General features: G+C 46.8%; 8 protein-coding genes and 1 long non-coding RNA gene across 17 annotated transcripts in view; 4 read left to right on the top strand and 5 right to left on the bottom strand.

Moving 5' to 3' along the window:
* Positions 1-19,509: 19,509 nt before the first annotated feature.
* Positions 19,510-44,142, bottom strand: Exog (exo/endonuclease G). Its single transcript, XM_027415380.2, has 6 exons — positions 43,936-44,142; positions 42,266-42,415; positions 39,187-39,326; positions 37,299-37,375; positions 33,950-34,064; positions 19,510-21,409 (listed from the first exon to the last, which is right to left on the bottom strand). The coding sequence occupies exons 1-6, from the start codon at positions 44,102-44,104 to the stop codon at positions 20,948-20,950; spliced, it is 1,113 nt and encodes a 370-aa protein (XP_027271181.1). The 5' UTR covers positions 44,105-44,142; the 3' UTR covers positions 19,510-20,947.
* Positions 44,143-49,112: 4,970 nt separating this feature from the next.
* On the bottom strand, positions 49,113-92,252 carry Acvr2b (activin A receptor type 2B). Of its 2 annotated transcripts, none has more exons than XM_027415377.2 (11): positions 91,973-92,252; positions 63,845-64,052; positions 63,407-63,516; positions 63,149-63,300; positions 62,918-63,076; positions 61,625-61,768; positions 61,244-61,392; positions 59,915-60,029; positions 58,157-58,295; positions 57,947-58,077; positions 49,113-57,406 (listed from the first exon to the last, which is right to left on the bottom strand). In XM_027415377.2, the coding sequence occupies exons 1-11, from the start codon at positions 92,022-92,024 to the stop codon at positions 57,212-57,214; spliced, it is 1,554 nt and encodes a 517-aa protein (XP_027271178.1). In that variant the 5' UTR covers positions 92,025-92,252; the 3' UTR covers positions 49,113-57,211. The 2 variants fall into 2 exon arrangements, with proteins under 2 accessions (XP_027271178.1, XP_027271179.1); XM_027415378.2 differs by having other exon boundaries at positions 62,918-63,061.
* A 9,498-nt stretch (positions 92,253-101,750) lies between these two features.
* On the bottom strand, positions 101,751-138,852 carry Xylb (xylulokinase). Of its 8 annotated transcripts, XM_027415370.2 has the most exons (19): positions 138,681-138,848; positions 137,512-137,594; positions 135,631-135,700; positions 131,972-132,052; positions 129,257-129,343; positions 128,438-128,566; positions 126,749-126,814; positions 124,466-124,538; positions 121,330-121,448; positions 117,008-117,089; positions 115,382-115,422; positions 114,849-114,964; positions 113,970-114,085; positions 113,289-113,362; positions 110,351-110,447; positions 108,750-108,808; positions 106,602-106,689; positions 104,832-104,926; positions 101,751-103,652 (listed from the first exon to the last, which is right to left on the bottom strand). In XM_027415370.2, exons 1-19 carry the CDS (start codon positions 138,735-138,737, stop codon positions 103,575-103,577), a joined length of 1,611 nt encoding a protein of 536 aa, XP_027271171.1. In that variant the 5' UTR covers positions 138,738-138,848; the 3' UTR covers positions 101,751-103,574. The 8 variants fall into 8 exon arrangements, with proteins under 8 accessions (XP_027271171.1, XP_027271172.1, XP_035299944.1 ...); XM_027415371.2 differs by lacking the exon at positions 131,972-132,052; XM_035444053.1 differs by lacking the exon at positions 135,631-135,700 and having other exon boundaries at positions 138,681-138,711.
* A 7,518-nt stretch (positions 138,853-146,370) lies between these two features.
* On the bottom strand, positions 146,371-155,671 carry LOC100754813 (3-ketoacyl-CoA thiolase B, peroxisomal). The gene is given in 13 exon segments (XM_027415368.2): positions 146,371-146,728; positions 147,041-147,134; positions 147,137-147,185; positions 147,271-147,326; positions 147,585-147,764; positions 147,904-148,094; positions 148,837-148,917; positions 149,842-149,940; positions 151,711-151,753; positions 152,138-152,217; positions 154,093-154,150; positions 155,150-155,243; positions 155,384-155,671. Coding segments are annotated over 13 exon segments (1,272 nt in total). The 5' UTR covers positions 155,555-155,671; the 3' UTR covers positions 146,371-146,652.
* Positions 155,672-156,418: 747 nt separating this feature from the next.
* Positions 156,419-161,055, top strand: Myd88 (MYD88 innate immune signal transduction adaptor). Its single transcript, XM_027415369.2, has 5 exons — positions 156,419-157,326; positions 158,025-158,159; positions 158,558-158,738; positions 158,927-159,018; positions 159,278-161,055. The coding sequence occupies exons 1-5, from the start codon at positions 156,999-157,001 to the stop codon at positions 159,430-159,432; spliced, it is 891 nt and encodes a 296-aa protein (XP_027271170.1). The 5' UTR covers positions 156,419-156,998; the 3' UTR covers positions 159,433-161,055.
* Positions 161,056-166,282: 5,227 nt separating this feature from the next.
* Positions 166,283-173,471, bottom strand: LOC103160438. Its single transcript, XR_004769781.1, has 3 exons — positions 172,884-173,471; positions 167,101-167,219; positions 166,283-166,921 (listed from the first exon to the last, which is right to left on the bottom strand). It is a non-coding gene; the product is annotated as an uncharacterized LOC103160438 (long non-coding RNA).
* A 561-nt stretch (positions 173,472-174,032) lies between these two features.
* Oxsr1 (oxidative stress responsive kinase 1) lies at positions 174,033-263,550 on the top strand. Its single transcript, XM_027415366.2, has 18 exons — positions 174,033-174,400; positions 194,120-194,232; positions 203,072-203,180; positions 210,689-210,830; positions 220,720-220,775; positions 223,586-223,695; positions 224,484-224,585; positions 226,150-226,283; positions 231,151-231,199; positions 232,663-232,728; positions 239,734-239,856; positions 250,374-250,409; positions 254,775-254,921; positions 256,488-256,552; positions 257,899-257,951; positions 259,395-259,463; positions 260,403-260,467; positions 260,838-263,550. Exons 1-18 carry the CDS (start codon positions 174,331-174,333, stop codon positions 260,910-260,912), a joined length of 1,584 nt encoding a protein of 527 aa, XP_027271167.1. The 5' UTR covers positions 174,033-174,330; the 3' UTR covers positions 260,913-263,550.
* A 129-nt stretch (positions 263,551-263,679) lies between these two features.
* On the top strand, positions 263,680-271,471 carry LOC113830676 (solute carrier family 22 member 13-like). The gene is made up of 9 exons (XM_027415367.2): positions 263,680-267,283; positions 267,952-268,055; positions 268,286-268,440; positions 268,666-268,834; positions 269,008-269,128; positions 269,213-269,307; positions 269,497-269,711; positions 269,877-269,985; positions 270,388-271,471. Exons 1-9 carry the CDS (start codon positions 266,906-266,908, stop codon positions 270,605-270,607), a joined length of 1,566 nt encoding a protein of 521 aa, XP_027271168.1. The 5' UTR covers positions 263,680-266,905; the 3' UTR covers positions 270,608-271,471.
* Positions 271,472-277,723: 6,252 nt separating this feature from the next.
* The window catches only part of LOC100774484 (solute carrier family 22 member 13), a 13,179-nt gene continuing 11,735 nt past the window's right edge, over positions 277,724-279,167 (top strand). The window contains exon 1 of the mRNA XM_027415365.2: positions 277,724-278,101. Within this exon, the coding sequence (XP_027271166.1) occupies positions 277,724-278,101 (378 nt within the window). The remainder of the gene's footprint in view (positions 278,102-279,167) is intronic.

Raw genomic sequence — 279,167 nt, 5'->3', positions numbered from 1 at the left:
CTGGGCTGTGGCAGGCCCTGTGGACAAGCCAAGGGAGAAGGCTGTTCCACGTAGGCCGTTGAACTGTGCCCAGCCATGGCAGCTGCACAGCCCATCTGACAAAAGTGGTCTCCGTTTCCCGGGCTCCCCTGGGGGTCTCCCTGCCTCTGACCATGTGTAAAGAGGATTCCCACTGGGGCTCCAGTTCCTCTCCAGACACTGGGGGGGAGGGGGTAGCCTGGCCCTGCCTAGAAAAAGGCCCTAGATGATTCTGTGCCCTGGGAGAGGACAAGCCATTTATCCCATTGGAGAAGAAGGCGTGTGGCACCAGGGCTCAGCGCGGGGTCTGGAGTTGTCCAGACACAGGATCCCTGAGGACAGGGATCTGACCATCCCAGGAGTCTTCCAAGAAGGCTTTGTCAGGGACACTGATTTTATTAATCTAATTATCCCCATGACCCCTTCAGCCGTTGACAATCCTGTTTAGCATATGCAAACCTTTGACCGTAGAGAACTGCTGACGTGACTCGATTGGCTGGTGGGGCCTGATCAGGCAGGGGCTCGGCTGCCCAAATCTTGCTCTCCAGCAGAGCCACCCTCTGGCTGGGGACACCCACCTCATAGGCCACATCAGTCTCGCCTGCCCGCTGCGGGCTGGCTGCTCCTACCTACCTCGCCGAGCTGTCGGAGGGCTGGATGCTCCTGGCAGTACTGAAGGGGGGCACTGCGGGCGAGTCAAGTATTATGTCCCCGTTTGTCACCTCAGTTCCCTTGGTGGCAACCAGCCCCAACCCCACCCGCCCCTGGAGACTTATCCAATGTCCCCATTGAGTCCAGTGTGGGGAGCTTGGTTTTAACTGTCCTGGTGACGCTTCTCTGAGTGGAAATCTTATTTTTGTAGATCTGTGCTTTGCTCTCAAGGCTTGGAGAGATGTGTGTCCCTCCCTGGCACTCGCACCAGGCTGCATAGGCAGGAATGTGGCTGGGGCTGGCAGGGCTGCCATCCCAGCTGGCCGGAAGGACACTGTGGTTTCGAGTGTGCGGATAGCTTCGGAGCCTTAAGACAGGTGCCCGGGGCTGGCTGCAGACAGGACAACCAAGGGCAGGAGCAAGCTAAGCCCCAACTCCTTGGCTCAGCACAGCCTCTCCTTCTAGAACTGCATGGTGATGTGCAGAAGGGAGAAGGAAGCAGACACGAGGGGCGGCGGGAAGGAGGGGCACCGCATGTATGTCAGGTGTTTTCTGAAGTGAATGAGCTTTTCTCACCAAGCTTCGTGTATAAATGAAATACGTTATTTTTCAAACAAACTAATAAATGGCTTACAGGATCTGGTCTGGGCTCTGTTCTCATGCTGAGGTTGCAACATGGGCACTGAGGAAGGGGCGGGGCAGCAGAGGCTGGAGGGAGCTGTGTGGAGGCCTTGGCCTGAGCAGGTCTGGAGAATGGCGGCAGTGGCAGTGGTGGGAGAGCGCTCTGGGCGCAAGAAAACTTCAGGGTGTCCACACTGGAGACTGCTAGGGGCAGGGGTCCAACCAGCACAAGTGGGGGTGCAGGAGGGAAGCATGACCCCCAGGAGAAGAGGATGCCTAGGCCATTCCTTGAGGACCTCCTGCTCTCGGGCACCGTAGAGACGGGAAAGCACACCCCAGAAGTGCCGAGCCAGAGACAGCCTGGGGTGGGATCCCTGGCTTCTTGGTCCTCGCCTCCCTGAATTCCTCAGTCGCCTGAGGCTCCATGCTGCCAGTGTACTCACCACGTGCCCATGTGCTCTGCCAGCCTACAGGACCTCCTTGTGACCAGACTCAGTAATACCCTCTGTCCTCAGCCGCGACCCCTGCCTCAGTGTGCAGCAGGTGGGCCCCAGGAAGTACCCCTCCCCGACCTGGGAAGCCCCCTTTCCAGTCTTCCTCCTGCTTCTGTTTCAAGTTTCAGTAATAGTGGTCGGATATGCGTACCATTGAACTCACCGCCTTAGTTAAGTGCCTGGTTCAGTGATAGTCAGCATCGTGCCAACATTCGAGGTCCACCTCCGGGACTCTCCATCTTGTAGACCTGAGCATTCATGCCCGGCACTCCTGCCCTCAGTCCTCCCCCAGCCCCACGCGCTCAGCTGTCTCTGTGCCCTTGACGGCTCTAAGGGCTTCTGATTGGACCCTTGGGATTGGTGGGCTGGTTTTGCTTTTCTCTTTTACTGCCCTGCCTCCTTCTGGCTCTCTCTTGATTGTGCATTTCCATCCCTGAACCCTTCCAGAGAGAGTGAAAAGGCATGGCCCTGAGCTGGGGCCTCTCCACTGAGCCCCAGGCCAGTGTGTTCAGCATAGACCTTCCAGCCAGACCACCTAATGCTGAACTCAACTCCTGTGCCTTGCCCCAGGCCCATTAATGCACCTTTAATGTCCACCCTGACACCAACACACCTCATCCAAGCCCTGGGGGCCGCACCCCCTCAGCTACTCTGAAATCCCACTGCTCATTTCTAACTTGTCCTTGTTAGGTTGGGGTGGGGTGGGGGTGTCTGTCTTGCCTCTTGGAGACCACCAAGCACGTCCTTTACTAACTTCATTCTACATCAGGGTGAAATTTCAGTCCAAGATAACTAACCCTGTGTAACATTGCTCCGCGTCTTCTGTTGCATTTGGATCAAGGCCTCTGGCCCCGATAACCTCTGTAACCACATCTCTCCATTCCTCAAGCTCCAGGCTCTTCCTTCCTGCCTCAACAGCCACTGCTCCCTCTACCCAGAACACCCCTGTCTTCTCAGGGTCAGGACTCTCCTCTGGGATCCTTCTCTGACATGCCCCAGCTCCCTACTCATCACTGGCCTTCGTCCTGAAACTTCCTCTCTCAGCTCCCCTCTCTGCAAACAGGACCCACACACACACCTGGGGTAACAGAAAACCATCCCATTGCCCCTCACTGCAGCCTGCTGTCTCGCTCAGTGGGAACATCCTCCCTGGGCCTGTGTTAGGACAAGCAGAGCCTGTGGCGTTTCTGCTCAGGGACCAGAACAGTAGCCTGCCATCGCTCTCCTCGTCATCTCAGCCTGAGCATGTCCAGTGCTGGGGGCAGAGTGGCTGGGTGGCTTCTCCAGGTGTCCCTCCACAGTTAGGGACACTCATGGGCTGTTAGGGCCACGGCTGTGCCTTCTCCCTGCCGTTTCCCAAGAGATGCCCTTTTTTCGGAACCCCTGATGGTCTCTGTCCTTTCCTTAGGGACCCATGGGTCCACCCAGCCTCCTGCCAGGATAATTGCCATCCTCCATGTCTGACATGCCACTGGTCCCCAAGAAGCCTCCTCCTCTCTTCCCCTGGGGAAGCCTGAGTGTAGAAGGCAGCACACACCTGTCTCCCAGGCCCTTCCTCAAGGGAAGGCCCAGGGTCCTGGAAACAGGATTAATACCACTCTCCAAAGGAACCTGCTCAGGAGTCCATGGCTCCCCTTCCTCAGACTCTTGTTACACCCACGACAGACTAAGCAGTCCGAGTGGTGTTCCCTTATCAGTGATCCCCAAGTGAAACACAACAATCCTACTCAGACGCTGTTGGACATGGTCACCCCTTGATCACCTTCACCACTGACTTTCCTCCAACAACTAGGGCCTTTCAAAGGGCGGTCCACGTCCTAGGACAGCGGGCCACAACCAGCTCTGTAGTAGGCATCAGAGCCCAGAGCTCCATGGCATCCTGTGTGGTGGAGATGTGTGACTTTGTGGCACCCATCTCACATGTGTGTACAGCTCGGGGAGTGCGTGTGCGGTCCCCTGCCAGGGGATGGCAAATAAATGCCTCATGAGAATTTCCACAGGATAGAATGTTTACCAGAGGGGCTGGAGCAATGGTGGCTCTTCTCCAGGATCCGCCTGGGTTTGATGCCCATGGCAGCTCCCAACTGTCTGTAACTGTAGCGTAGTCACACCCTCGTCTGAACTCTAGGGGTGCCAAACACACATGTGGTTCACAGACATTCATGCAGGCAAAGCATGCGCATACATGAAAAAGAATTAAGGGGAAACCCCAGGAGTGGGTCCATGTTCTTCTCCCTCACACTGTCCTGGAGACCTCCCTCTGAGGCCAGCTTTGGAAGGACCTCATTGACCATAAAGTGCAGGGGAAGATGAAGGAGTCTGAGGCTGCTGCCCCCACCACAGGGGTGACCTCTCTCCCACTACCCAGGGACATTAACTACCCCTCAGGTAGTTCAGCATCTCCCACCATTCTTGAAGGGGGTTTCCAGTCTGGGGTTCTTGATCTTCTCTATGTGGGGCCTCCTCCAGCTCCCTGAGGCAAGCCTTCAAGTGTCTTGGAGAGTTGTGATTGGGACCAGGCTTGAGGCTATGAGAGGAGGCCTGTGACTACTAAAATGTCACAGCTGTCACCAGGCCAAATGGGGTGAGGTCGGGGTCTGGTAGTAGATGACTCTGAGTGGCAGCTGCCAGCTCTTGTGTCAAGGGGAAAGGCATGCAGCCGGGAATCTCAGCCCTTGGCAGGGAGAGAGATGCTCCTGGACAGACGTCAGCTCTCGCCCCGGGGCCACAGCGTTGGCAGCCGCCCTGCCCCATGCCATCAGCCCTCCACTGTCAGCCCTGACAGCCATGAGACTCAGTGTCCAAGAAGCTGGGAGGGGGAGGGAGAAATACGCCTGGACCCTCCTGGAGGCAGAGGCCACGGTGAGGGGGGTGACCAAGGGCAAGGCAAGGGTGTGACAGATCTTTAATGGACTCAGGGGAGCCCCCACCCCTGCCATGCCTCCCAACTCGAGCTGCTTCTCAGGACCTGTGGTGCCACAGTGCCCTATGCCCTGCCCCCAGTGCTCTGAGCACACACCCTGTCTTTACCAGACTAAAGGCTGCAGCAGGTCAGGCCAGGCCAGGCTGTTTGCTCACAACCCTAACTCCAGCTCTAGCTCTGGTACCCATCGCAAATCAGGTGCAAGGATATTTGTAGAATCAGTAGACTGATCAGTCAATCAGTCCACTGTGTGGCTTCATCTGGACCACTCCATTCGAGTCTCCAGCCCTTCCCCTTACCCCACCCCCAGCAGCAATACCCTCTCCTCAGATACAGCCCTATTTGGGATCTTCACCAGGATGGATTCACCTATATCCAAAGTGCCAGGAATGAATCTCAGGCTTCCTGTCCCAAACCCACTTAGGCCACAAGCCTCAGTATTTTCCCAGGGACAGAGGAAGGCAGAAAAGAAAGGCCAGGGAGACTTTGAGTAGACTGGGTGTTGAGGGACTTTGCTCAGAAATGGCAAAGGGTGACAGCTGTCTAACTCTCTGATGTCTCACAGGGACCTTAAGGCTAAGCAGCTGGCATTGCTCTTCATGGATATCCCAAGGCACCTTGAGCAACAGCGATGAGAGCTGAGCCAGCCTGAGCCCAGCACGAGTAACAGCCTCTCTAACAAGCACTTCCTCCCATGCCAGCTCACAGGGCTGGCATCCCCGGCAGCTGCCAGGCACCTGCTGCTGACAAGAAAAGACCCACCATCGAAGCCTTTGTGGAGAGACAGGCCGGCTCGGATTCCTGCAACGCATGTGAGGTCCCAGCAGAAGCCCGGATGTGGGCTGACCCACCAGTACAGCTATGTCCTGTCCTGTCAGTGCCAACCTATGCCCAGCTGTATGTGGGGCACGGTGTAATGGAGGTGTGGGCAGAACAGGGCTGTTTGCCTCCAGGATTTGTCTCTAAGGCCGTCTCTCCTTAGAAATCATCTGTCTGCTACTCAGCCTGTCAGGGGAAGACCCCTCATTGTGGACAGCCAGCACCAGTCCCCTTCTACGTGCAGGGCTATGGAGATACTGCAAGACAGTAGAAGCATCAGGGCCTACCCGAGAGAAGAGGCCAGTTTAGCAGAGATAACTGGGCCTCCCACATGCTGTACCAAATCCATCACATTTACAGCCTTCACTCCCGACAGGAGACAAGGAAATGACAAAGCCAATAAGGCCATAAATAAAGTATAATGGAATAACGGAGATGCACAGCCCATCCGAGCCCAGAGCCGGGAACAGGGCTGACTTGAGCACACACACACACACACACACACACACACACACACACACACACACACACACACACACGGCACGCTCTGCCTTGACTTCACCCACAGGCCCCAGGAGACAGCTAAAACTACTAAGCAGTGTCCACGGGGATGCCCAGCCGGATTTCCAGCTTTCCAGGCCAAAAGGCTTGATGTCACTCTTACCTTCTCTTTCCCTCACACTCTGTATCCAATCCGGCAGGAAATCCTGTTGGCTCTGCCACCAGAACACATCCCAAGTCCAGCCGGTTCTCAACACCTCCGCTGCCACCACAGGACTCTTGAGCACCTCCTCTCCATCCTCCCAGTGGCCTCCTAACTGGTCATTGTTCCTGACTGTTAGCATGCCCGTCAGTAGGGGACCTGTTAACACAGCCCGCTCAGGCCCACACTCTGCTAGAACTCGCTGGAGTCCCCCATCGTGGTCATCCATGACAGGCATGGTCCCCACCACCTACCCCCCTCAGCCCTATTGCTCTCAGCCACACACATCCCTTGCTGCCTTCGGGATGCTCCGAGCACCACTGGCTTAGACCTCTGCACCGGCTGGTCCTCCGCAGAATGCTCAACAAGGGAGTCAGGTTCACCTACCTCCACCTCCAAGTCATTTTAAGGATTCCACTCTTGTAATGACAAATGTGATACAGTGAGCATCCTGTCTTCTACCATTTATTTTTTCCGAGACAGGGTTTCTCTGTGTAGCTTTGGAGCCTATCCTGGGAACTCACTCTGGAGACCAGGCTGGCCTCGAACTCACAGAGATCCGCCTGCCTCTGCCTCCTGAGTGCTGGGATTAAAGGTGTGCACCAACACCGCCCAGCTGTCTGTCTTCTACCCTTCTACAGCCCACTACTTTTAAAGTGGATTTATTTAGTGAGGGATAATTTACACACAGTAAAATCCACCCTTTTAAACATTTCTGCCGTGTGTGTGGGTGTGTGTGTGTGTGTGTGTGTGTGTGTGTGTGTATGAGAGAGAGAGAGAGAGAGAGAGAGAGAGAGAGAGAGAGAGAGAGAGAGAGAGATCCTGTTTGCTCAGACACTGAACGAACACACGGTAATCCCCAGCTACAGTAAGCACCTTGTGAATGTCCAGTGTGGTGGTGATCACGACTAACTCCTGGGTGGCTCTCCCTTGCTAAAATGGTTGTGTCTCATGGACAGCGGGTGGAGAACTAGACCAGCAGTGCCTCCCAACCATAGTGCCACCCAGTGAGTTCCAGAATTATTATTTGGTGACAATTCCAACAGGTCCCTTCCCCAGCCCAGGGCCACCCCCAGTAGTCATGCCAGCATGGAGGACCAGAGCTATGCACCCAAAGTAGCAGGAAGTTAGCCTCATCATCTGACCCCCACAAATGGCCGGGGCTCAGTTCTTCAGTGAGTAATGGGGGAGGAGAGGGCATTGTGGGAAGTAGTCAAATGGCCTCTCACGGTCTCATCTCCAACCCCTGTGGGCTCCATATGCTTGCCGGTCCACCATATGACTCACCTGCAGTCAGCGCCACTGTCCTGTGGGGACCCATGTGACCTCTACTGGAAAGCTGGACCCCAGTTTAAGTGTCTATCTTCCCTGGGCCTCCCCCCTCCAGGACAGAGGGTAGGAAGGGGGCAGCTGTGTTAGGAAATCAACACGGGCAGATCTGGGGCTGGTGCCGGGTGCCACAGACATGGAGGAGAGGGGATGAGCAGACATGCAGCCCAGCAGAGGCCAGGGGGGGAAGGGGTGGGAAGGGGGTGCTGTGGGAAGCCTGTAGAGGGAAGACCTTCAAAGGCCAGAGCTTCCGGAGCTCTAGAAGATCAAACCAGAGACAGCAGAAGTACCTGGAGGCCCAGGTGCAGAAGGGAGAGGAAGACACAGGGCAAGGGGCAGGGGTAGGCTGGGGAGAGATCAGCCTCTGCTCTCCCCACCCAGCCCTTCATCTCCACTACTCATGCTCTCCACATTCACTGTCACCTCCTTGACTGTGAGCAGCCCTCCCTGTTCAGCTTTCTCAGCCACGGCTCCCCACCAGGACTCTCTCGGCACCCTGGCACCCCCACATCCTGTTCTTCTCCAACTATCTCCTGAGTGCCACCCTCGGTACCCACTGCCTCCAGAACATCCCAGCGGGGCATTGGTAGAGCACGTCTTTAATCCCAGTACTTGGGAGGCAGAAGCAGGTGGATCTCTGAGTTCAAGGCCAGCCTGGTCTACAGAGTGAGCTCCAGGTCAGCCAGGGCTCCAAAGCTACACAGAGAAACCCTGTCTCGAAAAACAAAACAAACAAAAACATGTCCTTCCCAGCTAGAGATCAGACAGGTCAGTGGAGCTGAAGCCTGGCCATCCCTGCTGACGTTAACAACCACCCCAGAGGTAGCAAGAGGCTCCAGAGCCAGAGAGGTCCTCCACTCCCTCCCTTCCTCACCGGCACCAAATAAAGTCGGAAACACCGAACTAGCTGGGGAAACCAAGGCATCTGCCCATTCTTCACGTAGCAAACATGTTTGGGGTATCTTACAGTTTGCCCTTCTGTAGCTCAGCCAAGTCGGGGAGATGAGTTGCCATCTGGTACCTACTAGCTGCTCGTCATGGAGGGGTGCAAGGGACAAATGGTTGCTAAACACTTTGGGCAATGCTGAGGCATGCTTTGGCTGTGACTGTGAACTAAGGTAGGAACACCTGACGGTAGCGGCGTTGTCCTATAGGCTGGGGCCCCAGACTGAATAAAAGAAAGAGGGCAAAGTGCTGTGGTGTGGGGATGTCCCTCTGAGTACTGTGCATCTGTGTCGCTTTTATTGGTTGACAAATAAAGCTGTTTTGGCTTATGACAGGGCAGAATATAGCCAGGTGGGAAATCCAAACAGAGATAGAGAAAGAAAGAAGGTGGAGTCAAGCAGACACCTGTAGCCGCCAGAGAGGCAAGATGTGAGCTAGCAAGCTACAAGCCTCATGGTAAAATAAGGAATAGTAGAAATGGGTTAATATAAGTGTGAGAGCCAGACAGTAATATGCCTGAGCCATTGGCCAGACAACGATAACTAATATGAAGCCTCTGAGTGGTTATTCGGGAACTGGCAGGAGGGACAGAAAACATCCACCTACAGCACTGAGCCAAACCTTCTTCCCTTCTCTGCTTCCTGATCTGCCTGAAACTATTAGCAAGCTTTCTTCTCCAGCGGGATGAACGGCACCTTCAGAAGCAAACTCCTCACACTGTTTCTTGCTGGGCATTTTGTCACACAATGAGAACAGTAACTAATATAACATTCAGGGAGAGAGTCAGGGGATATTCGGCATTGGTATTGACCTCAAGAGGGCATTTTCAGGCAGAGAGGGGAGGGGAAAGTGTGAGATTCTGAGGTGGAGGAAACATGGCCCATGTGGGTGGTGCCAGCAGATAAGAGGTGATGCAGGCTGGAGAGGTCCAGGATAGGAGCCTGGACATGACCTGAGGCATTGGAGCTGCTGAGGGGTTCACTCCTGGGTATACTTGAGGGGCGTGACTGCCCATGAGGCCCGTGCTTCAGAAAGACCGTCCCCTCCCCGCCGTTCTGTGGAAGGAATTGTACAAGACAAGAATGGTGGGTGAAAAATGAGCCAGCAGCCTCGACAGGGAGACAGAATGGTGTTTAAGCCTAGGATACATGAAAACATGCTACAGTGGCCTCCTAGGATACATGAAAACATGCTACAGTGGCCTCCTCACTACCTCCTGGGCAGACCCTCCTACCCCAAATGTCCCCTTGGAGACTGCAAGAGGAGTTGGTGAGCCACTCGGGACGGGACATACTCCATCTAAGAACTGGTTTCAGGTCCCATCTGCCTGGCCCTGCGTGTCACTGCAGGAGCTCTCAAAGGGGCAAGCGCCCTGCTGGAAGCAGCCCAGGTGCAACCGCTGGCAGGAAAACGTTGGCTTCTCTGCTGGTGTGAACGCGGCTGTGTTAACTACTACCTCCTGGGCCCACGGCATAATCAGGAATGCACACGAGATGGGCATGGCACCGCCTTGCCGCTCCCAGCACTTGGAGAGCTGATGTGGGAGCGCCACAAATGCAAGGTCAGCCTACACTACAGCAGTAAGTTCAAGGTCAGCCTGCACTACAGCAGTAAGTTCAAGGTCAGCCTGCACTACAGCAGTAAGTTCAATGTCAGCCTGCACTACAGCAGTAAGTTCAATGTCAGCCTGCACTACAGCAGTAAGTTCAATGCCAGCCTGCACTACAGCAGTAAGTTCAAGGTCAGCCTGCACTACAGCAGTAAGTTCAAGGTCAGCCTGCACTACAGCAGTAAGTTCAATGTCAGCCTGCACTACAGCAGTTAAGTTCAAGGCCAGCCTGCACTACAGCAGTAAGTTCAATGCCAGCCTGCACTACAGCAGTAAGTTCAAGGCCAGCCTGCACTACAGCAGTAAGTTCAATGCCAGCCTGCACTACAGCAGTAAGTTCAAGGTCAGCCTGCACTACAGCAGTAAGTTCAGTGCCAGCCTGCACTACAGCAGTAAGTTCAATGCCAGCCTGCACTACAGCAGTAAGTTCAAGGCCAGCCTGCACTACAGCAGTAAGTTCAATGCCAGCCTGGCTACACGATGGATGTGAAGCCAGCCTGAGATACAGTCAGAGCCACTGCTCCCCAGCCCCCAACCCCCCCATCTTAAAATTCAGAAAACATGGGCCAGCAAGCTGGCTGCTGATAAAGGTGCTTGTTCTGAAGTCCAATCTCTAAAACCCACATCGTGGAAAGGAGAGACTCCTGGGAGGTGTCCTTTGACCTCAAGTGTTCTGTAGCACACACACAGGCACACACTAGGGGGGTGAGGTCTAACCAGCACGGTCATCTCCCTTGGGGTCCAGCACAGACCAGAAGACAGTCAGGAAGGGCCCAGGGGCCACACTTGACTTCACCCCTAGGATTCCTGGGGATTGCTGCAGTTGGAGCACAAAGCACATGAACACTGGGGAGTCCCTAGACTTCTCAACATCAGAAAGAAGGCCAGGCCCTTGTTAACCTCAGTCACCACATAAGACTCCTGGCTCAGAGCTTTTATTGTGGGCGCCTGACTCAACCTCAACAGTTCTCCTTCACTCCAACCCCCCAGAAGACAGCCTTTCTCCCACAGGCTCTTGGATCCTTGTCAACTTGTTCCAGGGACCACAGCTTAGCATACCAGGGACTTTGAGGAGAGGAAACTCTTGAGTTCAATCTCAAGAGAGTTAACCAGGGTCGAAATCACAGCCACCCACCCACCCCACTGTTAATAACGGAGGAAAACATCCTAGTGGCTTTCATTAGATTATCATTTCTGCTCTCCTCTGTCTCTGCTACCTGTGGGTTGGAGAGTGATGCCAGCGTTGGAAGCCTCCTGGCTGATTCTCAGAATCCTGAGGCTTCCATGAACAGCAGACCCTCCACCAGATACCCAAAGCCAGTCTCCACATGGGCTGAGGCCTGAGTACTTTCATGCAGAAGAAAGGAACACGTCCAGGTGGAAACCTTCCAAACGTGTCTTCCCAGTCACCTTGTCACCAGATTGTCCTAAGCACAAACTTTCTCAGGAATTATCTTTGCCTTTGGCTCTTCACACTGAGAGGTCACATAGTTGTCTACTTCTGACAGCACACGCGCAGCAGGGGAAACGGCTTCAGAGGGTTCCACAACTGGAAGGCCCAAAGGAATGCTGGATGGGGAAAGGGGAGATGAGGTCATGATGAAGACACAGGGAAGGGAAGGGCAGCAGGGAAGGACGGGCCGCCTCATCCTTTTGTTCTCCCCTCCTAAGCTACAGTGTCTTCAGTCGTCACCCACCACTGCGTGCTAAAGAACAGACACACGGAAACATCAGCTTGAAGCAGGGACACGCCAGTGTCAACCAGCGTATCGGCACCTCAATCTTGGTTTCTAGTATCATTGGCCACTAAAAAGAACCAGGACTGCTAGGTAAAAATAGTTAATTCAGGGTTGGAGCAGAGAGAACACCAAATGTGCCTGGAACACTGTGTCGTGCTAGAGCATGCAGTGTCTGAAGACGGGCGCAGGGATGTCAAAAAGAGGCAGGACACAGCTCTGAAGGGCCAAGCAGGAACTTAAGAAGGGGTGAAAACGATGGGTCGAGGCGGTAAAGAACACAACATCAACACAGTTCCCCATAATTATGTGTTAAGGACAAAGAAAAAGGAACCGTATGAGGAGCTGTATAGAGAGGATCTGGCCGATTCCACTGAAACTAAGCAACCAATGGTAGAATTTCCAACAGGTGGAAAAGGACTCCCATGTGCTGCCTGATATCAGAAAGACCCAACGTGGTCACCTCTACAATAACCCTACCCAAAATACATAGCCTGAAACCACCAGTCAATATCAAGCAGAGTCTGAGCAGCAGAATTCGACAAAACTGCTGTCCTGTCCTGTTCCATGTTCAAGGCGCACAAAGAACAGGTGATAATCTCTTACACTGAAGGAGGCTAAAAGTCTGTGACAGTTAATGCAATGGGTGACTCAGGGACAATAAATAACAGACATAGAGGAGAAAAGGCCCGGCCAACTGATGAGGTGTGAATAGGGACCATGGACTAGATGGCAGTGCTGGATCAACGCTGGAATTCCTGATTTTGGCAACTGCACTGTGGTCCTGGAAGAGTACACCTTTATCAAAAGATAATGAGGTATTTAGAGGGTGACAGAAACCACAATTATCCTCAACTTATTCTTAAGTAATTCAAAAAAAAATGTGTATGCAGTTGTATTATATGTTGTTTCATGGATGTATAATGTGGAGGTTACATATATACATATAGGATGATAATCTAAGCAAGTAAAACACAGACAATGATGGCTGGCACATGGGAATTTGTTGCAATGTTTCTCTGCATTTGCCATGACATTGAAATAAGATTTACTAAAATATTAGTAGCCAACGGTCGCATGGTGCTTACTATGAGGGCTGTCTGAGTTCACTTGGTGGTCACATGGTGCTCTGGGACTATACAGCACTATCTTTCATTAAAATCAGGTGCTTCAGCTTTCGGGGGGGCGGTAGGGGTGGGACAGAGCAGAGGCACACGGTGATTAAGCTGCTTGCCTGAGCTTCCCTATCTGCTAAAATGACAAAGCTAGGATATGACACCAAGTCAGCCTGTCTGGCTTGAGTCTGTGCTCTTAGCCAGTACATGCCTCTGTCTCCTGAGCCATGCAGAAAGCTGAGCATGGAACCACAGACAGAGCACACAGGGCAATTCTCATGCTCATATGCTCCTCCTTCCCTCTCTCTCTCTCTCTCTCTCTCTCTCTCTCTCTCTCTCTCTCTCTCTCTCACACACACACACACACACACACACACACACACACACACACTCATGCACACACACATGCACAAAGCTGTCTGGCACAGAGGCTTTCAGAAGGGGAACACTCAGCTTGGAGCCCTAAGCCTTGAGGGTTTAGAGTGAGGGACAGGGACGAGTTCTGAGGACTTCCTGTGACTTTGACTGGGCATTGTCTTCTTTAGAGCTCCAAACTTGTTTCTTTCTCCAAGATTACTCTGCCCGTCCCATTCTCACGAACATACTAACAAAGGACTTTGACCTTTTTTACATTGTGTGTGCATGCATGTCACAGCACAAGTAGAGCTCAGAGGACAACTTGTGAGAGTCGGTTCTGGGGAACTGAACTCAGGGTGTCCGGTTTGATGGCAAGTGCCGTTGCCTGCTGAGCCAGCTCCCTGGCCTGATCAATGGCTTTCTGAGCGATGGCAAGGGCCTTAGAGGGAAATGGGGACCCAGACAGAGTGGCTGGAAGTTGGCTGGCAGCTAACTGAGGAGACAAGAGGGCCGGTCATTGAGGTGATAAGAAATGCCGGGTGTGCCAAGCCCAGCAACAGGGGTCACTGCAGGGACTGTCCCTGGGAGTGGGGGCTGGGACGACACACCCCCGCCCCTTGGCACTTTGCCAAAGACTGGGCATGGTGCACTCCTCAACAAACCTCAGGCAGCAGAAAAGACATCTTAGAGCCAAGGCTGAGGGATCAGGAATAAAGCCATTTTGTTGGGCCTGTCTAGTCCCACGGTGAAAGAGGAGGGGAGAAAGATGCTGACGGCTAGAGTTCCCAGCGGGGAGTGGACCCCCCACCACCACCCTCCCTGCCCAAGGGCCTGTCACAAGGCAGCCATGGCTCACACCTGCTTATCGGGGCTGGGGTGTGGAGAGGGTGTCTTGGACAGGAGATAAGGCAGGGACAGGGCTGTCCACACCAGCTCTGCTCTGCCTCCCTCATTCACACCTCTTCAGAGGCCCTCAGCCACTCTGCCCCGGCAGCCTCCACCAGCAACCACTATGCCTCCTCTGCAAACCACCCCTACAGATGGCCTTTCCCAGGGCAGGCTCTGCCCTGCACAGCCAAAGGACTCCAAGTTGGGGGAGGGGGAACACCCTTGAGACTGTCCAGCCCATCTCCTTACCTAACAGGTAAAGAAACCGAGGAATAAGATGCTGCTGATCTGAAATCACATCACAGACACACCTAAAAGCCAGGCTCTGACCCCAGACCAGACACGCCACGCAAGGGTCCAGGCCACAGCCTACAGACCAAACAAAGGCTGAGTGAAGGGGAATGAGGGGCTCATTTACCTGTGTCAGCCTGAGTTTCAGACTCACACAGGGAAAGAGGGCACAATGACATCATGCAGTCCTGGCTCCATTCACCCAGGACAAGATGGTCCATGCTCCATCTGCCTGCAGACTAGATAGAGCAGGACTCCTTCACCCGTGTCAGATGCCAATGGCTGGCTAGGGGGTCTAAGGTTCTCTCCCAGGTGGTGAGAGGGTGGGGAAGGGAGACCCAGGGCCTATGCACTGGAAGGGCTGGGGGTGGGGGGGGCCCGGGGATCTTTTATGGGTAGTGGGAGGAACTAGAGTATTGCCCTGCCTGATGCTGTGTGTGGAATTCAGGCCACTGCCTGCCACTGCCCTCGCCCTACAGTCCAGGAGGACACTTAGATAGAAGGGTCAGACAGCAGCTGAAGCAGGACATTTCTTGTGTGAAGGGGCCTAGAGGGGGGACACGAACAGAGACATCCTGAGATCCAGGCTGGGGGTAGAAGAGAAGGTGGGGCTCCAGACCTGCACACAGCTGCAAGATCTAACTGTGGCTCTGCTTCCTGCAGAAGCCACCCAGAATGCCCTGCTCAGCACACGCCCCACCCGACTCCCATCTTTCCACCACCAAGGATCACCTCGGGCCAGAGATGGGACTCAGCAGAGCCAAAGCATGGGGACCAAGGGAACCAAGCCACAGGGTCAGCAATGCTCAACTCAGGTCTCATCACCCTTTACTGCCCCAGACTCAGACTGTCTCCAGCCTTCCTGGGTTACACACACACACACACACACACACACACACACACACACAGAGAGAGAGAGAGAGAGAGAGAGAGAGAACAGCAACACCAGTACTCAACATGATTCACTCAGTTTTTCTGACTTGTTGGGTAACTCCAAAACATTTAACCAGCTGTTATTTGCAGAACTCAATGGGGTCCCCAGAATGGAGTCAACTCTATTAGTGTCTGCCTCTAGCACATTAGCAGGGTTGAGTGGATGCTCGAATGACTAAATTAAAACAAGTGAAAATTACTCAGCAACCTGCAGATACAGGGTAGGCATTAGACCACGGGCTGGAAAACTCAAGTTCCTACATTTGAGTTTCCTTACAGCACCTCCCAGGGGAGCCCTGACAAGATATGCAGCAAGCAACATGTTATAGTTTCAGGGTGTCCAAGACAGAACTGCTTCTGCCTGGTCAGCAGCTTAACACCGCAGGCTGACCTGTACCTTCCCACTGACCTTCACCAGTCACCTGCAAGCTGACAATTAAGTAACCGGCCACCACTTAAGAATTTATCAACCTGCATGCATTCAATCCTCTTCCAATCCTCTCAACCCGTTTCCATATGGGGTGTCTCATTAAGGAAGATGTCAGCTGGCCAAGGCTGCCCTGCTGAAGCACGGGCAGACGGAACTGGTACCCATCTCAAGCAGCACCCCACCTGCTCCCATCTCCAAAGCCTTGGTTCAGCCACACCCTATGGACCTACAGATGTGGCAGGCCCTCTAGACGCCCTCGAGTGAATCACAGGCAAGCTGTCATGCAGACTCATTTCTGTATTGTGCATCAATTGATTATTTTGTTGTTGTTCTGAGACAGGGTCTCACTACGCAGCTGGGCACTGGCTGGCCTGGAACTCACTATGCAAACCAGTCTGGCACTGAACTCAATAGAGATCCACCTATGAGCTGGGATTACACCAGGCCCAGCCATTGTTTTCCTATTTATTTATTGTTTGTTTGTTTGTTTGTTTTTCAAACAAGCTACCTTTTGGAGGCTGTCCTGGAACTTGCTCTTGTAGACCAGGCTGGTCTCGAACTCACAGAGATCCGCCTGTCTCTGCCTCCTGAGTGTTGGAATTAAACTTGTGTGCCACCACAGCCTGGCTATTTTCCTTTTTAAAAGAAACAAATATGAACTTAACAGAAATTACCAGAGCGTAGTTTCACATGTAACGGGTGAACATACAATACGGGATGCCATGTCAAATGAATTCTGTACCAACAAGATCTCCCCTTTGTGTCCCCATCAATTTTTTTTTTATTTTTAACAAACACACTGAAAGCCTGTTTATTCAATCTGCAATGTCAAAGCTGAGAGGCACAGCTAACGTGTCAGTTGGCTAAATAAGTCAGAACCATCCTGCATGTAAACTTGTTTGAGTGGGGAGAAACTGTAAAAAGGAAATCTTAACAGTTGCATATCTAAGGTTCCCCCTGTGTAGCTGGGCGGTGGTGGTGCGCACCTTTAAGCCCAGCACTCGGGAGCTGACAGTGGACTAGATGAAAGACCCAACAAGGGTTCCACATGAACCAACGTACGAGAGAAAGCTGGAGCGTGCATGGGGTCAGCCACTCCCTGGACTCGGTGTGGCACATCCTGAGAGTTTTCCTGTGAAGTGCCCTGTACAAGAGCATGTCAGTCAGCTGCTGCGGTGTCTTTATGAATTGCCTCTCTTGAAAGGACCCTCAGGCAAAAGCCAGTATCAGCAGGAAGGTGAGGGCATAGAGGGGACAGCCTGGAGTCAGTCCTGGCTGATCATCAGTCACCATTCTTTTTTAAACAAACAACCCAATTTTATTAAGCTTGAGAAATATCAAAAGGGTTTAAACCTAGGATATATGGCACATGTAATGTTCCCTCCCTGTCCCAAATCCGCAGAGAAAACTATCTTCACTTTTGGAAGACGTTTCCACGAACCATTCTTAATTTTAAATTACATATTCCAGGGCTGGGGAGACAGTTCATGGGGTAAGTCACCAATGCCACAAGTGTGAAGATCCACGTGCCAGTTCCCCGACACAGGTAGGGCAGAGATGGCAGGGCAAGTCTGTGATCACAGCACTCCTAAGGAAAAAGGGGTGCAGAGCCAGAACACTCAGAAGCTTAAAGACACAGAGCCTGGTGTACACAGCAGCGCGTCCGAGAGTCTGCCTCCTGCTGACGTCTGAGGTTATCCTCTGCTATCCACACACACTGTGAAATACGCATATCCTCATACCCATGTGCACAAGCGTGTGTGTGCGTACACACACACACACACACACACACACACACACTTTAAAATTAAACAATGGAAAGTGGGGTTGCAGAGGTGACTCAGTGGTTAGCAACACTGGGCTGCTCTTCCAAAGAGCCTGAGTTCGATTCCCAGGACCCACAACCATCTATAGCTCCCAGGAGAGCTGTGAGATCTGCACTGTTCTGGCCTCCTTGGGCACTAGGCATGCACAGATATACAGACAGACATGCAAGCAAAGCATCCATACACACACAATAATTTCTTAAAATGAAAATCCCAGCCTCATAACGGACCTCCTGAGTCACAATCTGTAGGGAGCAGTTAAGAAATCTCTATGTATTTTTTTTAACCAAACAGGTAATTGCTCTAGATCAATGAACAGATAATTGCTCTGGATCAGTGGTTCTCAACCTTCCTAATAACATGGTTGGTTCCTCATGTGTGATGCCAGCCCTATCAGTTCCACCAGGACAAACTAGAGTGAGGTTCTGGGGACTTTTAAGTCTTTAGACAGAGGTGTGTTAGAAGAGCTCACAGGAAGAAACAAGGCCGAGTGTTGAGGGCCGAGCAGTCAGCAGGGTTCAGGGTTAGGCTGAGTATTACTTGTCACTGTGACAAATCCCTGACAGAAGCCACTTCAGGAAGTGTTTCTTTGCGCTTTACAATGGACTGCAGGGATTTCAGTCCACCATGGCCAGGAAGGCAGGATCATGAGGCAGAGGGTGTTCACCTGGTGACAGACAGTGGCAGACAGGAAGCAAGTACACAGGCCAGAACCAAGGGGGCTGAACCTTCAAAGCCTGCTTCTGCCGACCTACTCCCACCAGCTAGGCCTCGCCTCCTCAGGGTTCCCCAACCTTCAAAACTGCTGCACAGGTTGGGACGTGTTGATGGGACACATGCTAGATCCCCGGTCACAACAGGCTGTTAACACAAGTCTGCGACAAATCCAGTGAGCTCGATGACACCCTCAGAGACCAGGCAGGGGACACAGGTGACATGGCAACACAGAGGATCATTCTGGGATGTCAGGCCGCAAACTGAGCTCTGCAGGAAGCCACTCTCTCAGCCTCAGGCTGCCTCTCTTGCCTGATCAAAGGCTCTGATCAAAGGCCTAGGAAGGACTGAGGTTTCTGCTGATGAAGGCCGGCATCCCCTTCACTACCCTTTGTAACTTAGTAAGGGCCTTTGCTGTGTTCAACTTTGGTCAAATTTCTCAATCCAGAAATCAGAGTTTGAAGCAGTTGCTGGAAATTGGGAAAGATTAAGGATTAGATTCCCTACCACAGACAGGGACTTACCACAGCAGAGCCCTCCCAGCCTGGTCATTCCTTCAGACCAGGAACTGGGCAGGTAAATGGCACAGAGGGCGGGGTCCAGGCTAAGCCTGAGAACCCGAGGCAATCCACTAAGGTAACAAATGGACAGGGACCCAGTCAGGTTTGACCGGTCACAGCGTTGTCTCTGACTCAAGTGAGGCCCAGGAATCTACTGCATTGGAACCCAGGAAAATCGACAGCTACTCTGAGGGGGCCACAGCGACCTGATCCAGAGGGAAATTCTAAACCTCTGTTCGGGGCACTCGTAATGACAATGTTCAAACGACAACTCCAGCACCACTGTTGTACACCGATGTAAGTTTTACACATAAAAGATGAGGTCGGTGCTTGAGAGTCCTGGCTGCTCTTGCAGAGGACCCCAGTGCCATTCCCAGCATTGACATGGTGGCTCAGAACCATCTGTAGCTCCATTTCCAGGGGGAATCCAATGGCCTCTTCTAACCACTGTGGGCAACAGGCACTCGTGCTGTGGGCACAGATGCATACAGGCAAAACACTCACACGAAAACTCCAAAGGAAAATAAACGAGGTCTGGCATACTGTGTTATGTTCTTACCTCTATTTCTCGTGATGACCAGGATTTTATTTCATAGGAAATAAAATCCCAAGATACATTGACTTACTGAAACAGTCAAGATTCCTCACCATCTAGGAGAGACGGGAGTGAAGACAGCCACCCCAAGACCACCAGCAAGTCAGGCCAGCATGACAGGATGGCAAGGGGCTCGAAGGCATGAATTCATGGAGGGACCTAGGTCACAGCCCGTCAGGTGTGCCCCAAGCCTCCTGGGCTCCTGGAGGAACACCCAGGTCCCACATCACCTCTCTTTTGAGGAGAGAAAGTAACAGATTTTTTTTGGTCATGGTGACATTTTGGCTTTCTATCCTTAGGAGGGCTGGCACACGCCAATGGGGAACAGTAAGATCAGCTATTGTGCCCCAACCCAACTTTTTCTTTTTACTCAAATGAAGGAGCAGAACAGGGTCAACCACTGCCTTATGTTTCTTGTAAAGCCATGGCATTTCTATCAGAGGCAAACACAGCACCTCAAAGATCGCCCTCATTCCGCTGCTTGGAAGACGATAGCAGAGTGACAGATTCAGACAAGTCCTGCCTGGAAGCCACTGCACTGTCTACACTAGGGATAGCTCAAGACTCTGTAAACTTTGGCCAGAGATCAGCACAGGAAGACAGAAGACAGCTGTTCTTTCCCACAGGAGTGGCCGAGGCTCTACCCACCTGTAGTGTAGGTACCTGGGGACTGACTCAGCACACACCTTTCTTGGGCTCCTTTAGCATGCCCCAAGGGAAGGAAGAAACACACTTATCTGGCCCCATGTGATCCCCGGAGGGAATCTCAGGCTCTGGTTAAACCCACAGAGTACCTCCATCTTTGCTCTGTTCTTCCTGACTCAGGTATTAAAGTGTCTCTGCCTGAGGAGACAGCAAAGAGACAGAGCCTTCTCAGCAAGCAGAGCCCAGGGCCAGGAATCCACACGGACATGGGTATATACTGGAGTCAAACTCCATCCAACCTTGTCTTGGCTCTGTGGTGCCCTGGTGACTTCTGCAAAGCACCAATGGGGACATACAGAGGCTTCAACGTCCCCACATGTAAATGGGAACGCTGGGACTTTGCACAGAGGCTCACTGTCTGACAGTACAAGCCAAGCACTGCACACAGAGCACCCGAGGAAGAGCTTCAGCACAGACAGATGGGAGGCGAGCAGAGTCATGAGAAGAGAAGCAGGGAGTAAACCACCCGCTGTATTTGGACAGGATAAGAGAGGAATTCTAAAAGCCATCTCCACCAGCTCACATCCTAGCGACAGAAAAAAACAACACTGGGTTTTGAGCTAGCGAGTCTCTGGAGAGATTTTTAGTCAGGATTCCATCGTTTCTCGAAAACAAATCCACTAAAATGCAGCTGCCTGAAGAGGGTGAGCCTGCTCGTTACAGGTGCTCAACACACACCCAGGCACTAGGACGGCTTTTCCAGCTGGGCGCCCGCCTGCTCCTTGGCTTTCAGTTCCTGTAGCTTCTTCCCATAGCGACTCAGGAAGTAATCGTCAGGTTCCACACCTGAGCTCTTCAGAGTTTCTAGAACCTTCTCCAGTTTGGCCACGGACCTGGCCCCGTCAATCTTCCTCGTGCTCAGGTAGAGAGTGAACTCCTGGAAATCCAGGAGCTTACAGGTGTCCACAGAGCAAATATTCCGGATGTTGCTGGTTCTGTCCAAATGGGGGAAAAACACCAGACCTGACATCTTTTCTAGATCCTGGAGGCTCACCTGGAACTCAGTTAACTGGGACTGGAACCCAATGGCAGTATTTGGTACCACAAAGGCCCCCAGGGCCAGCGGCTCCGTAGATTCCGGGCTCCTGCGGGCCACAATCACCTTGTAAAGATGAGAGGGGACTGCCACATTGTCCTCACCGATCACCTAAAAACAAAGCAGCCCAGTTAGTGGCACTGATCTGTGCCAGCGGTTTTCCAGGGTTTTGTTCCCACAATGTGTCAGATGCACTCCCAGAAAAAGCTCCTGGGGGCAGCCTCAGTGTACCCCAGTGCATCATGGTCCAACTGCTGAGAAAAGCGACAGAGATTCAACAAGGCGTATGGAGCAGGCCAGTTCTAGCCAGTCTTTAAAACAATGCAACTCCACAGAGGAGGACAGGGCACCGTGAGCAAGCACTGACTTTTCCAGTGGAAGAAGCCGCCGCTGCTGTTTCCTCTTCGTCTCATGGCCAGAGCTTTTGATGCTCACTCTACACAGCAGAAGTCAAAACAGCTGGCCTCAGCATCCCCAGCTCACACAATAAAAATGGCCCTGGGTTAGCAAACTCACCAAAAAACAACAGGCAGCCTTTGAAGCAGCAGCCAGCTACCACGTCAACAGAACTTTCTAGATCACTTCAGAAGCAGCTCGCTTTCTCAAGTTAAGATCTGCACCTGCTTGTGCTTAGCTTCACATGCTCCTGGACGGCCAAACACACTGAACTTCTAGACTCCATTGTCAAGTCAGACACTTTGGAAAGGTAGCCACAGAATGAGGAAGGCAGGGGCAGAGAAAACAAGCTGCCTGTGTAGGTTGGCCGTACTAATGAAATAACATTATGAAGCCTCTTCAAATGTCCTTCCAATACGCTTAAAAGCCTCATCTGTTGCCAAAAAAAAAAACCTGAATGTCCATTTACTTAATGGTCCCCGATAAAACGACACAAGCCGAACGAGCATGCCTGCAGTGAGTGTGCCTTCCTTCTGGGCCCTGCCTGTGATGGTAGGTCTCTCCCCTGATCAGACAGTTCTGCCAGCAGGTGCCCTGTCAGAAACCAAAATAAGGCAGCGAGATCAGAGCTAGAAAAGGACTCTTTTCTGATTTTTTTGTTTTTTTTTTGTTTTTCGAGACAGAGTTTCTCTGTGTAGCTTTGGAGCCTATCCTGGCACTCGCTCTGGAGACCAGGCTGGCCTCAACTCACAGAGATCACCTGCCTCTGCCTCCCGAGTGCTGGGATTTAAAGGCATGTGCCACCAATGCCTGTCTCTCTTTTCTGATTTTTACAAATCTGATCCACATTGCACACAGCTCAGGACTCCATGGTCACCTACTGTCTGCCACACATTGCCCCAGGCAACGACAGGATTTCAGGGAAGACCCGGCCACAACCGTCTTTGAACATACTGAAAGCAGTTGGCTGGGCTCAGTGCAGAGCAAGGTTAATAAAACCACACTGTCCATAGGCTCAAAATTCCTATTCCCAGGATGACTTGTGCAACAAGGACAAGCGAGTTCATCCAAGCAAAAGGGATGAGAAGGGAAGCTATTTTATGTCCACACCTGGTTCATGGATGCCCGGGAGACACTAACTAACCATGCTCACAAGTCTAGAACCTGGCACTGACCCTCCAGCACTAGTATAAACTGGGTGTGGTGGAACAGCCTATAGTCCTAGCATTCAGGTGAAGGTGAGAGGATCAGAAGTTCAAGGTCACCCTTGGCTGCACACTTACGGAGCTCAAGGCCAGCCTGGAGTGTGTATCTCATTTTAAAAGGAAAAGGGAAGGGCAGTATGCTGTCTGAAGGGGGAGCCAATGCCACAGCTTACCCCATAAGCAGAATGTGGCCAGATGCTAAGAGATGGTGAATAATAACAGTAAGGGATCCGGGGACCAGAGCTAAGGCCATGGTGACTATGGAGCCAGATTCACATGGGGCTATAAGATGAAATGAGCTTCAGACACTTCACAGTGGCTGGGGACCTGATGGGTAAGCAGATTCTTGGTGCCACCTGGTGGGCTCTCCGTGACACTGCAACATAGCATGAGACATTCCCAAACCTTGGAGAGCCTTCTACCCATTCAATTCACTATTTCTGCCTCAAAGGCTCCTTGTCCACAAACAAATGGCTGTGTTCGGAGCTACTTAATCGGCCATGTTCACTGGCTGCCAACCAGAACTTCTAATTGAGGTCCTTAAATTCCAGCAAAAGGTATAAACATCTGACATTTTACATTTCGTGGGTTTACTTCATGGCAATGTGTGTCTCCATAGATTTTCGGGTTTTTTAAACTCACACTAGCTAAAGGACCTCAGTACTGCCCAGCAGGGGTACCTAACAGCCCTCTACCACTCAGCTACGACACTGCTCCTACTCAAAGCCATAACGTGGGACTCTTCCAGTCATGACCTTCCCTACAAGTAAGCAGAAAATGAAACCAACTTATTTTGTCCAAGTCAGTCTGCTTTGTTCTCAGCACATCTGAAAGAGACCATGTCTGTTTGGAAATTTAAAAACCCACTGTTTCTTCCTTAATTTTGAGACTTATAGCCTGGTGGTGATGGTGCACACCTTAAATTCCAGCACCCGGGAGGCAGAGGCAGGCAGATCTCTGAGTTTCGAACTACAGAGTGAGTTCCAGGACAGCTAGAGCTACACAGAGAAAACCTATCTCAAAACAAACAAACAAACAAATAGACACAAATAACCTTAAATAACACAGGGTTCTCTTCCTTATAGGTAACTCAGCAATACACATAAGTTTTCTTACTTGGAGAAAATGTTGCTAGAATGCACAAGGTTCCACTTTGTTGTTTCTGGACAGCTGCTCAGGTTCCACTTTGCTATAAGCGGCAACTCACAACCAGTCTCCTTTCTTCCTGTACGAACAGCATCAGCAAGCCCCAAATGCCCTCACAGAACTGTCATGACACACACTGACATGCTAGTTAAGAAGAAAAAAAAAAAAAGCACACGCCTTTAATCCCAGCACATGGGCTGCACAGGCAGGGGGATTGCTGTGAATTTGGGGCCATCCAGGGCTATATGGTGAGACCCTGTCTCCAAAGAGAGAGAGAGAGAGAGAGGTGGAAGAGGAAGAGGAAGGTATGGTGCAGCACACTTACAATCCCAGAAGCTTGAGAGGCAGAGGCAGGAGGATGGGGGTTCGAGGTCAGCCTGGGCTAAACTGCAGGGGACCCTGCTCAAAATAGTAAGAAAAAAAAAAAAAAAAAAAAAAAAAAAAAAAAAAAAAAAAAAACGATTTCAAAACCCCCAAGACCTATAAAAAGAAACCTTTTTTTAAAAATAGTGGATGTCATTCAAAAGACAGCTTTTGCAGAGGCATAGTGGAAAAACATAGGCTCCAGCAAGATTAGACCAGTTAAGGGTCAACAGCAGGCTTCAGAAGGAGAAATCAAGTTTAAGACCAATGACTGCAGACAAAGCATTTCTATATGGCTTAACACAGACCAGGCTGTTACTATCAGCACATCAGCAGCAAACCTTTTTCACAGAAGATTTGGCATAAAAACGCTTCACAGAGGCGATTGCCTCCGCTATTAAAATGCCCAGGAACCCTGGACTCTCCTCAAGGCTAACAAAACCTGGAAATCAACCAACTGGAAGTGACTGGAAATACAACACACAGAAGAGCTGGCTGAAAGGCAGACTCACATCTAAGTTGGTTATTTCGTATATACTGCCTGGAGCTTGCTTCCTTCCTTCTAAGAGACAGAAATAACAACTTATCCCCACCATAACCACAAAGTGCCCCCAGTTCCAGAAGACAATGGCGAGAAGCAGTACAGGTCAGCCTGCTATTTGTAATGTCATAGAGTTATTGTGTCTTGAGAAAAGTCCTTGAGATAAATGCATTTAATGACACCATTCCCAATAAGATAAGAAAGGAAGAAAGTCAAACCAAAAATAAAACTGCTGGGATACACAAGAGACCAAGTCCTTAAAATGCCAATCACATGAGAGAGAGAGAGAGAGAGAGGGAGGGAGGGAGGGAGGGAGGGAGGGAGAGGGAGGGAGGGAGAGGGAGAGGGAGAGGAGAGGGAGAGGGAGAGGGAGAGGGAGGGAGGGAGGGAGGAGGAGGGAGGGAGGGAGGGAGGGAGGGAGGGAGGAGGGAGGGAGGGAGGGAAGGAGAGAGAGAGGGAGGGAGAGAGAGAGGATGGTAGTTTGGAAAATGGAACTCATCCACACTTAGGAGGCCAGAAACAACAAGACAAGTGTGGAGACCCGGGAAAAGGAGTCAACAGGAATGTTGGTAAGCCCTGTGTCACCAACAAAGCCAGCAGACACCTGCTGGTAAGGGCAACTCAAACTAAACAAAGCCTCCACCTACAGGACAACTGCTCCAGACAGCGGGCAGATATATAAACGAACAAACTCCCTAGACTTCCAGATTCCCGGGGCAGATTTCTGATTTTCTCCCTCCCTACAAGTGACCGGCAGAAATCTGGACTGCGGCTCCACAGTGGCGGGCAGGCTGTTAGACACTGCTCACATACCACCTCTCATCAGGTCATTTACAGTGTCCAAGCCCAAATCCTCAGGTGTGTTTCACTCATCTGGACTCGGTCTCTCTGGAACAGACACAGCAGAGAAAGCACAGGGACACACAGCCTCGGTCACTAAGGGTGACTCTGATCCGAGCTGTCAGATGACTCACTTCCGATAACATCACTGCTACTAATCCTCCCTGAGGCTCCCGAGGACTCGACTTCTGTGATCCACTCCCCCAGATTCTAGTGGACATTTCTGCCTGGCTGTAAGGAACCCTCCTGGCCCATTTTCTGCTGTTTCTGCATGGAGCAGATCCTCCATTACTGATGGCCTCGTGCTCCGTACCCAGCACTCAGGCGCCCCTTGGCCACAGAACTCTGAGAGCCTCAGAGGAGGAAGCTGACTGAGCATCAAGTGGGCAGACAGACAGATCCGCTTCTGGATCTCCCGTTGTCGACCCACCACGAGCTGCATGGCCTGGGTTTGCCCCTACCATCCTGTTCCATGTGTAAAGGAACGGCTGCTACGTTTGGGTTAGGGCTGCAGCGAGGCAGAAGGATGGCCGCGTGTTGAAAGGCGCTTCTACAATTCCTCGAATAGCCACGACCCTCGCTCAACGCCAGCTCATTTGCTTCACTTCTGCCAAGTTTAAGCGCACGCAACATACACGCTCCAGCGCCTGCACAGCAGACCCAGGGATCCCCGTGTTGCCTGTGCAAGTCCTCCTGAGGGAGAGAGTGCCTATGGCTGAAAACAAGCAGCAAATCTTAAGTGGCTGTGTGACTCAGAGCCGTCATGCCTAACTGCCAAGCACCCCCTTGGAGACGGCACTCACAGTTCACACTGTTCCTCCGGCGGCGGAACAGGCTGCTCTTGAGGGCTGCTCAATGTGTCCCCTTCCAAGCAGCATTAAAGGGCACCACTGGAACCAGTGCTTCTGAAAGGTTCCACATGCTAGAGAACTGTCTGGATTTCCTGGCTGGACAGCCCTTCATCTCTTCTGCACAGATGTACTCACTGTTCCTCAGCGCGGGAGGCCTCCCCCACCCACCCACCCCACCCCCGCAGTCCCACCTTCCCAAAAATGCGCTTTCCTTAGTGAGAGTGCATCTGTGTGTGCACACAAATACACTTTCTGCCCAGTTAAATTCTTTTCTGTTGTTATTTTTCCCTTTTATTAAAAATTATTGCCAGGAGGTGGTGGTACACATTTTTTTTTTTTTTTTTTTTTTGAGACAGGGTTTCTCTGTGTAGCTTTGTAGACCAGGCTGGCCTCAAACTCAGAGATCCACCTGCCTCTGCCTCTTGAGTGCTGGGATTAAAGGTGTACCGAACAAAACACCCAAAACTGGAAGAGTCACTATATACGAGAAGGACCTGTAGGGTTTAAAAAAATAAAATTAAATTAAAAAAAACTGAAAAATGATATTTTTTTTTTAAAAGCCCACACATGACATTATGAGACAGGGAACCTTCAAACATGCAGTAGAGTTTGTTACTGGTTGACCATCGACTGCTGGAAGTTTGTTTCCCCAGTGAAATCCCCTTGGAGAAAATTAAATTTTCATTTGCATGTGGTTATAGATTGGAGATATTTCTGGGTTAGAGATAGGAGCCAATTAAATTCTTAAAATAAGGAAAGTGTTTGGTTTTTGTTTTTTTGTTTTGTTATTTTTTTTTTTTTTGCTAATTTAATCACTAACAGATGGTATCTTGCCCTCACGCTAACAGATATACTAAGGAGTTCTGGGTTTAAATTTTTAGTTGGAATCAAGTTTGATCTGAAAAATAACACCCAAACTAGCTAAGCCTACATTATTATAGAGAAATCTACTAGTGAAAATAAGCACATTAAAGCAGAAGTCACGGGACAGGTCTCTGAGGAAGGTAAAAACCGGATGACTAGACAATGAAGTCTTGTCCACACTCAACTTCCGCACATATACACATGACATATAATAGTGACCGGGGTTCACACATTCCCAGGCCTTCCAAACAGTGAGCACTTAAGGTAGAAAAAAAATTTGCTCTACTCTTTGGGGCTTTCTCCACCCACCATAAAGAGCTAAAAATACATGTGGTGAACATACATGACAAGCCAAACAGCAGAGTGAACAGTCAACTTGTCATGTAGACCTCAGAAGCAGGGCCCCCGGGGGCTAAAATCCACCAGCAGGAGTACTGTGCCACCAGAGCAATGGCCTTGTTCTGCCTCCCGGATGAAGCTCACAATCTCTAAAGGAACACTTCTCCAACCTTATGGTCCATGTAAAAGCCCCTGGAGAACTTGTCAGGTGTGTAAAGTCTGGAACCACATCCCTAGAGTTTCAGGTTAAGCAAAGACTACAAAGTTTACCTACATTGCTGGAGTGGCATCTTGTTTTGCCAGTGGACTTGAGGTGGTGGCTGCGTCCTGGGGGCGTGGCTTAAGACGCTGGGACCTTACCCCTCATAAAGAAGAGGAGGGGCTGGCTCACTCTCTTGGGTTGTGGTTGGAGCATCCAGAAGGGCAGAGGCTGCATCTTCAGGGGTAGGAAGACCTCGGCAGTTGTTTGCCATCACTGTGTGAGTGCTCCCTAAATAAATACCTGTTAATCACTTATCTGGGTTTTGTAGACGCCTTTAAACTCCTTCACATTGCCTCTTCCAGGCTGAACCCCAACATAACACAACACAGACTACAAGGAAAGGGGCCTGGGGATTTATGGGGATTTATGGAGTAAGTGGACCTAAGCCAAGTGTGATAGAAACACACAGTAACTAAGACTGCTCATGCCCATCACCAAACCATCATTCCCTTAAATATGCTGTCAGTATTGGGCCACCCATTTCTCCTTTCTGACTCTTGACCATACTCCTTAGATCTCTGAGGCCTGACTGTACCAGGGTACGGACCTCCAACTGCCCCTCCCATCGATACTCATGTATCTCACCCTATCGTTAAACATGTGTGCGCTAACGACTCGCAAGCCCATCTAGACAGCAAGCCTGTCCTGAGGTCCAAACTCACTCACCCTCCACTCAGCACCTCTGAGTGCTCATCACATCTCAAGACAACAACGCGCAAGCCCCACAAGTCTCTGTCCCTGCTCTTCTCTGGTCCTCACCATCTCAGACTAAATGTGACCAGACTCCTTCGCCTTTCCCCAAAGGAACCCCCAGGAAGCCGGTCTTACCAGCCCTGCGCTGGATGATCTTTCTCTCGGAGCCCCACTAGCCGAGCGGGCAATCGACTGTCAACTCCTATTTCTACTTGTTCTTCTCAAAAGCAGCTAGCCACACTGGGCTTTGCAAATGTAAACCAGATTACACCATTCTCCCGATCAAAACCCCACAGGAGCATCCTGTTTCCAGGCAGGCCGGGTTTCTTCCCATCTTCCCCAGCTCACCAGCTGCTGCCACACTGGGCAGAACACTGTTCCCTGAACGTCCGAGTCCGGCTTCTCTCAGTTAAATTAGGTCTCTGCACAGTTGTAACCAACCCCAGGTGACCAATCCCATTTCCTCACCCCACTCCCTCTTCCTCAGCCCTTCACCGTCAGCTTTTCTACGTGGCTCTTTGCTGTGGATGATCTTTCTGTACACTGTGAAAACGCATTCCTCTCTTTGGTTCATGATAAAAACTGTCTGACCGATAGCCAGGCAGGATAAGGCTAGGCGGGACAACCAAACTGAGAACTCATATGAGGAGGGCTAGAGTTGGGGAGATCCCAGCCAGCAGCCAGAGGAGCAAGATGTGCAGGTAAAACCACGAGACAACGTGGCAAAACACAGATTAATAGAAATGGGTTAACGGAAAGGTAAGAGCTGGTTGGTAATAAGCCTGAGCTATTCGGCCAAGCATTTTGTAATTAATACTAAGCCTCTGAGTAATTATTTAAAAGCGGCTTTGGGATGGGGCAGGACAGAGAAACCTCCGTTTACAGCCCTTGTTTGCCTTTTTACTCTGAACAAGAAGCACCCAAGAGCTATCCCAGGTGTACTCTAGAACCTTTAAAAACGTAATCGCTTAAGTATATACAGGTGTATACCTGTAGTCCCATCCACTTGGGAGCTAACGCAGGAGGATGGCTTGACCCCAGGAATTGCAGGGCAGCCTAGGTAACACAACTAAACTGTCTCTAAAGGTAAGTAAATAAATAAGCAAACTGAATGAAAGGAAGAGATGGAGGAAGCCGGGAAAGGAACAGAAAGTTAAAGGGGTCCAAAAATAATATCTCAAAAAGCTACTGATTTTTCTTTTTGAACAAAGTATGACATTAAATGACCTGAACCATCCGACTGAGAAAGTAAAAGTGCATGACCACATTCCTAGAAACAGCAGCCATGGCTCTCTGCCACCCTCACCCTCCGCTCCTTGACTGTCATGCTTGTCTCTCGGGGCCACAGACTTAATGACACAGAATTGTATCTATTTTCTACAGAACCAAACACATGACTTACACACGCTACACTGTAAATGCTGGTTTTGTATTTTCAGTAGACCCAAGAGTATAATATCAATCAAGGACCAACAGGGGCTGAACAGGAATACAAAAGAGGGACACACCAGAAAGTGCTGGAGCTGAGGTAAGAATGTGCATTCCACCAGGAGGTGATGGCGCATGCCTTTAATCCCTCAGGAAGCAGAGGCAGGCAGATCTCTGTAAATTCAAGGCCAGCCTGGTCTACAGAGTTCCAGGACAGCCATAGCTACACTGAGAAACTCTGTCTCAAAAAAAAAAAAAAAAAAAAAATCAGTAGACCCTAAACAGAAAAATGTAATATTACAGGCTCAGAAGTTAAGAGCACTGGCTACTCTTCCAGAGGTCCTGAGTTCAATTCCCACCATATGGTGGCTCACAACCATCTGCAGTGAGCTCTGGTGCCCTAGTCTGTCATGGAGGCAGAACACTATAGATAAATAAATCTTTAAAAACATAAATAATAAATCAATCTTTAAAAAAAATCTTTTAAATTAAGACTTAAATAAGTCTTTTAAATGAATCTTAAAAAAAAAAAAAAGACAAAGCTTTAAGATGAAAACAAAAAACCAAGACCATCATTCAAAATACAAAATTCAAAATTCAAAATTTCTGGAAGCTGCCCCTGACCAACCTCACGAATCCAATCACTGTGAAGACAGCTGCCAGGTCTCTAGAAACTCCTCAGGCTGCCTGACCACCTTAAACATCATCCACAGAAAAAAGCCAAGTTACATTGCTGACAGCAATACATGTTCCAGGGTAATGAAAACTGAGTCTGGAGACGCAGCATTTTTATATTGTTTTCAATTCTGAATTCCAAACAGACTTGTAAACACCCAGGAACCACTGTTCACCTATGCCCACCAATTGTTATCATTTTCCTTGGCTTCTTTACCACTCTCTTTCTGTTATCCTTGGTCCTCCAGAATATACTGTCCTCTTATGGAGACATTCATTTACAGTCACAGACCAATTCCCAAAACCAGGAAATCCAGTGCAGCCCACTAGTCTCCTAACCTCAAATGGAGCCAGCTGCCTCCAAACATTACTCAGCGGCCTTGTTTTCTGCCTCCAAGGCCACACTGCAGGTTTGTCTGCGACTTGTAGAGGAAGTTTCTGTCCCGCCTGGTACCACAGTCATTTTAGTCCCAAATAACACACAAAGGCTTATATTGATTATAAACTGTTGGACCTGTAGTTCAGGCTTCTTATTGGCTAGCTCTCTCTTAATTATTAACCCATAATTATTATTCTATGTATTTCCACATGGTCTTGGCTTACCGGCGAAGCTCGGTCCCCTTTCTTCCTTGGCAGCTACATGTCATCTCTCTGGTGACTCACTCCCTGGGTGTCCCTCTTTCCAGTCTTCTCCTAGTCTGGTAGCCCCACCTATCTTTCTGCCTGGCTACTGGCCAATCAGCATTTATTCATCAACCAATAAGAGAAACATATGTTCACAGCATACAGAAGGGCATGCCCTACCAGCAACTGGTTCCCCAACCTGTAATTGTGACATGGGCCCTCTCTGCAAGAAAGCATAGTGTGTTTTATAAGGTCCTCCCCTGGGCTCTGCCCAGTGTTTCCACACAACGGGATTGAACGTTACACATTTTTGCAGAAATGTATTTTCTCCTCCATACATCACACCGGAAGTCCCATTGCTAGAGACACACACTTTGGTCATTTAGTTAAGAAGGTAACGTCACCCACGTCTCACCCTTTTGATCATTAAATGACTTGTGGGAAGGTTCCCCATACAACTGCTGCCCTACTTTGGTACCCACTGAGAATCTCTGCTTGAATCACTTGGTACTATGAAGGCTGCAACATGCTCCTCATGGCTTCCACTCCTGACAATTCCCTGGCTGGCATCAGTCAGGAATGCTCCCTGCAGTCTGCGTATTTACTCATCTACCCGTAGGGTTACATTGCAGTCGGCTTTCACATTTAGTCAGATGTGGTGGTAAGTGGGAGCCCCTTCCAGCTCACTCCTCTGTCCTTCAGAGAGGTCCATTTGTCTCAGTACTTCCTTGCCTTGGGGACAAGATGTTCCAGTTTTATGCTTTCCCTACAAGACTCTGGAGGGAACCAGCGCTTTTCTAAAGTGCTGGGGCTATTTAGCAAGAGGTGGTTTTTAGCAAACATGATTTCTAGAAAAGCCTGTATCACTGCTGCTGAGCCATCTAAAGTAGGACACACATTTTTGTAAGCTGTAGTTTTGAAAATCATATCCAGTAAGAAAAGCAATACATAAAATGTATGTTGTTTTCACTATTGCATTTGAACAACCCCAGTAACAGAAACACCATGCCAATATACATACATACATACATACATATATACATACATACATACATACATGGGTTTGATTTGGTTTTTTATCTTTTGGGGCGCTGTCTCAGTTTTGGAGAGGAGGGTTGTTGTATCAGGTTTTTATTTGCTTGAGAACGAACTTAAATTCAGATGGGTAGGAAGGGGGGAGATGATCTGGAAGAACTTGGGGGAGGGAAAAATATGATCAAAATGTATTTAAATTTAAAAATTGTTTTAAATAATAAAAAATATAATAAAGAAAACACTACATAAGACACTGAATGAAGGGTCAATTTTTCCTTTTATACTGAGTAAAATTTTATTACACAGCAAGCTATTTATATAAATCTCTCAATTTCATAAATCAAAACACAAGTAAAACTGTAACTTAATCATTTCAGGTTTATAAGTCACCAGACTTTTTGGTGGTGAGAGTAAGAGGAGCTAGGCAAAGCCAAGAATAATTTTTTTTTTTTTTTTTTTTTTTTTTTTTGAGACAGGGTTTCCCTGTGGCTTTGGAGGCTGTCCTGGAACTAGCTCTTGTAGAATAGGCTGGCCTCGAACTCCCCAGTGCTGGGATTAAAGGCGTGCACCACCAACGCCCGGCAAGAACAAATTCTTCTGCCTTCCTTCACCACCATTAAGAATGACTGGGCATCATGACCAAAAGAAGTCCATAGTGTGTGACTTTAAAGAGAGTGAAGAGGGCTGTGCTGGGAACGTGGGTGAAAGGATTAGGTGCAGACACAGCACAGCACACCTGCTTCAGGCAGCCATCGCAGGCGCATGCAGAGCACCCCAAGTCTGCTCATTTGCTCTGCAGCTGCTTCCAAAGCCTGCAGCCAGACTCCGAGGGTTTGAGTTAGCCAGCATTTGCCAAACACCTGCACTATCCCCAAAGCTAAGTGTCCCTCCAAATACATCTCCAGCTCTTTCCCACCCTGTATAGACCGCACAGGGCCATCCTCCTGGCATAGTCCTCAGGGTGCCTCCCCATGAAGAGATCCAGTCACACAGTGTTGGCAGAGCACTCGGCCCTGTTAACGCACCGTTGCAGCACACTCGAGAATCCCAGCACTGGCGCCTAACACAGCAGAAGTTACAGTCTTTCATGTCTCTCATTTCACTAAAAGTTCTCATATACTTAGTCTGTTTCCTGCTGTCCATAAGAATCCCAGCGTCTTGAACATTAAAAAAGGAAAGAAAGAAAAACGAAACTCTAACATAGTTGTTACCGAGTATCTCCCTTTAACTGTAAGCATCTTGAGGTCAGGGACTGTTTTAAACCCATCACTGTATCCTCTACTCCTATAATCCTAATAGGTTCCCGATAAGCAATGCTGAATAAATGAAATTAAGAAGCAGAGCACTGAATGAGAGTATGAGTTCATGAGCAACATAACAAGTCCTTACCTGGTAACTAACTGCCTTCTTTCCATCACTTCCAGTATGAGGTAAGGTTAAGGGTCCCGACACTATCCAAACATCTTCAAATCTCTCCGTCAGCTCACGACAATACATTTCTATTCTGAAAAAAAAAAAATCAAAATATGTTCTGTGTTCATAGGCACACATGTAAGAAGGCAGCAAGCCACCCAGTCCCTAGGAAAGACACCAAGACATCTCATTTAAGAAATTAACTTAGGGACACCCATAGTGGCACAACTTTAATCCCAGCACCAAGGAGGCAGAAGCAGTTGGATCTCTATGAGTTCAAGGTTAATCTGATCTACAAAGAGTTCCAGAACAGTCAAGGCTACACAGTAAGATCCTGTCTAAAAAAAAAAAATGTTAAAGCCAGGAGGTGGTGGCACACATCTTTAATCCCAGCACTCAGGAAGCAGAGGCAGGTGGATCTCTGAGTTCAAGACCAGCAGGGTCCACAGAGTGAGTTCCAGGACAGCCAAAGTTACACAGAAAAACTCTGTCTTGGAAAAAAAAAAAAATTAAAGCAGTCTTTTGAACCTCAAACATACATATATACACATATATACATACATACATATATACATGCATACACATATACATACATACATATATACACATATACATACACACACACATACATACAGACTGACATATACATACACGCATACATACATACATACAGACAGACTGACATATACATACATACACATATAAATACATACATATATACATACAGACAGACCGACAGGCATACATACATACATACATGCATACATACATACATATATACATACATACATCTCAGATTGAGCATGATGGTGATGTTCACCTTTCATCCCAGCACTCTTTTGTTTTGTTTTGTTTTTTGTTTTTTGTTTTTCGAGACAGGGTTTCTCTGTGTAGCTTTGGAGCCTATCCTGGCACTCACTCTGGATACCAGGCTGGCCTCGAACTCACAGAGGATCTGCCTGCCTCTGCCTCAAGAGTGCTGGGATGAAGCCGGGCATTGGTGGCACACACCTTTAATCCCAGCACTCGGGAGGCAGAGGCAGGAGGATCTGTATAAGTCACAGACCAGTCTTGTCTACATTATGAATTCCAGGCCAGCCAAAGCTACACAGTATCAAGACTGTAGCTCTGCAAGCTCATCCCATCTGATGCTGAAGGTAAGATTTACACTGAGATGTCTTTCAGTCTCCTAGACCTACCTGTAAGAGTCAAAAGCTAACTGCAATTCCCTAAGTCATGGCTATTTCTAGAACACATATCATGAAAGACTGCTGGAACCAAACAACCATTGGTCCCTTGTCACCAGAAGGTATCTTTCCTAAAAGGCTAAAGATACTAGGAACAATGAACTCTTAGGTTCTGGCTGCCCCATGCAGAAGCTACCTCCAGCAGAAACTATCTGCACAGCACAGTGCTAGGGACAGAGATGGAGGTCACAAGACAGCCATCAACATGGCAGTGACAGGCACTTTTTAGACCACACTTGGCCGAGCTCTAAAGGAGGTGGCGACCCTTGCTGCTGTTCGTTCCTCTCCGCTCCTTTGCAAGTGCAGGTCCTCATTACAAGGTGAAGTTCTCCTCCCTACAAACATCTCCCTCAGCAAGAGAAAACACAAAAGGCTCCCGTAGGTATACAATCAGAAATACAACCTGGGAAGGGGTAAGAACACATCAGACCTTTAGCAAGTTGTAAGGAAAAGCTTCACAAGGGAGTGAAAAGATCCACGAGTTAAATCTAAACCTTAAGTTGGATCCCAACAGCAATGAGACACTGGGGGTGGGGTGGGGTGGGGGGATGAACACTGTAAAGCTGGTACTAAGGAGTTACTGTTAATTTTTTTTTAAAGTGCAATAGTATTGTGGGTTACATTTTAAAACAATTCTTTTCTCCTAAAAATATAATTTATGATGTCATATACTATCACCTGAGCAGGTGGTAGGGGTTAGGACACAGAAATGAGACAAGTGAGCCATGACTGGTGACTACAGAAAGGAATCTACAGATTCCTTTCATGGTTTTTATATGTCTGTGTTTGCCCAAAAGCACAGGGGTGCAGGTGCCACAGAAGCCAGGAGAGGTGTTAGAACCCCTGGAGCTTGAATTACAGGCGGCTGTGGGCTAGCTGGTGCTAGCTGGTACGGAGGCTGAGAACCAGAGCAACACGAGCTCTTAACCACTGACCCGCCTCTCTGGCCCCTGGACTTTTAAGTATAGAGCATTTTCTTAATGTTTGTTTTTAAAAATTTATCTTTTTATGTGTGTGTGTTACCTGCATGCATGCAAGTGTATGTGTGAGAACCTGAAGAGGACATTGGGCTCCACAGAACCAGTGTTACAGACAGGTGTGAGCCATCACACTGATGCTGGAGACTGAACTCAGACCCTCTAGAAAGCAAGCAGTGCTCTAAGTGCTGAACCACCTCCGCAGCTCTATTCTCTCTCATTTATTTCATTTTGGTTTCTTAGTAGTAGGGATGGAAGCTGTGGCCCCTGCGCATTTGAAGCAAGTAGTCTATCAATGAACTACGCTGCTAGTCTTATTTTGAACCACAAAATATTATATAGGAAAAGCACACCTGCCTGAAACAACCACAACCAGTACTAGTCCCAGTAGCCTGGTGAGACCACCTGACAGGTGCTAGTCCCAGATGCCTGGTGAGACCACCTGACAGGTGCTAGTCCCAGAAGCCTGGTGAGACCACCTGACAGGTGCTAGTCCCAGATGCCTAGTGAGACCACCTGACAGGTGCTAGTCCCAGATGCCTGGTGAGACCACCTGACAGAACTTAACGTTAAAAGAAAGCAGAAAACTCAGATGTTTTAGTTTCTACCACTAACCTGGTTAATGGCTGTGTTGAACTGTACCACACCAAAATTTTTCTCTTGCAAAGCTCAGAAACAGGCAGGTGTGGTGGTGCACAGCTCTCACCCCAGAACTTTCAAGGTTGAGGAAGGAGAATCCCAAATTGGAGGCCAGCCTTGGTAACTGACAGTGCCTCCACAAAAAAAAAGCTTAGGAACAAACGAAGTGCCTTCCCTGGACATGCTGCTCAGTTACTATCACGAATATTACTTGGAGTAGTTTCTCTCAAAACCTGACGTTGGGCAGAAGCAAACCACTAAAGAGGCAGGCTACCCTTTAAAGTCTGTTCGCCCGTAGAAAGCTGTACTCCCACATACAACAAAAACTGGCCTTCCAGCCAGGAGGGAATCTGAAAAGCAACAGAGACAGCACATACATACATACATGCCAACAGTCTCGTCACAACACATACATACATACATACAAACAGTCTCGTCACACCACCCGCTGTCCACACCTACCTATTCCAATAGCCAGAATTATTATCAAAATTCTGAGGCACAATATTAGAAAGGTAAAAGGTTTCCGCCATGGCTTTCTGTGAAAGAAATTAAAACAGCATGTTACTCTAGGATGCCTTCCCTTCCAGAGCTCCACAAGCAGAGGCAGGCAGCCCCATATTAACACCTCAGCTCTAACAGCAGTGACTACAAGACAACTAACTCATCAGTGCCGGAATCACACTGCCACCCATCTGCATCCCCAACCCACTAATACTTACTTAGATAAACAAAGACATAATATTCCAGCAATAGAAAACTCTGTCATTATGCAAAAGAACAACTCCAGGGCCAGTGAGATTGCTCAGCAGGTAAAAGTGATTGCCTCACAAGCCTGTTGCCCCTAATTAGGTGCCCAGAGCTGGCATAAAGGTGAAAAGAAAACTCTACAAAGTTGTGCTCTGCTCTCCACATACAATCCATGCACACGCACATACACTATACACAAAATAGTTTTAATTATAAAAAAGACTAAGTCGGGTGTTGGTGGCGCACGCCTTTAATCCCAGCACTCAGGAGGCAGAGGCAGGTGGATCTCTGTGAGTTCCAGACCAGCCTGGTCTACAAGAGCTAGTTCCAGGACAGCCTCCAAAGCCACAGAGAAACCCTGTCTCGGAAAACCAAAAAAATAAAATAAATAAATAAAAATAAAAAAGACTAATCCTGTCTCAAAAAAATTAATGAATTAATTTTTTAAAAGCTGGGTACAGTAGTACATTCCTATCATCCCAGAGCTTCAGGGGTGAAAACAGGGGAGCAGGAACTCAAGGTCATACTAAGACATAGAATGGGCTCTAGGACTGCCTGTACCCCATGAGATTGTCTCCAATAAGAAGAACTATAATGTAAGTAGTTCAGTGTGTCTGGCTTTTCTTACAATTTATAACATCCAAAAGCATGTTTATAAGCTCCAAGAACTAAAAGTCTCCAAAGAAAGTGTGAGAGTAAATTTTGGCTTTAAGCCTCTGGAGGAAAGGTCAACCCTCCTGGAATTTTACTTAAGAAGTGTGGGGAAAAAAAAAAAAAGCAACGACAAAACATTTAGGTCAAAAGTGGCAGAGAAAACATCCTTTTCTCCCAGTTTCTAGCCACCATATATTCACTCACGTGGCATGTCTCATCAACACACACAAAGCTCTGCTTCCATGACTGTAGCAGACAGTCACCAACACACCCAGCTCTTCAAGGGTGGTTCTCAGCCTGACAGCCACTGGATCAGATAAAATGCTGCTTTGTTTCAACTTTTCAGCTCTCAAACTTTTCAAAATAGAAATGAGTTGGGGTCGGGGTATAGCTCAGTGGTAAAATGTCTGTTTAACATGCACAAGTTAAAATTAAAAGTAAAGAAAGAAGAAAACGAGTAGCTTGATCTCCTAGTCGCTTTTCAGCCCCCTTTACATTTAAAATTTAGTTTTCAAGACAGAGGCAGGTGAATCTCTGTGAGTTCGAGGCCAGCCTGGTCTACAGAATGAGTGCCAGGACAGGTTCCAAAGCTACACAGAGAAACCCTGTCTCAAAAAAACAAAACAACAACAAAAAAAATAGTTTTCAGGCTGGGCGTTGGTGGCGCATGCCTTTAATCCCAGCACTCGGGAGGCAAAGGCAGTCGGATCTCTGTGAGTTTGAGGCCAGCCTGGTCTCCAGAGCGAGTGCCAGGATAGGCTCCAAAGCTACACAGAGAAACCCTGTCTCGAAAAACCAAAAAAAAAAAAAAAAAAAAAAAAAAAAAAAAAAAAAAAAAAATAGGCAAGAGACAGACAGACAGACAGACAGACAGACATTCTCAAGCTTTATGGTTTGGCTCCCAGATCACCAGTCACACATCCTCGTCCTCTCTAAAGTTGCCTACACTGGAAAACTTGTTGTTTCCTGCTGGGGCCATGTGTCCTCGTGACCAGCCACTTCCAATGTAGTCCTCATTGAGGGCACTGAAGGCTGAAGGGACACTGGGGTCAGGCTTGAATTTACAATGTTTTCTGTCCGCGTCACCTGAAGAAAAACACACAAAATGGTTATGGATGGATCCTCTAGGGCAGGCAGGTTGGCTACTGTGAGAAGGTATCACTTCGAGTAGCTGTTATTAGGGACCACATACATGTCTCAAGTTCCTAAAAACAGTGCAGATATTTCATCAGAGTAAGGCCTGGTCTAGGACAGGATGCATCTCCTGGAATGAAGGACCTCTTGTTATTCTTTTGCTTAAATTAGAAATTCGAGAGACGGACACGAACTATAGAGAGCACACTAACCAGTGTATTGCAGGGCAGGAGAGCTAAAGGGAGGAGAGGAATGGAGAACAGAGCAGGGCAGAGAGGGAGAGAGGGAGTTCTCGTATGCCCACAGCCCGGGAATGAGTGACGTAGTAGCCATGACATGGCCTCACAACACAGGGCCCTTTAAGCTGCCTAGGTAGCTGCCTGAACCTTTCACCTCTCACACTGATGTCTAGGGACTAAAGGCGTGTGCCACCACCACATGACCAGAGTAAAGATTTCATGCCAAGTGTAAGGACCTGAGTTTAGATCCCCAGAAACCATGTAAAGCCAGATGTGGGAACACACATCTGTAATCCCAGCTCCAGCAACAAGATAGAAAGTGGAGGCAGGAGAGAGAATCCCCAGAGGCTGCAGGCAAACGAGGCTGGAAATGGGGACAGACAAGAGCCTTGCCTCCAACAAGGTGAAAACCAGGAAACCTGACTCTGAGGTTGTCATCTACCCTGCACACACACAGTGGACCAGTGCAGGTCCACTCTCAAGACACATGCACACACATGCACACACTCACAAAAATTAGGATCAATTTTCAACTGCTTACAATAGGTTCCTCTTGAACAAGTACATTCTAAAGTCCCTGCTATGCTACTGGGTTTTGTATGTTTTGGAAAGGTATACGAGAATCCTGATATCAGTATTTTAATCCGAATAGACAATGTATGTTCTTAATCATTGTGTGTGTGTGTGTGTGTGTATGTGTGTGTGTGTGTGTGTGTGTGTGTGTGTGTCCATGCCACACAGCACAGCACATATGCGCTAGTCAAAGGGCAACTTTGTGGAGTCAGTTCTCTTCTCTTTTCATATAAGCTCTGAGACTCGAGTCAGCCTTGTGCAACCGCGACTTTACACGCTGAGCTTCCCACCAGCCTCACAACACAAATTTTACAGTGAAGAGAAATAGTGTACAGACCTTAATTCAGTGTAAATCACAAAATAGGAATGAAACTCCCACAGTAAGTGGGATGTGGTGGAGCATTCTTGTAATCCCCGGACTCAGAAGGCAGATGTAAAAGAACATAGTCCCAGGTTATCCTCAGCTAGATAGATTTGATAACCTGAGGCCAACCTGGCCTACATGCCTAAAAAAAAAAAAAAAAAAAAAAAAAAAAAAAAAAAAAAAAAAACTATATATATATATATATATACACATATATATATATAATGTGTATATATATATATATATATTCTTTAAGATAGTAAAGAGTTACTGTACCATCAACTTATTTTAGTTATTTATTTTTTGAGGCAGGGTCTCACAGTGTAGCCCTAGTTGGCTGAGAACTCCCTTTTATAGAGGCTGGCCTTGAATTCCCAAATACATCTGTCTCTCCTAAAATTAAAGGTGTGCACCAACACACCCAGCAACACAATTTTAAGAAGACCACCCCAAGCCAATGTGGTAGCATGCACCTTTAATCCCAGCATTCAGGGGGTGAAATGTAAGGGTCTCTAGGAGTTCAGGGCCAGCCAGGGATACATGAGACCCTATCATGGAAAAACAAAAACAATTAAAAAACAAAACGCAACCACCATCGCAACTTACAGAGAAAGAATAGCTCACAAAACACCACCTCTCACTGACAATAAATACAGTGAAATCAGCTACTAGACTGGGAAGGCTTAACACCACAGGTGAAGGCTGGGACCAGACACTCAATAATGGCAGTGTAAACGTCGAAAAATCTACTTAGAAACCAATTTGACGTTCATTATCTAGAGCTGGTGGTGTTAAACAATCTTCCAAGCCATGGAGGACACACAAACAGACTTCACACCCGGCAGCTCCAGCCTCGTTCCTTATCACAACGGCCCTTCCTGTAGATCCCTAAATGCACAAAGTCTTTTCCACACTGGGAAGACACAACTGCTTCTTTCTGCCAAGAACCCTCTTCTCCAATCCCGAGGCCCACCTGACGCAAGTCTGGGTAACTAACTCCCATCTCCTCATCAGGCCACTTTGTCAGAGAAGGAAAATCATCTCCTGTGACACCTCCAGCACTTTCTGCACTGTTCCTTAGTGATACCATCCTGACCTGCAATCAATTCTTCCAGAAACGTAGCTAGTAATCTTTATCATATGTTCATCATTATTTGACAGGTCAACCTGATTCCCCAGTTAAAATACCACAGGACTCTGGGAGGTGGTGACGCACCCTCTGAAGGCAGAGGCAGGCAGTTCTACAGAGTGAGTTCCAGGACAGCCAGGGCTGTAACACAGAGAAACCCTGTCTCGAAAAACCAAAATAAATAAATAACAAAAGGATTAGATGAATAAATGCCACAGGACTACAGACCATTTACTGCAGTCATGGCTACGTCCACACAACTCTGCAGCACTGCACAAACACACTTAGTGGGTGTTTATAAAGAAGACCTGTCGAGGTAAAGATGACGCTCACTGTATCAATCTTTATGATGGAGCCTTGAAACCCAAGTGTTCAAACACTGATGTTCTCAGCCCTGGAACAGTTGGGAAGGGTCTTGGGGCTCCCTAAATACTAAGCTTGATTGATCCATTTAATCAGAGAGCAAAGTAAGCTCTACTTTCAGTGTGTGCTCTGAGGTGCGGAGGCTGAAAATACTATCAACAATCCCCTTATTCTGAACTTGGGACCCTTTCACAGGTACCTGCACTTTGTTCCCACCACCTACCTATGATCTTGTCCTTGGATATGTGCTCAAGGACCCATCTGGGCACCCGCTTCTCCTGATCGTAAGACAAAGCATGATTAGTGTAATGCCTGGTCTCCGCTCCAGTTAAAGGAAATCCAAATTTTTCCAAGATAACTTTTTCTGTGGATTCTAAGAAAAAAAAATAAAGGAAAAAAAAGAGGGGGGGGTGAATAAAAAAAAAACAGACAAGTAATTAGTGATTCTTAATGAGAACAAAGGGTTTTAAAGACAACAGTGATATGTAAAAGCCAATGGCTCCAAGGTCTCACAGGGAGTGACTCTCAGTGCTGGGGAACAGAAGGGTCTAATCAAACAGACCTCATTTTTGCAAAGCCCTCCTCTGCCTATGTTGTGAATTCACAGTAAGCTCCAACTCTAGGGCTTGTATTTGGTTTGGGGAATGAACTCAGGGTCTCGCAAAGAACTGCAACAAGGCCACATTTCCAACCCCTTCACTTTCCACCCTGAAACAATCTCACTGCGTTGCTCAAGCCAACTGTGAACTCGCTCTGTGGCCCAGGCAGACCTTGAACTTTTGTTCCACCTACCACACTCAGCGATAACTTTTAAATAAAGACCTGGCAGGAGGTGTTCAGGGTGGAGGCGGAGCATAGCTCAGTGACATACCTGTGCGTGTACTAGAGGCCCTAGCTTCAATACCTGGTACCAAAAAGAAATAGGGACCGGATCTTGGTAGTTTTCCAAATCTGTCTGCACCTCAAACTATAAGGAGACCTCAAAGGAAAAACTATTAGTCATTGGTAAAACTGCATAGGAAGAGTCTCCATACTTAAGGAGACGAAAAGGGCCCTCATTTTAGTTTTACCATCATCATGGTATCTCATCTGCCAGGCTAAGTATTTATTTTAGATTTTCTAAAGACCACAGTGCCACAAGTATGCGAGCGCGCACACCTGTTACTCCAACAAGTTTGATGCTTGGCTGGGTCACAATGAGAAAGAAAGGACCCAAACTATCCCTCACTTACTGACCCTTTCCCAATGTCTTAATACAAGGACAGACTGACAGCTAGGCTGTAGGAAGGCTGGGAAACTGGTACTTTCTCCAAGTGAAAAAACAAAAGAAACAAAAAACAAGCACACTATGGTGAGCTGGTTACTGGAATAGTCAGTCCACTGGCACAATGGCACCTGAGTGTCCTGGGATGGGATGGGCCCGTGGGTACCCTAAGAACATAAGGATTTACACACCGAAGACTGGGCAGCGAACACTCCTCATGGGAACTAATTCCCTCGCGATAGCCAATGCTGTCAATCTGATAAAAACTAGAATCACCTGAGAAAGGCCTCTGGGTATGCCTATGGGGTGTGAGTAGGGGTGTGACCATGGTTGTATTCGATGATGTGGGAACCCCCAGCTCACATTCCTCCCTGTTCCCTGGCTGGGACTCCGGGGACCCCACACTGCAGCAGCTCGCATCCCTCCCTGTTCCCTGGCCGGGGACCCCGCACTGCAGCAGCTCGCATCCCTCCCTGTTCCCTGGCCGGGGACCCCGCACTGCAGCAGCTCGCATCCCTCCCGGTTCCCTGGCCGGGGACCCCGCACTGCAGCAGCTCGCATCCCTCCCGGTTCCCTGGCTGGGACCCCGGGGAACGCTCGGGACGGGGCGGTAGCGCCCGCAGACTCACCGTGCTGCTCCGGCTTCGGCTCCGGCTCCGGCTCCGTCGCGTCCCGACGCGGGAGGAACTGCAGCGCCGTCAGCCCCGCTCCCGCGGCGCCCACCACAGCCCCGGCCAAGAAGCCGTTCAGAAACCGCCGCGAGGCCCGGAAGCGGGACGCGAAGCTCTTCGCAGCCATCGACCCTGGGACGCCAGCACTTGGGCTCTGCCGCGCAGGCGCACACCGGGGTCCGAAGCCGGAACCGGCCAATCGCAAGCCCGGGAACGAGGCGCGCACGCGCGATCTGGAGCCGCCGCCCGGAGGCCTTCGCGGCTCGGGGCCTCGTGCGCCCCCTGCTGACCGGCTGGAGCGGGTGCGCCGGCCTCCGTCCCTGTCCCGGGGATGGGATGGGTTCAAAGTGTCATGACATGCGGGTTTAGTTACTGGTGTGCGGATACTGTCCTCGGAAGAAAATAGTCTCCTCCTTTCGGTGGTGAGTAGACGCGTCCTCGTGATCCAACTCGGTGTGATTCCAAAACCTGTGCCGCACTGCAACACCTGGCTTCAAGTCAATATGCGCACACAACTCCTAAAGCTACGAGTTGTGTCTCCTCCTATTGAGCTTCTTGGCGAAACAGTACTCCATGGTAACCCGGGACTCTGGGCCTGAGCTCAGAAGCCTAAATTCCTTGCCACTCCGTCACGTCTCCTCTTTTAATCTGTGCATGAGGCAGCAAAACTCCTTATTCGGTAAGGGTGCTTGCCACCCAAACCCACGGCCTGAGTTCAATCCCTGGAACCCACTAGATGGAAGGAGAGAACTGACTCCTGAAAGCGGTTCTCTAACCCCCACAGGTGTGCACAGCCAGACATAAGCAAATAAACGTGGTAAGATTGCAACCCAAGCACTGGGGAGGCCAAGGAAGGAATGTCTGAGTTCAAGACCAGCCTAGGCTACATACACAGTGCATTCCAAATGAATCTCAGCTACATAGCAAGACCTGTCTCAAGAAGTTAAAATCATCGCGGTCATCGTCATCATCTTTGTCAATAGGGGTTCATCTCAGGACGAAGAAGGTAACACAAAAGGTGTGTGCCCTCAAGTACACTGTAAATGTTAGCCACTTTTAGGATACACTCCACTTGGTCTTAGAATATAAAACTGGTGGGGAGGGGCTGGAGAGATGGCTCAGTGGTTAAGAGCACTGGCTGCTCTTCCAGAGGACCCAGGTTCAATTCCCAGCACCCACAGGACAGCTCACAAGTCAAAACACCAATGTACATAAACTACAAATAAATAAATTTTTAAAACCTGATTGGTGAGTTACCTTATACATTATTGGAAGGGGCTATACAGTGGCACCCTAATAACTGTAGTGTCACTTATGAGTGCTCTACTCTTCATACGTGTATTAATGCTAGCATCTTTTTGAATGTCACCTTTGAAAGCTTATATATTCTTAGTACTACAAGGCCAGCAGTCTCAATGCCAGTGAAGCTGTTGAAACCATGTCAGTTCTCACCGTAATTATTCTAGCCCAGAAATTCACACACACACACACACAAAAAAAAAACTGATTGGTGAATGAATGTCCACTGATAAGGAAGAACATGTTTAATAAATTACCACTCATGTAAATGAGTCCTCACCTTGCAATACAACATCCAGTTTCCCAAGTGGACTTGAAGTCTGGTTACAGTACACTATTTTTCCCCTCAAGACAGGAACTCACATACCCCACGGCAGTCTTGAACTCTTTATGCAGCTGATGTACTTGAATGTCTGGCCCTCTCTGCCTCCACCTCCAGAATGTGGAGATTACAGGTGAGCTACCCCAATGCAGCCAGTGCTGAGGGGCCTACCAGGGGCAATTACTCTACAACCAACCCACATTTCTCAACTGGAATAGCTACATTTCATCTGACCTCAAGGACAATCGCTCAGCAGGAAGCCATCTCTAGTGACCAACTATGTAAAATAAGATAGTTATAAAAGTAAAACAAGATATTTTTTTTAAAAAAAAAGACCTCAAACAGAGAAAAATGCTTGAGGAATTCCTCCCAAAGAATAACTCTTGTGAAATCATGTATAAGCCCATAGGTCTCTGACCTTGACTGCTTGAGCTAGGTCAGCTGCCCTTTCTAGGGAGTTATAGGTCTGATGCTCTTTCCTGGTAGTAAGCCTGTGATTTAGCCAACTCTGCCCATCTACACACTAGTTTTCAGCCAAGTAAACAAAGGAGCAGCTGCATATGGTCCCCATGGAGCAGTTACAGAACAAATGCAGGTCTGGAGGGCTTGCAACTCAATGACCCCAGCTCTCAAGGCTCCTGAAGCCCACCCTCCATGCCTTTCCCCAAGACAAGTGTCCACCTCACCTGGATCCTCCCACTCCAGCCCCCTTTAGCCTAAAACCTTCTGTCATATGCAATGGAAAGTACTAATAATGCAACCAAAAAAAAATACTAGTCAGTGGACATGAAGGCTACTTCAGCAGCTGCCATTAGAACATGGTATAGTCATTGAATAAGTGCAAAGATAAGGCTGGATAAGAGCACCAGACCTGGGTTTAACCTGGACCAACACGGAGGCTCACAACAGGCTAGGACTCCAGCCCAAGGTCTCGGATGCTCTCTTCTGGTATTCATGTGCACAAGACACACACAGTGCACAGACAGATGCCAGAACACCCAGCCATTTTTCTTTAAAGTAGAAAGCACATAGATGAGTTTTTGTCATCCAAATCTTTTTCTTCAATATCAAAGTAATGCCACTTGGCCCCAAGAATTGGAAGGACTGCTGTTCTGGGACAGTGAAACACCTGAAGACCTACTTGCCCATCTGTAAAATAAAAGGACTGGACCAGTTTTTAAACTGTACAAGGGAGCCCTAGTACTCCACAGGGATGCTGAAGATTTATCAGCGGGGGACAAGGCGAATTCCTCAGTTCTTTTCTACTTCTTAAGTTTTTGTTTGTTTTGCTTTTACAAAATATCTACAGGGTCGTTTCTTCTTTTTTGTTTTGTTTTTGTTTTTTGAGATAGGCTTTCTCTGTGGCTTTGGAGGCTGTCCTGGAACTAGCTCTTATAGACCAGGCTGGTCTCAAACTCCGGCCTCTGCCTCCCGAGTGCTGGGATTAAAGGTGTGCACCACCAATGCCCAGCCAGTGTCATTTCTTTTAACAAAAGAATTCCTTTGGTAAAGGGAAGTGACCAGAGAAGCCCTAAAATCCAGTCTAAAAGATTTTCCAGCTCCAAGCTCCTTTGTCAAATATGAGTTTTGCTGGTAGATCTCTGAAAGTCCAGGGCCAATCTGGTCTGTGTAACAAGTTCCAAACTAGGAATGGCTACATGGTGAACCACTGTTTTGAAGAAGAAGAAGAAGAAGAAGAAGAAGAAGAAGAAGAAGAAGAAGAAGAAGAAGAAGAAGAAGAAGAAGAAGAAGAAATGGGGTTGGTTTTGTTTTGGTTTTTGGTTTTCAAGACAGGGTTTCTCTGTGTAGCCCTGGCTGTCCTGGAACTCACTCTGTAGACCAGGCTGGCCTCAAACTCACAGAGATCCACCTGTCTCTTCCTCAGAGTTCTGGGATTAAATGCATGTGCCACCTGGCTAAAAGTGAGTCTTAAGTCTCCCTTTTCTGCACTCACTAATGAAACATTAGCTTTCCGTATCTGAAAGACTGAAAAGGGCCAAAGGTAGTACTTTAAAAGCCACTGAGGAGCCTTCCAGCAGCTTCATAAAGGATGAGTTAAAAGGCATCCTACTGGCCGAAGTTAGGCTCAAAAACAATGTTTCTCCACTTAAACAAATTCTTTCTGAAGCTGTGTTCTCTGCTAGGCAATAGAGCCGGTGTTAGCTTACTCTCGGATACTGTGTAACTTTCCTCAGTGCCTCAGCAGCCACCCCACACTTAGCCGGGTTTAGCGGAACAAATCTCTTGCACCTGAACCAGGGCATCTCTGATACACTCACAGGAATTCTGCTTAACATGGGCTGCAAAGCACAGGGAGGCTTGAGGTGGGATTCCTGGCGCTTTCGGAAAACATCCTCCTGCCTTTGAGGAACTCAGCCTCAGTCACAGGACAGTCCATTTAGGGGACCACCCTGAGGCCCTGCCCATCACACCTCCATCTGCCCAGTACTCGGATTACTGGAAGGCGTTGCCACTAGCTTTTTTAGTTTCATCAATCCTTACTAGTATGTCTGTGTATGTCCGTGCCATGGAGCACACGAGGAGGCCAGAGAACATCCTTGGCCGAGTTAGTTCTCTCCTCCCACCTTTATGCAGGTTCCAGGAATCAAACTCAGGTCTTCATGCAGGATCTCAGCAGTCTAGCTGGCAGATCGGGAGATCCGTGCTCAGCTCCAGTCCCACTACAGCCATCAGCAACAGCGTATCAAGCAGGAACCCACAGACTAGAACCATCCCTGAAAGCAGGGCATGCTCTTATTAACTCCCAATTCCCATAAAAAGGAATGTCAAACTCCTGCCATGTAATTAGGACAGACCTCGATGGGGCTGGTGACCCGAGCTCCATTCCCAGCACCCATGTTGGGCAGCCACAACTACCTGTAACTCCAGTTCCAGGAGATCGGACACTTTCTCACACCTTGGAAACAGCATCCACATGCAAATAACCCCCATGTATGTATGTATGTATGTATGTATGTATGTATGTAATTGAAAAATAAAAAATGAAGCCAGGCAGTAATGGCACACACATTTAATCCCAGCATTCATGAGGCAAAGGCAGGCAGATCTCTGAATTTGAGGCTAGCCTTATTTACAGAGTAAGTTCCAACATAGCCAGAACTATACAGAGAAACCCTGTCTTGGGCAATGGGGGTGGGAGTGGAGCTGGGCAGTGGTGGCACATGCCTTTGATCCCAGCACTCTGTAGGAGAGTCAGGTGAATCTCTGAGTTCAAGAACAGCCTTGTCTACAGAGTTCCAGGACAGCCAGAGCTACACAGAAAAACCCTGTCTTGGGGAAAAAAAAAAAAAACAGGAGGGTGCTAGAGAGATGACTCCGTGGTTAAGAACACTTGCTGCTCTTCCAGAGGATCCAAGTTCAGTTCCCAGCAACCACATGGCAGCTTCGGGGACTCTCATCACCAGCTTTGGCCTCCCTAGGCCTCCACACAGGCAGCATACAAACACACATATAGAGAGATACTCACAAATTAAAAAAAAAAATACAGACAAGGTTGCTTTATTTATTATTATTTATTTTCATATACAAAAAGATAAAACTTGAAATAGTTCTAGATTTTTCCTCCTATTCTGTTGGGGGGTGTGGCTGCTCCTTCACACAGGGGGAAAAACTACATTCACATCGGTTTGAGGGCCCAGTGCAGAATTCAAGCAGCAAAACCCCAACTTAGCAGATCTAACTTCAAACTCGACACGCGTCTCTAAAGTTACCACAGGAGAACGGAGCAAAGATCACTGCAGATGAATGAGCTATGATACAGTGTTCTTCCCAAAATGTTCGCACTCTGCAGCTACAGTTACACAGATGTCTGCTTCAGGCCATCACGGGGTGTGTGTGTGTGTGTGTGTGTGTGTGTGTGTGTAATATATATATATAAATCAGCACACTTTTCAAATCCAGACAGGGTAACAGCAACAAGCTTAACTCTGTATATATATATATTCTTTTAAGACATGATATTTTAGTATAACTTTTGTTAATTCAGTAGTACAAGCTATTTTCTGTTCTACAAAATGTTTGTTTTATAGCTACAAGGGTGGAAAGTGTCCTACTACATTTACACCTCACATACTCTGGCATACAAACAGTACTTAGTCGAATTTGAGCCCAAAACTAGAAGTTTTTAGTTTTAGCACTTGAGACAGCTCCCTCACATCTGCAGCCTGAAATCATAGACTAGTCACACTCCAGACTTCGCAATGACTCGGCATTTTAAACTTCGAGAAACAGATGAGTCCAAACTTTTAATTACAATTCATATATACAAGTTAGATAACACAGCTCAGTGAGGCTTAGCTACCCATCCCGAGGGCAACACATACATTCTCCACTAAGTCAGACAAGTCTTAAGGTTTTTCTTCCAAATAATGTACCATTTAGAAATAGCTGGTAAAACTGATATATAAGATGGTAAATAAAAAGTGACATTTTCTGTTGGTTCCAAAATTGTCCCTGCAAAATTTCATACTCTGCTGTGTTTCTTAACTCACTGTCTGTCACATGCCAAAGCTCTTCTTCACAGGAATCGACATCAAACTCGAGGCAAGGTAAGTTTACAAGTACTGTATTAACACTAATCAGATTCAAGGACAAATGTGGAAAATAGTAACAGATGAAAAATTTGGCCTTTAACGTCACCATTGGGATCATGTCAAGTTCATAAGCAGATTCTCTGGTAGAGTTGGGAAACGGCATCATGTGGATTTGTGTCATGGTACTGAAATCTAGAAACATGTTTCTAATCTGCGGTAACCCTCTCCTTCAGTTCTCAAGTACCATTCACTTTCTTTCCATTTTTTAGAGAATTCTGGGGGGGGGGGGAAGCAAGCTGCTGGTATTTTAACAGTTGCACTCTTGCTGGTGACCTGGCGTTTCAAATGAGGTCTCCTGCCCTAGTGACAACTGCTTGCTCCCAGGCGGCCTCTAACAACTAGTGTTTCCTACTCGGGTCTCTCGTGCTTTTCCCTTATGGAGAAATTATTTGGCTGAACTCATACACTTAACTCTGGCAGTGCTCTGGGAAAACCCCACTAGGGCTAAAGCACTTACAAGGACTGAGGTCAACAGTCCGCTAAGCAGGGCAGACACCAGACATCCAGAGGGCTGAGTTGAAACCCACCGGGAACACGCTGACCCTGGTGTCCCATGGTCAGCGGGACAGGGAGGACAGTCCAGGGCAGGCAACTCACGCCTGAGTTACCACTTTTAATCTCAGCCTGCCGTCTATGCCCCAGAGACAAAAATTCAGATGTGGGGACAGCTGGTTAGTTACGCTTTTTGAACTGGTAAAAAAGGCTCTTTAAAAATATATATATATATATTTATTTAAAATACATCAAAATGACAAGCAGCCATATCCCACAAGGCCTAATTCCACAGCAACGTATGTTACAGACACCTTCCCAGAACGCACTGTGGCAGTGGATGGGGGGGGAGGGGCTTCTACCCTGCTGTTTGAAGGAATGTTCTATGTCTGAGTTCTAGCGACTGGAAATGTGTTACAAAGAGTTCATCTTTGGAGCTGATTTGCTTATGAGACCAGCCAGTTAGGTTGCTTTGCCTATTCAGACAACGAAAATACTGAACACGGCGGAACTCTCACGGGGCACAGGAAGCACTGTTCATATGACACTCCCAACCAGTCCCACCATAGCGTCAGGTCAGGCTTGCCAGAAGCCCCTGGGTCCCCTGGGAAGAGTTTTGCTTTAAAATAGGGCAGTGCCCACACTCAGTGGGCAGGCCTCCTGCGTGTGTGGTAAGAGTCGGTGGTATCAAGAGGGCCTAGGTGGTGACACTGTTCAACTTGAGGTCTGAGGTAACTGGTTCTTAGGACCCGGATCACACAAGTGCATCCAGAAATTAGGGCTGGAAAGGGGAGACGGGAAGGGGAGGGGGCTCGAAAAGACAAGTCCAGAAAGCTTACAGCGGTTGCTTTTGAGGGGTGCGCGACAAAAACAAAGGCACAACAGAATTACATTCCAAGACAGCGGCTGGAGAGCACAGAAGTGTTCTTTTACGGAGAACAGAAGGGGGGCGGTGGAACTGTGTCCCAAGTAGAAAGTAAAACAACATTCTAAACCAGGATGACCAGGGGGAACAGCTGGTTTGAAACGGCACACCAGAGGTCTCTTAGCAGGAACGCCCCATGCAGTGGACCCTCTAAGCAGCAGGATGCAGCCAGCAGGCAGGATGTGGGGGAAAAGGCCTTCGGCTGGACCTCAGACTTGGCCATGGGACAACAGGAATTAGCTGAATTACCCACCTCCCCCAGCCCCATGCAAAGTCCCACCCAAGCAACCATCCACTCTCTCCCCAAAATCAAGCGGTGAGATGAAGGCCGCCAAGGCCTTTGACAGAAACCCTCTGCGGACATCTGAAAGATACCCTGCTCTGAGACCGAGGCACTGAACTTCCTCTGTTGGTTCCTAGTTGACTCAGTGGGGCAGAAAGCAGCCCTGATCCAAAGGGGCAAACGCGCCCAGGAACTCGCCACTTAATTCCGTTATTATACCCATGAGCCCCACCACTGCCAAAGAATACTCAGCTTGGTCCTAGATAGTCCTGGTTAGCAGAACTCAGGCCAACAAATCCCCATTTCAATATTTCCTGAAGCCCAAATCTTCCTCTAGACGTGTCCCACACGGCTCTGTCCTATCGCTCCCGAGTCCACTCATGTGACTACCTCGCATGGAAGCAACGGACAAGCTTTCAACCTCAGAACCCTTTGTTCAGCAGAAGTCAAACCCACTACAAGCTCCTCCCTTTGCCCAGCCACTGTCCCCTCCACAGGCAGGAAGCAGACAGAACCACTGCCCTGTGAGTGCAGCTTGGGCCAAAGGACCCTAAGAACAACTTCAGGCTGCCAGTGTCTACAGGAACCCATGCAAGCGCTGAGCTCCAGCGCCCCCACGCCATCCAGTGTGTGCACAACCCTGAAAGTAAAGCTCAATGGCTTGGGTTACATTCTCACTCCAACTCACTAGTTTATAAAAATAATCTGTGGTACAAAACAGTCTCCACACCATGTAGAGGCATCTGTCAACTGACAAAACTAAGTATCGGTGTGCAGCTACAGACCGCCAAGTAAAACTGCAAGTGGTGTCTGCTGTACAACTGCTCTTGTTTGCAACACTATCTATCCAACAACACTGATGCAAAATGGTCAAGGGTTAGGGAATGGACCCGCCCGTGCAACAAGGATGGGTGCTCCAAGACTAGGGGCAGGGTTTGTTCATTCACAAAAAAAACCCCACCTTTGCTTGCCCAAAAAGACTAATGGTGTCCCATTTCTCCTAACTGTAAACTCAAACACAAAGTCTACAGATGAATGTAGCGTCTCTCATCTGCAGGTGTCCGGATTGCCCGCTCAGATGGTCTCCACCTGCAGCCAGACACTAACTGCCTGCACTACCTCAGCGCAGACAGTCTATGGACACTGGCCTGGAGAACAAGAGGCTGTGCAGATCCCATCGCCCCACATTGGCATCTAGGAAAGATGCATTTTGATTCTCTAAAGGAATCATCACCAGGTGTTGCCACGGATGGGGCAAGCAGCGCTGGCTTGGGCGCTAAGGAGATGGGCATAGCACCTCAAGTGCAAAGTCTGCCTTCCTTCACACCTGGAAGATGCCAGCAAGAAAAATTAAAAAAAAAAAAAAAGATGTAGATGCTCCTGATATCAATTCAAATTGTCAGCCCAACAGTAATTTAGAATAATCACAAATAGGTCCAAATAACAATGTCCCAGTAGCCCACCAAAGACTTATTGATAGTCTATGGGCCTTTTGAACTCATTTTTAAAAATATGGTGGAATCAACTCATTAATTCCCAAGGAAGTGTTTTAAACTTAATTTATTTTTCGCAGACCAGACCCGATCATCTCTCCAAACCTGTGCTACCCAAAGGCCCAAAAGGATGAAATAGCCAATGCTGAAGATCAAGCTGAATGAACTAGGAACTGCTCTCTGATTCAGGGATGCAGCTAACAAAGCAAGTTCTTGAGAAGAATGACAGGGACTCAACTTACAGTACAGTGGACTTTTGCTGTATTAATTATTTAGGAACAACAAACGGGACACACTCCCATCCAGCAGTATACACCAGGAACTTCACACACTAAAAGATAGACTTCCATGTGTGAGTGAGAGAGCCATCCAGTCCTCTAGCTCTGGATGGACAGTCACGTCTTTGCCTAAGTGCCTAAGAATAGGAACCGCCACATCACAGGCCTTCTGAGACAAAAGGTGCGTGGGAAACATTCAATATATTTAGGCTGGTCACCAAGAAAAACTGTTCATAAAGTCTAAGCCCTAGAGCTAACAAGACAGGGCCAAAGGTGTGATCACCTCCAGGGAGGAAGGGAGGAGAGAGCAGTGTGGAAGGGTTATACAATATGCTAGAAGCTCAAGCCTTGTCAGCAAGGCTGGCCCAGCCCTCACCCAGCAAGTCTGGTAGCCTAGCGATGAGAGACAGAGCTTCCCTTTGCTGTGGCTTGTGAGCAGAAGGCCCAACACTTTCCCTTGCATCTGGTGCCCTGATACCAGGCCAGCCCATGTTAGCCCAGGTGCTAAAGACTACTCACAGCCTTCCTTGACATTCCATCAATGAGGGTCTTCTTCACCTGCTTTGTCCTTCTCTGACATAGTCACAGAGATCTCTGGCAATAGATGGAGCCTGTCTGGACCACTACATGCAGTGAAGGAAGAATGACGTCTCTAGCTATTTCTCTCCCCTGACTATTCTCAGCACTTTCCACACACAGGGGCTTCCTCAGGCTTCCAAAAAGCTTAGGGGAGATGGGAATCCAGGGAAAGTGACGTGAAATCTGTGGGACAGTGCAAGGCAGAGGCCCCACAACCCAACTGAACACGAGAAGAAAGAAAAACAGGGGCCACCCAAACTTCCAGGCCACACCCTGGAGAATCACCTAGCTTCCAGCCATGAGCAACTGGGTATGTTACCTGAAGCCTCGAAGCAGTCTCCAGCCCAGACCCTCCCTTTTCCAGGACACTCAGACACTCCATTATAATGACACAGAGGATTGACAAGGACACTGCTGTGGCTGGACACAGGGTCAGCAGCAAGGGAAGACAGCCCCCAGAAAAGGTGTCAGGCCTGCAAAGTATCACGACTGGGATGTCCCACACCAGAGGTCAGGATGCTTGTGACAACCAAGCCAGCACACGAGAGAAAAACCACCCAGGGTCACGAGATCACACACAAGGAAGCTGGGTTTAGTGTTTGGCACAGCGTGTGGCTGGGTCTGGGTCACTCGTGCAGCAAAATAGCTGCATTTCTTAGTGGTTTGTTTGTTAAGGGTCAAGAGGAGAGAGGGTCCCACTGCCTGAGGAGAAAGCTAAAGAAAGCAGATATGGCACTTTTCAATAAATATTTAAAGCTTCTCAAAGAAATAAGCGGAAAAGAAAAGCAACTGCTGTAAGACTTGTTTTGCTAGGAAAAAAAAAAAAAAAAAAACAGTATTCTGAGAGGAGAAAATACCACATAGCACAAAATCAAATGGGGGAGGGGAGGAAGGGACACACATAGCTTACGGAAACAGAGTACATGTCCCCCTAACTACCCGGCCAGCCCACAGTGATCCATGGAAACAAAGACCAAGGTCTGAGAGGGAAGCCAGCTGGCCTGTGCACAAACACCCACAGAAAAGAACAAGCCCAGGGCTGCGACCGTCCCCACCCCACCCCCAGGCACCACACAACACGCTGAGGGGAGCGGCTGCCCAGCTGTGAGCTATGCTCTCCCAGACTTCACAGCACAGTTACAGGCACTGCAGAGCCCACCTGCTGCCAAGGGAATTAACCCTCAAGTGCCAGCTGCAGTGGGCCTGAGGGCTTTGGGTCTGCCACGGTAAAGGAGGGGTGTCATCCTGAAAACTACCCAGGGGACTTCTGGAACAACACCTGGGCCTCTCGACAACCCAGGAGGCAGTGGCCTGCCCTCAAGATAAAGATGTGCTGGTTGCATAATATGGTCTAAACCAGAGTGACGAACGCCCAGACTCCGCTCAGATGGCCACCTAGAGCTGATGACAATATTCACAAATAAAAAGGCAGTGCTGACTAGAAGACACAGACTTTTTTTCTTTTTCTCTATTTCTTTTAAACTTCCTTGTCATAAAAGCCAACTTACATTAAAATATACTTCCTACAAGACAACACGACTAACAAAATATATAATTAATAAAACGTACACAAGTAGAAAATTCTGAGGTATTTCTGGTTTGAGGTGGTCTGTGGTCGTGAAGTTACTTCTTTTACTTTTTAAAATTTCAACCTCGGAAGCCACACAGCAAAGTATGTGTGCATATGTGGATGTGTGTGTTCTGTCTGAAAAAAAAATTTTTTAGCATGTTTCATAAATAAAAAAAAAAAATCCAATGTCGAGACAGCAGCATTAGGAACATTCACGGCCTGGAGCAAGGTTATGGCGTAATAGAAAAACAGCTTTAGAATATGCACCACTTTAAAGGGTCTGGAGAAAGCCGTGTTCACGAGCCTCAGAAAGGAGCCAGTGATGCCGCTGCGTAGAGCCAAGCCAGAGCTGCAGGCCGGCAAGGTCCCCACCCAGGGATCCTCTGGGCTACCCACACCGTGCAGGGGGCACCATGGGCATTTCCCCAAACTGCCAAGAGGAAACTGCAGTTTGGTATTTCCTCCATAAAAGAGACCTACAGCATCGTGTCTAATGAAGAATGTCTGCTAAACTGCCACGCCCTCACCTAGTCCCAATATACGCACAAGCGAGGCAGTGTTTCCTCCAACCCACAGCCAAGCCCAAGGTAGTGGGAGGAGCCTGGGCAGGTGGGGCAGCCTGGCCCTGCCCTTGAACTTTCTCCAGACCCTGTGCTTGCTGCTCAGCCCCCATAAGGTCCTTGTACTCCACCCCTTGTTACCTGAGAAAACAGCCTCCATAGCCAAGGGTGTTGCTCCATATGTGCCCAAGTCCAGTGTAGCTCTGCTCCGAACCCACCCAGAACCACCCTCCCTTCCAAACCACCCTCCTCATCTCGCTTTCCCTCTGCTGGGTCAGGATGACACCCATTAGATCCATGAAGACACATCTGCCATTTCTTAAGCTCACTGCCTGAAAAGGGAGACACAAAATAAAGGGGGGGGGGCTCTTCTGAGGAAGGGTGTGTGTCCATGTAACAGTCTTCAAGGGTTCCTCTAGTAGAGATTGCAGCATTGAGTTTCCTAAGACAGGAGATGGGTTTCTTTGTGTTACAGATTCTGAGACAACAAAGAGAACGCTGGGGAAAATCCATCCCGAAGGACAGGAGTGGCTGAGGCTCTTCAGCATGGCGCTGGTTCTGCACTCACAGCTCAGCACCTCAACGCCTGCTGACACGTCCGCTGTTTGCGATACAGTAGAACAATATGCTGGTAAAAACTGATCCAATCCAAAAATAATATTATTAATAATAATTATAATAATAATAAAAGTCAAGGTAAAATAGCAGCTGCATTTTATGTGTTTGTTGGTTTTATGGTATTTCCAAAACAAAACACAACTTTTTTCCTTTTTTTTTTCTTCAGATCCACTGAGTCTGGAGAGACACTCATATCCTAGGCTTAGATGCTGGACTCTTTAGGGGGCAGGTCCACATTGGTGACAGATGTCACCAGAGAGACTAGACAGTCCGAGGTAGTGCCGTTGACCGACCTCCTGATGAGGGACACCCGCTCCTCCACGCAGCCTGCAGAGAGGCGAGCCTCTGCATCGTGGTCCCAGCACTCCTCAATGGTCACACAGAGCTGGGCCAGGCCCTGCAGAGGAGTGGGAGGGAGGGAAGAACCCTTGTTAGGGCTGCACAGTGAGGGCAGCAAGTGATGATGCGTCCAGGGAATGGGCGGAGCCTATGTCCCAACCACACCCATTGCAGGTCAATTAGAAGGCTGCAGGCCCTCAGAACCCTGCTCTCCTGTCAGTCACCCCACTGAGTCTGGACTGCCCTTACAGCTCCAGGGAAATATTTGCTAAACTTCAACAGGAAGAAGGGGAACCCTCTCCCCCTCCCTTTACTACACACACACACACACACACACACACACACAAACAGCTGCTAGCCTTGGAGCACTGGATCTCAAATCAAATTGTACACAAAGCACAAACACAAAGGCCCAACATTTAGTATCTGAGCAACAGTGAGGGTGGGAAGGAGATCAGGGCCTACCTTATTCCCCACAACCTCAGAGATCCCTCCGTAGGGTGCAGGGAGCATGGCTGCCTACCCTCGCTCCTGGGGCCCTGCTCTGTCAGGCAGTCCCCTTCACACACCCGTAGTCCTCTGAACCCAGCTCCCTCACCGGATGTTTCAGCCAATGATCCTTAATGGTAGGCCTCATCTTCTTGTGGACAACCACCTCTTGCAGGTCCTCCAGGGACGGGTGTTGGCCAATCTCCTCCTCAAAGGGCAGCATGTACTCATCCACTGGCCCTGAGAGGTGACAGGGAGCTGGTGAGATCACCGGCTCAGGCCCCCAACCCAGGATGCCCGGGGCTGCCAGCCCACTCACCATCTGCAGCCCTGCAACGAGAAACAAGCTCCCACAGCACCAGCCCCATGGCGTACATGTCGATTCGCAGGAAGGCGTCTCTCTGGAAGTTGATGGCACCCTCCAGCACCTCGGGGGCCATGTACCGTCTCGTGCCAACCTGCATGAAGACAGAGGAGGCCAGGGTCTCCAGAGACCAGCTACACTCAAACACACACTCGGCTGTAATGTGTAGAGAACCGTAGCCTGTGCACGAGACTGGTTAAGACAGAGACATTCAAAGCACAAAGCCTTCAAGGCAAAGCCCTGCTCCAGAGTTAAGATTATATCTGATAATAACTGCAGACAGAGCTGATGAAAAAGCTACACCAACAAGCTACTCCGAGGCTTTGTACTCTAATGAGTTCATTTTTATTTGTTTTTTAAGATTTATTTTATTTATTATGTACAGTGTTCTGCCTGCATGTATTCCCTGCACACCAGAAGAGGGCACCAGATCTCATCACAGCTGGTTGTGAAACCACCATGTGGGATTCCTGGGAATTGAACTCGGAACCCCTCTGGAAGAGCAGCCAGTGTTCTTAACCCCCTCTACTGAGTTTAATAACTGAAGCAAAGCCACGCACTCAGAAAATGAGCAAAAAGAACTGAGAGTCCCAGACCAGCCTGGACTACTCAGAGACCCTCTAGTAAACAAGGGGGATGGGGAGATGGCTTAGCCTTTAGGGCACTTGTCACTCAAGCATGAAAATGGAAGTTTGGATATCTAGAACCCACATAAATGCAGCCTGCCTGCAACACCAGCACCCAGCAGACAGGCGGGGTCCTCAGAGCAAGCTGGCTGGACTAACTATGGATCTAGGTTCAAGCGAAAGACCCAGCCTTAATATACAAGGTGGTGGGCGACCAAAGAAGATGCCCGTGACTACCTCAGACTTCCACCTGGAAACGGGAATACACACACTAAATAAACAAGTAAATAAAGCAGAATTTAAAAAGCTGAAGCAAGGCCGGGCGTTGGTGGCGCACGCCTTTAATCCCAGCACTCAGAAGGCAGAGGTAGGTGGATCTCTGTGAGTTCGAGGACAGCCTGGTCTCCAGAGCGAGTGCCAGGACAGGCTCCAAAGCTGCACAGAGAAACCCTGTCTCGAAAAACCAAAAAAAAAAAAAAAAAAAAAACAGTTGAAACAAAAATGGCAAGAACGCATTTAAAAACACCAAGTGGCTCTCCCAGAATGGTTTGCATTTAGTTGGATTCTCAGTACCTCTCCTGTTATTTGATCTCACTTAGCAATTATAACGGAGGGCAGGCGGTGTCTCAGTGTTAAAGACCCTTGTTGCCAAGCCTGACAACCGGAGTTCAATCCAAGGAACCCACATGCTGGGAAAATAATAACTGACTTCCTAAAGTTGTCCCCTAAAAAAACATGCATGTGTGTACACATGCATGCATGTGCACCCACCCACACACACACACACACACACACACACACACCTGCACACACACACACACACACACACACACACACACACACCTGCACACAATGTATTTTTGAAAAATAATAATTACAGTAGAAAGACTGAAATACAAGGAGGAATGACTGAAGCCCAAAAGGGGAGCATGGATTGTAGGAAACCAACCTACAGGCCTTGGTTTCCCGACTGGTGAGACAAGAGCTCTGGTTCTCTAAGTTCCCAGATAGCTCCGAAGGGGCGCCAGCTAAGCCTCAGAGCATCAGCCCTGAGCCAGCCCCTACTCCGGCTGCTCAGACTCCTTACCTGCCCATGGGTGTCCCCTGGAGGCTTCCCTGGCTCAAACCGAACAGCCAGGCCAAAGTCTGCCAGCACAGCAGTGAGGTCACTCTTCAGCAGTACATTCTTGCTTTTGAAGTCCCTGTGGAGAACAAGAGCCTAGCTGAGGCCCAGCATCCAGACCCAGCCCACCTTTCCCAGCACTTACTAGGCATTGCTGCTAAACTGAACTACACCACATACAAGAGTCAACCTTTGCCTCACATCCAACCTGCTCTGCCACTGCAGTCAACACCAGCTGGAGCCCTTCAGCTCTGAAGTCAACAGTCAATAGGGAGCCACCCTCAAGCCCCACCCCCAGAGTCAGACTAAAGTCGCCGTGGGGCTTTTATTAAGCGCGGCAGTCTCAGTACTATGGCTCCATCCCCTGTAGGTGGGGCTGACAGAGATAGCTCCATCTCACCAGACTGGAACAAGGTTCAGTGAGTGTCTTCTTTGAGGGGGAAGGGGGTGAGAAGGGTCTCACTGTGTAGCTTTGGTTGACCTGGAATTCACCATGCAGACCAGGCTGGCCTTGAACTCACAGAGATCCAACTGCTTCTGCCTCCCGAGTGCTGGGATTAAAAGTGAGCGCCACCCCAGCTGGCCCCAGTGCATGCCATTTAACAGCACACAGCGGTGTGGTTCAAGGCTGGCATGAGGGCTCATGTCTATAAGCCTGGAGTCTGGAAGGCTGTAGGAGTCCTGAGTTCAGGGACAGCCTGAGCTACATAATAAAAGTCAAAAAAAAAAAAAAATAAGAAAAATAAGAAAGTATGTCCAGGCAGTGGTGACCAGGACTACACAGAGAAACCTTGTCATGGGGGGGCTGGGAGGGGGGAGATGGCTCAGAAGTCCTAAAAGATCCTAAGACAATTTTTAAGAACCCTAAGAGTCCCGTGAGGGCAATTCATTTTTGTAATAATCTATCATTGGCCTTTTTATGCTAATCCCAGGAGCATAATGTCATTGTCAGGATACATAACCAAACGCACGTATGCTGTACACCAGAAAGCATCAGCAAACATAACCTACGTAGATCAAATAATAGTCCTTTTAAGGATACTCTAGAATGATCTGAGAACTGGAAAAGCCAGCGCTAAGTAACCGAGCCAGCACTTCCTCATGCGCCCAGTAGAGGGCGCCAGAACACCGGCCTGGAAAGCTAGCAGTCTCCATGAAAGGAAGGCCAGCCAGGTTTGCTCTGACCCACCGCAGGCACATTCAGGAAGCAAGCGGGAGGCACCTCTCGTTTCCAACACCAGCCCTCTCGGCAACTCCGGCACCTGTGCACGGAGGGCTCCCTAATCCAGGTACCTGTGGGCAATAGAAGGCTTGTGGCCCTCGCCGCGGCACCAGGGCACATCCTCATGCAGGTACGAGAGGCCTCGTGACATCGTCTCTGCCACATGACACAGCTCGTTCCACGTGACGCTGTTCCCCTTGAGGTAATCCGTGAGGGAGCCCTGAAAAGAAGGCAGCACAAACTGTGGGCGAAGGCTCCAAGTGCAGGAAAAGATGCAACCCCGCCCAGCCCCGGGAGTTGCATCTCACTGCAAAAGTACCAAGTGCGCAGAGTGGCAATTCTTGCCAAAGAAGTGGCCTAGGGTGAGAGGGGCACCTGATACAGGCAGTCACAAAACCACCACTGAGACCTATCCGTCTCACCTCGGGGTCTGCGTGGTGGGTGTGGCTCACCTTGTCGTGGAAGGCTGTGATGAGCCACAGCTCCACCTCCAGGTTGGTGCCTCGCTTCTCGGCGGCAATGAACTGCAACAGGTTCTCGTGCTTCATGCCAGGTGTGCTGAAGATTTCCCGTTCACTCTGCCACGACTGCTTGTCCTGAGGCAGGGAGGCAGCTCAGTCCCGCCACTCGGAGCCCCACGGCAGCACAGCCACCCGACACACCCATCGCCATCCCAGCCCAACTGCAAACCTCTGCGGTGGCTGGCGCCAGCGCCCGGATTTACAAATGGGGCCACAAATGCCAAGTGAGGTGCCGGGTATCAGCCAGCAAGCGCTTGATTTGCTAAGTGTCCTGGACAATAACTACTTTCGGTTGCCTGGTATCCGAAGCATCTAAGACCATAATGTCAAAAACCAAACTCAGGGACTGGGGAGATGAATCAGGAAGTAAGGGGCCTGCCTGGCAAGCAAGAAGACCTGAGTTCGGATCCCCGGCAGCTCCATAAAAAGTCTAGTGTAATGTCAGCCTGTGATCCCAGTGCTAGAAGCAGAAGGGGCAGAGATGGAGGATTCCTGAGACTTGCATTCAGTCGGTGAGCTCTGGGCTCAGTGCGAGAGATTGTCCCGAAATATATTAGAAAGTAAGAGACTGGAAAGGTGGCACTGAGGTTAAGAGCACTGGCTGCTCTCCCCAAGGACCCAGGTTCAGCTCCCAACACACACATGGCAGCTCACAGCTGTCTGTAACGCCAGCCTCAGGGACTCAACATCCTCTTCCCACAGACACACGCAGACAAAAGACCTATACACATAAAAACAAATGTTTTTATTAAAAATACATTTTAAAAAATTGTAAAAGGTGGAGAGCCAGGCATGGTAGTGTACACCTTTAATTTCAGCACTTGGGAGGTGGAGGCAGGTAGATCTGTGAGTTCCAGGCCAGCCAGGACTACATACGAAACTCTGTCTCAAAAAAAAAAAACAAACAAACAAACAAAAAGAAACCCCAAAACAGGTGGAATGCAATAAAGGAAAACACTGAGTGTCAAATTCTGGCCTCCACACACAGACCTGTGTTGTGTGTATAAACATGCAGACCACATACACAACATGAAAGTAACAGCAAAACCCAAAACCAACATGGGTCGAAGTCTGGCTGAGCCTGGCACTGATGTCCTGAGGAACCTAATGCTCAAAAACGGATGGCCTTGCTCTCACCACACAGATCAGGGGCTCAGACTGCCCTGTCACACTGACTTGGACCGCAGTGAGAGAAGATGGCCTGGACACTCCCCAAAAGCTCACCTGCAGCGGGAAGATCTTGACAGCCACAAAGTCATTCATGAGCTGAGCCTTCCAAACACAGCCAAAGCGACCCCGAGCCTTGATCTCCAGCAACTGCAGTGGCTTCAGGCCCACCAGAGGGGATGGGGGTGGAGGCCCAGGGTCCTGGGGAAGCAAGTGCTAAAAGGAGTCTGTCCGGCCATCCCTTCTCCCTGCCCTGCCCTGCCCTGCCCCACGCCGGCACCCTCTCACCTCATGGATGTCCACATGGCCGTAGGGAGGCTTGCGATGTCGATACATCCAGAAGGCCAGCAGGACAATGAGGGAGAGGCCCCCAATGGGCAGCAGAGAGTAGGCCAGCACCGTGAGCAGGGTGGGGGCTGTCGGGGGTGGCTCGTAGGTGACTGGGGGACACATGGAGCCCTGTGTCACACAGCCCGCCTGCTCCAACACTCCCGGAGGCCCTGCAACCACTCCCCACTTAGACCCCTCTTCCCACGGGCTCCTCACCTTCTGGGCCCCCAGGCTCGGGCAAGTGGGTGAAGCGCTCGTTGCAGAAGTTGCCTTCACAACAGCAGAAGTACACCTGGGGGTTCTCCTCAGTGGCCACACACTCCTGCCTGAAGAAGGCCCAGAGTCCACGTTACAAACTGGGAGCAGGGAAGGGAAAGCAAGGCTCGTCCAGACCCCTCCCCACAGACAGAGCAGCTCCAGGGAACATCAGCAGTTAGGGCGAACCCACTTCCGCTGTAGCGACCCAAGTCTAGGAGAGACAGGCAGGCACAGCCAGGCACAGAAATGTAGCCTGAGCTCAGGAGAGCAAACAGCAGCAATGCGGCTTGGGACCCTGGGCACTGCCTCAGAAGCCGTTTCCCAGCTCAGGCATCCTGAGATCAGATCAGTGGGCGAGGACGGCACGGGTGGGAACGCGCCGCGCCCCCAGGGTACCTGTCGTAGCAGTTGAAGTCATCCAGCCAGCAGCCCTTCTTCACCAGCTCGATAGTGCCCGAGCTGTTGCGCCAGGAGGCGTAGCAGTGCAGCCGCTTGTCCTGCTCCCCCTCGCAGCGCTCCAGGCCGCTCTGGTTGGTGCGCTCCAGCTCCCAGTTGGCGTTGTAGTAGATGCACTCCCGAGTCTCAGCCTCCCCACGCCCAGAACCTGTGCCCCGGACAAGAGAGAAGCTGAGCACATGCCAGTGACTTGTAACTGGGAAACGAGGCCGAGCTGAAGGCCCCTGGGGAAGACACCAACCCACCCCTCCGCCCTCAACGCTGGACCCCTTACCCACACATCCTGTTAGGAAGACCAGGCTTTCTCCTCCACCCCCTGCCCACACCAGCCAGCCGGTCATCCTGCCTTGTTCTTGCGGTGCGGTGATCGCCTGGTGCTACAGAACATCTAAGCTTCTCCCGGGGTCACCAAGGGGCATTTTCCTCAGACAGGAAGGGCTAAGCTGCAGTCACAGATCAACTTTGCAGCTAGGTTTGGCCAACACACCCACAGGTATACCCTATCCACTCTTACGCATAAATTCCATCCAGATGGCTGAATGCTCTGATTTATAATTCCCCAAACACTCCTTTATCTCATTCACCCAATCCATCTCTCTGATAAAGCCTACCAACAAGCCACAATCCCAACCATTTTGCCCACAATAACCTCATGAACCTTTGGATGTAGGATAAGAAAGAGTGCCAAAGAAGGCCCTGTCTGGGACCCTCACAGGACCTCCAGACAAGGGGGTGACATTTACTACCTCACCTCCAGAACCCTACACAGAAACCCTAAAGGAAATCGCATTCACTCAGACCCTCTGCACCTCGACTGTCCAGCATCCCAGCTTCCTCTGACAGCCCACCTGAAAGACCCGTGGGACATGAGGGAGTCGGCACCTGATCTGGGGTGGGCAGTGTGGTTCTGACCCTAGGGCTGTTTAATCTCCCAGGGCCCAATGCAAATAGGAGGCTCCTTACTAGCTGCTCACAGAGGAGCCCTAGCTACAACAGGTCAGAGTCACCTCACAACATCTCCCCACCGTGGTAGGAGGCTCTTCCAGGGTGCCCCAGCCTTGGGCAAGCAGCCAATGTCAAGACTTCAGGCAGGACCCACAAGTTCAAAACGTTACCCAATCAGAATAGCAGAACCCAGCCTCAGCTCTGGCCATCCAGGGCCATGCTTATGGTGACAGCCTGCCAGGTGGCTAGGACTCAGCCTGGCCCAGAAGACAGACCTCAGGATGCAGAACAGGGCTCAAATGGATATGTGCTCTGGCTTCTCCCAACCAGGACCTCACTCACAGAGACTATGCTGGCAGCCCCCCCATCCCTCCCCCACTCCCGCCGGGCAGGACTTTATTCAAGCCTGTTGGCAAGGCTCTGAGGGGAGAGTGCAGGCCTAGAAACAGAGGCCCTGCAAGTGCCAGGAGCCTGGGTGGCACCTTTATTGCCCACATGCTCTAGGCCACTTGTGGCAGTAACTGGCAGTTGAGCTAAGTGAAGTACCCAGTCCAGGGAGTACAGGGTTGCTCCTCTCCAACCTGGAGTCTCCCTGAACAGCAGCAGCCATGACAGCAGGAGTGAGTAAAAACCCCCAACAATCCCCAGGAGGAAGTGAAAGCATCAGCACCGTAAACACTTGGATGAGAAAGTAGAAACTATTATTATTCATTATTATTATTATTTTAATTATTGGTGTGTATGGTTTTCCAAGACAGGGTTTCTCTGTGTAACAGCTCTGACTGTTGTGGAACTCACTCTATAGACCAGGCTGGCCTTGAACTCCTGGAGAGCCACCTGCCTCTGCTGAGATTGAAGACATACACCACCATGCCTGGCTGAGAAGCCAAAGATGGTTTGTATGTTTCCTCAGCCATTGCTTCTTAGATGCCTGGCTTCCCCCACAAGAGTGGAAAGCTGACCCCGAACAGATGGGATAGACACACAATGGGCAGAGCACTGTGGGTGCACTGGTTACAGAAAGACTGAAAGGAAGGAGGGGTGGCTTCAATATGACGCAGCTACCGGTGCAACCCAGGGGTTCGTGAAGCCCTAGGTTCAACCTCCAACTCGACAGAGCATCCACCTCCGTTCAGGACATGAGTCCCTTGTTCAGGGTGGGGAGTCACAGGGAACAATAAATACAGGGTGGGCCTGTGGCTGGCCTAGCTCCTCTCTCCAGGCCATTGTGACAATGCCCCTCTGACACTTCCTGGAAAGTGAGTCCACATCAAGTATCTAGGCAGGACCCAAAGGCTCTGGACATCACCTGAGTGACTGACCAGACCTGCTCACAGTGACCCCTACAGAGCAGATTTGAGGTGGCCAGACTCCAAACTCTGCTGATGCTCCCCAGCTGTGTGCCTGGGGTAAGTCACTTAGCTACTCTGGGGACAGGTGACAGATAGCACCTGTCTCCTAGGGCTGTGGAGATCCCTGCAGTCCAGGCCTCAGAGCCTGCCTACAAAGCTTTGCATCCCATGTGAGAATCCACACCCCTCCCACACCACACCCAGAAGACTGCCAACTGGAGACCCAGGGGCCTCCTCCTTCCTCTCTCCTCCCTGGCTCCGTTTCTTCACACTCTCATACTAGCTATTTATAGCCTCTGGCAAAATTCCAACCACAAGGCCACCTAGCCTTTTAATAGATGAAGGCCTCCCGCCCACACCCCTGGCAGCCAGGTCAGGAGTCTCCCCAACTGGCCCTGCCTGTTCACCCATCCCAACAAGAGAAAAACCTACACAGCCTACCCCACCCCCATCTCTCTGGGCCTGCACATGCCAGCCATAGAGTGGACACACCCAGGCAGGGAGGACCTCCCTGAGTCTGGAAACACCTCACACTTCCTTCCCCCTCCGCTGACCCAACCTCCCCTGAGTGCTGAGACTACCAGGAGAGTCAAGACCATCCAGAGCTGCAGACATTGAAATCTTGGCCCACACACACCACCGGGTGACAAGAGGAGATAGAGAGACCCCACCTGCAACCACTGGAAGAAGAGATGGGAAGAAGACAGAACAAGAACACAACAACAGAAAGACCAATATGACAGCACCGCAATCTAGGGACTCCACACCAGCAAGATCTGAAAACTTATAACACAGAGGAAGAAGAGACAGATCTAAAAAATCTCCTTTATGAAGATGTTCAAGACCCTTAAAGAGGAAACAAGAAAATCTCTTAAAGAAACAGAAGAAAAAAAAACAAACCAAAAAAAAAAAATCAAGAAATAAGTAATTCTCTTAAAGAATCTAAAGAAAGCCAAGAAAAAACAACCAAATAAGTGAAGGAAGCATTAGAAACAGTTCAAGGCATGAAAGCCGAAATAGACACAATAAAGAAAACACAGAATGAGGGGATGCTGGAAATAGAAAGGCTGAATAAATGATCAGGAACTAAGGATGTGAGTATAACCAATAGAATACAAGAGATGGAAGAGAGAATTTCAGTTGTTGAAGACTCGTTAGAGGATATACAGTCATCGACCAAAGAAAATCTCAAGTCCAACAAATCCCTAACACAAAATATCCAGGAAATACGGGACACCGTGAAAAAGCCGAACCTAAGAATAATAGGTACAGAAGAAGGTGAAGAAATACCTTCAAAGGTACAGAAAACATATACAACAAAATCATAGAAGAAAACTTCCCCAACCTACAGAAGGATATGCCTATGAAAGTACAAGAAGCTTACAGAACACCAAATAGACTGGACCACAAAAAGAAGTCCCCTCACCACATAATAATCAAAACACCAAACTTACAGAATAAAGAGAAAATATTAAGAGCAGCAAAGGAAAAAAGTCAAGTAACATATAAAGGCAGACCTATCATAATCACACCTGACTTCTCAAAGGAAACTTTGAAAGCCAGAAGGTCCTGGATAGATATCCTACAAACACTAAGGGAACACGGATGTCAACCCAGACTACTGTACCCAGCAAAACTTTCAATCACTATAGATGGAGAAAACAAGATATTCCATGACAAAACCAGATTTAAACAATACACATCCACAAATCCAGCACTACAGAAAGTTCTGGAAGGAAAACTCCAACTCAACAAAGATAACTACACTCACAAAAACATAGGCAATAGATAAACCAACTTTACCAAACATGAAATAAAACAGGAGGGCAAAATCCACACACAGTGACACCACCAACAATAAATCCAAAACAAACAAAAACCAACAATCAATGGACATTAATATCCCTCAATGTCAATGACCTTAACCTGCCTATAAAAAGATACAGGCTAACAGAATGGGTACAAAGACAAAATCCATCCTTCTGCTGTATACAAGAAACACACCACAACTTCAAAGACAGGCGTTACCTCAGAGTAAAGGGTTGGGAAAAGATTTTCCAATCAAATACACCCAAGAAACAAGCTGGTGTAGCAATCCTAATATCTAACAAATTAGACTTCAAACTAAAATAAATCAAAAGAGATGAAGAAGGGCATTTCATATTCATCACAGGAAAAGTCCATCAAGATGAAGTCTCAATCCTGAGCATCTATGCCCCAAATACGAAGGCACCCACATTTGTAAAAGAAACATTACTAAAGCTCAAAGCACACATAAAACTCCACACACTTATAGTAGGAGACTTCAACACTCTGCTTTCAGCACTAGACAGGATCACTAGAAAGAAACAAAGGATCTGACAGAAGTTTTGACCCAACTGGTTTTAATAGATATCTATAAAACATTCCATCCAAACACAAAAGAATATACCTTCTTCTCAGCGCCACAAGGAACCTTCCCTAAAATTGACCACATACTTGGCAACATAGCAAACCTCCACAGATACAAAGAAATCGAAATAACCCCCTGTATCTTATCAGACCACCACGCTGTAAAGTTAGAATTCAACAGCAATACAAATTGCAGAAAACCTACAAACTCAGGGAAACTGAATAACATCCAAGTGCACCATTCCTGGGTCAAGGAAGAAATAAAAAAAGAAACTAAAGACTTCCTAAAAATTGAGAATGTAGACACAACATACCCAAACTTATGGGACAATCTGAAAGCAGTGCTAAGAAGAAATTCATAGCACTAAGTGCCCACATGAAGAAACTAGAGAATAGTCACACTAGAGAATTGATAGAACAACTGAAAGCTTTAGAACAAAAAGAAGCACAATCACCACAGAGGAGTATACGACAGGAAATAATCAAACTGAGGGCTGAAATCAATAAAGTAGAAACGAGGAAAACAGTACAAAGAATGAAACAAAGAGTTGGTTCTTGGAGAAGATCAACAAGATAGATAAACCTCTATCCAAACAAACCAAAAGGCAGAGAGAGAGAGCACGCTAATTAACAAAATCAGAAATAAAAAGGGGGATATAACAACAGACACTGAGGAAATCCAGAGAATCATCAGGACATACTTTGAAAACCTGTACTCCACAAAATTCAAAACTCTAAAGGAAATGGACAATTTTCTGGATAGATATCACTTACCAAAATTAAACCAAGAACAGATAAGTAGTTTAAATCAACCTATAACCCCTAATGAAATAGAAGCATTCATCAAAAGCCTCCCAAGCAAAAAAAGCCCAGGGCCAGATGGCTTCACTGCAGAATTCTACCAGAAATTCAAACCAGAGCTAATACCAGTACTCCTCAAATTGTTCCACAAAATAGAAGCAGAAGGAACATTGCCAAACTCTTTTTATGAGGCTACAATTACTTTTATACCCAAGCCACACAAAGATACAACTAAAAGAGAGAACTACAGACCAATATCCCTCATGAACATCGATGCAAAAATACTCAACAAAATATTGGCAAATTGAATCCAAGAACACATCAGAAAAATCATCCACCAAGATCAAGTAGGCTTCATCCCAGGGATGCAAGGATGGTTCAACATACGAAACTCCATCAATGTAATCCACCATATAAACAAACTGAAAAAGAAAAACCACATGATCATCTCACTAGATGCTGAAAAAGCTTTTGACAAAATCCAACATCCCTTCATGATAAAGATCTTGGAGGGAGCAGGAATAACATGAACATACCTAACATGATAAAAGCAATATACACCAAACCAACAGCCAACATCAAACTAAATGGAGAGAAACTCAAAGCGATTCCTCTAAAATCAGGGACAAGACAAGGCTGTCCACTCTCTCCATATCTCTTCAATATTGTACTTGAAGTTCTAGCTAGAGCAATAAGACAACAAAAGGAGATCAAGGGGATACAAATTGGAAAGGAAGAAGTCAAACTTTCACTATTTGCAGATGATATGACAGTCTACATAAGTGACCCAAAAAACTCTACCAGGGAACTCCTACAGCTGATAGACACCTTCAGCAAAGTAGCAGGATAGAAAATTAACTCAAAAAACAATCAGTAGCCCTACTATAATACAGATGATAAATGCAATGAGAAAGAAATCAGAGAAACATCACTGTAGGGGACAGTTTTCCAAATATTGTAACATAAAGCATGTCACCGGTATACCACACAATCCTACAGGACAAGTAGTGTTGGTTGAGAGATCTAATAGAACACTTAAGATGCTCCATAGATAGGCTGGGAAGACAAAATCCCCCAAACATAGGTTGCATAATGCTTTATTAACACTAAACTTTCTTAATGCCAATGAAAAAGGACAAACAGCTGCAGAAAGACACTGGACTACAGAAAAAACTGCTGAACTGAATCAGCCGGTATACTTCAAAGATGTACTAACCTCTGTATGGAAACCAGGACATGTGTTACGTTGCAGTAGGGGTTTTGCATTTGTTTCCACAGGAGAAAAAAAACTTTGGATACCATCAAAATTCATCAAGATTCGAGTTGAAAAAGACAAACCTCTTGACTAGGATAAGTGACAGGTATTTTACTGAGGTATATCTCATAAACTAAATAGAAACCTTCCAAAGGAAAGGAAAGTGTTTTGCTTCTGTCTTCATAGAAAAACTCACCTCCAGAAGTCCAAAAACATTACATGGGTAGATGCTTAAGAAGAGAAGGTAGCTATAACCATCAAACAAAAGGAACATGTCATATGGTAAACTTTACAGCTATCACTCAAAGAACTCTATTTCTCTTTATTTTCCTAGTCCCTATTCAATGAAATCAATGCTGAATTTGGAGGTGGATTCGGCTTTCCTCCTCTAAAATCCATGCATGTTGTTTAACTAAACTTTAGCGTTTCTGTATTGTATCAAGAAGCCAACTGATGTAATACAGAACGAGAGAAGAATTTGGGGACTGTCTTTGTCTTTCTTGGCTCTTTCCTTCAAGGTGTACACCGTCTCATAATCATTATTTTGCCACGGTTGCCTTTCCCAGCATGCATATACATACAAGCAAACATTTCTCTGCTAACACTTATGCTTGAGTCCCACACAGCCAATGAAGACCCACCCGCCTGACAGCAATCCCTGGACGCTCCAGAGGGAAATTGGGCCACACCTCCTCGACTGCACTGGATCCAACTTACTCCATTTCAAATGACACTCCGACCAGAGCTTTGGGTACTGACTTCAATCAAGTTGAGGATTTCAACCTAGATCTTCAATCAAACAAATCCCATCTATCATGGACTGGATATAATCCATTAGAGACTTTCACTATACTAACATTTTCTTGCAACAGGACCCCACGAGGTTACCGCCGTCCCATTTCAGCAGGAAGTAAGTTGGAGGATGCTACGCCCCCATTCCCCATTGTTGTCTATTAGGGTAGAGTAAGCCTAGTTAGGAATGACCTCCCTATTGTTTAGGGTTGGGATTGGAAGGAGGTGTTCAGGTTTGGACACCTCTTTTCAGTTGACTTTAGGGTTTAGCTGATGTAGACATAGTTAGGATGTGACACAGCAGATTATTGTATCTTCTTTATTTCACCTTTATGATTGTTAATTTTGGATACTTTACACTGTTAAGCTTTAATCCTCTTTTAGACTAAAAGGGTAATTGTAGGGGACAATGTAAGCCACGCCTGCTAGAAACCGGCTACAGGTGTGCCTAATCACGCCCGTCAGGGCATGGTCAAGGTAAGGTCAGGATGACTCATGATAGGGTTTAAAGGAACAGACAAGGCACATGGGAGCCCCTCTCTCTGGCCTCCCTGCCTTGCTGCCCCAAGCATGCTCTGGCTTGCGTTCCGCTGGCATTTATTTAATAAAGGATATCTTAATCTCACAGGTTACTAAGCTCCTTCATTGCATCACCCTTCACAATATCCACAAACAACATAAAATATCTTGGGGTAAAAACAACCAATAAAGTGAAAGACCTGTACAGTAAGAACTTTGAGACTTTAAAGAAAGAAATTAAAGAAGATACCAGAAAATGGAAAGATCTCCCATGCTCTCAGATAGGTAGAATCAACATAGTAAAAATGGTAATCTTGCTGGGCATTGGTGGAGCACGCCTTTAATCCCAGCACTCAGGAGGCCAGAGGCAGGCGGATGTCTGTGAGTTCGAGGCCAGCCTGGTCTCCAGAGCGAATGCTAGAATAGATTCCAAAGCTACACAGAGAAACCCTGTCTCGAAAAACAAAACAAAACAAAAAAGGCAATCTTGCCAAAAGCAATCCACAAATCCAATGCAATCCCCATCAAAATCCCAACACAGTTCTTTACAGACCTTGAAAGAACAATACTCAACTTTATATGGAAAAACAAAAAACCCAGGATAGCCAAACAACCCTGTACAATAAAGGAACTTCTGAAGGCAACACCATCCCTGACTTCAAGCTCTATTATAGAGCCATAGTCCTGAAAACAGCTTGGTATTGGCACAAAAATAGACAGGTAGATCAATGGAATCGAAGTGAAAACCCTGATATTAACCCACACACATATGAACACCTGATTTTTGACAAAGAAGCTAAATTTATACAATAGAAAAAAGCATCTTCAACAAATGGTGCTGGCACAACTTCAGACATGCAGAAGATTGCAGATAGATCTATATCCATCACCTTGCACAAAACTTAACTCCAAATGGATCAGAGATCTCAACATAAATCCAGCTACACTGAATCTTCTAGAAGAGAAAGTGGGAGATACCCTTGAATGAATTGGTACAGAACGCTTCCTGAACATTACACCAGTAGCACAGACACTGAGATCTACAATTAATAAATGGGACCTCTTGAAACCGAGAAGCTTCTGTAAGGCAAAGGACACAGTAAGACAAAACGACAGTCCACAGAATGGGAAAAGATCTTCACCAACCCCACATCTGACAGAGGGCTGATTTCCAAAATATACAAGGAACTCAAGAAGCTAGCCACCAAAACACCAATCAATGAAATTAAAAGGTGGGATGCAGAACTAAATAGAGAATTCTCAACAGAGGAATCTAAAATGGCTGAAAGACACTTAAGAAAATGGTCAAAATCCTTAGCCATCAGAGAAATGCAACTCAAAACAACTCTGAGATACCATCTTACACCAGCCAGAATGGCTAAAATCAAAAACACCAATGGCAATCTATGCTGGGGAGGATGTGGAGAAAAAGGAACACTCCTCCATTGCTGGTGGGAGTGCAAACTTGTAAGACCACTCTGGAAATCAGTATGTCGGTTTCTCAGGAAAATGGCAATCCGTCTACCTCAAGATCCAGCAATTCCTCTCTTGGGCATGTACCCAAATAACGCACGTTCATACAACAAGGACATATGTTCAACCATGTTCATAGCAACGTTGTTCGTAATAGCCAGAACCTGGAAGCAACCTAGATGCCCCTCAACTGAAGAATGGATAGAGAAAATGTGGTACATTTACACAATGGAGTACTATTCCGCGGAAAAAAGCAATGGAATCTTGAAAATCGCAGGCAAATGGATGGAACTAGAAGAAACCATCCTGAGCGAGGTAACCCAGTCACAAAAAGACAAACATGGTATGTACTCACTCATATTTGAATTTTAGACATAGAGCAAAAGATTACCAGCCTACAATCCTCTTCACCAAACTAGTAAACAAGGACTCGAAGAGAAAAATGCATGGACCCCATGGAAGGGCCTGGATCTCCTGAGCTAATTGGGAGCATGAGGGTAGGGGAGAGGGAGCTGGAAGAACAAGAGGAGAAGAGGAGGGGAGAGGAGGAAATTCAGGAGCAGAAAGGTTGAGTTGGAGGAAGAATAGAGGAGAGAAGGATGAGAGATACCATATCAGAGGGAGCCATTATAGGTCCGAGGAGAGATCTGGCACTAGAGAAGATCTCCAGAGATCTACAAGGATGACACCAACTGACAATCTAGGCAGTGGTGGAGAGGCTACCCTAAATGTCCTTCCCCTATGAGATTGATGACTACTTTTTATGCCATCCTAGAGCCCTCATCCAGTGGCTGATGGAAGCAGAGGCAGACACCCACAGCTATACACTGAACTCTGGAACCCAGTTGCACAGAGGGAGGATTGAAGATCAAAGGGGAAGGGACCAGGCTGGTGAATCCCACAGAAACAGCTGGTCTGAACAACGGGGAGTACATGAACCTCAGACTGCTGTCTGGGAAGCCAGCATGGGACTGATCCAGACCCCTGAATGTGGATGTCAATGAGGAGGCCTCAGCACTCTATGGAGCCCCTGGTAGTGGATTAGTATTTTTCCCTGTGTAAGAAGGAATTTTGAGTGCCCATCCCACATGAAGGGATGCTCTTTCAGCCTGGGAGGGCCTAGGCCCGGCCCAGGATGATGTGATGGACTTTGGGGAGCCCCATGGAGGGCCCTACCCTCCCTGGGGTAGGGGGGGAAGCTGGTGGAGGGTTGGGGGAGGGATAAGAGATTGACACGTGAAGCAAGCTTGTTCCCAATTGGAACTAATAAAAAAGTCTTTAATATGTTATATTCAGTGTAATATTTTGCTTCCTGTAACCATCTCTGAAACATTATTCGTGGGTTATACAGCCAAGATTGGTTTTTCATTTTGTTTTGCAGCTAAAATGGGATCATGAGACTAGGTATATTAGCTATTTGTTGTGTGATATTTTGTTTGTGTTCTGACAAGTAAAGCTTGCCTGAGATCAGAGGACAGAGCTAGCCACCATTTAACCATAGAGGTCTGGACGACTGAACAGAAAGACAGGAAGTGACAAGGCTGGGCGGAGACAGGAAGTGATAAAACGGGAGGAGTGGAGATAAGAGGTGACTGTGGCTGCTCCTTTGATTCTCTGATCTTTCAGCTTTTACCTCAATAACTGACTCCAGATTTTTATTGATAAGATTAATTAGGGTCATGCTTCAGATACTTTTTTCAGGATTTATTCTGGCTCATCATTTGAGGGGGAGGAAGTCTGCAGGGATGTCTTCATCGGGACAGGAGTGTGAGGATGCTTGCCCCAGGGGCAGGAGTGTGAGGACGCTTGCACCAATCAGGGGCAGGAGTGTGAGGATGCTTGCACCAGGGGCAGGAGTGTGAGGGCGCTTGCACCAATCAGGGGCAGGAGTGTGAGGGTGCTTGCACCAGGGGCAGGAGTGTGAGGGCGCTTGCATCAGGGGCAGGAGTGTGAGGACGCTTGCACCAGGGGTAGGACTGTGAGGACACTTGCAGGGGTATGAGGATGTTTGCGTGGGGCAGGAATGTGTGAGGATGCTTGCATCAAGGCAGAAGCATGAGGACACTTGTTCATTGGGTGGGTCAGGAAGAAGTGACAAGGCTTGAAGTCGGGTTGAGCTACCAAACATTAAGGCCACCTTCAGGGACCCGATTCTTCCAACTAAGCTGTGACTCCCAGAGGCTCCAGAACCCCTGTTAACAGTGCCACCAGGGGGAAACTGTTCCAATACATGAGCCTACAGGGGATGTCTCACACACCAAAATGTGAAGATTTCTTACTGTTTGGGGTTCAAATGCTACAAACGTTTGGTTTGGTTTTCTTCTTTTTCAAGAGACCACCTCATTCTGTATCCCTGGCTAGCCTGAGACTTGTGATCCTCCTGTCTTAGCCTCTCTGGATTACAGCTGTGTGCCACCACACCCCACACCTACACTTATATTGGAAACTTAAAGGTTGGGGGGGGCGGCTTTTAAGAGACAAATGGGTCACCAGGGCCCTTACTTCATGAATGGATTCATGTCATAGCACAAGGTAGGTCATGGGAGTAAGTTATAAACAGCCCCCCCACCCTCTCTCTCTCCCCTGCATGAAAGGGTTCCACTAAGGCCCTTGCTAAATGTTAGAGTCACACTCTTGGATTCCTGTCTCCTCAACTACTGTCCAGTGTGTGGTTTTGTTACAGCAGCAGCAAGGGACTTTTCTCATCACTGACCAAATCCCCGACAAGTAACCTAAGGGAGAAAGGGATTATGTGGGCTCCGTCCATCACAGCAGGGAAGGGTGGTGAGCTGGGAAGCCAGTCCTCAGCCAGCTTTCTCCTTCTCTTTTTAATTTAGTCCCAGTATCTAGGGTCCAACCTCTCTGGAAATACCCTTAGACACATCCAAGCGAATGGCCTAGGTTGTTTCTTAACCCGATCTAGCTAACAGTGGAATTAGCCATCACTGACCCGTTTTTCCTATTGCCCAAGTTTGTGTCATTGGGTAATTCTTTAAGATCGCACTTCCAACTCACTGTTTCTTCCTTCTAATCTATCTCTTCTACTTAAATCGTTTTATCTTTTAATTATTTTTATTTTATGTGCACTCATTTCCCTGCATGTTTATCTGTGTGAACTGGAGTTAAAGACAGTCATGAGCTGCCATGTGGGTACTGGGAATTGAACCCAGGTCCTCTGGAAGATCAGCAATGCTCTTAACCACTAAGCCATCTCTCCAGCCCCTTTATTTTTATTGTTTTAAGACAGGGTTTCTCTCTGTAGTCCAGGCTGTCCTAGAACTCACTATATAGACCAGGCTGTCCTTTAACTCACAGAGATCCATCTGCCTATTCCTGTCAAGAACAGAACCAGAATTTGATGCCCAGCACCTAGAAAAAGTAACCCCCCCCCAAAAAAAAAACCACACACATGGGGTGTGTGTCCAGAATCCAGGCCCTCTGGAGAGCCAGAAATACCCCGACCACAGTCCCTCCCCACAGCCATTATCATCCTGGGTCATTGTAATACTTCCAACCACGCCCCCCGCCCCCAGCTTCTGTCTTATTTACCTGAATTGGTTGTAACTGTGTGGATGAGTGTAGGTGACTCTTGAGGCCAGAGGCACTGGGACCCCTGGAGCTGGGTTATAGGTGACTATGAGCCTGAGCCGTCACACAGTGCTGGAAACTGGCCTCGGAACCTCCACGAGAGCAGCGTGTGCTCTAAGCCAGAGCTCTCTCCTGCATCCTCCTCCTCTGATTTTAAAATGCACTTTTTGTTTGTTCATTTCTGATGACTTTCACTTGTGATAGATTTTTTTTCTCAGATTTTGATATTGGATATGGAAACACAACCTTCCAGAGAGAAATGCCAAACCCCTACCAATCTGGAACACCTTTAATTCCTTGATTTAGAGTTTCCAAGAACAGGATGAATTCCCAGTTCATGCTTAGAGTTATAAATTCTCAGAGGAAACTGCTCCTGCCTCCATGCGCTCCTTCACCGTAGGCAGAGACAATGAATTATTCAGTTGTCAGCCACAGGCTGGCTGCAAGCTTTCACTAAAGGCAGGGTGCCAAGGAAGCCTTAGGGTAGGAGGACCCCAACCTCAGTTCAACATCTACTGAACCTCAATCTCTAAATTATGGAAGTGGGCAAGACTGAAGGAATGAGCAATTTTTAGCAAGGTGTGTGTGTCTCTGTAAGAGTATATGCCCTAAAGCCAGGTGGTGGTGGTGCTCACCTTTAATTCTAGCACTTGGGAGGCAGAGGCAGAGGCAGGCCGATCACTCTGAGTTCTAGGCCAGCCTGGTCTACAAAGAGACTTCCAGGACAGCCAGTGCTACACAGAGAAACCCTGTCTCAAAAAAAAAAAAAAAAAAAATCAAGACAAAACAAACATAGTAAATGCCCTGTGCATGCAGGCCCCCTGGAGCTGAGTTACAGTTCGAAAGACACCAGATGTGGGTGCTAGGGACAGAACTCAGGTCCTCTGGAAGAGTCACAAGTGCTCCTAACCATTGGCCATATCCACAGCCCAGGGGAAGCAGCTGTGACTGGTAGAGGAACATGGCGGGTTTCCAGTGTCTTCACGCTCTTTCGTCCCCCACCCCACCCATTCCTACACATGCCGCTCACTACACTTTCTTAGATGTCATGAGGCTTTTCAGCTCATTTGTCCACTACAAATGTCACAGAGAATCCATTTTCCAAAGTGACAGGACAAAGCCAGGGCATGTCATGTGTCCTCTAGAGCAGACCTCATAAACAAGTCCCTGGCACCTCCGTTCCACAGAACAGGGTGTGGCCCAGGGCCTTCTGCCAGCCCTGTAATTCCCTGAAGAACGCTGGAGAGCGCCCTACCAGGTGAAATCCAGGGCTGAGAGCATGCGTCCCGACTCCACTGCACAGAACTTTACCAAACGTCACTGTAACAATGGAGGAAAAAGGAATACGAAGACAGAATGGGCCGGTTAGTGCAGTCAGGCCCTCGGACCCTCAGACCCTTGTGGCTGGAGGCTGCCTGGCCCCAAACCTGCAGAGGCAAGCTGATTGCTGGAGGCATAAACAGGCTCTGGGCAGAAAGGGCAGGATACCTCAGGCCGGAGTCACACAAAACAGCAGGAAAAGGGCATAGCAAACACAGGCACTCAGCACTCTCCTATCTGCCACTTCCAGGACCCAGCCCATCCCTCTCCACACGGACCAGAAGACCCTCCTCAGTAGAATCTAACTGGCTCCAAAAAGTATCTAATCAGCCCTCCACCTATAGGCTCAGAGGTCTCAATCAGGATTCGAGCCATCCTTAACCTAAAAGGCACATGCTAAAGAGCAGTGATGAAAAGTCAGCAGAGGAGACGAAGGGAAGACAACACACACACACACACACACACACACACACACACACACACACACACACAACGCCCGGCCCCATCCTACTTTCATGGGTGTATTGGCCCTGCTTTCTCTCTAGGGCAATTGTGTGTGTGTGTGTGTGTGTGTGTGGTGTGTGTGTGTGTGTGTGTGTGTGTGTGTGTACAAATATCTAGCAGGAAAGAAATGCCACCTACAATGGATAAGGAAGCTGACTGGCTTTGGCCTTTCTACAACCAGTACTTGCAAGCTACACTACAGTAGGACAGGACTTTCTACTCACAAATCCTCGCCCAGTTAGCTGTCAATGAACTGCAAAGGTAGAAGAGAAAAAAGCAAGATTACAAGAACCTACTCCAGAGGCCGGAGAGATGGTTAGAGCACGGGCTGCTCCTGCAGAGGACCCAGGTTCTATTCCCAGCATTCATGTGGCTACTCACCACCACCTGTAACTCCAGTTCCAGGGAATACAATGCCCTCTTCTGGCCTCTATGGGCACCAGGCATGCATATATACATGCAGGCAAAACACTCATAAACAAACAAAAAAGAAAAAAAAATTCTGTCTTCATCTGCCCTTTATCAGGATGTACCAGTACCTAGTTTTGGTGGTGCAATCCTTTAAGCCCAGCACTTGGGAGGCAGAGGCAGCCTGGTCTACAGAGCAAGTTCCAGGACGGCCAGCCAGGGCTACACAGGAGGACCACCCTATGAGACCCTGTCTCTAAGCAAACAACAGCGCAGAAGAGCAGCCAAGGCTGAGGGCATGCACCACTCTTAGAGAGGGCTCAAGCACAGATCCACACACACATAATTAAAAATAAAATAATTATTCTAGGGGTTGGGGATTTAGCTCAGTGGTAAAGCGCTTGCCTAGCAAGCGCAAGGCCCTGGGTTTGGTCCTCAGCCCTGGGCATAAATCAATTAAATAAATAAATAAATAAATAAATAAATCTTTTATCTGGGCAGTGGTGGCGCACACCTTCAATCCCAGCAGAAGCAGGCAGAACTCAGGGAGCTCGAAGCCTACCTGGTCTACAGAGCAAGTTCCAGAACAAGTTCCAAAGCTACAGAGAGAAACCCTGTCTTGAAAATCCAAAAATATAAAATAAAATAACAAACAACGATTTTTTTAATGTAATGAAGAGTAGACAGCACCAAAACCAGGGATGAAACAAGGAGGAAAACAGAAAACAAAACTTCAAGTTCCAGACACAGATGTAATTGATGGGTGTGTCCTGGGTGATGATCAGGAAACATTCAGGAGGTGAAGCCAGGCCAGGATGACAGCAGCAAACTACTGAGCCCTCTAGCTGACCCCAGAACTACACAGGAGTGGAGCAGGCTCCACACAAGCAAACAGGCCCCTAGGAACCCAGCAGGTATTTATTTCAGCAGCTGCCCACCACAGAGGAGTTCAGTCAATAGAATTACCCGTTGTGACAAACACTAACAGTGGCGCCAGCAAAACCAATGTCTTTGAGAGGTGAGAGGTACATTACAGAATCCAGACTCTGTATTGCCATCCACAGCATGGATACCATCCCCATTTTCAAGAGAAAACACAATGACTGCAGGCCAGCCCTAAGACAACTGATGCTGGCATTAAAGAAGAGGTTAAACCAGCTCAGTTTAAAAATTTCCCAGGCATAGAGGAAAACGAATCTGGAACTGTGGAGTGACAGCTCGGCTGGGACAACTGCTTAGTCCTGGCCTGGGAATCCCAACTCTTAGCTACACGATGCCTTCAGAGATGGTGTCTACACTCTCTGGCCCTTTCTGGGTCCTTCAGAAAAGGGACTGGCCCTGGTTAGCAGAGGAGGAAGGCCTTGGTTTAATCTCCAGTACTGTGGGGGAGCACATGAAACTTAAAACATCCCATCTGAAATTTAAAATTCACCACAAGGGGCTAAAACTTTATAACAGTTTGGATCTAAAGCTTCCCCTGCAAACGCTGCAGGGGGCGGAGGGGGGAGTGTGGGGGTCCCAGCTGGTGACTCTGCTGTAAGTTCACACACTCAAGAGGCAGAACTCAGCCCTGGGTACAGCTCAGTGGGGCGTGCCCTTGGGGCTGAATCTCATCCTGCCCCTTCCTGCCCCTCCCTCCTCCCTCCCCCTTTCTCTTGCTCTCCTGACTGCTCTGAGGTAAGCAGCTTCCTTCCTTCCACACTTCCATCAGCTCGCTGCCTCGCCACAGACCTAAAGCATCAGAGCCAAACCACATCAGAACGAGCAGCTTCGTTGTTAAATAGGGAAATGATAACCCCAATCTGGAGCACACCCAGGTCAGCTCCCCCTGGTTGTATATTTAAATCATTGCCAGTCACTAAAACTGCGCAACTGTTTTACCTGGGATGAGGTAAATCCTCCAGGAAACATTCCCAGGTGCTCCCAGAAGACAGTAAAGACAGTCTTAACCTCAGTACATTTTAATTCAACACTAGGATTTGTCTGGATCTTTGAGTAACAAACTAAAAAGGGTTGACTGTACCCACCCCTCGCTTAGTACTGGACCTCTTGCCTTCCCAGTCTCACAAGGCTGCCACACACAACACGGTCTCTCAACTGCCCCATGGAATGACAGAAAACAGACCCTGTGCTGAAGTTATCTATCACCCGTGCTCACAAAAATCCTGCCTGCAAATCTTCACTCTTCTTAGCCTCACCCAGAGATGTCGTCTTTATTTTCTCTTGCCTGTTTGTTGCTGTCAGCAAAGGGATTGCCCCCACCCCCACCCCATTACAGGAGAGAGACTTGCCATCTGCTTTTTACCTAGCTTCTAGACATTTCTTCAGGACCACAGTGTGCCCCAAATACACATACACTGTTTCAGCCTAGATTCCCAGCTTTTCCTTCTTCCTCTCTGTGTTTCAGCCACTGACCAACATCTGGGTATGCTTCCCCAACCCTCTACCTTCCTTACCCACCTTCTACCGGGCCTCTGCTCGCCAAGCTCCACTGTGAACAGTGCTTCTCGCTTCCTCTCATCTATCTCAATAGTCCAGCAACTGCCAAGACTCACAACTTGCATTCTCTCAAACTCTAGTTAAACTGCCTTGGGACTTCAGAAATCGAGGAGGGGAGGGCACAGGCAGGCAGGCAGGCAGACACACTGAATTCACCAGCATATAGAAAACCACCCATGGAAAGTGTTACACAAGAACAATGACCACAAGACAAAATGCAAAAAAAGCAACTTCCAGCTGAGTGAGCTTAGTATCTGGGCCTTCACTTCCAGCCATGGCTGAGGCAGGCAAGTCTCTGGGAGTTCCAGACCCCATCTCAACAACAACAGAGTGACTTCCACTCCAAATGTAACCTAAGAGGGAAACAATTCACTTTCAACTGCCATCTTTATTCCAAAATGTTATGGACTGATCATCGGCCTTCAGCATGCCTGAGGCCAGCCTGGTCTACACAGAGTTCCAGGGCAGCCAGGGCTAAAGATGTCCTGTCTTGGACAACAACAAAAGAGACTGGTGGTAAAGGAAGTCTCGAACGATCTAAGAGAAAACAGAATGCACACAGGAAAGGCACAGTGGCAGGCAGTACCGCAAGCCAATAGGAGGGAAGGGCCCCTTCAGTCAGGCCAGTCGCAACCTTACTCTGGAACTGCAATCTTCAGGGCTGTGTGATTTCCACCGAGTCTACTGTGCATGTCACAGTACCACGTAGAAGAGCCGACTGGGATATCACGAATACTAGAGGCATTGCCATAGTACGGTGCCATCAAAATCCACGAGCAGGGCCTGACAAACAGGCTTCCATGACAGCTGAATCCAGACACTGAGGAAAAGCTGGTCTTTGAAAATCACGCCTTCCCTACTTAAACATGTAACCATGACAGAAGGCTATGATAAGGGAACCAGAGACATACAGAATCCCCCACATACAGAAATCCCCAAGGCCCTTCTCATGAGATCTTTATTACCTACCGCATGTACAATCAGCCTTGCCACACCAATATTCATCAAGCACACTGTGCTCAGAGGCAGTGCCCATTACTCAGAGCTCTTCAGTCACCCTCAGCAGGTGCCACAGTACCTCCAGCCCAAACATCCCAGCCAGACCACTGCCATGTCCCTTGTTAGCACTACATCCATGACACCTGAGCAGGAAGTCCCTTGTTAGCACTGCATCCATGACACCTGAGCAGGAAGCTGGTACCTTCACCAGGTATGGCTACTTCAACCTCTGCAGTCAAACACTGCAGCTGAGGCTGAGGTCTAGACCCCCAGGAACCCACACATGCCACAAAGCGTCAACCACCCTCTCCCCAAGCTTCAGCACCTATTGCTACTACCTGCCATTTTCAGGGCTTATTTAAATGTGAACTGCACACATCTTGTGTTCCAGGAGTTATTCTTGTCATTAATCTAAATAAATGATATATAATCAGGAAGCCCACCAATAGGAGGTCAGATAAAACACAGTGCTTATCCATACTTGAGAAGTTTGCATGGCTATTAAAAAGAGTAAACCAGGCATGGTAGCCCATGCCTTTCATCCCAGCACTTGGGAGACAAGAAGCAGGAGAATCACCACACATTAGAGGCAAGCCTGAGCTACACAGTGAATTCCAGGCCGGTCTAGCCTACAGTAAGACTTGGTCTCAAAATTCAGTCATGGTGATCATGGCCTGCTTATTAAAAACAAACAAAAAGACCTTAGTAGATACGTGTATTGGAAAGGCTGTCGACTTGGATGTGAGTTTAAAACACACGTGAAAGTCACAGTGAGCAGGAAGGAGCACACATACAAACCATTCAAGGCTGTGAATATGGGCATATAACATACAAGCAAAACTAGTTTACACTGCTGCAGTCAGGAAAGTGGCCACCCTTGCATGTGACAATGACAGTCGGATGAGAAGCTTCAGAGCACACTTAGGGATCACCAGGCCCTGCCCGAAATCCTGAGAACTGCCGAGACAGGAGGGGAGTTTTGGGAGGCACAGACTACTAGTAAATGTCTAATTTCTTGATCTCAATGCTGACTGCACGGGTGCACTCGAGTTCCTGGAAACACACCAAGTGGTAACTCATGACAATTACACTTTAATTCTTCAGGAAATGTGTTTAAACAATTATTTTACTTTACGAATATGGTTGTTTCGCTTGAACGTATGTCTGTGCATCACATTACACGCACGTTGCCTGGTGCCCACGGAGGTCAGGAGAGGGCGTTGGATCACCTGGAACTGGAGTTACAGATGACAGTGAGGCACCATGTGGGTCCCGGGTCTCAAACCTGGGTCCTGAGAGCAGTCAGTGCTCTTAACCACTGAGCCATCTCTCCAGCAGTACCCCCCACACCCATTTTTAATTTTTATATTGTGAATCCAACCCAGAGCCTTGCGCATGCTAGGCACCTTCTATACCCATCTCTGCACACACCAAGCTAGGCCCCATCCACCAACGCAGTCCTCTGTACACACCTGATGCTTCCACTAATGTCTGAAACAGCGATTGCCATTAAGGTTTACAAAAGAAAGGCTTCTGATGCTTGAGCAACCCAAGCTTGATCCCAGGAACTCAGATGACAGAGAGCCAGCTCCCACAAGCCCCGCCCCCCCACATGCATGCCGTGGCACCTCCGGCAAACAGTACACATTTAAAAACGTAATAGATAATACAACTCTATTTCTGTATTACCTATAGTTGCACTGTGGGGAGGTGGGGGGGTGCCTGAAAGAATGTGTACCAACCACAAACGACTTCCCTGAGATGAGGAGGTCGGCCGGTTGGGAGGGCATCTGTTTAGCTTTCACCAAGCCCTAGGTTCCACTTAGCACCACAGAAACTGGGTGTGGTGAAGCACACCAGCAACCACGTTGCTCAGGAGCTAGAGGATCCCAGCGCAAGGCTGCCAGTGGCAGTGGCTCAGCTGAGTCCTGGACAGACTGGCAGACAGGACGCCAGGGAAGGAATGGGGGAGGGGCAGGGAGGGGCTCAGCAGGTGCAGTGCTTATGCTCCTGCAGAGGACCGGAGTTCTGTTCCCAGCACCACAGCTCCCAATCACCTGCGACTCCAGTTACAGGGGATCCGGAGTCTTCTGGCCTCTGTGTGCAACACACACACACAGTTCACAGGAACTTACAGGGTATATGTATGCACACTCACACATGCATAAAAATAAATAACTTTCTAACGAACCAGCTTACTCAGGAGACACTAGGCTTTTGTTTTCCTGTCTGTTCTTAAGACAGTCTCCACAGCACAGGGTGCCCCGAACTCCTCATCTTCCTGGCTCTCCCAAGTGCTAGGATTACAAGCCAGACACTACCACACACAACTTGAGACCCTGGTTGTAACCACTAACAGCTAAATTTCTGCAACTGAATATATATGTGTTACTTGAACAGCTATAAATGTAATAAAAAATTAAACAGGGGAGAATAAGGCTCATGTGACTTCTGCTCCCCACAGTGGTTAACCAAGTGGGGTTGGGAAAGGTTTGGGTACAAAGGTTTTCAGCAGAGAGGAAGCAAGCCCAGCCCCACCTTTGAGCGGGGGTCACTGGCCTTTCTCAACCCTATGTCCCTGAAGCTTCTAAGCCACTCGACAGATGACCCTTGACCCACTGTTCTGTGCAGAGATGCTAGATCTCCTGGGGGCTTGGACCACAGACAAGGCTCCTAGTGAACCCCACTTCAAGTTTACATTCAAAGGAAATCCCCCCAAATACATAAAAGAAATGTTTCCTAGCCCCTGGCTGCCAGCCCAGGGCTGGGGAACTCATGAAAAACCTTTGCATCTATGAACAGGTAACACTCAGGTCGTAGGCAGATGAAGAGAGCTGACAGTAACGGACATCAGACAGCGTTATCTCTATACCTGGAAACTCTGTGCACCACTGCACAACAGAAGAAAAAAACTTCCTGGCACAAACATTCCACTCAGCTCCCAAGTCAGCCTCCTGCTTTCGTTCATTGGCTCAGGTCTGGAGGGTAGTCAAGCATCCCTCCCTCTACAAAGATGGACAGACAACAGCTGGTCTTGTCACATCCTCCCAAATACCCGGCCACAACCATGAAGAACCAGCCTCCTCCACCTTCCAGCCAAGAGCTTGGGTTTCCAACAGCCTTCCCTTTCCTGCCCGGAACTAATTTTAGCTTTCTTGGTTCTCAGAGGTAGAACCGAAATAGTCTGCTGAGGAACACATTTACAAACAAGAGCATTGGCTTTGCCTTACAAAACACCTCAGCTGTAGCCCAGAAAGTAGCCAGGGATAAGCCCCACTGTCCAGCAGGCCAGGCCCCTCCAGGGGACATTCTTCAGGGAGGGGGGCGGCAAACTTGCCCAGTGGACCGGGCTTTCTCTCCAACATCAGCTCTTGGGAATCACGTGTCAATGAATGAAAACACCAGGCTGAGCTGTCAGTCCCCAAGAGGATCTGAAAAAGGTATGTGTGTGCAGAGCAAGATGGAAAGAGTGGAGCTGTCTGAGGCCAGAAGCCATGACTAGTCTCATGCAAGGAGGCACCCTTGACCCTGGAACAATCCCAGCCTGCGTGATGGGCTGATTTCCGTCCCACCACAGCCACAGATGGAGGTACTCTGCCGACCTTAAGGCCCAGGCTGGAAGAAAGCAGCAGTGTCTCCCAACCCAAGAACCGGGAGCTCAGAAGCAGCACCAGCAGGTCTGGGCAAGCAGAAGCCACCTCTGGGCCTAGGACTCATCTGTCAGTCCAGTCCACACTGAGACCAAAAAGAAGCCGAGAATAAGGGTATCTGCCTGAGCCAAACTCTGGTGATGGCATGGGAGGAGGGACCAGACCCAAGAACTCTAGGAGAGCAGCCACATGGTCATGGGAGATGGGCCTATGTCTCACCTCAGCACACACTTCACTGGCGATGTGGCGTGCTTAAAATGCTTAGGAGAAGGCTTGCGTTCTGTTGCCTACCAGAAAGCTGCTCCAAGCACAGTAAGCTCTTACTGATGGGGTCAAAAAGCTGTGCCCCCAACAATACTCAACAGAACTCTGCATGAAAGGGAGCAGGAAACATGGCCCAGCCACAGGCGCTGCAAAGGCCAACACACCGGCCTCTGGGGAAGGCCACCATGCCTTTGACAGCTTACAGCAGTACGAGGCTCTGAGGCAAGGCCTGTCCACCACACACACCTCCCAAGCCCGTGGGGAAAGACAAGCCCATACCTTTGGGACCAGGCTGGCCTCCTGCCCTGGCGTCCTGGGCCTGGCCGGTCCAGGCCCACAGCCGCTGTGGCTCCGAGCGCCACAGGGCAGGCCCACTGGGGGGGAAGGGCATGCCAGGATCCTGCAGCGACCCCCTGGGCTCGGTGGACAGGTATAGCCTGGGTTGACCCAGCTTCCAGGTGAGCAGAGAGGGGGTGTCGGGCAGGCGGAGCCCCAGCAACAGGCACTTCCTGACATTCTGCGCTTGCGGGAGGGAGAGGCAAGAGTGCCAGCCTCAAGGCAAAGGCCAGAGCAGGTGGGCGGGTGCGGGCGGGCAAGCTGCCCGGCCACCCACAACGGGCCACCTCCCTGAAACCCGAACCACTTCTGGGAAAACTCAAGGACGCCAGGATTCTCCTCAGTGGCAGCCGGTCCGCTGGAACCATTGACTCTGAACCAAAGGCATACTCAAACAGGCTCAGTGCCGCAGGACTCGCCTGTGAGAGAGAATCCTGCTCTCCAACCCTAGCTCCAGAGGGAGAAAGGAACCCTTACCCCATCTCCTAGCCCCGTCTACCCCAATGAAAAGCTGGCCTTACTAGACCACTGGTTCTCAGCCTACCTAAAAATGATTTTGCCACTACCACTTATCCATGCCAGGAGACATTTGAGACACTGTAATGGGCCAGCAGAGGCAATATACAGGCCAGCCCCTTCACTGCCACCATCACCATTCCCCCCCCCCACAAAGAGAGACTCCAGATACAACTGCCAATGGTGTGGAAGGTTGAGAAACCCTATTCTAGAGAGGCCCATGCAGTCAGGACTTTCCATCGCAGAGTGTCTCCTGGGGGCCTGGGAGATGCCCCACCTGGTAAAGTGTTTGCCATACAAGCATAAGGACCATTCAGATACCCAGCACCCTGTAAAAAGCCAGGCAGTGTAGCAAGCATCTGCAATCCATGCTTTAAGGGTGAGTTCCAGGGGAGTGACTCCCAGGACCCACTGTGGAGTACCAGCTCCAAGCTGTCCTCTGACCTCCACATTGCCACAGCGTGAGCTGTCGCACACGCCCACAAACTCAAACGAGATGCTTTCAAAGGGCATAGAAAACGAGGTGGAGAGTAACTGGAAGATGTCAGTGGTGACCTCTGGCCTTGCTGCACCCACATGCACAGGTGTGCACACACACGAGCATGGGATGTGGGTGAATATGAACAGCCCTGAATGTTCCAGAGTTGCCCTTCTCCTCTGTCCACTGCACCCAATCCATGAAGAGGTTAGCATCTGTGAATAGCTCTGATACCCTGTGGATCCATCCCATCTGCACGACTGACCTCTCAGGTAGGGAGTCTAAAAAATAGACTCAGAAAGATAGATGGCTTCCTGAATGGGGAGGAGACCATGGAAACTGGATGTTAGCCAGAACCACTGAACAGCAGAAGTAAAGGCAAGGGCATGTCCACAGACCAGAACAGGATACGCAAGGGTGCCAAGAGAAGTAAGTCTAATGAGCACTTTCTACGGACAGGTTGAACCTCGAGAGGGCTATCTTCAAGGCAGTCACAGGTCTTAGGGAGCCCAGAACAGAACGGTACGCACATACTTGTAAGAGTACCCATGTGGGCGCTGATTTATATTTTCTGGAGTTTGGTTTTCTTAGAGCAGCACAACAAAAGACAATGGGGGCTTTCCCCTGGGCTCGAAGCAAAAGAAGGGCCCTGGGTAACTGCCAGGGCACGTGCAGAGGCTTGGAGAACTCTGGATGCCAGGAAGAGCGGCAGAGGACTACAAAAGCCCACCTAAATGGGACAGTCAAAGGGTTCTAGTCTTCACCCAGCTGTAGGTTCTGCATGGAAAGCCTCTGAGAGCTGAGGAGGGTACCTACTCCTTCCAAAGGGTGTCCCCACCTGACAAGCAGGCAGCCTGGAATGACCACAGACAGGACAGAGGGCAGGGGACATCCTCTCTGGGGAGGGACTTCCATGACTGTACCCCTTGTCCTCCCCCACTGCAATGGGCCAGAAGACTAAAGGTTACTCTCTCCTACCCACCTCCACCCATGAGGGAATGGACAAGAATCATCTATGAGTCAGTGGTCAGCCTAGGAGGACGCCTCCAGGCAGTGAGGTGACAGGTCTCTGCTTAGCCAATGCCCCTGCTCCTCTGCTCTGCTCCACCCTGAAGCCCTCTACTCTGAGTCCCAAGTTCAGAAACAGATGTCAAAGAATAGAACGTGCAGATGTTCTCTGCAATGCCAAGAGCCAAGTGCCAGCCTCCCAAAGACGAATGGGATCAGGCTGATCTAGAAAGACTTCCAGACGCATCCCCGGGTTACAGCATCACTCCTGCCTTTCTTCTCAGCCTGTGCGGTCCAATCTGGCAGTGACGAGCCAAATGTGACTACAGAGAACCTGCGGTGTGCCAAGCTGAAACTGCATGTTTTAATAGTGATTCTATGTTGAAATGATCAATCTTTACCTTAACTTAATTCCACCAACTACGAAAAAGAGTAAGTCTCTACCCCCAAATTTATACGGTGAAGCCGTAACCACCAATGATGTAGTAACCACCAATGATGTAATGGTTTTTGGAAGTGGAGCCTCTGGGAAGCATCGAAGGTTGGATCAGACCAAGAGGGTGGAATCCTCATGGTAGGATTAGCTCCCTTAGGGCAGATCTTACTATCCCAGCACCCTGGTCTGGCTTCTAGGACCAAGTGAAAATAAACACTGATAATTTTTATATATATATATTTACACACACACACACACACCACACACACACACACACACACACACACACGGGTATTTTAACTTTTATGAATTATGGCTGCAGTTATGTCTGTACACCATGAGTATGCCTGGTGCTCTCAGAGGCCAGAGGGCATGGGACCCTCCAGGAGTGGGGTTCCAGGTGATTGTGAGTCACTATGTGGGTGTCAGGAATAGAACCTAGGTCTTCTGCAAGAGCAGCAAGCACTCTTAACCACCCCACTACCTCTGCAGCCCAAACACTGCTACTTGAATCAAGCAGTCCTGTGACACTAGGGCAGCCAGAACACACTAAGCCACAACTATTTCTCTTTGCACTTCCTAGCATGACTACTGGGAATTTTTAAATTACATTTTTCTGTCCATGTTCCTATGTTTCTGTTGGCAGGACTAGTATAGATCTCTTCTTTTTATCACAGGGTTGAGTAATTCAGAAGACAGAGCCAGGAACATGAAGGAAAGACCATATTGAAGCCAAAGGCACAGGAGGACCAGCTCGGGCCCCAACCAGGACCTGGGGAAATCTCCTCTGCCTTCATCAAAAGGAGGGCGGGGCGACCTCCAATTGTGACAATAAACAACAGGTGACTCCACCTCCCTGAGGGCAAAGCACAGCTTCTGAGTCAGAACAGATGACTGTCAAGGCACTCTGCTGCGCACTCCCCAAAGAGTGCAACGAGTTAGTAGACACAGCACCAGGAAACCGCTCTCACCCTGTCCCAGGATGGTGACGGCAAACTGGGACAAACCTGGGCCGAGAAGTCCAGACTCCTAGAGTCTGAGGCGCACTGCGCTCAGGGCATACTTTGAACAGGCCTGGACCTGAAAGGGACAAGGCAGATCAGGAGCAGAAATCCAAGCGGTGAAGAGGCAGCCAGGGGAACTGCTATGTACCCTTGGATCGGCCCACTGCAGCCAATGTTTCCCGTCACTTCCAAGTCCTCATTCATGGGGGAAAACGTCTCCAGCAACACTTCAGTGAACCGCAGAAAGAAACGCAATGTTCAACCTGAGCACCGCTTCGCCTCGACCACTCCAGAACAGCCTCGGAAACCACTTCCCCAGTGTGTGCTCAGGCAGCCAGGAAGCGGTCTCTGCCCGCTGGCTCGCGCACTCACGCTCCACCGCACCCAGATTTGTGCAAAAACTCTCAGGGTCGGAATTGATTGCTAAGCCTCACTACCTTGTGATAGAAGGGAGCAGATTGAAGGTGGGGATCCCAGTGGGGGATGCGGTGGCCATCTGGGATACCCACCCCCGCAGTAGCACGGGGATCCCAGCCCCTCCCCTGCACTCCGGGCCCCGCCCCTCGCGGGTTTCCCAGACTCCGCGCTGCTGCCACCTCGGGCGGCAGGGGACCCGAGCTGCATGTGTAATGGGGGTTGGGAACAAAGACGCGCAGGACCCAGAGCCCCGGCCACCGGGCACCAGCCGTCCCAATCGCCACGCTCTCGTGTCTGGAGCCTCAATGCCCGACTGACTGTTCACGTTTCCCAGGACTGCCCCAAGCCCGTCCCGGAGCTCCCATCAGAGTTGGGCGTTCTTCAGCACCACTGAGAAATCCGTGCCTGCGCTTTAGGGGCGAGAGCGCTTCCCCAGCACAACTTCGCGCGTACACACCCACACGTCCCGGTCCCCAGGCAGACGCGCACCGGTCACACACACCCCGCAGCCGCCTGCGGGCTGAGCGCGGGTCACTCACGCCCGCCACGTGCGGGCCGGGGCGACCTGAGACCTGTTGGTTCTGCTCCTCAACCTCTTCTCCACTCGCAGTATCCCAAAACAAAAGCGTCCCCACGAGGGCGCATCTGCAGCCCGCTGCCAGGAAAGCAGGCGAGGATCGCGGCGCAGAGTGGCGGGACAGGGTGCCGAGGGCTCCGAACCGGCTGCGGGGAGGCGTCCGCTCGGCTCTGCGACACCTATGGCTCTCAGAGGCGCGCAGCCCCGTGCCAGCCACTCCCGATGAGATGCCCGCCCAGCCCGGCCGCCTTGCCCACGCTCAGGTTGTCCTCGCTGGGTTCCCGGGGTCCTGGAGCCCGCGGACCCTGACCCCCGGCCCTGACGCTCCAGGTGGCCCCCATCACCGAGCGCCTCGGCGAGCCGGAACCGCGCAGAGGGACCGCACGGGCGAGCTCGTCTTTACGATCGCGAGCAAAGCGCCCCGCGCAAGCCGGGTCCCGGGCAGGTGGCGCGGCGCCGAGGCCGCGGGGCCGCCCTTTGTTGGTAAACACCGCGCGCCCGGGTCCCCGCACCCCCACGCCGCGCCGGGTCCTTACCGGCGCACAGCGATCCCCAGAGAAGGGCGAGGGCCGCCCAGGGCGCCGTCATGTTCCGCGGCGCCGCCCCGCGGACACCCCGAGCCCGCGGGCAGGCCGCGCTGCGCTCCCGGGGCGCGCAGGGCCCGGCGGCGGCCGCGCTCCGCTTCCCGCTCCTTCTCTGGGTCTCGCTTCCAGCGCGCTCGCCGCTGCGCTTCGGGTCCCAGCAGCGCGCGGGGACGGGGGCTCAGGGCCGCTGCGGGCGGCGCGCGGTGCGGCCGGGCTGGGGGGCGAGCGGGGGCCGGGGGCGGCGGCGGGGCGCGGGCCAGGGCGCGCCCGACGCGGGCATGCGCAACGGGGCTGGGCCCGGGCCCCGGGCGCAGGGGCCGAGTCCGGAGGGCCATGAACGGGGGTGGTGGGAGGGGAGCTGAACCGAGTCCAAAATGGCTCCTGAGCGGTGGCCACGGAGCCGAGCCAGCGGGGAAACCCGGATGTTGGATACAAAGAGGCGGGCGACTGGGGGGGAGGGGGAGGGGAGGCGGGCCCTCCGGCCGCGTGGTCCGCGCCCCCCTCGGGGGCGGGGCCGAAGAGGAACAACAACACCGAGGCTCCGCCCCCCCAGCCCGCGCCCTCGGGAGACGGCGCGCGTGCTGCACCAGCGGCTCTAGGGCCAGGCGGGGCGCGCGCTCCGAGCTGGTGGGGCTGGACTGCGGCCCACTTGGCTGCGCACTCGGGACGACCCGCAGCAGTCCTCCTGGATGACTGTTCCAAGCTATGGAGCCCACGCTGCGGGATGCATGCTCCTCCGAGACCCCGGAGTGGGTGGGTAGCCCCCCCACCCCACCCCACCCCTGGACACCTCGGTCCTCCAGCTCCTGCGCATCTTTGTTGATGGACGAATTAACTGGCAGGAAAAATGAAAGCTGAAGTCTGAACTGACAGCAGTCACCCAGAACTCAGTGACAGCTATTTCCAAGCAGAGGAGGACCCATGGAGCAGCTCCAGGTGGGAAAGAGCTGGGCGAGCCGCTTCTGGACGGGTCCTCGGCAGCCCCACCTCCTTCATCTCCCTCTTCGAAGGTTACCTGCAACAGTCCTCCCACCCATTTAAAGATCTGCCCCGAACACACACACACACACAGAGAGAGAGAGAGAGAGAGAGAGAGAAGAGAGAGACGAGAGAGAGGAGAGGAGAGAGAGAGAGAGAGAGAGAGAGAGGAGAGGGAGGAGAGAGAGGGGAGAGAGAGGGGAGAGGAGAGGAGAGAGAGAGAAGAGGAGAGAGAGAGGAGAGAGAGAGAGAGAGAGCACAAGCAGGTTCTTGCATTTCAGATCCCACATTCCTTATTACACAACCAAAGCAAGTGAGAGGAACACGGCTCCCAGCAAGCTTGGGAAGCTAGGCACAGCTCAGGGCCATGGTTGGCCCTCGGCAAGGACAGCAAGGAAGAAGGTGGCACCCAGGAGCCTGGGTCATTTCAAATGTCTGAGCCTCAGTTTCCCCTTATGAAAGTGACAGCGTTAGATTTGTTTTTGAGTCGGATTCTCAGCCTCCAAAATGGTTGAGACCACAGGCCTGCACTGCCCAGGTCTGACCACCTCTGCCCTTTTGTCTTTTTCCTCTCCGTATGTAAGCCTGGTGACCTCAAGCTCTTCATCCCTCTCTAACTTTTCTTTCTTATTTTATTTTTGTGTGTTGGCCTGAATTTATGTGCTCAATGTGTATGCCCAGTGCTCTAGCAGGTCAGAAGGGGTCAGATCCCCTGGAACTGCAGTTAGGAATGGTTGTGAGGTACCCTGTGGATAGTTGGAACCAAACTTGAGTTCTCTCTAAGAGCAACAGGTGCTCTCAACTGCTGAGTATCTCTCCAGTTCCATGATTTATTATTAGTAGTATTAGTAGTAGTATTGTGGTGTGGTGGTGGTGGTGGTGGTGGTGGTATTTTGAGACAGTCTCCTGGCTGTCCTGGAACTCACTAGACCAGCCTAGCCTCCTCAAACTCAGAGAGCTGCCTGCCTCTGCCTCCGGAGTGCTGGGATTAAAGGAGTGCACTTATTTTATTTTTAATCATGTGTATACATGTGTACCTATGTGTGGGTGTGTCCATGTGCCCAAGAAGGCCAGAAGAGGGCATAGGATCCATGGAGCTGGGGCTAAAGGTGCTTGTGAGCTGCCTGCCATGGGTGCTGGGAATTGAACTCAGGAACTGTTAGCAAGTGAACTGTTTTTCCAGCCTCAACTTTGCTTTATTTTTTAAATGAATGGTAGTAACTTACTCAAACGAGCCCAAAATGGTAGACCCACTGTGTTAGAGAAAGCATTCATTACCTTTTCCATATTGGAAAAAACAATCATTCATATGCCAGAAATTAGACAGGTTGGTTCTGTTCTTCTGTTTTGTGTGTGTGTGTGTGTGTGTGTGTGTGTGTGTGTGTGTGTGTGTGTGTGTGTGTGTGAGAGAGAGAGAAGAGAGAGAGAGAGAGAGAGAGAGAGAGAGAGAGAGAGAGAGAGAGAGAGAGAAAGATGTTGGGAAGGGGTACTGAACACAAAGGGTCTCATATTAGCCCAGGCTATTCACCTGTTTAAAACACAGCCAAGAATAATATTGAGCTTGTGATTCTCCTGCCTCTGTCTCCATGTGCTGAGACCAGAGGTTAGCACCACCATACCTAGCTATATGTGTTGTGAGGCTCAAACCCAGGGCTTCCTACATGTTAGGAGGACACTGTCAACTCAGCTACACCCCAGCTCCTGTCCCATGCAAGGTTATATGTCACATAATTCTGAGGGGTACAAAATGCCTACACATCAAAATGCTGCTCTGCTATTACTGGCCTATCCAAATCCCTTATACTAAGCCACTAGCCTCACAATGCTTTTGGAAACCCATCTGACATCCCAAATTTATTTGTTTGTTTTGTTTTGTTTTTCCGAGACAGGGTTTCTCTGTGTAGCTTTGGAGCCTATCCTGGCACTCGCTCTGGAGACCAGGCTGGCCTCGAACTCACAGAGATCCACCTGCCTCTGCCTCCCGAGTGCTGGGATTAAAGGCGTGCGCCACCAATGCCCAGCTTGACATCCCAAATTTGACCTAGGCAAAAGAGAACTCCCAAGTGTTTCTCACTATAAACCTGCCCTCCCCATCCATCCCTGTCTGAACAAAGCTTCTGAGTCACCCTTGAATGTCCCATGTCCAATCCAGCATCCAGCCTTTTTTCCCCTCATGCTCTCTGTACCACACCATCCTGCATATCACATCTGGACTGCAGCAGTGGATGGAGAGGCACCTTAACTGGCCATCAGCGCCCATTCAAGATGTAAGTCTATCTTCTACTTTTTTTAAATTGTATTTCATTTACTTATTTATTTCTTTATTTAGTGTGTGAGTGAGAGGGACAGAAGGAGAGGGGAGGACAGACAGACAGCATGCATTGGGGTCAGACAACAACGTACAGTCGGTTCTCTGCTTCCACTGTGTGAATCCTGGGATTCAGACTCAACTCCTCAGGTTTGAAAACAGATCCCTGCACCCAGTGAGCCATGTCTCTGGCCTGAGTACACTTTCTAAATAGTAACCAAAGTGAATCTTTAGGTGAGGGAACTCTGGAGCTGGAGAGATGACTTGGTGGTTAAAAGCACTTGCTGCTATTACACAAGACCCGCACCTGGTTCCCAGGCCCCAGACTGGACAACTTACAAATGTCTATAACCCCAACTCCAGGGAATTTGACACCCTCTGCTGACTTCCACAGATACCTGCATTCATGTGTGCATACAGGTGCACACACACACACACACACACACAACCCAGATGCATGCTCAATTAAAAATAAATAAAAAGATGATTATATCACATTATAGTAATTCCCCTTTATCTCTTGTTCCTCTTTTCATAATATCAATTACTAACAGCCAACCAAAGCCCAAAATACTAAAATACTAAATATGAATTTTCATAAATCAGAACTTTCAAGCTGTGAACCAGCCCGGGTAGCATACTGACTTCTTGCCACCCAACTCTGAGCGCCGGGGATAGGATTCCTGCATTTGTAACCAGAGCTTCCGTGTTGTATTTGCTACCCTCCCACTGGTCTCTCTTTTTTAAGGTTCATTTTTATTTATGTATGCATATTTGTGTGCACATGCTGAAGGAGGGCAGAGAGATACAGTTAGTTTGAGTCATCCACTGTGGGCGCTGGGACCTGAACTCTGGTCTACTGCAAGAACACCACGCACTCTAAACCACTGAGCCATCCCTCCAGCCATCCATTGCTATCTTGATGGCCATCTTGGTTATCAGATCAGCCATCATAGAATCATGGTGTTTGTTTCAAAGAATCCGAATTTCACTAAATAATCGTCCCTATCCAGGGAATAATGCTGGCCAGAATTCAGAAAGCCAGAGAAGGCATGAAGCATGTTTCCTTTTACACACGGTGAATAGTCTCTCTCTCTCTCTCTCTCTCTCTCTCTCTCTCTCTCTCTCTCTCTCTCTCTCTCTCTCTCTCTCTCTCTCTCTCTCTCTCTCTCTCTCTCTCTCTCTCTCTCTCCCACTCTCCCTCTCTCCCTCTCTCCTCTCACCTCTCTCCTTTCTCTCTTGGTTTGCTTTTGTTTTCTGAGACAGGGTTTCTCTGTATAGCTGTCCTGGAACTCACTCTGTAGACCAGTCTGGCCTCGAACTCAGAGATTCACCTGCTTCTGCTTCCAGAGTGCTGGAATTTTAAAAAATGTTCCACCTCTTTTAGTTAAGGTTTCCATTGCTGTGAAGAGACACTGTGAGCACAGAAACTCTTATAAGGAAAACATTTAACTGGGGTGGCTCACTTACAGTTTCAGAATACAGTTCATTATTATGGTACAGAGCATGGCATCGTGCAGGCAGACGTGGTGCTGGAGACGTAGCTGAGAGTCCTACATCTTGCAGGCAAAGGAAGTGAACTGAGACACTGGGCAGTATCCTGAGCATAGGAAACCTCAGAGCCCACCTCCACAGTGACACATTTCCTCCAACAAGGCCACACCTATTCCAACAAAGCCACACCTCCTAATAGTGCCACTCCCTATAGGATCATGAGGGCCAGTTACACCACATACCTGACTCATTTAATTTTATTCTTTCATTTTTATCAGTATTCCATATTACAAGCTATATTTTCACTTATTGCTTTATAGCATAGATTTCATTATTAATCACATTTGGAGGGTTGTGGATTTTATTTAAAGATTTATTTATTTGCAGTACAGTACATGCAGAAGCCAGAAGAGGGCGTCAAATCCTCTGGATTGGAGTTACCGACCGACCATTCTTAGCTGCAATTTGGTTGCTAGCAATCAAACCTGCGTTCTCTGGAAGAGTAATAAGTTTTTCTGTTGGCTTAGCAGCCACACCTGAATCTGCTGATATTTTAATTACTATCTGCACCCCATGGCCCCACAGTCAGGATCCAGATGCTCAGACCTCTGCCTAGCAGGATTTCCAGTCCCACCAGTGGTGGCACCGACTCAGCCCCAGTCACCAAATGTAGGTTTTCACTAAGTCTCTACAGTTCTATTTTCTAATAAAGACTTGAGAGTTAGATGTTGGAGTGAAAACCTGTTAGATCAGAGACACCAAGAGAAAACCAACTGACCTTCTTTTTTGGCCAGAGACCAAAGGAGAATCGTTTCTCTACTTGTCCCAAACCAAAAAAGGCAGATAATCTCTAAATCCCTCCCTACTCCTTCCTGAGTGTCTCTCTGTACCTGTTCCTGGCTCCTCCATCCTCTTGATGGCTAATTCCTGTTTGATCCAATGGGGTTTTTGGTTTTTTGTTTTTTGAGACAGGGTTTCTCTGTGGCTTTGGAGACTGTCCTAGAACTAGCTCTTGTAGACCAGGCTGGTCTCAAACTCACAGAGATCCTCCTGCCTCTGCCTCCCAGGTGCTGGCATTAAAGGCATGCACCACCAATGCTGGGCTGTTTAATCCAATGTTAATTTTATTAGCAGCCTCAAAGTTTCACAGTGCAACCAAGTATCCTGCAACAACCAAGTCATCTCTCCAATTCTGATTTTGTTGTTTTCTTTTGTTCTGTTCTATTCTGTTTTGTTTTATTTGAGACAGGATCTCACTATGTAGCCCTGGCTGTCCTGGAACTCTGTAGACCAGGTTGGTCTCAAACTCATGGAGATCCACCTATCTCTGCCTCTCAAGTGCTGGGGTTGAAAGCATGTGCCACCATGCCTGGGACTTGATTTTTTTTAAATCTATCTTGTCTTAGGAGTTTAATAGAAAGTTTTTCTCCAAATTGGAATTTTTAAAAGGGGAAGGGAGGTGGAACCAGTGGCTCCTTGGAAGCTTAATGGCCAGTCCCTGTCTCAAAGAAAAAGTAAAGACATCTGAGAAATGCTATCCAAGATAGTCCTGACCTACACACACACACACACACACACACACACACACACACACACACACACAGAGGCATACACACATGCACGCACACACACACACACACACACATGCACGCACAAACGCACACGCCAAGTGGAACATTCAATATACATTTAGGTCTACTTTGTAGAAACAACCTCCATGTAGTTTTCTCTTTGGCCTTGAGTAAGCGAGTGTGTTAAACTCTGTTATTTCCAGCTGTCTGTTTCCCCTGCTGCTGTTACACAAATGCAGCATGCTTTGACCAGCCAGGCACAGCTAATGGGGAAGGAAGATAGGACGCAGGACTCCGGCATAGGCAGAAGATTCAGGAAGGTTATTTCAAGCTGACAGCCCGGCTGAGTCCGTGGCATTAGTGATTAGCATATCACTGTTGTGGAGTGGGGTCTTTGGCACCATGGTGTCCCTCTTTCTGTTTCTTGGAGAACTCCATGCTCCTCGAGATGGATATTGTGATCTCTGCTTCCTGTGGTTTCTGTGTTTGGACTGTTGCTGCCCACTCCTTTCTTCCGTCGTTCCAAACCACTAATTTTATGTGTGTCTCTTCCAAACATGTCTGGAACACGATGGTTTGTCAGCTGCTTGGACATTCTTTCTCTTTTAGTAGGTGGAGTAAGGGCTCTCACATTTAACTGACTGGGCCTGTGCTAGAATTTCTGTTGACTGTGTGTACTAGTCACAACTACCATGCACTGCTTGTTATGTGATGTGACCTTTTCTCTGAACACTGAGGCGATTTTCACTTTTACATGTATTCATTCATTCATTCATTGTGAATATGTGAGATTCTCCATGTGCCAGGGCACCTGTGTGAGGTCACAGATGTGTGGCAGTCAGTGCTCCCCTGTCATGTGGGACCCAGGGATGGAATCAGGTAACAGAGCCTGGCAGCAAACACCTTTACCCACTGATCCATCTCCCTGTGCCAAGATCTGCATTTTTATTACTTTTAAAAAGACTTTTATTATACCGATTATACTGTTTTTATTAATACTAATGCCTTTGATATTACAAAGTAGTTTTATTGTCAGTTAGCCTTTTTCATTATTTAAGCTCTAGTGTTTGTTCTGCAATTTATTTATTTATTTATTTATTTATTTATTTATTTATTTATTTTGAGACGGGGCTTCTCTGTGCAGCCTTGGCTGTCTTAAAGCTGGCTCTGTAGACCAGGCAGGCCTGGAACTCACAGTGATCTGCCTGCCTCTGCTGGGATTAATGTCGAGTGCCACCAGCACCCAGATCATTTTAAGTATTTTTGACTCCTCAAAATTGCATACACAAGTGATCTCTTTGTACTTTTCTCCTTTTCGAGCTCTTCTCTCCTCTCCTGTCCTGGATGGCTTCAGCTGTCAATCTGACACAGTCCAGAGTCATTTGAGGGACTCCCAACTGAAGGACTGTCCAGATCAGATCGGGCATGTCTGTGAGAGACTGTCTTGATGGATGGTTGATGTGGGCAGGACTGGCCTACTGTGGGTGGCATCAGGACTGGCCTACTGTGGGTGGCGTCAGGACTGGCCTACTGTGGGTGGCGTCAGGACTGGCCTACTGTGGGTGGCATCAGGACTGGCCTACTGTGGGTGGCATCATTCCTAGGCCTGTGTGCCTGGGCTGTTTAAGAAATGTAGCTGAGTGTGAGTCTGTGGCTGATGGGGCCAGGAGCAGCGTCCCCCCATGGTTTCCTCGACAGTTCCTGCCCCACTTCCCCCAGAAACCACTGTGACCTGGAACTGTAAAATAAAATTAACCCCCTACTCCACCAAGTTGCCTTTGATCATGGTGTCTATCACAGCAACAGAAAGCAAATGAGGACATGTCTTCTTCCTGTGCTAGAGGGTAACCTGATCTAAGCGGGGCCATTTGACAGTCTCCTATGTCAGCACTCACCTGTCCTGCTCAGCTTCCCCCATCATCTGACAGCTGTTTTTTAGAAGACCGCTGAGAGGCTTTGAGTAAACCTTAGCTCTGGCATGACTAAGACATTTTTCTCTATCCTGGACACTTGCATATCTTAGCCAGGTACACTTCTGTTTTCATTTTCTTACATGGTGTGTGGCGAGGGAGGCATGCACATTGCCACAGCATGTGTCTGGAGGTCAAAGGACAACTTGCTGGAGAGTGGGTTCTCTCCTTCCGCCATGTGGGTTCTGGGGATTGGACTCAGATCACCAGTCTTGGCAGCAAGCCCCTTTACCCACTGAGCCATCTCAGTGGTCCTTATTTTTCTTAGTCCTTTGAAAATGTTCCAGGGCTAGGCCGGCCATTGGTGGCTCGTGCCTTTAATCCCAGCATTCTGCAGGCAGATCTCCATGAGTTGAAGGCCAGCCTGGTCTACAGAGCAAGTGCCAGGATAGGCTCTGAAGCTAAACAGAGAAACCCTGTCTTGAAAAAAAAAAGGGGGGGGATGTTCCAGGGCACATGGGTGCTCAGTGACCTTTCCTAGTTTTGCTGTGGATTCTGGTGTGGCCTGTGGCCTTGGTCTTGCCAAGATGCTACTAAGTCTTAATGTTGCCATGAAACCCCGCTATAGCCAGGTTTACTAGGAAATTTGGGTAAGTGTGGGACTAATGACCTTCATCCATTATAAAAACAGCAGTGATGAAAAAAGCAGTAAAGCTGCTCCTGGCTTCACCTGCCCAGGGCCATCACTAACCTCTCCACGTCCACTCAAGATGAACATGTTGGCTAAACTTAGCCCAGCTGTGTTAGATGAGAATACACAACATTGTTATACACTCGTCTAAGATACACCATGGAAAAGAAAATTTCATTCCATTGCTGTCTTCTTTGCTGAGAAATCTGACACCAGCCTGATCTTTCTCTTGTAAGAGAAGGCATCTTTTGGTCTTAACAAATTTTACTTTTTAACTTCAACATATAAAATGTTTTATTACACAGTGTGAGTTGGAATGTTGTGTTAGCTTTTTTTTTTTAACCTTTTATTTTGTATGTATGGCTGTTTCTCCTGCTTGTATGTCTGTGCCTCACATGGAGTACAGAAGAGGCCATCAGATGCCTAGGGCTGGAGTTACAGGTGGTTGTGAGCAGCCCTGTAGGTGCTAGGAATCAAACCAGGTTCTCTGGAAGAACAGCCAGTGCCCTGAACCATCTCTCTGGCATCCCCCCTCCCAGTTTATTGTTTTGTGGTCCAAGAAAGCCTTTTTGATGCTAGAGACAAAAATCTTGAAATACTGCTAGAACACATCTAAATTACAAGGCAGACTCTTTCAAAACAGCGTGTGTGAGGCTGGCAGTGCATCTCAGTAAGAGGGGGCTTGCCCAGCATCTTCAGGGTTATAATTCAAGGCCCAGCACTGCTAAAAGGGGGAAGGAGATGGGGAGGGAAGAAAGGAAGGAGGAGGAGAGGTTGATTTGGGGTGTTTTCAAAATTTGTTTTTATTTTGGGTAGTTTCAATTAGCAACAGGGATCTAGTCTTTTGTCGTTGAGAGGTCTAAATTCTACCTGTGTTCTTTTTCCTCTCCCTTCTTTTCTGGTACCTCCATGACTTCCTGCCATATCTGCCTCCTCTTTGATGTGTTCTAAGACAGTCCCTGCGATCTGTCAGGAAGCTGTTCTTTTGTTTAGTCACTCTCTTCCCCCATAAGCTTGCCTTGTCTCCATTTGAAGTTGTTTCTAATTTGTCACCCATGGTGCCCTTTTTTCCTTTTGCAGCCATCTGATTTATTGTAAGAAAGATCTACGTTGGAATGCCATCTTAGTTTAGTGCTTTGTGGTCCCAATGCTGTTGCTTAGGGTTTGTAAAGTCTAACAAGAGGCAGCCCAGCAGCATCTCCTTCTGAAGCTTGGTTTGCAGTGGCGATGACGGCTGCCTGCAGCTTCTTTGCCCGTCACACACACGGAGCCTTCCTTCTCTTCCAGGTGAAAGATGCTCTGTCCTTTGGGCCTCCCAGCAGCCACTGCTCTGATCCACATGACCTTGCCAGTGTACCAGATCCAGTGGTCTAGTTTAAAACAAGTCCTGAGTTGGATGCAGCCTGTGGCAGAGGAAAACCCTGGCTGGGGATGGGTGGTGGCCGGACTGAGATCACAGGGGGCTTATCTGAGCCAGGGGCAGAGGAGTCTAAAGTAAAAGGGTGTGAAGAGGACAGAGGGAGGGCTCAGCCTCTGTACAAATGTAATAAGATGTGTGCAAGGAAGAGCAAACAAAAAGGAAATCCAGGCTGGGGGTGTGGCTCATCTGGTAAATTGTTTGCCTTGCATGCAAGCAGGCAGGCATGCACGCACGTGACTAGGGGATTTCCCTGCTCTACCTGCATAAGCTAGGTGTGGTGGCTCAAGCCTTTAATCCCAGCACTTGGCAGATAGTGGCAGGAAAATCAGAAGTTTAAGGTCACCTTCAGCTGCAAAGAAAGTTTGAGGGCAGCCTGGGCTATGGGAGACCTTGGCTCAAAAAAAAAAAAAAAAAAAAAAAAAAATCCAGAATTTCTCAAAGAGAAACACGCAATTTTGCCATCATGTGAGCTACAATGAAACAGGGGTGAACCCTAAAGTGTTTAGCCTGGGCAATGCCCAGCCAGGTGGCCTGGTCAGCCCCTGTCAGGTATAGACAGAGCTGGGGGAGGAAACAGGAAGGATATTTACCAGGCCAAGGTGGTCACCTTAAGTGGGAAGTTATACCAGGTAGGGAAGGGGAGGGAAGGATGAAGGAAAGGAGAGATGGGCAGACAGGAGAGGACCCTGGGAAGGCACCTAGAGAAACAGGAGGGTGGAAACAGCTGGGGGTGTGGGAGATAAAGTCTGGTTTGCAGGGAAGGATGGAGGGAGTGGTCTCAGTGTGGGGTGAGGACCAAGGAGGGGTCAGTCAGGGAGAAGGCTGTCCCCTGTTCTGCTGTGTTTGGTCCTGAAAGAGAGCTTGCTTTTTGCCTTTGAGTGTGTGTGTGTGTGTGTGTGTGTGTGTGTGTGTGTGTGTGTGTGTGTGTGTGTGTGTGTGTGTGTGTGTATGATCATCTCTGGTGGCCATACTGTGTTTTCCTGCCTCTTGGAATGGAAGACAGAAAGAAGGTTGCTGTCCATCCTGGGACATGGGAAGCCCACATGTCTCCAGGGAGTCGTGGCCAGCTTCAGGATGGTCCAGGACAGGACAGCGCAGGAGCTGCTCAGAACAAGGAAGACGGCAAGTGCCACTGAGGAGTCTGGGCAGGCAGGAGGCAGCAGCTGCCAGGGCACACAAACTTCATTCCAGAGGCCTCCGGGCCTGAGACAGGATTCTCTGTTCAAGCTCAGCATACCGGGGGAGAAGGGCTTCATAGACCTGGAGGGACAGAAAGAGCAGTTTATAATGTGGAGGAGAAGCGCCACTCACATCAGCTTGCAGCTTGAGATTTAAAAATGTCAATTCTGGGGCTGGAGAGATGGCTCAGCAGTTAAGAGCACTGACTCTTCTTCCAGAGGTTCTGAGTTCAATTCCCGGCAACCACATGGTGGCTCACAACCACCTTGAATGAGATCTGGTGCCCTCTGCTGGCATGCAGGCAGGAGACTGTATACATAATAAATAAATAAATAAATAAATAAATAAATCTTTTTTAAAAAATGTCAATTCTGAGCCAACTACCATGGCGCACACCTTTAGTCCCAGCACTCAGAAGGCAGAGGCAGGCAGATCTCTGAGTTCAAGGCCAACCTGGCAGGACTGTTACACAGAGAAACCCTGTCTCAAAAACCCAAAAAAGAAAAAAGAAAAAAAAGTAAATTCCAAGTCTGGAGAGATACCCCCAGTAGTTTAGAGCACTCGCTGCCCTTACAAAGGACCCAGGTTTGAGTCTCAGCACCCACATAGCAAGCAACTCACTCTGGTCTGTAACTCCAGTTCCAGGGGATCTGACACCCCCTTCCAGCCTCCAGGCACCAAGAATGCACATGATGCATAAATATGCATGTAGACAAAACACTCAGACACATAAAATAAATAAAATTTAAATAAAAAATACATATGTTTATAAAACTTACTCCAAATTTTCAAAACCTTGTGCAAAACCAAAGTGATCTACAACATCAGTAATTTCTTATCTTAGCAGCTATGTGCTAAAATGATGATAATTTGTACACATTAGATTAAGTGAGATGTATTATTAAAATTAATCTTGTTTCTATTTTCGCTTTTGAAAACTGAGGAGTTGGACAGATGGTGCAGTAATTAAGAGCATGCTTTATCCTTGCAGAGGACGCAGGTTCAGTTCCCAGCACCCTTGGTGTCTGTGTAAACCGAGGATGTAGTTACACAGCCAAGTGCATGCTTCCCCTGGGTAAAACCCTAGGACCAATCCCCAAGCACTTGGGAGTGGGGGAGGGGGTGAGTAAGATTTCCCTCTAGTTGGGTATAGCAGGTAGATGTAGATGAGAAAGATAAACTTAGCTTTTAAAGAAAAGAAGGAAGACCCAAGCCAGACTGAGAAGGCAAATGCTAAGAGAAAATCCGATGGCTTCTCACCTGGGAAGCTCCTGGGCTGGGAGTGGCAGCCAGGCTGGGACGAGGGGCTGATTTCGCAACCTCTGAAAAGGCCACACCTGCTCCTCCTGCAAGACCTAGAGGGGAAAGGTCATCTCACATCCGTGCGCACTACAATCGAGGCTAACTGACTTATGAGACACACACTGCTATGTCGATAAACACTGTCAGACCAGGAGGGCCTGGGAGTGCAGCTCAGTGGCTGGCAGGGGCCGCCTCAGCTCAGGGGCAGGGGCTGCCTCAGCACGCAAAGGCCCCAGCTATCACCCAACACCAGAACGGGACAACTCGAAATGTGCTAACCCGGATTAGCCCTTCTCGGAAGAGTTATTAAAAGACACTGACGGCAAAAAAAAAAAAAAAAAAAAAAAAAAAAAACTGCTAAAAATACTTGCCTATTAGAAAATGTCAAGTTCAAAGCCCACCTGGAATCTAGAGTGAACTGTGAACTAAAAGTCAACCTGGACAATTCTGTGAGACCTCATCTCAAAACAAAAATTATGAGAGAGGAAGCACGTGCTCGAGAGAGACAGACAGACAAGAGACAGAGAGACAGAGAGGGACGGACACTTGTGCTTTAGTTTACCAAGCGGACAATCACAAGGGGCCTTGGGTTCAAGCCCCAGTATGGGGTAAGAAGTATGAATTTGGAAGTCAGTTCCCCAATGATCTTGCTACATGAGGCTGCATGAGGTGACGGAGAGAGAGGAATGGGGTAAAGGTTCATTATTAAGAGAACAGCACTGCATTCATTGCTGCGTTGAAAGAAACCCCAAGTTGAAGTCGGTGTGTTGAGAAGTGAAAAGTGAACAGGGAAAGAAAGAGCTCCTGGGGGGACGGGGAGCCCCAGGTGAATCTGACACCCAGGGGATCCCTAGCAAACAGACGACAGGGGGAAACAACCTAACTGAGGGGTCTAACCTTAACCCTAACTCTGTCTTCCAGAAATGTCTCAAGTTTCAGGCAGACCGCCATTAGAGCCACAGCCTCTGGGGAGCTGTCCACGGTTCTGGACTTCTTGGCTCTGAGGCCTTCACGAATGTCTCAGGTTTTTACTGTTCCGGGCGTTATCCGCAGCCACTGCCTTCCTCTGCAGCCACTGTCTTCCTCTCCACTAGCTGAACAGACTTATATCCTTGTCCTGTGATGGTCTTTCCGGTCTCTCTCTGCAGAGCCCGACTCTGATCAGACCTCACCCAGTTTCAATCCTCCTTCCCTCCCTCCACTCTAACTAGAGAATACAAGACAAAGGGTTTGGGTTCATTCTTGACTACTGGGAGGGATAGAAATGAGGCTGACACTCCCAAGACTCCAGCGTCCTCAAACTGGGAATGCCATCTGTAGTGGTTTGAAAGAAAATGGACTCCGAAAGGAGTGGCACTATTACAAGGTGTGGTCTTGTTGGAGGAAGTGTGTCACCGTGGAGGCGGGCTTTGAGGTCTCATATGCTCAAGATACCGCCCAGTGTCTCAGACCACTTCCTGTTGCCTGCAAGATGTAGGACTCTCAGCTCCTTCTCCAGCACCACGTCTGCCTGCACGCCGCCCACCATGATGATAACGGACTGGACCTCTGAAACTGTAAACTGCCACCCCAGTTAAGTGTTTTCCTTGTAAGAGTTGCTGTGGTCATGGTGTCTCTTCACAGCAATAGAAACCTGACTAAGACACTGCCCTTCCCCCTTCCCACTCTTCTCATCCTAGTGGTGCCTAAACACTCCCAGAAACAGCCATACCCCATTCATCAACCTACCATGAAAAGCTCGGTATGCAGAGCCCACGCAGGCTGAGCTGCTGGTGTCCATGACATATACAGGGGCCCCAAAGACATCTGCGAGCACCTGGGAGGGACACAGAGGTTACTCGGGGTGAGTGGTCACTCAGGTCATCAAGAACCTTCTAGGCCCTCCTTCCTCGTGGCTTCTGATACCTTCCATTCAGTCACAGCTGCCTTAAGTAAGCTTAGCGTGTGGAGCTGGTGATGACACACGGTGACCAGTTTACAGCTCTCCCCGTACCTTTTAAAAAACAAGATCCTACCCTATAGCTCCAGGTCAGCCTGAAATTTACTATGTAACCCAAGCTAATCTCAAACCCATCATCTTCCTGCTTCAGCCTCCTGAGTGAGGGGATTGCAAGCATGTACCAACACGCCCTATAGTTTTGTTTTTTATTTTTCTTATTTTTTATTTTTTTAATGATTTATTTATTTATCATGTATAAAGTGCGTGCCAACAGAGGGCATCAGATCTCATTACAGATGGTTGTGAGCCACCATGTGGTTGCTGGGAATTGAACTCAGAACCTCTGGAAGAAAAACCAGTGCTCTTAACCCCTGACCATCTCTCCAGCCCTTGTTTTTTTTTTTTTTTTTACGACTCCATTTTACTGTGTAACCCCGGATGGTGTAGAAATCACTATTTAGACCAAGCTGGCCTAGAACTCACAGATCCACCTGCTGCTGTCTCCTGAGTGTGTATGTGTGCGTGCATGTGCACATGTGTGTGCATGCGTGTGTGCGAACTTGTGCATGTGTAAGCACTCATTCGTGGGGGGATGGGAGGAGAAATTGTGCTGTGTGCCAGAGGCTAACGTCGGGCGTCTTGGTTTGAGAAGGGATCTTTAATTTGGCCGCCAGTTCACAAATTGGCTAGATTGGCTGGCCAGCACTCCCAGAGACCTTCCTGTCTCCACTCCCCCAGTGCTGGGATTACAGGCACACACAACCAAGGCTGACTGTTTTTATGGAATCCAGTTCCTCATGTCTGCATGGCAATCACTTTACCAGCTGAGTCACCTCCATTCCTGTCCTATACTTTTAGACTATTTATGTAATTGTTTTGTTTTGTTTTTTGTCAACTTGACACAAGTTAGAGTTATCTGAAAAGAGGGAAACATGGTTGAGAAAATCCTCCATAAGATTAGCTTGGCCGGGCATTGGTGGCGCATGACTTTAATCCTAGCACTCGGGAGGCAGAGGCAGGTGGATCTCTGTGAGTTCGAGGCCAGCCTGGTCTACAGAGTTAGTGTCAGGATAGGCTCCAAAGCTACACAGAGAAACCCTGTCTCGAAAAACCAAAAAAAAAAAAAAAAAAAAAAAAAAAAAAAAAAAAAAAAAGATTAGCTTGTAGACAAGCCTGTGGGCACTTTTTTTTTTCTTTTTCTTTTCTTTCTTTTTTTTTTTTTTGAGACAGGGTTTCTTTGTGTAGCTTTGGAGCCTATTCTGGCACTCGCTCTGGAGACCAGGCTGGCCTCGAACTCACAGAGATCCACCAACGCCCGGGTTGGCACTTTCTTAATTAGTGATTGATGGGGGAGGAGAGGGCCCAGCCTATTGTGGGTGGGGCCGCCCTTGGGCTGGTGGTCCTGGGTTCTATAAGAAAGCAGGCTGAGCAAGCCATGAGGAACAAGCAGCTCCATGGCTTCTTCTTCAGCTCCTGTCTGCCATTCCTGACATCCCTCAAGGATGGACTTATAAGGTGAAGTAAACCCTTTTCTACCCAAGTTGCTTTTTCTCATGGTGTTTTTTTACAGCAATGTAAACCCTAACTTTGATCATTTGTTTTCAGTGTCACAAGACGGATGGATGGATGGATGGATGGATGGATGGATGGATGGATGGACGGCTGAGAAGATGACTCATTCCGTAAAGAGCTTACTACATATGCATAAGAACCTGACTTTAAGCCCCTAGAAACCCACGTAAAAGGTGGGAAAAAGCTGATGGTATAGTGTGTGACTGTAATCCCAGGCCCAGGAAAGCAAATCCCTGGGGCTTGCCAGCTCACAGGTCCAACCAGTGAGCTCCAGGTTCAGTGAGAGTCTTTGTTCCCCAAATCAGGTGAAGAGTGAGTAAGGAAGGCAATGTCAAGGAAGATGTGGTGGTGGCCACCACACGTACCTGTAAGATGTCTTTATTGTGAGATGCTCCTCCTGTGGCCAGAATTTTTGTTTTGGGCACTACAAAACAAAAGATGAAACAGAACTGAGATAGTTGTAACAACTCTCCCAAGACAAAAAGGACTGTCCTTCAGCCATGGATGGCTTGTGGTAGGTCTGTGGCTCCTGCTGATCTCCCAGGGCTGTGGAGAGACCCAAAGTTTGGCTTGTCCACGAAATGCTCCTCGTATGTAATCTACAGTCCATCTGCCTTTATTGTCTTTATCAACTAAAAAAATGAAAGAATTTGGGGTTGGGGATGTAGCTCAGCTGGGAGAGTGTTTGCCTAGCAAACACAAGGCTCTGAGTTTAACCATAAGTATCCCACTTTGCTCCACCACTACCCCCCAAAAAAATAGAAAAAGGAAAAAAAATCTCCCAACATATCAATAATAGAATGGAATTTTCTTCAATTGATAAGGGCCTCATATTCAAGCCTTACAAAAAGCCTTGATGGTTTTTTTCTTTTGCTCTTTAGAGAGGGTTTATTTCATTTTGTGTGTGTGTGTGTATGTGTCGTGGATGGGGGTTTATTTCATTGTGTGTGTGTGTGTGTGTGTGTGTGTGTGTGTGTGTGTGTCGTGGATGGGGGTTTATTTCATTTTGTGTGTGTGTGTGTGTCGTGGATGGGGTTTATTTCATTTGTGTGTGTGTGTGTGTGTGTGTGTGTGTGTGTGTGTGTCGTGGATGGGGTTTATTTCATTTGTGTGTGTGTGTGTGTGTGTGTGTGTGTCGTGGATGGGGGTTTATTTCATTTTGTGTGTGTGTGTGTGTGTGTGTGTGTGTGTGTGTGTGTGTGTGTGTGTGTGTGTGTGTGTGTGTCGTGGATGGGGGTTTATTTCATTGTGTATGTGTGTCCGTGGATGTGGATGCACATGAGGGAGCTTGTGGAGGTGAAGAGGGCGCTGGATCCCCTGGATCTGGAGTTACGCTTGACAAGGAATGGTGAACACTGAACTCAGGCTTTACGTAAGTGCAGCAGGCATTCTTTTTTTTTTTTTTTCCTCAAGACAGGGTTCCTCTGTGTAGCTTTGGGGCCTGTCCTGGCACTCACTCTGTAGACCAGGCTGGCCTCAAACTCACAGAGATCCACCTGCCTCTGCCTCCCGAGTGCTGGGATTAAGGGCGTGCACCACCAACACCTGGCGAAAGCTGATCTTGTTGGGGAGCCAGAGACATGGCTCAGCTGTAGAGTACTCACCTGGTAGGCATAAGGTCCTGGGTTCCATTGCCAAAATTTTAAAGAAAAGAATAAGAGGAACTGGAGAGATGGCTCAGTGGTTAAGGCACTGGCTGCTCTTCCAGAGGACCCTTGTTTGTTTGATTCCCAGCACCCACGTGGCAGCTCACAATTGTCTGTAACTCCAGTTCCAGAGGTGTCAATGCCCTCTTCTGGCCTCTCCAGGCACCAGGCACGCTACGCATCCTGCTCACACGTCCCTAGACCACTTCCTCACCCCACCTAGGACCGAGGCCACCCACCTTCTCCCCCCATGTCCTGTAATGTCTCTGAGCCTCTGCCCTCCCCAGCCCCAGAAGACATCCAGCTGGCCTCTCACTTACTGACTCGGTAGCCTAGGCCTTCTGCATGAATCCTCTTGGCCATGAACTGTCCTTCAATCAGGGCTCGAATCTCAACATCCCCAGGGAATGCTGAGACCTGTTTACAGAGAGTAGGCACAGTGTGAGGAATTCTGCCTCTCTCTCTCTCTCTCTCTCTCTCTCTCTCTCTCTCTCTCTCGTGTGTGTGTGTGTGTGTGTGTGTGTGTGAGAGTGAGAGAGAGAGAGAGAGAGAGAGAGAGAGAGAGAGAGAGAGAGAGAGAGTGCACGTGTGTGCATGTGCGAGAGAAAGTGAGAGAGTGTGCTCGGGCATGTGTAAGTGATCTTACTTTAACCACCAATTTCACCTGCCACACCTTCACACGGACACCACTCTCACAAGCACAGCTCACATGTCACCTGTGTGCCACTCCAGGGAGTCAGCAACGTCACAGTGATCAGTCTCACGCAGCCAAGGTTTCAAGCACCGACTCCAACATTTCCCCTCTGACCTAGAATGTCATGCGGATCTTCCTGTTTTGTCCTCTTTCCTAACCTAAGGCTGCACTGGTGGTACCTGGTTTTTAAGGTCACATGGCCAAATTAGATTGACAGGGATTAGGATACAGAGTTGATGTGTGATAGCATTAACCCTGAATTTATCCTGAGCACCCACAGTGACGGCTGTCAAGCATCAAGACAGCTCTAACAGGTGCCACCCCAGGCTGAGGCCTGCTTCTGAGACCCTCCAATCAAGAAGTAAACCTGCCATTGTCTCTCACTGCTCATGCAGAGGAGACCCAGGTTTGGGTTCCAGTACCCACATGGTAGCTCACAACCGTCTGTCATTCCAGTTCCAGGGGATCCAGTGTCCTCTTTTGGCCGCTGAGGTCACCAGGCACACACAAGATGGGCATACACCCATGAAAACAAACACAAGCAAATCTGGGGGAAAAAAACATATCTACTGAGTGAGTGAGTGAGTGAGTGAGTGAGTGAGTGAGTGAGTGAGTGAATGAATGAATGAACCTACTTTCTCTTTGATAAGCTTAAGACTGACCTACCCGAGAGCAGGCAGTGTCTTTTCTCTGTAAACAGAGACTGAACTTAACCTCCAACCTAAGGACCAGGGTGGACTGTCTACATGCTTGTTTGTTTGTTTGAGACAGGGTCTCTCTACACAGCCCTGGCTGTCCTGGAACTCCGTAGACCAGGCTGGCCTCAAACTCCGAGATCTGTGTGACTCAGCCTCCTAAGTGCTGGGATCAAAGGCATGCACCACCATTCCCAGAAAACTTTCTACATTGTATCAAAAAAAAAAAAAAAAAAACTTACGGAGAGTGTAACAATTTGCAACACCTAACCCATGTCACCTGGCTATGACAGGGGCTAGAGTATCTCACCAAGGCTCCCCAACATCTACTGGGTTCACAAGCATTCTCCAGCTCCAACCCCCAAAACATGGTTGTCAACTCATGGTAACTACCAGAAAATCCATTCCAAACAGGGACTCTTCTGGACGGGGCCCCATGGAAATAAAAGGAAAGTGGGCTTGAGCTTCCTCCACCACCTTGTGGCCACTGAGGCCTCAGCTTCCCCAACTGTAAAAAGGGTTCGTCATGCCTAACAGAGTTGCTTAAAGAAAGAAGATTATTAAAATCACAAGCCCGATTATGCCTAGGCACGCTACCCAATTACGCTCGGCGAGTGTCACTGTCTCTCCTACAGGCTCTTCCCACTAGAAAGAAATTCCTGACCTCAGGGCCCAAGGGCTTCTGGGAGGCAGAAGGTACAGCCACCAAGGAAATGTCCAGTGACACCAATGGGAGCAGACAGTAGTTCACAGAGCACTCCAGTCCCCTGTACTCGGAGGAGGAGGGACAGGGTCTGTCAGCCCTGCAGAGATGCAGCCTCTAGAATACACCCAAGCACATCTGTAGATGAGCCGGTGAATGAATCCCGACAAGCAGCATGATCTGATAGCCAGCTGTTCAACAGAGCACCCAAGCACCCGACACCAGAGTCGATGGAAACACACAGTATATGTATGTGTCTGGGGCCGGGGAGACAGCTCGGCCCCAGAGTACTTGCTGTGTGAGCAAGAGGACCTGAGTTTGGAGCCTTAGAACCCACAGAAATGCTGGGTGGGTGTGGTGGCTTGCCTGTAGTTCCAGCCTAGCCAAACCCTGAATGAACTCTGGGTTTGATGGAGAGAACCTGTCTTAATGGATCAGGTGGAAGAGCGACTCAGGAAAATTCCCGGTGTCAGTCCTGGGCTGCCACACGCAAGCACACTGGCAACACACATGCAAACATGCACACACACCGCACACACCGCACACACACACCACACACATGCACCACACATCACACACACCGCACACACACATAAACACACACACACACCACACACACACGCACCACACATCACACACACCACACACACACATAAACACACACACACACACCACACACCACACACACGCACCACACACACCACACACACACATAAACACACACACACACACCACACACACCACACACACTCACACACACATAAACACACACACACACACACTCACACACACACACCACACATCACACACACCACACACACACACACACCACACACACTCACACACACACATAAACACACACACACACACACACACTCACACACACACACCACACACACACACACACACACACACACACACACCACACACACTCACACACACACAAACACACACACACCACACACACACACACACACCACACACACACACACACACACACACACACACACACACACACACACACACACACACACACACACACACACACACACACACACACACACACCACACACACACACACACACACACACACACACACACCACCACCACACACACACACACACACACACACACACACACGAAAGAAAAAAAAAAGACCCAAGTACCTCAATGTTTTCTGCATTAAACCTATGACGCCCAATAATTTCAGGGGTGATCTCCATTACATCGAAATAAAAACCTGAAGCAAAACCAGGAAGAGATTAGCTGTCAGCGCCCCAGAACAAAGAACACTTTCTCAAAAGACTTCAAAAAGGGTGAAGCAAAGTTACCTCATCTGTGCCTCAGGCCTCCTCCCATCCATCCCCTCGAGGAGCTCTGAGGTATCCTCAGTCCGTTCTTTCCAACAGAACGGAGGGGACTGGGAAGGCCTGGGCTGTTCTGAGATAACTCTGCTCACTTGCCTTTGGCAGCTCACTAACCCTGAGCACCAACGGAGGTGTGGTCAGGAGACATGCTTTCCTTCCTCAGGACGTGGCCTGGGTGCTGCATTCCTCCTAACCAGCCTTGTGTCTAGGGCAGGAAGCTGTGTACTGAGAAGCAACAGGGCACAGTAGCTCCTGGAGTTGCCATCTCATTCACCAGGGCTTTGAAGGGGTGGGAGGTACAGCTAGAGCCTGACCTTTCATAGCCAAGCATAGCCTCATGACCCCAGGCTCAGAACCTGAGGGGCTCACACCAGCTTGTGAGGCTACAAGTGTAGACACAAAGGATTCCTCCCAAACTTCTCCATGACCCCAACTCATGGTGCTTCTAGCCTTCCCACCCCTGCCACAGGCCCAACCTACCCAAGTTTCCGTTGTTCCCCATCTCCGTGGACTGTAGGGCCTTAGAGAACTTGTTCCAGGAACCGGAAGCAGACTCATCCCGGATCTTCTCTCTTATAAGGGAGCCGTTTTTAAAGCTGCAGAAACACACACAATATGGGTCCTGGGATCCCAGGTTCCGTTGTGGTGTTTGGAACCCATGTGCTCTATATGCTAGGCACCGAGTCTACCACTAAATTTTACACACAGACTGGACCCGGGGGTTTTAGAAGTGTCCTGAGCAGCGGGTCTCCAGGTCAGACTAGATCACAACCCCTGAGCCAGCAAGTCTGTGAGGCTCTCCGGGGGCTCCATGGACATCTTGGAAGGCGCTGGGCTCACACTTATCCTGGGCTCTGTTTATGCTGGAAGCAGCCACAGTGGAGCCCAGGTGGGGCTTCCTATACTTTGTATCAGCTTTCCAATGGGCCAGCTACTAGCACAACTAGGCCTGAATATTCTCCAGTGGTTCTTGGTGCTTACAGCTCAGAAGCCTTCTAAGCCAGGTAGCTTCCAACAGGTGCCAGAGGCCTGCGGTGGGGACTTGGAACATATACCTCCTATGAAACTCTCAGGAAGCAAGCTGTCCCGCACACCAAATTAGATATGTCATGAGGTAAACGCCTTACTTACAAAACTAGTGTCACACAGAACACTGGCGTTAGAGGGAGAGTTTACACCCAGGTGTGGGGGGACTATAGGTCTTGGGTTCTTCCCCAGATAGTTCTGCTGTCAGGCAGGGACTAGTGTCCCCATGGTCTTGGCCGCTCAGGAGGCAATTTAGCAGGAAGGCTTTGGGGTGTTTGGTTGCTCCAGACTTGTCTACATCTCCCTCCCGCAGCCCAGAGATTCCGGGGTTACCACAGAAGAGCCATGTAGTACTGCACGTCTACTGGGTTGCAGAAGATGTGGCCTTCCAGGGCAGGCATGGGCTCTTGGAGCCAGAGAAATAGGGTGTCACTGGTGCCCAGGCTGACCTGAGGAGAACAGAGTAGAGGATGAGGTGTCAGGGCTCCCCTACAAAACTTCCCTTTTAAAGATCTGCTACCCATATCCCAGATCCCATGGGCACTGTTACTGACTTTCTAGAATTTAATACAAAATCACCAAAACAACGGTTTCCCAAATGGCTTCCCTGCTAGATGTAGAGAGCCATAGATTAAATCTTCCCATGTACCTGGGAGTTAACAGCACCCTGGCCCATGTCCAACACTCCTGCACTATGCCCAGCAGACGTCATGGCTGACATCAGCAGAGGCAATGAGCGTCTAAGAAAGACAGAGGATCACCGTCCTAGAGGCAGCAGACCCTCTGCTATTTAGCAAATAAACAGCTGAGACCCAGTGCCTTGGTCCCCAGGACAGAAAGTCTGTAGGTGTGAGGAGTCGTCTTACCGCAAAGTCGCCTTCCTCCAGCCTCATGCCTGCCAGCGACGCTGAGAACAGGAGGAGATCTCCAGTTAGTGGGAGTCACATGATACCACCTTCTGCCTTAACCCACAGGTCAGCAAGCTGAGAGTTCGAGGAGCCCAAAAGATGGCAAGGGCCGAAGGGCAGGCTGTTCTAGCCAAGGCCCCTGATTTGGGCTGAAAAGTCCAACCCTCAGGGATTCAAACTCCCCACCACCGCCAGGTTCTCCAAGAAGTGAGAATCAAGGAGACTAGGCATACGTGGCGGGGAAGATGGAAGGGCTGAGGTCATGGGGACTGCCCCACACCCCCAGAGGCAGGGTCCCCAGCAGCAATCCTTCTCTGCCCTCTTTGCTGAGGTACCCCACCTCTGAAGAAGACACGCACATAGATGGCGCTCACTAAATGTTGAGTGAATGAACTGAGTGAAGGAGAAATGGGATGGAACAGACAACCTTGAACTCAGCTGGAGGCTGTGCTCCCAGGCTGTGAGAATGCAGGAGACAACAACACAAAGCTCTCCCACAGGAGGCCAAGTGAGGGCAGGCCAGCTGCAGCCTGGACACCAGTACAGCAAGTTGACTAAAAGGATGAAGGCGCACACATGAGCATAGGAAAACATCAACAAGGAGAACCCTCCAATTTTAACCACCCTTTGAAGGGCTTTCCCCTGTGGAGCTGAAGGGCAGCACACAGCATCCTCCTCAGTGTGGCCTGTCTGGTCTTTCTTCGGAGACCAGAAGCCTAGAGAGTCCCTGAAGGAGAAGAGGTAAGGTGGGTGTTGCTACAAGAAGCAAACCGTGTTTATACATCTAACGAAGTCCTGAAGAAGGGCTGGAGGAGCCGAGATGGTAGCTGAATAGGAAGGAGCTAGGGATAGAGAGATAACCGCCGTTTTTACATCCATCAGGCTTCACTCACCAACACAGCACAGGCCTGAGAGCCGCCTTTGAGGGCCAGGGCCAGGCTGGGGTGGAAACAGTCAGATTTCAGAAGGAAGAGAGCAGCATGCACAGAAGGCTTTGTGGGGTAGCTAGACTGTGGGCTGAGCACGGTGACGCTTATAGCACCAATGTCGGGGACCCAGGGTTGGGGAGGTGGAGACCTAATAGATCTCTTGAGGTTTACAACCAGCCAGCCTAGTCTCCCTGGGAGTTCTAGGTTAGTGAGAAACCCTACTTAAAAAAAGAAAGGTAAGCAGCATAAGAGGAATGGCAGACAGCTGAGGTTGTCCTCTGATCTACACATGCACACACACACACACACACACACACACACACACACAAACACACACACACACACACACACACACAAACACACACACGCACACGCACACGCACACGCATGTGTACACACAGGGAGATATGAACAAGAAGATGGGGTGGAATTCTTTAAAAGTCCAGTAAGAACCAGGTGTGCTGGCTCACATCTGGATTCCCCATACCCAGGGAGAGAGGACTGATGAGCTTCCGAGGTTAGCCTGGGCTACATAGTAAGACCTGGGCCTTCAGAGGGAGACCCCATCTCAGTTATGTATCTATGGAAAAGGAAGGTGGGAAGTCCAGCAACCCAGAGCCACTCAGAGAGCAGCTCCTCCTCCTGGGGCACTTACCTGGGTTGTCCCCAGTGAAGGCCACCACTTGGCATGTGGGAAGGAATCCATAGCGCTGGACATAGTAGGAAGAAATGGCTCCCTAGGGAGAAAGAACACCCGTGTTCTGCTGCCGTGACCACAGCCTGGCCAGCACAGCCATGCACACTACAAACCAGGAGAGTCCTGGCTCCAGGTAAATGGAACTGAAGAATCTTCCACACCTCAGGCCGTGAGGCTGCTGCAGGCATCTGTGGTCAGTCCTGGAGCTCCATCCTTCCTAGCCACACACAGAAGGAGCCCGGGATAGATCTGGAACCACAGGCCTGAGGTCACCTCGAGGATCATATGACTCTGAGATTTGTGGGTAGTTAGAACATAGCAATCTTTTAACTTCTAACTACTTCCTGAAGCCAAATTCTGGATACAATGTTGAAGAAAAGAAAATAGCAGGACATTGGTAAGCACCTCACAGATGACACAGCAAACACCTTACTTGTTTATCATGCCAGCAACCAGACCAAGAATAATCAGATAGATTAGTGCATACAACAGTGTTCTAATGAAAACTATCCTCAGGCTCAGCCTGGACTATAAAGCAAGTTCAAGGCAAGCCTGAACTAGACAGCAAGCTCAAGGTCAACCTGGACCACCTGAGACTGTCTCAAGAGAAAGGGAATAGATTAGGGGTGTGGCTCATTTGTCAGAATGCTCAACTAGCATGCACAAAACACTGGATTTGACCCCCAGCACCATGTAAAAGCAGGCATGCCGAGGGGGCTGGGGAGACGGCTCACCGGTTAAAAGCACTTAGTGCCACAGCAGAGGACCTGGCTTCGGTTCCCAGCACAGCCAACATGGCACCTCACAACCACCTGTAACTCTGTGGGCACTGCGTGCACATGTGTTCACACATACATGCAGGCCACCTCTCTCTCTCTCTCTCTCTCTCTCTCTCTCTCTCTCTCTCTCTCTCACACACACACACACACACACACACACACACACACACACCTTTCAAAATATGTTACACCAAGCATGGTGGTGTACATGTAATCTTAGCACTCACGAAACTGAGGCAGTTGGACCAGAAGTTTAAGGTCAGCCTGGGTGGCACATCAAGTTCTGGGCCAGCCAGGGATCCCCGAGATCCTGTCTCAAAAAGTAATAATAACAGAACTAAAGAAAATGAACCAAAAAAGGCAGTTCAGGGCAGGGGACCCCTGAAAACAAGAGCTGAGGCCACCTCTCCCCAAACAGATAAATATCAATTAGGAAGAAGTTAGAAAAGGCAGGCATAACGGTTGGTGCCTATAATTCCAACACCCAGGAAGCTGAGACAGGAGCATGGCCAACTACACAAAAAGATTGCCTCCAAGAAGCACTTTTTTGTTTTTTAAGACAGGCAGTGGTGGTGCATGCCTTTAAATCCCAGTGCTTGGGAGGCAGAGGCAGGAGGATCTCTGTGAATTTGAGACCAGCCTGGTCTACAAAGTGAGTTCCAGGACAGCCAGGACTACACAGAGAAATCCTGTCTCAAAAAGCCAAAGAAAAAATTACTTCTTTAGCCTTGGCTGTCCTGGAACTCACTCTGTAGACCAGGCTGGCCTCAAACTCAGAAATCTGCCTGCCTCTGCCTCCCGAGTACTGGAATTAAAGGTGTTTGCCACCACCACTACCTGGCAAGAAACACATTTTAAAAAGATTTTCCCCTCAGTGTATGGAAAAAAATTTTGTTACAGCCAGCAATGTTTTGGGTTTCCATCAGAACAAGCCATCTGCCCTGGGAAAATAAATGTCTTGACCTAGGTTGCCTCAGAAGCCAGGGTGTGGTGGGGCGTGTTCGCAGGTTAACCTAGAGGAGTAATCTAGGAGACTATAGAAAAACAGAGGGCAAGAAGCCCAAGAGTCCACCATCCCACTGGGCACCCCAAAGGCACCTGGGGCTGAAGACATGGAGGAACCTCTGGAAGCTGGGATTGGTCCTAAGGACTGTCTCCCCAGGGACGAGCAAGAGGCAGTCACTCACCCACAGGCTCCCACAGTCACTGCCTGCACGCTCACAGGACACATGAGTCAGGGAAGCCCAATAGAGAAAGAAAGTACGGTTCCAGCAGGGGTGACACCTGCAGGAGGCCACAGTGACTTCTCTTCATCATTTGATGCATGGTCAATAGGTAAAAATACATTTTTTTCAGAACCAGTTCTTTCCAGTTCCTCCAATACTGGCCTCTGAAATTCCTCCTTTAGGCATTCTTGGTGTAGGGCAAGCAAAGCCTTAGGCAAAGCCTCACACAAAGCGTTGGTCTCAATTTCACATGAAACAAAAGGCCACGGATGGCAGTAACATTCCAGGGGCTCAGTGTACGGACAAATAAACAAAAATAAAAGCAGAATTTCCACACTTCAACAATCAGGCCACATCCACTTGCTTTGGGCTTGACCCCTAGTGACCCATGATAATATATATATTTATCTGAAGCCTAACCTTTTTGAGGCAGGGTCTCACTGTGTGGCTCTGACTGTTCTGGAACTTGCTATGTAGATCAGGCTGGCCTGGAACTCACAGAGATCCACTTGCTTCTATCTTTCAGTGCTAGAATCAAAGGCATGGGCCACCATTCCATGCTTGAAGCCTAATTCTTTGTTTGTTGAGACAGGTTTTTCCATGTAACCCTGGCTGTGTTGGAACTAGCTCTATAGACAATGCTGGCCTGGAACTCAGAGATCCACCTGTCTCTGCCTGGGATTAAAACCCAGCCAGAACCTAATTCTTAATGAACACAGAGTGTTACAAATGCCCCAGTCTCAAGTACAACAATGTAACACTGTAACACTGGCTACGCAGCAAGGCAACTTGGTGTCCGCCTGTCCACAGGCTGGACCCCACACAATGGGACAGAAGCTAAGATCAGTTATTTCCTCCTGCTATATACGAGGCTCTCATGTCTTTCAGCAGTGTGATCCTCTCTGGACACTGGGCCTCTGAGTTTTAATTAATTCTCCCTTTGTTTACACTTTGATGAGTTCTTCTAGTGCCTGCACTACTGTCTGGCCTTCTATGCTGGTTCATACAGAAGTTGTCAGTTTTCTGTTTGCCTTTTCTCTCCTTCTGGTGTCCATGCATTGGTGTCTTGCACTACAGGCTTCCCTGGGAAGGACTGTTCTCCCTTCAGCTCTGTGCACTGGCTTCGCAGCGCACCTTGCAAACAGTGGTTTGATATCCTGCGCATGGTAACGTGTCAGTGAGAATCTATGGGAAAACTATGGCTATGCCTGAGTGTCCTCGCAACAGCCCATCCTCCTGGCAGCCCCGTCTCCTTCCCTCACACTCACCTGTCTGTCCCAGATGGGGTTCTTTCTGACTGTTCTGGCTTCACACGTGTGGCATGTGTGCCAAAAGACACCATGGCCCCTCTCTACTCCCGTGACTCCTCAGTATAGTCAAGAACAGGGCCGGCCAACCAGATCACACTTGGGTGTTCGGTTCATATCCATTCCAAAGGGGTGGCACTACACTCATGGTCAAGTGCCCTTAGCTTACTAGTGTGCCCAACCACCATCTGAAACACTTTCGACATTCTCTATCTCATCATTTGCACAGGAGCCTTGTAAGACAGACAGTATTATCTCCAGGTGAGGAAACTGGAACCCGGATTAAACAGGCAGCCTGAGCTGGGTGTGGTGACGCACGCCTTTGACCTCAGCACTGTGGGGCAGAGGCAGGTGGAACTCTGCATGTTCTATGCCAGCCTGGTCTACATAACAAGTTCCAGGCCATCTAGGGCTACCTGCCTCAAAACAAAACAAAGCAAAACCAACAACAACAAACCATAAACAGGACTTGGGCAAAGCCCTTTAGTCTCAGTCAGTGAGATGCCAGGGCCTGTGGTCTGTCAGCTACTTCGTGCTTCTGTTCTCAAGAGCCTGCCTGCTGCAAGCTTAGTGCCCGGAATCTCAGCACTCTGCGAACTTTTACCCTTGGATGTGCCGACATCCAGATATCCATCAGATAGTTGGGAATCTAGCTCTGCCATGTACAAGCCCCCTATCCAGATAGTCAGATGTTCTGACTATTGTCAAATGCTTAGGCATAAGTGGAAATGTATGTGCTCGGGCGTGTGCGTGCGTGCGTGTGTGTGGGTGTGTGTGTGTGTGTGTACACGAATGTGCATGTGTGGGTATGTGTGTGCATGCGTGAGTGTGCATGCGTGGGGGGGTATGTGTGTGCGCACTCGCGTCGCACTCGAGTGTGTGTCATGCTAAAGTGGATGTGTGCACCGTCCTAGGCTCCACCAGCAGTGCCGGTACCCACAGAAGTCATCCCTGAAAAGAGGACTTACCACAACTGAGCATGAAGGGACTGGTGAGCCAAGTTTCTCCTCCAAATCGGGGGCGCAGGCACCAAGGCAGGCCTGGGACCAGACTTTTTCCTGGATCTGCAACAAATTCATTCCAGACCCTAAGGAAGGAAGGAAACAAAAATAAAAACACCTGGGGGGTGGGAGCTCTGGTGAAAATTGGCGAAACTGGCAAGAAAGTTTCGTCTCTAGTGTAAATTAATGGGTCTCTTTCTTCGTTGTTTCTGCTTGCTTTTTGCTTTTTAGGATTTATTTACTTGCATTTTATGCATATGAATGTTTGCCTGCATGTATATCTGTGCACACACGATTGCACAGTGCCAGTGGAAGTCAGAAAAAAAAAATGTCATATGCTCCTGGCACTGGAGTAACCGATGGTTGTGAGCTGCCATGTGAGTGCTGGGAATGGAACCTGGGTACTCTGGAAGAGCAGCCAGTGCTCTTAACCACTGAGCCATCTCTCCCAAGATGTGTTATTCTTAATACTGCGTTTATGTGTTTGTTTGTGGTTATGTGCACATGACAGCAATCACCCCCAGAGCCCAGAAGAGGCTGTTGGGTCCCCTGAAGCTGGAGGTCCCAATGGTTGTGAGCCACCAGACACAGGTGCTGGGAACTAAACTTGGGTCTGCTGCAGGACCAGGGAATGCTCTTAACCACTGAGCCATCTCTCCAAGAGGCCTGAGCTGCACACTTGCTGTCTCCACACGTCATGATACAAGAAGGCCTCACGAGCTGCCCAATACGTTCAAGTGCCTGGAACCAAAAAATCATTTTTCTCTTTCCTCTTAAGACAGGGTCTCATATCCCAGGCTGACCCCAAACTTACTATGTAGCAGGACCTGGGACTTCTGATCATTTTCCCTCCAGCTCCAAGGGAAGGGATAACAGGCATACACCAATACACCCAGTTTTACTTGGTGCTAGGTATTGCCCAGGGCTTCATGCATTTCAGGCAAGCACTCTACCAAGAATGGTATCACCAATCCTATAACCTTCCATTCTTCATCCACTACCTGGCCTCACAGAAAATGGACTAAAATCTTCCTTCATTCGCCAACCTCCTCCCAGCTTCTCCTCCCTGCTGGCATCACTCCTGTTTCATCAGCTTTGATACCAAAAGCTCACAACTGGGAACAGGGCACGGTGGCATACATTAGCAATCAAAGCATTCCAGGCAGCAGAGGCAGGAGGATTGCTATCAGTTTGAAGCCAGCCTGGGCTACATATTGAGCTCAAGGCTAGCCTGAGACACATATAAAATAAAAACGGAAAAACCGTCTCATAAAAACTAAAACCAGAGGCTGGAGAGATGGCTCACTGATTAAGAGCTTATACTGCTCTTGCAGAGGACCCAACTTTTGTTTCCAGCATCCACATCAGGTGCCTTAAGGCTCCTACAGCTCCAGCTCCAGAGGGGTCTGAGGCCACGCACGTGCGCGCGCGCGCGCACACACACACACACACACACACACACTCAACTCACCTAAAATAAAGTAAATCTATTTTTTTTTCTTTTTTGGTTTTTTGATATAGGGTTTCTCTGTGGCTTTGGAAACTGTCCTGGAACTTGCTCTTGTAGACCAGGCTGGTCTCAAACTCACAGAGATCTGCCTGCCTCTGCCTCCCAAGTGCTGGGACTAAAGGCGTGCACCACTACCACCCGCCGTAAATCTATTTCTTAAAACTCTAAAATCTAAACAAAACAAAATCCCAAATGCTGAGTATGGCAGCACACACCTCTTATCCCAGAAATTAGAAGGTCAGTAGTTCAAGGTAATCCACAACTTTATTGTAAGCTTAAAGCCAGCCTGGGCTACAAGAGACTGTATCTCACAGAATAAAATCAGACTAAACAATAAATAAACACACTTCTCATAAATTTGCCAAATAGGAACAAAACAGTAAGTAGCCTGTGGGAGTCAGACTCCCAAGATGGTCCCTGATGATGCTTGCCTCAGGTACTTACACCCAGTGAGGCCACCCCAACCCTGATCCAGGTTGTTCCCTATGATCAGAAGGATGAAGCTGAAGGGATGAATCTGTCACTTCCAAGATCATCAAAACAACTAGAGTCAGCAGGCCCCTCCTCTCACTGCCCCCCTCCCCTCAGCAGGCCCCTCCTCTCACTGCCTCTCCCTCCCTCCCCTCAGCAGGCCCTTCTTCTCACTGCCCTTCCCTCCCCTCAGCAGGCTCCTCCTCTCATCGCCCCTCCCTCCCCTCAGCAGGCCCCTCCTCTCACTGCCCTTCCCTCCCTCCCCTTAGCAAGCCCTTCTTCTCACTGCCCTTCCCTCCCCTCAGCAGGCCCCTCCTCTCACTGCCCCTCCCTCCCCTCAGCAGGCCCCTCCTCTCACTGCCCTTCCCTCCCTCCCCTTAGCAAGCCCTTCTTCTCACTGCCCTTCCCTCCCCTCAGCAGGCCCCTCCTCTCACTGCCCCTCCCTCCCTCCCCTCAGCAGGCCCCTCCTCTCACTGCCCTCCCTCCCTCCCCTCAGCAGGCCCTTCTTCTCACTGCCCTTCCCTCCCCTCAGCAGGCTCCTCCTCTCATCGCCCCTCCCTCCCCTCAGCAGGCCCCTCCTCTCACTGCCCTTCCCTCCCTCCCCTTAGCAAGCCCTTCTTCTCACTGCCCTTCCCTCCCCTCAGCAGGCCCCTCCTCTCACTGCCCCTCCCTCCCTCCCCTCAGCAGGCCCCTCCTCTCACTGCCCCTCCCTCCCTCCCCTCAGCAGGCCCCTCCTCTCACTGCCCCAACCTTACAGAGGGACTCTGGAAGCCTTCTGTCAAAGTTCATGAACAGGATTTGGGAAGGCCAGCTCGGGTGGGCCCTTCAGCTGCCTTCAGCCCTGGCTGCCACTCTGCCACCTTGTGAGTGATCTTGAGCCAGGACCCACCCAGTGCAGCCACTGCTGCATTCAGGACTGCAGGACCCTCAGGTACAAAGTGAGAACCTAGACACTGGTCACCTTCAGTGACGGGGACGCTTGTTACACAACACAAGATTACTGGGAAGTGATGAGACAGCTGCCCGGACTGGCACCCACCCAGGCTGGATGAGGCACCTGCGGTCCCCACAACCACCCCACCTAAGAACAAGCAACTCTACACGCTCTCAAGGCTTACCTACCGTCACTGTAGTCGATGGGCGAGTACCCTCCCAGGAACAGCGAAGCAGCAAAGCTACTGACCAAGGAAATCCTCTGGAAAAAAAGGGAGCAGAGTGAGAGAAGACCGGCTTCCACACACACTAAGCTACAAACGTTTCGAGCTTTCGCATGAGCAAACACACACACACACACACACACACACACCACACGCCTCAAGGAGGGCTTCATTCCTCAGTGGCTTATGCTGCCGAGTAGGCTGAAACCTGGAATCATCAGATAATAATCTCAGCCAGGTACAGGGGCAGAGCCCTGTCATCTTAGGCCTTGAAGCAGAGGCAGGGGTTTGGAGCCAACCTAGCCTACATAACGAGTTCAAAGCAAGACTAGGTTACACAGCAAAACCCTGTCTCAGAAACCATAGTCAAAACAAAACACAAAACACCTCATGTGAGGGTGTGCACCTGTAATTCTAGCATTCAGGAGGTGTAGGAAGGAAGCTCGGGAGTTCAGGTCATCCTCGGCTTCATAGGGAGATTGAGAACAACCTGGGCTACAGGAGATCCAGGCTCAAAAAGAAAAGAATTAAGCAAAAAGAATACATGTTTATAACTCTTATGGATTTGCCAAACATGTGCAAAAGCACGATACGCAGTTGTTTTGGGAGCCAGGCTTCAAGATGGTCCCTGCTGACCCGACTGACCCACCCTAGATGCCAGCAGCACTATGTGAGCTGGGCTCTGGACTGAACGGAGAGGAAAAGGTCAGCTGGGCATCTGCCTTCATCTCTCCCTGCTTCCTTCAAGCTGCATTTATTCCTTATTTTATGCGTCTGAGCATTTGTCTGCAAGCATATATGCTGAGCATGACATGTGTGCCTGGTGCTCACAGAGGACAGAAGAGGGCGTCAGATCCCCTGGAACTGGACTTATAGATGGTTGTGAGCAGCCATGTGGGTGCTGGGACCTAAACCCAGGTCTTCTGCAAGAGCAGCCAGTGCTCTTCACTCCTGGGCCACCTCTCCATCCTTCTCTCTGCTTTCTGGCTAGGGACACAATGTGACCAGCTGCCTCAAGATCCTGATCTTCAGCGGCCCTGCGATGGCCCTGCACCTTCAGCACAGAGGTCAAAATAAACTCTTTCTTCTCTAAGTTGCTTTTTATCAGTTATTTTCTCACAGAAAGAAGAACACTGACTACAAGAAGGAGCCAGTCATGGTGGGCACACCTGTGATCCCAGCACTTGGGAATCCAGGCTAGCCTGCACTACGTAGTTAAATCCTGCTGCTGTAAAGAAAAATAAAGCACAAAAATTAAAAAACAAAATAGCCGGGCGTTCGTGGCGCACGCCTTTAATCCCAGCACTCGGGAGGTAGAGGCAGGCAGATCTCTGTGAGTTCAAAGCCAGCCTGGTCTCCAGAGCGAGTGTCAGGATAGGCTACACAGCTACACAGAGAAACCCTGTCACAAAAAACCAAAATAAATAAATAAATAAAAATTAAAAATAAAAATAATAAATAAATAAATAAATAAATAATAAGGAATGAGGGCCAGCAAGATGGCCCAGTAGGTTAGCGTACTTGCCACCAAGCCTGACAACCTGAGTTCCATCTCTGGGCCTGATGTGGTGTGAGGGGAGAATCGACTCCCATAAGTTGTCCTCTAATCTCCACATACAAACCTATTCACACTCCATACACACAAATTACACACAAATAAATAATAAAAATAAGTTACTTTTCTTGTTGATCTTTTATAAAAAAAAAAGTAAATTTAAGAAGAAAGGAGGGAAGGAGAAAAAAAGAACATCCTAAGCAGTTTTATCACTGTGCAAACACCATCCAGCATGTTTACACAGATCTAGACAGGGGAGCCTAGCACATACCTAGGCTATATGGCACAGCCTGTGGCTCCTGGGCCGCTGCAGACAAGTGTGGCACAGTGCCCTCGGTGTATTGAAAATTAGGAAAGATACAGGCTTTTTGCCTTTATTTTTAATTTGCTTTGCTGTATTATTTGTCACGTGAGAGGGCTGCACACATGCCACAGCACACGTGTGGCGGCGAGAGGGGCAGCTTTCAGGAGCTGGTTCTCCTCTTCCGTCCTAGGGGCTGTGGGGATCAAACTCAGGGGGCCGGGCTTGGAGGCAAGCCCCTGTGCCCTCGAATTATCTCAATGCCCCTCTCTGAGTCATTTGACACCCACCCATCAAGGGCATTAGCCCATTCTTATAAGGTGTTTGTGTTGAGGCCAGGGTGATAAAAAGGATTTAAGTGTGACTTTGATGGAACATGAAGTCTCACCAACCTCGGAGTTTGAGTAGGCCTCAGGGTTTTGCTGGAAAAGCTTTGCTATCTGGTTCCCTGTAAAGCGCTGGGGAGAAAAAAAGAGCACAGATTCTTAGACATTCAGATCCTACACAGAATAACCTTACAGTGAGGTCAGCATAGCATAATCTGGGTATGGCATGGAATAGCAATAGCTTTGAAAACCCCCCAAATCTAGAAACACTCATTACCAGCTGAACACAGAAAATGGTGGTGTATTTTGGCCTTTGAGTTCTGAAAAAGTTCTTGGTAATGAGCTCTCAGGAAGTCACCTCAGCTTCCTGGGAGAGTCAATCAGCTCTTTGACTAGCCCTTACTATAACTGTCCTTAAAATATATTTATTTATGTAGTTAATGTGTACGGGCCTGTGCCTGAGTGTGTGTCTGTTTGCCACATGTGTGCAGGAACCTACAGAGACCAGAAGAGGCCATCAGATCACCCTGGAGCTGGAGTTACAGGTAGTTATGAACTGTTGTGTAGGAGCTGGCAACTGAACCCATGTCCTCTGCAAGAGCAGCCAGTGCTATTAACCACAGAAACCCCTTCCCAGCTCCATGAGACCAGAAGCAGGGGCTCAGGAATTCTCCTTGTGGAAACTGTATTATTCCTAGTATTCTAACTGGGCTTAAAAACGTTTTGCCTTTGTTTTTACTTTATTTTATGAGGGAGGTATATGACGGGGGACGTCCTTCTGTATTTATGTTTCTCTTATTGGTTGATGAATAAAACACTATTTGGCCAATAGAGGCAGGAAGATAGGTGGGACTACGAGACAAAAGAGAATTCTGGGAGAGGTAGGCGGAGAGAGATGACGAAGAGACGCCATGTAGACCACAAAGGAGTAACAGGCCTGGGCATTCTCTGGTAAACCAAGACAATGTGGAAATACATAGATTAAAGATTAATAGACATGGGTTAATAATTAAGACAGAGCTAGACAATAAGAAGCCCTAGCCACCGGTCAACGGGTTTATAATTAATATAGTGTCTGTGTGTTTATTTGGGGCTGAGAAGGGCGGTGTGACCTGGCAGGACAAGAAAACTCCAGCAGTGTGTGTGTGTGTGTGTATGTGTGTGTGTGTGTGTATCTGTCCATGTAGTGGGTGTCCAATCCCTTGGACACACAGGTGCTAGCCACCAGATGTCCTGGGAACAGAACCCCTACAAGTGCAGTATGAACTCTGACCTGCTGAGCCATCTCCAGACCTCCATTCCCTACTTAAGCCATGGTCACATTACCCAAGATAGCCAATCACAACAGACTCTGGGATGGTAAGTAGCTAAAGCCCTTGGAGCCCCTTGAGTTCAGTCTTCTGAACTCTTAACTCTTTTCAACTTCAAACGACCTCAAATAGATTCTGCCCTACTTGCTATCGAGAGGTTACAGACCATGAGTCTGAGGCAGCACCCCCCGCCCCACAGTAGCTCCAGTGAGGGATGCAGCCATGCTCAGACCCCAGCCCTGGCCTGGGACCACATGCAAGGACCTTACCATTGCCCGATAAATGAGACAGGACAGCCTGGATCAGAACCCAGGGTCTGCATGTTCCAACCTGGCTTCTGACACTGACATTAGCACCAGTTCAGACAATCCCTGCCCCCACAGGCTGGGTGCCCACTGCATCCTCCCAGAGCCGTACTCCCCATCCTAGCATGGGTGTTACCTACCTCATAAGCCCGGGACCCTGTGAGGCAGCTGAGAGCCCGGGCCCCACCCACAGCAGCCTCCAGCTGGCGGCACTGGGCTGTGGTACTGGAGTCCATCCATATCGGGCAGTCGCTGATGGAGAAGCAGGCCTGGAAAGAACAGCAGGGGTTCAGGCTTCTCTTCTACCACTGACCACAGGCAACCCTGGGGCTGGTAGTCATACTGTTTCTCATATCAGAAAGACCCTGTGGACAAGCCCTCTGTGGGGCCAGTGAGGTCTCACCAGAAAGCCTGGGGTGGGATGATCTCTGCTAAACATTCCTGGGCAAGTCAGGGGGTGGTGGCACACGCCTTTAGTCCCAGCACTCGGGAAGCAGAGTTAGGATGATATCGGTGAGTTCGAGGGCAGCCTGGTCTACAGAGCAAATTTCAGGACAACCAGGACAGTCTCCAAAGCTACACAGAGAAACTCTGTCTCAAAACACCAAAAAAAAAAAAAAAAAAAAAAGACGCCTGGGAGATTCAGGCTGCAGAAGACAGGTAACAGTGGCATCAAAAGTTTAGCTGGAGCTTTGGAAACAGGAAAAGGAAACTGCACCTCACAGCATCACCCAGGGGCCCACACCAGCTGCTCTACAAAGGAAGGGACTCATTGATGAGAGGTCATCTGCACATCTGGGCAACCCCAAGGGGACCAGCCTGGGGGTGGGGCAGACCATGCTCCACCTTCTCACACCCATGACAATGCAGAGACACCCTGGATTTCTGGGTTCCCTGGACACAGGGGTCCTCCCTGCAGGCTTTGCAGAGGTTTTTTTTAGATTCACAAGCATCTTCACCTGCAGCTGCTGACATAATGGGAGAGCTGGTGACAGGCTTGACAGCACCAGGCTGGCTCCAGTCTTCCAGTAAACGCTTCCATGTTGCTGTTGAGAGGAATGCAAGCACACGTTCACATAACATGCCTGGAGTCACAAACTCCTGCAAATACAGAGCCAGATCACAAGCCAAAAAAGAAAAAAAAAAAGTCTTCAAGACTATCTCTACCACCTCTTTGCCACACAGCTCAGTGCCTTTATTATGTGTGGCTTTCACTTTTATAAAATGAGAAGAAACTCCTTCCCATCACCTCAAAACTTGTAGGAAGGGTTCTAGAATCATTGGTCTGTATTGTGGTGTCTTTTGTTAGACTGTACTAAGTTTTCAAATACCACCTGCAGTAGTGCCTGAGGTTGCCTCATGCCATGTATTCACTTAACAAACATACTGGGCATCAGGATCATGCCAGACACGAGTTAATAGGTTATTACTGACCCCGAAGTCCAGGGCAATGAAAAAGAGTAAGAGAAAGACACAACAAGGCAACTACAAAACCCTGCAGAGGGCTCAGGACATGGCTCAGTGGTTAAAGTGCTTGCCATGCAAGCATGAGGGCCTGAGTTCAGTCAAGCCTTGAAAAAATAGCCTGGGGTGGGGTGGAGAGATGGCTCAGTGGTTAAGAGCACTGGCTGCTCTTCTAAGGGGCCTAGGGTCAACTCCCAGCACCCATCTGTAACTACAATTCCAGAGACTCTGACAGCCTCTTCAGGCCTCTGCAGGCACCAGGCACACATGTGGTGCAGAGACATACATGCAGACAAAACACTCACACATAGAAAATAAATAATAAATACACTTCAAAGGAATCTAGAGGGCTGGAGAGATGGCTCAGTAGCTAAAAGATCTGGCTGCTCTTCCAGAAGACCTGGATTCAATTCCCAGCACCCACATGGAGGCTCTCAACCATTTGACATGCATGTAGACAAAACACCATACATATAAAAATAAAATGATTTTTTAAAAGAAAAATAACAATAGGTCTGGAGAGATGGCGCAGCGGGTTAAGAGCACTGACTGCTCCTCCAGAGGTCCTGGGGGTTCAGTTCCCAGCACCCACACGGTGGCTCACAACTATGTATAATGAGATCTCGTGCCCTCTTCTGGTGTGCAGGGACACATGGAAGCAGAATGTTGTATACATAATAAATAAATAAAATCTTAAAAAAAAAAAAAAGAGTAGCGCCGGGTGGTGGTGGTGCACACCTTTAATCTCAGCACTAGGGAAGCAGAGGCAGGCGGATCTCTGTGAGCTCGAGACCAGCCTGGTCTACAAGAGCTAGTTCCAGGACAGCCTCCAAAGTCACAGAGAAACCCTGCCTTGAATCCCCCCACACCCTCCCAAAAAAAGAGAAGCTAAAATTTAAGGAAGTGTATCCTGTTCCAGGCACTGTACTATGTTCTATCAGTCACAGTGACCCTATGCGAGATAAGGGTACAGTGTGATGTGACTTGGGTCAGGCATCTACATGGCAGAGCTGAGCATGCCCAGAGCACCTCAGCTCAGAATCTCCACTGGGACTAGAGAAGTCGAGGACCTCAGCACAGTGCCCGGCACACACTCAGGCCAGGTCCACTCTCGACAACAGGAATACTACAACTCTCTACTGAAAATACTCTCAGGACTGGAGAGGTGGCTCAGCAGTTCAGGACGCTTGCTGCTTTGGCAGAGGACCCAAGTTTGGTTCTCAACACCCACATCAAGGGACTCACAATTGTCTGAGCTCCAGAGGAACCAGCATCCTCTTCGGGCCTCCTAGGGCACCTGCACTTATGTGAACAAACCTACACACACACACACACACACACACACACACACACACACACACACACACACCCTCACACATACACATACACACACACACTCATACATACACACACACACATACATATTCATACCTAAAAATAAACACATAAAACTACTCTGTTAGTATCACTTCTTACTGTTTTTCCTTCCAAGAACTAGAAAGCAGTTTTAGTGTCACCAAACAGTAGTAATAAACCCACATCTAATGTTCCCTCCATCCCTTTCTGTGATCTATACATAGTTTCCCTATCAACTGTCCTACCTTACTGTTGTCTATTTATTGAATGCTGAAGAGCAAACGTCGGGCCTCACACATGCTAGGAAAGTGTTCTACCACTGAATTATATGCCTAGCCCTCTGTTTAATTCTAATTAACTTGCCCAGGCTACCTTCGAACTCACCCTGTAGCCCAGGTAGGCTTTGAACTTGCAATCCTCTTGCCTCAGTCTTGCAATTAGCTGGATTACAGGCCTACACCACCAAGCCCACCTGAATGTCCTGTTTACATAGAAGCAGCTCAGACCCTTTTAAAAAGACCAGCCATACAGCCCCTAAGGTGAAAGAGCTGAGGGTACTGTCACTACCAAAAACATGCTTACTCACATTTGAGGCCAGCCTGGTCTATAGAGCCAAGTTCCAGGTCAGGGCTACACAGAGAAACCCTGTCTCAGAAAATCTAAAAAGAAAAAGAAAAAGAAAGAGAGAGGGAGAGGGAGGAAGGAAGGAAGGAAGGAAGGAAGGAAGGAAGGAAGGAAGGAAGGAAAGAAGGAAGGAAGGGAAAGAAAGAAATGTGCACTCCACGGGAACCCATCACCCGCCCACTGCTGATATAGCCAAGTTCCCAGGGCAAATGGGGCTGCTGTTGACAAACCTGGCCTGCCCCAGATAAGGCTAGAACTTGAGAGAAGTCAAAGCCGGAAGCCTTCATCTTCTCCAGGATCAGGTCCAGAGCCTGAGAATAGAATCCACCATGACTCAACAGAACCCACCATGACTCAAGGGAATCCACCATGACTCAACAGAACCCACCACGATCAACAGAATCCACCATGACTGAACAGAACCCACCATGACTCAACAGAACCCACTGTGAATCAACAGAACCCACCATGACTCAACAGAACCCACTGTGAATCAACAGAACCCACCATGACTCAACAGAACCCACCATGACTCAACAGAACCCACTGTGAATCAACAGAACCCACCATGACTCAACTCAATGGAACCCACTATGACTCAGTAGAACCACTGAGTCCTCTAAGCCACAAACCTCAGCACAGAAATGCCAAGGGCTCTGTGGAGAGGAGGGTCATCACTATAGGGTCTGTGTCAGGATAGTTAATTAAACAAGCTGGCATCGGTCAAATAAAAGGGTCAACTTGGCTAAACACATATTTTTTTTTGTATGTCTTAAACCTTTATTTTTCCTAGCTGTGGTAGTTCATGTCTTTAAACCCAGCACTCAGGAAGATGTGGATCTCTGAGAGTTTGAGTCCAGCCTGGTCTACAAAGTGAGTTCCAGCACAGCCAGGGTTGTTACACAGATAATTCCTGTCTTAAAAATCCAACAAACAAATTTAAAAACCAATTATTTGTATTTGTGTGTATTTGTGTGTAAATGTATATGTGTCTATGTGAATGTGTGTTCCATGTGTGCAGGTACCTGAGAAGGCCAGAAGAGGTCATCAGATACCCGGAAGCTGGAGTTAAATGGTTGTGAGCAATCTGGCATGGGTGCTGGGAGCTAAGCTCAGGTCCTCTGGAAGAGTAGCAAGCACTCTTAACCAGTCGTCTCTCCAGATCTGTTTCTGGTTTGTTTGTTTTTTTGAAAGAGGGTCTCATGACATCCAGGCTGCCCCCCAACTCACTATGTAGCTAAGTAGTGCAGGTATCCAGACAGGGAAGCAAACCGCTCAGAGAGATAATGAAACCCTGAGCTGGGCAGTGGTAGCGCACACCTTTAATCCAGCATTTGGGAGGCAGAGGCAGGCGGATCTCTGAGTTCCAGGCCAGTCTGGTCTACAGAGTAACAGCCAGAGCCACAGAGAAACCCTATCTAGAAAAGCCAAAAAAAAAAGAAAAAAGAAAACACAGTTCAGATTGACTTCATCAACCTGGATCAGACTTCCGGAACTCTAATAACAGGCAGTTTATTACCAATGTATTTAAGAACACTATAATATGGAAAAAAAGTTTCCTGGTGTAATACAATCCCTGGTGCACAAGGAAGCATGATTACATTGAGACTCAACTCAGGGTGCATGTCATTTCTTCCAAGAAGATGGGTTCTAGAAATAGGCTACCTGTACTTGCTTAATAGAGGTCATTGGGTTATTAGCCACTTCCTGTCCTGGCTGTAGGAGCTTGATATGGCCTGGCCCAACAGATAACACCAGGCTATTAATCACTTCCAATTCTTAGCTTTCGGAATGGAAGAACAGGTTTTATATCTTCCCCATTGGAAAGACAATCCAGTGTACTTAACATTCCTAGTTTCTCTGGAGATCCGAGTACACCTCCAGGCTATGCTTCCAACAGCTAAGGATGACCTTGAACTCCTGATCTTTCGGCTTCCACCTCTGAAGTGCTGGGATTCCAGGTGTGTGCCATGCCTACTCTGGCTAAATAAATGTTTGAAAACAAAACAAAACACCGAAATCATAAACCACTAATCCTCAGGATTTCTGTCTCTACTTGGTATTCTCCAAGCACTCAACAACTCAAATTTGTGTTTTTCTTTTACTTGTATTTCTACTTCACCGACTGTCTGAACGATCTGAGTCCAACAGAGAAGGGCAAGCCAGGCAGATGTTGCCATTAGAAGACGCCAGCCAGGTCCAGACTGTCTGTCCACAGGGGCATGAGGCTAAAGGAGTGAGTAGAGTCCACTACCCAATGGCCATCTAACACTCTTGATCCGACTGGAATCTTTCTCCAGGAGTGGGAGGGAAAGGCGGTGGTGTTCAGCAGAGTGCCACATTACTGCCTAAGACCTCACAGCCAGATGGGATGGGATGCAGTTTAATTGGTAGAACACTTGCCTACCATACATAAAGCCCTGGCTTCCAGCCCCAAACCACATAAAGCCAAGCTTGGCGGCACACAAGATTATCTTAGTGCTCGGGAGACAGAGGCAGGGGCATCAGAAGTTTAAGGTCGCCCTCAGCTACACAGTGTTTGAGGCCAATCTGGGATACATGAGAACCTGTCTCAATATGTATCCATGTCATGAGAGATGACACAGACAGACAGATACAAGAACATTTCATGGCAGGAATCTGAAATGCATTCCCGCATTCCTGCATTCCCGCTTGTATCTTCTGAGGGCAGAGAAATCACTCTGGTTTTTGTCTAACCCTGACATCTCCATGCTGTGGTCACTGCTGGCCCTGACAATGCCACTTGCCAAACCTCAGACAGGAGGGCAGGGACTGGCAAAGTCTGAAACAAGTCCAGCCCCAGAGGCTGCCACAGCCACGTGGCCACCCTGGCTCCTCATGCAACCCTGTATCTCCCCCCACCTACCTGACACAGCCCTTAACATCTGCGGCCTCTTGACCCTCGTCTCTGGCCGCCTACTACCACCTCTCCTCAGTGCAGTCTTCTGAAACGCTCTCCCAGACAACCTGTCTGGGTAGAATCCATCCTTAACTTCACTCCTCCAGCATTTGACCCAAGCATGATCAGGCAGACAAAACAGAACTCACACTAGTTTATTAAAAAAAAAAAAAATTATGTAGGAGATTGTTCAACAGGTACAGGAGGGTGGAGAAGGCCTTTGGCAGACACAGGCTATGCTGCCCTTGGCTTTCAAGTTGATGGACTTTGGCGCCATTAGCACATTAGGCAATCCAAATCCTATCATGTCCATGTTGAACAGATCCTTGCAGAGGTCACCAGATCAGGCCACAGGTGAACCAGAGTGGGTGACCCTAAGCAGGCAGGTTGATCGCAGCCTGACTAGTTGATTTGTAAGTCACTATTTATTCGGAGTGACCATGCCATGGGGACAAATACGAAGACACCAGGGGCCATGCTTGGACTGACAGCGGGGACTGGGAAAGCCTGGTTTTGTGTCCCTTTAGAGGTGGCATGGGCTGGGGATACAGCTCAGTAGAAACTCCAGGATTGCATGTTGGCCATGGTGTTACACACCTGTAATCCCAGCACTTGGTGGTAAAGACAGGAGGGTCGGAAGTTCAAGGTCATCCTTGGCCACATAGTGAGTTTGAGACCACCCTGAGCTATGAGAGTTGGCCTTTGAAACAATAAACAATAAATAAATAACTCTTCGAAGGCTGGGCTTGCCAACCTTTGTGGCTCTCGTATCTAGAAGTCTCTCGTGAGTCCTTGCAGAAAAGCACAGGCGCCATCTAAGGCTGGTCTGCCCCAGGAATCACTCGACTTGCTTTAACCCTGGTTAGAGGGTTAAACAGTCTCAATGGATGCCTCCATGAGTTGATACCTTGGGGACACCAGTGACACAGGCTGGACACAGGAGAAGGAAGGGGGCCTCCCTGTGCTTACCTGGACCCACATCAGGACTGGAGAGGTAACCGTCAGCCTGTCCTTGTGTACATGGACACCGCCCTGAGTTCTGCAGGGAGAACAGGTATGTGGGATGGAGCTCCAGGGTAGGCTGAGCTCTGAGAAGCTGCCCCATGGTCGAAAGAGACCTCCAGTTAGAGGACACTATCCCGTGAGTGCCAAGCAGAAATTGTGTGCTGACCAGGGGAAGATGTAAAAAAAAGGTATGAAATCCTTTTTCATATGAAACTGGACAGCTCATTTTTCAGTTTTCACTTTATGTGTATGCATGCTTTGCCTACACGTATGTCTGTGAACCACATGTGTGCCTGGTGCTCTGGGAGATCAGAACAGGCTGTAAGAACTGGAGTCACAGATGGTTGTGAGTCACTATGTAGGTGCTGGGAATGGAACCCAGGTCCTCTGGAAGAGCAGCCAGTGCTCTTAACTGCTGAGCCATCTCTCCAGCCCTGAGGAAGCGTTTCCTAGAAGATACCTCAGAAGAGAAAACCTTGCTAGAAGGCAGGGTTGGGCCTCATGACTGAAAACTGGTTGCTTCCCACACCCCAACCTCCAGAGTCTTACATTGTAGCTCAGGCTGTCCTGGAACTCAGTCCTGATTGCTTAGATTGCAAGAGTGTACCACCACCAACCCAGGTGAGCAGGTAAATTTATCTAAGAGAGACGGATGGTACAGCCCCATGGTACACCAACTGTTTAATGTGTACAAAGCCCTCTTTTTTTGATCCCCAGGACAGAAAGAAAAATGAACATTTTTTTCTAGAGGAACAGCCAAGTGTGGTGGCACACTCCTGTAATCCCTGCTCTCAGGAGACTGAGGCAAGAGGACTATGTACTGGGGTCCAGCCTGTGCTACAAAGTGAGCCTTTGTCTCAACAACAATAACAACAACAAAACCCAGATGCGGTGACTGTAACCTCAGCCTCTGGGAAGGAAGGCAGGGGGTTTAAGGTTATCTTCAGTTACACAGCGAGGTACATGAGGCCCTGTTTCAACAAGGGGAAGAGGAGGCAGAGAAGACACACTCAGGCGCAGTGCACCTGCGCACATAACACAACCCTTCCCTGTTGCCATGTGCCAAAGGGACCCCAAGAAGAAGGGGGCCCCAGTAGATATGACCACTGGACTCTGGCCAGAAGCATGAGCTGATGTGAACTTTCTTGTTTTGTTTTTTGTTTATTTTGTTTTTTGAAATAGGGTTTCTCTATGTAGCCCTGGCTGCCCCGGAACTCACTTTGTAGACCAGGCTGGCCTTGAACTCACAGAGACAGATCCACCTGCCTCTGCCTCCTGAGTGCTGGGATCAAAGGCATGCGCCACTACTTCCCAGCTTTGTGAACCTTTTTTTTTTTTATATAACTTCACCAGTCTGTGGTACTTTTTCATTAGCAACCGAAGGTAGCCAAGTACAACCATCAAAGCTTAGCACCCAGCACCGTGCCTGGTAAAAGCAGATCTCAAATGTGGGAGTGAATGAATGGCTTGAACTGGGGGAGAAATCACTTCCTGTATAGGAAGAAAAGATTCTCAGAGAATAGCAAGATACCTCAGGGGTTAGGACCTGGGTTGGATTCCCAGCACCCTATGGTGGGTCACAACTCCAGTTACAGGGGATCTGATGTCGTCTTCTGGCCGCTGTGGGCCCCAGACATGAATGTGGTACACAACATACATGTAAGCAAACACCCATACACATATAACAATAATGAGGATGATGATAATAATAGTAGAAGGTGCTCAATTTCTACGTAGACTGCCTCTCCAGCATCTGGGTTAAGTCAGAACAATACAGCTGATAGATGTAAATGGTTTAGGGAAAACCTCAAACCGCCCACCCACCCACGCACACCAGGTACATACCCAAATTCAGGAAGGTCTGTGTCAAAATGCACACTGTCCTCATAGAAGACATTCAACTCTGCATCAACAGCAACAATTTTAACCTGGAAGACGTTTATGAAAATGGTGTCTAGGATTTTCTGAGCCTCTACTTATGGCCCAAAGGGCTTCAAAACATCAGTCAGGGGGCAGCAGCACTGTTACCACAGCAACAGAAGTTTCATGGGGCATATGTTCAAAGATTTAGTTAAAAAAAAGAAAGAGAGAAATTAAAGAATGGGAAAGCCAGCTGAAACTCCCACTGTTTACAAGAATCTGGTCCCCAAACTGGAGGCCAGGATCCTACACCTGGCAAGGAGGCGTGTCTGCAGGGATTGTCTGTCCCTAGAGCCATGACCACAGTCAAGCCATACATGACATCTTAATGAAGCCATTCCAACCTCAGGGAAGATGGGGAAACAGCAAGGCGACTCTCTGAGTCCTACGGGATGTTCTCCTGAGACCTGAAAGTTCTGCCTCTCTTCACCCATCTGAGGTGAAGGGTTTCACAGCCACCAGGCTTATTCCCCAAGGACGCATGTTGAAACCCCCCTGGGCGTCCCAGGCCTACTTGGAAGCCAGGTTTTAATTCTACTCAGCTACCAACCTTTACAGCAGTCCTGGGATCACAGACCCTGGCATGCTACTGCCAGCCAAGAGAGGTCACGGGGCGGGGGAGGGGCGGGGGGGGGCAAGGTCCCTTTGGACAGTATGCCATTTCACTATGCCTGCCTTGGTGGCGCACTACTTTAAACCCAGCACTCAGGAGGCAAAGGCGGGTGGAACTCTGTGAAGTTCAAGGCCAGCCTGGTCTACACAGCGAGTCCAGGCCAGCCAGAGCTACATAGTGAGGCCTTGACTCAAAATATAAAATAAAATACTAAAAATAAAGTAAAGGTGCTTGGCTTGATCCGAATCTAGGCTATGCATGCGCGCACACCCCTGCCAGCCTGTGGGCTCTGCTGTTCTCGCTGGGTGTCCTGGGTCCCTGCCACCCGCAGCCCTGACACCGCGTGGACCCCTCGAGTCACTCCCCGCCCCCATGCATGTCCGCGGGGTTCCGCGGGGAGGCACCCGCGGTTTCCGGGAGAACGCGTCGGGCTGGCGGGGCACCGCCAGGCTCGCACTTCGCGCTCCCAGCCCGCACGTACCTGCTGCGTGCTGAAGTCCCAGCCCAGGCAGCAGCGGCGGCCCGCGCGCTCCGCCATGGCCCTGGGGGTCCCCGCTGCCCGTCTGTGCGTCGTGTGGCCCGCGGCGGTGACTGTGTCGCCGCGCTCCGACACCCAGGGACGCCGGGGCCTGCCTCTCGCCACGCCCCGCAGGACTCTGGCCTGGAGTCACGAGGCGGGTCTACACTCTGGCGCCACCTGCGGGACGACCTGGGGCACTTGAGGTCCCTAGCCGTGCAGGTCCTCACCCCTCGAGCCTCACCCGCCGGCCTTAAGAAGGCTTGGCTTCCTTTGGAGACCTGGGAACTCTGAGGTGACTAGTTCTTGCAGGTACCCCGGGTGGTTCTAGGTCAGGGAATCCTTTGGAATTGCCTCTTGGGTAGTGGAGTAGCTGTCCACTGCACGGTAGTGACTCAAAGTCACAAGAATGAGTCCTGAGGTTAGAAGAGCTGGGCTTTGATAGGCCTTGTCCATGCCTACAACATCTGTTTGTTCCCCCAGATGTGTGACATCTCACCTTCCGATGTCAAATCAGTGTTCTTGGGTCTGTGAGATGGTTCTGTGTGTGTGTGTGTGTGTGTGTGTGTGTGTGTGCGTGCGTGCGCGTGCTCTCTCGTCTGAGATGGTTAAAGGCACTTGCCACCAAGCCTAAGTACCTTAGTTTCAACCCCAGGATGCATGTGGTAGAAAGATCCTACACATCTTACAAGTTATCCTCTGACCTCCCATGCATAGCACGGCACGTGTGCCAATACACACCACAAACAAATAATAAACAAACAAATAATGACAACATTTGAAAAAAATCAGAGGCTGTGATGCCCCACTGTGGATGGGACTCATTCATCCCCGCTGTTAATTAATGTATTCGTGGTTTAATGGGTCAGGCATGGCAAAGCCAGACAACAGCCCAAGCCAGATGTCTCCCTGGAAATGCCCATGACATCCACCTGCCTACAGGAAGTGTAGATGAGGTGCAGCCGGTGGATCATCAGACTCCTCCTTGCTGAACACCCCAGCTTGGCGCTCAGCCTGATCAAGAAGGCACTTAAACTAAGTGTCTGTCTCCCAGGGCATTCGCTGCTCACTGGGGACACAGGCCCTCAGCTGTCACCACTCAGGATGCCAATGGCCAGACACAGGGACTGCTCAAGAGCAAGTGTGTGACCTGCTGAGCACACTTAGTCCTCACAGTGACGGTGGGAGGTAGGTTTGACCAGCTCCATCCTATCTTTTGTTTCTTTAGGCCTTGTATTTTATTTGTGCTAACTCCATTTAAAGGACGGAAGGAAGGAGTGGAGAAGGAAGGAGAGAGGAAGACAGAAGGAAAAAAGAAAGAAGAAAAGAAGAAGGGAGGGAGGGAGGAAGGAGGGACAAGGAAAGAAGGAAGAAAGGCAAGAAGGAAGGAAGGAACATCTCTCTGGTCATGGTGGCATATACCTGTAATCCCAACTCTTGCGAGGCTGAAACAGGAGGATCTCAAGTTCAAGACTATCCTGGGTAAATTAATAAAACCCTGTCTCAAAAGAAAATTAAAAGGGGGCTGAGGAGACAGCCCCCTTTAATCCCAGTACTCAGGAGGCAGAGACAGGTGGATCTCTAAATTCAAGGTCAGCCTGGTGTACAAAGAGAGTTCCAGGACAGCCAGGGCTACATAATAAGGAGACTGTCTCAAAAGGTGGTGTGGTGTGGGGTGCTGAAGGCCAAGCTGGGTGTATTGGTGCATGCCTTTAATTCCAGCATTAGGAAGGCTGGGCAGATGGATCTTTATGAGTTTGGGGCCAGCCTGATCTACATAGCAAGTTCCAGGTCAGTCAAGGATGCATCATGAGACACCCTCCAAAGAAAAAAGAAAAAAAGTGGGGGCTAAAGATTTTGCCTAACCTGTGACCTAGAGTCAACCCTTTGTAACTACAAAAATCAAAATCTTAACTAAACTTGGAGTAGTAACTTACACTGTACTCCAGCACTTGGAGGAGTGAAACAGGATGACCAGGAGATGTCTGTGGTCAGCCTGGGATACATAGCAAGATCTGTCTCACAAATAATAATCCCCCCTCTGTGTGTGTGTGTCTCTCTGTGTGTGTCTGTATGTCTGTCTGTCTCTCTCTCTGTGTCTGTCTGTCTGTCTGTGTGTGTCTGTCTCTCTCTGTGTCTCTGTGTGTGTGTGTCTGTCTCTATGTGTCTGTCTGTCTGTCTCTGTATGTGTGTATGTGTATGTCTTTCGCTGTGTGTGTATCTGTCACACTCTGTCTCTGTGTGTCTCTCTCTGTGTCTGTGTGTATGTGTGTATCTGTGTCTCTCTCTGTGTGTGCGTCTGTCCCTTTCTCTCTCTCTTTCTCCTTCTCTTCCTCCTCCTATTTTTTGTTTGTTTTGACAATCTTGCAGTATGTCCCAGGTTGGCCTTACTAATGTCTGGGCTCAAAAGATGCTTCTTCGCAGATTGCCCTTGGATTTACAATCCTCCTGCCAGAACCTCCCCAGTAGCTGAGATTACAGGCAAGCAGCACCAGGTCTGGTGACAAAATCTGTTTTATTTTAAGACAAGATCTCATGTGTCCCAGGCTGGTCTTGAATTCACTGTGTAGCTGGGACTGGCCTTGAATTCTGGTCCTCCTGCCTCACCTTCCCAAATGCTGTAATTGCAGGTCTATGCCACCATACCTATTTTGAAGTTATCTTTTGCTGTCACCCACGGGTCAGCAGATTACCTGGGGGTGAGCACATCTAAGCCTAGCTCAGTTGGTGTGGCTCTTGTCCTCGCCCTGAGCTCAGTGTGGTGATTGTGCACCTGTCTGAGAACACCAGAGAAGAGCTTGGCAGCCCTTTGAGAAGTACACACTGCGGCTACTAGCCCAAAGGCAAGTGGTGAATGAGGCCAGAAAAAAGTGTGAATGTGCAGTAAGATAAACAATGGGGCCAAGGTGGGGGCTGGAGAGAAGGCTCAGAGGTTAGGAGCACTAGCTGTGCTTCCAGAGGTCCCTACACTGAGGTCTGGTGCCCTCTTCTGGCATGCAGGCATACGTGCAGGCAGAACACTGTATACATAATAAAGGCATGGTGACTCAGGCCTTTGCATTCTGAAGGTAGTGGCAGGCAGGTCTCCGTGAGTTCAAGGCTAACCTAGTCTACATAGAAAGTTCTAGGACAGCTAGGACTACTAAGTCTCAAAAATAAATAAATAAATAAATAAATAAATAAATAAATAAATAAATGCAGTGATGAAATCCACAAGAGGCCATTGCCAGCTGGAGAGGGGTTTCATACTCTTAGTTGGAGACAAGGAAAGAAACTCAGGCTGGTATTCAGCTAGCATGCTTGAGGCCCTCTGGGCTGTCTGAGTGAAGACATTGAGAAGGCCAGGTTGGATTCTCAGGAAAGAGGTCTGGGTTCAGAATATGATTTGAGAACCACTGTCTCACAGTGGGAGTGAGTTGGGTGTGTTACAGAGATTTCTCAGAGAGAATTATGAAGAACACATCAAACAACACAGAAAAATTATGACAGGCATAAAGTAGAAGGCATCAGAAGAATCTTCCTGGGAGGTTGGGCTTTGGCAGTGACATGCCACGAGAAGTCTGTTAGGTTGAACAGTGAAGAGGTGGATCTTAAGAATTCATGAAGAAAAAAAAAATCAGTGAGACCCCTAGGACCTTACTGTGTGTTGTGTTGCTATGGCCAATGTCATGTCCTACACAGCAAACACCTGTTTCTCACAGTTCTCAGCCTGGGACATCTGAGACCACAAGGCTGACAGTCAGTTCCTGATGAGGACTCTTTCCCAGACTTGCAAATGGTGGCCTCCTCTGTGTGCATGTGCCTAGAGAAAAGGGGACTCATGCTATCCAGGGGTACAGGGAAAAAGGCACAACTCCACCCGGACACACACGGGAGTTTGAGGAGTTCCCCTAATCTTTTCGTCACCTCATTGGAGGCCAAACTGAATGGCCCGTGTTTAACACGGAAGAGAATCTCAGGGCTAGCCAACATAAAGCAGAGTCAGATTTCAGATTTCTTTTTTACATTTATTATGTGGGTTCATGATGGCGTGTGTGTTGTCAGAGGCCAGTGTGTAGAGATAGGTTCTCTCCTTCTACCCTGTGGATTCCGGGGTGAAACTCGGGGCCTCAGGCTTGTCACCGAGGGCCCTAACCCATCTTGATGGCTCAGGATATTTTAATATAGATTTTAAGCACAAATGCTAAGAGAAAGGCTCTAAGAGAGGTGGGCTGGAGAGATGACTCCATGGTTAAGAGCATATACTGCTCTTGCAGAAGGCCTGAGTCTGAGTCCCAGCACCCACTTCTAGCCTTGTCTACAGAGTGAGTTCCAAGACTGGCCTAAGCAATTTAGTGATTTCTGTCTGAAAATTAAAATGAGTGTTGGGCAGGGTAGTGGTGACACGTGCCTTTAGTCCCAACACTTGGGAGGCAGAGGCAGGTAGATCCCTGGACAGCCTGCTCTACAGAGTGAGTTCCAGAACAGTCAGGGCTACACAGGGAAACCCTGTCTGAACAAAACAAAACCAAAATGAGGGCTGGGAGTGTAGCTCAGAAATAGAGTACTTGCCTAGCAGGTTCAAGACCAGAGATTCAACCCCCGGTATTGTGAAAAAATAAAAATCAAAACCCACCCACCAGAAATTAGGGATTGAATTAGATATGTCCATTATAATTCAGATTTGATAATTTACTTTATGTCTCTGTAATTTTATATTTATATGCAGAAGACTTCATCTTGGGGGTATATTAGAAATTAAATCTATCTTTAGTCTATTGTGACTCAGAAGAAATAAAATGAGTCTCTAAATCAGTGGGAGGCTGTTATGAGTGAAGATAACATTTTGACTAACCATTCCTAGCAGAGAAAGCACTGTATAAGTCCTGGTCCAAGGTGGAGGAGGGTGCACCTCTCTCTCTGTTAAATGAGTAGCTTCTGCAGCTGACACTAAGATTTTTAAAAAGCTGACTTGGTGTTTACAGCTGGAGAAACGGGCACTCACGGTGGACTTCGATGTTTAAGCAAACAGAACTCTGAGGGGAAATATGCTTATTTTCCCCAAACAGGGATGAACCTGCTGCTTGTGTTTGTAATCTCTTTAAAAGCAAATTTGGTTTAGGAAAATCAAATGTTAATCTTCTTTCTGACTTTACCGTGTTTATCCCCTGGGGTCTGTGTGCCTAGTTGTCTTCATTCTGTGAACACTCAAAGCTAGTATGTATGTCTACACACATGAAAGAAAAGTCTGGGAAGACATATCCCTGAGTTATCCATGAGAATTATCCAAGAATGAGATTCAGAAATTGGGGGTAGGGGTGACTTTTACGCTGTCATTTTCTTTATATGGTTTATAATTTTAATTTGTGGACTGAAATGATACAGAAAAGGAAACATACAGAAAAAATAAAATAGCATATTATCATCCACTGAGCCGTCTCCCCCATCCTACCCACCTCTTTTGGAGGGACATAATGTCTCATGCTTCAGACCATGCTGGCCTAGAATTATACAGACCTCAACCTCACAGTGACCTTCCTGCCTCAGCCTTCCAAGTGTTGAGATTATGATCTGATTTATTGGAACTTTTAAAAGAAACACTCTTAAAGAACCGAGGGGTGATTTGGGGACTGTTGGGGTACCTGAGATTGGAGAAACTAAGGAGTCAAGGGCCAAGCCTGGAGCACCTGCTGTGGAACCCCATCTTCCAGGCTGCTGGCCTCCTGAACACTCAGCAGCCGTGGTTCAGGAGAACCAATAAATGATGGGTCCACTAACATCCCTCCTAGAGGGGAGAGGGCTCATGAGATGGCATCCCTCTCTGGGGGATATGAAAGGGTTAGTTAACCATTTCTAGGGAGGGAAGAAGTACATTTCCAGTGGTGTGACCAACCACAAGCTGCCCATGTTCCTGTGAGGAAACCCTGGTAAAACTCTTTGGTTCATTAAGCTGGGCGTGAGGTGGAGTCAACTTTGACCTGTTGCTGGCTCTCCATCTGGATGAAGAGTTATTTGTTCATGTCTCTGTAAGAAACGTGTCTATGACAGCCCCACAGGAGGGAGAAGGCCAAGGGTGAAGGTCCGATGGCTGACTGGCTGGCCGACCTGGGAACAGAGCACTGAGCTCCACTGGAGGCTAACAGCAGGTGCCCTCTGACCTGCTCTCCTCTGCAGAATCCCACCTGCACCTCTGGCTTTGGAGGCAATGCCAGCTCCCTGACATCTGCTGTCCTTGGCTCTGTTCAGAAGCATCAGTGTCCCAGGGACCCCAGCTTACAAGTCCACCCCGGTAAGGACGCTTCCTCCCTGAGGCATAGGTTTGGGCTCCCAGGAGTGCCCCTGTGGTCTTTTGTGTGTGTGTCAGTGTCACAGCTCTCTGCCAGCTGTGTAGACTTCAAAGCCTACCTTGTGAACTAGCAGCATGCCCAAGAGGTCTACCTGCCGAACCTCTGTAGGGGACACCATAACCATGCCTGCTAGGGGCTGGCTACAGGTGTGCCTGACCATGCCTGTGAGGCGTGGTCAGGGTGATGGAGGGAAGGTTTAAGAGTGAGCAGCATGCACGTGGGCTTCCCTTCCGTTTCATCTTTGGCTTGCTGTACTTACTCCTGCCCTGCCAGCTGGCTAGGTCGCTCTGTAAGTAAGGCCTTTCCCTAGTAAATTCCCTTATATTTTTACCTGACTGCTGGAGCAACTGGACCATGTGTGGTGCCTTCTCTCCTGCCCACTGCTCCTTGGTGGGACTGGATGAGACAACTAAGGTAGCTGTTGGGTCCTGTCCATGCAGATAGGCTTCTCAAGATTGGTGGTACTGCCGGGCGTTAATGTTGCACACCTTTAATCTCAGCACTCAGGAGGCAGAGGCAGGCAGATCCTCTGTGAGTTCGAGGCCAGCCTGGTCTCCAGAGCGAGTGCCAGGATAGGCTCCAAAGCTACACAGAGAAACCCTGTTTCGTAAAACCAAAAAGAAAAAAAAAAGATTGGTAGTGCCTGGTTCTCCTGGAATCTCCCAGTCCCTGGTTGCCTTGCCCTGTGTTGCTGGCAAGACCACAGGTGACATCTGTGAGGCAAGATTCGTCTGAGGGCAAATGAATGAAGTCCTGGGGGACAACACAAGGAGTAGTCGGTGGCCATGAGTGCCCTTTATTCTCTGAGCAGAGCTAAAGCCCTGGGGTATAGCCAGGAGTTCTCCTGTCTTTTGCAGGAGTTCTTCACTGACAGGTGAAAGCTGCCACTGGCTTCCAAGGCACTGCCCACAGGGCCTGGGCACCGGCTGGGGCTGGAGCTGCCAAACGTTACCTATCGGCACTACCTATTCCCAGGAACGGGCTATCCTGAGTCCAGGTGGTAGAGGTCTGCTGGCTGCAGCTGGGGGCAGAGGACTTTGGGATGGGGTGCCCCCTTCCTATACACAGTGCCTTTACAGCTCTAAGGCACCCAGCCCCAGCCTTAGCTAAAGAATTCAGCATGCCCAAAACTGGAGAGCAGGACAGTGGCTGAGGGCTGAATGGTTCCTGGGATGAGGGAACCTCTTCCAGGGCAAAGGTGTCAGCTGAGGTACTCCGATGACAGGTCTCCAAAGCTTGCACACAGCTAGATCACGAGGGAAACCATGGCTCTTTAAACATTATGCAGATCACAGAGAATGACCCCTGGAGGAAATGACAGCCACAAAAATGAGACAACATACATTTATTATGTCCATCCCACCATAAAGAAGGCACAGTCCCTCAGAGGTACACAATGACTCAGAGTACGCATGGTGTCCCATGCTCACTTCAGCACAGCTTGGGGTACTAGACGGGACAGTCCCACATCTTTGCGCCACCAGTGATCACATTTTCTAAATTAAAGTGCTGTGATACACCCCTCCAGTGCTGGGTGTCCCATGCTTCCGTAGAGGCCCTCTCTGTTCCGTCACTGTTGGACTCTCTGGGCAGTGCCTGCAGCCAGGGCTTCAGTTCCCAGGGTATTCAAAGACAGCAGCGGCTCCCATGCCCGTCCCGATGCACATGGACACCACTCCATAAGCCCTGGGGAAAAGAACCTGTGTTGGCTGGGCAGAGCCTGACCCCAACCCACGCCCTCACCAGGCAGAGCTGCGGCAACAAGGACTCAGGGACAGATGAGCGCAGCAGATCTGTGGGAACCGGGCCCTAGACAGACACACGTCCAGGTGGCAGACACCGTCCATAGGTTATGCTGCCTTTTAAGCAGGTCACCGGGAAGGCAGGTCTCAGCCCTCCTTCCCTAGTTGAGAATACCTGTGTGTGCTCATCTCAAGGCCCAGCGACCAGACACCCAGCTCGAACATCCCCACAACACTCCACAGGGAGCGGCCTTACCGTTTCCCACGGCGCTTTAGTTCATTGAGCAGTGTGACGACCTGCCTTGCCCCGGTGCAGCCCAGGGGGTGGCCCAGGGCTATTGCACCCCCAGGGGGTTCACTTTCTCTGCAGGGATTCCCAGCTTCTCCACACAGTAGACGGCCTGGAAGGAGCCAGAGCAGTAGCTGAAGCCTCCATCTGCTCTGAGCCACTGGCCCGATGGATCCCACCAGGACACCCAGGCTCACCTGACTTGCAAAGGCCTCATTGATCTCAAAGATGTCTATGTCATTCACAGTCAGGCCTGCAGGCAAGATTCAGACCAGAGCTGACAGTCATGGGCAGGACTCTGGATTTCCTCTGGGCTCCACCCCAAGCACGGCTCTAGCAGTCTACTGTGTGCCAGGCCAGGGGTTCCAATGGTAGCTTAGGGAGGCCTTGGACACGGGTGCTAGTCTGACCCACTTTCATTCCCGAGCACCCACAGGGTCAAACCCTGCAACCCCAGTCCCAGATAGAGGTAACGAGGGGTCCAGGTGCAGGATGAGAGGGACCGCCTCACCTGCTTTCTGCAAGGCTGCAGGGATGGCATAGGCAGGACCGATGCCCATGATGTCAGGAGGGACACCGACCACTGCATAGGACCTCAGGACCCCGAGGATGGGCAGGCCCAATTCTTCAGCCTTGGATCTCCGGGCCAGCAGGACGGCAGCTGCTCCATCACTCACCTGACTGGAGTTTCCTAGGGGAGGAAGGGTGGGATGGGGAGGCGTCAGGCGGAGCTGAGGAGAGCCAGTCCTCCACCATCACCTTGCCAAGGGGCCTTGGTCTCAGAGTAGAACAGGCCACCTCCATCAGCCCTATTCCTGGCCCACACTCACCAGCTGTGGTAGAGCCTCCATCCTTGAAGGCAGGCTTCAGCTTGGCCAGGCCCTCCATGGTGGTGCTGGGGCGGACACCCTCATCCTGGGACACAGTGACAGTTTTCTTGTTGCCCTTGTCATCAAGGATGGTGGTTGTCACAGGAACGATCTCAGCTCGGAAACAGCCCCTGCTCTGGGCTCTCGCTGCCCTGCCAGCACCATGGACAATGAGATAGAGGCAGGCAAGTGTGGGCTCCTGTCCTGCCTGTTCCTAGCTTACATATACTTCAGGGTTTGAAGTCTGGGGATATACTTGGCCCTTGGGGAGCTCTGATTGGAAGGAATTCCTCAGGACCTTCCTTCACCTCCTTTCTGGTAGGGACAGCATGCCTAAGGCCATCCAGGGCCTTTACATCATCTGTCGCACAGCTTTGACCATGTTTAATCCCCACCTCAAAGGGAAGGAGGGAGTTAAAATTAAAATTTAATGTGTGTGTGTGTGTGTGTGTGTGTGCATAAACACACACACCTAGAGCATGCACATATCGGTCAGAGGTCAACTCTGAGGAATCAGTTTTCTCCTTTCACTGTGTTAGAGGCAGTGCCTCGTTTCCCTTATGTTGAGTTCAAGTAGCTGGACCACAAACTTCTAGCTGCTTCTTGTCGCCACCTGGCCCAGACACCATGTATTTTTTTTTTTTTCCTACAGTTAGGCTGGTCAACCTAGCCTGCCCAGAGATCTGAGGCTCATCTTTGCCTGAGGTCACCTCCCCGCACTCAGACCTATTCTGTAATTTGGGAAGACAGTGCCTTAGCACATCTCATTGTGATGCTGGCCCCTGCACCTCCCAGCTAGACATGCACGGCGAAGCTCTACCTGAAACTACTTGGTTGGCCCCATGATCCACTCTCCAGCCTATCCATAGCCCACCCGAGCTGAGCCACACTCACTTCTGCTGGGAGGCCAGAGCGAAGGCATCCTGCTTCTGCCGTGAAATGCCAAACTGCTCAGCCACGTTCTCTGAGGTTATCCTAGACACAAACAAGCAAAGCAGGAGGCTGTGGGCCTGTGGGCCTGAGGCCATACTGAAGGTCTGTGCCTGCACTTCTGGGCGTCCAGATCAGAGACAGAGCTTCCAGTCCTTGCTCCAGGGACTCCTGGCTCAATATGGACATCGAGCACCCATGTCAACAGATGCTCACACATTCACACTTCAAAGTCACCCTCTTAAAGGGTAGAGCAGCCTGAATGTGGAGCCTATAAAAGGAACTGTCCCCTGGATGAGTTGGCTCAGCCATAAGACAAGGGCTGGAGGGATGCTGGGGGTACCATCTGGCCTCAGTTTCTCCTATGGTTTCCAGGCTACTCTTGGAAACACAGGATGTGGACACAGCCAGGCCAGTCTGGAGTCCTCACATGACCAGCCTCCCCAGAATCCCTTGCCTTTGAACACACACTGTGAAGAGCTCACAGACATAGCTGTAGTACTCAGGCACTGGAGTGATGGAACAGGTCCGCCACACTGCATCTCACTGGCTGAGTACCTCCTGGGCATGTACAGGAGTCCAAGCCTCCCATGTTCTCAACTCTTGAGGCCTCCAAGGCTTTCGGGACTATTACCACTGCCTTCCCTGAGACATAGCACCTCAGACAGAGGAGTGAGTGTTTGTGTGTGTGTGTGTGTGTGTGTGTGTGTGTGTGTGTGTGTGTGTGTGTGTGTGTGTGTTTTGGGTGGGGGGGTAGGGCTTAGAAAGGGAAGTCAAGGGCAGCATCAATCCCATACCCAGTTCCTACAGAGCATATGACACCTAGAGGAAGAAGACAAGGCTAAGTACTGCCAGCCACAGACGAGAAAATTCCCTGGTGTCTGGTCAAGGATAAGCAGAACAGTGACCGGGCACACACACAAACACAAACACGCACACGCACACGCATACCTTCCTGTGGACACTCACCCCATAGGAATCAGGCAATCTCTGGCCTTCTCATTCTCCAGCAGGCGAGAAGAAACATTCCCAGGGTTCCCTCTCTCAGACAGGGACATGGACTCCACCCTAAGGAGGAGTGATTTCATTACTAGTAGGAAGCCCCAGGGGTGGCCAGCTGAATTCCGGGCAATTTCAGGCAGCCCTCGGGGAGTGTGGTAAACTGTCTAGGAAGCCTGAGAAAGGCAGATGGCCCAAGAGGCAGGTGGAGGTTAGAGGGCCGCTGAGCCCTCCCTCCCTCAAGCCTGGTCAGATATACTCCCAGGGCCAAGGCTGCCGCTGCTCAGTACTGAGGCAGGGAACTGGCAGTTCCCCCCACCCCTCCCGGGGTAGCTTTCTGGTACCCACCCCCAGCACAAGGCATATGCCCCGAGTTAGGCAAAACTCTCATTAATTTCAAAGTCAAAATGAGAAGGGAGAAATTCCTTTCAAACAAGCACAAGGTTAATGTCAGTCAAAGGCAGACCTGACTGGAGTGGATGGGGAGGAGGGACCAGGAGTGGGTGTGGAGGACTCAGAAAGGTTGTGTGTGTGGGGGGGGTAAAGCTTTGTGATGATGGTTGATGACCTTAACTGAGTGTTTCTTCTTCCTCTAGCCCTAGCTCAAACCCTTTTCAAGCACAAGGGCCCTTCAAAGAGTGCAACCACATGACACAGACCCCATTGTGTTAGCTGAATAAGTGTCCCCCTTATAAAGATGGGGACACTGAGGTCTCATTGGTGAGGGGTTGGCCCATAGCTGTCCAACCTGGACCACAACTAGACATTCTGGCCCCAGAGATAACCCTCAGCCAAGAGGCCCTGGGCAAGCTGCACTCTCAAAGACTAGGGATAGTCAGGATGCGATGTGGACATCCTCTAGTCCCACCTGCTCTGTCTCCAACACCACGGTCCTCAAACTGACTGGGACTAGAATCCCCTGAGGAACTCATGGAGCCCCAGCCCTTTCCCTCAAGTAACCACATCTGCTGTCCTCGTTATGACAAATATGAAGAACAGCAAAAGGCAGGCTGGCTGTGACCCTCGCCCACCACTGTCTCCGTGTGTGGATTTTGGCTGTTATCCTACTGACACAGGTCAGGACAACCCAATGAAGGGCAGCCAAGACCTGAGCACAGGCCAGCAATGCTCCCTGACAGAGGACAAGGAAGGCCGCTGGCCCCCGCCAGCCCTGCCAAGGCATCCCTTAGATGTCTTCCCAGCTTCAGATACCCCAAATCTAGGCCCTAGCACCCTGCCCTCCCTTGGAGCCACTTCCAAGTTAATTTCTACAGGCAGAAGTAAAACTGTAGTCTAGGTGAACAGAAATCCGACTGTCTGTCCCTTGGAACCTAGTTGCAACCCAGGTTGGTGACAAGAGAATAGATAGACTAGTAAGACAATTATATAATAAAAGTCGTCCCTGGCTTCAGGCAGGCTGGCTTCTAACCTCAGATCGTCTTCTCTCAGTCTTCCCACAGGCTGGGATGGACAGGCAAGAACTACCATGCTTTGCTCTGTACGTCCCTGGGTTTAGGGGGCCAAAATTGATACTGTTCCCTCCCACGAATAGAGAACATACAAGTGCCACTGAAGGCATACCCCGGGCAGTCAGTACTTTGTCTGCGTGCCACATTTTCCACTCTGGCAGATTCCCAGGCTACCTTAGAGACCAACTCTCTCCACTGCTGAGACTAAACCATCCAGGTTCTTGGGCCACTCCTGGACACATTTCTGGGAGCCCAGCCCAGCCAGCTGTCATGGTGGGTGGGGAGAATCATGGCCCCTCAGAATTGAGGAGAGGAAAATTAGTTTGATTATTACTTTGGTTAATAAGGTCTGGCAGGAAGACAGTCTTACCCACAGGCCATGCCAATGTCATAAGACCCATTTCTGATGCCACCTGCAACAAAAGCACTTCATAACCATCCTTGGCCAGAGTGGGCCGTTCCCTCCCTGCTCTTGGGGTACATTCACCAAAGCCTCACAGAAGCACCCAAAAGAGCTTGGGGTATGACAATGGGTGCTCCGCCACTCCTCTCTGCCTAGGGTCTCTAGGGTCAAGAGCCAAGGCTAGAGCCAGTGGTGGTGGTGCACGCCTTTAATCGCAGCACTAAGGCAGACACAGGTGGATCTCTGAGTTCCAGGACAGCATGGTCTACAAAGCAAGTTCCGGGACAGCCAGAGCTACACAGAGAAACTGTTTCAAAGAAAACAAAACAAAACAAACACAAAAAAGGAACCAAGGTCAGGGCATGCTCACGGGCACCTGGCGGTCACAACTTACCAGCAATGTTGGCCACTGCCTGCAGCCCTGAGGAACACTGTCTATTGATGGTAGACAAAGGGACAGTCTCTGGAATGTCACTGAAACAGAAGGGGAAATGCCAGTTACCCTGGACATGCAGCCAGTCCTGAACACGCATGCCATAGCCTTATAGAAAGCAGAGCCCCAGGGGGCTTCAGGGCCCCATTATGGCCCATAACAGTGTGTATAGACCAGAGGAATAACAACAGCTGGCCTTGTCCTCACCACAGTAGTTATATGTAAAGGAGGGGGTCAACTACTGGGCAAATCCTGTCACTACGGACACTCACAACCAGGGTCCCCAAACACATGCCCTGCTACCTTGTGATTCTAAACTCAGGCAGGGGAAGTTTGTTTGGGCCACAGGCATTCTTCTTCATCTTCTGATGATTTGATAAAGAGACTAGCCACGGCCTAAGAGCTACCTCACAGACAAGGCCTCCAACCATCTCCATCACCTGGCCTCACCAGCGCTCACACACCTGTGTACCTGTTCGTGGTCTCTGAGAATCTGCTCTTGCCTGGATGAAGAGTGCTTCTGGCATGTTCTTAGTACTGGGTACTCCTTGGACTTTGACACTGGTTGGGGTCAGCTCTGGAAGCTACCTCAGCTGCTCCTCCGGGTAAATACCTCATCTCGGCCAACAGTACAAAACTTAATTCCTAGTGCCTCCTTAGACAAGCCCAGGAAGTTCCCTGAGAGTCTTGTTAATTCTGGTGTACAGCCAGGCTTGGAAACTCTCAGGCCAGGCTCTCAGTAACGGCTTTTCAGGATCAATACACCCTTCGTTCCAAGCTACCCATTCACCAAGCTCCTTCCCTCAAGGTACCTTGTTTTTTTATTTTTTGGTTTTTTGAGACAGGGTTTCTCTGTGTAGCTTTGGAGCCTATCCTGGCACTCGCTCTGTACACCAGACTGGCCTCGAACTCATAGAGATCCACCTGCCTCTGCCTCCCAAGTGCTGGGATTAAAGGCGTGGGCTACCAATGCCCAGCTGGCACCAAGTTTTCATCAAATAAATACTGAGCACAAGGAGGGTAAGAGACCAACAGTACTGTGTCCCAGAGGACGCCCAACCAGTACACAGAAAATCAGTTCGTTGTCAGAGATGGAAATAATGGCCAGATGGCAAAGCCACAGCACAGGGAGGCACATAGCAGCCCACTGAACAAGAAGGGCACTCTTCTGACACTTGAGAGACATTTCCCAAAGACGTTTGGACAGGGGTGTTGGCTAGAGCAAGGCAAGGAGGGAGAGAGCTCTATATGGGGACAGAATGGGGAGAGTAGTGTAAATAGAAGGTGGACAGGATAGATGAAGGAGGGAAGACTTTGGTAGGAGATCAAAGGTAGGAGATGAGAACGGAAAGTTACAAGAGGGATGGAGAGGTATTCCATCCCAGACTAAGTCTGACTCCCTCCTAATCTCTACACCTTCTGTTCTCTGCCCTGTTCTGACACTGGCCAGTGCTACTAAGACGTCTCATCTACCTAAGGGAGGTAGGCCTTCAATCTACACATGGAAGTAACTGAACTACTGCTTCCCGCAACTGAAAGATGGCCAGGGCTCCTCCTGGCTTCCCCCTCCCCACCCTCCAGCTGAGCCTGGAGTTCTCAAGCAGCTCAAGTAGGAATGGAAACAAAGTCGTAGACCAACGTGGTTATGTGATTATTTGCCTGAAATCTGAGGACGGAGTTCACACGTCCAAAGGGTAAGTAAGCAACAACTGGCTTTAGGAAAAATCAGGTCAACTTTGCTCCAGTCCCAGAGCTCTAGGTGTCCTGGCTTTGGGCCAGGTAACACACCCTTCAAAGTAGGAGAAAAGTTGGGTCCAAGGATTTGGGTTGATTTCATATGTAGGGTCCAACCTGCTAACTTGTCACCTACAGACTGGTCAATGGTGGTAGGACCCCAGCAGAGGTAAAAGGATTACCTCAGAAATTGGGCGATGCGTGCCATGATGGCCCCAGCTCCTGGCTGAAGTACATTACCTGTTGACAGAAATCTTATTCAGTACTGTTTTGCATAATAATGTTCAGTTCTAATTTCCAAAGAGGAGATATTCCAGATATTTCTTCAGATCACCTCAGGATTTCCCCAGGCTCACTTAAAACTGTAGAAGTTCAGAGTCGGAGGAATGGGGAGCCAGCTACCAATCCCCTGTCATCCACCCGCCCAGGGCTGGAGGGACACCAGCATGCTAGCCACGGCTTATGCCTCCAAATCAGCACAGCTAGCCCGGTGGCCTGCTTGCCTGGCAACAGGAGAGCATCTAGGGTAAGAGGCACACAGTGCAAAGCCTGGAAACTGAGGGAAGTAGCACTAGGGGTGAGGGAAGTGAACGCATAGCTCGCCTTCCCAAGTGTCCCCTCCACGCCCTGTGTCACTGCGGGAGGGGGAACAGGCTGCCACCCCCGATAGAGTCCTGTCCCACACTATGCTGTTCCAGTTCAGGAAGAGCAGGGGTTAGAGCAGGGCTGGGTGGACGCAGTCTACACCTGTAGCCGAACCGGGCTGGACTAGATGGTTCTGACAGACAGGATGTCGGTGTAGGTGGAGAAAGCCTCCCGCCTCCTGGAGTTTCCAGGAACATCAGGGCTTTTTAGATCAGTGGTTCTCAACCTTCCTAAGGCTGTGACTCTTTAATACAGTCCCTCGTGGTTTTTGTTGCTACTTCATAACTGTGATTTTGCTACTGTTATGAAGCGAAATGCAACTATCCGTGCTTTCCAAGGTCCCAGGAGGGGTCGCGACCCAGAGATTGAGAACCACTGCTTTAAAGCCTCTACTACAGGGCGTTCGTGCTTTCCACCTCCAGTCGGATGGCTAATGACCTGGATGTGGAACACAGGCCATCACGGGATCATTCCACTGAAATTAGTGGAGTCCGTCAACTCTTGCTCAGGTGAAACCCAGGTTCGCTGAGACAAGGGGAGGCCCCGGGAGGGAGGGCGGAGAGGGCCCAGCGCGCGCCCGGCAGGTGAGCTCACCCACGGAGATGTCCCCCAGCGCCTCAGGCTTGAGCCTCACGTCCTGGAGAACCGCGGTCAACACAGCCGACAGAAGCTCGTCCGGGGTGGTGTCCTGCAGGGCGGAGCGCCGCGGCTGTGAGCCCCGCTCCTGCACCCCGCCCGGGGCCTCTGCGACCCCGCACCCCCGAGGGCAGGATCCCCCTGCACTGGCCGCCTTCTGCGCCCCTCGCCCGCCCGCCGGAGGGGCCTCACCTTGAAGCCGCCGCGGCCCGCACGGCCGATGGGGGTGCGCCGTCCGTGCACCACCACCACGTCGGAGGCCGAGGCCTGCGGGAAGCCCGCGGAGCAGGGCGCGGCTTGCAGCGCGGAGCTCGACTCGGGCCGGCCGGCCAGGTGGCCCAGCACCACCTGCAGCCGATGCATCGCGGAGGGGCCCCGAGGATTTGCCTGGGCGCCGGGTGCAGAGCTCGACGAATAAAAACGACCGCCGGCGCAGGCGCAGGCGCAGGCGCAGGGCTCCACCTCGGGAGGCCTAGAAGTGGATCACAACCGGGGTAAAACACCGCGAGGGGCGGGGTGGAGTTTCTATGGGGCCCACTCACTCCTAAGCACAACCAATTAGATTAAGGGGCGTCGGCTTGAGGGCACGCCCCCTCGGCCCAGAGCCCCGCCCAAGGCTTGTCTAAAGACGCTCTTTGCACTGAAAGCCCCGCCCGCCAATCCTGCGGAGGCCAATCAGAATGTGCACCCTTAAGTCTCGCCCAGAAACGCAGACTGGAAACCTTAAGTTTGCGCAACTGTTTGCGGACACACGGGAAGGAGGCACCCCAAATTTTTGGTTTCCTAAGTTGAACTCTGCTTCAGGGAAGCCCCTCCTCCAAAGCCCTGAGCTCAGCGCGCAGCAGCAGAAGGGCGGGAAGGCGGAGCCCGGCTCAAGGCTCGCCCTTTGCTGGGCGAGCCAGGGAAAACGCTCCGCTCTGCTCCTGGGTCCCAACCCAGGACCGAGGACGAAGATGATGTTGCGGCGCCCAGCTCAGCCCAACAGGGTTAGACTGTCGCAGAAGCCCCCTCAGAAAGCAAAGCAATATTTGTTTCCCGGCTGGTGTGGAGAAGCGATTTTACAAATGTTCTAACTGTAGCGGGTCCCGCGCGTCTGAAGCCTGTTTTACGTCTCTTTGGGATGTTATTAGTAGGGTCCACATTCCAGCAGGAATTCTCCAAAGGCGGGGAGGGGTGGAGATACCTAAATAGATTAAGTAAATTAACTAACGGTGGTGGGTCCGCGTGTCTCTTGCGGACCCCCGGAGGGTAGAACTCGGTTTGCCCCAGATACCAACGAACAGGATGCCCTAAATGCCAACTTGCGGGTAGGGTTGTGGCCTTCTCCCTTCAACGGCAGTCGCCACTTGCACCAGATGGCTGAGGGCAGATTGGTCTGCCTCTTCCCTCCCGGTGACCAGAGCGCAGGTTGCTGCACGTAAGGGCTGTAACTCCTTCACGTCCTACACAAGGCTGACACACCTCACCACGCTTTGGCACCGCTACCAGATCGCCCAGGACTGGTCGGTGGGCCAAGCAGATGCCAGAAGGCTTTTTCTAGTTTACACAGCTTCAAGGCGAGACGAGCAAAGGCTGGAAACACGAGCGGGGTGGAGTCCCGGCCCTGTGTTCAGGTGCACACACAAACACACGGGTGTGGCCGGAGCACCCCAAGTGCACTCAAGTGCAGGGGACTCCAGACTGTAGCCAAGGGCGGAGCTTCTCGGAAAAGGAGAGAAGGCGGGGCTGAAAGGAACCCTAGGGGAAGTAGGAAGGAAGCTCGGCGGGCGAGCCGACCGGACCTCACATAGGCTCAGGGTGGCTCGCCATGTCTGCGGGAGGCCCGTGCGAGGGATCCGTGTCCCTGGACTCCTCCGAGTCTTCCCTACCCTTGGCCGCGCTCAACGTGCGAGTGCGGCGCCGTCTCTCTCTGTTCTTGAACGCGCGGACGCCGGTGGCGGCCGACTGGACTGTGCTGGCGGAGGAGATGGGCTTCGAGTACTTGGAGATCCGACATCTAGAGACGCGCCCTGACCCCACCGGCAGTTTGTTGGATGCCTGGCAGGGGCGCTCTGGCGCGACGGTCGGCAGGCTGATAGAGATGCTAGCCGCGCTGGGCCGTGAGGATATATTGCTGGAGCTGGGGCCCAGCATCGGTGAGGACACGTGCTTTCTGGCTTTGTGCCAGTGGTCGAGGAGATGGCCTTGGCGTATCAATCTTGTTTCATTTTTCTGAGTTGTGCCGGGGAGGGAGGGAGAGATGGTCGAATTTTCTGCCAGTATGCAGGACAGTCTAGGGATTGGGAGAGGGCTCCGAAATCCTGAGATAGGGAAAGGATGTGGATTGAGTAGCCTAGGCAAAGACCTTGAGTCGGGGCAGGAATCAAGGTCTGCTTCTCTAGGAGTACCCCAGTTCTGTCAGGAGCAACAGGACAGGTGAAGGACTAAAGCCTCTTTTGTCACCCGTTGGCACTCAACACAGCGCCCCTGCCTACAGTTAGGTACGCCTTGCTAGGTGGGGGTCGCCACCCTCACTGAGCACTAACGGGGTGCCTGAGGGCGTCTGGCATTCCTTCTACTCTGCCTCCTGCAAGATACCCAACTTGAACCCATCCTCAAGAGCCTTAGAAAGGGGATGCAGGATGCAGTGTGAGAGGCAGATGCTAGCAGGACTCTGGTGGCCTCTTAGATGCCCACTTTAGGAGAGTCAGAAAGGGAGTACAGGTTTGCCAGAGCTGTCCATGGCAGCAGTGGCTCCTAGTGAAGACTCAGAGCACAAGCAGGCCAGTAGAACAAAGACAGGGTGTAGGTGCTGAGTGTGTATAGCCCTCTACACCTGGTCTCTTCTCCACAGAGGAAGACTGCAAGAAATACATAAGGAATCAACAGAAGCAGGAGTCTGAGAAGCCCTTACAGGTGGCCAGAGTGGAAAGCAGTGTCCCACAAACAAAGGAGCTGGAGGGCATCACCACTCTTGACGACCCTCTGGGTAAGGGCCCAGTGTGTTCTCCTGGATAGGATGGGTGGCCCACAGCCCCAGGATGTGTGGTGTGTAGAACATGGATATTGGAACACGGATGGATGGATGGATGGATGGACCTGGGACCTTGGGCAAGTCACTCAGTCTTGGTTTCCCTATCCAAGAAACGGGGATGATGGCAGCCCCATCTCTGAGTGCTTCTGAGACCGGAACTCACGTCCCCATCATAGTTAACTGGGATCTCATCTGGGAGGGAGTTATCTTTTCACTGGTGGGAAGGGCACACGTAAGACATCACTTTGAGATGGGTGCAAGCTCAAGTTCACTTGATGGATGACTCCAGGCTGGGTTCCTTCCAGCCTTCCTGCAGACAGATGACCAATATTCCCCTTGTCCCCTGTCCTCAGGACAAACACCAGAGATTTTCGATGCCTTCATCTGCTACTGTCCCAGTGACATTGAGTTTGTGCAGGAGATGATCAGACAACTAGAACAGACAGACTATCGGCTGAAGTTGTGTGTGTCCGACCGTGATGTCCTGCCAGGCACCTGTGTCTGGTCCATTGCCAGTGAACTCATTGAGAAAAGGTTGGTTAGGCATCCAAGGGGAGCTGGTGGGTGAGTGCGTAAAACCCAGAGGCCTGGATGCTATGGCTCGTCTGCCAGCAGGGCTCTGTACTGGGTAGCCTGGGTACTGTGGTCCTCCCTAAGGCTGTCCTCTAAAGGTAAGCTGAAGGGAGTTGTCACAAGGCCTGCACGCTTCCACTCTCCCTCAGGTGTCGCCGGATGGTGGTGGTTGTTTCTGACGATTACCTACAGAGCAAGGAATGTGACTTCCAGACTAAGTTTGCTCTCAGCCTCTCTCCAGGTAAGCTTAGACCTACTTTGTTCAGAGAAGGGAAGGGAGGAATAGCCTTTAAGATTCCAGACCAAGCATGCAGGACTGATCTGAATGGTCCTGCATGCCAGATCTCTGAGTGGCTGTACCTGTGAACTTCTTTGTGTAGTGAATATGTACCATGGCTACCTAGCTGGTGGAGTGCTGGTGTTATCCTTTGCTTTGGAGACTGGGTCTGCCCACCACAGGGCAGGGGCCTGGTCCCAACACCTCACCCTTTGGCCTCCAGGTGTCCAACAGAAGCGACTGATTCCCATCAAATATAAGGCAATGAAGAAGGACTTCCCTAGCATCCTGCGGTTCATCACGATCTGTGACTACACCAACCCTTGCACCAAGTCCTGGTTCTGGACCCGCCTTGCCAAGGCTTTGTCCCTACCCTGAAGATGAATGGCCCTGGTAGCCCTAGGTCTGTCAGTCTGTCCTTATTCTTCTGCTTGTCTCCTCTGGCACTGTAGGAGGAGTTGGTGGTCCACCCATCCCTGGAGATTTCTACCTCTGCAGATGCTCCTACAGCAGCCAAGCCCCATCTGGACACCGTCCCTCAAGTCCAGAACGGAATGAGTGACTGCCAGTGACGTTATTACTTGCTGGATTGTCAGCCAGCACATTGATCACCAGGGTTGGTTGACTCTAAGTAGAGGACCAGCTGAGCTACATCTGAGCCACCTTTGGCCTCAGTTTCTCCACCTGAGAAACAGGATATGGAGATCAGGCAGGAACATTGGGGAGGCTGAAGGAGAGCTGATTATGGGACCTTATCTTTGCCAGTACAACTGCTTCCCCATCGGCTTTGTGTTCCTGTTCCTCCTTTTCCAGAGCAATGGGGAGGTGAGCTGAGCTTTGTCTGGATTCTCTGAAATTATCCTGTCTGCATCTTTGACCCCCTTAGCCTCAGCCCCATGTTTGGTCATCACTGGTAACTGGGACTGCTTTTCCTTCCCATGTAGCCATGCCTGTGCACATATCTCAGTTTTGCCTTGCTTGAAATGGGACCCTGTCCTCTGATATGCCTGTCACTTATAGTGGCCCTAGCAAGACCACCAGGATGATGCCATCAGGGAACCTTCCTCCTTGGCACCAGCACAGAGACTTTCTGACAATTTTCTGCACCTCTTTGTTAACAAGTAGCAAACACACAAAAACATCCTTTCCCCAGGGCTTGGAGGCATGTTGCCCCATATAGTCTTATTCATGTAGATACATGTAAATGCACACATGCTCTCTCTCACACACAGGCATCTGCATACATACATGTGTTTGCTTTGGGACAACTCCCAAGAATGGCTGAGTGGAAGCGTTCTAAAATCAAGGGGGCCTGGCCATCTCCCTGGACAAAATGGGGTGTCCTTGCTCCAGGTAGTGGCACTTGCCTCTAATTCCAGCGTTTGTGAGGTAGAGGCAGGAGACTCAGGAGTTGAAAGCTCTCCTTGGCTACACACCAAGTTTAAGGGCAGCCTGGACGACATGAGAGACTATCACCCCCCAAAAGGAGGAAAAGATGGGGGCACTGTTAATTTCTTCTCTCTTTTCTGTAATCATTGAAAACAAAGTCTAGAAAGGCCCCGAATGTGAGAGCATGTGTGTATCAGCAAAATGAAGACGAAAAAGGAGAAGTCATGTTACACCACAACTCGGCAGACTCGCTGTTTCCTCCTTGGCAAGATGGTTTCCATATTCCACTCAAGTTCTCTGTCATGGAGGCAATGTCACTGTCTCTGGTCTCGGAGCTCAGGGAACACCCCAGGGTCCCGAATCCAACAGAAAATGGGCCTCCCCTCAGTGACTGGGGCTGGGCTGGACGCCCCTTTGCATGACCTCATGAAGCACATTTGTGCTTGATAGTAGGAATTTTTTTTTTTAAAGCAATCTGGAGAAAGAGTCTTCTATACCTGTCTTATAGGTTTTATGAGAACTTCAGTAAGATGGACAGGATAAAGGTTCATGTTTGCCGTTTTATACTTCTATATTTGAAGTTTATAATAAAATTCTATTTGATAAAGCGTACTTGTGGCTGTGTGTGTGTTAAGGTGTTTGGAAGCAGACAGCTAGGCTATGACTTTCTCTTGCAAGAGAAGCTGCCCTGTGATGTGTCCCCTGGGGCTTCCAGAAGACTGAGCCCCAGGCTCTTAGGCTCAGGCTCCAGTGGTGACCAAGTGGAGACAACCTGCTTCCTCCCAGCAGCCTGAGGCTTTCCTAGGTTGTGTCAGGTTCCAGGTCTTGGCCCTACTGGTTGTATAGAATGCCAGGGACAGGACCCATGGTCCATGTTAAGCAGACTTTCTGTATTCTCAGACCGCTGTCTAGACCTTGACTGTGGTGTCACACACATCCGTGTGTGATTGGATGGCTAAGGGCTACACACACAATACTGATGTTACCTTTGAGGTCTTCAGAGCGCCCTACTGCTATATCCCATGGTGCACTGGGTTACATCCTATGGTGCACTGGGGAGACCTTGTGAAGAGTGTAAGAACTCTGCTTACCTCTCCAACTTCTGAGCCCCACAGTTTAGGAAACATAATGAGACTGTCAAAAAATGTTTAAAAATTAATTTTTTGCTTTCTTTTTTAGTAATCAGGGAACAGTATTTTGGAAGATATTGAAATGTGTAATTCTCTCTGTGTAGCCCTGGCTGTCATGAACTTGCTATGTAGAGCAGACTGGCTTCAAACTCACAGAGATCTGCCTGCTGCTGCCTCCCAAGTGCTTAAATGTGTGTGTCATTTTTTTTTTAATTTGGTTTTTATTTTTATTTTTTTAATGGTTTTTTTCAAGACAAGGTTTCTCTATGTAACAGGCTGTGTATCCCTGTCTCTCCTGGAACTAGCTCTGTAGACCAGGCTGGCCTCCAACTCTCTGAGATCCACCTGCCCCTGCTTCCCAAGTGCTGGGATTAAAGGCGTGTGCCACCATGCCCTGTTACGATAAATCTTTCTGCCAAAAGCCGCCCAAGCCCTACCACCACGTGGGTGGTCTCCGCCAGCCACCTGAGTTCTGCCCACCACGTGGATAGACAAAATAATAGAAACTTATATTAGGTACAAATGCTGTTTGGCCAATGGCTAGGATTTCTCATCTTCTATCTCAGTCTTAATGATCATAAATCTATATATAAGACTTATCAGACACCTTATTGGCGTCCTCCCTTGCCGGTGGATCACATCCCGAACTGGAGGAGGAGTGGAGGGGAAAAGGGACCACTTCCTGCTTGTCCTTGCTTAAATATGAGTCTCCTTGCTATGTCACTTCCTGCCTGGATTACCACTTCTCTACTACATTTCCCAGAATCCTCTTTGACTCCTAGTCCCGTCTAAATTGCTGCCTCATTGGCCAAACACTACTTTATTCAACAATCAATAAGATAAACATACACAGAAGTACATTCCCCATCAATGTCCAGCTTCCAGAAACTTGATTTTTGTTTTTTGAGGATCGGCTTGTTGTGTAGGACCAGGCCAAGGCAGAGCATAAAAAGCTGGTCACTCTTTGTTCTAAAGGAAATTAGACCCCAGTAGAAGAATCAAGATGCAAATGCAGGAAAGTCGGAACTACGAAGGAATCAGATGGTAGAGCTCTTGGCAGCAGGTATGCTGGCTAGACCAAAGGCAATGTAACCCACATATCTCACATATCCTGAAGACAGGGCTCTCATAGGTGGCAGAGGGGACAGAGCAAACCTGAAGATGGGAGAAGCAGTGAGGGACAGATCTAAGTGGATGATTCAAGTGAGAGGCACCTGTAGGATGGAGAATGGTCAGCAGAGATGACTGGGGCCATGGGTCTCAAGACAGCGGCGGGGCCCTGGCTTAGTTCTGGGAAGGCAGGAGTGCTGGCATCAAGTATATTGGGAGGAGCAGGGTAGTGACTACCTGTGGGGTGGATTAGGCAAGTGGAAAAGCAGGGTTGCAATGTCTGCTTCAGGAATTTGCTTGAAGGAAGATGAGAAAGGAAGGGGCCGTGAGCTGGCAAGGAGTGACGACGCTGTGCTCTCCATACTTCCTCTTTCTTAGGACCGAACCCCACTGCGCTCACTCTAGTGTAGTCTACATTACAGTGCATCTCAGTGTTGAGCAGCCACATTTCAAGGGCTCGGTTGCCACACGAATGACCTTCTCTGGAACCTGCGACTTAAGGCCATGATTCATGATGGTGTGCACCAATGTCACCTCCCCTGTTAGATACAAGGCCCCTCTTTGAGAGGGGGAAGCACTGGAGAGAGAATTCATCAGAACTCCAGTGCTTTTTTACTTTATTTTTCAGATTTTTATTTTATGTATATAAATGTTTTGTCTGCATGTATGCTGTGAACCACATGCATGCCTGATGCCCACAGAAGCCAGAAGGGAATGTTGAAACCCTTGGAACTGGAGTTTAAACAGTTGTGACACACCGCGTGGGTGCTGGGAACTGAACTTGGGTCCTCTCCAAGAGCAACGCCAACTTCCCAGCCCAGAATCCCAGTACCTACAGGTATATCCCAGAGTGGTGGAACTGGGTCATCTGGTAGCTCTGTTTCTAGGTGTTTGTTTTCAAGACTCTCCATATGTATTTCCACAGAGGCTGCACCAGGTTACAAGCTCACTAGCAGTAAATATGGGTTCTCTTTCCCCACAGAAACTTTTGGGGTGTGTGTGCATGTGACCTGCATGTATGTCTGTGCACCATATTACATGCATTTCTCATGGAAGTGAGAAGAGGTCATGGCATCCCCTGGAACTGGATGTGGAAGCACCCTGTGGTTGCTGGAAATTGAGTCCTCTGGAAGTGCAGCCAGTGCTCTCAGCTGCTGAGCTTCTCTCCAGCCTGATTCCCTCTTTGTATTCAGTGGAGAACCCAAAACTATGGAATGGTGCGGCCCATACTCAGGGTAGGTCTTCCAACCTCTGTTAAAATTTCTCTGGAAATGCCCTCACAGACATACCCAGACGGTTTTCTTCTAGGTGAGTCTAAGTCCCGCCTAGGTGCCACTCAAGATTAACCATCACACCTGCTGAAGAGCAGGTGCCGGGTGGGTTCTAGTTCTGGAGTGGGACCCGAGAGGTTGCAGAACTTTTGATTTATTTTAGTGTGTGTATGTATGTGTGTGTGATGGTTTGGATGAGAATGACCCCCACAGGCTCATATATTTGAATGCTTGGTCCCTGGTTGGTGGAGCTGTTTGGGAAGGATTAGGGGGCGGGGCCTTGTTGGAGGCTGTGTGTCACTGGGGGCAGACTTTGAGGTTTCAAAGTTCCATGCCATTCCCAGTTAGCTCTCTCTCTGCCTCATGCTTGCAGATACCTGCCCCATGCTTGCAGATAAGGCTGCAGTATCTCAGCTACTGCTCCAGCCCCATGTCTGTCTGTACGTTGCCATGCTCACTGCCATGATGGCCATGGACTCACCCTGTGAAACTGTAAGCAAGTCCCCAACAAACTCTTCCTCCTCTAAGTTGCTTTGGTCAGGATGTTGCTTCACAGCAATAGAAAGGTGAGTAAGATAGTTTGTGGTTCATGTGTGTTCACGTGTGTACACATTTGTGCACAGGGACATGTGCATGTGGAGGTCAGGGTTCAATGTCAGGTGTCTTCTTCAGTAGAATGCCACCTTATTCTCACTAAACCTGGAGCTCACCAATCTGGCCAGACTGCAGCGGGCTGGTTCAACAGTACCCATCAGCAATTCCAGTTCCAGGGGGATCCAGTACTCGTATCTGGCCTTTGTGGGTACCAGACACACATGTGGTGCACAGAAATATCATGCCCCCCCACATACCCACACACATTTAAAAGTTACTTTAGAAAATAGAAAGCCAATGATTTCATGTGTCTCTGCTTCCTGCCTGTAGTATATTAGCAACTACTTCCCCACCCTAAAAGACTGTCCCTCAAGGAATGAGCCAAAATCAACCCTTCCTGCAGGTGATGTAGCTCAGGGCAGAGTGCTTGACTGGCCAGCATGCGTGAGGTCCTATGTTCATTCTCCGACATCAGAATGGGGCTGAATAGAGAGGGGGTTTCCTTTTCCAAGTTGCTGTTATCAGGGATTTTTATCACAGCACTGAGAAAAAAAAAAAAAAAAAGCATTGCAGTAGGCTTCTCAGTGATCCAAGGTTGAGAAGCTCTGACCCATACACCAGAGCCAACACCCTTTCTTCTTCAGGCTGCGTGCTATGATTTCCCTCAATGTTAGCTCCTGCCTTCTGAGTACATGACTCATGACTCAGCCAAGTCATATGCCCTAACCAGAGTCACGGAGGCCTTTGGGAGAATCTGGTGTGCTGAGTGGAAAAGGCCGAGTTCTGGGGTCCCGTTGGAACATGGACCTGTAAAATGGAGGCCAGCTGATGGCAGCACGTGGGAGCCCTGCTGCTAGAGTCTTCAGATGGTCTGCTTGTTTAAACCCATGTGGACTATGTGCAAACCATCTCACATCTTCTCTGTATCTGTCCCCTTGCCCTCCACCAGGCTTGGAGGACTGCTTCAGGCAGCTTCCCTGGTTCTCTGGTCTGCTGAGGGCCAGTACCAACAGTCAAAGTAAGAGGAGAATGCAGGGGTGTTTACACAACCCAGGGCTCTCCACTCTAGGGGCTACTGGTGACTGGTCTTTGCCTTCGGGCAGCCTTTCCTGCACCTGCCCCTCTAACTTCCGATGGTTCTCATCCCATGATGGTTTGGGGTTCCTCCAGAGGGGCCAGCCTGGAGGGACTACACTAGTCCCTTGGTCTTCTCTTCATTCTGCTTATGCCTCAGCAAACCTCTCCCCTGCCAAACTATTTTCAAGTCGTCCACTTTGAATGGCTGCACCAGGCTTTTTCTTCTAGTCCACCAACCAGCTCCCAGAGCATGACACGGAGACTTATTAGTTATGAATGTTCAGCTTTAGGTTAGGCTCATTTCTTGCTAGCTCTTATAACTTGTTTCTCTCCATCTACATATTGCCTGGGGCATTTTACCTTTCTTTCTTTGTGTATATCTTACTTTCACTGCTTCTGCATGTTTGGCAGGTGGCTGCCTGGCTTCTGGCCCTGGGTGTGTCCCTCTCTTTCTCAGTTCTCTTCTCCTCATACTTACTCTCTCTGCCCACCAGCTCTGCCTATCCCTCTACTGCCTAGCCATTGGCCACTCAGCTTTTTATCAGACCAATCAGGTGCCTTAGGCAGGCAAGGTGAAACAAATGTAACACATCTTTACATTGTTAAACAAATACAGCATAAACAAATGTAACATATCTTTACATGGTTAGAGCCCACAGCATAAACAAATGTAACATATCTTTACATGGTTAGAGCCCACAGCATAAACAAATGTAACACATCTTTGTATAAAGTAATATTTCACAACAGATGGTGTCATTTATTCCACTTGGTACCTAACTCAGCAATTGGTATTGGGAATGACCTTAACATGAGATTCCGGAATTGAATTGATCACATATGTTCTGTTGGGAAGCAACAACCTGGCACTCCACATCAAGCTGTGTCATCAAAGAAACAAAAGGTCACTACAGGTCCGGGTGAGGTGAAAGTCAGCCAATCTGAGCCCCAGTCCTGGGTGTTACCAGGTACACTGATCCATCAAGTTGGACTGGTACCTCAAGCTTCTCTTGTGCAATGGATGTGTTATATGCTGAGTTTATTCAGAGACATAAACTCTTGTAACCCACAATCCCACTGCCTGTGTCTCCACCTATGCCTTGAAAGGAACACACTTCATCCATTAATAGAGGAAAAGAAAGCACAGGTTTCATTCATTCCAGGTTTCATTCAATCGTCTAGTACCCCAAAGTGACAGCTGTTGTATCCAGTCTACTATGGAATGCTTTCAGAAGCCAATGGTGCAGGGGTGACTCCCATGGACAGCACTGCTACGGGTCTGTTGGAGGTCTGGATCTGGGTAGTGACAAATGGTATGTCAGCTGATCAGGAATTTGGAAAGGACAGATTAAAGACTGATGACAAGGAGGGCAAGGGGAAGAGGTCTGTAGATGGATTGTCCCACAGAAATGCTCATGCAATGGCATTTCTTGTGGAACATTTGTCATCATGAGAGTTAAAATGGATGATGCTACCTGGAGACATCAGTTGGCTTCATCCTCGGATGTGCTAGTGTTTGCTGGTAAGTCCATTTACAAAGACGTCATAATGCCAGGGAAAGGTACTACGGTGGCATCACAGAACAGATTTCTCTCTGGTCAAAGAGGTAGACATTAAGTAGTCAGAAGCAATGAAAGAAAAGAGCTGGAGACATGGCTCAGTGGTTTAGAGCACTTTTTGTTCTTGTGGAGGACCCAGGTTTGATTTCCAGCACCCACAAGGCGGCCCAACCATCCATAACTCCAGTTCCGGGGGTCTGACGTCCTCCTACGGCCTCCATGGGCATCAGGCATGCACATGGTGCACATGCTCATATGTTAGCTTCAAGGTACTCATTCATATAAAATACCTACATCTTTAAAAAGAAAAGGAAGAAAAAATAGGTTTTGGTAGGTTGTAGGAAGGAAATGGATGAGTTCTGGTAAGGAATAATTTGGAAGAATTAGGGTGATTTCAAGGACAATGTTTTTATGACATAAAGTCATGGGAGTTGAGCCCTGAAATGAGTCCAAAGAGTCTAGGAATAATCCCCTCATAATTCCCCTTCAGAGGGATGAGAAAATGAGAGGCCTCTGAGAGGAGAAAGAGCTGGGAAAGGACCAGAAGGAATTATCCCACAATCTCAGGGACCTTCGCTTTTTGAGACAGGGTTTCCCTGTGCAGCTCTGGCTGTCCTGGGACTTGCTCTGTAAAGCAGACTGGTTTTGAAGAGATCCACCTGCCTCTGCCTCCTGAGGGCTGGGACTGAAGGTATGAGCCACTCACTATGCCTGGTTGCATTTTGTTTAAGACAGAGTCTTAGCCTTGAACTTGCTATGTAACCAAGGACTTTGCACTTCTGATTGTCCTGCCTCTGCCTCCCTAGTGCAGGGAGAAGAGGGCTTACCACCATGCCTGCTTGCTTGCTTATTTTTGTGATGCTGGGGTTGTAAGTGGTCTCATTCCACTACTGAATGTCACCTCGACTCTGCTTTGTTTCTGCCTTGATGGAGAGTCCTTTAAGCTGCTTTCATATGGTGGCTGTGTATTTCTGCTGCTACACAATACCTACTGAGTATTTTCACATTTTCCTTGTGTGGTTTCCTTTACTTCCCCATTCTTTAAAATGCTGTGACATGACATGTTGCTTAGAATAAATGCATAGGAGTTTATCTTGGCTGTACACCATACAGTGGAGTTTTGGGGTTATAGCAGAAGCATGGTTTTTGCTTTGCCAGGTCATATCAAACTGTTTTCCCAAAAGATCTTCCATCAGCTCACACTTCAATTTGCTGAGGATGAGAGTTTCTGTTGTCCTTCCTTTTGGGCAGCATTTAGTAGTCTCTCATTTACAGCTGTGTTAACTGGAGGAAGGTGAAATTTTATCTATTTTAGTCACACACTTGTACATATATATTTAAAGCCAGTGTCTCATGCATCCCAGGCTGTCCTGGAACTTGTATATATATATATATATATATATATATATATATATATATTGTTATGATTAAAAAATAGACAGAAAGCAACTTGGGGAGAATATGGTTTGTTTGGCTTACAGAGTACAAGGCAGGAACTCAAGACAGGAATCTAGAGGCAGGAACAGAAGCAGAGGCTATGGGAATGATGCTACAATTAACATTGCCATGAGGTTTGTTTTATTATCTATCTATTGAGATGGTCTCATGTAGCCCAGGTTGCGCATGAATTGACTTACATAGCCTTGCACTCTTGCCTCTATTTCCCAAGTTCTCGGATTGCAAGAATCTGTCAGCATGCCCAGTTGTAAAGTACGTTTTTATATTTGTTTTTGAGCAGAATGAATATAGGTCAAGGAAAAGTGAGATGTGTTTCTGAAAGTGGGAATGGCACCAAAGGAGGAATAGACTAAGTAGGCTTTGAGGCTTAGTAAATCTGTAACAGATACTGTTTGACATGTTGACAGCACCTAGTAACCTGCCACTCACTTTGAGCTCAATTATGAGCTCATTAAGATGACGTGGTGCAAGTCCCAAGAACCTGACAGTCCTCCCTGGCTCAGGGCCAAGACTGATTGATACTCACACTCCACTTTGGACATGGACTATTTCTCTCCTATAATCACCTTCACATCTGCCTTGTATGCCCTAAGTGTCTGTCACCGTGGGCATGCATGATCTGGACTCGAGCAGATGGCAGTTTCTCACTGGGCTCGTTTCCTAGCTTAAGTACATCCTCTGCAATCACAGCTGACACAGTTACACAAAACTCTGATCTCACATGTGCTCTGCAGGGTGTCATGCCAAACACAAAGCAGAAAGCATGCCTATGTGTGGTGTGGCTGCTGGGAGCAGGCAAACGTGCCTTGCCCTAAGTACTGCCATTTTGATTTCATGCCCTATTTTACCTGTTGGGTGAAACAAAGTTCAAGTCCCCAGGCCCTCAGAGACCTGGGGACTTTCCAACAGCTGACCAACCTCCTCCTTAAACAACTGAAACAGTTCATTACGAATCCTTAGTTCTCTAAAACATTAAGGCTGTTCCTAGTAACAGAAGAACAAATCAATCTATTAGGATGGACTGAAAAGCTTGCATTGTCTGTGGGTTGACCATGATGGAACACAAAGGAAAGCCCCTAATCTTTGCTTTCTGATTGGTGGGAAAATGTAACTGTAACTTGGCACAGATATTTGTGGGTTTGGGCTTAAATACTCGATGAAGTGAACATCTGGGGGGGGTCAGCTCGGGATTCAGTTTCTGCTGTGATGGTCAGTAATAAATCTTGTTTTGTGTGACCTTTGAGTCTACTTGGGTTGTTTCAGAGCCTCAGACCTACATCATGGTTACTGTCCCTTCTTGTAAGAGGGGATGGCATTACATTTCATGTGACATGTCGTAAGGACTCCATGGGAGGGACAGATTCCAGTAGTCTATAATTGGCCCTGGTCCTGATAGGAAACTGACAAAAACAGCTCATGACAAAAACATAAAATTGTGCTCTTAAGATATATTAAGGGCTGGGCAGTGGTGGCTCATGCCTTTAATCCGAGCACTCAGGAGGAATAGACAGGTGGATCTCTGTGAGTTCTAGGAGAGCATGGTTTACAGAGCAGGTTCCAGGACAGGTTCTAAAGCTACATAGAGAAACCCTGTCTTGAAAAAAAAAAATCTTTCAGAGGGGTTGGGCTGTGTAGCAAGCTTTTTTGGACCATCAGCAGACAAACCATGACATGGAGGCTTATTATTATGAAAGCTTGGTCTTAGCTTAGGTTTGTTCCTAACTAGTTCTTATTAATTTTTTTTTTTTTTTATGTATAAAAGTGTTCTGTCTGCATGTACAACTTCATGCCAGAAGAGGGCAATATCCCACTATAGATGGTTGTGATCCACCATGTGGTTGCTAGGAATTGAACTCAGGTCCTCTGCAAGAGTAGCTAGTGCTCTTAACTGCTGAGCCATCTCTCCAGTCCTCTAACTAGTTCTTATAACAAGGTTTCTCTATATACCAATCCTGGGTGTCCTGGAACTCGTTCTGTAGATCAGGCTGGCTTCTAAGTCACAGAGATCCACCTGCCTCTGACTCCCGAGTGCTGAGATTAAAGGCGTGCACCACCACCGCGTGGCAAATTAACCCATATTTTTAAATCTGTGTTTTTACGTGGCTTGGTTACCTTTACTTTGCACTACCCATCTTGCTCTGTGTCTAGTTGGTGACTTCCCCTTTCTTCTTCCCAGAGCTCTGTCTGGCAGTCCTGCCTACAATTCCTTCTTAGCTAGCTATGGGCAGTTTAGTTCTTTATCAAACCAATCACAGTCTTCTTCACACAGCATAAAGGAATATCCCATAACAGGGCTGTAGCTCAGTGGTTCAGCCCTTGCTTAGGATGTGTGAAGTTGTAGGTTCCATCTCTCTTGTATTGCCAAGGAAGAAGAAAAAAAAAATCAGGTTCCTCACAGGGGGTGCCCACTAATTTCTAGACTTCAAAAGCAGTTTCTTTTATTTAAAAAGTCTATAAAACTTGAATTACTATAACTACATAATTACCTGCTCATGGTTACCCAAGACAGCACTGGTCTTGAAATCTGTCTTTTTCTCTCTATTCTAAAGGTGCTAATGGCAAAACTCAAGCCAGGAGGCTGCTTAAGTGAGCAAGGGCATGAACACGCTTTCACAACCAGTTTCTCAGTCCAGTGATACATGGTGCTAGAGGCTTTGTAACGTTGGTAACATTCTTTGGGTCTGTTGCCCAATTTGCCTTGAGTCTTGGTACATGAAACACATCTGTGACTTGTCTGTGTGTTCTCTCCCTTCCCAGGCACTGAGGTGGGGAAGCATGCAGGGGAGCTAACACTGTAAGGACTAAGACATTCCTGGTTAATATCTATCTTTTCTTTTTCTCTCCTCCTGTATGTGCCTCAGGATGGGCCTTCATGAAAGCCAGGCTAACGAGAAGTCTACCAATGAGCCACACTCTTAGCCCCTTCTCTTCCTTGTCTCTGGTCTCTTAATAGAACAACTCTGAGATGTGTTTTCAAGACAGAGTTTCTCTGAGCAGCCCTGGATGTCCTGGAACCAGACTGGCCTCAAACTCAGAGATAGGCTGTCTCTGCTTTCCAAGTGCTGGGATTAAAGGCGTGCGCCACCACCTCCCAGAAAGGCTTCCATTCTTTAGAGTGCCCACTGAGGTCACCCCCTTAAAAAACTTTGCACTCATATTTCATCTCAGAGCCTGATTTGGGAGGGAGGGATCTAAAGTAACATGGGGATGGCTTTGAGAATGTGGGAAAAACAAGATTCTCCTCCAAAGGAAATTATGCCGTATTCTCAAGAAACTAGGGTGGGATGTGGGGAACTGGTGATAGAAGGGTCAGGGTCCCAGAACCATTACTAGTTTAAAAAAAGACTTAAACTACCTTTTTTTTTTTTATTTTGGTTTTTCAAAACAGGGTTTCTCTGTGGCTTTGGAGGCTGTCCTGGAACTAGCTCTTGTAGACCAGGCTGGTCTCGAACTCACAGAGATCCGCCTGCCTCTGTCTCCCTAGTGCTGGGATTAAAGGCGATTGCCACCAACGCCTGGCAAAAACTACCTTATTTAAAGCACATTTTATATAGCTTGGCTCACTATTTGCTATCACAGTACACCTCTCCTGTATGGTCCTTTATAACATAATTGCTTATCTATTAATTTACTTAAGCTGTCTACACTACAAAAACTGCATACTCCACCAAAAACCAGACAAAACTAAGTGTACTCTCGTTAAGTCAGTACTCACATGGAAGAGACTCTAGAGGCTGACTTGTGGCCTCAAATCCTCAGTTCCTTGTTCATTAAAACCACGGTACTGTAACCTTATCAGGCCACAGAGAGAAAGTCATGGACAGCAGAAATAAAATCATGAGATCTATAGAGCAGGCTCTGGCTCTACAGATCCACTGAGGCACATGTATGAAGAGGCAAACAAGAACAAATTAATGAATATACAGTGATGACATCTAACGATAATTTAGACCCAGCTTCTTGAAATCTCACCACGAGACTGGTAGTTCCTTTTCTTGGGGGAAAGGGAAAAAGAGAGGAGGCAGTCCTGAATGAAATATAATGTTAAGGTAATGAAAGAAAAATGTGGAGTCTGTCCGTGATTGACACAGACCAACAGTTCCAGACAATTTTTGGTTTACTGATCTTTTTCGGTTTGATTTTTAGAGACAGGGTTTCTCTGTGTAGCTTGTAGACCAGGCTGGCCTCGAACTACAGGCGTGTGCCACCACCACCCGGCTGATCTTTCTAGAGTTACAAACCTAACCCCGTCCACTTCCTCTTCATGTTACTCTCACTCTCCTCCTTGCAGTAAGAACGGGTCATCACATGCAGTACAAATGTGCCGTCCGTAGCGCCCGGAACAAATTCTACAGCCAGACCTGGCAGCTTGGTTGGGACTGGAGCACTGTCGTTTGCTTTCCTGAGTCCTGCAAGGGCCGGCCCAGACGCCACTCTTGTGAGGTGTCCTAAGCAGAGGAGAGCTCGGCGGGGTCTGCATCCATGCACTCCGTCAGGGTCACGCTTTCATGTCCCCACCCCACCCCGCTCCCATTTTACCAGAAAGCGATCCGAGAAGACAGAGCTGTGAGGGTGACAAAAGGCAGGGCCCTCGAAGTGACCCCAAGGCGCGTGACCGTCCAGGCCCCCGAGGCAGGTACTCATTGGCTCTTGGGACACGCAGCCCAGAAAAGACACAACCCGCTCCCGCCCGGATCCTGGAGGCGGCGCAGAGAACTTCCGCCTGAGAAAAAAAAAAATGTCATCACGGGCCGAGCTTCCGGTCCCACGGCAGAGCCGCAAGACCTTTTATCCTAGTTGGCTGCGATCCGCGAACCCCGCCCAGCCGCGCCCTCGGGATCCTCCACACCCTGGGGAGCGGCTCGCACGTTGCGAGGGTGTGACGGTGACGCCGTGACGTCACCGCGGAGCACGGCGTCCCGAAAGGCTTCGGCTCTCCGGCGTAACGGCGAGCGGAGCGCCTGGAGGCGGGACTAACGTGTGACTGACGTCCACTCCCACCAGTGGCCCTTCCCACGCTGCCTCAAACCAACCAATCAGAGAGAAGCGGAGACCGCAACGTCCCTCAGCCGCGGCGGGAAGCTCCGCCCCCGCCGCTTGGCCCTCCGTGGCCGCCATGCTTAGTGTGGCTCCACGCCCCGCGGCGGCCCGCTCTCCGTGGGCTCCCAGACGCCCTCCGTGAACTCCTTCACGAGCATCCCTTCCCTCTGACTACCGACTTCCACGTCTGCGGCCCCTCCCCGGCTCGCCGCCCGTCCCGCCACACCTAAGATGGCGGCCGGAGGCGGCGGGTCCGGTGGAGGGGGCGGGGCTTCCCGGCGCGGTGACGTCAGCGCGTCGCGCGTCGGCAGGTGGAGGGAGAAGGGAAAGTTTGGCCGTGCCCGGGGTTCGGGTGGAGGGCGGGACGGAGGGGCAGGGCCGAGGAGCCGCTCGCGTCGCGGTGCCGCGGAGGCCGAGGCCGGCTCGTGGGCCGGGCTGGCTGGGGACTGCGGGACGCGGAGCCGCGCGAGGCCAGGTCGGCCGCAGCCGCGCGTCCCCGCCTCGGGGCCGCGCTTGACCGCGCGCCCGGGCGTCGAGCGCCCCGAGCAGGCTGGGCCCGGCGGCTGGTGGGGGGCGGCGGCTGGGCGAGCTGACCCGAGTCGAGCCGCGTGCGTGAGGGGCAGCGCGGAGCCAGGCGCCGCGGCCGTCATGTCTGAGGACTCGAGCGCCCTGCCCTGGTCCATCAACCGGGACGACTACGAGCTGCAGGAGGTGATCGGTGAGAGCCGAGCGGGGGGCGGCGCGCCGCCGGGCAGGGGTGGGGCCCCCTCCGCAGGCAGGGGCTCACCTGAGACCGATGTGCCCGTCCCGTGCAGAGAGGCGCGTGGACGGGCGGCGGGCCCGGGCTGAGAACTCCACATGCCTGCGTCCGCGCGCCGGCTCCCCCGAGTGTGCACCAAGTGCTAGTTTGCAGGGGTGGGGCTGAGGGAAGCTGCAGGTACCCGGTGCTGAGCTCCTTACAACCGACTTCTTCTCCACGCTGGCTGAACAGAAGGAATGAGAACGCTGTAACGGGTCTCGGTGGGTGGCGGGAGGGAAATGAGCGAGATTAGTTGTAATAAAGGGGTGGTATGGACGAGTTAGGTGGAGAGCTGTTGAGTCGAGCCCTGGCGTGAGTTGTGAGTAGAGGGAAGATCTCCCGTCCCCACTTTGAGGGGTGAGGGTATAGGAAGAGTCGGAGGAGGAGAGAAAGTGCTTGGTAAGTTTTAGGACCAGAAAGAGGGCACCCTTGAGTCTCAGGGACCTTTGAAGCCATGGTAAGGATTTTGGAGTTTTAAGTGTCCTTGGAGGGCTTCAACCAGGAACCATGGCGTGGTTACCATGTGTTGAGTATACCTGAGTAGGGCCTGAGAATACCAGTTGGCTGACACCAACTGGTGTTCAGGCATTCGCAGAGGTGCACAGTGCCTGAGGAGATGTTTAGGGGCAGGGTTGGGCGGAGGGATTTGTAGCACACAGTAAAGCAGTGAGCATAGAAATCAAAAGGGCATGGGTTTAGTTAAACAAAGCTTTACTCAGCTGACGTGAGCAGAACCCCGAGTGTTGGAAGCTTGTCTACACTGCGAGCCTCTTGCCTTAAAAGTAGATTTATAACAGGGACCATCGGAAGATCCCATAGTTGTGTGTGTGCCTGTTTTCCACCTTATTTTTTGATCAGTCTTACTAGTTGACCTGGAACTCGATTACCATTGGCTGACTGGTTAGCAAAACTCCAGAGTCCTCCTGCCTGCCGGAGTCTTTCCATGGGTGCTGGGGGGGGGGTCCATACTCCACTTGTTATGCCTGCTCAGTGAGCTCTTCATACTGAGCTATCACCCCTTTCTTCTAAGGGTGGTTCTCAGGTAGCGCAACCTGGTAGCAGATTTGCTTTCTATCTGCGGCTGGTCTTGAACTCTTTATCCGCCTGCCTCCATTTCTCTAAATTTAATTTTTATACTTGATTGGTCTCCTGTTTTCCAACAACATGGAGTAAATTTTATCTAAAAGACATCAGCTTTCCGGTAAGATGGCTCAACAGAACACTGCTGCCAAGGCTGGTCATCTGGCACCCCCTGCCCACCCCCATAGAAGTGTAATAAATATAAAGGATGTTTGATCTTTAAGTCATTTCACAGGTCTGTCCTTGCAGCATGTTGGGTCTTTAACATGTCCTGGTTGAGCTAGCTATGTCTACATCCCTCTTGCTTGGGACCTTAAATTTCATATTGAAGGACAGGCTTAAATGGGAGATTCCAGAATGCTTTCGTCAGAAGAGTAAGAGAGTCCCTGTTACTGTTGTGGAAGAATAGCATTGCTTTTCTTTCTGGTGGGGTGTACATCCTTCCTAGTTCTCCACAGTCTAATGGTAGGAGTGGGTGGAGTCCTTCTTGGTGCTTTTGCTGTTGAACTACAAACTTTGAGAGTTGCAAGGGCTGTATCGATTAGTGACATTCGTTTTGTATGCTCAGAACTGGAGAAAGGATGTCTGAGTGGGCAGTAGGAAGGGAGTCTGTTAGTTTTCTAAGAGTGGATTCTCCAGTCACATAGTGGTCCATGGTTCATCAAAGTTTAGGAACACCAGTGTGATTTGGTCATCTCCTGATGGCTGAACGGATGGCTTAGCGTTTAAGAGCACTTACTGCTCTCCAGAAGACCTGAGTTTGGATCCTGGTACCTGCATCAGGTGCTTACAGCTGCCTGGAAAAGGAGCTCCAGGAGATCTCATGACCTCTTCTGGACTCAGGCACCCACATACATGACATTTGAACACAAAGATACACACATATATACATAGACAAAAAATAAAAATCTTAAACTGTATTAAGTATGACTTAATACCACGAATTTCAGTCTTTAGAACATTTAGTGTTTTGGGGGGGTGGTAGATTTCAGTCATTATTAAATTTGTGATTTTGGGGGATAACTTTAAACCACAACTTCACCCAGTTTTAGACTATTCCCACCATCCCCGTGAGATTCCTTTGTACTCCCTGCCTCCAGTCCCAGGCAACCACACATTTATTTTTGCTATAGGTTTGTCTTTTATGGATATGTCATTTAAATAGGATCATATAATAATGTGACCTTTGCTGTTTGGCCTCTGTCACATTGCATACTGTTTTTCCTTTCCTAGAAAAGTTGGAGGAAGTAGAATTTCATCCCATAACATTAACCCGATTAAAGTCTTCAGCTCAGTAATGTTTAGTGAATTTGCAGAGTTGTTCAGTCATCACCACAGCCCAGTTTTAGCGCATTTCTCTCATTCCAAAGTGATGGCTCACACCCATTTGCAGTAGTGACTCCTGTTCCGCCCCAGCCCCAGGCAAGCACACTTTGCTTTCTGTTTGTATGGATTTGCCCTCTGGACATTTCATGTGAGAGTAATTATGTAATGTATATCCTTGCTGTTTGCCAACTCTTTACATACTTGCTGAGGTTTACCCATGTCCCATTGCACGAAGTAACGGTATGTATAGTTCCTTCTTACTGGACACCAGTTGATGAGTATTGGATTGTTTCTGCTCCTTGGCTGTTTGGAATAAAGCTATTAGCATTCACATAAAGTCTTCTTGGAAAATGTTTTATTTTCCTTGAACAAACTCAGGAGTAGAATTGCAAGGTCGTAATAGTAAGTTTAGCTTCTCTCTGTAAACTGCCAAAATGGTTTTTCAGAGAACTCATACCATTTTACATTCTGATGCGTTTGTGTGAGAATTCCCATTTCTCCACAAGTTAGCAGTTTGTCTTGTCTTGTATATATGAATGTATATGTGTTCAAGGGAGCAAGCCCAGGACCTCACACATGCTAGCCCTGCCCTGTCTCTCTGGTTTATAGCCATTCTAGTGGCTATGAAGTGGTATCTTAGTGCTTTTCTCTCAGGACTAAGGCTGGTGAAAACCTTTTTATTTGCTTGCTTATTAGACTTTGATATATCATTAATATTCTTGCTTGGGTTATAATTTGGTACTTTTTGAGGCAAGGCTCTCCTCAGGAGGAGGCCAGGCTGGTCTTGGATTGTTGGAAGTTTTTCTTTCTTTTTTTCCCTGAGACAGGATATCACCATATAGCTCTGGCTGTCCTAGAACTCCCTATGTAGACCAGACTGCCCTCCAACTCACAGAGATCTTTCTGCCTCTGCCTCCTAAGTACTGGAATTAAAGGTGTTCTACTGCTTGCCTATAGAAATTTTGATCAAAATTTTTATTTTTTATATTTATTTATTTGTTTATTGAGACAGGGTCTAACTATGTAGTTCTGGCTGGCCTGGAACCTTGAGGTAATCCTTCTGCCTCTGCCTCCTGAGGGTTGGGATTATAGGCCTGAGTTACCACTCCTGGCTAAAAGTTTTAAATTTTAGTGAAGATTCTGTTTATATTGATTTTGCTTTTGGTGTATACATACCTAAGATATCTTTACTCAACATCATAGAAACTTTTTTTTTGCTATTTTCTTTGAGCATTGTGACTGTAGCTGTTACATCTGGGTCTGTGTGATACATTTTGAGGTCTTTGTACAGTGAGAGGTGAGGTAAACTACCTTGTTTTGTTTAAAGACATTGAGACATAGAAGAAGATGAGAGAATGGCTTTAGGGAGTCTTCTCTCTCCTCCTGTTATGTTGGTTCTGGGGGCTGGGCTCAGGCCACCAGGTACCTTTACCCTTTGAGCCACCACACTGCCTCCTTGTCCTCACGGTAAAATAACAAAACCCTGCCCTGGGAACATGATAAACATACGGGTTGGGATTCAAAAGACTTCCTTTTAAATAATTTTATCTTCTTAAAGATGTTTTTGCAAGCTTTAAAGTTTCCTATATGATTATTTGTAGGAGTTAGTACCCTCACAGTTAATCATTCATCAATTTAGTAACAAACTTTGAGGCAATTTCTAGTCTAGTGTTGTATTACAAAAGTTTGGCTTATTATGGCTGGAGCGATGGCTCAGCGGTTCAGAGAGCATTTGCTGTTATTCCAGAGGACCTGGGTTCAATTCCCAGATCCTGTGTTTGGTAGCTCACAACTGCAAGTAACTCCAGCTACAGGGATTCTGACACCTTATTCTGTCTCTGTGAGTGTGTGTGCACATATATAAAAATAGAATGTTTAAAAAAAGAATTTTAGCATGGTTTTACTATATTTGATATGTGTGAAGAGAGGTTTTTTTGTTTTGTTTTCTTTTTTCCATTTATTTATTCATTCATCCTCCATTTATTTATTCACTTGTTTACATTATTGAGTGTACAGTGAAGAGGAAGGGATGTGGCGTGGACCACCACTTGGTGACCGTTGCCATTTGACAAAGTTCCAACATTTCAACATTGCAGACAGACCACACTTGTCCAACACCTTTTTAACTTTCATTCCTAACCTAACTGTTATCATCAATGCTTTTCCCTTTGGGAAATTCAGTGTGGGCCTTGGTAGAGGCTAAAAACGAGTATAGTGGAAGCCTAGACTCTCAAAACAAAATCTCCAACACCAGGGGACTAGGAATTCCACTGTGCCCTCCTAACGAACACCAGGAACAGGAATGTCAGAGATTTACTAAACACATCTGATGGCAAGGATGAAATGCCTACAGTTCAGATGCAGGGGATCCCAAGAAGCCTGAGTCCCTTAAAGGCAAGAATTCAGAAATCAGAATGGTACGTCATTATCCTAGTAAAGGGGAAAAACGGCAGTGTTGTTAAGCGGCTGCTCCCCAGAAGTTCTATTCCTGAGATCAGGCATTTGTGTAAGGATCTGTCTCTTGTTTTTTTGTTTTGTTTTTTTCTTTTAAAAGATATTATTTATTCATTATGTTATAATATTCTGCTTCCATGTATAGCTGCACACCAGAAGAGGGCACCAGATTTCATAATGGATGGTTGTGAGCTACCATGTGGTTGCTGGGAATTGAACTCAGGTCTTCTGGAAGAGCAACCGGTGCTCTTAACCTCTGAGCCGTCTCTCCAGCACTTGCTTCTTTCTTTCTTTCTTTTTTTTTTTTTTCTTTTTTTGTTTTTTGAGACAGGGTTTCTCTGTGTAGTTTTGGAGCCTATACTGGCACTTGAACTCACATACATCCACCTGCCTCTGCCTCCTGAGTGCTGGAATTAAAAGCATATGTCACCACTGCCCAGCTGTGGAGAGAGTTTTAAAAATAAGGAATTTGGGATTAGACTGACTAATCTAGACCAGGCTAGCCTCAAAACTCACAGAGATCCACCTGCCTGTGCCTCCTAGTACTGTGTTAAAAGGCTTGCACTACCATGCCTGGCCCCTTTGTCTTATATTTCTCAGATTATTATATATTGTATGAAACATGAAGTTCTTTAAAACAGTTATTTGTGTGTGGGAGGGTTCTTGGTGGTCTGCGTACATGTGTGGTATGGTTGTGTGTGCCCCTTGTGTGGGGCCAGAGGTGGACATGGGCGTCTCCCGTGCTTTCCATGTTGTCTTGTCTCTTCGTCCCTGGACTTCCCCCTGTGCTGGGGTTACAGAAACATGCCTCAGCTTTTACATAGGGCTAGTATCTGAACTCAGGTCTTCAGGGTTTCATATCAGTCACTCTATCCACTGAGCCATTTCTCCAGTGCCATGATTTGAGTTGGAATCTTGTAATAAATACTTTGAATCAGTTTATAAGCTTACTGGAACATCTCTGCATGCCTCCTCTCCTTTTCAGGTTTCATTCTAGTTTTGGTGTATCAGGGATTTATGGTAGACATGGTAATAGACCTGTATAAGGCCTTGACACTGGTATTGTTAAGACTACATTATGGTGACAGAGACAAACCAGCCTGGCAGAAATCATCTAGGCAAGAAAGGACTGTGCCATGAGGCTTTATTGTCATCTGAAAGTCTCTGTAATGACTGCTTACTGCATGCTAGGTCTAAAAACTGGAAAAGTTAGACTGGTTTTGAGATGTGACTTTGGTTGATATTCATCCAGCTTTGACAAAGTCAACTCAATAGCTTTATTCTTTATTTTCTCCTCATCATTTTATTGTTTATGAGTTTTCCACTGGATACACATTTGAATCTTTAAAACCACAATTTCCAAATGCAGACTCTCAAGCATCTCCCCCTAACTGCGTAAGACTTAGGTTCTGTGTGTAGTGATGTGTTTTCCGCTTAGTTGGGAGAGCTAGGGGACATTTTCAGTGAGGCCATCTTTAGATCCTCGCCTTCATAGGGTTGAGCCAGAAATTGCATTTGTCTGCATGTAACATGAAATAATACAGTACTTCCCTCCTCTATCTAGGAAGAGTGAGGTGGCTAGCCATTCAGGCATCGTATCATCTGAGGCCCGTGTGGCTAGCCATGCAGGCATCGTCTCTGAGGCCCGTGTGGCTTAGCCAGGCAGGCATCGTCTCTGAGGCCCGCGGTTTTCATGCCGTCCCAGCTTAGCCTGTGACTCTCATAGTCATGTTTCACCGCCAGTTCACACCTAGTCCAGAAGACAGAGACTTGGCAGCTGAGTTAACACTCTTTCAAGGAGGTTTTTCTTCCTGGGTGCCTTAGTCATTGACTTCTATTTTATTGGTTTGAACTGTGTAATTTGGTCATGGCAAGGAAGACTGGGGAATGAAGCTTTTTAACTGGGTAATACATTATTATTACTTCAATAAAGTAGGAGAAAGTTGTGAAAAAAGCTACTGTTTTGTTCTTGTCAAAACTTGGTGAATCATACCCAGGGTTCTCTTGATAAAAAGAATTAAATAGTTAAATTAAAAAAATATTTTTATTTTATGTAAATTGGTGTTTTGCCAGCATGTATGTCTATGTGAGGTAAGGGTGTCAGATCTTGGCGTTTCAGACAGTTGTGAGCTGCCATGAGGGTGCTGAGAATTGACAGGGTTTCTCTGTGGCTTTGGAGCCTGTCCTATAACTTGCTCTTTAGACCAAGCTGGCCTTGAACTCACACCACCTGCCTCTGCCTTCCATGTCCTGGGACTAAAGGAGTATGCCATCACTGCCCAGAATGGCCAAGTTTTTAATGGTATTTTTCATACACATAAAATTATACTTTGCTTTTATTCATCAACTTTTACTTATGTCTCAGTTACTTTTCTATTGCTATGACAAAACATCGTGACCAAGGCGATTTATCAAAGAAAGCATTTAAGCTGGGCGTTGGTGGCGCCGGCCTTTAATCCCAGCACTCGTGAGGCAGAGGCAGGTGGATCTCTGTGAGTTCGAGACCAGCCTGGTCTACAGAGATCCAGGACAGCCAGAAGCATGACAGAGAAACCCTATTTCCAAAAATTAAAACCAAACCAAATCAAAACAAAAGGCATTTAATTTGGAGGCTCCCAGTCGAAGAGGGTTAGAGGCCATCATGGCAGGGAGTTTGGCAGCAGCAGGCAGTCATGGTGCTAAGTCAGTAGCTGAGTTTACAACCACCATCAAGCTGAGATGCTGTGGCTATTGAAAACTCAAAGCCCACACCCAGTGACAGGCCACTCCCCGAACAGTCCCACCAACTGGGCTTTTTGAGTAGTCAAGTTTATGAGCCTGTGGGGCCATTCTCATTAAACTCCTCAGCTTCATCTGCCCCTTCTCTTTGCTGGCCTATCCTCCTCCGAGGAAGTCTTTTCTCCTGCTTTCACAGAACTCCCACCGTCCTCTCTCCCTTCCCCTTCCCCCCTCCCCTCCTGTCATTGTCATCAACTGATTCTTTTTTTTTGAAAGTTTTTTTTTTTTTTTTTTTTTTGAGACAGCTCACCCCCACTTTGTAAGTCATCATGTTGGGTGTGTGCTATGCTCTAACATTGAAGTTAAGATGTAAGGCAGGGCGGGTGGGTGGAGGAGGTAAGGTAAAGACTGGGCTTGAGGGCGCACACAGGGAAATCTCTGACAGTGGGTATTAAGGCAGTTGTTCCCACACTTGGAAAGTACTTGTGAGGGCACTTCTTATCCCAAGCCTGTGTGTTTACATTAAATGACTGTTTTAGCTGTGACACTAAATAACTAATGGCAGTCTTGCCCTATGCAGTACTTACTTTGCTTATGCTAAGATAGCCATGGAGAACCGTGTGAATAAACTTGTGGTTTAAGGGAACACTCACTGCTTTAAGGTTCTGTTTCAAAGAGTACCTTTAGAATTTGCCTCCTGTGAGATATATATATTCTCGAAAAATATTAGAGACTAGTCAATAATTATGAGTTTTGAATATCCTTCCTTCCCCTATTTGTTATTAATTGCTGTTTTCCGTGTTGTAATTGTTTTTCGAATGAAAACACTATCAGCTAGTCTGAGTTAGTAGTATCAAATGCCTGTTTACTGTATTACCATAGTGCTTTATGTTAGAACTTTGAAACGTTTGAAGTTTTGTTTTGGGAAAATCCTATAAAAAGGATAAAAGTGCTTGTTAGAATTGAAGCTGCAGGTCTCTTACCATCAAATGGTAAAACTCCAGCCCTTTGTCCTTGGCCATTTACTGAATCATGCCAGAGCTTAATTGGTATATTGTTTATAGAGACTTATTCATTAAAGTTGGAGTGACCAAAAGATCATTTTGGGGCCAGTGAGATGGATCAGCGGGTAAAGGTGCTTGCTGCCAAACCTGACAAGTGTTGATACAGAAATTGCCTCCTCTCATCTTAAAGAGAATAAGAGAGTTTATTCTGGGGCCATTTTAGTAACCATTGCCTGGGAACATATATTTAGGACACTTCAAAAATTTGTGTTCCATCAAGACCAGCCTGGTTTACAAGAGCTAGTTCCAGGACAGGCTCCAAAGCCACAAAGAAACCCTGTCTCGAACCCACCCCCCCAAAAAAAAAAAAAAAAATCTGTGTGTGTTCCAAAAACTCTCGGGTTTTACAGAGCAAAGAAAGCTGTGAGTCAGGGCAAGTTTAAAGCACGTTGGTGGGCATACAGAGGCAAGTACAGAAGACAGGGAAGCTTTCCTATAGGCACAAGACGATGTGATGACCTTCTTAGCTTCTGGCTTGGGGGAAGCTTATGGTCTGCTAAGTTAATAGTTCAGACACTGAGGTAGGCAAAGAATTGGCTGTTGTGGAGGACTAGCACTGCTCAGGATGAGGTCGTTAGCCTCTGGACATGCAGTACTCCAGTCTCTCCACAGCCCTGAAATTCTCATCAGTCTCTGCAGGCACAGTTCTCTTCAGGCGTTTTCACTCACAGAGAGCAAACCTCTGTAAGTTGTCCTTTGACCTACACATGCATACTGAGACATTTGATCTCGAGTCTGCACGAATGTACACACATACACACATATATTTACACTCAGTGAATAATAGAAAGATAATTCTAGATGAAGTTATGACTGATATGTTTCAATTTACTATCTCATTGTTCATAGCTAATGAACTTGTGTGTTAAGGATGAGAACTAAGTTAAAACCACTCCATTATCTGTATAGTAGTCCCCTGTCTATGCCTTTTATTTTTCAGGTTTTAGTTACCTATTATCACGGGACACCTGAATATTGATTGATTGATTGATTGATTCATTCATTCATTGAGACAGGGTTTCTCTGTATAGCTCTGGCTGTCCTAGAAATCACTTTGTAGAACAGATTGGCCTTGAACTCACAGAGATCTGCTTGCTTCTGCCTCCTGAGTGTTGTGGTCGAGTGCCACCATGCCTGCCTGAGATCTGAAAATTTTAGATGGAAGATTCCAGAAGTAACTCATGAGCTTTAAATTGTGCACTCTTCTGAGTAGCACAGAGATGGGCTACAGCCCTCACTGTAGGATGTGGTTGTCTAGTGTGTCCCTGCTGCCTTCTCTGTCAGCAGGTGTTCCCTGCTGAAACCATGTGGGACTGCGCTCAGTTTGTGTTAGCTAGCCTTTAGTGTTGGCCCCAATGCCAGATAGAGCAGTGCCGGCAGTTCTCACATACGTGCCAGAGAGAAGCCATAGAGGGCTTCCCTGACAGCAAAACATACAAGCTTCATCAGCAGCTTCTGCGCACACAAGCTCATACATACACACACATGTGCGCGCGCGCACACACACACACACACACACACACACACACACACACACACACACACACACGAACGACAGGTTGACCTTGAATTCAAGATTCTTCTGCCTCTCAAGGCTATAATTAGAGATACAGCATACCCACCCAGCTCCAAGGCGAAAGGTCTTAATATTAAAAAGAAAAAAAAAGGGGGGGGGCTGGAGAGATGGCTCAGTGGTTAAGAGCACTGCATGCTGTTCCAAAGGTCCTGAGTTCAATTCCCAGCAACCACATGGTGGCTCACAACCATCTGTAATGAGATTTGGTGCCGAACACTGTACACATGATAAATAAATCTTTAAAAAAGAAAAAAAAATCAGAGCTGAGGATGGTGGCTCCTTTCTGTAATCTTTTTTTTTTTTTTAAATACTTTATTTAATATGCATTGGTGTAAGGATACCAGGTCCCCTGGAACTAACTGGAGTTACAGACAGGTGTGAGCTGCCATGTGGGTGATGGGAATAGAACCCAGGACTTCTGGAAGAGCAGCCACTGCTCTTAACCACTAAGTCATCTGTCCAGCCCCCTTTCTGTAATCTTATAGTACTGGAGGGGCAGAGGCAGAGGATTAGGAGTTCATGTTTATTTGTTACAGAGAGTCCAGAGATAGCCGAGGCTGTAAGAAACTGTCTCAGACAAAACAGCAGTAATAAAAGCATAGCATAATTGGGTTTCTAAGGTATATGGTGAGAAAGGACCTTGCAGCTGTAAAATTGTGAATCAGGAGATTTTATATTGTTGCAATTACTGTTTACATTTGTTATTTTTTGCATCTTATTGTGCTTTATTTTGAGATTAAACTATCATAATCATATGTAAGAGAAAGTCTTTGTTGTAGGGTTCAGTATTATTCCCTGCTTGCAGGCATCCTCTGGGAGGGTTGGAAGGCATTCCCTGGGAGTGTCAGCTCCAGGTTTCAACCCCATCATGTTTGTGCTTACAAACATGTAGACATAACGTTAGTATAGTTCAGGCTAGCATTTCAGGTTTTGTTTACAGTTAGGTTAAATTATTCAGAGATAGATTAGAATACCACTAGAGAATACACTTGGAAAATTAACTTGATCATTAGTAGCACATACTATAGATGTGAGATTGTTTAATTAAACAGACTTCTGTGATTTGAAAATTCTTCTCCCCACAATCAGCTTCCTTCTATTAGCTGATTCCAAGAATCACACAGTGGCTTCTCACTGATAGCAAGAGAGGGTTACATTTTCTGTACAGTTTTGTATGTACAAGTGAGTCTAAATCACCATCACTTTGCTTAACCCTGTGGTACTCAAGGGTCTCATAAAAGATTTTTCAGCCTTTAAAAAGTTAATTGCAGAGCACTTCAGTGATGGTCTGTGGGGATAGTTTTATTTCATTTTATATTTTATCAGGCAGATGGGCAGATAAAAGCAAACCACTAAAGGGAAGGCAACACAATGCATCTGGTGATCTTTTCTGGTAAGTTAAAACAAAAAAGCATCTATAGTTTATAGGCGGCTTGTAATGAACTAACCAGACCCGGTAGAATAAGAGACGCTTATTTGGGGAAAGAACTTAAACGGAAAACAGCTGACTGGCTGTTGCCGGGTTTCTGCTCCAAGGATGCAGACACTGCCTCCCAGATGCTCTCCAACCTGAAGGGCCTTCTGAGTCCCAAGTCTTTCCGCACCTGTAACCAGGACTAAAAGACCAAAAGGCGTGGTCACTGCTACAGGTGTGGAGGAGATACTTCGTCCACTGAGAAAGGTGTGGAAATCAGGTGTGCCCTGCTGGCTTCAGATGGTTGATGGCAGCCGAGTCTTCTGAATTGTAAAGTAAGACTTGTCAGGGTGGGTGGTCCTATGGAAACTAACATTTTGAGGAGACTGACAAGACTTTCTGAAGTGGCTGTAACAGCACAGGAGCATCCCACTGTTTTCCTCATATTTTCCCATTGACACTATATGTTTATTTTCTGAGGTAGAATCATTTGATGTGTCCCAGAGTCGCCTTCCTTTTTTTCATCTCAGCCTTCCCAGCAACCACTCTTAGCTATTGTGTGCTGGGGATTGAATTTAGGGCCATATTTATCCTAGACAAGCATTCTACCTCCAAAATGGCCCTCAGTCTCGACGCCTCCAAACCTATATAGGCAGGTATTTTATCTAGTAGTGATTTAATCCCATCCCCCCCTTTTCCTTTTGATGTAGCGATCTTAATAGTTGCTGAAGTCGTGTCTTGTAGATTTTGTCATTCTGTTCCTATACCTTAGCCCTTTAGGGTTTCATGTTACCCAAGTGCTCTATCACCGAGCTGTCAGTAGTACTTGTTAGAATTCAGTCGTCTGTACTGGCCTGTCCTTGGGGTTCTGGCAGGATTCGCCCTCAGCTGCAGCCACTGAGAGCACCTCCTGTGCACACTCACTATGTCCCCCTATAAAAGGGTCCCGCCCACCTTCCCTCCTCTATCTTTCTCTCCCTCTGTCTCTCCCCCTCCCCTTTTCCCTCCTGCTGCTCCTGTCTCCCTCCCCCCCCCAAAAAAAACACCTCTATTTGAACCCTGTTGAATGATGTCTTTCTCTCTCTAGCTGCTGCTCTTAAATTATAGCAGTACTGGTCCTCCTGTATTTTTGAGAAGGACTTTTTTTTGTTGTTTGTTTTTGAGACTGGGTCTCATGTCCCACAAACTAGCTTTGAACTTTAGGGAATCCTCTTGCCTGAGCCTCCCAAGTAGGATTTACAAGTGTGGACCACCATGCTTGGCATGTGATGGAATTTTTAAAATTGAGAATATCCTTAGATGCTATTTTATTTTATATATAATAGTTAACTTTAAAAAAAAAAGTATTATGTATACAGTGTTCTGCTTGCACGCCAGAAGAGGGCGTTAGATTTCATTATAGATGGTTGTGAGCCACAATGTGGCTCTTAACCACTGAGCCATCTCTCCAGCCCCATGGATCCTTTTTCTTAAGATTATGTATTTAGAGCCTGGAGAGATGGCTCAACAGTTAAGAATATATAGTTCTCTTCGAGCTCCAGGACAGGTTCCAAAGCTACAGAGCAACCCTGCCCATTGGCCTTGAACTCATCCATCCAGCCACCCATCCATTTTTGACAGGGTTTCTCTGCGAAGTCCTGTCTTGGAACTAGCTTTGTAGACCAGGCTGATATGATATGGAATTCACAGAGATCTGCCTGCTTCTGACTCCCAAGTGCTGAGATCAAAGGAATCAGAGGCTTGTACCACTATGCCCAGCTTTTTTTTTTCTTAAAGGCAGCTACTCACTATGTAGCCTTTGCTAACTTGGAGCTCCCTATGTAGACCAAGTTGGCCTGGAACTCAGTTCCCTCTGCTTCTACCTTCTAAGTGCTGGGTTAAGTAAAGATGTGCACCACCACTACCCGATGGAGTTTTACTTTATAACTTTGAACTCTGTGAGCCTGGGCTGGCCTGGAACTCACGATCCTCTTGTCTTACCCTGATGCACACTTGAGATTGTAGAAGTGATCCACTGAGACAGTGATTGACAACCATGCTGATCAATCCACTTAATATTTTTGTCCATTAATGGCCAGACCAAGAGTGGTCTTGTGACTCTGAAAAGTCTCCATGGCCAAGTTCGGGGTACAGCATTTTTAAAGGCAAAGGCCACAAAGACCATAATTTACATTGAAGTTAATTTAGGGTGAAATTAGCTTTGAAATGTTTGTTCCTAGCAGAGCCTAGTAATTATTTCAACTGATATATATATATATATATTCTTTTTTTTTTTTCTTTTTTAAGTTTTTCAAGACTGTTTCTCTGTAGCCCTGACTGTCCTGGACTAGCTTTGTAGACCAGGCTGGCCTCAAACTCACACATAACAATTATTTTTTGCTTCTATTTTAGCTATTGCTTTAATTAGTTTGGTTAATATGTCTGGACCTTGGCCAAGGCCATGGAACTCTCAGATGTATATTGCCAAGGCAGATGGGACTGTTGGGAGGGTGTAGGGGCTGAGAGCTGTCTAAGCAAACACAAAATAGAGTCAGAACAGGATGCTGTTACCTTAGTCACTTCAGGGCCTGTGTGTTTGCCTCCATCATAAATTGTTGTGTACTTCTCTAGGTTTATTGTTACTGTGTTATTACTATTTATTGGTTGGGGAGGGCTGAAGAAATGGTTCTGGATTAAGAATTGGCTGTTGTAGAGGGCACAGGTTTGATTCCTAGCCCCCACATGGCAGCTCACAACCGTCTATAACTCTAGTCCCAGGGCATCTGATCCCTTCTTATGGCCTCTGTGGGTACTAGGGTACATATATGGTGCACTGACACACATTTCCTCTGTGTGGTGTGTGTGTGCGTGTTTGGGTGTAGCATGAATGTGAAGCGTAGTGTCCATGTACGGTGACTTCTGCAGTTGTTCTCCTTGTGTTTGAGACCTGGTCACTCACTGATCCAACAAAGCTAGCTGGCCAGTGGGTTCCCAAGCTCCTCTGTCGCTTGCTTGCCCGCCACTAGGACTACTGCCTGTGCTGCCCTGCTCAGCTTTCACGTGGGTTCTGGGTCTCATGCTTGTGTGGCAAGTACTTTATGGATGCAGCTGTCTTCCCAAGCCATTTTACAGGTTAATTTGGAATCTTTCTTTTTAAAAAATAATTTATTCTTATTTTATATATATTGGTGTTTTGTCCTCATGTATGTCTGTGTGATAGTGTTAGATCTTAGAGTTACAGACAGTTGTTAGCTGCCATGTGGGTGCTGGGAATTAAACCGGTGTCCTCTGAAAGAGCAGTCAGTGCTCTTAACCGCTGAGCCATCTCCAGCCCCTGATTTGGAATCTTACTAAAGTCAAACTCTACCAAAAAGTCAATGTTTGTTATAAGGGAGTCTGGGTAACTTTGCTCCATAATAGTAGAAACATTCTGAGTTTTGAGGACTGTTTTTATTAGTGCAGTTACTATGCAATACATAAAGCCTTTTTCCTCCTCACTTGCCAGCATTTCCTGAAATTGCTTTGTATTTAGAGGAAGAAGAGAGACTAAAGAAGGAGGAGAGAGAATGTAATGAGCACTTTCCCTGTAGTGTTGAATGTTTTCCAGCTGGGGTGTACTGTACAAGAGAATGTGTAGTGTGGTCATCCACGTGACTAAAGCGTTGTGGGGGTGGAGCCATGTAGTTCCTGTGTAATTTGTAGAGGGTGGAGAGCTGTCAGGGATAATTTGCCCTTCTATGTTTTGGTAAAGGTTCAAGCACTTTTGAACATTAATAAGTTCACTCTAGACCAGATGATACTTGACACATGTGTTTGAACAGTTGAAATAACAAGTAAATAGGTGAGTAATAATAGCACATGGATTGAGCATTTCTCTGCCAGGCACATGGTTGGGAAATGGAAATTTACCCTGTCACTAGTAGTGGAGCTGTAGTATAGATTTTAATCCATTCAGTAGTAGTTCTTGAAAATAGATGACTTTTGAGCTGGGCTTTGAAAGGACATCATGTGGATTAGTAGATAGATATGCTACTTGCATGAAGGTAGTGCTAATTACATTCCGCATGTCCAGTTATCAGACACTTGCAGATGCTGTAATTCAGAGGTCTGAGGAGTGACTTACAAATGCCCACTTCATTCTTAGCGGAGGGAGGGAGGATTCCACCTAGATAAGATTTAAAAATAATGCATGTCAGGAAGGCACCTGATGGGCCACAGAGGGGAGGAGAGAGAAGGGAAGAGAAAGAGTGAGATTCAATTTGTTGTTTAACTTCCACAGCCTTAAAGGGCTTGATATCGCCTTGAACTTTGTTTTGGGGAGTGGGGGTGGGGAAGAAGGGGAAACCAACCAACAAAAACTTTTAAGATTTGTTTTCGAAGCATTGTTCCATGCGCTTTTCAAAATTCTTGGATTAGGAGGTAACGACTTTTTTTTGTTTGTTTTCTGAGACAGGGTTTTGCTGTGTAGCCCTAGCTGTCCTGGAACTCTCTTTGTAGACCAGGTTGGGCTCAAACTCACAGAGATCTGCCTTCTTATTCCTCCTGAATGCTGGTACTAAAGGTGTGGGTCACCACTGCCTGGCTTATGGTTGTCGTTTTCTAAAAAAATAAGATTAAAGTTATTTCTTTTTTGAGAGAGGGTCTCTGTGTAGTCCTGGCTGTTCTGGAACTGGCTCTGTAGACCAGGCTAGCCTTGCAGAGATTTTCTTGCCTTTGTCTCCTGTGTTCTGGGATTAAAGGTGTGTGCCACTATACCTGGCTAAAAGTTACCATTTTAAAATGTCTATTTGGGGGCTGGAGAGATGGCTCAGCAGTTAAGAGCACTGATTGCTCTTCCAGAGGACTCTGGTTCAATTCCCAGCATCCACATGGCAGCTCACAACTGTCTATACCTCCTGTTCCAGGGTATCTGACACCCTCACACAGTCATGTATGCAAGCAAAACACCAAATGTATCTAAAATACAAATAAATAAAAAATGGACAGTTAAATTAAAAAATAGTGTCTATTTGATTACATTTCTTTTTTTGCATTTAGGATATTTTGTAATCATCAATAAGAGAAAGAATAAACCTATCTTATGATGTAGTCACTTCTACTCCTCATTTTTAACTCCTTGCAACCATGATTTTGTCTCTGGATCTGTGTGTTCTGAACATTTTGTAAAAAGGGAATCTGGTAACGTTTTGTCTGCATGTATGTCTGTCCATGGTTGGTACCGAGGGAGGACAGAAGAGGGCTTTGAATCCCTTGTAACTGGAGTTAGAGGTTGTTGTGAGCCAACTACCAAAGTATGCTGGAGACTATGAGAGTAGCAAGTGCTTTTAACCACTGAGCCCTCTCTCCAGCTCTAAACTTTTTTTTTTTTTTTTGCTATATAGGGTAATATGTTTGTAGGTTTTTGAGATAGAAGAACATTTATGTCTTGGGGTAGAGTCTTATTCTATGTACTATATGGAATATAGGTTCCTTACTCTTACTCCCTAAGGCTTTCCTCAGTGTTGTCTTTGTTTAGATAAACTGTTTTGTCTCCAAGTTCACAGTTTCCATCCTGTGTGATCTATAAGTTCCCAGCAAATGCTTTTTCTCAGGCAGTGTATAGTTTAGTTGTGTAATTCCATCTGGTACTTTAAAAATAACTTCTGGGTGTACATTTCATTGTCTTTTTTTCTTCTTCGCATCAAGAGAAAAGATGGCCGGGCAGTGGTGGTGCACACCTTCTATCCCGGCACTCGGGAGGCAGAGGCAGGTGGACCTCTTGTAAGTTCGAGACCAGTCTGGTCTACAGAGCTAGTTGTAGGACATAGGGCTGTTAGAGAGAAAAGCAAAATCCTGAGGCTGAGGACAGACTGTGTAGGTAGAGCCTTGTGCTCAGCAGTCACAAGGCCTGTGTTCAGTCTCTAGCACAACCCCTTTATGCACACTCCTAAATTACATGTGTGTGTGTGTGTGTATCCATGCACACTGGACCACAGTGCCTGTGTAGAGGTCAGAGGACAGCTTTTGGGGGCTCACTTCTCTCCATCATGTGGGTGGGTCCTGTGGCTAGAACTCAGGTTTTCAGGCTTGGCAGCAAACATCTTTACCAGCCCCCCTCCGACCCCCATAGTTTCTTCATCGAGAATTTATTTTATTGTTATTTTTTGACATTCTCTGTAGCCCAGGCTGATCTTCAACTTGTCTTGTAGCCAAAGGTGACTTTTAACTTAACCTCCTGCCTCTTCCTAAGTGTGCACTACCACAGCCAGAGTCATGCCATTTTAATTGCACCCTGGACATTTGGGTTATTATTATGCTACTCTTGTATTTTGGCAAGCAGTACAGGGTACATTTTGGTTTAGTGTATAGCTTTCTGTCTACTCTTGGGAGTTGTAATGCCCTTGGTAATGCAGTTTTCAGGGCTCTTGTATCACTGCTCTGGTCTCTGTAGCCCCAGTGCAGGATCTGTCCTGCACTATGTACTGCTAAAAGCTGGTTGGCTTGGCATTGCCGTGGGTGCAGACCAGGCTGAACTGCCTGCCACTGTTGAAGGTGTGAAATAGAGGACCATGTTTATGCTGGGTTGGGTCATTTGGACCAGTCCTTGTCCTGGATGAGGGCTGGGGAATATTTTTACCTACTAGGTTTGTCCTGAGCTGCCTTTTCACAGATCTGTAGCCAGAGGGCAGGCTTTTCTAGTTTGTTGGCTTGTCTGTGCATCTGTCTGTCCTTACTTTCTTGGTAGCTCTGAAGTGCAGACTTCAACGTGGGTTTTCTGGCCCGGCAGATCCCGCTGCCCTTCTCTGCCCCAAAGAAGTACACAGACGCTATATTAATTATGAAACTGTTGGCTGTTGGCTTCGGTTTCTTATTAGCTAGCTCTGTCTTAATTATTAACACATTTCTATTAATCTAAGTATTTCCACATGGTTTTATCTTACCTGGGAATGCCAGACCTGCAACTCCTTTGCCTGCTATATCTCAAGTGCTCAGTGTCTTGATAGATAAGAGAGATTTCCTGTTTGTCCCTGATTATATCCTCTTTCTGCCCATCTGTGTCACTTCCTGTCTGGCCAATCATTGTTTTATTCATTAACCAATAAGAGAAACAAATGCACAGAAGAAATCCCCATCAGCAGACCTGTCTGTTGTCCAGCTTGAAACATACGGGAGAGGGAAGGGAAGTGCTCACCATGGGCCTTCCTAGTCCTGGGTCTCTAGGTGCTCTGCCTCCTTTCTATACCTCCTAAAGCCCTTTGGTGATTATTTGTCAGTTGTGCTTATGGTATTTACTTGTACTTGGAGAACAGGTAATATGGGCCTATGCTGTCTATCATACTTTAGAACTAGAATCCTAATAATTTGCAATTGTTTTGTACTGTTATTTATTGGCTATAGACATGAAACCTCTGAAGGTGGTTTTTGTTTTTTAATTCTAAACTACATTTTCATTTGTTGTGTGCGTGTGCGCATGTGTGTGTTTGCATGTGTGCATGTGTGTGGGTGGTTGTACAAGTGTGTGCATGTGTGTGTGTGCATGTGTGTGCATGTGTGTAGGTGGTTGCACAAGTGTGTGTGTGCGTGTGTGTGCACATGTGTGTGTACGCATATGGGGTTGGGTGCACAAGTATATGTGTGTGTGTGTGTGTGTGTGTGTGTGTGTGTTTGAGCACTGTGTGTGTTTGTGCATGTGCATGTGGGGGGGTGGTTTCACAAGTGTGCGTATGTGTATGCATGTGCACATGTGGGGTGCACATGTGTGTGAGTGTGGAGGTCAGAGGACATCTTTGGGGATCAGTTCTCTCCTCCCCCACCATGTGGGCCTTGGGTTTGAACTCAGGCAGTCAGGTAGAACCTTTGCCTGCTGAGCCATCTTATTGGCTCTGAGGTTGTGTTCACCAGCTCTCTAGGGCATTTCTCCTCATCTGTTGTCCATTGTGGGGCAAAATAGGCTTAGCCTTCACTGTTTAAATTAAACTGTGGTGATTCAAAATGCTATGCTTTGTTTGTTTAATTAATTAATTAGTTAATTGTGTATTTGTTTTCAGGGAGTGGAGCAACTGCTGTGGTCCAAGCAGCTTATTGTGCCCCCAAAAAGGAGAGAGTGGCAATCAAACGGATAAACCTTGAGAAATGTCAGACTAGCATGGATGAACTCCTGGTATGCATAGCTCATATTTCTTTCTTTTTTTCTCTTTTAAAAAGTTATTTATTTTTATGTGCATTGGTGTTTGGCCTATATGTATGTCTGTGTGAGGGTGTTGAATCCCTGGAACTGGAATTATATACGGTTGTGAGCTGCCATGTGGGTGCTGGGAATTGAACCCAGGTCCTCTGGAAGAGCAGCCAGTGCTGTTAACTGCTGAGCCATCTCTGCAGCCCTCATATTTCTTAAGTGGAGAGACATGCTCTTGCAGTTTATGTTAAAGGATATTTTTAGTTTCTTTTGAAAAGGTGACTTATTTTCATTAATAAATGATTATTATAAAATTTATAAAATCAGAGTTAAAAGAAGTTACAGTCTTATTACTCGGAGGTTAACATTTGATACATACTTTTTTAGACTGAATATTTAAATGTATTAGTGTTTTTTGTGATTTGCTCTTTTTGTGTATTTGCTCTGTCTGTTTATGTAGGTTTAGTAAGTGTGTGTGTAGTACCTATTGAATATAGATAGTTTATTGACCATGTGTTCTAGTGTTACATGATGGCTGTTTGTGATTACTAATATAGTGGTGGTTATTCAGTTCTCATTTCTTTAAGTAACACATGGATTTGTGATTCCTGGGTAAGAATCTTTTAAAAGATACTGGCTTTAGAGAAACATCAGTTTGTGTTATGCACACTGGTGTAAGATGAGAGGTAGAATGGGCCCTCTACCTCTTTTTATTTATTTTACAAACTTTTATTTTTTGAGACAGAGTCTGATTCTGTAGCTCCTACTGTCCTGGAACTCTCTACGTAGACCAGGCTGGCCTCAGACTCGGAGATCCACCTGCCACCTAGGTGCTGAGATTAAAGACATGCACCACCATGCAGGGTTTTCATTTATTTTGAGAGTTTACCTTGGTGTGTGTGTGTGCATGTTTACATGTTTTGTGGCTCTGCAAGTGCATATGTAGGCCAGAGTTTGGTGTTGGGTGTCTTCCTCAATTGCTTTCTACTGTTTTTTTGAGGTGAGCCTGGCGCTTGCTAATTTGACTTGACTGTCTAGCTGTCAAGCCCCAGAGGTCCTCCTGTCTCTGTCTTCCCAGTACTGGGATTATAAGCATGGGCTGTGTCAGGCTTTTATTCAGGTTCTGGGGATGGAACTTAGATAGGACCAAGTGGTGATAAAAGATGTTCTATAAAAAAAAAAAAAAAAAAAGCAGCCTCCCAGGGATTGTTTTGTATTTCTGTTGTCTTCTTGGATTAGCAGTATTGCTTAAGAATATAACCTTGTGTAGTATTTAAATAGTGAATTACAGGATAGCTGAGGCTATGTAGAGAAACCTTGCCTCAAAATATATAAATACCTGAAGAAGTTATGTAGTAAGTGCTTAGCAAGGAAAATTAGACAGCTTTAAAAGTCATATCTTTATTTACTTTTTTGGTTGTTGAGACAGGGTCTCTCCTAGCTCTTATTGTCCTGGAACTTGATATGTAGACCAGATAGGCCTTGAATTTACAGAGATCCACTGGCCTATATCTTCTGAGTACTGGGATTGAAGGCATGTGCTACCATGCTTGGCTCATTTAATATTTTTTATTTTTTGTTATTTTTGCAGAGTTAGCAATCAAGTCTAAGTAAATCTATTGTATGTGTGCTAGGTAAATGCTGTTCTACTGAGTGACTTTCCCAGCTCATTTAATGTTTTAGATCCTGAGGTTTTGTTTTTGTTTTTGTTTTTTGTTTGTTTCATTTAAGTAGAAAATATGATAGCCCCTTTAGATGCCTTCCTAAATAATACAGTATTTGAAAGCTGTAATCTACCATAGTAGATGTCTTGATATTTTTATTTAATGATTTTTTTTTCTGAGATTATTTACAGTGGACTGGAGAGTTGCCTCAATGGTTAAGAGCCCTTATTGCTCTTACAGACACCCACATAGCGGCTTACACCAATATATAACTCTAGCAGTAAGGGATTTGATGACTTCTGACCGCCATCGCATGGTGTTCACCTCCCTGCCTCTCCTGAGGGCTAGGATTAACAGGGTGAACCAACACCACCTGGCCATTGAGGCCTTTAGCAAACCATCAAGTGAGGACAAGCAGGGATAGAAAAGCAGATGCTGTAGGTTCTACTTCATGTGTGAATCCTGGCTTCACATCTCTGATTTTGTGTTCAACTTGGAGTGCCTCCTTGGGAAACTAGGCGGGAAGAAGGGAACACAGGCCTAAGCAGAGAAGAAAACACATGAGTAGAAAGGGTTAAGCAAGAGCCTGGTGGTGGTGCACACCTATAATCCCAGCACTCAGGAGGCAGAGGGAGGTGGATCTCTGAGTTCGAAGCCTGCCTGGTTTATAGAGTGAGTTCCAGGACAGCCAAAGCTACACAAAGAAACCCTGTCTCAAAAAACAAACAAAACACAACAAGGTTTAAGCAAAGCATAGATGTATAGACTCCTCATACTTTCTTCTCTGTGTGTGTGAAGGTCAGAGGTCAGTCTCAGGCATCATTTCTTGGGAGTTGTCAGCAGTGGCTTTTGTTGTTGAATTAGAGATCCTGGGCTTTTAAAATTAAGGTTAAGTTTTTCTTTTATGTGGATGGTGTTTTGCCTATGTGCTTGTGTACTGTGTGCCTGCTTGGTGCCCCCAGAGGCCAGACGAGGTCCCCTGGGACTGGAGGTGCTGGGAATCAAACCCAGGTCCTCAAAGAGCAACTTAAGCTCTTAACTCATGAGCCATGTCACCTAAACATTGATGTTGAGGCAGAATCACTGGCATGAGGCTGACTGGTTAGGGGAGGCTAGTTGGCTGTGGGCTTTAGAGACCTACTTGTCTCTTCTTCCTGTCACCAGGCCTTAGCTAAGTTCTAGGAGTCAGCTTAGGTCCACCTCTTTTTCCTTTTTCCTTTCCTTTCCTTTTCTTTTTTTTTTTTTTTTAAGACAGGGTTTCACTGTGTAGCTCTGGCTGTCTTGGGACTCACTCTGTAGACCAGGCTGGCCTCAAACTCACAAAGATCTGCCCGCCTTTGCCTCCTGAGTGCTGGGATTAAAGGAGTGCACCACCTCTACTGACTACTATTGTTTTAAGTGCAGCCTCTCTCTCTCTCTCTCTCTCTCTCTCTATATATATATTATATTATATATATATATTTATTTACATATTTATATATATATATTTTTTTTTGAGGGGAACCTATAAATAATTTACAACTCACAGTTTTATGTTCTCTAGACCCTACATTTAGGTATACTTTAGGTCCCAACATTTAGATAGTAATAGTGGCACCAGAATTAAAGCCTCAAGGTAGCCGGGCATTGGTGGCACACGCCTTTAATCCCAGCACTTGGGAGGCAGAGGCAGGCAGATCTCTGTGAGTTTGAGGCCAGCCTAGTCTGCAAGAGCTAGTTCCAGGACAGCCTCCAAAGTCACAGAGAAACCCCTGTCTCAAAAAACAAAGCCTCAGGGTTTCCTAAATGGAAAATCCTTGAGTACTGGAACAAGGTCTCCATGAGGGCATGGTTTATTCTGTGGGGATGAAGAAATAACTGAATTGTGTGAATGGAAGAAACATGCTTTTGTTTGAATAATTAAAAAACTGGTAGAAATCAAGGTGAGTTTTATAAGCAAAGAAAAGTCATCATAGAAAAAGAATTGGAGGGGCCAGAGAGATGGCTCAGGGGTTAAGAGCACTGACTGCTCTTCCAGAGGTCCTGAGTTCAATTCCCAGAACCCACATGGTGGCTCACAACCATTTATGATGAGATCTGGTGCCCTCTTCTGGCGTGCAGGCACACATGCAGGCAGAACACTGTATACATAATAAATAAATAAATCTTAGAAAAAGAAAAAAATGGAGCTAGGATGTGATGGTTCTTGGCTTTGATCCTCACCCCCTTGGGAGGCAGAGGCAGGCAGGTCTCTTGAGTTTGAGGCCAGCATGGTCTACAGAGTGAGTTCTAGGACAGCCAAGGCCACACACACACAGAGAAACCCTGTCTTGAAAAACCAAGAAAAAAAAAGTGGAAAAACAATTTTAAACGGTAGAGATACAGCACAGTTTTATGGTGTCTGTCTAGCATGTGAGGCTCTAGATTCAATCCTAGCCAAGAAATAAATAAGAAAATTGTGCCAGGGGTGGTGGTGCATGCCTTTGATCTCAGTAGTCAGGAGGTAAAGGCAGGTGGATCTCACTGAGTTCTGGGCCAGCCTGATCTACATAGTCAGACCTTATCTAAAAAAAAAAAAAAGAGAAGGAAGGAAGGCAGGAGGGAAGGAAAGAGGCATTTACTAATTGTAAAGAACTTTGAAGAAGTGTCATTAGCAAGGGTAGGCTTCATAGGTGGTAAGGAGTTGCTGGGAAATTTGAGTCAGAATGAATATAGCAGTCTTGCATTACCATTTGTGTGTTCTTTAGGAGGGGAAAAGTGTAACTGACAGGTGTTATGAGGAGGGAGATTCCCGCCCCCGTTGGAGGAGGAGGAGGAGGGGGGGGCTGTCTCAAGGGGCTCTTCCGCTCTTTATTGTCCTTTAGTCTCCTGCTAGAAAACTCTAGAAAATCCTCAGTTTCTCAAGCTAAAGCTCAAAAGTTCAGCGTAACATGTAAGACCTACAGTTTGTCCCCAGGATTTTACACCAGTTGTCACTGCACTGTGCAGTTTGTTTTCTCTTGCAGTCCCCTCGCCAGCTTCCAAGTCCTATTGTTTATCATTCCTATCTGCCTTTGGCTTTTCGCTTCTCATCTGTGTTGTAAAGACAACATTTTTTGAAATGGAATGAACTGTGGCCTGACACAGGCTTAGCAAGTGTTCTGTGACTCAGCTCTGCCCCAGCTCTTTACTTGAACCCTTCAGAGACCGCTCTGAGCTTGTGGACTTGTCAGGGTTCCGCTGCTCTCAACTTTCTCTAATAGGAATGCAACCATCGTGCAGCTACCATACCTAACGATGAGCTTTTCATCATTTTCCCATTGTCTCTTACTCACATGGTAGTCGTAGTCTAGAGTAGTTGACTCTCATCTTCATTTATTCTGCAGCTAGTCTTTGAAAATGTATGTGGTTAAACCTTTCGTGTCTTTCCCTAGCGGCTAGGAGAAAGGCTAAAGTTTTGCTATACTCAGAAGGTCCAGGCATTTAAACAGTTCAGCTTATTCCACTGTCAGTGCATTCGGACTTCACAGACTTGCTGGTTGTGACTCCTGGCTTTATGTCTCTCTGGTGGACTCCTTTAGTGTCTAATGACTTTTCCTTCTTAAACTTGTTATTAGTCTGTGTTGTCAGGGTATTTGTTTAACTTCTTTACCAGACTTTACCAGTCAGTTTTAGGAGGGTTTGTCAGTGGTCAGCAGTGGGGCCTGATACAGCTGGTGTAATAGACACTTAATGGATACCTGTACTGAGAGTGAACTACATTTTGTTCACTGGGTTGCCGTTTTCTTACTCACTTTTCAGCCAGGCATCTACTATGTTTCCCTGGCTGGCCTGGACCTCTTTCTGTGTAGACCAAACTGACTTTGAACTTAACAGATCTCCCTGCGTCTACCTTCTGAGTGCTGTGATTAAATGTATGTGCCATCTCTTACCAGGCGTGACGCCAACTTTTTAAAAAGATTTAATATTTTTAAATGATTTGTGTATTTGTGTTTCTGTGTGAGTGGGTATGTGAACATACATGTGGGTACCTGCAGAGGCCAGAGAGCTGGAGTTACGGTAGTTGTGAGCTGCCCAGTGTAGATACGGTAACAGAACTCAGGTCTTAACTGATGAGTCATCTTTCCAGCCCTTATGCTAACAGTTTTTAATCTCAAACTGTCCTCTGGTTTCCTCTTGAGGTTGTGAGACCCTAAGAAGACCCTTTGCTGACTGTTCAGCTGTTGGGGCCTGGGAGCTTGTAGTTAGATGTAAAGTACATAGAAGAAGGTTAGGCTAAGAACAGGGAGAAGAGGATTTTCTAGGGAGGTTTTTTCCTGCTCTTTCCCAGTGGTTGTCACTGAAGTAGGTTGTGGGGTGCCATTTAACACTCGGATGGGAATATACTGGTTAGAGGCTATCTGGCGGTATATCTCCCATATTTTATCATATTTAAGTGTTACTACGGGGCTGGGAATGTGACTCAGTAGTCCTGGTTTAATTTCTTAATACTGAGTTGGGAGGCCACTTGTCTTTCATCTCATACTGCTTCTGTTTCCCTAGTCTGTAGAGCTGACATGAGTACATCTATCTCCTCTAGGAAGACTTCTTTGACCACTTGCCTTAGCTGTGCTTTCCTGTTGACTCTTGTAACATTTAATATCTTAGTAATGTGTTCCGTATGTGCTCACCTACCTGCTCCTTTTTGTATGCACATACCTTACCTTTATATATACATGTACATAACAGCCTGTATAGCTGTTAAGAGGCAGGTGCCTACTTAGTTCCTTCTTCCGTCTTTCTTTTTTCCCCTGAGTTTTTAGACATCAAGGAGCCTTGAAAAGTCCCTGTTGGTGACTTTAGGGCTTACAAAATATGTACAAGGTCTTTTTCTATAAATAAATTTGCATTTAAGTAGAAAAGATGAAAAAATAGCATTTATCGAGTACTTCATTTATCATTTTTAAATGATTTAAAAATCTTTCTATACCAAATATATAAAGCATGTGAGTGAATAAATGAAAAGCTATATAAAGCACTGGGATTTCTTTCATTCCACAAATATTATTTATTAGAGGTGTACGTGTGCCAGACACAATGATAAATACAATATTCTTAGTTTTGTGTGAATGCGTGTTGTGGGGTAGTGCAGAAAAGAACTAGGCAGTAAGTTCAGGAGCTGGAGAGATGACTCAGTGTTTCTGAGCTTTTGCTGCCCTTCCGGAGGACCTTAGTTAAGGCCTTAGGATCTAAGTCTGGTGGCTCACAACTGCCTATACTAATAACTCCAAGTCATCCATGCCCTCTTCTGACTTTTCTGGGTGCAGGGGTGCACACATACCCCAACTAAGAATTAAGAAAACAGTGAAAGTTCTATTTTAAGCACGTGCGTGTGTGCATGTTCATACTAGAGATTGAACTAGGGACCTAGCGCATGCTAGGCAAGTACTCCACTACTAAGTTTACAGCTCCACGATGATGGGGAAAACAGAATTATATAATCATTACTTTATGAGATAGAATCTTTATGTGTCCTTAAAAACTAAGAAGGGGGCAGGAGAAATAGTTCAGTGCTCAAAAGCTGGCTGTCCTTTCAGAGGACCCAGGTTCAACTTGCTCAATCCACATGGTGGCTCAGAACCATTCATAACTTCAGTTCCAGGGGGTCTGGCACCCTCTTCTGACCCCCATAGGCACTGGGCACGCATATGGTGCACCAACATACCTTCAGGCAAAAAACTCACACTCTATGAGGCTGATTCTGTCCTTAGACTCTCTTATTCCTTCCCCTTCCCCTCCCAGGTGCTAGCACTGCGTGCATGTGCCGTCCCATGTGGGAATCATGAAGCCCTCAGTCTAGCAGAGCCAGACAAGTGAGCTCATATGTACTGTGTAGTGTTTACATGCTGTAATGGGAGAAGGTGTACAAGGTTCTTTGAAGTTTAGGGGTTTTGTACTTCCAGTGTAAGGCTTCTCCCATCTGGAAAAATAAAGTTGTTATTTTGCCTTTTTAATTAAAAAAAAAGAGAAAAGAAAGGAGAAAAAGGCAGAGCAGCAGTAGCAGCCCCTGACAAACCTGGATGCTTTGGAAAAATGTTAAAAATACCTACACTGAAATCAGATTGCTAAGTTGAGGTGCTGTGGTAATATATTTGATGAGAGTGAGCTGTAGGGTTCAAGGTTCAGAGATAGAAGCATTAAGTTGTTTTGTGTGGCTACATCTTAGGAGTGGGTTCAGAAGGGATAGGGGTAAGACCAGAGGGTCCCTGGTTTCATTCAGGGTTTTCTAAAACATTTTACCATCCTTGGTTACTTTAAATTTTATAAACTGAGATAGAGTTAGTCTTTGGCAAAGGCTTCACTACTCTGGATTTAGTTTGTAACTTTGTACAATTTCAGTTTACTTCTTTTAGGTGTGATAATTGACAATCATTTCACAAAAATTAGTTGAACAGATGTTTTACTAGGACAAAACAAGCAGACAAAAAAATTACCTTCTGTTTATTAGTAATTATCCTCTATGGGCAAGATTTCCCAAGATAGCTATTCAAGGATGCCTTGTAGTAAGAATTTGTGTCCTAATGGATAGGCCTCCTGAGGTACTGTGCCAGGATGTGATCAACAGTTCATGTTTTCTGTTTCAGAGATTACTAATACAGTGTCTAGAAGGAGCAGAGTCAGAATTGACTGAAGGAAACGGCATGCTTTTCTGGTTTAGCTCTTCTTCTTTTTTGTTTCTCTGTAGCCCTGGCTATCCTGGAATCCACTCTGTAGATCAGGCTGGCCTCAAAGTCACAGAGATCCCTCTGCCTCTCTGCCCCTCTCTGCCCCTCTCTGCCCCTCTCTGCGCCTCTCTGCGCCTCTCTGCGCCTCTCTGCGCCTCTCTGCCCCTCTTTGCCCCTCTGTGCCCCTTTGCACCTCTCTGCCCCTCTGCGCCCCTCTGCCCCTCTGTGCCCCTTTCTGCGTGCCTCTGCGCCTCTCTGCGCCTCTGCCTCTGCCTCCTGGTCAAACTGTCCTCTAATCTCAGCCTTTCTTCCTCTGAAGTGCCAGGGTTAGAGGTATGTGCAGCCTGGCCTGTAGCCATTCATGAAGAGATCAGTACCTTAGAAACCACAGGGGACACTGTGTCATAGTCCTGGGACCACCAAATCTGGATTTGCTAATTTATAGGGGATGCTTTAAGCTGGGATTTAATGAGTGACCATGCATTTTCTTCTTTGTAGAAAGAAATTCAAGCCATGAGTCAATGCCATCACCCTAATATTGTGTCTTACTACACGTCTTTTGTGGTAAAGGATGAACTGTGGCTGGTCATGAAGCTGCTGAGTGGAGGTGAGTACACCACAGTGGATGCTGCGGTCCATGGGCTGAAAGTCTGCTGAAGAGTTCCCAGCACTCAGAGCAGAGGACGGCAGAGCTCTGTGAGTTCAAGGCCGGCTTCTCTAGAGCCAGAGTTACAAAGTGAGATCTTGTCAAAAAATAAATAAATAAAAATTCTTCTTATCCTGATAGGATTTTGTTGATGTTTTACATTTGAGGATACTCAGATATAGTTTAAATAAAACAAATGCTAGTGTGTAGCTTTCATGGGTTTCACACATTCTGTTTGGCTGTTATGCCTGTAACACCTCTCTTAATTTAGTATAGTTTCCTTCCTCTTCCTTCTTTTGTAAATATAAATATATGGAACCTTACCTTCTTAACTGGGACTCCATTCAAAAGGCAGAATCAAAAGATTGATGGCTGATCTGTCTGGCTCTGGGACCTGTGTAAAGGCGGGGTGGAGCACAGCTCCGCTCCACAAGGCTGTCTTCAGAGCACGTGTGTGCTGAAGCACTCATGCCTGCCCTAGTTAACAGACATTTAAATGTAGTTTAAGAGTTGATTGTTGGCCTGGAGAGAGATGACTTCGTAGTTGAGAAAACTTTTTTTTGCAGAGGACTGAGTTCCATTTCCAGCACCCATCCGTAACTGCCAATTCCCTGGGATCCAATATTTTCTGACTTATGGGTGTATGTGGAAGTTTCCCATCCTGGCAGCTGCTTCCAAATAACTACTGTGAGGCTTAATATTAATTGTAAATGCTTGGCTGGTAGCTTAGGCTTGTTACTAGCTAGCTGTTACATTTAAATTAACCCATATTTCTTATCTGTGCTTTGACACGTGGCTCATGGCTTGTTACCTCACTTTCTACACGTCCTGCTTCCTTGGTGGCTGGCAGGCGTCTCCTCTCATCTGGGGGTACTCTTTTTGAAGACCAGGCTGGCCTTGAACTCACAGAGATCCGCCTGCCTCAGCCTCCCTGAGTGCTGGGATTAAAGGTGTGCATCACCAATGGGATTAAAGGCATGCACAGAAAATCTTAATTTCCCCTAATATTAATATAATTATGTATTTTTTTCTTGTAACATATGTAATACACACAAATACATGGACATTTGGCATGTTTAGATTGAACAGTTTTGTGTTTGATTTTCAAGACAGGGTTTGTTGTCTGACCCTGGTTGTCCTAGAGCTTGCTTTGTAGACAGGCTGGCTTTGAACTCACAAAGATCCATCTATCTGACTCTCAAGTGCTGGGACTAATGGATTGCACCACCATCTGGCTGATTGAACATTATTTTATGGTAAACTGAAGACACATGGTATATATAGTGATACATCTTCCTCCCCCTTTTGGTTAAGGCTTCCGTTTGAATGTGTAGCAAGATTGGGAGGACTTGTGAGTGATGGAGCTGCTCAACCTTCCCATGCCATGTTGCTTGGTTTCTATGTGCATTTGTTCTTTGTAAGGGAGTGTGATTTTCCATTTTACAGAGTATAGATGCAGAAGAAAGAATCCACATTTGTTTAGTTTGCAGTTTTAGTATGCTATTTCACTTCATACTTCAAGAGAGACATAGGCTCTAGAATACAGGATGCCTTTCTCGTTAGCAGTTGCATGCCATTAGAACAGTTTCAGCTCTGAACTTCACTTGTTTGCTGAATGAGGAGGCCTTTCTGCACTCAGGTTGCAGAAGTGAAGCATCTGCCGTTGGGCTTAGTCATGGCAGGAGGCTTCCCTCCCTTGCTGCTGGAAACTCTCAGCATAGCCAGAATCACCTCTTTTTTTAATCCATTAGTGACACGCTGGAAACACTGGAGAATCGCTTTGTTAAAGGCCCGTTTCATGTGGTGGTTGCTAACACCAACCACCTTTCAAGATGGTGGTCAAGCGTGGTTCTTTTAGTGTGGACAGATACGGGAACAGTAGGTAGCACTGTGTCTTTCATTATTGATCACCTATAGATAGCATAATTTTTCTTACTTGTGATTTACAAAAATGTATAATATAGAGCTTTTGATGTTTTGAAAAATCTTGACGATGGGTGGGAATGTGTACTTAATTCTCCCATCGCTCCCCTGAGTGCTTGCCCACCCTTTCTCCAACCCTGCCTCCTGAGAACTGAGATTGCAGGCATGTGCCACCACCACCCAGCTTTATTTTTAAAATTTAATAAACTAGAACTAAATCTATCATATTTATATACATGCATATACATATATTTATTTACAATAAGAAATTTTATTCTGATATTTCCAGTAATAAGTATAACATCTTATATTTTGAATTTAATTTTTTTTATTTGTTTTGTGTTTTAGATAGAGTCTGTATACTCCTAGATGTCCTGGAGCTCACTGTGTAGACCTGGCTGGTCATTAACTCACAGTGAAATTTATTGTTATGTGTGAGTGCTCTATCTGCATGTATGCCTTTATGCCAAAAGAGGGCACCAATCTCATTGTAGATGGTTGTGAAGCCCTTTCTGTCCAAATACTTGTTTCTGCAATTTGTTAGGACCACACTTCAGTGTCAGATCGTCAGAACCAGGTAGTTGGAGCCAGCAAGTTGCCCTCTGACCTCAGTCTACTTTCAAGTACCATGTTCATACATGCACACACAGATAAGTAAATAAATAAAATGATCCAAGTGATTAAGAAAAAATCTGAGGGCCAGGCGGTGGTGGCGCACACCTTTAATCCCAGCACTCAGGAGGCAGAGGCAGGCGGATCTCTGTGAGTTCGAAGCCAGCCTGGTCTTCAAAAAGAGTTCCGGGACAGCCTCCAAACCTAACAGAGAAACCCTGTCTCGAAAAAAATCAAAGGAAAAAAGAAAAAAAAAAAATCTGAGAAGAAGGAAAGCAAGTACTTGCAATCATTAAAAGACTATGTATAGAATTATGAAAATCTAATTTAAATATGTTTTCTTAGTAAGATATTTTGTTAATTTGGAACAGTTTTCATCTTTGTCAATATTCTGAGAGAGAATATAGATAATCCCTTGATCTAAGAAGAATGTCTGATTAATAGTGATGAGCTTTCCATGCTTAGTCAGTAGTAGTGAGTTTTTAGCTGTTTTGATATCTATTGGCTTATAATGGAATACTGAAATGAGCAAAATTTGTGCCCTCTGAAACCTCAATGGCTCAGAAACATTTTAGTAGTGACAGTAGTCGTTAAGGGTTGGGGATTTAGTTCAGTGGTGGAATGCTTGTCCAGCATGAGCAAGGTCCTGGCTCAGTCCCCATACCTGTAAGAAAAAAGGAGAGGAAAAAGTTGGCCTTGAACTCACAGAAATTCACCTGCCTCTGCCTCCCAAGAAATAGGATTAAAGGCGTGCACCACCACCGCCTGGCCTTATTTTTCCTTTTAAACTTTCTTTTTGAGACAGGTTTTCATGTAATCCAAGGCTGGCCTCTTGTAACTTTCTGTGCATTGAGGATGACCTTGAACCCTATTCATTTAGTCCACAGCTCCAGAATGCTGGGCTTGGTTTATGCAGTGCTGGGGTTCAAAGCCAGCCCCATGCCTCCTAGACTGCCTCGTTTTCTGCTGAGCTGCACCCCAGCCTGCAGTGCCTGTGGTTTAGTGATCACTGTCCTCAAAGTAGTAGGTTGTTAAATGCCTTTGAGAATGACAGTTTATAGGGTCTGGGGGTCCACTTTTTCTTTCTTTTGTTTACTAGCTTGCATGTTAAAGTTCAAAAATCGAGTTTTCCCTGTACAGTACTTCTTGCAGATTGTGGTTAAGGATATAATATAGTACACACTCCTACAACTGTCTCCAGAATCGTTCTTTTTCTTTAGTTAATTGGGTTAATTGGGCTGCCCAGTGATGATCATTAGTCTCTTTGCTTAAGTATGTTTTACCGTCACCTTTCTTTTAGTTGACCTGGAAACTTCTGTGTAACTTTAATGTTTGAGAAGCACTATCCATGAATTAAATGCTGCGTAGTGTTGAGTAAATCAGGTGACTGATTCTGTATTGTAATGTGCCTATGGTTTTCATGTCAGCCTTACACGAGTCGGTGTCATCTGGACAAAGGAATCCTAATCCAGAAAATGCTTCCATAGGACTGGCCTGTAGCAAGCCTGTGCTCTATTTTCTTAGCTGATGATTGTTGTAGAGGAGCCAGCTGTCTATGGGTGGTGCCATCCCAAGGGTACTGTGAGAAAGCCCCCTCGTGGCCTCCATGTCTGCTCCTGCCTCTAGCTTTCTGACCTGGTTGAGTTCTGCCCTGACTTCCTCAGCAGGGGAGTGTGACTTGAAAGTTGTTAGCTGAAATAAGCCCTTTCCTCCCCAGGTTGTCAGTGTGCTTTATCACAGCCATAGAAACCCTAACTCTGATATGCCAGACAAGTAGTTCCTTGAAGCCAGCAAACATGTTATCCCTCCCCACCCCTCCTGTGTGTGCGTGCTCCTGTAAGTGTGTGTGTGTGGGCTGTAGTCTGTAGCCCAGGCTGTCCTGGAGTTCATGTAGACCAGGCTGACATTGAACTTACAAAGATCTGCCCACCTTTGCCTCCTGAGTGCTGGGATTCAAGGTGTGTGCTATCATGCCTGATAATCAACAGTCTGTCTATCTATATCTATATATCTTATTTTCTAACAAGTTCTAGATAATATAATAGAATTTCATTATAGTTTTCAATTAATTTTTCTTGAATTTGATTATAGTTTTCAATTAATTTTTCTTTTCTTGTTTGGTGTTTTGAGACAGGATCTCATTGACTAGGCTGAGCTGGAACTCAGAGTATAGTGCAGGCTGGCCTTGAACTCATGACAGTTCTGCCTGAGCCCTCAAGTCCTAGAAATTACAGTCTTTTAAAAATTAAAAAATTCTTCAAGTTTTAAACATGGAATTTTATTTTTGCACTGAATAGTACTTGTGGCCTACCTTTTTCAGGAGAGTGGACAGGTGGGCTCATTGGGTTGGTCACTTCGCTTCAGGGCTTAATGTGTGGGCTAATAAACTCAGCAGAACAGAACTTCTCCCTAGGCCTTCTGGATTACAAGTTTGTAAACCGGTATCGAGGAGGGAAAGCTGTCCTCTAATGTGCTGGGAAGTAGTGTGTGGAGTTGGGAACCTCTCTGGCTCCTTAACTCTAGAGAGAATAAAATGCCTGTCTCCTTCGGAAGTCCCAGGTGGGAGTGGGCTGGCTTCCAGAGGGGAGAGTAAAGGGAGTGAAGGAGAACTTCTGAGAGTTCTCGCTTCAGTCATTTCTTTTCTCCCCTCTTCTTCTCTTCACATGGTCCTGGTGCTGGAACTCCAGGTAGGGATTGCTTTCTTTTTCATTTTTTCTTTTAAGGTGGGTCACACTGTGTCACTCTGGCTCGCTTGGAACTCATTGTTGTAGACTTCAAACTCAGTGATTCACCTGTCTCTGCCTCTGAAGACAGATGGGGAATCACTTTTCTGAGTGTGCTGTGCAGGCCCTGGAGTTCCAATTTCTGTAGTGTGATTTCTTTCCAAGAGCATCATTACCTTCTTCTGATCTGTCCCTCTGTGTCCTCCCCTTGTTTAGGCCTAAGGTGTCCTGCTTAGTCAGTTGCCACTGCTTGATTCTGCACGAATTGTTCTGTCATGGATGTCTTCTGTGGATGTTTTGAGGCTTTAAAGCCTTCCAGAAGTTCCATAACAAGGATCTGGCTGTCAGTTCTTTCCTTAGGCACTTGAGCTCTATTGTTGTTGTTATTGATATCTCAAATCAAGCTTGTTGAGTCATTGGATTATTTTGTTTGAGAGGAAGGGTTTGAGGCTGTGTTTCATGGCAGTTCAGGCTGGCCCTGAGTGCTCTGCAACTGAGAATGACCTTCAACTCCCTCCCAGTCCTCCTCCTGCATTTCCAAAGTGCTAGTTTTAAGTCCCTGGATCTTAAATGGGAGCTAGGAGAAGTCTGTGTTAGTCGTCAGCATTCTCTTTTGTTTTGGGGAACTGAGGCTGGGTACTGTGCCATTGAGTGGCACCACCAGCCTCCTAGACGACCATTTCCTATGGATTTGGAATCAGTTTTTTCAAGCCAGTCAAGTAAGAGTATCCAGTACAGTAAATTTTCAGTGGCACGGAGTGGTTTTCTTAATTGAAAAGCTTTAGAGAGGAGGAGAGTGTAAGTGGCAAATGGTGCGTGTAGAGAGGGCAGTGGAGGCGTTTCTATGCATTTTTATCAGTCCCTGTCAATTTTTTTGAGTGTAAACAGTTTGGATTGTCAGTGTTCTGATGTGGAGGAGTTTGTTCCTCCTACTCCTTGTTTAGTGGGAGCAGCATCTTCCATCCTGAGAGGAATTGGATTGATAAGACATCTGGGCCTTACTTAAGGGAGAATTGAAACTGCTGTTATTCCTATGATCGCCTTTGCCTTATTTGTGTTATTTATGGATTTGTTATCCTAGAGTTTTAGCCTTTAAGTTAACTTGATTACTGTATTAGTCAGGGTTCTCTAGAGCTTCAGAACTTAGAATGAATCTCTCTATATATAGAAAGGGGATTTATTAGAATGGCTTACAGGCTGTGGTCCAGCTAATTCAATATGGCTGCCTATGAACAGAAGGTCCTAGAATCCTGTAGTTGTTCAATCCATGAAACTAGATGTCTTAGCTGGTCTTCAGTATGTGCCAGAATTCCAAAGTATGCTCTGACACCAAGGAAGGGATGGATTTGCTAGTAATGGCAAGTGCCAGCAGACAGAGAGTGAAGCTTCCTTCTTCCTCATCCTGATACAGGTTTCCAACAGAAGGTGTGGCCCAGATTAGAGGTGTGTTTTCCTTCTCAAAGAGCTAGATTAGAAGTAGCTCTTCCTTGGCTGGGTGTTGGTGGCACACGCCTTTAATCCCAGCACTCGGGAGGCAGAGGCAGGTGGATCTTTGTGAGTTCGAGGCCAACCTGGTCTCTAGAGTGAGTTCCAGGACAGGCTCCAAAACAATACAGAGAAACCCTGTCTCAAAAAACAAAAACAAAAAACCAAAACAAAAGAAAGCAAACAAAAGAAGTAGCTTAAGCAAAAATTCCTCACAGTGTATCCCTCCATTTTAGGCTGTTAATTTCAGATGTAGTCAAGTTGACAACCAGGAATAGCCATCACAATTACAAATGTGATTTTTACTTTTCATGTATTTCTTCATTTATTTGACCTGCATTTCAATTGTATTTTTACATTCTTAGTTATAAAATACTGCACAGTCTAGTCTAGGTTGAAAACTGCTTTGGCTTGTGATATCTTAGAATGTTATTGATTGGTGTGGTTTATCCAGGTCTTCAGAGATGATTAAAATCCTACACTAACCCTTCCAAGTTCTCATTAGAGGGCTAAAAGACATGCTGGTGTAACATACCACTTGGGTATTAATTACTTTCTGATTTAGGTTGGAATTTAGAATTTTAAATATCTGTATTTCCTCATATTTGTGACTTTTTCCTTCCTTCCTTATAGTTTATATAAATATTCTAATGTGCTTTGATTGCAAAGTAGATCCGAATAGTTGAATGATCTAGAATTTTTATTGGGTGGGTTTCCTGTTTTCAGGTTCTGTTCTGGATATTATTAAGCATATTGTCGCAAAAGGGGAGCACAAAAGTGGAGTCCTGGACGAACCGACCATTGCTACAATCCTCCGAGAAGTCTTAGACGGATTGGAATACCTACATAAGAACGGGCAGATTCACAGGTTTGTGAAGGGCTCACACCTGCCTCCTTTATAGGCGATACCTTGTAGTCATAAATGCCATGTGTTTCCTGGTTTGTATCAGGCAATATCCAACCATCTTGAATTCAGACACCAGAGAACAGCACCAGAAACAGTAAAAAAGATGTTTCACATTGTCAGACCCATTTTGGAGTAGTTGAGATCATTTGGGAAAAATCAGTATTTTGTTTTTATTTTATTTAATTTATTCTTTCACAATTTCCTACATGTGTGCAATACTGCTTGATACTATTAGTGCCCCGCTGTCCTTGTACCCCTCCATCTGACCACTTTTCTCCAACAGGCCCTCCTGCTCCATGTTGGCTTAGAATGTGCATTTAATTGGGCTGGCTGGCTTGCTTGAGCACAGTTAGAGTTATTCCCTTCAGGGAGGGCAGTTACCAGGCCTATACCACTTAGGAGTGTGACTCCCTCTCCCTGGAGTCATTAATTGCTTATAGCCCATGGGAAGAGTGAGGCCTCCTCAGCCTCTCTGCGGCTGTGATGAAGTATTGAGGGGGGTGACCTTGGCTTGTACAGACAGCCACTTTTGTTGTGAATTTAAGGGTACAGCAGACATGCCCTGTCCAGAGCATAATGTTTGACGCTGCTCTGGCTCTTCCATTCTTTCAGCCTCCTCTTCCCAACTCCCCCTGAGTCTTGGAGAGGGTGATATGGACATCCCTTTTGACCACTTAGGGGTTTCTGTATCAACTGGAATCCATCACAGCCAGAAGCTTCTCTGGCCAAGACGCAGAGCAGCACAAATCTGAGTATAAATAGAAATATTTTGAAGGTAGTTTGATAGTGTGTTCATTTAAGAAAGTAAGGTTCCAGTTTGGGGCCTATGACTGAACCCTGGGGCTGTGACCAGGTTTATAGTACCAGGCATGAATTCCTACTGTGGAGAGGGTTTCAAGTCCTGTCTGACATTGTTGGTTACTCCTGTAGTCATTATTGTGTCAGTTGGCATATCTTTCCTGGCAGGTTGGTATTAAAGCTGAGAGTTCATAGCCGAGTAAGACTGTTGATTTTTTTTTTTTTCCCCTCTGTTTTAGTTTGCTTTCTCTGGATATGATAAACACCATGACCAAAAGCACCTTGGAGTGTGGTGGGGTTTGTTTGCTTTACTGGTCAGTGCAGGAACTGTAAGCAGTTGCTCACTGGCATGCTCAGCCCAGGGATAGCACTGCCCACAGTTGTCTGGGTCCTGCTGTACCATTAAGCAGTTCCTCATAGACATGGCCTCAGGCAGTTCCTGGGTTGAGGTTGCTTTTTCAGTTGACTTTAGTTTCTATCAGGTTGGCACCCGACGCTGACACGATCTTCTCCATCAGCCTGCATAAGTGTTGTGTCACTGTGAAGAGGCTTCCCTCGGTTCCAGCTTGATCTCTCTATGCCCTGCAACCACAGTGTGTGGCATCTTCAACAAATGGGCTGTTTTAAAATTTTATTTTTATGCTGTGTGTGTGTGTGAAAGTGTCTGCAGATATGTTTGTGTACTGTGTGCATGCCTGGTATTTGAAGAGGGCATCATATTCCCTGGCACTGGAGTCACAGGTACTTGTGAACCACTTGATTTTGGGTGCTAGTGACCAAACTCGGATCTTCTACCAAGAGTAGAAGTAGATGGCTCTTAATCATTGAGGCTTCTCTCCAGCCCTTTTTCTTCATTGTTGAAAAACAGGTTGGCACACTATAGAATTCTTGGCTCATAATTTTTTGTTCATTTGTTTGCTTTTTAAATTTAGTGCTTTCACTGCATCTTGCTAACTTGAGGCAACCATTGTGCCAGCATTAAGGCAGCATTAACTGTATAATTCCCATGCCCCTGCATGAGTTATTTTTCTCTTGCAGCTCTCAAGCCTTTTTTTCCCTTTTGTGTTTTAGCAGTTTTACTATATTGCTATTGGATATACACACTGTTTTGTATGTGTGATTTCTTTCTTTTTTGTTTTGCATTTGTAGATTAATTTTTTTCTTTTCTATTTCCTTTTGTTTGCTGCTATTTCATGTTTGTTGACATGTTTGCTTTTTTCTCAGATTTCTGAAGACACCGCTAAATTTTCTTGTTTGTCTTGAAATGTAAAGGTTGTTCTGACTTCATAAATCCGCTTCTAGTAGAATAATCAGTAACCCTTCCATCTTCTCTCTCCGTCCCTCCTCTCCCCTTCTCTTGCTGTCATCTTACACTCACCCTCACTCCTTACCCCTGTGTGTGGTCCCTGCTGCCTCTCTCTACTTTGTTTTCCTTCTTTTATTTTGAAGTCTGATGAAGGGTGGAGGCCACATTCAGTGAGCTGCAGCCTCCAGCATGCCTGTGCTTCCTGAGCATGCTATAATGTGTCTTTTCAGAAGCCTGGGGTTGTGGTGCAGCCTAGCACTGTTGGACCAGGCTCTTTTGAAGTCTCCTTTATTCTTTGTGTACATCCTTCCAGTTGGCAGATGGTACGATAAATCTTTCCGCCAAAAGCCACCGAGCCCCACCACCATGTGTGAGCTTTATCCCAGTCGCCCACCCGAATTAGGGCCCAAATGAATACACAGAAACTTGTATTAGGTTCAAAGATGCTTGGCCAATGACTAGGATTCTTATCTGATAGCTCAGTCTTAATTATCATAAATCTATATATTTTATAAGACTTATCTTACCGAACACCTTCCATTGGCATCCCTACTAGCCGGTGGATCACATTGCATTGCTAGAGGAGGCAAAGGGGGAAAAGGGACCCTTCCTGTTTCTCCTTGCTTAAATATGAGTCTCCTTGCTATGTCACTTCCTGCCTGGAACACCACTTCTCTACTACATTTCCCAGAATCCTCTTTGACTCTTAGTCCCGTCTAACTTGCTGCCTCATTGGCCAAACAGAACTTTATTCGACAATCAATAAGATAAACATACACAGAAGTACTTCCCCCATTAGGCAGAAGTATAGTACAGTAAATGCCTAGGCTTTGTGTTGGTTAAGCAAGTTGTGTGTCTTCAATGTCTTTGATTTTAGATGGGTTGCAACCACAGATGGTAGAGTCAGCATTTATCCTTTTCTGTTGGCCATCCCTCAGAAGGGAGCTTCTGTTAAGTGTCACTGTGTATAGGTGCTGCCCACCACTTCTCATCAGATGAGTCTGGATATCTCTGGTTGGAGATGTGTTGGTCAGCATGATGTAGACCACACAAAACTAGCTCTTGCCTCAAAGGGGATAAGAAACTTGCTTATTCTGGAGCTAAGTTAATGTAAGTACCCATATCCCCAGAACACAGAATTAGGTTGCTGCAAATTTCATGTTTCAGTGAGGTAGCAATTTCATAGAAACAAAGAAGGACATCAGTCGAAACACTTTTGGAATACATTGATGGAAGCATCAGGTGGGTGATTCTCAGATACTGTCTGATGAATTCTTAGGCTTGGTTGTTGGGAGCTGGTGGTCTCACCTGATAGTCACAAGAGTGTTAGAGTCACAAGGGGAGGTGGGTGGAGTGGTGCAGGCTAACAAGGGGGCTAAAGATGGCCCAAGATACATTTCAGTTAGGCCCCGGACTTACACAGTTCTGACCCGCACAGTCTTTGAAGTTGTAATCAGATAATCAGCCTTGTGGAAACTTGAGTACAAGGCGTAGCTTCTTTCTGGGAAATTTCACCCACAGAGGTCTGTGTGCCCTGTGTGCCTCCATACAGAGCTGGGTATGCTCCTGGACCAGAACACTGAGGTCCCACTTTGCTTATCTTATATGATGCAGTTTTCTAGTCATATTTCTAAGGTTAATTTCCAGAGCACTGAAATGCTTGTTTCATCAAATATGTCCAGTAGTGATGGTGACGTTAAGATTCACCAAATAGAACTACTCTTTGATTTTGTGGATTTCTTCTCTCTCTCTCTCTCTCTCTCTCTCTCTCTCTCTCTCTCTCTCTCTCTCAACACACACACACACACACACACACACACACACACACTTACTTTCTTTTGCTATTCTGGGAATCACACTTAGGACCTATGCCTGTGGTATCAAGTGCCCTACCAGTGAGCTATATCCTTGGGCTTATATTTTATATTTTTAAACTAGTTCCTAAATAATAAACTCTGTATTGCTACATGCATAAGTGCTATATAGTTCTTAATAATCTTTGCAAGTGAAGAAAATGAGGCTCCTTAAGTTAAAACATTTGTTTAAACTTACAAAGTGGGTCCACAAAAAAGTTTCTCAGCAGCCTTTGGGCTAACTTTGTGTACATTTCTGAGAAATTTCACATGACTTTTTAATGAGTAGTTTTGTTTTTTGGTTCTGAGATTGAATCTAGCTAGCACTCTACAGGTTGGCACAGGTGTCCTTCTGGGAGGTATACACCTACCTGCTTTCAGGTAACTTTTAGAGGAGTGATTCGTGAAACAGACTAGATGCACAGTCAGACAAAGTAAATTGTCTAAAGTTCTGTGTGGGTGAACTCGATATGGACACTCTTCTTTCTTAATGTAGGCTTGCTTCTGACTTGTATCATTTTTCTCTCTGAAGAACATATTTTAAAAGTGTGCATGTGTGTGCATGTATTCAGGCACCTCTGTGGGATTCATGGGCATCCTGGGAGTTACTCCTTGCCTGCTACCATGTTTTAAATAGGTTCTCTTTCTTACTCACTCCTGGTGTGTTAGCTTCTAGGGTTTTCTGAAGTACTTTTACTTCAGTAATCTGCTGACTACAGATTTTCTTAAATTTCTTTTTGAGAAAAATCTTTTTTACTTTTGAAGGATAATCTCAACAGACAGAGATTAAATTTATCCAATTTTTTTCTGTATTTTTCTTTTGTGTCTGTTTGTCTTTCTGTCTCTTCCTTTCCCTGTGTCTTCCCATATATACTTATGGGCCCTAGAGTACTAGGGAAGGGTGTCTTTGAGACAAAGCCTCTGTTATACTGACAAATGTCCCTGCCTTCTATGTATAGTTTTCCTATTGTTTGGAATGATATGTTTTTTTTTCCACATATACTACAAATCATACTGTTAATTTTTCTTTTCTTTCTTTGTTTATAGTTTTTAAAGATTGTTAATGTTGTAATAATTATTTTCATTTGTGTGTGAGTATCTGCCATGTGCATGAGACAGCCAGAAGAGGGTGTTGGTTCCCCTAGCTATTGTGAGCTGCTTGATTTGGGTGTTGGGAACTAAACTTGGGTCCTCTGGAAGATCAGTAAGTGCTTTAATAGTGGAGCAGATGATTCTAAGTCAGTGGTTCTCAACCTCTCTAATGCCAGGTCTCCTAATACAGCGCCTCATGTCATGGCAACCCCATCCTGATATTACTTCCATTGGTACTTCACAACTGTAATTTTGCTACTGTCATTAAGGTAAATGTCATATAATATAAAATCTGTGTGTTAGGTGAGTCTTAGGAGACCCTTGTGAGAAGGTCAAATAAGCCCCTTCAAAGCAGTCATGACCCACAGGTTGAGAACCAGTGCTCTGAGAGCAGCCAGACCTAAGAGGTCCCAAGTAGCTTAGATTCCCTAAGTAGTTCTGAAATGTACTGTTTTTTAATCAGGTCTGAGAGAAATTTGAATTGGGCAGCAGGGATAGATGTTGAGTAGGTTTGCTTTTCCTCATGTGTGCCCACTGTAGTTGTTACTGCAGGTCTGTTCTTTCTGTTTCCTACCCTGTGTGGCCCTCTACTTCTGAGATTTGTTTTTCCTCATTGAGACAGGGTCTCAGTATGCAGCCCTGACTGACCTGTAATTTGTTATATAGAGCAGGCTGCCTTGAACTCACAGAGGTCTACCTGCCTCTGTTTCCTGATGACAAGGATCAAAGAGTAGCACCCATGTGCTCCGGCTGACTGAGAGGGTTTTATGTCAAAAGAGTATCTTGGTGATCACGGCCAAGGAATGCCACAAAAGTCACACTAAGTGTGCAAGAGACCTCAGGCAAGAGACATATTGGGTAGGCACGAAATGGCCACCTCCAAGTGGGGCTGGAGAAACGAGACAGAGAAGGCCATGATGGCGGGCTTTATAGGGAATGGAGCTAGTACATAGGGAAACACAGACAGTGGCTGTGGTGGGAACGCTTGGCATCGGCTGTTAGTCATAACTAGACCCAGTCTTAAGTGCTGAGCTGTTGGTTCTGGAATGTGGTAGTTCTAGTGCTATAAAGACACCATGACTTTGGCACCTCTAATAAAGAAAGCAGTTAACTGGGGCTGGCTGACAGTGTAGAGGTTCAGTCAGTCTTTGTCAGGTGGAAAACATGGCGGTACGCAGGTCAACATGGTGTTGGAGAAGGAGCTGAGACTTTTGCATATTGAAACAAAGGCAGCAAAAGTGAAAGTGACACTAGGCCTAATATGTGGTCTGAGACCTCAAAGCCCACCCCACAGTCACACACTTCCCACCGACACCTCCTCTGCAGCCACACTTGAAATAGCCCACTCCCTATGGGTCAGGCATTCATATCCATGAGTCTGTGGGCCATTCCTGTCCAGACCACCGCAGGTGACCAACACCGACTTCAGAGAGTTGATGACGAGGGGCATGTTGCTGACTTAATCTTTTCTCTCAATGCAACTCAGTGTTTTTCCCTGCAAAGAGGTTAGCTTAATGAAATAAGTGCTGGCTGTCTGGAAGATGCCCAGTGTTGTGTATTTCTAGTTTTGATTGTGATTCATTAATAGGAATTAATTCCTTTTCAAGTTTCCTATAAACTTGTGTTCTTCACTATGGAGAAAGCCAAGTATGTCTATTGTGTTGTATTCCTTTCAGTTTTAGGGGGAACTTGTAACTTTGGGTAACAGTGGCATGTGAGAAATGGCAGTAAGCAGTAAAAACAAAATCAGTGTTCCTGCCATGCAGAGTAATTATGAGGCTCAGCCCCCAGGGCTGCAGAATTGCTTGTGATAGCTTGGGACAGAGTCAAACAAGTTCTTTAGCCTAGTGGTGACTCTCACCTTTAGTACCAGCACTCAGGAAGTAGAGGCAGGTGGATTTCTCAGTTCCAGGACAGTTAGGGCTACACAGAGAAACCCTGTCTTGAAAAACAACAACAAACAAGTTTGTTTGTTTGTTTTTTAAACCTGAGAACTATATTGGTATCTGAATATCTGGTTGCAGATATTTTTCTTGACAGGTCCCTTGTCTTGTTGCATGTGAGGACAGCCATGGCACTGCTTTCTTTTAAACCTGAAGCTTGTTCTACAGATTGTAGTTTTCGTTTGAAAGGGAAACATAGATTGACTCTCTGGCAAATTAATCAAGAAAAATCGTCACTTAACATAAGGCTCTGCTGGAAGATGGATTAGTGCCTCATGAAATACCAAAGCTTAATAGCATTACTAAATAAATGATACCTATATATGACTTGTACATTCAAACAGCTCAAAATGGTAGATTGAAAAAAGTAATCTTCTCAATTCCATCAGACTAAATTATGTTGACACTGTGTACTTAACCTTTGATATGGTATTGTTACAATAAATCTTTCCACCAAAAACCACCTGAGCCCTACCGCCACGTGGGCGCTTTCTGCCAGCCTCCCGAGATAGATCCCCAAATAATATACAGAGTCTTATATTAGGTACAAATGCTGCTTGGCCAATGACTACGATTTCTCATCTGTTAGCTCAGTCTTAATTATCATAAATCTATATATTTTATTAGACTTACACACTTGAAGACAAATGTCACACAATTTCAATTTTATGTGTAACCTAGAAATGATGAACTTATGGGAACAGAGAGCAGAATTGTGGCTATTAGGCTTCAATGTGGGTTTTTAACAATGGGGAAACGATTGGTTTAAGGATGTAAAACTGCAGTTGGACAAGAGGCATGGACTCTGTGAAGTCTTGAGGTCTACTGGGAGCATGATAAATATGGTTGGTAACAATATGCTATATTTAAAAAGTTGTGAGATAGTATACTATAAGTCTTCTCAAAACAAAAATGATGAATATGTGTGATATAACATGTTAATTGGTTTAATTTAGCCATGCCATTGTGAACATACTGTATTGTGTATCATAATTATGCATGACTTTATTTATGAGCTAAATAAATGAATGAAAAATAAAAAAAATTAAAAAAATGACTTATCTTATAGAGGATGCCTTCCATTGGTGTCCCCATCCCCGGATCACATGGTGACTCTGGAGGAAGAGAGAAGGGGAAAAGGAACTACTTCCCGCTTGTCCTTGCTTAAATATGAATCTCCCTGCTATGTCACTCCTGCCTGGATCACCACTTCTTTACTACATTTCCCAGAATCCTCCTTGACTCCTAGTCCCATCTAACTTGCTGCCTCATTGGCCAAACAGTACTTTATTCAACAGTCAATAAGATGAACATACACAGAAGTGCATTCCCCATCGTAGTATGATGAGAATGGCTTTTCTATGATATGAGAAATGTCATATACATTTCATTAGAAGAGTGTCATAGAGAACACTTGACCATTATCCCTCAAAACTTGCCAAGGTCACCAAAAGCAAGGATAGTCAGAAACTGTCACTGTGGAGAACCTAAGGAGACCTGGCAGCTAAGTGTAATGAATTTGCTCACCTGGGTGAGATCCTGGGATAGAAAGGAAACTTGGGTAAGAAACTAAGGGAATCTGACTAGGCTGTGTGTATGTGAGGGATGCAGTAAAGAAACCCTCATGGCCACACCATGACTGGGGACAAGTTATTTTTGGTAGGAGAGAGCAGAGCCAGAGGCATCTGGAAGAATCCCAAGCAAAGAGAAAAAGAAACAGACTGGACACGGCTAGGGCTGTCTTGAAGAGAAGGGAGAATAGCGGAGCAGCTGGGATCACATACAGAGACGGACGTACAGACATCTAGTAAACTCTCAAGCACTGCAGGCCATGTAGTGGAGGAGGTCGTGGCCAACTTGTACTCTTTTTCCTCGGGTTTGTAAGAAACTCTTTACCTTCCAAAAGAAGTGAAGGTTCTTCTCTACCAAAGGTAGTTAGCCCTGCAAGGATTCATACGTCATGAACGTTCTTTCCCTTTGCACCAATTCATCAGTCAAGTTAGATTTTAAAGTTCAGCCCCCACCACTGGGGTGAGACACAGTCATCACTTATGTCAGGGATAAAAGATGGAAGCCATCTTGGCTGAATGCACTTGCTAGCCTGGTTTGAGTTTTGGTGCATTGTTCCTTACAAAAAGATTTGCCTTGCTGGGTTGCTTTGTTTGTGTGTTCCTTTATGCAACATCAGGGGTTTGTTTTGGGTTTTTGAGACAGGGTCTGGCTGGTCTGGAATACTCTATGTAGACCACGATAGTCTCTTACACCTGCCTCTGTATCCAGAACCCTGGAATTCAAGCTGTCTCCCACTATACTTGGCATTGCTTAGTTTTTTTAGATAACAAATATTTGTTCCTAGAGTTGTAACATGTAGTTAACAGTGAAAATATCCCCAGTTCTGAGTAGTTTTGCTTTATTTTGTAAGTGTATAATAGTATCTGATTATTATTTGATCAGTTAGAAAGTGAGAATGGAGGGTTGAGGAACTTGGAAGAGAATGATGCATGTAGTTTTTTAGCATGTAGTTTGTATAGAAAAAATTTTATATTTCACCTAATAAGAATTAGGTGAGGATAGAAGAGGGTCATTTTCTTTGGCCATTATCATTCCAGTCAATATTTAATGAGATTAAGCTTTCTAGATAGCATAAAAAGCTATGTTCCTTATTATAGTTTTCTTTTTAATGTTTGGATTATAGTATAAGTGGCTGAAACTTTCAAAAATTACTATCAGCTTTAACACACTTTAATGTAAAACAAAATATTTAAATTTGCTTCTTATGTTTTGTAAATAAATAGTTGCTTAAATTTTGCTATTTTAAAGAATAAATGTTTGATTTTTTTTTTTTTTTTAACTTGAAGAGATGTGAAAGCGGGAAACATCCTTCTAGGAGAAGACGGCTCTGTGCAGATCGCAGGTAATGATCGCCATGGCTTACTTTGCTCTTGTTGCAGTGTGTGTGTGTGTCTGCATGAATGCATGCATGTGTGTGTTTTCACATTTGTTACTGCTTTGCCTCCGCGACCTGTTGTCCCTGCATCCTGAGCACTCATAAGCAGCTACCATGCCTGCCTAGCATTTGTGTGGGTGCCTGTATGCAAAGGACTTTACCCACTGAACCACCTTCTGGTTCACAGAATTTCTTTTTAATTTGGTATAATAGCCAGCAGAACCACCTTGTTTGTCCTTTATGTTTTTGTGGTATTTGATCCTGGTCCAAGGACGTCTTTCTGTGTTAAGCGTCCTCTCAGGTGGCTTCTGCTACGTGCAGACCTTTTCCTGGCCATTCCTCCTCCCTTCTATTTCCCACTCCTTGCCTTCAGTAGGGTTTTCTGATGGGGAGGGATTCTCATAGCGTTCTGTGCTTTCATTTCAAGGAGAAGCAGCTAGGAGTCTGCAGTGTTCAGACTAGGTTGAGAGGTGATACAAAGTTGCCTATATCCAGGGTTGTGATGATTGGTTTTAATTATTAGCTTGACTCAGTCTAGAGCCTAGGAAGGGGTCTTAATGAGTCATTGTGTAGACTAGGCTGACCTGTGCATGTGTGTGGGGGATTGTCTTAACTAGGTTAACTAAAGTGGGCAGATTCGCCCCGAGCATGGTGGCACTGTTTCATGAACTAGCTACTGGGCTGAATGGAAGCGAGCCAGTGGCGTGCCAGCATGCCTGTGTGAATTATGGTTTCCTGGTCTTGACGGAGAGTGATAGCTGCTTCATTTCATGTCACCTTGACTTCTCCGAAATATGAATGATTGTAAGATGATTAACCCCTTCCCCCTGAGTTGCTTTAAAAAAAAAAAAAAATCACATCTACGGTAAAGGACTAACACAAGGATGACATGGCGTCCCTGCCATTTAGAAAGCAGCTTGTGTGAAGTGGGGAGTTTTAGAGCTAACGGACAAAGTTGGAGTCCCTGTCCTAGAGTTGGCTGTCTTGATTCAATGCTGTCCTTCTGCTCGGTTCACACCACTACAGCGGTCAAGTGAATCAAGTCAGTATCCTCTGTTTTAAGAGATAATCTAGGCAAGTACCTTTATCTCCTAAAGGTAGGACAAAACCAATTGTTGGGTGTAAAGCAAGAACACAAAGTCTTACACTCTGATGGTGGAGTATGAGTCAGTGTGGTGATTTTACCACAGTTGAGGATGTCCACAGGCAGACCTTAAGCAACAGCTTCCATTGTGTAGACTAGAGAAACTCATCCTTCCACGGTTGGTAACCATCTTAATGACCCTCACTAGTAGACAGTGTAAATCACTTGTGGTTTGATTTATAAAACAGCATACCCCATGTTGAAAATTAATACAGCCACAGTCACCTACAAAATCATTAAAAAGTCATGAATGATAACATTGGGTGACAGGCTGGACACGAGTGCCTTTGTCCAGCCATCTGTCCAGTGAGAAGTTCTGTGACCGTAAGCAATATTGTGTACCTAAAAATACAGCCCATAGATTCACACGTATCACATTTTGTTTATACATTCATCCTTCAGTGTACATTCAAATTATGTCCATCTGATTGCCTGTTTTGAATAATGTTGCTATAAACTCCTGTTAACATCCTTTCTTTTCTTCTCCCTCCCCACCCCTTCTTGTTTTGTGTAGCCCAGGCTAGCTTGAACTCCTGATCCCCCAACTTCTGTGCTGGGATTGTAGCCATGTGTTACTACGTCAGGCTTATTTCTTTTGGGTTTATGCTCATAAGTAGAATTGGTGGTTCATACAGTGATTTTACATTACCTTTTTTTTTTTTTAGGATAAAATGGTTTTCCATATTTTTCATAGTAATTGTGCCCCTTTTCATTCCTGTCTGCAGTTCATAAACGTTCAGTTTCTCAACATCCAAACAACACAAATTTTCTAGTTTTACCTTTTGATTTTTGTAGGCAAGGTATTCTTACTATGTAGCTAGCCCTGGCTAGCCTGGAACTCACTGTGTAGACCAGGTTGGCTAGAACCCATAGAGATCAGCTTGTCCTGATGGGATTAAAGGTGTGCACCACCATTCCTAGGTTTTTTTTTCCCCATCTAATTTAATGTCTATCTTATGGTTTTGATTATACAACAGTGATCACTTATGTTGAGCATCTTTTCATGTTTATATTGTCTGTTTGCTTTTCTTAGGTGAAGTCCTTTGACTGTTTTTTTTTTTTGTTGTTGTTGTTTTGTTTTGTTTTGTTTTAATATGATTTTTGTTGTTGCTGAATTGTAGTTTTGTTTTGTTTTTGTTTTTTGAGACAAAATCTCACTTTTTGACCTGATTGGCTTCTGATTCCTTAGATCTGGAATGTAGCTATTCTTTTATATTCTGTATAGTAATACTTTCACAGTTGTGGTATCAAATATTTTCTCTGAAACTGTGGATTTATTTGAATTTCATGGTTTCATGGGTTTCAGTCCAGGGCTGACTAGACCCATTGATTTGGGTCCTAACACTGACTCTCAGGCAAGACAGAATAGTAGCGTGGTGAGAGCACGTGGGAAGAGAAAGGTGTTGATGACTGAGGATGCTGAGAGCAGCACAAAGGGCCTTGCACTAAGGGATCTTTCTGGAGCATTGCCCCATTTTCTCCGCATAGGGCTGACCTGCACACGCTCTCCCCAAGTGCTGTCATCGTCTGGCTCCACCAGGATCATATAGAACTCTCAGGAGCCCATGAGTTGACAACTGGCCCAAATTCATGAGCCTTCAGACCTTAACAAACACTGTCTCTTCTGTTCCAGATTTTGGTGTTAGTGCTTTTCTAGCGACTGGTGGTGATATTACCAGAAATAAAGTGAGGAAAACGTTTGTTGGCACCCCTTGCTGGATGGCACCTGAAGTTATGGAGCAGGTACTGTGAGTTTTGTCTTTTTGAAATGGTTCAGGATTTTGTTCAGTATACAAGGTTGACTGCGCAAAATGTGTTTCCAATGATTGGTTAATAGCTCCGTCCAAGGAAAGATTGTATTGTATTGAAGTTCAAAGCAAAGAAAACAAAACCCCAAAATAGATCTTTACCTTGGACACAAGAAACTCAACACTATACAAACACGATAATCCAAGTAATAAGAAAATAAAAAATCAGTATGGATTAAATGGCCTACAGTGCCCTTGCTGGGCTCTTCTCCATTTCCCATCTGCATGTCAAACACCCACGCACCTGCTGCCCGCGTCGTCGCTCTGCCGCTTGTCTCACCACACTGCAGCGAGCATGCTCTGAGTCCCGCTGTTTCCTTCCCAGTGCACCCCTTTTCTTCCTGATGGTGTCTGCGACTGCTCATGCTTCAGCTTCATTTACTTCAGTTTGCTCCTGCTCAGCAGGCTGTGCTCTGGCCTCTAGCCATCTACTCCTTTGTTTGTTTGCTTTTTTCTTCCAGACAGGGTTTCTCAGTTTATCCCTGGCTGTCCTGGAACTCATTGAGGTAGTGCACATTTACAATCCCAGTAAATGTGAGGCTGAGGCAGGAGAATCAAAAATTCAAGGCTAGCCTGGGCTGCACAGGGAGCCCTCTCAAACAGCCCCAAAGCTTATGAACGGTTTAATTTTTCATGGCATACTAGGCACTTTTGTAAAAGTGTTTTAGTCTGGTTAAAGTAATCGTGCACATTTCTCCCCCACCCCCTCCCCATGTCCTTCAGGTTCGAGGTTATGATTTTAAAGCTGATATCTGGAGTTTTGGAATCACTGCGATTGAACTGGCCACAGGGGCAGCTCCTTATCATAAATATCCACCAATGAAGGTGAGGCTTGTATTCAAAGTATTGTTCCAGTTCAAGTCCCAATTACTTTTCAGAGCCATTGTTTTTTTGTTGTGGTTGCTGCTTTTTAAATGTGCTTTGGTGTTTTGCCTGCATGTATATCTACGGGAAGACATCTGGTCCCATAAAACTGAAGTTCCAGACAGCTGTGAACTGCCATGTGGGTTCTGGGAATTGAACCCGGGCCCTCTGGAGGAGCAGTCAGTGCTTGTAACTGCCCAGCCAGTTCTCTATCTCGTTTATATATGCCAGTCATACCCATAGTTATACATTTTGTTAGAGAGAGAGAGTGTGTGTGTGTGTGTGTGTGTGTGTGTGTGTGTGTGTGTGTGTGTGTGTTGTAGCAAAATATAATCTTTCCAATAAAATACCAACATAGCCATTTTTACTTGGTGTTGTATAGGGATCAAACCCAGGGTAAACCATTTATGGATGTGCAGTTAAGTTATAGACATTGCCATCTCCAGACTCTTTCTTTTCTTTGTGCTTTGAGTCTGTGAGCTCTTTCTTTAGTTCTTCATGAATACACACTGAACTTGTGAGCCACAGTCTGTGTTGCTGTGCTGTGGACACGAGCAGGGTTCCTCCAGCCCAGCTGCACTTTCTTGTCTGATACCGCCTCCATCACTTCTCCGCTCACCTGCCGTTCATGGCCTCTGGTGACAGAGGAGCTGTCAGTGGCTGCAGGGAGGCAGGAAGAATGTGAGCACAATTGGTGACTTCTGTAATAGAAATTTCTGGAAGAAAAGGGTACACAGTGTGTAAAGTCAAGGAAGAACAGGCCAAGTAGTGGATAAGCCCACATGACCACATGTGTGTTTTGCTGTGGCTTTAATGCTTTTGTTTTCACAGTAAGTTGGCAGTAGAGGAATCAGGGCTGGGGACATGAAGAAGTAAAGGATTTACTATAACTAAAGGATATAGCAACAATGTTGACAGTGGGCGCTTGTGGGCAGCTTGTCTGGGAGTCCATCCACCTATAACTCTTAACTAATGTCCAGTGCACATGAGAACTTTGGGTTCTGAACAACCAATCTGTTTCTTGTGGTGCTTGGTGTTGAGCTCAGGGTCTCACACATGCCAGACAAGTACATATATCCTCTGAGCTATATGCCCAACCTTTAAAATCCCCCCTAGATGTTAACTTGTATGTGTGCGTGTATGCCCATGTGTGCACTTTGAGAGGATAGAGGTTATTGTAAGTGTGTTCCTTAGTCACTCTTCACCTTGTGTTTTGAGACCGGGTTCCTACCTGAACCTGGAGCTTGACAGTGTGGCTCTACTGGCTGGCCAGCAAGCCCTAAGGAATGCATGCCCCTCCCCCCAGCAGGGCTTCTGGGCATGGACCACCACACCCAGATTTTCATGTGAATTCTGAAGGTTGAACTTAGGTCCTTACGTTTGCACAGCAAGCCCTCTGCCAGTTGAGCTCTCTCTCTAGCTCCTACCGTCAACTTCTAGAAAGTAAATTCTGCTTGTGTGGTGGGAAGCTTTATCCATATTGAAAATGTCTTAGAAATTTATAGTGTATTGAAAATTCTTACAGGTATTAATGCTGACACTCCAGAACGATCCTCCGTCTTTGGAAACTGGTGTTCAAGATAAAGAAATGCTGAAAAAGTATGGAAAATCATTTAGAAAAATGATTTCACTGTGCCTTCAAAAGGATCCAGAAAAAAGGTAAAATATTACATAAACGTGATGTGTCTCTTTTGATGCATAAACAGTGTGGACAGCCCTATATTTTACATACAAATACACAGGATGATGTGTGTATTCTGAAAATGAATGAGATACAAACTTTGGAAACATACAGGCCATTTTGCAAGATTGGAAGGGACTGAGTTGATTTTTGTGTTCATTTAAGTATATGGTATATATGAATTGCACAGATATTTCTTGATTAATTTCTTAAAACTATGAAATTCATATATGTAATAATTCTGTATTAGTAAAATGCTATGTTAGTGGGAAAGTTTTTCCTTTTTCAACTTGTATTTTAAATATAACTGCCATTTACAATTTAATAACAAAAGAACTATAATATAACACATTTATATTTTGTGCCAAACAATTGTACTTTCCATGTTGGAAGGATTTTAGTAAGCAGAGTTTCAGATAGTTTCCATATGCTTTAGACACATTCCATGGTAAACAGCAGGTTCTTAAGTAAGGGTATTTAGTTAGTGTATGTTGCTCTTGAGCAGCATTTGTGGGTGGGATCACTGAGTGGGACCCCCTGTTTTTAAGGTCACTCAGATCTTTAGTCTTAGAGGTAGAACTTGAATCTAAAGCTCATCATTTGTAAGTGGGGTCTGCATCCCCACTGTATCTTAGTACCTGGTTTTGTGTGTATATATCAGCTTCCCACATCCACTGCCTCCACATGTACAGATTCATCCACCTGTGGCTCTAAGGACTGTGATCAGATTATAACAGTACTCAGTACCTTTGTCCTCATTGCCTGAGCAGCGCAGTGTCATGGCTGTTGGCACACAGTCACTGTGATAGCAGCTACTCCAGTTAAGCTGGAGGTGGTATAAAGCGTGGGAGGGGTGTGTGGGTTCTACGCAGATACTGTTTCAGTTAAATACAGGGGTTGAGTGTCAGAGTTTCAGTATTGGCAAAGGGATATCATTTTTTGGAACCAGTTCTCCTGGGTTACCATGGGACGACTGTATATTCTGTTAAGTTTCTTAGTACTAAAAGTTGTTTAATTTTGTTTTCTCTAAAGGTCGACAAAAGTAAAAGACTTTGACATCCTTGATCTTATGTCTAGTATATATAATGGGGCTTCAGAATTTACTGTTGGAAATATTGGAAAGGGTAAGAAAAACAGGCAGAAAAGTTCATGTGTATGTTTTTAGAATTTTTTGTGTTTCCCAACAGTGCCCAAAATTGATAGGGAATATCTTTGTTTCTGACAAGTTAACTGACAAAAAGAACAAATTCTTTGTTATAAGTACCTAGAAGTAACATATAAAAATTCATCAAACTTAAAGGTCCTTAGATGCCAGAAATAGTGAAAAATCCATAAATTACAGAAGAATCCTAAACTATTCCTGTGGCCACCACCCGTTGAACACTACTCAATCTAATGTCCTACTAGGTTGGAGTTCTAACTCCGGTGCTGTGACTTTTGGAATTGGGACCTTGGGTCCACCTGGAGGGAATTTCCAGCTAAGTTCCTATTTAGAGATAGGACCATCAGAAAATATCTTCTTCCTCCTTTTTTTTAATTATTTGTTTTTAGTTGACACAGATGAGTGTTTGCCTTTATGTATATATGTGCACCACACACACATGAAGCCTCCCTCCCATCTCAGTGAGATGACACCAGAATAAAAGCTGTTGTCATTGCCAAGAGGTAACAACATCTCTCCTCATTGTTTTGACTTTACCTTCTACAGGCTGAGTCTGAATTTGTGCTCTCCGCACCTCTCCCAGGGTTAGGTTGAGTCTGAATTTGTGCTCTCCGCACCTCTCCCAGGGTTAGGTTGAGTCTGAATTTGTGCTCTCCGCACCTCTCCCAGGGTTAGGTTGAGTCTGAATTTGTGCTCTCCGCACCTCTCCCAGGGTTTAACTCCTGTCAGCCATTTAAGCTGCAGCGTACATATTGTCACTGTGCCATGAACTAGAGTTGGCAGAAACGATAGTTTCAATAGTGCAGTGTGGCAGCTATAAAGATTATAAATCTTTAAATTTATTAAAACCATAAATCAACCATAGGAAAAGTCTTATTATGACCAAAGAATGAAGCAAGACTTTTAGAATGGAAAGGTTCAGTTAAAATGTAAAACATGGATTTCCCTTGTATGGACTGGGCTGTAATTTGCTCCTGATTGAATAAAGTGTGAAGAAAGCCACCACATGATGAAGGTCACAGCATAAGGAACCTCCCTCCAGAAGTGACCAACACTGCCTGTGAACACTTTTCTTCACCCTTCATAATTTCAGCTTATAACGAGAAAGTGGACATTGAGGAATATGCTGTAAAATATCTGACTGGTATTTGTCAGAAGTACCAAGCAAGGAAGAAACTGAAAAACATGTGACTGATTAGAAGAGATTGTTTGACATGGAGAGTCGATGTGATAGGGTATGCTGCAGATGCTTTGACAGAGAAGGGGCACTCTGGGAAACAGAAGAAATCCAAATAAGACTTGTAGTTTCTAGTTAGAAGGATTGTACTAATGTTAATGATTTGGTTATTTCTTGGTAATTATAATTTGACCATGTAAAATGCTAACTTCATGAAACTAGTGAAGTATGTGAAAGAATAGTGCTCCATCTTTTCAACACTTTCATAAGTCAAAACTATTTCAAAATATATTTTAAATCTCTGGGAAGTATAGAAAATGCATTCCAGTTTGAAAACTAGAATTTTTTTTTTAACACAAACTGCAACCTTTAGTAAACCCGTTAAACAGAAGAAGTGCAAGAAAGCAAAGAACAAACTGTTGACTGTCATAAACATTGAAAGCCCTGACGCCATCTCGTTTAATTTTCATAGTAATCTTACCAGGATGATACTTTTCATTGAAGAAACAGGTGCAAAGTCACACCTGTAATAAATGCATACGCACAAAATTAAAGAAATATGTATGCACACATGTAGACTCACAAGGAGAGACTGGTGAGAATGCAGGAAAAGTGATATTTAAATAATAGCTGAAATAAACCCGTGTTGTCACAGGCCTGTCATCCTCGCACTTGGGTGATGAGAAATTTAGCTGTCATCTGTGGCTGGCTTTTCAGTCAAGTTTGAGGGCAGCCTTGGATACATGGCACTTATAATACTAATACTACTACTAATGATGATGATGATGATGGGAAGACAGGACTGCCAACTTTCTAGTTCTGAAGCCTTGAATACTCACATTAAAGAACCACCTGTTTCAAATTCCTAACAGTGTATCCTCTCCCCACTGTGCGTTCCTTGTGTGTGACCTCAGTAATTCGCTACTGAGAACTGCAGGCCACCTACTCTATTCTCACGAGTGCAGTCGGAGCAGAGTGAAGTAACACTGAGGGAGAATAACTGCCCGTTCTCCAGCCAGTCAAGTTCTCTTGTTCAAGAGTGAACATTGAAACTAAGTTTTTGGTTTTGTTTTGTTTGGTTGGTTTTTTTGTAATAATTGAGTTTTGTAGTCACATCCTTTGATTTCACTCTTCCACATGTTGTACTTTAGAAAATAGGAAATGGACGTAGAAGAAAGAAGCAAGTATAAGATGCTATCCTGGGCAAAGAGGGTGTTGAAACATTGAAATCTTTACCAAATGAAGAATGCCACTGCTTAGTTTCAGTTTACATAGCATGTGTCATTTGTTCCTAACTGCATTAATCTTCTGAGGCATTGGTTCCCAAGCTTAAAATTGACTTGGAACTACCTGGGAAGGTTTAAGAACCATCCATACCTTGTCTCACTTGCAGGTATTATGCTTTATGTGGTGAGATAAAGCCTTGTGTAGGGATTTGATGTTCTAGCACACAGCAGCGTTTAAGAGCCACTGCTCAGACTGAGGTATGCAGAGGTAAATGCTTGCCACGCTTGTCCAAGGTGCTGGACAATCTCCCATCCTCAGCAGTGGGCTAAAACAAGACAGAACAAAAGCTGTGCTTGGCATTTGAGTAGATGCCTCTGAGAAGAGCATTCATTGTGTAGCATTGCATGGTAAGTATGTGGAAACACTAGGTATTTGAAGAGTACATTCTTTATTCTTGGTGATCTGGTATAGGTATACGGATGTCGTTATTCAGATAAACACCAGCCAAACACAAGCCGGAGAGAGTGCCCTCAGGCAGCAGGCTAGGGAACATAGAAAGAGCGCTCCCACGGCTGTCCTCTCCTTAAGAATTCCCCATGCTTCATCCTGAACCTCCCCTGACAGTGCCCTCATGGGCATAGTCAAGCACACCTGTAGAGGCTCGTAGGAGGAGGGGCTACAGTGTCTCCCTACAATCTTCTTTTAAAAGCTTGTAAAGTTGATAATGAAGAATTTACTCCAAACAAGATCATGTATAACTGAACTCAGCTGAACGTGGATTAAATTTGGAAAATAGACTTTAAATATTTTCTCCCCTTTTTGTTTTCATAGAGGGAAATTGAGCAATCTCTAAGAATCTGTTGTTGCCTTACATTGAAACCTGCTGGGCTGCTATATAGCAAGAATCAAAATGTTTGATTTCTTCCTTTTCAGTTTAAATGCATTTTTATGCTTTGCTAAAGCTTTTAGGTAGTTATTGTTTAACTCCCTGAGAATGATATTGCTAAGTTGCAAATATTGTAAGACCTTTAGAATTGTCTTCTAGAAACAGTATTTTACTCGTAAATTTTCCACTTGTCATTAGCATATTTCTGTTTGAGTCTTCATTCTACTCAGTGTCCTGTACAGCAATCATCCTAATTTTGTGTTTTAGCAGGTGAAGGAAAGTAGAGTATACTGAGGAGTTTCTAGTTTGCTGCTCAGGAAATAAGTTTCTCATTTTTGAAGATGGACATTCACGTTGTGCTTGAAAACTAAAAACTCCCCTTTCTGCTTTTAGACCAACGGCAGCAGAACTGTTGCGACACAAGTTTTTCCAGAAAGCAAAGGTGGGTGTCCCCGCTTTTGAGTGTCACCATTCGTGTCATACTCCTAGGGCTCACGCAAGTTATGGTCACTGTCTTAACTTGCTGAGTGTGTCCATTTGTGTCATACTCCTAGGGCTCACGCTATGGTCACTGTCTTAACTTTCATTTCTTCTTCTTCTTCTTCTTCTTCTTCTTCTTCTTCTTCTTCTTCTTCTTTTTTTTTATTTGAATTACAAACAAGATTGAGTTACATGACTATCCCAGTTCCTTTCTCCCCCCCTTCCTCCCCTACCACCTTCCCAAATAAAACCCTTCCTGTCATATGTCCTTTCTTCTAATCTACACCTGACTCAAAATTTCTGCTCCCTCATGACCTCTGCATCCTTCCTTTTCTTCCCTTCTCATTCTCGTAGCTTCCTCCCCCCTCTTCCCATGTCCTCAATTTGCTCAGGGAATGGTGACCCTTTCCCCTTCTCCAGGGGACAAAGTTTGTCTCTTGTAAGGTCCTCCTTGTTTACTAGTTTCTCTGGCAGTGTGGATTGTAGGATGGTAATCCCTTACTCTATGTCTAAAATCCACATATGAGTCAGTACATATCATGTTTGTCTTTTTGTGATTGGGTTAAGCTCAGAATGGTTTCTTCAAGTTCCATCCATTTTCCTGCAATTAACTTGTATTTCTTACAATGATTGATTGCATGTGGAGACATGATGGTAAAGTCATTACTGAAGGCATTGGTATGCAGTCTTTGGTGTGTAAGGTAACTTGCCTTGGGGGTTGGGGTGAAGTGCTTTCCACAGAAGTGTGAAGACCTAAATTTGGTCCCCAGAAGCCATAAGGAAGTGAGGTATAGAGACTTGGCTTATAATTCTTTCCTCCCCCTTACCCCTATTGGGGAAGTGGAGACAGACAGATCCCTAGAGCTCTTTGGCTAGAAAGACTAGACTGGTGAGCCTCAAGTCTCAGTGAGAGATGTTATCTTAAAAACAAAGTGGATGCTGGACACAATACCCATGCGTGTTGATACATCTAAAAACACACGAATAGTTCTTTTTTTCTGATTCTACAAGCAATCTGTGAACAATTGAGCTCCCTTCAGGATTTAGTGCCTGAGCTATTAAATGCCCCATATCCCAGTCATAATGAATTAGTACATTTGGAAATGTAGGGCCAAAAAGGGACATGCACAGTAAAGGGGGGTGTTCATAGAAAATGGTTCCTAGTGTACACCACAGGTTTGTCTCCAGTGGAAAAATGATACAAGAAGTGTATAAAAGCCTTAAGTATGTTCCTAGTATATAACAAAGGTTTGTCTCCAGTGGAAAAATGATACAAGAAGAGTATAAAAGCCTTAAGTATGAAAAGATGAAGGTTTTCCCCATCTCTTCACAAAACAGTTTATTTATGACATAATAATTGAGATTGACATGATTGTGTCAGTGCTCTCTTCAAAAAAGTTCTGATAACTGACTTTTATTTCCCAGAATAAAGAATTTCTTCAAGAAAAAATATTACAGAGAGCACCCACCATTTCTGAAAGATCTAAAAAGGTAAGTGAAGAGTGTGAGGGTTTAGTTCAGTTTTCTTATGTTGCTTAGAATAGATTTGCAGAGGTTTTTTGTTGTTTGTTTTGCATTTTTAAAGTGGGTGCTACTCTGTTCATAGAAATCAGGACTATTCATTTTCAGCCCTGTTAAGGCATTTGATCCAGCCAGTCAGCAAATACCTGTCAGCTATAAGCTGAGATACCTTCCTGCTGTCTCCTAGCCTAACAAGGTGGGCTGGATGCGGTTGCTGAGTCAGTCCTAGCCCTGTGGATGACTGTTTCCAGCTTCCCACAGTGAGGGGGGGATTCTGCATAGATAGCACTTACACCTTGGGGTGTAAGCCACACTACCTCCTTGCTCTAGACATGTTACAACAAAGCACTTTACTTTGTGTGTGTTAAGAACTTTGGTCATAATTTGAATTTAATACATTGAAATCCATTTTGGACAAACTTGATGTTTGCCATTCTCCACAAAGAAAATCCCTCATTCCTTTCTCTTCTCCCCCGAAAAGAGTAGCACATGTGAAGGGAAGGCTGCCCCATGGCTCTCTGTTGCTGATGGATTAAGGGAGAAGACCAGGGTCCTCTGTCCCATATGGTGTAGTAGAAGGTGTGCCTGGGAAGTTAGGGTCACTTACTATCTTTACATGTCACTACTTAAGATGTGTGTCACTATTCAGAAGGGTTTACTTAATAAGGAAAAAAGGTATTAAAATATTCTAAGTTTATATTCTTACTAACGTTCACCAGCAGCACATTAGCTTGCCTTCACTTCAGAGCCCTGTCATTCTGCAAGTTGGAATGCTCAGGTCTGGTTATTAAGAGATCTCCATTTTTGCCGGTGGTGGTGCATGCCTTTAGTCCCAGCACTTGGGAGGTAGAGGCCTGCAGATCTATGTATCTAGTTCCTGGAGAGCCAGGGCTACACAGAGAAACCCTGTCTGGGGGGGAGCAGGGGGACAATGGCAACAAAACAAACAAAAAGATCTCCATTTTCTTGTCTGTAAGGTGTCCCTAAGAAGCTGCCTTTCCTTACCTAGAGTTAAAATGATGCTGCTTCCCTTCTGGAGAGGCTCCCTTCTGTTTTCTTCCCCTTGCTATTTTTTCTTCCCCCTTATGCTTTCATTTCCCAGAATTTACCAGCAGTAAATGACATTTACTGCTGTCATTTACCAGAATCAGAAGGGGTTTAGAGCACAGTCACTTAATCACAGATGACTGAAGCCTAGTGTCTGGGGAAAGGGAAGATCCCTTGTGTTGCTGGCCACTTGGAGACACACTCTGTTCATTGTCCTGCTCCTTGTAGGCCATTAGTGTAGCATTTCCTCAAAATAGGTTTCTTTGACAACCTAAACTACAACTGTGTCTACCCATAATTTTCTATTCCTTCATGTTCTTTGAAGTTCCTTCAAGTGCTTTGAAGAACTTGTCACTGTCTAACGTGTGACTGCCTTTCTACACTGTTAGAAGAAAACTTAAGTTCACTGTTTTGTCTTAGGCCTAGGTCAGTTCTTTGCACACAGTATACATTCGAAAATAATTTGAATGCAATTTAAAATCTCTGTGCTTGTAATTCAGTAATCGTAATTGAAATTATTTAGATTCTGCAGTGTGATTTCTTTAAGGTGGTCCTCCAAGGATAGCACAAGCTAGGTTTCAGAACACCCACCTGTAATCATGCACTACAATATTTTGGAGGCTGAAAGAAAAGGATTTTAAGGTGAGGCTAGCCTGGGCAATGCTGTGAGAAGCTGTCTCTAAATTCTGGGAGTGGGAATGGGACGATGACTCAGGGTATAGTATGAGAACATGAGTTCCTATCTCCAGAGCCCACGGAAGAGCGAGGCGTGGGAGAGCATGCCTCTACCTCTAGCCTGGGGAGTAAGGGTGGAGACAGATGGATCCCTGAAGCTCATTGGTTACTCAGCAGCCTAGCCAAATTGATGAACTTCAGATTCTGTGAGGTGCCCTAACTCATAAAATAAAGGTGAGGAGCTACCGAGAGAGGGCCAGTGGTTAAGAGCACTTGAGCTGCTCTTTTAGAGAACTTGGGTCCAGTTCTCAGCACTCACATGGTGGCTCACAGCCATCTGCAGTTCTGTTGCCAGCGGGGCTTAGATGCTCTCTTTTGGCCTTCCGTGGGCACCGTAGCATGCACATGGTACACAGACATAGCATACACAGCAAAGCATACATAAAATAGAATAAATAGACTTAAAAACAGGAAGTTGAAGGACAGCTGAGGAAGATAACCCCTTCCAGTGAACTTGGACTCTTACATGTTCATTGCTCACAAAGGCGGGTCCATAGGCTCACTGCACAGTCCACAAGCGCACGTGCTCTTCCTCCCTCCCTCCCTCCCTCCCTCCCTCCCTCCGTCTCTGTCTCTGTCTCTCTCTCTCTTCTCTCTCTCTCTCTCTCTCTCTCTCTCTCTCTCTCTCTCTCTCTCATACACACACACACACACACAGCTGTAGCTCACTTGTAGAACACTTCTCTAGCAAGTCAGGCCTTGAATTCAATCCACCGTACTTAAAAAACAAAACCATAAGAACGGAAGTTGGGCTAAAAGCAGGAGGATTAGTTGAAAATTAGATTCTGTTTACCCTTTATTCCATGTTGTTAACTGGAGGATAAGAAGTTTATTTTGCAGAAAGAGCAAGAATGCTATCTAAGGGCTGGAGAGATGGCTCAGAGGTTAAGAGCACAGACTGCTCTTCCAAAGGTCCTGAGTTCAATTCCCAGCAACCACATGGTGGCTCACAACCATCCATTATGAGATCTGGTACCCTCTTATGATGTGCAGATATACATGGAAGCAGAATGTTGTTTACATAATAAACAAACAGACAAATAAATAAATAAAAGAAAAAAAAGAATGCTATCTAAACCAAAGGACAGGACTAGTAAGATGGCTCAGCAGGTAAAGATGGCCTTCGGAACCCACATTGCAAAAGGAGATAACAGACTTTGCAGGTGTGTATGTGTGTGTGTATGTGTGTGTACTGACCTCTGTGAGCACACACACACGTTCTCTAAACAAATAAATGTTAATCAAAAGATTGAGAATTCCTACAACTCAGTAGCAAACAAACCCAATTTTTAATATGAGTAAAAGGTGGGATAGAAAACTTTGCAATGAATATGCACAAGCAGCCGGTAAGTTTGCAGAAAGATATCTATTATAATTTGTAGCCAGAGAAATACAAATTAAATAACAAGGAGTTCCTCTCTCACACCCATTACTATGTCCACCATAAAAAAGGCGATAGTTGGTAAAGATCGCAGCAACTGTTACCCTTAGATACTATTGGTTAGGATGTAAATGATGCAGCAGCTTTGGAAAATTGTTTGATGCTTCTTGAAATGGATAAACAGAACTATCATATAACCTGAAAATTCACTCCTGTGCGTGCCCAGGAGTGTTGAAAGCATGTTCAAGAAATGTTCAGTGTTTATAATAATCCCACAGTAGAAATGTTGATGAGCCAGTGAGCAGTTGTGTAACGTATGTTCTGTCCATACAATGAAATACTATTTGCTAATAAAGAATAAAGTACAGGTGTTGCTTCACTTACAGTAGTTCATTTTATGATTTTGTGAGAAAATAACAGATGTTTGGCAGCAACCATACTTTGATGCCAGGGTTAGTAGTGCCTGCTTCTAACTTTAGGGCTTAGAGGTTGAGGTTATGCTTAGGAGTTTTGAGACCAGACTGAACAATGTAGTGAGACCTCATCTAAAAAGCTAGAAGGAAAAGAAGGTAGATAGGAAGGAAGGAGATGAACACCACCCTATAAACATTTTCTGGGCCAGAAATATGCAGTCCCTTGCTTCCTGGAGAGGCTGGCAGCTCCTAGCCAGCTGTACAGCCAACATTACTCAGAGCTTACGGTTGGAAGCTGTGGTGCTTGCTAGGGTAGGTGTATTAAATATATATTCAGCTTACTTGTGTGTGTGTGTGTGTGTGTGATTAACATATATAGTATATATACCAGCTGGGAGTCTAGGAGCATTTATAATGATCATGCTATAACACGAACCTTTAAATCATGTTAATAAATGAAATCAATTACAAAATAGTGCATAGTATATGATTCTGTGTGAATTGTTCAAGAATGCACAGAGACATGAATAGGCTAATTTCCTAGGACTGGGAAAAGCAGAGAGAATTGGGCAGTGACCTGTGGTGGCTGTGATGTATGTGATCAAAACGTTCTCACTTTGAATGTAGTAATACTTACATAACTCTAAATAAAAATATCTCAGTGAAGCTGTTATTTTAAAAAGATGTCATCCATGGGGTAAATTCAAAACATTAATAAAACCATGGGCACAAACTTTGTAGGATAAAGGTAAGGAAGTGTTTCAGGAAGGAGGGGTCACCAGAAGGAGGGGACAATAGAGGTGAGACTAGAGGATCGCTTGAAAAGGGTCTGCACTGAAGAGTTTCAGAAAAGGGGTCACAGGAGAGAGCATCATTGAAGTAATTCAAGGAAAGTGTCCTCAAGTGGTGGTGAGAAGCTTCCAGATGGGAGGGACCTGAGTACCTGGCACAGTGAAATAGACTACTGCACACCACTGTGAAGTCAGGGTAACAAAGGCAAGAAAATTGAGAAGTTGCTGTGGTGATGCACACTCGAGACTAGCTCTCACCAGCTCAGGAGGAAAGTGATGGTGTCCATTTGAGGCACATACCGCTCTTCTCAGAATGTTTCAGTTTTGAGATTACAATTACATCATTTTCCCCTTCTCTTTCCTCTTTCCAACCCCTCACATATACAATCGGAAGCTTCTTTTTCATAAATTGGGGTGTGTGTGTGTGTGTGTGTGTGTGTGTGTGTGTGTGTGTGTGTGTGTGTGTGTATTTTTTTTCCCTAAATACATAAATGCAACCTGTCAGTCCCTTTATATGTTATTTGTATTATATGTTTCCAGGGCTGACCTAGGTATTGATTGGATAACCAGTCAGTGAGGGCTTCCCTGGGGAAAACTTTTTCCCTGCCTCAGAATCCATTACTTGCTAAGAGTTCTCTGTCTATGGTTGAGACTTTGTAGGCTTTCCCTTGTCCATGTTACCATGTACATGCATGTTGTCTTTCTCCAAGTCTAGTTTCGGCAACCATCTTGGCGAGAGTTCATGGTTGTAACTTCTGACATTTTTAAAAGACACAATCTCACAGGAAATTCCCTTGATCCTTTGCCTCTTAGAGTCTTTCTGCTTTCTATTCTAAAACATTTAGCCTTGGGTGCAGGAGTTGTATAGTAGATGTGCCAGTTGGGACTGGGCTCTACAGCTTACATTTTGAACTGGTTTTCTGTAATGGTCTCCATTTTTGCAAGGAGAAGTTTCCTTGATGGGGGTGAAGACTACACTTATTTGTGGGTATAAAGACAAATATTTGGGCTGCGGTTAAGGATTGTAATAAAAGTACCATTAGTAGATTCTCCTCCAAGATCCGTGGCTTCCTTAGCCTGGGTTGTTGGTTAGGTTTCTTGTACCAGACATAGTTTCCCTCTTGTTGAAAAAGACTAAAGTCCAATCAGAGAGCTGTTTTTTACCACCCTAATCATGTCATGAATGCAGTTTGAGTTAGAATTGAGGTAAATGGAAAATGTCTGGCTTCAGGAACTGTAGAGATAGTTCTGTGGTTAAGAGTACTGTTTGCTCTTTCAAAAGATGTAGTTTGATTCCCAACAGCCACATGGTGGCTCATGACTGGAAATCTCAGTTATAGAGGAATACAGGACCTTCTTCTGGCTTCCGTGGGCTCCAGGCAAGCAGGTGATACATAGATATGCATGCAGGCAAACAGTCATACATATTAAAAATTAAAATCTGAAAAAACAAGTGGTGTTGATAACTGTATCTTGCCAGTCCAGAAGGAAATACATGAGACCAGAAGTCATCCAACCCAGAGTATTCCCTTGTCTCCATTAAAGCTTTAAGAAGATGGCAGTGGTGGAAATCTTACTGTTTCTGAATGTAAGGAGACTACTAAGCAAGACACTGTACCTAAGCAAAGAGTAGGTCACTATTATAGTGAAACTTTCATCTTCAGTTCTGAAAAATTCTACATTTGATAACTCCTAAAATAGACCAAAAAAGGAAGGCAGGGGTGGGGGTGGGGACCAACCAAAACCTCCCATTAGAGAGAGGAGTATAAGTTTCCAAAGGAAGCTAAAATTAGGAAGAAGATATAACTTGTTTTCTTGAGACAGGATCTCATGTGGCCCAGGCTGACCTCTTAACTCACCATATTGCCAAGGGTGGCTTTGAGTGCCTGGTCTTTCTGCTCCACCTAAGTACCGGGCACGGGCCACTTTGGCAGATACATAGTATCCATTGCAGACCCCCCCCCCAGCACTGATCCCCAGTTCTTGCATCCTGGACTAGTGTCTGACCACTGAGCTGCATCCCTTGCCCAGTGAGTGAAGGCTAAGAGATTGCTGGTTTACCTGACTCCTGAGCTCTTGAATTTTTGTGAAGTATAGCTTATAATTTTGGATTAAAAAAATTGAAGCTAGGTGTGGTGGTGCACTTCTTTAATCCCAACACTGAGGAGACAGGCAGGCCCATCAATGTCAGTTCAAGGCCAGTCCAGTCTAAGTGCAAGTTCCAGACCAGCCAGAGCTACACAGTAAGACCCTGACCCAAAAGACGAAAAAAAGGTGGAAAAAAACATTGTGCTCTTGCCTTGGGTTTGTTTATGGTATATGTGAAACATCCTTTCCTATCCTTTTATTGTCTTGGGATGTTACATGTTAGATTTTCCCCCATGCCTTAACAAAAATATTACTGGGGTTCAGAGTAACAGAGGTTAAAGTAGTTAGATAAAGCAGATTGAGGGTTAGAGGGTATGAGTTTGTAATCATGCTTACCAAGATGATAATCATCTGGTTACTCTTTTGTGTAGGTGACAGAAGGAATGGGAAATAGAATTGCGGTTCCTGTTCCATGTATACAATTGTGCTAGCCTAATTCACGGGCCTTTCTTTTGCTCAGGTTCGGAGAGTACCAGGCTCCAGTGGCCGTCTCCATAAGACAGAGGATGGAGGCTGGGAGTGGAGTGATGATGAACTGGATGAGGAAAGTGAGGAAGGAAGAGCAGCAATTTCACAACTCAGGGTAAGTTTTCTTCAGCTGGGCAGATTCTTTAGCTAGAGTTGTCCGCGGTTCTTGTTACATCTTGGTGAGCTAAAGACAAGTGCTACTGGTGGGTTTCCCTGTGAGTTCTACGGAGCAGATTAGACAGGCATGGTCTCTCAATGTGATGACATTTAAGATACATGGAAATTACCCATGTCAGCCAGGTGGTGGTGGCGCATGCCTTTAATCCCAGCACTCGGGAGGCAGAGGCAGGTGGATCTCTGTGAGTTCAAGGCCAGCTTGGTTTACAAGAGCTAGTTCCAGGACAGCCTCCAAAGCCACAGAGTCTGGGGGGGGGGGAGAAAATGACCCATGTCTAGAGGTGGATGGAGAATAACTGGATAGTGCTAATGGCTAGATACTGCAGAATTGTGAACTAGAAGACCTTGCAGCATAAAACCGTGTCCCAGCAGCATGTTACCCTTTGTGTGGACGGGAACAGTGGACTTCTTTAGTTGATTTATGTTGGATTTCTTATTTTTGCCATTACGTTTGTATATGTGTGCATTGGGGTCGTCCTTTTCCTTTGTTTTCTCATTCTTATCCAGTCATGTATAGATAGATGTCTCTATAGATGCCAAGTGTTTAAGGGCACTGCTCCCCTGCATGCTCAGTACCTTTTTACCTTTATCTTTTTTGGTGTATTTAATTAATAATGGGCATGTTTATATCTTTGCTTAGTGGGCTATACTCTTATGGGAATTCTTAGGACTCTTCATTTTTTGTTGTTGTTTTGATGAGGTTTCTCTGTAGATCTGGCTGTCCTGGAACTCTTCTATAAAGGGCAGGCCTTGAGCACATTGAGCTCCCCCTCTGCTTCTCGAGTGCTGGGATTACAGGTGTGCACCACCATGCCAGGCATCCTTTCAAGTCTTGTTTGTCATTGAAATTTGATTCACCTGGTAGATCTTTTCGATAATTCTTTTGTATAGCTAAGTTTTTAAGGCCTTGTGAATCGTGAACTCACAAAGGTGTAAAAACCAATTTAGTAGGGGTTGCAATGAAAGGACAAACTCACAGATACAGAGTAACCCTGACAATGCCTCTTCAATGCGTAGGTCTCCCACCATGCCAGGCATGAGCCAGAGCAAGAGAAGAGCACCTTTTCTTCTCCAGCTTTTCATCCCTCATGTAGCAACCCAGGCCGGTACCCTAAAGCTGTTGGCAGAAAGAATCCCACAACCCTTCCCCCTTTGGTCTCAATAGGAAGGTTGTATACTCAATACAAAACATTATACAATAAGAATAAATATCAGGTATGATCCAGGAGAAAGAAAGGATAATATCATGTACAAAAATAGACCTACAACCAACAGGAACATCAGGCACAAGAAACACATACTAAATGTCCAGGCCACATATAGGTCTTTGGCAAATGACAGATCATGTCCAATAGCTGTCAATCTTAAGTCTTGTACCTAAAAAGTCTTTACTAAGATATGAGAGGATAGTAACTGTGGCTGTCTAGTCTTCAACTCCGTCAAAGACCTGAGAAAGAAAACAATATTACCTGAGTAAGCAGGAAGTGTAAGCAGGTGACTCCCAAAAGGTGCAAGAAATGACAGAAACGGCTGACTTACCTGGACAGTCACCCAAAGTCTCTCTGCAATGTTGGGGCAACCAACTTTGGCTATAGGCCTAGAGTATCTGACAGACCATTTTCAGAAGCAGGAAAAGTCTAAAGATTGGCCTACCCTGTCTTGGCAAGGTTCAGCAGTCTCTTTTCCTTGTATCCTGCTTGTCCAGATTGGACAGCATGCTTACTGTCCGCAGGCGAGGCAAGGGCGGTTCTTTGCCCGCTAGGCCAGTTTGCCAAGAAGAAAATAGCTCCACATGGAGTATCTTCTGTGCCCATCATTCTCACAGGAATAGATCAGAGCAACAGAATTCATATTATTGAAACACTTAAATGCCATCTTCATATTCTGTAGGTCTTTGAAGTGTTTGAAATTACCTATCTATGTGGAGTCCATCTCTATGCATCTAGAGAACCTAACTAGCATAAGTATGACAAACATGGTGACTATTAACCTGTAATTCTTAATAACCGATTAGCTTAAAGACTAAAGCTTCACATTATAAAAATAAACAATCTGTGAACACATGTGCACCATGAGGACAATGACCTGGAAATTGTAATAATATGTAAAGTATCTTTATCAGAGTTTGAAAATGTATAGTGCAATATGAGAAAAATATCTTTAATTTGTGTCAATATACAAAATAGAAACATACTTCTGCTTATGTATGACAAAAATAATTTACATTTGTGTACAAAAATATTGTAAACAGAAATAGGAATATAATAAAATAGGAACAAATATAATTTTGAATTTGTATCAATATATAAATTATCTTAGGAATACTAAAATAATTTTACATATGTATCCATATACAAGAATTTATGCCAATATAAATTGTCTGTAACTGATAGTTGCTAAAATAGTTTTTAAGTCGATACAGTAATCTACCTTACTATCTTATCCTATCTGTTCCCCTTTTTTCTAAAACCAAGCGAGATTACTGAGTCTAATTATTATTATTCTGCTCCCCACCTTGTAATAACTGAGGAAAAAAACAAAAATTATCCATCTCAACTTTAGGGAGAGGAGGTATCGTTTTCTTAGAATTGCTTCTCGCTGTCTTGGTGTTGATATCTCTATGAGATCCTGTTTTTTTATTTTTTTAAAGAAAAAAACCAAAAAAACTACATAATGGTCAAGTTTCAAGGACTAGCTGTAACATTTGTCGTCAGTCTCTGAGTAGCAGTAGGCTTCTCTGACGTTCTGACTAGAGTGTTGTAAGAAGGTGGACCATCTCAGCTAGCCACCTTGGAATTGTCTTGAGCAGTTTTAGTCCAAATCTGATCTTTGAGTGGTGTTTATCATCTCAATGGCATCATCATGAACCAAGTGGAATCCTTGTTGTGGGGCCCCATCTCCTCTCTGGAGACCAGAGAACATATTGTTCACTGTAGAAAACTTAAACATTATTAATATCAAAATGGAAGGTTTACATTTTTGGTAGACGCCAGGCCCTGGTGGCCCACGCCTTTAATCCCAGCACTTGGGAGGCAGAGGCAGGCGGATCTCTGTGAGTTCGAGGCCAGCCTGGTCTCCAGAGTGAGTGCCAGGATAGGCTCTAAAGCTACACAGAGAAACCCTGTCTCAAAAAACCAAAAAAAAAAAAAAATTTTTTTTTTTTTGGTAGACATATATCCAAAGAAAAGTATCAAAGAGACAAAAATAAGTATGGGAAGAAAAAGAATTTTGGGGAGATAATGGAGTTTTGACAACACTAGTCCTTAGATTTTTTTTGTTTTCTTCTGTCCCATACCAGGTGGCTCTTCTGATACATGACAGAACTCTGAATTTTATTATTATTATTATTATTATTATTATTAACAACATGCTTGGATGTAGAGGAGAGCTGTGCTCCGTCCGACTCCAAAGCCAGCTTTGATTTTTAATTGAGTTAGGACTACAACTTTTCTGAGAAATAAAGAAGTATAGATATTGAAGTAGTGAGATTTTACACTGCAGAGAAGATTGGTACCATAGATCAGATTTTTCTTTGCTTGGTGATTCTTTCTGGATAGCTATCCTTTCTTCTTTAGGTGTCTAGATGCCCAAGGCCTTTTGATTTCTTAGAGATGGGTATTCCTACTTTCCTGTAACGTCAAGAATAGAAACTTGTCCAGACTCTTCTGAAGTTCCCCTACAACAATCTACCTCTGGGGCCTTGGTTCCCCCTACCTGTTTATCAAGCAGTTCTTTTAGAGTGTATTAGATCTTTCAACACTGCTTGACCTGTTAGATTGTGTTGTATACCTGTAATATGCTTTATATTATAATATGCAAAAAGCTGTTTGATTTTACTAGAGACATATGCTGAAGCACTGTCAGCCTTAATTTGTGCAGGCATTCTCATGAGGGCCATGACTTCTAATATATATGTCATTACAGAATCAGCCTTTTCAGAACTCAAAGCAGTTGCCCATTGAAATCCTGAAAATGTGTCTATTGTATAATGTACATGTTTTAATTTTCCAAGTTCTCCAAAAATGAAACACATGCATTTACCAAATGTCATTTATTGACATATCTTTAGGGTTAGTTCTGCATGCAGGTAAAGGAATTTGGTTATAGAAGGAACAGGTAGGACCTCCCCCACACCCCAAATTTCTTTGGCTTGTGGCCAAGAGATAGAAAAATCATTTTTTAAACCATTGCTATTGACATGATTTTTTTTTTATGAATTTCTTATTTACAAACGATCAGTTTCATCATTGCCTTGTGTTAGATGACATGGCAGACCGTATGGGATCTCATGTGAATTTTATATATGGGATGATTCCTATTCCTGGTTATTTTTTTGTAATTGCATAAATAATGAAGTTAATTCTGTTTCATCAATAATAAAATTCAGGAGTTTCAATGTGTGCAACAATTCTTTCTGCACATTGACTGTAACTACATTCAGAGGTTCTGTAAAATCCATAAGTACTATGAGAATGGCATACAGTTCTGACTTTTGCACAGTTATAAGGGCTCTGAACCACTTTACTTACATTTCCTGATTATTTGCATTAGTATAGAACATAGGGACTCTAGATTTTGGTGTTTTCCTTACAATATGCAGAAGGACCCAAATTGTTCTTTTTTTTAATTTTTTTTAAGATTTTATTTATGTATTATGTATACAGCTGTCTGCCTGCATGCCAACAGAAGGCACTAGATCTCATTCAAGGTGGTTGTGAGCCACCATGTGGTTGCCGGGAATTGAACTCAAGACCTCTGGAAGAACAGTCACTGCTCTTAACCACTGAGCCATCTCTCCAGCCCCCAAATTGTTCTTTTTATGAATTTAATTCTCTCACTTTGAGGAAAATTATTGCTAATCTTTCTCAAAGGATGACTGCAAGCTCTTTGCTAATATTCATTATCCTTCCATAAGGAGGGAATGTCTTCATTAGTTAAAGGCACCATAACTTGTGCCAGGTCCATTCCTGTCAGCTGAAGAAGTCTTAATTTTCCTTTAAAATCAAATCAGAAATATTTTCCATATATGTCTTTAATTTCTTATTCTGTTTATGTGTTGAAAATATCCATTTCAATATAATATCTTCCCCCTCATCAAAATCCTTGCAGGGGATTGCCTAGAGTGTAGTGTGACCAGAGTGCAGTTAAGCTTGGACCCATGTGCATTGTGTCATTGCTTTTCCACCATAGCCAGTTGTCCTTCAGCTTCACCTGGTGATTTTCTTGGACTATTTAAGTTCTTGTCACCTCCCAGGGTATTGTCCGCATTGTTTAGTTCATATTTTTCTAAAGTGTCTATCTTTGAATCAACCAATAAGATATCATTGTAGAAACAGTACACGAATTATTTTGCACCAAATATTAGCACAGGATGGGGCTATCTAACATTCCCCTTGGGAGGACCTTCTATTGCTATCTCCTGACCTGCTGATAGTTATTATTATAAGTAGGCATCATGAAGGCAAAGTTTTCCCTGTCTTTTTCTTATAAAGTGAAGAAGCAGTCTTTTAAATCAATAACTATAATAGGCCATTCTTTAGGTATCAGAGAGGGCAAGGGCATTCCAGGCTGTAGAGAGCCCATCAGCTAAATTACTTTATTTATGGCTCTCAGGTCTTTCAGCATTCTCCATTTTTATGATTTCTTTTTAAATAACAAATACAGGAAATTCCTGGGGCTGCTTGAGTCTTCAGTATGTTGAGCATTTAGCTGCTCCTGAACCAGCTGTTTTAAAGCCTGTGATTTCTCTGATGTCCTAGGCCATTGCCCAACCCAGATAGGTTTGTCAGTTAACCATTTTAAGGGTAGGGCCATTGGTACCTCTGAGAGTTCGACAGCAGTTGTGCCCTGTTTTTGTACAGCCTGAAAGGAAACAGGCATTGGTTTATGGTCCAATTCTGAGGCTGCGTATTCCATTGCTATAACAGATCAAGACCCCATAAAATTACTTCTAGACTAGCCACATATGGCCTCAGCCTTCCCCTCTGTCCTTGTAGCCCTGTGTATTCAACCCATCTTGTGCTTTGTTTTACATGAGATGGGGTTCTAATCCCTATGAATTGAACATCTACCTCCTGAAGATGCCAATTCGGATGCCAAGATTCTGTAGTAATAATAGTCACATCTGATCCTATATCTAATAATCCCTTAATTATAATGTTAGTTATTTGTACTCTTAGCTTTGGTCTTTGGTCATTTGTAGCAGTCTAACAAAATATACATTTTCTGGTTCCTCCTGGATTTTTTATTCATCCTCCAAAGCTATTCTATCATCTAAAGCAGTATTCTTTTTTAATTTTAATTTTTTTTTTTTTATGATAGGCACTGTATTTTCTAGTGTTCTGGGGAGGAGTGTTCTCCACAGTGACTGGAGATAACTGGATCATGTTAAGCAGGGGGCCTGTGACAGGCCTTCCTAAGGACTGTCCTGATGAATAAGTGTTGCCTTGTTTGTCTCCTGTGGATCTACATTCATTGGTCTAATGTTGGCCTTTGCTTCATCTTCTGCATACTCTGGAAGGTTGGGGCCTTCTATTTGGATGTTTCCTAGAAGAAACATGATTTCTAGGAACTCCCTGTCTACAGTTTCCTCACAGATGACCTATTCTACCACAGTTGAAACAGTTGATATTTTGATGTCTCTTTAGGCCTTTGGAAATGGCCTTTCCTACCCAGGCCCCATCATTATAATTAAGAGACTCAATATTGGCTCCATTTACCTATGGATGCTGATCTGACCTTTAAAAGCCCAAGTATCTTTTTGCATCCTAAATTAGCATTTTCAAAAGCTACAGATTCAGTGAGTACTCTCCTTACTTCTGAATCTGATACCCCTATATGTACAGCTTTAGTCAATCTTTGCAAAAGGCCACTAAAGGGTTCTTTTGAGTCTTGTATAACTTTAGTATAAGACTCAGTTCTTTTCCTGGTTCTTGAATCCTGTCCCAAGCACTCAGGTCTGCTGTACAGCATAGGGACTAGATTTGTTCATTGTACATAGCCTGACTATTTGCATCAGCATACAGCTCTCACCAAGAATTTGATCTTGGGAGGCCTCCTAACCATGGATCTTACCTTGTTGTTCAACCGCCTTAACTTCCTCTCTTCAATAGCGCAAAGGGAGCTGGGAGTGCCAGAGAATCACCAAGACAAGAGCTGGAAACTGACAGCTCGAGAATGTCCGCAGGCTCTGGGCCCCACGTAGGGGCTATGGAACTCTCAGAGGCTGCCTAGGCAGCTAGGAGTGGCCCTCTGGATTTCAAAGGGGGCCGACCTAAGCTTGGGCTCAGAAGGGCGTGGGAAGCACCAGTAGCCGAAGAAGTTGGAGGTAGATGCCAGGCTGCTAGCTGTGGGTCGTGGGGTTCAGCCCCACATTGGACACCAAGTGAAATCTGTGCTCACAAAGGTATAAAAACAGATTTATTAAGGGGTGCAATGAAAAGGACAAACTGACAGATACAGAGTGAGGCTAAAGGCTGCTGATTCCGCACCACTGCTCTGTGGCTTTGATCTCCTGCCATGCCAAGCATAAGCCAGAATAAGAGACGAGTGCACTTTCTCCTCACGTAGCATCCCAGGGTCACTCTCTATGGCCGCTACCCCAAAGCTATTGGCAGGAAGAATTCCCACAACAGCCTTGCAGATGAAAATTGGCAAATATTTATTAAGCATCAAGCTTAGAAAAGTTCTGCAAAAGTTACAGATAGTAAAAACATTTATTTTTTGTCATTCATTTTGGATAGTGTGCTGTCCTTCATGCTTTCTATGGTGTTTTATATAGGTATGGCCCCATACACTCATGTGTTTAACTGCTTGGCCATAGAGAGTAGCACTGTTATGAAATGTGGCCTAGTTGGAGGAAGTGTGTCACTGTGGAGGAAGGGTTTGAGAACTCCTATGCTTAAGCCATGCCCAGTGGGATAGTTATTAGTGTTAACTCTATTGAAGATTTATAATGAAAAGAAGCAAGTTGAGAAAGTAAAAATACAAAATGTACAATTTGAGGAGAAATGGAGCACTCCAAAGTAGAATGAAACTAAGTCCTGTGTTCAAGAGATAAACAGATTAAGAACTGGAATAAAGGGAGTATTGACCTTAGGACAAGATCCCACCCAACTAAGTTTCCAACTTTTGAAAAGGAATAAAAGAAAATCTTAGGGTGTGGTGGTGTACACCTTTAGTCCCAGCATACAGAAGGCAGAGGCTGTTGGATCTCTGAGTTTGAGGCCATCCTGGTCTACAGATCCAGTTAGAACTTTAAGCTCCTTCTCAAGGACCATATCTGCCTGCATGCCAGTATGCTTCCCAACATGACCACAGTGGACAAAATGTCTGAACCTGTAAGCAGCCCCAATGAAATGTTTTCTCTGTAAGAGTTGCTGTGGTCACGGTGTCTCTTCACAGCAACAGAAACCCTGACCATTTCTTTCTCAGACCTGCTGCATGTCCTGTGCAGACTGTCTCCTGTCAGGCATTGCAGTAACGTGGAAGGTTTGTTCCTTTGTTTTTTATGCCTCCACATAACTGTCAGTGTTTAATATCAGACATTTATGTGTTGTTTCCTTTATTATTTGTTAAGTTTTTTTGTGTGTTGCTACTTAGTTTTTAAAACATAAGTAATGTAGCCACGAGGCACCATTTGTAATGTCCCTTGGTAACTCTGGTGTGCTTGTCAGTTCTGTTTGCTTCAGTGTCTGTTCACACTGTCGTCACCCAGAGTGCTTTCTGCCTCATTAGACAAGGTGAATTTCACTCATTGCTTACCAATAATGTTGTGATTTTATAGTTAGAAAAATTTAGTTAACTTGTAAGGTAGTAGGTTTCATTGTGATACTTTCAAATGTATATACCATATTTTGTTCTTGTCTTCCCTACAGCCGTTATCGGCTTCTTGACTTCAGTGTCCTCTGCCAGGGGTCTCCCTTGTGCTTCCTTGTCACATTCAGGGCATTGCTCTCCATCTGCTTACTTGGGCTTGGGTGCCATGGTGTGTATGTCCTCTTTCTAGTTCTCTCTCCCTCTACCTTACCTCGCCCCTTTCAGCCTAGAGTCTCCATACAACAGTCTTGCTTATTAATGTTAGTTATCTGCAGTTTCATCCATTTTGTGAAAATGAACTGGTTCTGTGTCTTGGCTGTTGTAACAGCTTTAACTCTGCAAGCACACACATCTCTGTGTGTTCTGGCTTAAAATTCCATCCTACATATGCACAGGTGTGGTGTGTCTGGACTAGATGATAGCTCTAGAGGTTTTAGTTTTTATGTTTGTTTAGTTTGAGAATTCTTTAAAATTAATTTAAAAATTAGTATACAAAGTAGTGAGTTCTGTTTATACTTTGTCCTTACTACCTTGGACATATTCTTGTCCTTTCTGTGTCCCCTCCCCGTTTCCAGGTCATGTCTTGCTGGTTTCCTCCTCCCTTCTAACATCCCCATTCAGTTTTCATGCCTCTGCTTTCCATTATCTCCCCTGCCCCCCCCCCAAAAAAAAAAACACCTTCACCTCTTATGGTTCTCTCTCTAGCCTTACTGACTGTGCGAAATCAAAACTTAACCCTAGGCACCTATATATGATGTGGTTATCTTTCAGGGGTGTCTGGTTTCACAATGATTTTCTACCTTCACTCAATTTTCCTGCAAATGCCTAGCTGTTTTTCTTTATTCCTGAATAAAATTCCATCGTATACTTACCACATTTACTTCATGCCATTCTGTTGATGGACATGTAGCTAGATAACACAGCTGCAAACATGGCTGTGCAAAACATTTATAATGGGACTTTGAAAATATGTTGAATAACTAGCTTAAAGGCTTAGATTTGGCCTGTGATCTTAGGAATATGTTTATGATTATGTTTATTAACATAACCATTAATCGTATGTTTATGGTTAATGGAAAGAAATTTGCTTTTGCGTATGACTTTTTCTACCTGAGAACTCAGGCAGTATGGATGTTTGCTTATAAAAATGATTTTGTTAATTTTTTTTCTCTTGTTTTATTCTATTTTGTTTGAGACCAGTGCTGGGGTTGGTGTTTGCTGGGATGAGGGTGGGGTGGGAGTGGGGGTTGGGAGGGACTGTCTCAATGGTGTTGCCCTGGCTGTCCTGGAACTCAATTTGTAGACTAAGCTGGCCTTGAATTCACAGAGATGCACCTGCCTCTGCCTCCTGAGTGCTGGGCTTATTTATATGCATGAGCCAGCATGCCTGGCTGAAACTGTTAACTTGTAATATGGTGAGTGTATTGATGTTCATTATGGACTAGTGCTACGAAACTAATAATATAACAGCTTTCTTCTTTTCAGAAAACTCAGACTTGAGTTAATTTATGGACCAGAATGGAATAAAGTAGCTTGTAATCAGTATTATTTTTACAGTTTCTTGGAATTTGCTGCATGAAACTGACTACAAATAATCTTAAGTTTTGAGCTAACAGAATCTTTTGCTGTGTCTTTCAGTCTCCCCGAGTGAAAGACTCACTGTCCAATTCTGAGGTGAGTAACTGCAGATTATCATGTCCTCATTAAAACAGACCTTTTAGTTTGCTTTTAATGTCAGGTTCATTCATTCAGTCAGTCTGTCTGTCTTTGTCTCTGTGTATCACTGGATGTGACGAAATGTCAATGAGGTGTTACAGCAGCCACATCTGAAGGTGGCTTAAAGCTTAGACCATTCCTTGCTTGCTGAACTGTTTTTCAGGCTTGGGCTGCTTGATGTGCAAAGTGGTTGTTTTGCCTTAATTAATCTGTCTAGGAGCTTGTCACATTGTTGTCCTTGCATTTGATTAATTTTTAGCAAGCAAATCCTGTTTTGTTGTTGTTGTTTTTGTACTTAATTGTACCAGTGTGATAGGAAACTCCCATCAAACAGCATTCTGTAAAATGAACTTCTCTAATGCTTAATGTCTGAGAGAAGTAATTTCATAGGTTTATTCTGTTGTATAGTCTTCCTCCTGGTAACACTTTGTATTTTAAATACAGTATTTAATTAAAAAAAATATATGCTCTTAATTTGTATAGATAGTATTCAGATTACATGCACTACTAAGTACATGACTTATGCTCACAGAGCTATATTGTATCTCTTAATTATCAGCAGGCTAGTATTGACACGACACTACAGCTGCTGTCTGTTCCTGTTCCTCACTCTTCTTCCCAGACCTGAAATTAGGCACGCTCTTGTCATTCTTTTGGCCAGTGGAAAGGTAGCCGGGGCTGAGGTTTTGACTTTGTTGGTAGAAAGAACCCTTTCCTAGCATAGCTGAAACCTTGGCTTCAATCCCCAGTGCTACATAGAACTGGGTATGGGTGCCTGTGTCTGTCATCCCAGCTCTTGCTGGGAGGAAGACTAGAACTTCAACATAGGCCGGCCGGCTGGTGGTGGCATATGCCTTCAACCCCAGCCCTCGGGAAGCACAGGGAGGCGGATCTCTGTGAGTTCAAGACCAGCCTGGTTTACAGAGGGAGTTCCGGGACAACCTCCAAAGCCACAGAGAAACCCTGTCTCAAAAAACCAAAAAAAAAAAAAAAAAAAAAAAAAAAAAAACCAGAAAAAAAAGAAACAAAAAGGAAGTTCAAGATCATTCTTGGCCACACGATATGCCCAAAACTAATGGGGGATGCATGAGACCCTGTCCTTCACCTACTCTCTTAAAAGTTAGCAGAAGGGAGGGTCACTGTGTGTTTCCTTATTCCTTACCCTGTCACTGTAAACTTCTTTCCTTGTGTGACAGTAATACCACATTAATAGCTGCTGCTGCTCAGATAGATTTGAACTGTGTACAAGAAACACCTTGAGTGCATTCAGGTACTGAATATTAGAACTGTTGATTCTGATTTAATTTGTATTGATTAATTTCTCAAAATTATATGAGGAAGTTTTTACAGATTACCTGAGCTTTTCCTTTTAGTCTTCTCACTGTCTGTCCCTAAAGCATGTTCATGTGAGTTCTCATACACCCATATCCTCATGCTGCTTACATTGTTTTTAATTTAATTGTAATAAAGCTAATATAGCATAAATTCACAGTCACAGTTATTTTCAGTTTTGTAACATTGAACACATTCATTCTTCAGTGCAGCCATCACCACGTCTGTCCTAAGAACTGCTCATCTTGCCATGCTAAAACTCTGTCATTGAACTTTCTCACACCTCTAGTTCCTGGGAACTCCCTTTATTTTTTCTATCTCTGTAAACTTTATTATTCTACATATTTCATCTTAGTTGAGTCATAATATTTGTTCTTTTCTCACTGGCTTATTTTACCCAACACAATATTCTCATGGTTCATCCATGTTGTGCCATGTCTCAGAATGTCTTCCTCATTTTTAGGCTATGTATATGATATCTCATTATACATGTAGGTGTGGTTTCTTTTCTTTATTCATCTGCCCAACAATGCTCTTATCTTTGGCAGTTGTAGGCAATGCTGCCATGAATGTGAATGTATAATAGCTGCTCTCAGTTCTCTTGAGCTGTACATCTAGAAGTGGGATTGCTGAGTTGTGGTCATTCTCTTTATGTTTTCATCTTGTTTGGTTTGAGGCAAGGTGCTGAGAACTGAACTGAACTTTGGTCCTCTGCAAGAGCACCAGCCCACTTAATTTCTCCAGCACATCTCCTTGATTTTACTTATGTACAGAGGGAGGGAGGGAGGGAGGGAGGGAAAGAGAGAGAGAATATGTGTGTGTCTTCCTATTATTTTCTGTTAAAGTAAGCCTTTATTATTGTTCATTGACTTTTCTTTTATAAAATTGTCTGTTACATTGATATTTTTCCCAGTAGCTAATTTAAAACGTTTGGTTTACTTTTATAATTAGATCTGTTTTTCCTCCAGATACTTGATTAGAATCTATTAAATATTTGAAGTATACAGTATGTAATGTCTGTTAGTTACAAAGCTCCCCATCCTTTCCTGCCCCTCTGACAAGATCTCACTATGTAGCCTGTCTGGTTTATACTCCTTATCTTTCTGCCTTGGCCTCCTTCCTTTGATATATTTTATATATAATATTAGGTAAATATAAAATAATATGATTCCTGGAGGTTTTGTCAAACAGCCTTGGTGTTATTTGTCACTTGTCCTTCCTTCTGTTTGGATCATCTGTTTGCCCTCCCGCATTGGAAACCCCTCTCAGTTACTCCCTTTCCTACTTCCTATCACTTGCTTCCTGCTCTTCCCCCCACCTACCCCCATCTGCAGTCCTTTCTTAATTTCTGTGGTTACTCATGTTGTATACTTGTATGTGAGTATTTGCAGCTCGGAACCTCAGATGAAAGAACATGACACATTTGTTTTCCTGGGTCTGGGTTCCATTTGCCTGCAGAGTTCAGGCTTGTACTTTTCTTTATAGCTAAATAGTGCCTATTGTGTATATGAACCACATTTTCGTTGTCCGTTCACCTGTTGAAGAGCATTTAAGTTGTTTTCATTTTCTGGCTGTTGTGAACAGAGTAGCCATGAACATTGCTGAGCAGGTTTCTGTGCAGTAGGCTGTCAAGTCCTTTGGGCACATCCCAGGAGCATCTACCAGCTGAATCATATGGTAGATTTACTTTTAGTTTCCTACCAACCATTTTCCATGACCTTGATAGCATCTGCTGTCAGTTGTTTGCTGATTTAAGCCATTCTAACTGGGGTGATGAAATCTCAAAATTATTTTTACTTGCATTTTTCTGATTGCTTAGGAGAATGAACGTATTTTGAGGCGTTTCTAAGTCATTTTTATTTCTTCTGTTGAGAATTCTGTTTAGACCCTTAGACTACTTTTTAATTGGGTCATTTGTTTCCTTGATTCTTTGTCTTTTGAGTTCTTTGTATATTGTGGTTATTAATCCTCGTCAGATATATAGCTGACAAAGATTCTCTCCCATTCTGTGGGCTTCTTCACTTGGTTGATTGTTTCCTTAGCTATATAGAAGTTTTAGAGTTTTATGAGGTCTTAGATATCAATTGTTGGCCTTACTTCCTGGGCAGATGGAGTCTTGTTCAGAAAGTCCTTACTTATATCTTACAGGGTACTGCCTATATTCTAGAAATTTTAGTTTTTTGGGTTTCAGAATGAGGACTTGATCCACGTCCATCTAATTTCTGTGCCGAGTGACAGATATGGGTCTAATTTCAGTCTTCTGCACATGGCAATCCAGTTTTCCCATCTCCATGTCTTGAAGACGTTGTCTTTTTCTCCCATGTTCCTCCTCCTCTTCCTGCTTCTCCTCCTCCTCCTCCTCTTCCTCCTCCTCTTGCTGCTGCTCCTCCTCCTCAGTTTAGAAGCCAATTTTCACAGGTGTGGTGGCTCCCTTTGGTTGACCTCTTGTGAGGCGCTGACTTCACCGTGACATGACAGTTTGAATGACACATGGAAGCATACGTAGAAGAGATGGCACAGCTAGCAGAGACTCTAGGCTGTCTGTTAGAACAGCACATTCTCACATGCACTGACCTGCTGACCCCTTCCAGAGGTCAGGCAATGACAGTCCACTCACTTCCTACTGGGGTCATCTTTCCAGGGTTTACAAGTAATTATATCTCAGAATGTTGCTAGAACAGGCATGTTGGTGCACATCTATAATCCTGACACTTGGGATTATATTATATTATATTATATTATATTATATTATATTATATTATAGCTTAGACTACCTAGCAAGTTCCAAAATAACCTCCTCTAAAAAACCAAAAGCAAAAGGAATTTAGAATGCTTGGAAATAATGACTTATATGCGGTACTGATAAGTGCAGAGAAGGGGCGGTAATTCAGTGTGAGACAGACAGGCAGTGGTGAGAACTTTCCCTGTGAGCCTCTCAGGTGTCGGAGACCGCTCTCCCTATTTACTTAACACTGCGTGTGTTTGCTGCAGCTCTTTTCAGCAGGCGACCCCATGGGCACTTTGCTCCACGTTCCCGAACAGATTTCTGCTCATCTACCTCAGCCAGCTGGCCAGATGCCTACACAGCCTGCTCAAGTATCTCTCCAGCCCTCTGCAGAGCCAGCAAAAACAGCACAGGTAAAGTGCAGTGTCCTTTCATGGTCTGTCACCTTGTGGGCAGATGAAATTAATGCAGCCTGTGAACTCTCAAGTTGGTAGTTTGATTTGGAACAAGTGAGGAATTCTGTGTTCATAGTTTTATAGCAACAGATAAAAGGGTCACATAGGTTTATTTTTTTTTCTGCAGATTTTTTTTTATTTGAATTAGAAACAAGATTGCTTTACATCCCAGTTCCCTCTCCCTTCCGTCCTCACCTACCACCCCACCCCACCCCACCCCAACTAAAACCCTACCAATCACATATCCTTTCTGCTCCTCCTGGGTGATGAGGCCTTCCATATGGTGTCATCAGAATCTATCGTATCCTTTGGGATAGGGCCTAGGCCCACCCCTGTGGGATCACACAGGCTTTGAAACAACAATATTAAGTTAATTATGAAATATACCAAGTACAAAAATGTTGGCTACTATATTGTCAGCTCTTCATTAGGTTTTTATTAAATTTATTTTGAGACTGTGGAGTTAGCCATCTTTCCTTTTGCTCATTTACACTCATTAATACCTGTTTTTCAGGCCCTATGTTTTCAGAATTATTCTAAGATATTTATCCATGTTGTGTGTTGGTGGCACACTCCTTTAATCCTGGCACTCAGGAGGCAGAGGCAGGCAGATCTCTGAGTTTGAGGCCAGCCTGGCCTACAGAGCAAGTTCCAGGACAAGCTCCAAAGCAATACAGAAACTCTGTCTCGAAAAACAAAAACAAAACAACAAAAAAAGTTGTTCATTTTGTGAGAGAATTGATTTTGTTAAAGCTAGGTAATAATTAATCACACATGATTGTCATTAAATTGCAGTGTGGTGGAAGTGTCTGGGTGTTGTTAATGGCTTTACTGTTAATCCCTGTATGCTAGGTAACTTTATGGCTCCATTCTGAAAACCTCTGATACTCTGTATTGTGTAATCTTATGCCACTTGGCTGAAGTAAGAGTTTGAGTGTCAGTTCATTTATTATTAGAAGTGCCTTTTCCCCCTTGGCTTGCTAGGTGAGAAAAGACATGAAAGCTCTGACGTTTCCTTTTGTACTTGAATACATCACCATCTCATGCTCAGTCTCTGGCGACCATTACTGTAAGAACTTCCCTTTAGTTATAGTGGTGACTTCATTTCGCCCTTCCTTCGTCTATCATGCGAGGGAAAAATACAAGTGTCTTAGAAAAATTGACAGAAGAGTGGATTTATGTCATAGACAGAGTGTATGTCCTCCAGCAAGCAAAGGGTAGCTTTATAGTTTTTAGAAACATTTACTTCAGCTGCAAAAAAGCCTGGAACCTGGGTTGAATGGAGTCTTGGGAGACAGCTCATTTATGTCTTTCTTAGGAATTAACTTTTTGATTGTGTTTGGCATGGCTGACAGTTGCCTTTTGTGGCTCCTTTGGAGGTGGTCCCCTCCCACAGCAGGGAGTGTCTTAGGAACTGGAAGCTTAGGCTGGAGAATAGGAAACTGCTGCCGTGTGTCTTTCACAGATGACCCTCTTTGCTAATGTTCCCATCAGTGACTTCATACTGTCTGTCACTCGTTTCAGGCTCAGTCTCCAGCAGACCACTCCACGGAGACCAAGGTCCCTATCAGTCTTGTGCTGAGGTTAAGGTAAGTGGGCGGCCACATGCTGCTTTCTTACTCCTCTGTAGATGTTGTCAGAGTTGGGCCAAGAGTTTCCACAGAGATGTGTTATTGTGTACTGTTAGACATTATGTTCTGATTTCTCTACCTTAACTGAAACTTCCAGGGAGCCTGGATAATTTTAGCACATTGAGTGTGTATCACAGCTGTATCTCACCAGTCATGTTTGAGTTTCTTGGATCATAGATTAACTGCTTCCAATATGGTTCCAATTCCTTTTCCTGTCCTCTCTGACTGTTCAAATTCTGCCCATCTTAAGTCACATTAAAAATCTACCTTTGGACTGAGCAGTGGTGGCACACACCTTTAATCCTAGCACTCGAGAGTTCACAAGGAAACGGGAGACACAGTTCACATAACAAACCTACTCCCTGTATTAACCCATAGCCTCTTGATGCTATATAGTAGGGATTAACTTTCCAACACAGTAACAGGGTGGACTTCATTCAGATCACATCATTATCTTAGTGGAGATAAGTATATGATCTATGGGAACAGAATAATCTTCCTGATACACATATGCACGGATGCATATATAGACATATACTGCTAATCCCATTGGACAAGAATAAGATGACTACAATAGATCAGAGTCAAATTTGAAGTAAGCTTTAATTAAATACCGGCCAGGTTGATGGACTCTTTATTTCCCAGAAAATGACCCCAAGTCATATTTTGCAGGAGGTTACAAAGGCAAAACCCATAATTCACCGCATTTCCCATGAGGTCCAATCACATGCAAGCATACATCCTGACATACATCCTACCTGCATACCTCCCTCTTATGTCCAAACAGGGGCAAGGGTACATCCTGACCTAGTTGCTACCCACACACTTCCCACTACACAATGAAACCCTATCTCAAATAAGCAAACAAACAAATGTTTCAACTGATAGGTACTGAAGCCTCATTGAAGGAAGGAGGGGGTGTGCACACATTCATACAAATGACTAGTAATTAAATTCCTAAAAAGTAACACATATGCCTCTGTATGTCTGTGCTCATTCTGCATGGGATCAAGCACACTCCGTGCAGATGGGTCAGACAAACTTGTTTAGGGGAATGAAAACATGTTGCTTGTTATTGCCCATAAACAATAACCTCTGGCATTTCAGGAACTATCTGTCCTTGCTCGAGGGACTTGCAGATCAGAGGCATTTTTGTCATGGATCCCTTAGGCATAGTAATTAAAGCTTAAAATGTAACTTTGGCTCTCACAATACATACACACATACATACATTTTGGCAGATTGTAATAAATTCTACATAAATCCAGAAAATTTTATTTTCTTTATTTTGTTTTCTTTTATAGGAATTCCAAAAAAGAACTAAATGATATTCGATTTGAATTTACTCCTGGGAGAGGTAAGTATTAAAAAAATGGTCAAAAACACAATGACTAATAATTTGCTAATTAGGTATAAGGCTTTTGTCATTTTGATAAGTTTTGCTTTTAAATGATGGTAAAGATTTTGGGAAATAGTCAGGAAGAAAAACTCAATGGATGTGTCAGTTCTTTCATGTGGAATCCTGACTGCAATAAGATGTATAGTAATGAACATGAGCCTACTAGTAAATACCACGGTTGGTTGTGCATTTCCCTAAACATCATCCCATTCGGTTCTTAAGACAGCCACCTATGGAGAAGTGATTCCCATTTAATAGAGGAAGGAACTAGATAGAGGTAGAAGTTCAGTTCAGTTCTTTCAGAGTCCTGATTGTTATCACCGCGAGTGCTGCTTCTCTCTGTAGTGAACGAGAGGCAGAGAGGCACACTCCCTCTCTGTGGTGAACGAGAGGCAGAGAGGCACACTCCCTCTCTGTAGTGAACGAGAGGCACACTCCAGGCTTCCTCCCGTGGAGTCATGGTGCTGTTTTGATTGTGAACTTCACCCTGCAAGCGGCTTCTTTGTTCTTACCTTTGTTAACTCAGGCTTCGGAGTTGAGGAGGGGCCAGCAAATGTCTGGAAGTCAGCTGAATTCCACAGTTGATCTTCCTTCTAAGGAGAATGAGCACAGACATACAGAGGCATATGTGTTACTTTTTAGGAACTTAATTACTAGTCATTTGTATGAATGTGTGTGCACCCCCCCCCCCTTCCTTCAGTGAGGCTTCAGTACCTCATCAGTTGAAATTGCTTATTTGTTTGTTTGCTTATTTGAGATAGGGTTTCATTGTGTAGTGTTGACTGCCCTTGAACTCAGATCTGCCTCCCTCTGCCTCCAGGGTGCTGGCATTAAAGGTTCATGCCCAGCCTAAAGATGAAATTAGATTGAGATAGTTGGCTTCATCTATTTGGCTTCTGGTTATATCCATCGCCTAACATGAGTGGGTAAGAAAACCAACTGCCAGAATAATGATAATAATTTCAGTAAACTTTTATGATTCTAAGAAAAGACTGTAAAGTATTTTCCTAAGTTTTGAGAATAAATTTCCCTATTGCTGGCACTGAATTTTATGTCTCAGAACTCGGAGAGCTCATGTTCAGAGTTCTGTTCAACACAGGAATGCCTTGTCATAACTGTAGGGCACTCTTCTGATTTGCTCGGGAACTCTACATTATGTAATTTAGAAGTTTATCTCTTATTTGAGTTGATATTTGCCATGCAGTTCATATTGATTCTGCTCCCTAACCAGACCTGTGAGAATTCTTCTCTTGGGGTCAGGGATAAAACCTGCCTGTCTTCTTTGTTCTGTGGATTTAGTAGATAGCTTGATTCTGGCTGTGTTGCTACCTGTGCTGACTGTGACATTTACAGTGACATGTGTGCATAAGAAATACAGTGCCATCTTCTTTCTCCTTGCAGACACAGCGGAGGGGGTCTCTCAAGAGCTCATTTCTGCTGGCCTGGTTGATGGAAGGGATTTAGTAATAGGTGAGCATACTACCTTCTGCCCTTAGCCCTCAGGTCATCTTGTGTGCCCAGCTTCCAGTGAGCAGCTCTGATGCCTGCTTCTGCCTCCTTGAGTGCTGGGATTAAAGGCGTGCGCTACCACTGCCTGGATTCTGAAGCTTCTTGAAATAGTCTTGGCTTCACTAAAATTACAGTTCAAGGGCAGTTCCATACCAGAGCAAACAAGCAAAAATCTGTCCTACCTCAGACCCTTGACAGTGTAGATGTCTCTGGGACACCTGTAGAAATGATAGGAAAACTCACAGGTTAGTAAGTTAATGGCGCTTCCATTTCTGATATAGTATCATAACTAATCTTTGTAGAACACAGAAGTGAGGAGGACAGCAATTAAATCCTAGAAAATCAAAGTAAAGATAGGCCACAGTTGCTAATACAGTCGGACTGCCAGCACTTTCCTCTGAAACACTAATTCTAATGGATAGTTTAGGCTTTGTGGGCCTTGTATAGTCTGTGCTTTTCAAGATACAGTCTTGCTCTGTAGCCCAGGAAGACCTGGAACTTATTACCATCTCCTGCCTCAGCCTCCACAGTGCTAGTTTCTCACACTTGGTTTTTATAGTGTGTCATTTGAAAATCATTCTGATTTATAGGTAGAGTGAGAACAGGTCACAGGCTTGGTTGGCTCCTAGTTATAGGCTTTCTGGTCTGTTAACATAATGCATACCTTTTACTAAGCTGTCTAAAAAGGGTAGCTAATATATTTTAAAGACAATTTAATGATGCAGAATTTATTTATTCAGTCTGGAGATTGACTATAGCTTTCATTTGGAAAATGATGCCTTTTTCTTCCATTTTGATTATACATCAAAGATTCTTAACCACCATTTTAAGGTTTTAAAATATTGTTGAAAATGTATTTATGTACCTGCTCATTAATTTTCTTTGTTTGTATGATTACAGTGGCAGCTAATTTGCAGAAAATTGTGGAAGAACCTCAGTCAAATCGATCTGTCACATTCAAACTGGTATTCACCCCTCTTACCCATCTGCAAACTAGCCTTTCTACTCCGAGAATGCCAAGACTGTTAGAATATGCTGAGCTCTGTCCATTTACTCTTCCCGACACCCATGGCTGAACTCAGTTTGAGTGGCCTCACTTTCTCTCAGAAAACTATAATCCAGATCTGTGATTTCTCTCAAGAAAACTTATAAAGCTGTTTGACTCTAGCTGTACCAACAGCCCCCATCATTTCTGAAAGAAACAAAGTAGTGTCCATTTATATCCTGGGACCTTTCACCTACTACCTTCCTTTCTGCAGTCCTTATCAATTTTTATTGCTACCTGAAATTTTATTTATAAATTGCCACAAAATTGTCATTTTGTTTGATTCTTAGGCATCTGGTGTTGAAGGTTCGGATATTCCTGATGATGGCAAACTAATAGGATTTGCCCAGCTCAGCATCAGCTAAACCACAGCCCTGGAAGAGTCAGCCTAAGGAGGTGCCACACATGCATATCTGTTGCTTCTGTTGGCCTGAACCTACAACTGCCAAAGAGCCCAGCAACAAACTTCCCGGCTTGGAGCTTTAGACCTTTATTTATGTTCTTCTCGCCATCACCCCCACCCTTTCCACAAGGAAAGAGAAGTTGGATTGCCAGTGGCCAGCATCCCCTCAGAGAGTTCCGTTAGTAGATATGCTGCTCATGTCCCCCTCTTCCTCCATCTGAGAAGCAGCTGGTGTGCCTCAGGGCCCAGGATGGAAATCTCTCAGCTTACTCTTGCCTTACTACAGCAGTGGCCGAGCGGGCAGTAGCAGCTGCGTTGGGCATCCTCATCTTGCCTGCTCTCCCGTACCTGCCGGGGCCTGAGCATCTTGGGGTATCTCTTTAACACTGAAGTAGCAATTAAAAGTTGATTGTTCAGCTGGAGCCCAGAGAATTTAATTAGTGTTTTTTCTTTGTACCTGATGCAACTTCTAGCAACCTTTGTTAGGAAAAAGCACAGCCTCGGTGGAGGCAGCCTAAGCTCTTGTCTGTTGTGTTCATGGTGTCTCTCCGTGTTCTGCTGGAGCTGTTCTCAGGCACCCCTTCTTTGCTCCCTCCAGAAAGGGTTGCTAGCCTTAACTTCAGCTGGTGCAAAACATCTGACAGCAGTCAGACTTCAGCCATCTGCTCCTTCACAGTGGAACTTTGGATTGTTTTTACAGGAACATCAAGCAATGGCGTATAACTCTTTTACCTTGCCACGGGTAGTTTTTGAACAAGGAAAGGAACTCATAAGTCATATCATTGGGAAAGTATTTTCAGCTTTTAAAAAATTGAACTGAAGGAAAACTAATCCTTGATTGTCCTACGAAGACGCATTTGCCTCTGCTTCTCGAGGAAATGGCGGACACGGCTGAGACTGACAGCAGTAAAGGAGACTCGGGCTGGGCTAGAGGCCTGCCTTCTGCTCCTCTCCTGCACTGACTCCTTGGAAGGGGGGGAGGGGTGTCTTCATTCATTAAAAGTGACCCAAGATGGAACATGAAACCACATGTGCCGTGACCTTTAGGTTTTATGAGTAGACAGTATCAATTTGATTTTCTACAGAAATTATGTAAATTATTCTTTAGGTTTAAAAGAGAGCACTCAATGCAATGTGTGAATAATCAGTGGGGTTGGGTTTTCTTTTTTCCTACTGTTTAATAGCATTTGTCTAATTGCTGAAAAACCTACCTACCAAGTTACCAAATTTTATATAAGAGTGGAATAGTCAGTCTGGCCTTAAAGAGACACACAAAGATGGGCTGTGGGCCCCTAGAAAGGGACTTGTTAGTTGCCTTTTATAGAACCCTTGTACCTGCCATTGTTGTTCTGATGAACAGGATTAGGTACCTAATGTATTTCCACCCTCATCCTGGCCCCACATAGTTCTGAAGATGAAACCGTAGTATTGCTCATGCAAGCAGCTCTAGCGAGTTTTCTTTTGGAACACACCTGAACACATTTCCTGTATCTGACTTGTTCACCTAATGCTTCGTTCATTCTGAACATGTAGATTCAATCGTGAGCTTTCTTCACCTGTTAAGAGTGCAAAAGTATGTTGGGAAAGGGATGTGGCAGAGAAGAGGAGATGGGTTTGAGAAGGGATTAGAAGGAGAATAGATGAGATACCAGAGTCCAAGGTCCCAGCAGGACTGGTAAAAGGAACCTGCCGACTCAGCAGGGAGAATGAAGATTGATCAGCTATTAAATCCTTAGTAGAGGTAGGCTTATGAAGAAGGACAGGGAAATGGGATTGAGGTATAGAAAGCAGGCACAAGACTAGTTGCTTGCTATAGAATCTGTTGATTCCAACAGCCTGTCTGAATTCACTTACGAGCTCAAGAAGGAATGTCTAGCATCACGCTATTGTAGCTTTTGACTTGGAGCTGGTCCAGGCTGAAAGCCAGCTGCAGCCTCTCTCGTGTTCACATCTCCAGACCATCTCACCTCTGCCCTGCTGTGGGGAGCAGGCATGGCAGTAAAAGTGGCCTGGGCTCTCTCTTTCAGTTCATTGTTTGCTTTTCTGGGAATTAGAAGGTAGGCACCAAGATCCATGGCAGCGTTACTTCTTCTGCATGGTATGCGGTGAACCCCTCTGCTGGCTTACACAGTGATTCAAGATAACAAGTCAATAGAAACTGCCGAGGTGGGACAGAGTGGAGCCAGGGAGCCGTCTCTCCTTCCCAGGAGCAGTGCTTCAGGGTGTACCTCTGTCACTAGGTCCTCAAGATACCCTTGTCCCTGGAGTAGGGACTAACTATAGCACAAGATAGTATGTGCCAATGTTGTTTGTGAAATGTGTGGTCTTTCTAAATGATTAAAGGAATTGTTCCTTTGTTTGGTTTTTTTTGTTTGTTTGTTTTTGCTGTTTTTCCCTTTTTTCAAACCAAATCTTAGAGCCAGCTGAGACTGTTAATTTGGAGGCTAGAATAATGATGTACCAGTAAATGTAAGTTCCTCCTTATGACATGCTAGATGATGGAAAATGTAAAATATTACCTTCTCCCTCTTCTCTTGACTTTGTATTTTACTGCATGTTTTCTTCATTTTTAATCAATAAAGATAAAGAATAAATTGTCATTAGTGATGTATGCTTTTTTCTTTTAATGGCTGTTGGCAATGAACTCTGTAGAGTAGGGCATGAAGTCACTACTTTGAGTTTGCCTGTGAATAGAGTGAAGCAAGGGTGCATATGAACAGCACTTGGGAGTCAGAGGCAGGCGGATCTCTGTGAGTTCAAGGCCAGCCTGGTCTCCAGAGCTAGTGCCAGGATAGGCTCTAAAGTTACACAGAGAAACTCAGTCTTGAAAATCAAAACAAAACAAAACAAAAAACAGTAAAATGAACATACTGACATACAGAGTCTTTAGTACAACAGCTTAAAACTGTTGGGGAAACAAATGCCCCAAGCAGAAAGAATGAAGAGTGCCCAAGGAAACATGGTGGGTTATGAACCATCTCCATTATGCCTTGATTGTTCTCTGAATCTTTGATTTTGCTTATGGTTCTAGATAGTGAAGGATTCCTGATTAGCCATTGGGGTTACATTCAGAAGATGTAGAGCAGTTCTGAACTTTTCCCTACGGTACTTAGCCACAGGAATGGTGCAGCTTCATGGCTTCGTGGAAGATTCTAGACTCCTCAGTGTCTTGTCATTGGCTTATTCTTTGACTGCTGTTGTGATCATAATCCTTCCTGATGGAAGTAGTTAAAATCTATGACAGGAGTGCTGTAGGTTCTAGCATTTCTTGGAGAGAGAGCTATGGAGCTGGCGTTGAGACAACTGTGGAGTTTGAAGCTTACGTACAAGATCAGTAAATTAAAGAAGTTAACTGTGAACTGTGAGTGTTGTACAGAGTATGATCATGCTATGTGCAAGTGGTTAGATCAGGACCATCTGCTTACCTGTTCTAACAGATGGGATTGTCCCAGCTTGGACACTTAGTTTTACTTGGTTCTTTGGGTCAGGTCATCTATCCTATGTTGGTTTTTAAAGTAGACTTCAAATTTTAGGATAGTAGAATAGTTTTCACAGCAAAATTGAGTAGAATGTGTTTCCTACACTTGAAGAGCCTTTCTCTGGCTTCCTCTGCCTTTCACTGGCATAATGTTTTGATATAGTTAATAAACTACATCTAAACCCATAATTTAGAGTAAGATCAATTCTTGCTGTTATGTGGTCTATGGTTTTTGACAAATGTATCGTGGTGTATAACCACCTTCATATAGAATAGTCTCCTGGCCCTAAAAGTTCTGCCTAAACTATTCATCTCTTCCCCCACTGACCCTTAGGAATGAATATTTTTGTGGGTGGTGGATTATTTTTGTTCTCTTCCTGCCACTAATGAACCCAGGACCTCATGCATGCTGGACAAGCACTCTTCCACTGGTTTGCATACCCACATGACCCATTGGTCTTTGTACAGTTAGCATCACACAGTATGTAGTCTGTTCAGATGGGCATCTTTTGCTTTATTAATATTCATTCAAACTTCTTTCATGTGTTTTCATAATTAAAAACTTTTTTTAGCGCTTAATCCTAGTGTCTACCACAGTTCACCACCCAGCCACTGAAGGACCTCATTAGTGCCTCCCAGTTTGGACAGTTAAGAACAAAGCTGCCAAGATCATCTTTGTACAGGGTTTTATGGGTCATGCACTTTCAACTCATTTGACAAAAGGCCAGTGGGCATAATTGCTGGTCTTAAGGTAAGAGTATGTTTAGTTTTGTAAGTAAGTAAATTGCTCAACCATTGTTCAAAATAGCTGTACTGCTTTTGTATTCCTGTTGCTCTATACTCTTGCCATGTTCTAATGATGTCAGTATTTTGAATGTGGCTATTCTCTTGGGTATACAGTGGTTCCTTATCTGAATTTGCAGTTGCCTAATGAATGTGTTGTTGAACCTCTTCATGTAGGCCAACTTTCTGTGTGTTCTGGAAACATGTCTATTCGGGTATTATTTTGAAGTAAACTCAGACTTACAGACATATTTGCAAATAAGCAATACCAAAGATTTGCCTGTATCTGCCTTGTGGCTTCTCTAAATGTAAATGTATCACATAATTATATGCATCTGTCAAAATCAGGACGTTAGCATTGGTAGGATTCTGTTGACCAATCTACGACTGATAGAATTTTTCTGTGAGATAAAAGTTTTTAAAGATTGCACATATAAGCCTGGTAACTCCTTCTACTCTTCTGTGAGATGAAGACCTCACATATAAGGTCATATGGTGTTTGTCTTTTTATGCTTGGCTGTGTTCAGTTACTAAAATGATCTCCAGTTTGACTTACGTTGTCACAAGAGCAGTCTTTCATTGTTTTTTATGGTGAATAGTATTCTGTGGTATATATATGCCCCATTTTCTTTATGGACACTTGGGTTGTTTCTGTCTACCCAATGCTGCCATTGTTGGCTGGCTTAATCTTGTATAGGTTATGTGCAGGCCATTGCGACACCAAGGAATTGAGGTGTGCTGTCAGCGGCCCACATGCACCGCACAGCAATGGCAGCTCTTACACGCTCTCTCTCCTTCTGTTCTGTAATGGTCCCTGACCTCACCGGGAGATACATAGAGATGTTCCAAACCTCTGGCTGAACACTCACAGTAACTTCTCTCCACAATTTGCATGTTCATAGCTCTCAACATTGACCACTACCCTCTAAAACAGGAAACTTCTCTGACCAAGATGAGAACATCACACATATAGTATAAACAAACTTACAAATTTACAAGGTGGTTTTATATTATGTCTACTTAATGAAAACAATATTCATAGATTCCTCTTAGAGTCTAAGACTTTAGTAGCCATGGGATTTGGTCATGTTTACAATCCTGAGCATAGATTTCCTTCCGCAGGTCTCAACTGAGAAAAGTTGGGTTCTCTACAACATTCTTGCCGCAAGTGCATCGGTAGGCACATTTCAGCTGGCATTGTAACGTGGGGTTGAATGCTGAGTAAAAGACATTGATGAACTTCTTACTGTAAACCTGTCACATCCCACACTTCTGGGGACGTTTAGTCCCTGGAAAAGATGTCCATGTCCCTCCAAGTGTGGCAGACACTCAGAATCTGAGTTGTTTAGTGATGTGAATGCATTAGGGATGACTGTGATGTAGTTGGGGCCAACAAGGATGAAACTACCTCTCATTGAAGATTTTTTGCCTAGAAAGGTGTTCTTCCTGAGTGCTGTGATGCTTGTGTCTGTCACAAGCCAATAAAACATTCTCAGATGAGTGTGGTTGTGCTTTTATTTTTCCCGTATCCTTTCTGGTCAGTCTACGGAGGTAAAGTGTGAGCTGACAGCTGTAGTTACTCACAGCTGGGTTAAACATTAATGTAGCTGTCAGTGCAGCCAAGACCAGTAAGCACCCAAAAGCCAAGTCCCAGACCTGCCTGGTGTTCCTAGACTAAGGAGTGAGCAGAAGTCATGGCTCACTTTGCACAGGTCCTGGCTGAAGTGGGCGACTTTGGTCGCTTCCAGGTACAGGTAACCATCCTGATGGGCATCCCCAATTTCCTGTCTGCATTCTTCGTGTTTAGTCAGGTCTTCATGGTCCTTGACGAGGCCCACCACTGCTCAGTGTCCTGGGTCAAGAACCACTCTCTGAACCTAAGTGCTGCTGAACAGCTGGCCTTGAGCATACCCAATGACACAGCAGGCAGACCTGAGTCCTGCCTCATGTACCGGCCACCCCCTGTCAATGCCAGCCTGGAAGAGATCCTCAGCCACCGCTTCAATGAGACACAGGCCTGCGACTCAGGCTGGGACTATCCTGAGAACAGGCCTCCGTCCCTAAAGAACGAGGTGGGATTGCGTGTTCTCTCTCACAGTCTGTCTATTCCTCTGACCCTGTACCTGTGGTTGGTGCTTGGTGCTCTCTCTGTCCTTGTGCCGGTTTGAGTGTAAGCCTAAATTATCCTTTGCCAGTCATCCTGGTCCATTGCACCTTTGGGCATCACAGGCCAGGCTACAGGAGTGTGTGCAACCTTGAGCACTATATGCCAACTGATTGCATGAGCCATTCTCTTTCTCTGTGTGCTCTGCTGCCCAAATGTCTGCTCTCTCTCTTTTTTTTTTTTTGTCTTGTGTGTATCTTTTGGCTTGTCTCTCTGCTGTCCACTGGCCTGACTTTGTTATCTCCCCACTCTTCTCCCTACCTGCTGTTCTCTCCGTCTGTTTTCTGAGATCTCCCTGATGGTCTTCCTTCCAGTCCTGACTAACGCTGTTTCCTTCCACGTTGATTCACCCGCTCATTGCTTGCCCATGGTGCTTTACTGCTTTTCAAATCACGCATCCTTCTGCTTGTGCATTCCTGCCTCTGCCTAGCAGTTGTATGATGTCAGGCAGAGGTCAGGGATTGTATGATATTCCATAAAATTTAAATATTCTGTGCTCAAGGAAATCACTTTGGTGTCTTAGTACACAAAGTTGGAACCATGGGCCAAGTCTTCCATACCCTTTTTCCATTTCAGTTTGACCTGGTGTGTGATCGGGAGAACCTGAAGAGGACCTCACAGTCTGTGTTCATGGCTGGACTCCTTGTCGGGGCCCTCGTCTTTGGGCCCGTCTGTGACTGGTAGGTGCTGCTGAGCCGAATCCTTTACACCCCTGGTTCTGACTCAGTTATCTCCCTGGAGCCTTGTCAGTCACGAAGATGACTGCCTCAGGCTGCCTTCTAATGGGGCTCCGTGGAAGATCCTATCTCCTCCCTCTGACAGAGAGCCGAGGACAGGCCAGCATGCGTCTGCCTTGACTCAGTCCTGGGAAGGCCTCCTCACCTCACAGAGTGTTCTTTGCTTTACTCAGGATTGGCCGCAGAGCCACCATTCTGGTGCAGCTGCTTCTGTCAGGCATCATAGGTGTATCCACTGCTTTTGTGCCCAGCTTTGAAGTCTACATGGTTCTGTGCTTTATCTCAGCCACTGCTGTCGCTGGATATATGATGAGCACCATGATCCTGGGTGAGCATCTGTGCCCCAGAACCCCAGGGACAGTCTGCAATCTGAGCTCTTGAGAGCCTCTGAACAGGCTAAGGGGACAGTTTCAGTCATCTGTACCTAAGGAGGTCCTAGCAGAGCTTCTTCTGCTAGGAAGAGCACAGCACTTGACAAGATACCATCTCAAGATCACCAGAGAGGGAGTGGGCTGAAATCAGATTGCAGCCCAGTGGCAGCCTTTGTTCTCAGTTTCAGAATGGGTGGGGCCGTCCTGGAGAACTCGAGCCATGGTCCTGGCCCAGAACAACTTTGCCCTTGGGCAGATAGTGTTAGCTGGCCTGGCCTATGGTGTCCGCAACTGGAGACTATTTCAGATAATAGGCACTGCACCAGTCTTCCTGCTCTTCTTCTACTTCTGGTAGGGAGCCCCTTGCCAGTGGTAGGCCACCCTGTGTTGGAAATGCTGTGGCAGAGTGTGGGACACAGAGGGGGAGCCTGTGGAGTTTCAGTGGGAGGCTCAGTGTGCACTGGAATCCTGGGTGGCTACATGGGGCTCAAGACCCCGGTCTCAGGGCCAGATGTGGTTGACAGGGTTTTGCCGGAATCTCCACGGTGGCTCCTCTCCCAAGGAAGGATAGAGGAGGCCAAACAACTGGTCCAGAAGGCAGCCTCAGTGAACAGGCGGCCCCTGTCTCCAGAGCTCCTGAGCCAGGTACCTGAAAGCAGGCACAGCCTCCCCCCTGCCTCAAGCCAACCTCTGCCTGTGAACCGGCCACTCACTCTGCCCTTCTTCTAGCTGGTCCCTGAGGAGACAGGGCCCTCAGGGAACACCCTAGATCTTTTCAGACATCCTCAACTCAGGAAGGTGACTCTGATTCTCATTGCTGTCTGGTAAGTGCCCAGGTCCTTGTCCCTCAGTGAGGAGAGAGCCTGGGGATGGCTTGTGTCCTAGGAGGGTGGACAGAGGCTCTGTGAATATGGTGGTCTCTTCCCCTGGTGTGAGCTCATTAAGCCAGGCTGTCCCTGTGGTGTGACTTGATGTACACCCAGCAGTGACAAGGACACTTGGGTACCTTGTAGGTTTGTGGACAGTCTGGTGTACTATGGCCTCGGCCTCCAAGTGGGGGACTTTGGCCTGGACATCTACCTGACACAGGTGATATTCGGAGCAGTGGAGGTGCCCGCCCGCTTTTCCAGCATCTTCCTGATGGAGAAGCTGGGTCGCAAGTGGAGCCAGTTAGGTTCTCTGACTCTGGCTGGTGTCATGTGTGTCGTTATCATCTTCATCCCAGCAGGTACCAGGCTGTTTTCCTCCCTGCCAGGACTAGTGCCATTGCCCCCTTCCTCTTCAGGCTCAGGGTTCTCCAGGGTTTGGGTGAGGTCTGTGAGTAGACAGGGAGGTGCGTGGGCTTGCTGACAGTGTCCTTCCCTCTGTGTGGCTGACCTGAGTTCTGCTCCAGGTCTTCCCACAGTGGTCACTGTGCTGGCTGTGATGGGGAAGTTTGCCTCGTCTTCTGCCTTCACCATATCCTACGTGTACACGGCTGAGCTCTTCCCCACTGTCGTCAGGTAAGAACCCCTGGGTGACATTAGTCCTCTGCCCTGGGCACCCTACCCATCCCTGTGGCCCTCTGCCACCTGGGACAGGCAGCCGGCGAGGTGCCGATGGGCCTTGGCCACTGAAAGTCCAGTGCCACTCACCACGTTGCACAGGACACTGGAGGGTAATGGACATGGTCATGTCGTGATCTCCTCAGGACCAGAAGTAAGAGTGAAGGCATGGTGCAGGAGAGGAGTGCTCAGAAGTGGAGAAGGCGTTTGGGTCTCTAGGAGAGTGACAGAGAGGGCTTGCAGGTACAGGAAGCAGGCACACTAGGCAGGCAAAGGTGGCTGAGACCTGGGTCCTTGCATCTCTGCAGTGAGTGCAGCCTGATTGGTGCCCAGAGCCTCAGCTTGCTCTGCTTCCCCCAGGCAAACAGGCATGGGGTTCGTGAGCATCTTCTCCAGGATTGGCGGCATCGTCACACCGCTGGTGATGCTGCTGGAGCAGTACCACAAGGCGATCCCCATGATCCTCTTTGGCAGCCTCCCCATCGGGGCAGCACTGCTGTGTGCTCTGCTGCCTGAGACACGGGGCCAGACCCTGAAGGACACCATCCAGGACTTGGAGCAGGGGTGTCCCCCACGGTGAGCATTGACTTGCTGGACTTCACATCAGGGGACTCTCTCTAGGGCCAGGCCTCCCCATCTCCATTACCCATTATTGCTTTCTCTTTGCTTACTGGCCAGCAAGGTGACCTCTTCCTGACAAAGATTCTTGTTTTAGGTCATTTTCCTCCTACAGGTGATGATAGGGGAATACATCGTAGCATCCTAGCCTGATGCTGACTGGTCTTTTTCCCTTGCAGGTCCTAGGGGGCACAGGACCCTGAGAAAGAAATGGTGGCCAAAGGAAGCAGTTCCATCCTCAGGCTTACCATTGGCACTGCTCCTTCTTGCATTTGTGTTTGTTAAGGGCTTGTTTATTTACAGCAACAGAGTACATGGTGAATATGGCTGGGGCCTGTTATGAGGGACTGACAAGAGCAGCTTGCGTTTGGCCCAGTGTCCATTTGCCTCTTTGACTGTGTCTGTCCCATGGATACCCATATGCATATGTCTGTCAGCATGTCAGAGACCACAGCACAAGCCAGAGTTTAGGGCACCGATGGTGGCAGCCTCCTCCTTGGTGCCGCCTCTTCATTGTCCCACCAGTTTTCACACATTGTCTCAGCTGGACCCAAGACACAATGCAAGGTGTCCAGAGTGTCACAGATTCTTTGAGAACCCTCCCCCTTCACACCTGGTGGCCTTCTGTTGTCAGGGTGGACATGAGCGTTGCTGTGCCTGGGCATCGCTCCTCTAGTCATAGATATTTAGTACTGTTAATTTTTGAAGTCATGGACAAACGTGTTCTTCAGCGTCCTCCCGCTACCATCCGTAGTTTCATGATGTGGTCCTTTAATAAAAAGAGAACCTACAAAATGGGAGAGTGCATTTCAAGACTGCTGCTGTTTCCTTCTCTGAATGATACAGAAGCATCAATCGAGATTCACTGGACTTAGCTCAATAGGGGCTAATATCATTTTATTCGGGAAGAAGGCACTCACACAGCAAACTGACGACTGCCACAAGTTCCCTGTCCAAGGATCCACACAGGTTGCTCTCCGTGATCTGACCGGAACCAAGAGAGAGCCATCTATGCCCAGACCCCAGAACTAAAACCACTCTCCATCACTTTGCACCTGTGACTATGGCCAAAGGGCCTGGTCAACACTACTGGGAGGGGGGGTGGGTATCTCACCACATAGTGATGTGATTATGTGTGTGCTCTCTCCTTGGCTGTATTGTCTTTCCTGGGGAAAGACTTGGAGGCTTCCTTTATTGATACAGCAACATTACAAGGATTTTCTGTTGCTTTTGTTTTTGTTGTTTGAACTGTATTCCCAGACCTGCCTTTTGGGGGGTCTTTGTAGTCATAACCTTTTCCGTTTCTTGGTGAGAAGTATTTTCCTTGTGTAATGTTTAATTTTCCTTGTCAACCTGACTGGATTTGAGTCACAATGGAAAAACTGTGTGTGTCTCTGAAGGTATTCTCAGGAGTTTAACTGAGGGGGGGCCCTTCCTCAATGAGGGCAACATCATCCTGCTGGCTTAGCTCCCAGAATACATAAATAAAAATTAGGAAAGGGAGCTGAGTAGCGGAAGTCAACTCTACTTCCTGCCATAATGACTTTCCTGCATTGATTCCATGACTCCCTGCATGGAACTGCACCCTCAAACTGTGAGCCAGTGTGAATTCTCTCCTCGCCCTCTTTACCTTTACTTTCTTGAGTATTTTGTCGCAAAAAGGAGACAAGCAGCAGAGAAAATCCAGTCCTGCTGATGTAAGTTTTCTGGACCAGCAGGTCCCACTGCCCTTCATAGCCCCAAGGAAGCACACAGATGTTATATTAACTATGAATCTGTTGGCTGATGCCTACCATAACTACTAATCTATGTAATTCCATGAGGTCTTGGCTTACAGGAGAATGCCACACCTGCAAATCCTTTGCCTACTATATGATGACTGCTCAGCATCTCCAAAGAGAAGAGAGAGATTTCCTCTCTTATATCCTGGTTCTTCCAAGCTACATCACTTTCTGTCTACCTGTACAGACCTCCAGACCTGTGTGGTTAGCTAGTAGCAAGTTTCTGCCTAGCTATGTGACTTCCTGTCTGGCTAATCAGCCAATCAGTTTTTTCTTCATTAACCAATAAGAGAAACATGTATGCCAAATAATATTCCCCAAAGGGACGCAAAGTTGGGGCTTTCTTTGATAAACCTGATGGTACAATTCTTAGGCCTTGAAATAGTTTGCAGGAGGAATACAGGAGTTTGATACTTTGGGCCAAAGGATTTCTAAAATCCTATAAGCACAGCACTATGGACCATTCTGCTAGGAGCTTGGAAGACAAAAATGCTGAGAGTAGTCTCATTCAACCTAAGAGGTTTCAAAGGGAACAAGGACTCAACTGGGAATTGGGCTGGATGCCGTTGATGATGTATTCTGTCAAAGAATTTGGGTGCCTTCCATCTCCCAAGAATTTGAGTGAAGCCGCGCATTGGTGGCGCACTTGTTTAATTACAGCACTCTTGAGGCAGAGGCAGGCAGATCTTTGTGAGTTCGAGGCCAGCCTGGTCTCCAGAGCAAGTGCCAGGATAGGCTCCAAAGCTACACAGAGAAACCCTGTCTTGAAAAACAAAACAAACAAACAAACAAAAAGCAACAACAACATAAAAAAAAAGAATTTGAGTGAAGCTGAATGCAAACCCCCCCCCTTTTTCTTTCCAAGGATTCCAGCCAGTATACACTATCAGGCTATGATATGGTTATTGCTTATGTATGGAGATTACAGTGTGAGAGAGCAGAAAGATAAGCAACTTGAACTTTGTTGAGAATGTAGTGTGAGCAATTTGAAGTTGTAGATAAAAAATTGCAGGCAAAGCACCGTAATTAATAGAGGAATTAGCACCATTAAAGAGAAGGCCACGCCCTTTACCGAGACAGTAGAAAAGGTGCTCTTCAAAGATAAGTCCACACCTATGAAAAACGGCAATTTTTGAAAATACAAGTTCATTCACAGGAAGAGCCTGACTGGGAGTGGTGCTGCAGGAGTTCCCCTGTTCAAAAACAACTAAGTGAATGTTTCTCTCAGGGTGAGCACTCAGAGGCCACTGTAAAGAGCAACTGTCATCCAAGGGGCAGAACAGCATCAGATGCATGGTTCCTCTTCTGTAAACAAAAGATACAGCAGGGAAGGGTCACAGAGGCTTGCAGCAAGGTTTCAGAAAGGTTATGAGACCCCGCAGCACATTAGATGCCTTCCCAGGAGGCTTTTAGTGGCCATTGACGATAACTGTGAAGGGGAAGAAAGCAGCAGACACAAAGAAGAGGCAGCCCAAGTGAGAAGTTTCCGGGCAGAGGGGCGGGGCTGCCTAAGGTCATCATGGCAGCCCAAGTGGGTGGACTCAGAAATGTCCTGGTCCTGTTGTTCTGTTAGGTTCAGGCCTGTCTTATCAGCAGCCAACTGAAGGCCATCAAGCCTGTGCTTGTGTCCTCTAGGCATGGCACGGTCACACCAGAGCATCTGATTCCCAGCATGAGACATGACAAGGGAGGCCCCATTTACGTTTGGAAATAAAGAGGTTGGGGAGGCTCAATAGACCTTGACCTGAGATTGCAGCCTCTACATGCCTCTTCCCTTCATCTAGCATTATGTAATCTGTCCAAGAAGTTTGTGGCCTTGGGAACTGTTAGAGTTTGCAGAAGGGTGAAGGTTCACACAGTAGGGGCAGCTTTTAGGTTATCTCTCATCTAGGATTGGACTTTTCCGTGTGCAGCTGTTGAAGGTCTTCCACACCACTGTAACACCTCCTGCATACTGGGTCAATAAACCACTGAACTCCCTGGTTTATCAAGGTGGATTTGGGTGGATCATTTCTCTGTTCTAGCCATGGTGATTGTGGGGTAGATGTTGGTTCTCATCTCTCTAGAAATGTGATGCCATAGTGTGTTCTTGTCTGGATTTTGATGAGCACAACAGAAGGGTCTTTATAGGGAAAGATATGGCTAGCATGTGGGAAGCCATACTTGTCCTCAGCAGGCTCTCATTGGACAGAGAATAGCCTGGACTCTGGAGACATGATAGCCATCGGACTGCTGCTCAGCAGTATGGTTGGCATTGTTGAAGCTGGTATTGGATTCAGATCTCAATCATAGGGACAGAAGTCTCTCCAGTCCAGATTTCGGATTTATAGTTCATAGTGGACAGTTTTCACCTAGCCTATGAATGGCTCCCACAGGCTCATATGTTTGAATGCTTGGTCACCAGGCAGTGGAACTCTGAGAAGGATTAGAAAGGTGTGGCCTTGTTGGAGGAAGACTATATCACTGGGCTGGGCTTTGAGTTTTCAAAAGTCCTTGCCAGGGCCAGTATCCATCTATCTTCCTCCCCCTACACCTGTAGGTCATGGTGTAAATATTCAGCCCCTTTCCTGGCTGTCTGCTGCCATGCTTCCTGTCATGAAATCGACTAAACCTCTGAAAGTATAAGCAAGTATGACCAAATGCTCTCTTTTGTGAGAGTTGCCTTGGTCATGGTGCCTCCTCACAGCAACAGAACAGTGACTTAGACAGCTAGAACCAAGAGGTCCTGGGTGTGACACAAAAAATCAAAGACACACAGTCGTATATTGCGGTTCAAACTTCAATCTGAAGATCAAAAAGGCAAAGCAGCCAGTTACTAGCTCTTAACCTCTATCTCAGGTTGAAAGGCAATCCTAGCTTTATCAAACCTCAGACTGTAATCCCAGACTCCTCAATGTGCCTGGGGGATCCTGAGACTTCAGTGTCTTCCTGTCCTCAATGGGACTGGAGCATGAATGCTGATGCTATTGAAGGCCTTGCTCTTGTCTTTTATTCCCCCTGTAGTGCTGGGAATAAAGGCATGTGATCCCTGGTGCTGAGATCTTCCTTGTGTGAGCAGTTTCTCTTTAGGACTCGATCACTCTTGTGTAGATCTGGGTGGCCCTGGAGTCACAGAGATCCGTCTACCTTATAATCCTGAGTCCTAGGATTAAAGGTCTGTACCACCACTGCCTGATCTCTATAGCTTCAGGTTGGTTTTTCTTTCTGAATCCTTAGGTGAGTTTTGGTTTTGCAGGAGCAGTTTTGTCTGACTGCCATGAAAAACCCTAAACCATTTAAATGCCATATATTCTGTGGGTCTTTGAAAAGTTTGAAGGATATCTATCCATCTCAAATACATCTCTATATATCTAGAAAACCTAACTAACCTAACTGTAAGTTTTGACTATTATACCTAACTATATACAATCTGTATTTAATTATGCATTACATTTTAAAAGATCTGTATAAACACAATACCAAACAAGAGGAGAAATTTACATATAACAAAATTAACCTTAAATTTGTATGAATAAATGAAAATCCATACCAATGTAGGGTATTCAGTTCTATATCCTATTCCCCCTTTTTCTTTAAATAGAAATTGACTGTGATCATTACCATTTATAACCAACCACATTTAAATGAAAACAAACATTTATAAATAATATTTGGGAATTTCGCTCATTCCAAAGTGCTTCCTGCTGGTTGGGGGCAATGTCCATAACATGGGGATCATGATAAAACACAGAAACCTGGCCAGGTCCTTGTTTTTGTAGTCTGTAAGACTGTATCGTCTCAGCAGTTTTAGATGTTGGATCACCTGGGCTACTGTTTCAGGGGGTCTTGCATCATCAAACCATATTAGTCGGAAAGGATCCACAGCTTTCCATTTTCTGTGGAAACACAAGCAAAAACTCTTTTCCCAAGTGACCTGTCCTTATTTTTAAATGTAGAAGTCAAAGCATTTTAAAAATATATAAGTTCAATTGTTAGCAGCACCTATAATGAAATGTATTTTATCAGCTGTAGCTCTTTCCTTGGCAATCAAACAATTTAAAGACAACAGTATAACAGAGTATCCAGACTATGTGAGTATTTTCTATCTTTAGGTGGCTTTTTCATTACTCTATTTCTTTTACTTTTATTTTTTCCTTTTATGAGACAGGGTTTCTCTGTGTAACTTTGGCTGCCCTTGAACTCACTTTATACAGCAGGCTGGCCTTAAGTCACAGAGATCTGCCAGCCTCTGCCTCCCAAAAGAGAGCTGGGATTAAAGGCGTGTGCCACCACCGCACAGCTACCCTTCCTTCCTTCCTTCCTTCCTTCCTTCCTTCCTTCCTTCCTTCCTTCCTTCCTTCCTTCCTTCCTTCCAATTACTTTATCCTGTTTCTTTGCTCTCACAAGCCTACATATATTTTTTTAATACATTGTAAACCTTTAGAGGTTTTACTTTTTCCCTCTGAATCTGTTTTTACTCTGTATCTTTATCTTTTTCTGGCCACGAGCCTTTTATCTCCTAAACAACATTGCTAATACTAAAGCCATGTTTTAGCCGCTGTCTTTCCAAGATGGCAGGGGTACATTTACCTCCAGCACTGCCAGCTGTGCTCACTTCCTGGTCTATGCTGCCAGCTTGGAGATGTGGTTCACTGCCACTGCCAGCTGCTTGTACACACCATTCAATTGTTAGAGGGCCTCTTAAAAGAGCCCTGCATTTTTTTTCTGCTTATGCTGAATCATGAAACCTCCCTTAAGGGAGTTTCTCAAGTCTCTGCTTGTCTCTTGCAAAACAGAGACCACCTGAGAAAATGCTGCTACCAAAAAGTCGTGCTTGTCTCTGTTCTTTTTCTTCTAAAATCCCTTTTTAAGCTTTTGTGAAGTTTTTATGTGGAAGTTCGTAAAACCATTTGTAAGGATAGCTCTTTCTGCCAACTGCCTGTGTTCCGTAACCACGTTACCCTGGTATTCTGGAAGCACAGGGATAGAGAAAGACGGGGTGTGGGGGTGGGGGCTGCAGTATCTCCTCCAATGGCATGCCTTAAATCCCTCACCTCCTAAAGGTTGCATTTCCTGTCAGTAGTGCCACCCAGTGGACACCAAGCTTTCCACAGGTGAGACCTTTGAAGGAATGCATTTAGATGTCAAACCCTAACACCTCCTTGGGCTGCAGCTTGGAGAAGAGGTGTGATAGGAAGGGCTCAGCAAGACTAGGTTAAACATTAATGCAGCTGTCACCACAACCCAGAGCAGCCAGCACTCCAAAGCCAAGTCCCAGACCTGCCTGGTGTTCCTAGACTAAGGAGTGAGCAGAAGTCATGGCTCACTTTGCACAGGTCTTGGCTGCAGTGGGCGACTTTGGTCGCTTCCAGGCCCGGGTAACCATCCTGATGGGCATCCTCAATTTGCTGTCTGCATTCTTCGTGTTTAGTCAGGTCTTCATGGTCCTTGACGAGGCCCACCACTGCTCAGTGTCCTGGGTCAAGAACCACTCTCTGAACCTAAGTGCTGCTGAACAGCTGGCCTTGAGCATACCCAATGACACAGCAGGCAGACCTGAGTCCTGCCTCATGTACCGGCCACCCCCTGTCAATGCCAGCCTGGAAGAGATCCTCAGCCACCGCTTCAATGAGACACAGGCCTGCGACTCAGGCTGGGACTATCCTGAGAACAGGCCTCCGTCCCTAAAGAACGAGGTGGGATTGCATGTTGTCTGTGTGCCCACTTGTGTGGGGTCTCCTGCTACTCTGTGGCTTCGCTTGCCCTCTGTGGCCTGTTCCTGTCTATAGGCTTGTATGTAGCCATCTGTTGCCTGTTCCCCCTTTTCTGGTCATCTGTGTTTCTCTTTGTCCTCTGTCTGTTGGCCCATCTCTCTGATTTTCTGTCTGTTTTGCTTGTCTTCCATCGGTGTTTCATTTATTGACTGTCCTTTTGTGAACCTGTTGGCACCAAGGTTCCCATAAACTCTTGACAGAGAAGTATTTTACAGAGAAGGAAAACAGAAGGATGCCTGGTCTTGGGCAATAGATGGTGTCTGGGAAATGAATTCATCACTGGTGCATTAAAGAAGGGGTCTGGGCCACAGGGACCAGATGGTTCATAACTCTTTCAGACTGTGTTGTTTATTTGTTTAATGCCCTTAAAAATATCACACGCATAAAAATTGGCAAGAGATCGGGTGATGGCCCAGTGGGGAAAGTGCTTGCAAAGTCTGGATCCACAGCGCCCATGTGAGAGGTTTACACCACACGCCCAGCCACTTTGCCTTTGTTTCTGCCCCCACTTATCTGTATCCACCGGTCACTTAGTCTTTCAGAGCACCTCTGCAAGTCTGCCCAGCTTTGAGTTAACTTATTCCAGAGACTTCTAACCCTACATGTCTAATGTCGTCTTCCTGTCTAACGTCACCCTCCCCTCTGCCTTCCTGTTTCCCCAGCATGGGTTCCTTCTTCTCAGCTGTCCCAGAGTCCCAGGGCCCCTCGGAAAGCAGTCTGTGTCAGAGTGGAAGGAGGAGATGACTTAGCCCAGCCATGATAGGAAGCTGGTTGCAGAGCCAGGCTGCTGTTCTGGGTTCCCACTGTCCAGCTCTGCCTCTCTTCTCAGCATGAGAGCTACATGGAGAGTCCAGAAACCCAGCCCAGTGGGCTCGCACACGTGGAGAGTCCAGAACCCAGGCATGTTGGCTCACACATATGGAGAGTCCAGAAACCTGGGGATGTGGACTCTTGAGGGGGTCTCTGCTTTCTCATCATGTTTATGGCT

The sequence above is a fragment of the Cricetulus griseus genome, chromosome 4 (assembly GCF_003668045.3).
Source record: "Cricetulus griseus strain 17A/GY chromosome 4, alternate assembly CriGri-PICRH-1.0, whole genome shotgun sequence".
NCBI lineage: Eukaryota > Metazoa > Chordata > Mammalia > Rodentia > Cricetidae > Cricetulus > Cricetulus griseus.
This window is presented reverse-complemented; position numbering and strand designations above follow the sequence as displayed.

Bases quoted from the DNA above. Each gene is read 5' to 3' on its own strand.
- LOC113830676 (XM_027415367.2), top strand. From the start codon at position 266,906: ATGGCTCACTTTGCACAGGTCCTGGCTGAAGTGGGCGACTTTGGTCGC. The intron at 267,284-267,951 runs GTGGGATTGCGT...TTTCCATTTCAG, and splicing joins CTCCGTCCCTAAAGAACGAG to TTTGACCTGGTGTGTGATCG. The intron at 268,835-269,007 runs GTAGGGAGCCCC...TGTGGTTGACAG, and splicing joins CTGCTCTTCTTCTACTTCTG to GGTTTTGCCGGAATCTCCAC.
- Oxsr1 (XM_027415366.2), top strand. From the start codon at position 174,331: ATGTCTGAGGACTCGAGCGCCCTGCCCTGGTCCATCAACCGGGACGAC. The intron at 220,776-223,585 runs GTAATGATCGCC...CTTCTGTTCCAG, and splicing joins CGGCTCTGTGCAGATCGCAG to ATTTTGGTGTTAGTGCTTTT. The intron at 259,464-260,402 runs GTGAGCATACTA...GTATGATTACAG, and splicing joins TGGAAGGGATTTAGTAATAG to TGGCAGCTAATTTGCAGAAA.
- Xylb (XM_027415370.2), bottom strand. From the start codon at position 138,737: ATGGCGGAGCGCGCGGGCCGCCGCTGCTGCCTGGGCTGGGACTTCAGC. The intron at 132,053-135,630 runs GTAAGCACAGGG...TTCTATTCTCAG, and splicing joins CAGTCCTGATGTGGGTCCAG to GCTCTGGACCTGATCCTGGA. The intron at 115,423-117,007 runs GTAAGTGCCCCA...TCCTGTTCTCAG, and splicing joins CTTCACTGGGGACAACCCAG to CGTCGCTGGCAGGCATGAGG.
- Acvr2b (XM_027415377.2), bottom strand. From the start codon at position 92,024: ATGACGGCGCCCTGGGCGGCCCTCGCCCTTCTCTGGGGATCGCTGTGC. The intron at 61,393-61,624 runs GTGAGCCACACC...CCTTCTTTTCAG, and splicing joins TCACAGCCTTCCACGACAAG to GGCTCCCTCACGGATTACCT. The intron at 58,078-58,156 runs GTGAGTGGGCTG...GTCACCTCTCAG, and splicing joins TCGTTGCAGGGCTGCAGATG to GGCCAGTGGATGAGTACATG.
- Exog (XM_027415380.2), bottom strand. From the start codon at position 44,104: ATGGCTGCGAAGAGCTTCGCGTCCCGCTTCCGGGCCTCGCGGCGGTTT. The intron at 42,416-43,935 runs GTGAGTCTGCGG...TTTTTTTCTTAG, and splicing joins GCCGAAGCCGGAGCAGCACG to AATCCACAGAAAAAGTTATC. The intron at 39,327-42,265 runs GTAGGTGGTGGG...GTTTTTCTTCAG, and splicing joins ATCCAAGGACAAGATCATAG to GTGACGCGGACAGAAAACAT.
- Myd88 (XM_027415369.2), top strand. From the start codon at position 156,999: ATGTCTGCGGGAGGCCCGTGCGAGGGATCCGTGTCCCTGGACTCCTCC. The intron at 158,160-158,557 runs GTAAGGGCCCAG...CCCTGTCCTCAG, and splicing joins CACTCTTGACGACCCTCTGG to GACAAACACCAGAGATTTTC. The intron at 159,019-159,277 runs GTAAGCTTAGAC...TTTGGCCTCCAG, and splicing joins TGCTCTCAGCCTCTCTCCAG to GTGTCCAACAGAAGCGACTG.